This window comes from Oncorhynchus kisutch, linkage group LG27, assembly GCF_002021735.2.
Source record: "Oncorhynchus kisutch isolate 150728-3 linkage group LG27, Okis_V2, whole genome shotgun sequence".
Taxonomy (NCBI): Eukaryota; Metazoa; Chordata; class Actinopteri; order Salmoniformes; family Salmonidae; genus Oncorhynchus; species Oncorhynchus kisutch.
The window spans coordinates 14,391,068-14,679,425 of NC_034200.2; the positions used below are offsets into that span (position 1 = coordinate 14,391,068).

At 41.2% G+C, this 288,358-nt stretch overlaps 6 protein-coding genes, 2 long non-coding RNA genes and 1 pseudogene across 15 annotated transcripts in view; 5 read left to right on the forward strand and 4 right to left on the reverse strand.

The window, feature by feature from the left end:
• The window catches only part of LOC109871679 (autophagy-related protein 9A), a 21,314-nt gene extending 5,076 nt beyond the window's left edge, over positions 1-16,238 (reverse strand). The window contains exons 1-12 of one of the 2 annotated variants that reach the window (XM_020462642.2): positions 15,907-16,238; positions 15,504-15,635; positions 14,803-14,846; positions 12,253-12,317; positions 11,960-12,130; positions 6,053-6,194; positions 5,104-5,852; positions 3,618-3,771; positions 2,790-2,969; positions 2,245-2,490; positions 1,761-2,002; positions 1,444-1,537 (exon numbers count right to left, since the gene is read on the reverse strand). In XM_020462642.2, coding sequence (XP_020318231.1) covers positions 1,444-1,537; positions 1,761-2,002; positions 2,245-2,490; positions 2,790-2,969; positions 3,618-3,771; positions 5,104-5,852; positions 6,053-6,194; positions 11,960-12,130; positions 12,253-12,317; positions 14,803-14,846; positions 15,504-15,612 — 2,196 coding nt within the window. In that variant the 5' untranslated portion in view covers positions 15,613-15,635; positions 15,907-16,238. Of the gene's footprint in view, positions 1-1,443; positions 1,538-1,760; positions 2,003-2,244; positions 2,491-2,789; positions 2,970-3,617; positions 3,772-5,103; positions 5,853-6,052; positions 6,195-11,959; positions 12,131-12,252; positions 12,318-14,802; positions 14,847-15,503; positions 15,639-15,906 lie in introns of both variants that reach the window. The other variant, XM_020462641.2, reaches the window with a different exon arrangement.
• Positions 16,239-16,659: 421 nt separating this feature from the next.
• On the forward strand, positions 16,660-22,056 carry LOC109871521 (mitochondrial potassium channel ATP-binding subunit-like; annotated as a pseudogene).
• A 1,121-nt stretch (positions 22,057-23,177) lies between these two features.
• LOC109871937 (cyclin-dependent-like kinase 5) lies at positions 23,178-35,664 on the forward strand. Its single transcript, XM_020462974.2, has 12 exons — positions 23,178-23,811; positions 24,321-24,409; positions 24,772-24,839; positions 25,036-25,096; positions 25,310-25,366; positions 30,483-30,578; positions 30,704-30,778; positions 30,891-30,987; positions 32,742-32,811; positions 33,004-33,064; positions 33,267-33,347; positions 34,044-35,664. Exons 1-12 carry the CDS (start codon positions 23,775-23,777, stop codon positions 34,128-34,130), a joined length of 879 nt encoding a protein of 292 aa, XP_020318563.1. The 5' UTR covers positions 23,178-23,774; the 3' UTR covers positions 34,131-35,664.
• Positions 35,665-40,305: 4,641 nt separating this feature from the next.
• On the reverse strand, positions 40,306-217,978 carry LOC109871876 (acid-sensing ion channel 1C). 4 transcript variants are annotated; one of them, XM_020462890.2, is made up of 11 exons: positions 216,417-217,964; positions 57,273-57,423; positions 53,159-53,286; positions 50,820-50,970; positions 50,572-50,628; positions 45,686-45,839; positions 45,365-45,456; positions 44,914-44,993; positions 44,641-44,712; positions 43,397-43,449; positions 40,306-42,166 (listed from the first exon to the last, which is right to left on the reverse strand). In XM_020462890.2, exons 1-11 carry the CDS (start codon positions 216,969-216,971, stop codon positions 42,088-42,090), a joined length of 1,572 nt encoding a protein of 523 aa, XP_020318479.1. In that variant the 5' UTR covers positions 216,972-217,964; the 3' UTR covers positions 40,306-42,087. The 4 variants fall into 4 exon arrangements, with proteins under 4 accessions (XP_020318479.1, XP_020318478.1, XP_031662598.1 ...); XM_020462889.2 differs by lacking the exon at positions 53,159-53,286 and adding an exon at positions 56,733-56,860; XM_031806738.1 differs by lacking the exon at positions 43,397-43,449 and having other exon boundaries at positions 216,417-217,978.
• Positions 55,516-70,777, forward strand: LOC109871880 (uncharacterized). Its single transcript, XR_002252358.2, has 3 exons — positions 55,516-55,779; positions 57,291-57,439; positions 70,052-70,777. It is a non-coding gene; the product is annotated as an uncharacterized LOC109871880 (long non-coding RNA).
• On the reverse strand, positions 100,566-104,006 carry LOC109871879 (uncharacterized). Of its 2 annotated transcripts, XR_002252356.2 has the most exons (5): positions 103,715-104,006; positions 103,058-103,119; positions 102,636-102,892; positions 101,802-101,930; positions 100,566-101,682 (listed from the first exon to the last, which is right to left on the reverse strand). It is a non-coding gene; the product is annotated as an uncharacterized LOC109871879 (long non-coding RNA). The 2 variants fall into 2 exon arrangements; XR_002252357.2 differs by lacking the exon at positions 101,802-101,930 and having other exon boundaries at positions 103,715-104,005.
• Positions 217,979-253,652: 35,674 nt separating the features above from the next.
• Positions 253,653-260,710, forward strand: asb10 (ankyrin repeat and SOCS box containing 10). Of its 2 annotated transcripts, none has more exons than XM_020462892.2 (7): positions 253,653-254,225; positions 256,010-256,277; positions 257,314-257,539; positions 257,667-257,849; positions 257,977-258,072; positions 259,405-259,518; positions 259,612-260,710. In XM_020462892.2, exons 1-7 carry the CDS (start codon positions 253,886-253,888, stop codon positions 259,795-259,797), a joined length of 1,413 nt encoding a protein of 470 aa, XP_020318481.1. In that variant the 5' UTR covers positions 253,653-253,885; the 3' UTR covers positions 259,798-260,710. The 2 variants fall into 2 exon arrangements, with proteins under 2 accessions (XP_020318481.1, XP_020318482.1); XM_020462893.2 differs by lacking the exon at positions 253,653-254,225 and adding an exon at positions 255,437-255,820.
• Positions 260,711-263,112: 2,402 nt separating this feature from the next.
• On the forward strand, positions 263,113-265,609 carry gbx1 (gastrulation brain homeobox 1). Its single transcript, XM_020462470.2, has 2 exons — positions 263,113-263,763; positions 264,297-265,609. Exons 1-2 carry the CDS (start codon positions 263,316-263,318, stop codon positions 264,809-264,811), a joined length of 963 nt encoding a protein of 320 aa, XP_020318059.1. The 5' UTR covers positions 263,113-263,315; the 3' UTR covers positions 264,812-265,609.
• A 20,393-nt stretch (positions 265,610-286,002) lies between these two features.
• Positions 286,003-288,358, reverse strand: part of LOC109871998 (arf-GAP with GTPase, ANK repeat and PH domain-containing protein 3) — a 234,263-nt gene continuing 231,907 nt past the window's right edge. For both annotated transcript variants that reach the window (XM_020463066.2, XM_031806991.1), the window contains exon 18: positions 286,003-288,358. This exon is cut by the window's right edge and continues 1,951 nt beyond it. The gene's annotated coding sequence lies outside the window, so the exon portion shown is untranslated.

Sequence of the window (288,358 nt, forward strand, 5' to 3'; positions counted from 1 at the left end):
CTTAGAGTTCCACGTGTTTCATAAATATGATACTCACCAAAAACAATACAGAAGAAAACGAAATGTGATCTGGGCTGCTCACAGGCAGCTAACACAAAAACAAGATCCCACAAACCACATGTGGGAAAAGGCTGCCTAAATATGATCCCCAATCAGAGACAACAATAGATAGCTGCCTCTGATTGGGAACCGTACCAGGCCAACAAATAAATAGAAAACAGAGATTGCCCACCCTAGACACACCCTGACCTAACCAAATAGAGAATTAAAAGTATCTCTAAGGTCAGGGAGTGACATCTTCACCTCAAAACAGCAAGTAAAGGAGGTCTGTTTTTATATCCATTGAGAATGACAATAGTTCCTTAATGTAGCATACTTGAAAAATATTTCCAGCTCTCTCCTTTTTGATAATCATCCAGTGAGAAAGGAAGGGGGAAAAAAAGTCATGCTCTGATCCGGTGGAAACGTCATAAAATAGGCCTACCTGATTACTTATTATCCTTTGCGCAAATAGCCTACAGATGTACCTGTCCAGAGCTCACTGGCTCATGAAACTCTAGAACACTTTAATATTTTATACAATGTTGCAAATTTGTTAGTACAATGTTTCAAGTTCCTCGCAGAAAGGTCATGCGTAGTCAGCTGCAACGTTTTTATTTGTTGGCTTTATGTATGGTAATTTTACATAGTCCCATAGGGTGGCGCACAATTGGCCCAGCGTCGTCCGGGTTAGGGTGTGGCCCGGGGTAAATAAGAATTTGTTCTTAATATTTAACTGACTTGCCTAGTTAAATAAAGGTTCAATCAAAAAAAAATAATACTAAAAAGTTGGCAATGGCAATATTTGATTAAGATTTGTATAATTTTTCATTTAGATATAATTTTTATTAAATCACATGACAATAATTTTGAAACAACTTTATTATAAAATAAATGAAACTGTTCCACGAAAATCTACATATGAAAATCATAACTGGCACGCGGATCGGTAGAAATGACAAGATAAATTGGCACTCCAAATGGGAAAAAGGTTGCAGACCCCTGGTATAGCCTATTACTGGCAACTTCGGGAGTGTAACGGCAGAATCTGCGAAGGCCAGAAGCATCAACGGGAGGTGGTGGTTTGGGAACAAGTTTTGTTTCTTCTGGTTAGGCTACCTTGATCTCTTGCTCCCTCTTGTGTAATATCTGTGTCTTAATTATTTAATCGGTGTGCTTAAAGCATCAGACAAGCTTAGTAGCCTACATATAGTTGATTTTATTAAAAACACATAGGCTGTGTCTATATATGGAATAACACGCTTTTTAAAATTTCGACCAGCCGATTGGTCGAAAGAACAGACGACTCTTGGTCGACCAAGATTTTTTTTAGTAGAGGACAGCCCTAGTGTCCCAGTTAAATAAACATAAGGACCCTGAGGTCATCCCTTTGAGGTTACCTACCTCATGCATGTAAATAGCATGGAGACTCATCTCGGCCAAGGCAAACTCTGAAAGCATCGTCGTGCTCCTGATCCGAGAGTCACTGGCTGACATGCTGAGGAAATAACAACAAGCTATTATTAGCAAGCCTAAAAAAACATCTAAATACACTGTTATTCATCACTTAATCCACCCACTTTCAACTAACCTCAATATCAAATCAATAACACACTTTTGGCATGCAAGTATCCAATCAAGCAACACTTTTGTGTTATAGAACTACCTAAACATTGTGTGTCGTGGAGTGCATTTGCAGAGCGTGGAGTCTGTTTATCTACCTGTCAATGACAGTGCGGTCACTGCAGTACATGGTGCTGTCGGGGTGGGTGGAGGGCAGGAGAACATGCGAGTGGGATCGGCTGGCGTGGGGGAGCTGGGAGTGGGAGATGGACAGCGAGGCCAGGACGCTGGCGGCGGCTGAGGCAGCCGTGCTGGGAGGGACGAAGCGGCGGTCTCGGCCGGGTAGGCCTGACGCGGTCAGAATAGGGTGGGCCAGGACACTGGCCAATAGGTTGTCAGGCTGGACAGGAAAACATAACCCAGAGATAGAGGTCAGTATACAAGAAAGCTGACAAATAACACAACATAATGTAATCCAATACTAAACAAAAATCTTTGAGAAATGACAATACATTGACATCATTGTTGGATGAAACCGTTTGAATGAGAGTAGGGGTGCTGATACAGAGTGTTGAGGCAAATATCTTCCTGTGTACTAACTGTGACTGACTAGGAATTGGTGGTGGTGAGTTAGTCACTCACTGCGTTGCCGGACTCATTGGAGAGTAGTGAGGAGCAGAGCGGGGCCTCAGAGAGCAGCAGCTGGGTGGGGGGTCCTCCCTGAGCGTCCTGGTGCACCTTCTCCTTTAGATGGCTGATGAACACTGAGCTCTCCTGTGGGGGTTGCCAGTGGGGGTTCTTTATGGTGAAGTGCATCAGGGACAGCTCAGTCTTGCCGTTCTCAGCCTGCTGGTACACAGATGCCTCTGTCTGGCCCTCTGACATCCACTGAAAAGACAACTGGGTGGTTATACATCACTCACAGGAACTTTGCCCAACAAAAATATGAATTAACACCATTATACAGAAGTGGTCACTAATATCAGGACAACAACAACACACACAAAGTGAAACTGACTTGTAATAGCATGTACAGTATGACTGATAACTTGGCGATATCTGACAATTAACCGCGTTAGTCTCTCATTTCAACACGCCAAATTACAAACGACGCGACAAATCTTTCCCAATACGGTAAACATCCCAAATGAGCGAACGGTAAAGCCGCAGAGGCGACCTGAACTCACCAGTGGGTTTCCGTGGCGACGGATGTCCATCTGTGCGAAGGAGCAGATATCGCCAACTCCGACCACCTCCACGGTGAAGTTCCTGAAGAAGTCGATGATCTCCAGGGACTTGTTCCTCAGGAGGAAGATGAGGATGAAGGGCGTGACGATGGGGCTCAGCAGCTCCTCCAGGATGAACACCTAAACAGACAGACAGAACACTGGTGAGTTACACTAGAAAGGGATTCGCATTGGGAAGATATGTTCAGACTTCAGATCCGCACGCTTTAAAAGGGATACTTCGGGATTTTGGTAATGCCCTTAATCTCCTTCCCCAGAGTCAGATGAACTTGCGCATACCATTTATGTGTCTCGGTGATCGGTACGCAGGAAGTTGGAGGTAGTTGTGCGAGCCAATGCTAACTAGCAATGACTAGACGTTCTTGGGTGTCTGATAGCGTATAGCCTGCGCCATCCTTCATTGACGTCAATGAGAGAGTTGCGAGAACGGCGAAGCACTCGGATCTCAAGTCTGACTACTTTACATAGTATCACTCAAACAAATGTTTAAAGTGCTGTAACATCAATTCATTCCTGTGTGGGAAGTGTCATATTATGGTGAATTCATTTGAATTGGAGTGTACATAAATAACTACATACAATTAAAGCACTTGTTTAGGTATTGAGTCATTCAAATAAGTCAGCCTATGTTAAGCCCTTACATGTCTGTTACAAGAACAATTTAATCTCAGACCGTATGCCATAAAGCCATATAAAGTTCAGTAATTCCTTTCCATCTAAGGTGAAGCCAATGAGCCGTCTATTTACTGTCTGGCCCTTCTCACCCACCGCTTTGTACTGAAACAGCTGTGCCACCTCGTCCCGGGTCTCACTCTTGTTGGCGTTATCCCTCCAGTGGTCTGGCATGTAGTGGATGTGAGCCAGCACACACTGCAGCAGCTGCTCCGGGCACCACACCATGTGCTCGTCTGGGATGAACGACCTGAGAGGGCATATTCACACAGACGTCATCTCTCTTTTTCACACAACACATAGATCATGGACGGACTGGTATGTTTTGATCACAAACATTGGCACATCCTAAAATCCGATGATGGTCTCGGTAATGTGTTTTCGGACCTTCCCTTGGTCGTATTTTCGCGGGGCAGAAATCTCAGAGACCAATTGGTAAACTCTGATTTACCACCCCAAGATATTCCTGAACAACGTCTATTTGCGCCCCTACTGGATGGAAATTACAAATGTAATGGCTGTGCTCAATGCAATGGCACTTATAAATGTAGATCCTTCAAACACCCACACACAGGGAAATCGATCCCAATAAAAGGTGTTATTACGTGCTCCACTAAGGCAGTTATTTATCTTATAACTTGTCCTTGTGGTAAAAATTATGTAGGTAAAACAAAGTGCGAATTAAAAGTACGCATCTCAGAGCATCGTAGCACCACTAGGTGTAAAATTTTTACTTATCCAGTTGCGGCCCACTTCTTGGAGGCAGGCCACTCGATTTCGTCTCTGCGTTATATTGGCATCGAACATGTCACCCTCCCTAGGAGAGGGGGTGACCTTGATAATTTATTGTTAAAACGAGAGGCTGTCTGGATCTTTAATTTAAAGACCCTTGCGCCCTTCGGTCTCAACGTAGACTTTGATCTGAAGCCATTCTTGTGATTATTGTGACTTTGCCATTGTAATTGTTTGTAAGCTTGTGTAGTCAAATTAATCTATGATCGTATGCTATCCATTTGTTGTTTGTATGTTGCTCTTTGTATGACATTTTAATATTAGACTATTAACCAATGATATTATGCCACTCTTGGCCATGATTACAGACACCTGTGTCTTTTGACACTATATAAACGAGTCATCCCGCAGTGTTTGTGATTATACCCTGATGAAGACAGCTTGGCTGTCGAAACGTTGGTAATTAAACTTTTGCATCTGAGCTCCTAGAGTGTGCGGCACTCTTTTATTTTCAAGTCTTCTACTCCGCTAGCCAGCACCTCGTCTTAATAGGTGTGTGTTTCTTTTTATTCTAGATGTTTGTGGGTTTAACATAGGCTGAATTTCTTTATGGATAGACGTTCCCTAGAGCTCCCTCCCTTCTACCCCCCCTTGCTCATTCCTCATCAGATTTGTTAGAATTGGTGGAGTGGCAACCATATTCTGGAAACTAGGTTGAGCTGTTCCATACCAATTCATCCGCAATGGGAAGCGGGAAGGAACGACTTCTTTGAACAAAACACAACCAGTACAAGATCATCCCGAGAGGTCACCATTCCCCCTGTGGATGCCATTTTGTCTCCTCACTCACCTGGTGATGGTGATGACCACTCCCAGCACAGTGATGGCGGTCAGGATATGCTGCACGGTCAAAACATCCTCGTCGTACACGGTCAGCGCGATGAGGACGGCCAGCACCGAGCCCGAGAAAAACGCCACGTTCTTGGCCAGCACGGTCAGCAGCGGTGAGGTGAACGAGTTCATGTACTTGGAGGTGGGCTTGTAGCCGCGACCCAGTCTGCCGTGCAGTTCGTGGTCCAGCTCGTTGAAGTGGCGCAGGTAGAGGCGGCCGTACAGGGACCAGCGGCGTGCTCCCAGACTCCCCGGCTCCCTCCTGATGACCTCGGTGTAGCTGAAGAAGGCGTAGAGCACCTGCCACACCAGGATGAAGGGGCAGAGGAGCAGGTTGGCCACGCCCATCAGAAGAATGACCCGGCTCAGCTGCTGGGCCAGCTCCAGACGGTTGCCTGCACGTTTGTACTTGGGGTGCAGGTTCCATTTGTTCTGGAAAAGCGACCCCGGACCCCAGAAGAGAATCAGCTCAAAGTTGTACTTGAGGCCCTGGGTGAGGAACACCAGATTGCCCAACAGGGGGAGCTGTAACTGTACAGGTAACAGGGACTTGTTGACCATGGCTACCATGTAGTTCTTGAAGCGCAGGATGCGGTGGTAGATGTCCAGCTCAGTTAGCTCCTTCTTGTGGATGCACATCTGCTGCTCCCGCTGCAGGCTGATCAGACGGTCCTGCACCTCCTGCCACGTGAAGTTACACAGCTCGCCCTGAAATGGCGAAAAGGCAGAGGTCAAAGGTGTTCAGAGGGACTCGTGAGTAAGGCGGGTGGGCACGACCACAAACATTTATCTTGGCGTCTTTCGAAACCATTGTAATCCAAGCAATCTTATTTTGTTAAAATAGTTGCTAAAACTACCTTGAACCAGTTGGCAGATCACAGTTTCATGAGACTGGGATCACGCCTTACCATTCTGATCTTCAGTGCTTTGATGTAGAACTGTCGGATCTCCCAGTAGTGGAGGACGTTGCAGAAGACCTTGATCATCCGGTAGACCCAGAAGATGGCTGCCATGATGAGCAGGAAGATGATCCAACTGTTCTCCTGGATCCTACAGAGGAGAAGAAAGGATGACAAAAGGGGGGAAAATGTATATTTAAGAGATTCGTGTTTTTGGCCCCTGTTTGACATCAGTGGTTCATTCCACGTAGTGGAAAATGCATGGGTGTGGGAAGATGGCACGAGCCATTCATCAGCTGCATAAAGAGCAGGTCAAAATCATTCATTTTCACCATTGATGTATGATCAAAATAACCATCTACAAATGAGAGTAAAGGAGCCTTATGAATCTGTTGCTTTTAAGACTCCTCACAGGTGACCTGAACCAACCACATGTTGTAATTAAGCTGTGGGGCCTGAGAGGTAGAGCTCTGCTACCCGACCAGCATGTTTTTTCATCAATAACTAGAGTAAGGGCAGGGCTCGGGTATCACTAAATTTATCACTAACATTTTGAAGCGGAGTCATTTACACGTGCTCTGCTGCGCAGTAGACATGTCTGACTAAGATCATAACATTGTGTCAGAAATGCTTTAACCTCGTCAAATATAAGACAAGAGAGATTATTTCACAAAAAAATAAGTTTAGAGATGACGAAAAGTAGCTAACAGCTAACTGCTGTCTCATGGCTCTTCATTAAGCGGAGCAGCCCAAGCGGCGCCGTTGCTATGGATACTCACAGGCCTGCATGCAGAGTGACAGAGGAGCAGCTAATGGACTTACAAAATGGCGGAAGTTATTTCTGATTTGGCAGAAGCAATCGAGCCTGGGTAGGGCCTGAACGTCGCTTGCATGGGTAAGGCTCGGGCTTAAAATTCATGCCCGTGCAAGGCTCTACTGAGAGGCATCTTCAGATACTGCACTCCTGTTCACAGTTTGTAACTTGGATATGTCTCAGTAACAGTCTCTCCTGCGTATCAGAGAATTACTAAGAATCAGCTGGTAAAGTATCCCATTTCAAGTCACACACAGGTTATTATCTAGCTAGCCATCCTGGTAAACATATTCAGGAGAATAAACAAATGCAGGAGTTTAATTTTGAAATGAAAAACCAAATACAAACAGCGTTGTGACAAAGTTAGGCTACTTCCTGATTTGTGTGACATCTCTTTAATTTTGAGACCAACTCAATGATGTAACAGAGAGGAATTGGGGGAAGCAGACTAAGTCAGTAGTTCTAAAATGGTGGGACATACTGTTCCTGGGTTAGAATTCCTAGCAGTGGTGTGTAATCATCTTCTATATAAACACCCATTCAGTCACTGAAGTTTTTAAGGGGGGGGGGGGGGGGGGGGGTCTACTATAACCCCGCAGTCTAGGATTGTGTGCAGAATCAGATTAACGATATTGCAAAAGACAAGCAAGATGGTTTATCCATTTTGGAAAAAGATTTTGCTGTGGTGGGGTCTGGGTCTTGCTGCAGTACTAGGGGATGTCATGTGGTCCACAGGCTGCCTGCCCAGATTTCACAGTGATTCCTTCCAGCTACTGAGTCTCACCATTCAGGGACTATCCATTACATGGTTTTCCCTGGTACTACTCTGAACACAGATACACAAATAACCTGCTCCAGGAACCAGTCATCCACTACAGGCTGGCGGTGTTGCAACTTGCCTAGTGTTTACAAATGTTTTAGGAGAAGGCTGTGTGAATATGCAGGGCTATAAATCAGTCATAGCAGGATAAATACTTAACTGAATCTATTTTTTATACTTAAATGTAGTATTTTGAAATAAACAGCTAAAATGTACAGTAGTTGCTAGGCTGTATAAATCCCATAGAGAATGCTCACTAAGCGCTAATGAGCACATTGCAAACATTTTATACAGTCTCAAACACCAGGTGACTGGGGACGACAGGTAAGCTTCATAATGAAAAATTATGTCACAGGTGAAATGAAGCACGCAATCTTCTTTATCTCCTAACGTATTGCACAAGTTGACTGCAGGTACTTACTTAAAAGTAGTTTCAAATATTCAAATGTATAAAAGATATTGAAAGAAATTGTTTCAATGCTGTTGACGGTATTGAAAAACCATCCCATGGCTGTTTCTAAATAAGCCAGTATGTTGCACAGAACTTAATTTCTCGTTCAGATATGTCTTTGACAGAGAAGTCATGACTACCAAAGCTTTTGCTTGATAGGCATAACTAACTAAGCTCTTCAACACAAGGTTTCTCAGCACGCATTACTCAAACAACTCAAATTTCACTAAAACAGCAGCCATTCCCTCGGTCCATTGAACAGAATTAGACTTAAGTGCTCGACAGCAATCCAAATGAGTTCAATTAATGACCACTTTCAATTAGGTAATAGGAAATGACAATAATAAGACTGCCACTCAAAAGAGCTCATTTTACAATTAACATCTGATACACAACTAAATGTACTCATCATAATGTTCTGAGTGGAAGAATAACCCAAAGGCAATGTGAAAGTAGGCCAATGCTCTGTGCTCCACGAATGTGAGCCTATCTTACAGTAAAACCATATCTCTCACAAATCTAATAAGCAAATATTAGCCTCGGAATGACTGGTCAAAATTACATTATGCTGGACAAATTAAATCCCTTTTCTCAACCCTGATGAAGTTCTGCAGGCTCTTAGATTTATACCCTGGTATTACTGTGGCCTTGTCAATACACAATTTAAATTAAAAAGGATTTAGATTCTGACATTGGTTGTGGTAAGACAAGTGTACATCAGGAAAGTGTACATCATGCACTCAAGCACCTTCATTTCTGCCAGATCATGTACAAAAACAATAAACCTGAACTGGTAACAGAGCTAACTGGGTAGACATTGTTAATGTTGTCCTCTAGCTGGAAAGGGCAGATTTTTATGGAATATCTACATAGGCGTAGAGACCCGTTATCAGCAACCATCACTCCTGTGTTCCAATGGCACGTTGTGTTGGCTCATCCAAGTTAATCATTTGAAAAGGCTAATTGATCATTAGAAAACCCTTTTGCAATTACATTAGCACGGCTGAAAACTGTTGTTCTAATTAAAGAAGCAATAAAACTGGCCTTCTTTACACTAGTTGAGTATCTGGAGCATCAGCATTTGTGGGTTCGACTGCAGGCTCAAAATGGCCAGAAACAAAGACCTTTCTTCTGAAACTCGTCAGTCTATTGTTGTTCTGAGAAACAGTTTTATTGCTTCTTTAATCAGAACAACAGTTTTCAGCTGTGCTTACATGATTGCAATTAATTAGCCTTTTAAAATGATAAACTTGAAATAGCTAACACAACGTGCCATTGGAACACAGGAGTGATGGTTGCTGATAATGGGCCTCTATGCCTACGTAGATATTCCATAAAGAATCTGACGTTTCCAGCTACAATAGTCATTTACAACATTAACAATGTCTACACTGTATTTCTGATCAATTTGAGGTTGTTTTAAATGGACAAAATAAATGTGCTTTTCTTTCAAAAACAAGGACATGTCTAAGTGACCCCAAACTTTTGAAAGGTAGTTTATATATACAGTTGAAGTCCGAAGTTTACATTCACTCAGGTTGGAGTCATTAAAACTCGTTTTTCAACCACGCCACAAATCGGCGGTAAGACATCAACTTTGTGCATGACAAGTCATTTTTCAAACAATTGTTTACAGATTATTTCACTTCTGATTCACTGTATCACAATTCCAGTGGGTCAGAAGTTTACATACACTAAGTTGACTGTGCATTTAAACAACTTGGAACATTCCAGAAAATTATTGAAAATTATTTAAAAAATTATTAAATTATTAAATTATGTCATGGATTTAGAAGCTTCTGATAGGCTAATTGACATCATTTGAATCAATTGGAGGTGTACCTGTGGATATATTTCAAGGCCGACCTTCAAAGTGTCTCTTTGCTTGACATCATGGGAAAATCAAAAGAAATCAGCCAAGACCCCAGAAAAAAATAATTGTAGACCTCCACAAGTCTGGTTCATCCTTGGGAGCAATTTCCAAACGCCTGAAGGTACCACGTTCATCTGTATAAACAATAGTACGCAAGTATAAACACCATGGGACCACGCAGCCACCATACCGCTCAGGAAGGAGACGTGTTCTGTCTCCTAGAGATGTACTTTAGTGTGAAAAGCGCAAATCAATCTCAGAACAGCTGCAAAGGACCATATGAAGATGCTGGAGGAAACAGGTACAAAAGTATCTATATCCACAGTAAAACGAGTCCTATATTGATAAAACCTGAAAGGCCGCTCAGCAAGGAAGAAGCCACTGCTCCAAAACCGCCTTAATAAAGCAAGACTGCGGTTTGCAACTGCACATGGGGACAAAGATCGTGCATGATCGTGATGAAACAAAAATATAACTGTTTGGCCATAATGACCATTGTTATGTTTGGAGGAAAAATGGGGAGGCTTGCAAGCGAAGAACACCATCTCAACCGTGAAGCACGGGGGTGGCAGCATCATGTTGTGGGGGTGCTTTGCTGCAGGAGGGACTGGTGCACTTCACAAAATAGATGGCATCATGAGGCAGGAAATGTATGTGGATATATTGAAGCAACATCTCAAGACATCAGTCAGGAAGTTAAAGCTTGGTCGCAAATGGGTCTTCCAAATGGACAATGACACCAAGCATACTTCCAAAGTTGTGGCGAAATGGCTGAAGGACAACAAAGTCAAGGTATTGGAGTGGCCATCACAAAGCCTTGACCTCAATCCCATAGAAAATTTGTGGTCAGAACTGAAAAAGCGTGTGCGGGAAAGGAGACCGACAAACCTGACTCAGTTACACCAGCTCTGTCAAGAGGAATGGGACAAAATTCACCCAACTTATTGTGAGAAGCTTGTGGAAGGCTACCCAAAACGTTTGACCCAAGTTAAACAATTTAAAGGCAATGCTACCAAATACTAATTGAGTGTATGTTAACTTCAGACCCACTGGGAATGTGATGAAATGATTCCCTCTACTATTATTTTGGCATTTCACATTCTTAAAATAAAGTGGTGATCCTAACTGACCTAAGACAGGGAATTTTTACTAGAAATAAATGTCAGGAATTGTGAAAACTGATTTAAATGTATTTGGCTAAGGTATATGTAAACTTCCAACTTCAACTTCATACACGCACACACACACCATCTATTAACAGGCTGACTAAATTGCAAAATAAATGTAGAAATCTATATTATTCAATTATTGCACCCACACTGCTCACGCGTGCCAACGAGCATCTGCGTTGGCAAGGGCTAAAATAGAATAAATAAATCAGTTCTATTTGTGACGCAGATCGCACTGCAAGTCATGCCTCTCCCATCTCCTCATTGGTTTATAGAAGCAGGTACCCACGTGCCATCTCCTCATTGGTCATACCCACATGGGTGACTGAAAGACGAACGAGGTCAGTGGCGGTAATGCACCTAATTTATTAAAGTTGCAATATATTGCAATATAAAGTAAAGATAAGAAAAAGCCTAGAAGGAGATGACTAGAAACGATTAAATTCACCGTTTCATGTTTGTATTCATTTTTGGAGTAGAGGACCGTGTGCATTTCAGGTGAAATAGCAACTCAATGTTTATATCCCAGGACAAATTAGCTAGCAACAGCAAGCTAGCTAAACGGGACAAATTAGTTAGCAAGTGCAAGCTAGCTAGCTAAATTACCATAAATGTTTAATGCTTTTTGACCTGTCCCCAAATTAATGTAATTGGTTCAGAGTTTGTTTTATTATTTTAACCTGCGTGTCGTGATCACGTTTGGTGTGGGGGGACAAAATACATTTATGCACTATGGCGCACGCGCGCAGCCGGTTTGGGTTCCATGTAAGACAATACTGATTGACGTACCTCTCAGTGCACTGCTGGCTGGGTAGGATGGCATCAGGCAGAGTGACCTTGTTTCTGTCCAGGGGGTTCTGGCCAGGTCCTGTATGGTTCACTGCTCGATTGGCAAACAGGATATCATACTCCACACAGTTGAACAGGAATGTTGTGAATGTGACCACAAACAGGAACTGACTGCAATAAGGAGTTTGATATTTTGGGGTTAAACATCAGCCGATATAAACTTTGAATATCGTCTTAAACGTAAAAAATATCTTACAATAGCATGAGGATTGTAAATAAATCGATATACTTACAAAAGTTCAAAGAACTCTGATAACATCATACAGGCAAAGCCATTCTTCTGATGGAACTGATAGATGTGGAAATTCAAGTAAAGAAAAACAAAGAATTTAAAGGGAAATTCCATCTCATAACATCAACATCATATTCATTATCTCCAACACCATACCAGTGTCTACATAAGTGAGGTGTCTACATATGCGTTTCTATAAAGACAATAAGGTCCAAAAATATGCTTCTCTGTAACACCACAGGGTAGGATTTAAAAGTTAAAAAGACAGTTATTTTTAAAACCTGCAATGAGCTTAGCCAGAGGGAGGGTATTTTCTTGCTCTCCACATCACCGCAAATCAAACATTTTCAAAATCACTTGTTTTTTATGTTTTAACTTTCAAGACTTTGATATCATCATGTAGAAAAAAAAATGATTATTTTCTACAAAATGTTGAATTTCAGCATTTTGACATATGTAGACAATGATATTGTGCTGGAGATAATGAAACAGGTTGAACAGTGGTGGAATTGCCCTTTAAGTGTTGTCACACCCTATAAAACAATTACTCTGACGTAACCTTTGATGCTTAATCGAATAATAACAATGCATGTTTATTTTTTAAGTAGACCTAATACAACCCTAATACAACCCACAACCAAGCAACTTGAAGTGAACCAGTCTGGCATCAATATCATTAAAGTACAGAGCATTTGATCTGGAAGAACACACATAATTGAAAGTAGTTCTCCTGAGGCAAGTGCCTAATTTAAAGTCACTGCATCATAAATTGCATTTGTATCTAGCGACATCATACTGCCTGGATTAGATTAAGCTGTCAAAACTGTGTCTGAAATTGCTTCTTTATAAATTAGATCATTAGGTGACAGTACAGAAACACATTATAAAGCTGCAATTTTAAACATCACCTTGAAAGAATTATTCTTTGCAACCCAATAAGCCACAGCATATACAGTGTCTTTCGGAAAGTTTTCAGACGGACTTTTTCCACATTTTGTTACATTACAGCCTTATTCTAAAATGAAGAAAATAAAACAATTTCCTCAGCAATCTACACACAATACCACATAATGACAAAGCAAAAACAGGTTTGTAGAAATGTTTACAAAACATAAGTATTACATAAGTATTCAGACCCTTTGCTATGAGACTCAAAATTGAGCTCAGGTGAATCCTGTTTCCATTGATCATCCTTGAGATGTTCCTACAACTGGATTGGAGTCCACCTGTGGTAAATTCAATTGATTGTACATTATTTGGAAAGGTACACACCTGTCTATATAAAAGGTCCCACAGTTGACAGTGCATGTCAGAGCAAAAACCAAGCCACGAGGTTGAAGGAATTGTCCGTAGAGCTCCGAGACAGGATTGTGTCGAGGCACAGATGTAGGGAAGGGTACCAAAACCTTTCTGCAGCATTGAAGGTCCCCAAGAACACTATGAACTCCATTATTCTTAAATGGAAAAAGTTTGGAACACAAAGACTCTTCCTAGAGCTGGCCGCCGGGCTAAACTGAGCTATCGGGGGAGGAGGGCCTTGGTCAGGGCGGTGACCAAGAACCAAATGGTCACTCTGACAGAACTACAGAGTTCTTCAGTGGGGATGGGAGAACCTTCCAGAAGGACAACCATCTCTGCAGCACTCCACCAATCAGGCCTTTATGGTAGCGTGGCCAGACAGAAGCCACTTCTCAGTAAAATGCACATGACAGCCTGCTTGGAGTTTTCTAAAGGCACTCAGACCATGAGAAACAAGATTCTCTGGTCTGATGAAACCAAGATAGGAACTCTGATTGCCAAGTGTCACGTCTGGAGGAAACCTGGCACCATCCCTACGGTGAAGCGTGCTGTTGGGACGTTTTTCAGCGGCAGGGACTGGGAGACCAATCAGGATCAAGGCAAAGATGAACAGAGCAAAGTACTGAGAGATCCTTGATGAAAACCTGCTCCAGAGTGCTCAGGACCTCAGACTGGGGCGAAGGTTCACCTTCCAACAGGACAACGACCCTAAGAACGCAGCCAAGACAATGCAGGGGTGGCTTCGGAATAAGTTTTTGAATGTCCTTGAGTTGACCAGCGAGAACCAGGACTTGAACCCGATCGAACATCTCTGGAGAGACCTGAAATTAGCTGTGCAGCAACGCTCCTCATCCAACCTGACAGAGCTTGAGAGGATCTGCAGAGAATAATGGGAGAAACTCCCCAAAAACAAGTGTGCCAAGCTTGTAGTGTCATACCCAAGAAGACTCAAGGCAGTAATCACTGCCAAAGGTGCTTCAACAAAGTAAAGGGTCTGAATACTTATGTAAATGTGATATTTAAGTTTGTACTTTTTAGGAAATTAGCAAAAATAAATCATTTAAACTGTTTTTGCTTTGTCATTGTGGGGTATTGTGTGTAGATTGATGAGGGAAAAAACGATTTAGTCAATTTTAGAATAAGGCTGTAACCTGACAAAATGTGGAAAACGTCAAGGGGTCTGAATACTTTCCGAAGGCATTGTATATTGCCAGAGAAACATGTTTTATCACAACATTTGTTAAAAGGATATTCTTGTGAAAAAGTTGTCCAGATTCTTGATATGGTGCCATGAGTCTGCAAATTAGGGGTGAGAAAAAGAGATTCAAAGAAACCATTACTTTTTCCCCCCCTCAACAAAACAGCAACAACAGTTTTGATCAGGTATGAATCGAAGAAAACAACAACTTTAAGTGAATCTAGTGCCTGTGCTTATGAGTGATTGGGGGGGGAGATCGTTAGTTACATATAGGGATACTTATTTTTGATGATACATTGTATCATTTTGACAATATTGCAATATTATGTTTGTGCTAGTTGGCTGTACATGCACCAAAACTCCAGTATTTTGCCTTCATACTTTGTCCTCCATTTTCTTTTTAAATTGGAAGACAATTTGTTTTCAGCACTTTTATTCTCATTTTGTCATGGCTCTCGTCCCTTTGCAGCAGATACTGTATATGGTGAGCAATATGTTTGGAACATCGAATCACAATACATATAGAATTGTGAGAATCGTAATGCATATCATATCGGCACCTAAATATCTAGATAACATCTTATCGCGAGGTCCCTGGGAATTCCCATTCCTAGTGCTTATAGGAAACAAGAATCGTGCCATTACTGTGTCATTACAAGAAATCACATTTCTCACCAAATCATATTGTACCATAAGATAGCGTTATGTCTGATAGCTAGGACAAGATATGTTATGTAATATAACTGGTACAGTACCTCTCAGGCCCTCTGGCACATGTACTAATAGGTCCTCTTCCCCGTGAGGTGAGTCCTCCTCAAAGTCCTCAATCCGTTGGTACTCCTGGTAGGTTTCTAAGTTGGCCATAGTGCTTCACATTCTCCCTGCACCTTCTCCAACAGGCAAGTTGGGAACACACACACACACACACACACAGTGTTATTGTGACGTTGGTTTTCTATGCAGTTGCTACCTAGTTAACAACATTAGTTTAAACGAAATCAGACAGGTGAGGGGGATTGCTAGGTAGTTACTATACGTTAACTATTATGCTAACGTTATCTAAATAACATTACATACAATGTGGCGTTGAATGGTTACCTAGCTATAAACCAGCAAGTAGCTAGCTATCTAGCAAGGTATGTAGTTAACTGTTCTTACCTCTCTCAGCTTATTTTCTTGCTAGTCAGTCAGCCAACGTTTCTCGTGTATCCTTGACTGTCTTGACGTAACGCTGATACGGTACCGTTACGTTAGCTATGTGGCTAGCTAGCTGTTGTTCCCTTCTCGGTCCATTCGCTGGATTCTGATTTCAAGTGACCTGGATTAAATTCTACGTTAATGGTCGCGCTATTTGCTAGAATATCCACTGTTATATATATATATATAACTAATAACCATTTAGGGTCGATAACTATTTATGGTAGATAACCTAGTTAGCTAGCTGGATCATTTGAGGTGGGCTTCCACTGTTCTGTCTTTCACAAACAAACCTCAACAAAACATCATTTGACGTCACTTGGTTTTAACGATCGTCACTTCCTCAAGACGATTTCCCCCCACTCCCCTTTTCACAAATGGAAGACAGCATCGTTGCCAATGATGATCAAGAATGAGCTATACATTTTTTTATAAAAAAAATTCAGATATGGCCATATTGTTTTTCGTGACCAAAGTGCATGTTTTGTTATTATTCCCATATACCGTAAACTAGATGCATTCTGGGATAGTGTCAACATGGCAGCCTGGGTGTTGTTCAAGCTTGTAGCCAAAGAACTAACCCTGTTGTACACTTCTGAGCAAAGTGCTCAGTTTATTTGCATTTTGTTACATTTCCGTGAACAAATGTTTCAACACCACAGCAACACAAGATTTATGGAGACAGCCACGTTAGGACAACTTGCTAGTCGACTAATGCCGGTAGTCAGCTGATCAGGTGTGTAATCGTTAGCCAAACACGTGCAAAAAAAGTTTATATTGCACAAATTCAGGTAGGTTTTTTTCCCCCGTTTCATTCAGTTTGCTTCCGTTTAAGAAACGTTTGCAACATAATCGGCGTAATGAATACGCCCCTGATGAATTAGTCCACCTCTGTCCCAAAGTAGTAGTGTCGTTTACTGTAAAAAGTGGTGGTAATCGACCATCCAGAAGTGTCCCAATGCACTTGTAAGAGTCACATTTATTTGACCTTTTTTTAACTAGGCAAGTCAGTTAAGAACAAATTCTTATTTTCAAAGACTACCGACTAGTTGTTCTCTAGTTTAATCAGTTAATTTTTAATTGTACCTTTATTTAACTAGGCAGGTCACCGAGAACAACCCCGTCCTGGGCATCGACTGTCTGCACCTCAACACCAAATTCTTATTTTCAATGACGGCCTAGGAACAGTGGGTTAACTGCCTGTTCAGGGGTAGAACGACAGATTTGTACCTTGTCAGCTCGGGATTTGAACTTGCTAGTCCAACGCTCTGACCACTAGGCTACCCTGCCGCCACAAAACAATAAGTGTAATGAGAAGCCCACCACATAGCTGTTAAACTCATGTTGTCCATGTTTGTCAAACTTGCACAATAAAGATAGCACTACAAATAGTACAGGTTGTTGTAAATTATACATGTAATCACCCAGAAATTCATTTTAGTGGGGTTTTCTTTTTGAGAATGAACCCTTACAGGCCATGCTAGTCATTCTCCTTTGAATAAAGGTTGAATATTTGAAACCTAACATTATGGTTTTCGTTTCAGATCACGGCTATACACAACACAATTAGCCAATGCAGGCAACTTCTCTGGGCAGCCTAGTAAAGCTGCTGGACATATCTGGGGTCTGGCTCAACGAGCAGTCCGCAAATCGGCCTGCCGGACGTCAAGACTAAGGGGCAGTGCTGAAATTCATCCTGTCGACTGGCATATCCTCTGGGAGTTTGTCAAACCCCAGCTCTTTGCCCTTCTTGGTGCTGTCATGGTGAGCAACTTGACACGACCCTTACAAAAAAAGATTGCAGTCATTTTGCAGTGTAACTGCAGTTACAGTGCAGTATAACTGCAGTTCAGTTATTCTGCAATTACCGCGTCCAAAATACCACAGTCAATTGCAGTTTCTGCACAGTTTCAAAACTGCAATCTTTTTTGTAAGGGTATTTGGACTGTAACATGTAGGCCAAACTCCAGTGGTCGTTGATCTTATTTTCCTAGTGTGTTGAAATGTTGAGTGATTTCAGACACCTCAATTGGAATGGAATGAACCATTCCTGTATTTTTTTCCCCCAGCTTGCTTTTGGTGCTGCCATCTTGAACACTCAAATTCCCCTGTTGGGCAATCTGGTGAACAGAGTGGCACGCTACATGAGAGAACATACTGGGAATTACATGAGCGATGAGGGAACCTGCTCTGATGTCGCTGATCGCTAAATAAGTTGTCCATGATCTAATTTCAGTGTGTCAAATCGGAGGGCATGTTGTCCGGTCCTCTGGCAGTCTCTATGAGGGTGCCACAGGGTTCAATTCTCGGGCCGACTCTTTTCTCTGTATATATCAATGATGTTGCTCTTGTTGCGGGCGATTCCCTGATCCACCTCTACGCAGACGACACCATTCTGTATACTTCTGGTCCTTCCTTGGACACTGTGCTATCTAACCTCCAAACGAGCTTCAATGCCATACAACACTCCTTCCGTGGCCTCCAACTGCTCTTAAACGCTATTAAAACCAAATGCATGCTTTTCAACCGTTCGCTGCCTGCACCCGCACGCCCGACTAGCATCACCACCCTGGATGGTTCCGACCTAGAATATGTGGACATCTATAAGTACCTAGGTGTCTGGCTAGACTGCAAACTCTCCTTCCACACTCATATCAAACATCTCCAATCCAAAATCAAATCTAGAGTCGGCTTTCTATTTCGCAAGTAAGCCTCCTTCACTCACGCCGCCAAACTTACCCTAGTAAAACTGACTATCCTACCGATCCTCGACTTCGGCGATGTCATCTACAAAATGGCTTCCAATACTCTACTCAGCAAACTGGATGCAGTTTATCACAGTGCCATCCGCTTTGTTACTAAAGCACCTTATACCACCCACCACTGCGACCTGTATGCTCTAGTCGGCTGGCCCTTTCTACATATTCGTCGCCAGACACACTGGCTCCAGGTCATCTACAAGTCCATGTTAGGTAAAGCTCCGCCTTATCTCAGTTCACTGGTCACGATGGCAACACCCACCCGTAGCACGTGCTCCAGCAGGTGTATCTCACTGATCATCCCTAAAGCCAACACCTTATTTGGCCGCCTTTCCTTCCAGTTCTCTGCTGCCTGTGACTGGAACGAATTGCAAAAATCGTTGAAGTTGGAGACTTTTATCTCCCTCACCAACTTTAAACATATGCTATCTGAGCAGCTAACCGATCGCTGCAGCTATACATAGTCCATCGGTAAATAGCCCACCCAATTTACCTACCTCATCCCCATACTGTTTTTATTTATTTACTTTTCTGCTCTTTTGCACACCAGTATCTCTACCTGCAAATGACCATCTGATCATTTATCACTCCAGTGTTAATCTGCTAAATGTTAATTATTTGCCTACCTCCTTATGCCTTTTGCACACAATGTATATAGACTCTTTTTAAAATTATTTTGTATATATTTTTTCTACTGTGTTATTGACTTGTTTATTGTTTAATCCATGTGTAACTGTGTTGCTGTCTGGTCACACTGCTATGCTTTATCTTGGCCAGGTCACAGTTGTAAATGAGAACTTGTTCTCAACTAGACTACCTGGTTAAATAAAGGTGAAATAAAAAAAATAAAGAAATAAAATAAGAAATGTGAATTTAACTGTAGATTGAAGACTTTATATCATGTCAAATACATAGTAAAACATATGGTCATGAAATATATTTGCTGGTTACAGCGTCCTGCTTTCTAGGGTAGGGGAGCGAGTAGCAGCAGACATGGGTAAGACCCTTTTTCAATCTTAACTCAGGGATACATACAGTTGCAGTTATTTCTCTGTTGCAAGCAGAAGGTAGAATAGACCAGTTCCAAGACATGGAGTTGGGTGACTGACTAGATGTCACTAGACCGACTACCTACTGTCCAACTATCAGTCTTGCTAATGCAATAGTTTGGTTGTTGTTTCTTGCAAAATGTAGCCTTCTTTGATGCCAACAAGACTGGCATGCTTGTGAACCGTTTGAATGTTCAAGTCTTCCTTCAAACTGGTCGCCATTTAGGTATGGCTGTGTACGTATGAATTTATTGGATAATTAAAAGTAGTAGGCGATTCCAGCTGGAGACAAGATTTGCATACATTAGAAATCATTGAGGATAAGAACACAAAGGCCAGAGTCTTATTTCCATTGTGGTCCTTCAGTGCCTTCGGAAAGTATTCAGAAGCCTTGATTTTCCAACTTCTTTTTACGTTACATCCTTATTCTAAAATTGATTTAAATATTTTAAAAAATTACACACAATACACCGTAATGACAAAGCAAAACAGGTTATTAGAAATGTTTCCAATGTATAAAAAAAACAACATTTGCATAGGTATTCAGACCCTTTACTCAATACGTTGTCTTGGCTGTATGCTTAGGGTCGTTGTCCTGTTGGAAGGTGAACCTTCGCCCCAGTCTGAGGTCCTGAGTGCTCTGGAGCAGGTTTTCATCAAGGATCTCTCTGTACTTTGCTCCATTCATCCTTGCCTCAATCCAGACTAGTCTCCCAGTCCCTTCCGGTGAAAAACACCCCCACAGCATGATGCTGCCAGCACCATGCTTCACCGTAGGGATGGTGCCAGGTTTCACCTAATACATTAGAAACTATATCCTAACGCTTTTTCCAGTTGGTGAGAGCCCTCGGCTCGGGGGCCCGTGTTTTCGAGTACCTGTCTTTGGAGCGTCCATTTCCACGGACAGGGTGCAGCCGCATCCCTGACAAATCTCTGACAGGATGGGTGTACTTCATGAAAGTCACCTTCAGGCAAGACCATGTCAGAAAGATAGTATTAACACAAAGACAGACACACACATTATTTGTATCAGTGAGTGCCATTTTTTTTCTTTGTTTTTCTTACAGTTACCCAATGAGACCTGGCCAACAGATCCTGAAGAACTTCAACCTCATCATCCCCCTCTCTAAGACTGTCGCTATCGTTGGAAAATCAGGAGGAGGTAATGTCCCATGCGTTTCCATGGAAACAAACACTCAATTAATCTGATTACATAAACAAAGGGCCTATAATGAGATTGTAGAAACATTAGTCTGAAAATAGTATAATTATGTGGAACCTAATGATATATTTATGAAAATTATGTGATAAGTTATGGCTCTCCTACACTGCAGGGAAGTCTACAGTGGCCTCCTTGCTGGAGCTTTCCTTTGACCCCAGCAGTGGTGTGATCATGTTGGAAGGCCTGGATATCCGGACACTGGACCCATCTCAGAGGACAAGTCATTTGATTCATCATTCAGGTAAATATCCTACTGTAATCATTCTACACACACAGCTGTATATGTTGTCTAGTGCATATGAGGATAGTTATTTTGGGGGGATTTGTTCTAGGATCTGTCTTCAGGAGCTGTTTTAGTACGCTTAGTTGCTATCCTCAGTATGACATGGCCTTTTAATGTGATTTTGTCATAACACTAAAAACAAAGTTACTTTGTGTACATTTTCCTCCCATGCTTGCAGGACACTATGCTGTGATGGAGAACATTTGCTTTGGTAAGCGGGGGCTACTGATGCTAAGGTCATTAATGCTGCCAAGCAGGCCAACGACCACCGCTTCCTCACAGGCTTTCCAGAGGGATACAACCCTGTGGTGGGTAAGTGACAACACATTAGTGAGGAAAAAAACATAGATTTTTGAGTGAGTCTCCCAGAACAGCCCAGAACGTTATAAAGTCCTGATTTATTACAAGTCTATAAGGGCAACGTTAAATATAAAATAATTTGGGTAGAGTGTAGGGGCAGATTCATGTCATATTGTCTTCAGGAGATTTTATTAGCTAGTTTAGTCTGATCAATAGAACAATTCTCATTCTAAACAATGAGCTAAAATATTGGGTAATTACTGTGCTTGTCAGCAAGAACACTACTGTTATTCCCCACACTTATTTTAATGTTCCACTAATCACATATTTGAAATCTGATATGACTACAGTACATTCGGATAGTATGACTTTTTCCACATTTTGTTACCTTACAGCCTTCTTCTAAAATTGATACATTTGTTTTTCCTCTTATCAACCTACATACAATACCGCATAATGACAAAGCAGAAACAGGTTTGAATTTTTTGGGGAAAATTTATTCAAAACTGAAATATCACATTTACATAAGTATTCAGACCCTTTACTAAGTACTTTGTTGAAGCACCTTTGGCGGCGCTTAAAACCTTGAGTCTTCTTGGGTATGATGCTACAAGCTTGGCACACCTGCATTTGGGGAGATTCTCCCATTTGTGTCTGCAGATCCTCTGAAGCTCTGTCAGGTTGGATGGGGCGCATCGCTGCACAGCTATTTTCAGGTCTCTCCAGAGATGTTCGATTGGGCTCTGGCTGGGCCACTCAAGGACATTCAGAGATTTGTCCCGAAGTCACTCCTGCGTTGTCTTGGCTGTGTGTTTAGGGTCGTTGTCCTATTGGAAGGTGAACCTTCGCCCCAGTCTTAGGTTCTGTGTGCTCTAGAGCAGGTTTTCATCAATGATCTCTCCATACTTTGCTCTGTTCATCTTTCCCTCGATCCTGACTAGTCTCCCAGTTCCTGCCACTGAAAAACATGGTGCTGCCACCACCATGCTTTACCGTAGGGATGGTGCCAAGTTTCCAAGTTTCCACCTGAGAACAGGAATCAATTCCTACTTCCAAGCATCTCACTGTTTCTAGCATGTTGCCTCTCCCTATCTCATTTCATTACTGTCTGAATAAAGTGCGAAACCACCTAAAAAAAAAAGATGTAAAAAAAAACATTAGCATACTTTACATTTCATCACCTAAAAACTTAAAAGTAACAAAGTCGTTGAATATTGGGTGTTCATTTAATGTTCAAAGCATCCTGAATACACATATTTTCACCCTGGTCATAGGACTTAGCCATGTAAAAATACATAGAATTGCAGGAAATGAGCTTTAAAACAGTAAAATCTTCCTGGGGGAGGACCCCCAGTCCCCCATCTAGGGATTGTGTCAGGGGGCAATGAAATTCACATGGCAAAACTCACTCCAAGCTTTCTTGAAAAGTTGCCAGCCCTGACTTTGATATAGCACAAAACTGTAGACCTACAATGTGAACTGAAAATACTTGTCGTAATGTACTTTTGTGACATAGCCGTTGCCTAAGAAATGAAAAGGACGTATCTGTTTTATAACTAGTTTGATGTTGGTGTAAAGTTGCTTTAGTTTAATGGTCCAATGTCAAATTCCATTTTATACAAGCCAAATGTATGGGTGGACCTACGCGATCATATTTTATTGTGCCTCGAGGCTGCAAGTGTTTATCATGTGCTCTTAATTGGAAGAGAATACTAACTGTACAATACAGTATGTGATTGTGGTTTTAAAGGGGTTACTTGGACCTGACCTGTATATTTCAGTAAATTTAGCAAGAATTTGAGGGGGGCATTTATAATGATCATTGTCTGAACAGATAATACGATGTGAAAATGGTGGATCTAGGCTAGCTAAATCCATTAACAGGCTTCTTAGAACTGGATTTAAACAGGCTGTTTAACTGGACCTCTGATTGGGGATTTATTCAGGAGGGAACATTGCAACAAAATGGAGTATTGCTTTTTAGTAAACATTTCTGATTGACCACATGAGAATGACAGTGAAACAGGTTCATAAGAATTATTTTTGACTGGGAATGGGCGATTTTTGCATGCAGTTCATAATCTGGCCTTTAGATGCCCATGTAGCAGCATCATTGTAGCTGAGAACAGCTAGCTAACGCGTATCACAAATATCCCCAAACCCTGGGGCTGCTTTTCACTAGTTAGCTAGTTAATGACTAGCTTTATTGACAAAATATGCAGAAGTATGAAAAGCTTGAAAAGATTGGAGAGGGTAAGTGTCTGTTTCTTTCCCAGGATTTCTCTTGCTGATAATGTTTTCCGTTAGCATTGCTATGACTGCTACTAGCTAATAATAATAGCTAGCTAATAGTAATGTTAGCAGCAATCATATCCGTAATTTTAAATGACACGTTTGATAGTGTTTAGATATTTGGTAGTATATACTAACGTTAGCAGCAAGCATAAACTACGACAACATTTAGCTAACGTTAGTTACCTACATTACTATTAGCTAGTTGTCTGACTCGTTAGCTTGCGTGTTAACAAAATATAGCTAGTTAACTAGACATGTTGACGTATCAATAAAAATGTAACATAAGTTATATTCTCGTCGGCATCTGGTTAAATTAGTTGAAGTTGGCTGCTAGTTAGCTTTTCATTATTCTATGTAAATAATGAAACTAGTTAGCCCAGTCCAGGGCAAGTTAGCTAGCTACCTTGCTAATTAGCACAACCCATTCAGTCAAGATAGCTAGCGAACGTTGTGATTTCTTTCTCCAGGTACATATGGAACTGTTTTCAAAGCAAAAAACAGAGAAACGCATGAAATCGTGGCTTTGAAAAGAGTGAGATTGGATGACGACGATGAGGTAGGCATTTTTGAGACTACAAATACAGCTACTTTAGCTTGCTGTCCAACTGGTTAGCATATTTTTTGATGGCTCAATTTGGTTGCTGCTGTACGCTAGAGCGTATTCATAAAGCAGATTATGTTGCAAAACGTTTCACACACACGACATCAAGCCCGAAGAGAGCTCCCACTGCAGGTGTGAAATGTTTACTGGTCTGTTTGATAGGACTCGAGTTTTCAAATGACACCACTTTGTCACCTGCTTACGACTGCAAGTTTTTTTTACAGTGTCATGGAGGCACCTACCTGAAATTAGGACCTAACTAAAATTATTGTTTTAGCAGCTGTTTGGCTAATGATTACATCCCTTGTTTCTTGTAGGGGGTGCCAAGTTCTGCCCTGCGAGAAATTTGCCTCCTGAAAGAACTGAAGCATAAAAACATTGTGAGGTAGGTCTGAAGTGAAATTTGTCAAATTCTGAAAATGCATAGGTGGCTAAATGTATTTATGCCATAGCATAGTTAGACCAGCCTGACTCAGTAAGTAGTAGTAAGTTACTTTTCAAGAGTGTTTATAATTAGCATTAGATTAAATATCTAGCTATGCAAAGAGTTTAATTGACAATTCATTTTGTTTTTTCCCAAGGTTGCATGATGTTCTGCACAGTGACAAGAAGTTAACATTGGTGTTTGAATTTTGTGACCAGGTGAGTGTTGCGTTGTTGCCAGATGTATGCAGATGACATTATTGTATAAAGAGGAGTTTGTAGTTATGACAATTTTCCAATAGACCTGACTGACCATTGTAAAGTAGATGTGACCGCAGGTTCAACTGTAAGGGTTTTGTACTTTTCACCAGTTTGATATGATGAGAAGAAATGTAATGTTGCTGATAGAACTTCTGACGTTTACAACCACAGGATCTAAAGAAGTATTTTGACAGCTGCAATGGAGACCTAGATCCAGAAACGGTCAAGGTGAGTCATTGCTATTAGGTCCTGGCACAATTATTGTGTAACCGACAATTATAACAATAACACACAAAAAAACAAACATTATCATTCGTTTTTTTAAACCGAGATGTTAACAAAGCTCTGTTGTAGATTATTTTCTAAGATGCATTATGATCCATGACAAGCTCAAAATACTTTTCTACAAAAATGACAGTTATGACAATAACCATGTCCATTTGCTTGACACAGGGATGCAAACTAGTGACCTTTAGGTGAAATTTGAGTCCAAAATAGGTGACGTAATGAGCAGATCAAATCTTTCAGTTAGTGTGAAAATTAAGTGGCTAATAAAGTCAGACAGCTAACGTTACAACATCAGATGAGCTAACATTAGTAACCTAACCAATTTGCTATAGTATTAACTGGTATACTACTCCTTGCCGGTGTTGTGCCGAAAATCTCCCCCCTGCCAGAATCCCCCCCCCCCCCCCCCCCTCGCGTGAACGCGCATGCTGCAGCTTGCTAGTTGAGTTTTCTGATCACGTTTGTCAGTTTGATTGCGAGTGAGGCATTAGTAATGTCTGCAGTTTTTGGTTTGGCTATCTGTTTCAAGTGTATTAGTCTATAAATAAATATTTTTGCCAAAATTCATCATCTCGTCATTGTCTTATTCGACTAGTAGTTCTGAAATGTTTATTGCTTGCCTACATTTTACTCCCTCTATGTTTAATATAACACGCATACATTAATTATTCATTTCCGTTTCCTATCCTGACGTGAAGTTTGTTCTATAGAAAGTATTTGATTCTAGCCACAAAATTAAGGAAATTAGGTGGGGGGAAGAATGTAGGCAAGCTGAAATCCCCCCCCCCCCCCCCCCCCCCCCCTTCTTTCTTGGGACTGCAAGGCCTGGCATACTTATGAATCATTTTGGTAGCTCATGTTGACCAGTAGTGTGTGTGTGCCACAAAGTATTTGACTCAAGCCACTAAATTAAGGAAATTAGGAGGGGGGGGGGGGGGTTTGAGCAGTGCCATTTTCTTGCCTGCATACGCGAAATGGGGGGGGTCGGCACAACACTGTTCATCACGTTATAATGTGGTAGTTGCTTACTGGACCCTGGCAATCTGTGTGAAATGTTTCCTAGCGAACTAATGTTTTCCCTCTGGTTCATTTTCAGAATGAGAGAATTAGGTGAAAATGAGGCGTTGCTTGTTAAACAAGTGGATTCAGGGATCAAGTGTAGCTGTAGCTGGGGCCTGGCTTAAGCTGGATGCCAATAGAAGTGAATGAAATGTCACACTCTATCCCTCTTTCAATAAAGTGGATAAAAAGGGATATGCCACGGGTGTATTCGGTGCCTGAAAGAGGTTATGCCAACAAAGGGTATCATGCTCTGCTGGCACATTGTAGAACTGATGTCCATAGGCAGAAGGTGTACAGTGTAATAATGTGCAGTGTAGCCCAAAGCTATTGCTTTTGTTGTGTTGTGTTGAACTTGACAGTAACACTTGTGTGAGTTATGGGGGGTATTTTTGCACACATGTAGCCTTGTGTACTTGTTCGATGTCTACTATAGTGGCCACTATAATAGAGCAAACATAATGCCTGTTTGTTTCTTTCTATTTCTACTTTAACCCTAGGATGCAGAGTAAACATGGCGCCCAAAGAATGCATATGCCGGGTCAAACTGTCCCCATAATATAATATCTGTTTTATTTATGTGTCTAAAATATGATCCATTTTGTGGAACATAATTATTTTTGAGTGATTTGTACATTTCAATAATTGTTTTGAAATGTTTTTAGTCGCTCTTCAACAGTTTGATACACATTTCAATGATGATATATTATGAAAATTCATTACAGCTATTGAAAATATGAGCACATGTTTCTTACAATCAATCTTACAAAGTTTCACATTCAACCTTTTTAGTGTGAAGAACAAAATACAGTTTCTTGCGAAAGTATTCCTCCCCCTTTGGCATTTTTCCTATTTTGTTGCCTTACAACCTGGAATTATAATTGATTTATTTTGGGTGTTTTGTATCATTTCATTTACACAACATGCTTACCACTTTTAAGATGCCAAATCTTTTTTATTGTGAAACAAACAAGAAATGACACAAACTGAGCTTGAGCATACATAACTGTTCACCCCTCAAGTCAGTACTTTGTAGAGCCACCTTTTGCAGCTGCAAGTCTCAGCTGCAAGTCTCTTGGGGTATGTCTCTATAAGCTTGTCACATCTAGCTACTGGGATTTTTGCCCATTCTTCAAGGCAAAACTGCTCCAGCTCCTTCAAGTTGGATGGGTTCTGCTGGTGTACAGCAATCTTTAAGTCATACTACAGATTCTCAATTAGATTGAGGTCTGGGATTTGACTAGGCCATTCAAAGACATTTAAATGTTTCCCCTTAAACAACTCAAGTGTTGCTTTAGCAGTATGCTTCGGGTCATTGTCCTGCTGGAAGGTGAACCTCTGTCCGAGTCTCAAATCTCTGGAAGACTGAAACAGGTTTCCCTCAAGAATTACCCTGTATTTAGAGCCATCCGCCATTCCTTCAATTCTGACCCGTTTTCCAGTCCCTACCGATATGGAAAAATATCCCCACAGCATGATGCTGCAACCATCATGCTTCACTGTGGGGATTGTGTTCTCGGGGTGAAGAGAGGTGTTGGGTTTGTGCCAAACATAGCGTTTCCATGATGGCCAAAAAGTTACATTTTAGTCTCATCTAACCAGAGTACCTTCTTCCATATGTTTGTGGAGTCTCCCACATGCCTTTTTGAGAACACCAAATTTTTATTTTTAAGCCATGGCTTTTTTCTGGCTGCTCATCCGTGAAGCCCAACTCTGTGGAGTGTACGACTTAAAGTGGTCCTATGAACAGATTCTCCAATCTCCGCTGTGGAGCTTTGCTGCTCCTTCAGGGTTGTCTTTGGTCTCTTCGTTGTCTCTCTGGTTAATGCCCTCCTTGCCTGAGTTTTTGTGGTCGGCCCTCTCTTGGCAGGTTTGTTATGGTGCCATATTCTTTCCATTTTTTTAATAATTGATTTAATGGTGCTCTGTGGGATGTTCAAAGTTTCTGATATTTTTTTAATAACCCAACTCTGATCTGTACTTCTCCACAACTTTGTCCCTGACCTGTTTAGAGAGCTCCTTGGTCTTCATGGTGCCGCTTTCTTGATGTTGCCCCTTGCTTACTGGTGTTGCAGACTCTGGGGCTTTTCAGAACGTGTGTGTGTGTGTGTGTGTGTGTGTGTGTGTGTGTGTGTGTGTGTGCGTGCGTACGTACGTACTGAGATCATGTGACACTTAAGATTGCACACAAGTGGACTTTATTTCTACTTCTACATTGGCACAACCATACAAAGATTTTTATTTTGTGTTATTGACTACGTTTGTTTTTGTGTAACTCTGTTGTTTTTGTCACGCTGCTTTGCTTTATCTTGGCCAGGTCGCACCGGATCTTATTTAGGGGCTTCATAGCAAAGGGGGTGAATACATATACACACACACCACTTTTCTATATGTATATATATATATATATTTTTTTTATTTTTTTATTTCTTGAAACAAGTTATTTTTTAAATTTCACTTCACCAATTTGGACTATTGTGTATGTCCATTACATTAAATCTGAATAAAAATCCATTTAAATTACAGGTTGTAATGCAACATTATAGGAAAAACGCCACGGGGCGATGAATACTTTTGCAAGGCACTGTAAAACCACCTTAAATATGTTTTTACAATATTTCAAAACATTTATTTGAAAATCCAAAGTTCATCATCAATATTAACGACCACACGAACAATTGTGAATTCAGAAAACATGAACATGAGCTGTCTTAGTCCATTCATTTGTTACAAACCACAAGCATGTGACTGCTCTTTGCAGACGGGTGTGTTGCACTGAGAACACCAGCAGCTGACTTTTCTATCCTTTGCACTTGGGCAGAGTTGGCACCTCTTCTGGTCCTGGCTGCTCTGAGTGGTGGTGGTGGCATGGCTCTCTTTCGTCACACCATAAATATGTTATCAATTACTTCGATTTTTATTGTTGTAGCAAAAAGCAAGGTCGGTTTGACGAGCGCAATGCAGTGATTTCCGTAGGAAATACATGCAGGTCATATTTGACCCACATGAAAACTTTGGGTAGTGATGCAAAAAAAAAATTAACGAAATTTTAAATAACAAAACTAGGATGTTAGAACATTAAAGACATATTATTTAAGGAATTCCTGGAATATTAGATGACATTTTGGGGGATCAATACAGCAACAAAACAAACATGACCAGGCATATGCATCCTAGGGTTAAGATGTTCTTTTTCCCAAATGCAATATTTAGATTGTGTGTGGTCACAGGCATTCTATTATAAAGGCTAACTGCAATATTAGTGTATTGTTTTTTTTTTCAGGACTTAAATGTCATTTGCAGTAAAATCAAGGCAACAAATGGCATTGGATTGCTTTCCTTACAGTTTTTAGTTGGGTTAGGTTCACATTAACTACTTTTTAAAATTTTACACATAGAGACTGATTATGTAGATCATATTCTTTGTTTTAATTAGTTAACCTGCATTCCCCCCTAGCAGGGATTTTTGTGATTGTTTCAATGCAACAACAAAAAAAGTGTCACCTTTTTGGGCCCTCATCAGTTTGCATCCCTGATGACAATGAATTGTTACCCCAAATTCCGTAATCGTCACGGCCCTAATTGAGATTCAAATAAGGAGCAGAATATGGCTCTAATGATGTCCCTTCAGGATTTTGTGGCAAATTATATATTTTTTTAATATATATTTGTTTTTGCTTGGCCATATGTAAATATTTTGTTACAAATGCGCTGACAAGGGGAAAAGTTTTTAAATGTGTGGCTTGGTTGAACCATATTATCCTCTAACATGTGCAGTGATTGGTTGAAATTGCTAACCATCTTTTTCAGTCAGTTTTATGCGATATTGTGATGAATTGACTGTCTTAATGCTGTGATTGGTAAAAAATGTTTTTATCACTTTGAAGAATACCTCCAATGACTATCTCATTGATAGTGAGAATACTGTAGTATTACTGCCTTGTGTTTCTGTATCTCTGTGCTTAACTCGGTCTTCCCCTACTTTCTGTATGTGCAGTCATTCATGTACCAGCTGTTGAAGGGGCTTGCCTTCTGCCACAGTCGGAATGTTCTCCACAGAGACCTGAAGCCACAGAACCTTCTCATCAACAGGGTAAGTCCGTGGAATATTGACCGTTTTTTAATTTTTAGTTCTAGAAAGTCCTAACAGAAATGTTGTTGCTTAGTTAGTGAGAAAGTATTTCCCTTTTTAAATGTGGAATGATTTGCTTAATTTAGAATGGGGAATTGAAGCTGGCTGACTTTGGCCTGGCTCGAGCCTTTGGAATCCCAGTGAGATGTTACTCGGCAGAGGTGGGATATTGACTACATGTTTATATGCAATTACATGATTCGTTGGGATACTGACAAACAATTACTGGCCTAACTTACTGGTGACACTCAAGCTTCTCTCTCTCTCCTGAAGGTTGTGACGTTGTGGTATAGGCCCCCAGATGTGCTCTTCGGTGCCAAGCTTTATTCTACCTCCATTGACATGTGGTCTGCTGGATGCATATTTGCAGGTATGTGTAACGTCAAGGTTAAAATTGAGATGCGAATTCAAGGGGGGATGATCTTACCTGTGTTTTTATAATGCTCAAATAAGTTGGGGCCTCTGCAGACCTGCCAACCTGCCACACATATTGCTGCGTACCAAGCACATCATTTGAAGACAAAGTATGCTGGTATGAAAAACGACCCTAAAGTACACAAAAAGAGGCATTTCGTCGGCACGTTGTGGTTTTTGACTTCGGCAGTCTGAAGCTGGAGCAGAACCAATCAGAGGACTCGGTCAAGGAGAAAAAACAGGGAGGAAGAGGCTAATGGACAATCTTTGGAAATAGCCCTCCGCTCCTGCGGCACCTGTAATCGTAGTACTATTTTCCTCTTTCGAGCTGGATGGCATCTCTCCCCTTCGCGTACCACTGCTGTATGAGAAAAAGGGTAGAAACAAATTGTGAAGTTGAACAAACTGTTTGCCAAATACACGGACTAACAAATTGCATAAGTTAGGCAAGTACATAACCAATATTATTTTGTAGTTAGTTAAAGCGCTACGGCGTCATTATAACAAAGGTATTTGGCTACAAAGTTTAGTCAACTAAGCGAGAACACTTCCTAGTCCGCACATGCTTTGATCTCCCCAACAGTAGCAGGCACGAGTGCGTCGACAAGCAAGGAAACGTGCAGTGTTGCGGTAGTTCTGTGCACGTCGCTGCGTGGCTGGAAACGTACATGGCGGAGAGCTGTTCCGCTAATACCATCCTTCAAAGGTTATGTCGGTCTGTGAAAGTTTAGTAGGCCTATGTTAATGAATTAGTTCTTAATTTACCTTTTCATATACAGTACCAGTCAACTTTGGACACACCAACTCATTTATTTGACTAGTTTTGATTTGTAGAATAATAGTGAAGACATCTAAACTATGAAATAACACATATGGAATCATGTAGTAATCAAAAAAGTGTTTAACAATTGAAAATATATTTTAATAATATTTTATTTTCTTCAAAGTAGCCACCCTTTGCCTTGATGACAGCTTTGCACACTCTTGGCATTCTCTCAACCAGCTTAATGAGGTAGTCACCTGGAATGCATTTCAATGAACAGGTTTGCCTTGTTAATTTGTGGAATTCCTTTCCTTAATGCGTTTGAGCTAATCAGTTGTGTTTGACAAGGTAGGGTTGGTATACAGAAGATACCCCTATTGGGTAAAAGACCAAGTCCATATTATGGCAAGAACAGCTGAAATAAGCAAAGAGGAACTACAGTCTATTGTTTAAGACAGGAAGGTCAGTCAATCCAGAAACTTTCAAGAACTTTGAATATTTCTTCAAGTGCAGTTGCAAAAACCGTCAAGCGCTATGATGAAACTGGCTCTCATGAGGACCGCCACAGGAAAGGTAGACCCTAGCCTCCTGTAGATTTTCGTTTCGACCCCAGTTGTAACCAACCTGATTCAGTTTATCAACCAGCTAATTATTAGAATCAGGAGCACTAGATAAGGGTTGGAACAAAAACCTACAGAATGGTAGCTCTCCAGGGACCGGGTTGGAGAGCCCTGGTCTATAGCCTACCATTCATACTGGGAGTCTTCTGTCAACATCTTTATTAGGCTAAAAACAGGTGCATTTGCCTATGATTCCATCTGTGGGGTTGTAACACGCTCGCTGCCATGGGGTCCAACGCCACGCTGAAGTTGTACTCATAAAAATTATTTAAGGTTGGCAGGTCTGCCTCCTGTCTACAATAACTTATCTTTTTATTTATTTTTTAGAGTTGGCAAACGCTGGAAGGCCTCTTTTCCCGGGTAATGACGTCGACGACCAGCTGAAGAGGATCTTCAGATATCCTTTCAGAGATGTTTTCGATAGTTAACCACCAAGTTCAGCACACTGTCCATTTGTTGTGTGGTATGTAGAAACAGAACACGTGAACTAAAGTTGGTCCACTTTGTTGAGATGAAATCTATTGTAATGACTCAACTTGACGAGTCCTATTTAGTGGTGACAAGTCATTCCTTAATGCTGTTGTGGCACATTGTTGGGTACACCAACTGAAGAACAGTGGCAGACAATGACAAAGCTCCCAGACTACAAGGTAGTCAAACCACTAATTTTGTGAATTACAGTTGATCATATAGAAATCCATGTTTTCTACTGCCTGTCAGGAAAAAAATGTGATTATATGATTTACAAGGTATGAGATGAATGGCAGTTTCCAGATCACAGATTCCTCTCTAAGAGAAGGAACATATTTTCTGCTCTGCCGTTTGTTTACATTGTTTTTTTGTTGTCTACAGCCGTACCCCATGTATCCAGCCACGACCTCACTGGTGAATGTTGTCCCCAAACTCAGTAGCACAGGACGGGATCTGCTACAGGTTAGTATTCCCCCCCCCAAATGACCATTTTATATTATTCAGTATACAATGTATTATCATGCTATACCATCCCTTGATGTTAACATCAATTTACAATCCAATGTCCTTCACTCTTCTATTGTATAGCTCTGAATTCATATGTTTGCACAGATACATATGTTGCAAACCCACACAAGTGGCATTAAAACAACATGCATGTGTCTGGAGTTGTGTAATTTGTAACTAGTTGACCGCTTAGCTGGGGAAATCAATTTACCACCAGGTGGAGCCAGTGCACGGTTTTTTCCCAAACCTAACTTGAATCAAAGACAGTACAATATGAATTGTATTTATTTAACTAGGCAAGTCAGTTAAGAACAAATTCTTATTTTACAATGACGGCCTACCCTGACCAAACCCTTCTCTAACAACGCTGGGCCAACTGTGCACCGCCGTATGGGACTCCCATGAAGATACTAGACTAAAACTGCTTCTCCAATAGAAATCCTCGATCACACTTGTTGGCGACGTCATAGCGATTTTGTCTAACAAAGGAAGAATTTTGGACTTCCCAAACCCTGTTCTGTTTCGCAAGCGTTTCCAGAAGTTTCGCGATGTTGCTCCTGTGAGTTTAGAAAGTGCTTGAACGCTGAAGAAATGTTTCCGTACAAACGCATATTTTTAGTCACATTCTCTCTTTTTTTCTTCTTCTTTTAGAATCTTTTGAAGTGTAATCCTGTCCAGAGGATCTCTGCAGAGGAGGCATTGCAGCACCCCTACTTTGCTGATTTCTGCCCACCGTAGATGAGATGCCAAAACACGCGTCACTTAACTGAACCTCAGACATCGGACTCGATCCTCTTTCTCTCCATCTCTACAGGACCTGTCTATCCTGACTCCCTGCAAGACTCATCTCCCAGCAGCACCTGTTTTAACTAAGACTTCCCTTCAGTATATCCTGTTGTGCCTCCTAATGGAATTGAGTCCTTGTCTGCTCTGCAAGATTTTAGGTTCTATTAGCAAGCCGGTTTGTCTTCTCTTTGTCTGTTAAGCACATTAAGCGCACTGACATAGGAACATAACATGTAGCGATGAACAATTCTGCACCCGGAGAAACAGTGAATCCTTCTGAGCCAATAGCTGCACTGCAGAGTAAGCGGTTTGAACAATTTCATTAGTGTGCTGCATAATGTACTGGCAAAAATGTAGTTATTTGGATACATTCTTCAAATCGTGTTTGTGCCACTGCTGTTATTAACGTGTCAATATTGCATTAATAGTTTATGATAAGATTGGAGACAGTCTTCCTTGTCCTTCATCATAATCGAAACCATTTCCTGCTTACTTTAATAGGAGATTGTAAAACAGAGGGGGAGGATTATTTACATTCATCAGCTACTTCTCAGGCTCTATTTAGCTTTTTGTATATTTTGTGCACTTTGGGTAAATGGCATTTTCTTTTTTTAAATAGTTTCGATCTTGTCCGCGGTCAAGTAAAGTTGAACACAAAGATGGGGTCAACATATGTGTTATGAACAGTGGACGTACTTGAGTAATTACTTTTATTTGTTTTGTTTCATTTTGTAACTTTCTACCATCTTTACTCATTGACCTGATGTCTTCTAGCTTAATGAAAGTGAAGTGAGAGCGGAGGACATCCGTTGATACTTATATTACTACATTACGATTGTTTTGCACCACTGACTTTAGCTGTGTTCACGCAGATGGGTAACTTAATTTTTGGCAAAGAACTAGTAAGTTTTGCAGTGTTATTTTACTCCAGGTAGTCGCTACTTATCCCACGAAAGCCAACATTTTTAACTCTTCTTTTGAGGTTGCTGTCAACTACCAAAACTTTGGTTTTGATCAATAGGGAAGAAATATGTCATTTTGATGTAAGAGAAAATAATAGAATGCATGTATTTATTGATAATTGAATGTCTGCTTATGATGCATTTAGTCTCTTTTTTTTATATATATATATACACAACACATTACCTTTCATGAGTTGCAATGTTCTCCTTATTAAAATAATGAAACGCGTGACACTTAGTACTTTAATGCTTTGGCTGTGTGTGTGTGTTTGCATCTGAGTTGAGTTGGGACATCACAAGATTCCATTATCACATGTAAAGACAAGCAATTCCCTGTGCTTATTTTTAGAAAAGAGTACTGTAGAATATTAGTTTAAGTATGACATTTTAATCTTTATTTAGAATTACGAGTGAACTTTGCACTTTCCTGTTATCATAGTTTTATTGTAGGACTTGGGTTAAGTATTTAGACACTTGCTGTCAGTCAGTGGTCTCAACAGTTCAATAAAGTGGACTCAAAAGTTGTTTCTTGTTCTGCTTTTTGTTGTTGTGTGGAAAAGGATTTACAATTTGCCCATTTATTTTCTGTTCAAATCAAAACTGAGCCCTGTCAATATCAGAGCTGGGGCATGGTGGAGAAGATGTCCAAAGTGGAGAGCCTTTGTTGCAACTTTCTGCCCTACGCACCAGCAGGCGCAACAGGGATGAGTGAGTTTCAGTTAAGCTGTTACCATGATTCACGACCAATGATTTTAAAGTTATCTTTAGCCCCAAATGTTATTGCCAAGATCCCAGTTACACAACCGGTCCAAGTAGTTGAAGGAAGCCATATGGAGGGAGGCATTGTAATATCACGTGTTGTGTAGGGGTGGATGATCTGATCTACACTGATTAACCGATGCACCAAACAATGCTGATTACATTTCCAGATAATCCATCACGCTTCACATAAAATTGAGAATGTTACACTTGATAAAGAGAGGGTATGAAGTATTTAATGACTACTTAAGGTCAATCACAAATAATTTATCACATATACAGTACATAGAGCCAGATTAACCTAGTTCAGTTCCACAGCTGTCTGTGGGCCTCCAACAGGGTGAGGAATACTATAATCCATACTCTACTTTAATCGTCTACACTTGTCTAAAAATGTGGGCACAATCAGAATGTGGGCGAGATCAGGACAAAGGACGCATATGAGAACCAGGTATAAGCAGAGCTGTGAACTCTAGTCTTACAGAAATATAACATACAATAACTTGACCTGCAAATATTGGTCAGAAAACATATCCCAGCGTCTCATCCCCATGTTCAATACATCATGGTCACTGAATATTGCACAATCCCAAACCTAATTTTGTCATGATGATTTTTCATGACCACGAAGATTGTAGAGTAGGCTACCACAGAACACGGAAATGAACCATCTGGTTCCCAGCAAAGTAATGCGTAACAAGGCTGATAATGCACTAGCGGTGGTCAAGAGACAATGGTCACGCAAGAAGGAAAAGAGGTAAGATGCAATAACAATTCACATACTTAAGCTGCCAGAATAAAGGTCTTTAGACTATTGTGTTGACATAAATATATAACACTCATCTACTAGGCTGTAATTAATTATGCTATAAAATATCCATGAAAAGACTTGAATCAATAGGCACAACCAGTATTGCCTGTATTAGTCAAATATGACAGGACAATGTCCATATTCAGCTTTAGACTACTGAGTAATGTGTGGCTGCTGCTCTGCTGTTCTTTGACTGGCAGTAAGGAGAAGGAGAGGAGGGCAGGAATGAGTAAAGATTGTAGAAGGAGACAGTACATTGTACAGAGTATTCATAAAACTGTAGCGTAGCAAGTTTACCACTTCTTTTACTGTAAATCTGACTTTAAAATGAATTCATTGTAGATTTGATTTACGCTTGCATCATAATAGTTACAATGCATTATGGCTGTATTTACCTGTTGGCTTGGAAAGGAAAGGTGGTAAACCCTGGTGGTAAATTTATGATTGACCCCCACTATGTTCATCATGACAGACCAGACCACAATGTCACTGTCAAATACAGTCAAAACCAAGACAATGTCACATCATCAGTTGTGGCATCACAGAGTACAGCAGAGATTTAACCATGAATTTCTTTACGCCAGTCCCATCAGAGAAATTCAGATCATCCAAGCCTTCCAACTTCAACTTAGTAGTAGGGCAGCAGTACAGTTTGACCAGACTTGATAATGAATACCTTGATCATCCCATTTCTGATTCAATGCATTTTGAAGTGTCATTTTCAAATCAAGAGTCGCCTCTTCACTGTTGACATTGAGACTGGTGTTTTGCGGGTACTATTTAATGAAGCTGCCAGTTGAGGACTTGTGAAGCGTCTGTTTCTCAAACTAGACACTCTAATGTACTTGTCCTCTTGCTCAGTTGTGCACTGGGGCCTCCCACTCCTCTTTCTATTCTGGTTAGTGCCAGTTTGCGCTGTTCTTTGAAGGGAGTAGTACACAGTGCTGTACGAGATGTTTCTTGGCAATTTCTCGCATGGAATATCCTTAATTTCCCAGAACAAGAATAGACTGACGAGTTTCAGAAGAATGTTCTTTGTTTCTGGCAATTTTGAGCCTGTAATCGAACCCAGAAATGCTGATGCTCCAGATACTCAACTAGTCTAAAGAAGGCCTGTTTTATTTAAGTTACCTCTGCTGCAGAGGATAAGTTCATTTGAGTTGACTGCACCTCAGATTGAAGGCCAAGTAAATGCTTCACAGAGTTCAAGTAAGAGACACATCAACTGTTCAAATGAGACTACGTCAATCAGACCTTCATGTTAGAATTGCAGAACATTGCTGCAAAGAAACCACTCCGAAAGGACACCAATATGAAGATACTTTTTTTTAGTGGGTGGATCAGCTTTAATATTGCGGATAGATTGTTGCTTCCATCAATGTAATTGTCTGCATCATTTCCAATCCCCTATGTATACACTACCGTGCAGAAGTTTGGAGTCACTTAGAAATGTACTTTGTTTTTGAAAGAAAAGCACATTTAATTTATCAGAAATACAGTGTAGACATTTGAGCCTGTCAACGAACCCACAAATGCTGATGCTCCTGATATTCAACTCGTCTAAAGAAGGCCAGTTTTATTACTTCTTTAATCAGGACAATAGTTTTCAGCTGTGCTAACATAATTGCAAAAGGGTTTTATAATGATCAATTAGCCTTTCAAAATGATAAACTTTGATTAGCTAACACAACGTGCCATTGGAACACAGGAGTGATGGTTGCTGATAATGGGCCTCTGTATGTCCATGTATTTCATAAAGAAATCTGCCGTTTCCAGCTACAACAGTCATTTACCACATTAACAGTGTCTACACTGTATTTGTGATCAATTTGATGTTATTATAATGGACAAAAAAAGTGCTTTTCTTTCAAAAATTCAAAAATTTCTAAGTGACCCCAAACTTTTGAACAATAGTGTATATATACAGTGGGGCAAAAAAGTATTTAGTCAGCCACCAATTGTGCATGTTCTCCCACTTAAAATGATGAGAGAGGCCTGTAATTTTCATCATAGGTACACTTCAACAATGACAGACAAAATTAGAAGAAAAAAAATCCAGAAAATCACATTGTAGGATTTTTTATGAATTTATTTGCTAATTATGGTGGAAAATAAGTATTTGGTCACCTACAAACAAGCAAGATTTCTGGCTCTCACAGACCTGTAACTTCTTCTTTAAGAGGCTCCTCTGTCCTCCACTCGTTACCTGTATTAATGGCACCTGTTTGAACTTGTTTATCAGTATAAAAGACACCTGTCCACAACCTCAAACAGTCACACTCCAAACTCCACTATGGCCAAGACCAAAGAGCTGTCAAAGGACACCAGAAACAAAATTGTAGACCTGCACCAGGCTGGGAAGACTGAATCTGCAATAGGTAAGCAGCTTGGTTTGAAGAAATCAACTGTGGGAGCAATTATTAGGAAATGGAAGACATACAAGACCACTGATAATCTCTCTCGATCTGGGGCTCCACGCAAGATCTCACCCCGTGGGGTCAAAATGATCACAAGAACGGTGAGCAACAATCCCAGAACCACACGGGGGGGGACCTAGTGAATGACCTGCAGAGAGCTGGGACCAAAGTAACAAAGCCTGCCATCAGTAACACACTACGCCGCCAGGGACTCAAATCCTGCAGTGCCAGACGTGTCCCCCTGCTTAAGCCAGTACATGTCCAGGCCCGTCTGAAGTTTGCTAGAGAGCATTTGGATGATCCAGAAGAAGATTGGGAGAATGTCATATGGTCAGATGAAACCAAAATATAACTTTTTGGTAAAAACTCAACTCGTCGTGTTTGGAGGACAAAGAATGCTGAGTTGCATCCAAAGAACACCATACCTACTGTGAAGCATGGGGGTGGAAACATCATGCTTTGGGGCTGTTTTTCTGCAAAGGGACCAGGACGACTGATCCGTGTAAAGGAAAGAATGAATGGGGCCATGTATCGTGAGATTTTGAGTGAAAACCTCCTTCCATCAGCAAGGGCATTGAAGTTGACAATGATCCCAAACACACCCGGGCAACGAAGGAGTGGCTTCGTAAGAAGCATTTCAAGGTCCTGGAGTGGCCTAGCCAGTCTCCAGATCTCATCCCCATAGAAAATCTTTGGAGGGAGTTGAAAGTCCGTGTTGCCCAGCAACAGCCCCAAAACATCACTGCTCTAGAGGAGATCTGCATGGAGGAATGGGCCAAAATACCAGCAACAGTGTGTGAAAACCTTGTGAAGACTTACAGAAAACGTTTGACCTCTGTCATTGCCAACAAAGGGTATATAACAAAGTATTGAGATAAACTTTTGTTATTGACCAAATACTTATTTTCCACCATAATTTGCAAATAAATTCATAAAAAATCCTACAATGTGATTTTCTGGATTTTTTTCTCATTTTGTCTGTCATAGTTGACGTGTACCTATGATGAAAATTACAGGCCTCTCTCATCTTTTTAAGTGGGAGAACTTGCACAATTGGTGGCTGACTAAATACTTTTTTGCCCCACTGTATATATAGCATGGATAACTGTGATGAACAGGAACAGTAGCATGAGAGCAATTAGACTGACAACAAAGATTAAAATGTGTGTACATAGGAAGGTGGTTAAATATACAGTTTATTATATTTGATCATTTACACATCACAAACTGACTGTTATTTGAGTCTTATTACATGTACTGAAATTTCAATAACAATAGTATATAATAATGCAGTTATACAATGCGTTTCAGTGTTACAAACCAACTGAACTGAATAGAATGTTTTTGAAGCACTGTAATAAACTGTCTCGGTGTCCGGTCCTGAAATTAAATGGAAGTTGGAAGACACTTGAGGTCAACTTGGGTATCAACACAGATTAATAGGCAATCCTTGGGGTAGGCCATTGTGTGTTCGTATGGCAAGTGAGCTGCTCCCATCCAAATGCAATGTCCTCTAATTCCCTTCTGGTGCAACAGCAATAATGGATATTTCTATATTTTGTTTTTTTTGCATTTAAATATATCAACATACGAGCAAGATTTAATTTCTTATTTTTGATCTAGTATTTACACATTTCAATCAATATTTAGAACACCACCTTGAAAATGTTTGTATTTCACTAGTTTCCAATAGAGAATCTATTACTATCACAGGGGACTTGTGCTAATGAGTGTTTTTTGTAGCAGTTAAAAGCCATGACCATGGAACAAAACCATTTCAACACCCACATATGTTAACTTTAAGGATGGGTGTATCGTCTTGCTTGTTTATCTATTCTAATGAAAGTGGTGAAAAAGCGGGAGGTTAAGTTATAGCAGACTCCTGTGATTGGTGCTCTTTTCCAGTGACAGTCCAGCCAGTCTGATAATACTACCCCCCCCCCCCCCCCAAAAAAAAGAGAAACCACGACAGAATAACATTTAGTCATTGATGTTAATTGTTTTTCAGCAGTAAACAGATAGAAAACATTGAGCGGAGCACTATACATAACCATGGACAATGTTCCTATTTTCCAAAAATCTATGGAAAAGTTTGTGATTGTTCATTTGTGCAAACATATACACTTGTTTTCCCCTCTTCAATATGTAACTTGTAAACAAGAATGGCATTCAGTGATCTTGCAAAAGCGTATCTTCTTGGAACCTTACACAAGAGGCTTTCATCACTTGGTATTAATACTTCAAATCAATGAGATGATCAAGAATCTCAGAACAGAATAACTTGAGTACAACAAGGCAACAATTACAACAGCAGTCTACTACTGGGATTCAAGTCAGCTCCTTGGAGCATTGTGATCATAGTTGAGTAGGCATCACTGAAATCTGATTTTTCTTACTCACAATGAGGTATACTAAATGAAAGAGTGGTACCAGAAAGATATCTTTTAACCTCCTCTCTTGTTCTATTTACGAATGGACCTGGATATGCTGATGCTACACGTGCTAACCATCGCTAGCCTCTCGGTTCGATATTCAGCACACCAGAACGGACTGTGATTACAAAGGTGTATAAATTTAGATAAAATGAGACCGCTCTGAAGGCCTTTCCATTTACATTACTAAGCTGAAACTTTAATAGGCTGATTAAACCCGATTCAAACACACTCTAATGTCACCCTGTTTAAAGAGAATGCAACATGAATGAAACATCCAATACATAGTGTAGAGTCGATGCCTTGATATGGCCCTATCACCTGAGTTCTGTTTTAAAAGTGGTTTATTCTTATGATAGTATTCTATTTCTATTCAGGCAATTCACAGATCCTACTACTCTTTGAGTATTTATCACTGACCATGTTTGTAATAATATATAAGTTATTTCACAGTTTGCTGTCAAACCCCCGAAGATCCCAGGTCCCACCCTGTTTTATGTTGTCAACAAGCAAACTCCTCAAAGTTGCCTAGAGTCGGGTGACGAGGTAACATGTTCGGTGTGAATCCGAGACTGTCCGAGTGACTCCGGAGGGTGTCACAGGTGCTCTGGAAGACAAAGTAAGGGGGAAGAGGAGTTCAACCGTATTAAGGGGTGGGTGATGAGAGAGTGAGGAGAAGAGGAGAGAGGCATGCAGGTTGCAGTAAAAATGGGAGAGGATGTGACATTAACAGGAGAAAAATAACAAAAAATAAATGAGCATTCAACATAACCAGGACCAAATGGAAAACAGAATACAAAAGGAAGTGACATAACAGGATGTTAACCATCGTGGATGCATCAGACAGGAAGATGGTTGAAAGCATAATGTACACATTGACAAAATAATTCAATACAAATGGGATAACATATAAAGAAAAATGATTAAAGTGGTAGTGCAGGGGACAGTTACAACAGGTCAGTAATGTTTCACGGTATGGGTAGAGAGATGAAAGAGTATGAGAGAAAGATAAGAGGGGTATGGCACGGGCGAAGGAGGGAAAGGGAAAAGAAAAACAGTTTTTTCAGTCCTTGTCTCGATATTAGTACCTTCATTTGTACATGGTCATTGACACACACATTATGTTTGCATACGTTTAGTGCAACTGCGGTTGTTTCAGTTAATATATTGCCGTTGTGTGGGTTCAAAAGAAGCAATAGCCAAAGATGTAGATCGCTATTCAAGCAGATGAACAACCATTTCATTTGGTGCAAACTGCATTGCATGCAGACCTGTGATAGCATCACTAAGGAATGCATCTAGTGATGTTATTGGGCACAGGATCCAGTACAAATGGTCCCCTAAAACGGACCTCGGTCCTGCAGGAAAGCTAGTAGTGCATTTCTATATTTATATTTTTCTCAGGAAACTGCATTTTATCCTAAGGGAAGGAAAGCATCTTCAGAAACAAAAAGAAGCAAGACTGTATTGCTGACTAGCAAAGTTCCAAACGTTCTTAACAGATGTAGAATCCAACCAACTCATTGTTTATAATAAAACCGATAATAATCTTGGAAGGCAAAGTGATTTATGGCATTGAGAGTCATTGATTTCAAAATGGTATCTACAGAGGAAAATGCATTACATTGACTATAATATCATTGACCTATTGCTGTGTTGGAAAAGCACATTTATAAAGTGATCACTACTTGTATCTCTACAAAATCAACCACCAAACCAGCTTTAGGTGAACCAACAGCTTGTTAACCAGGAAGGAAATGTATGAAATGGTTCCCAGAATGTCTGAAAAAGAAGGACAGTATGGGAGGGAGGATCTATTATCAATGGGGTTTGCTACCTGGGGGCATGATTAGGCGTGACACCAGGGCTGGTTGGGTTCTCTGGAAACTCCTGGAATAGACATGATGAAAAATAGAAAGATGAGGGTGACCCCAAAAATATCAAATGCAGAGCTGATAAGTAAAACAATTGGCTCCAAGCAAGTTTGTCTGTGCAAAACGGCTAGGCCTACAGCCCTGTGTAATCGATTGAGTATAGACAAGAACGCTGCACACTAATACTTAAAGGTCACAGAGAGCTACCTCCGTTCAGCCATTTGATTTCAATGAAAGTTTCAAAAATCAGATCAATTTGAGAAAGCAAGATACCATTGCTAGTCTCTGCCATGTATGTTTTGTAATGCTTAAAAAAAGGTAGATATTCATCATTCAATAATATAAACCACAAACATACTGTATCTTGTTATGAAAATGGTTGCTATTTGCTCCCTTCATTTTAGTACATCTAATGTACTATGTAAAGTAAGTAGTCCTAGAACTATTATATCACTACATTTAACACTCATGTGCATTACTTATTTTAGCATACAGTAGGTTGTCTCACACTGTTTTCATTTAGCACTTTATCTAATGTAGATTGACTCACTGGGTGGTTAGAGAGGAGAGAAGGTGAATGGAGTTGGCAGAAAAGAAGGAGAGGATTGGAGAACATGAGAGTCAAAGGTATCACAAATGGCTTATCATTATGTTTTAATGTAAAGAAAACCTTCAATAATGGATGAGTCCATGACATGGGTGGAGAAACTATATGTGGTAGTGAAACACAGCATTACATCCACCTAAAGCTCCCTGTTCTTGTTTCATGTTGCAGTACGTGCCTCCAGTCCAGTCCTGATGAAAATTACAGGCCTCTTTCATCTTTTTAAGTGGGAGAATTTGCACAATTGGTAGCTGACTAAATACTTTTTTGCCCCACTGTATCTCAGGAGTAGGACCAGGACATATTTTCCCTCACCTTTTCTTCCACATCAGTTTATGGGCCAAACTCCAAGATTGAAGCAACCGTGCATGCAGACAACTCATGCAGAAACAGAAACCCAGGGATTTTTCACTACCTTGGAACCAGGCTTTGGGAATATACTGTCTATAATTAAGGAAAAAGTGCTCACATTGATTAGTGTTCCACCTCTGTCATTGACTGGTCATGAAAAAGGCTTGAGTTTCTGAAACATTACATTGTGTTATTTCGTTTGTAGTGCAGTGCAGAACTACAAACCAGTGCAGTGTGGGAGACTCAAATTACCAGATTGTCGCTCGGACAACGCTGTGGTCGCTTCTTGCGCATGAAGTAACCCAAAACCTTATCCTTAAATACCTAAATAAAAGAACATCTTGTTAACATCACAACAATCCAGGCACATGCAAACACTTCAACCCATATAGACAGACAATATCATTAGGTTAAGGGCTTCTCTTATTTTTTGATTAAATTCAGATAATTCATCATCATTAACTCTACAGTACTACTTGAGAATACTTTAAGGTGATTAAACAAATGTGAGTGCTTCCACTTTACCTCATATAAGTAGTCGAAAATTTCCAGTATCGTTAAAACACTGGCTCCAATGAACAGACCCATCTGACCTCCGATGTCACCTGAAAAGAGGATGACAGATGAACAGACATGGACAGGGCAAAAACACAGTCGGTCAGGTAATAACATAGTGCCTTAAACCCTTATTGAAACATTTACTTGAACTCTTAGTATCTCAGCCAGCTGAGCGGAAACTGTGAGACTGTGGACTGTCCATCCAGACATGGCTTTTTATCTGCCTCTCCTGGCTGAGTGCTCTTTCAAAGTACAATATAAAAAAACACATTCAGCCGAGACTCTAAAAGAAAAGGTTACAAAGAAAACAGCCTCACAAGGAGATTAGCTTGCTGAGGATTTGAGTTGTAGGTCTAGTACGTTTCCTCTCTGCCTGTAAAAACAGATAATGAGCCTGGTAGGGAAGAAAATCTCTCACCAAGCAACCCTGCAATTTCATACGCTTTCTTCTGCTCAATCTTCTCATAATTCAACGCCTCAAAGAAGATGTCCAGGACTAGTACGTTTTCTCTAGGGACAAAAAAAGAAGAATAAAAAAACACATACAAAAGGTGTCTTAAGAGATACAATTGATTGATTTTGTTTATCAATTCTGAGACATTTTGCATTACTTCTCAATCTTAATGTGAACTGTGGATAACAAAATCATGCTTCATTCATGATAGGTTTCTTATCAAAATGCAAACATATGATCCCTACACCACTTATGTTAACTCACTTTAACTATCCAGGTACTTACCCGATGTATTGCTCAGTTTTGTTGAATTTCTTGGCCAGATATTTGGCAGAGGCTTTACTGGGTATTTTCACCATGGACAGCTCCTTGCCATAGCGTATCATGTTGCATGGTGTCTCACACACACAGTAGTCATTGTCCTTTTCTACCAAGAAGTCTGTGGAGGAGGACAATTGAACGGGAGTCTATGTTTTCAAAAAGGTGATAAGAATATAGCCTACTGGAAACAATTCACCCTGTCAGCTGTCCCTACATGCTTCAAGATGGCCACCATTGTTCCTGTACCCAAGAAGGCAAAGATAACTGAACTAAATGACTACCGCCCCCGTAGCACTCACTTCTGTCATCATGAAGTGCTTTGAGAGACTAGTCAAGGGTCATATCACCTCCACCTTACCGGCCACCCTAGGCCCACTTCAGTTTGCTTACCGCCCCAATAGGTCCACAGACGATGAAATCGCCATCACACTGCACACTGCCCGATCCCATCTGGACAAGAGGCAAGAATGCTGTTCATTGACTACAGCTCAGCATTCAACACCATAGTACCCTCCAAGCTCATCATCAAGCTAGAGGCCTTGGGTCTCAACCCCGCCCTGTGCTATTGGGTCCTGGACTTTCTGACGGGTCGCCCCCAGATGGTGAAAGTAGGAAACAACATCTCCACTCCGCTGATCCTCATCAATGGGGCCCCACAAGGGTGCGTGCTCAGCCCCCTCCTGTACTCCCAGTTCACCCACGACAGTGTGGCCATGCATGCCTCCAACTCACAGCCTGGTACGGCAACTCTACCGCCCTCAACCGCATTGCTCTCCAGAGGGTTGTGTGGTCTGCACAACGCATCACCGGGGGCAATCTACGTGCCCTCCATGACACCTACAACACCCAATGTCACAGGAAGGCCAAAAAGATCATCAAGGACGTCAACCACCCAAGCCACTGCCTGTTCACACCGCTACCATCCAGAAGGCGAAGTCAGTACAGGTGCACCAAAGCTGGGGCCGAGAGACTGAAAAACAGCTTCTATCTCAAGGCCATCAGACTGCTTAGCAGCAATCACCAACTCAGAGAGGCTGCTGCCTACATTGAGACCCAATCACTGGCCACTTGAATAAATGGATCACTAGTCACTTTAAACAATGCCACTTTAAATAATGGCACTTTAATAATTTGTACATATCTTACATTACTCATATCATATATATATACTGTATTTTATACCATCTATTGCATCTTGCTTATGCCACTCGGTCATCGCTCATCCATATATTTATATGTACATTTTCTCATTCACCCCTTTAGATTTGTGTGTATTTGGTAGTTGTTTGGAAATTGTTTGATTAGATGTACAAGCATTTCGCTACACTCACATTAACATCTGCTAACCATGTGTATGTGACCAATACAATTTGATTTGATTTGAAAAGTAGTGCAATTTAAAAGATGCTGCAAAAACAACCTTTGCTTTTCAGCAGTTCCTTATTTCAAAATTGTATAAAAGCTTACTTACTAATATTTAAACTAAAATGTTACAGAAGCCCTGATGCCAATGCAGCATTTTTTTAAAAATACTTAGACTTTGGAATTATCTTGTTTGAACGACTTAGTATACTCATTTGAACGACTTAGTGTCTCGTTCAAATGACTTAGTATCTTATTGAAACAACTTAGTAAAAAAAGTTGTTCAAACATCTTTTAAATGAGATACTGAGTCATTCAAGCGAGATACTATATCGTTTGAGCGACTTATTATCTAGATTGAATGACGTCATTGTTATTTTATCTAATTAGGCCTCATTTGTTATGTAGCTTGTGAGACTATGTAATGGTTGCTGCAGCCATTCATTCACTGACTCCATCCATTGTACAACTGAATGCCTTCAACTGAAATGTGTCTTCCGCTTTAAACCCAACCCCTCTGAATCAGAGACTGCCTTAATCAACATCCACGTCTTCGGCACCCAGGGAACAATGGGTTAACTGCCTTGCTCAGGGGCAGAACGACAGATTTTTACCTTGTCAGCTCGGAGACACCTGTACTGTACAATGTCAGATATAGATTTGAAATGTCTTACATTTGAAGTTTGCATCCCAACATTACATCACAGAAGACTGAAAAATAACAAAACCTTTTAACATAAAAACACTATATTTTCGGTGTAAAAAAAGGAAAGAATGCTTATTAATTATGAAAAGTATTAATACCATCCTGCCCATGAGGCCACTAGGTAATTTGACTGCAGGAAAGGGGTCTACTTACATTCAGGCTTTTCGAATACAGTGCCTTCATAAAGTATTTACACCCCTTGACTTATTTACATGTTGTTTGTGTTACATGTTGTTGTGTCTGAATTCAAAATATGTTAAATGTTAAATAGATATTTGTTCTCACCAATCTAAACACAATACCCCATAATGACAAAGTGAAAACGTTTTATTTTTTAACAATTAACTTTTGATTTTATTTACATAAGTATTTACACCCCGGAATCAATACATGTTAGAATCACCTTTGGTAGTGATTACAGCTGTGAGTCTTCCTGGGTATGTTTCTAAGAGCTTTGCACACCTGGATTGTACAATATTTGCACATGATTCTTAAAAAATATATTCAAGCTCTGTCAAGTTAGTTGTTGATCAATGCTAGACAATCATTTTCAAGTCTTGCCATAGATTTTCAAGCTGATATAAGTCAAACTGTAACTAGGCCACTCAGCAACATTCAATGTCATCTTGGTAAGCATCTTGGTAAGCAACTTGGTTAAGCATCTTGGTAAGCCTTGTGTTTTAGGCTATTGTCCTGCTGAAAGGTGAGTTTGTCTCCCAGTGTCTGTTGGAAAGAAAAGTGAACCACGTTTTCCTCCAGGATTTTGCCTGTGCTTAGCTCTATTCTGTTTATTTTTATCATAAAAAACGTCCTAGTCCTTGCCGATGACAAGCATACCCATAACATGATGCAACCACTATGCTTGAAAATGTGAAGAGTGGTACTCAGTGATGTGTTGTGTTGGATTTGCCCTAAACATAACTCTTTGTATTCAGCACATAAAGTGAATTTCTTTGCCACATTTTTGCAGTTTTACTTGAGTGCCTTATTGTTTTGGAGAATTTTTTTGTTTGTTGCTACAAGTCATTTAAGTTAGTATTGTCGAGTAACTACAATGTTGTTGATCCATCCTCAGTTTTCTCCTATCACAGCCATTAAACTCTGTAACTATAAGTCACCATTGGCCTCATATATCTGAGCGGTTTCCTTCCTCTCTGGCAACTGAGTTAGGAAGGATGGCTGTATCTTTGTAGTGACTTGGTGTATTGATAAACTATCCAAAGTGTAATTAATAACTTTACCATGCTTAAGGGTATATTCAATGTCTGCTTTTTATTTTAACCCATCTATCAATAGACTACCAAAGGTGATTCTAACCATTGTTTGTGAGGCATTGGAAAACCTTCTTGGTCTTTGTGGTTTAATCTGTTTTTAAAATTCACTGCTTGACTGAGGGACATGTGTTGGGTACATAAATTACGTAGTCATTCAAAAATCATGTTAAACACTATTATTGCACACAGTGAGTCCATGCAACTTGTTATGTGACATGTTATGCAGATTTATACTCTAAAACTTATTTAGGCTTGCCATAACAAGGGGGTTGAATACTTATTGACTGAAGACATTTCAGCTTACATTTTTTCTTAATTTGTAAAAATGTCTGAAAATATAATTACACTTTGATATTATGGGGTATTGTACGTAGGCCAGTGACACAAAATCTCAATTAAATCAATTTTCAACTCAGGTTCAACAAAATGTGGGAAAAGTCATAGGGTGTGAAACCTTTCTGAAGGCACTGTATATTCCATTCTCCTTTCTCTTGTTTATATTATAGTTATATTCCCACTAATATTCCGTTATGTTATTAAGCTTTTAGATGTGTTTTTCCTGCCTTAATAATAATAATAATTGTTATTATTATTATATTTATATTATATAATAATTAATTTGTAGAGCACATTTCCCATGCTCAATGCACAGCTTGTTGGTACTTGAGTCTGGACCGATCATTTATTCCCTTTAATTTATGAGAAGAAGCTGATACTGGTCCTTCATTATTTATTTTTGATATTTTAGCTTCATTAAATTGATTTATATTTTGGTGTTTCTACCCCCCCCCCCCCCCCCCCCCCCCCCCAAAAAAGCAAAAAACACATTTTACAGTAGCCTTTGTATTGCCTACCTAAAACATCCATTAATACATTTGAAGTCCTTCAAAATATAAACTACGTATCCTAATGTTCGAAAGTTGAATGTAAACTAGATAAAGGCTACTGTGGGTGGGGCAGGCTAAATAATTACAACCGAAAAGGCCTAATTAAAAGAACGGGGATAAAGGAAATGAAAAATGCTAGGCAGAGCATGCCCCGAGTTTGTGGCTGAGCAGTACCAGAGCGAAATTGGAGTGGGAGAGAAGGCCGACAACATTTCTTAAAATTTTCCCCAACTTATGCTCTGCTCCTCGCTCCACATTCGCCCACTTACATGCTCTGGCACTCAAAGCAGACGGGCTTTAGGCTGTCAAAGAACTGTCAATGAATAATAATATCAATGGATGGAATCAGTGAATGAATGGCTGCAGCAACCCTTACACAAACCAAATGAGGTCTAAATTAGAACAAATAACAACTAAATTGTTTTTTGAAAAATCGTTTGAATGAAATACTAAGTCGTTCACACGAGATACTAAGTCGTTCAAACGAGATAATTCCAAGAGTAAGTATTTGTATTTTTTTTGCCTTGTGCTTCAGGGCTTTCATAAACATGTTGTGTGGTGTATCTACTAATAACAAGTTCATATTCCTAATATAGATATCATGACCATTGTCTGCCTTACCTAAAGCTGGGTCTGCACAGTCTTTGTACTGCTCGGGTGTGCATACCATTGAGGTCCCTATTCAACAAGAGAGAGAGGGCGGTAAAATATAAATGGGGGGGGGGGGGGGGGGGGGGGGTGTAAAATATAAATGTGAACTTCATATCATTAACATAATTACATATTCCCATGCAGAACAACAACAACAACATTATTCATCCTATTCCATTGGTGAACTATGTGATGGTCAAGCCAATGTGTGTGAGTACCCGGCATGTGGACCATCCTGCAGTTACAGTTCTCCACCAGGTAGCGTGTCTCACAGTCGATACGGCAGGCTGTGATGCTGTATGTGGAGAAGAACTCAGAGTCGATGGGAGTGGACTTGCAGTCTCCCCAAGGGGGAGGGAGGTACTGAAGCTGGGAAAGAACAGAGCACAGATTTCCCCTCAGTAAAGGACAGTATAGGAACCACTGTCAATAACAGCTAGTCAATCCCAGCCCATCGGGAAACCCAACATAAAAAGTGCACACAAGCAGACAAAAAAACGAAACAGAAAAGTATCAAATATTTAATAAGGGAACGTAATGAAATACATGTTTTCTGGATGCTGTTCACATCTACAAGAATATTCCACTCAGACGACGGTGTAGCTGGTAAACACAGCTCACAGAAAGCAGCAGGCAGACACCATGCAGTAAATCACTGATGCAAGTCAGGTCTCGTGCTGAAAGGAAAGCAGAGTACCATGGAGGGTATGGAGACAGGGCAAATATAATCTGTAAATATGTCACTTCAGACTGGACACCACAATTAATGGGGAATTATTGTTTTAAATACTTCCCAGGGAATGTTCAACTGTATACAGTATGTAGATATGTTTGTGAGGTTTTTAGATTAATACAATGGAATTGTTGTCTTGACAGACTTTATGCAAACCTTGACTTCCTACATTTTAGGAATGAATACAGCTGATAATGATGTACTGTATGGTAACAAAAACCACAATGTTATTCAAATTATGTTGGATTGGGTACTTTCCCTGATAAACTATTTGCAGTGTGATATGATACAAACAGTACAGCAAACTTCACTCAAAGTCTAACGGTACTACGAATCTACTTAACAAAACGTCATTGTTAAGACTTCCAGAAATACTAGCTACTTATCGTCATCAGTCAATTTGTGCATTCAACAAACAGTATTGCAAAATCAGGCATAATTGACCTGGATACCAACCCAACAACAAGTAATGCCAGGTGTACTACACGACTTTCAAAATTAGAACATTGTTGAGCCTCACATTAAACGACTGTCTTCCCTGTATATTTGTTGTCTTGCCAACTTAGTGGTTCGCACACTAAACGATGTGGCAATGACAAGTTTTGAGAACGGTGATCAGCAATAGCCAATGATAGCTCGCCAGAGAAGAAGCCAGTGAGATGATGACGTTATATTGCATCACCCAGAATGTGTAGACTCTCAAGCAGGAGCGATGACTACTAATAGTATGCGTTTATACTTGCCTTTAACCAAAGCCAAAGTGTCTCATCATTACAGCTCTGAAGTTCCCAAGTAATGTTATTCCGTTCAAAATGTATTGGCTAGATATTTCAACTGTATGGCAAGCATGAATGTCTGACTGAAAACATTTATGAGACTGCACCATTATGTGTGCAAGACAAAAAATGTCAGGAAGGACGGTTGTTTAATGTGAGAGGCTCTGTCATGCCTGCTCCCGCTCTCCCTCTCTGGCACTCGAGGGCACCAGGCTGCCCTTCATTACGCACACCTGTCACCATAATTACGTGCATTAGCGCTCACTGGACTCCTTCACTTTGTTGATTGCCTTCCCCATTTCTGTCTGCTCCACCGTTTGTTCCCTGCGTCTGCATTAATGTCGTTATGTGTTCATGTCACGACGCTGTCCTGTCCTATTACTTGTCCGTTGCTATTAAATGTTCACTCCCTGCACCTGCTTCTCATCTGTACCAGCGTCGATCCTTATGTTTGGATTTTGAAAGTTGTGTACATCCGGCATAAGTCTTGAAGTGATTTAAAATGTAAAACTTGAAGTCTTCAATAAGCCTACAGGCTCTCATAACCATTGTCCCCTTAGGAAATAAAAACCCGGAGGAAATATCAGATCCTCCAGACGGATAGAACCGTGCTCTAAAAGGGCCACATTAAACACAACGATTGGCCATTAGGAGACATTAAGCAGATGAAGAGTATCCTACCAGTCTGAAACATTAAAATGCAAAGCCCTAAACAACAAAAAAAACTAAACAACTGCACAACAATACTGGTTGCACCATATACAACAGCTTGTATGAAGACAAAGAATGGATAATGACTGCTGGATGTGTTAGCTGAAGTGGAAACGATAGTATTATGTGTTCCTAATCCATAGTGATGGTAGTTATAATGAGACAGAAGACAGAGATTAACCAGGAAGGGACAGACATTGATATGTAGTCACTACAGCCACATGGAGGGAGATGATTGGTCCATTCCGTCATGAAGACTTGAAGGGGGAATGTAATTGGGTGGCTCTTAGCTTGTGGCATACATGCAGCATACCCAGACAGACATACGGTACGCTACCCGCTGCTCTTGAGAGGAAACAAACGTTTGGAAGCCGGGGGCGACCCCAAAGCCCAGCTGGTGGGGGAAAGGAGGCTCTGACTGTGTGTGAATCTGAACCTTTACTCCGGCCTCATAGGACGTCTCATCTGGGGGAGGGACCAGTAAACACATCACCAACTAACAGAGAGCAGTAACAGTGATGCATTAACGAATAGGACAACATCTGTCAAAGCCCTTGGTTTGGACCCCGAATATAAGCAGTCAGCCAGCCATCCAGCCTATTGGTGTTCATCTTACTGAGCCCCAAAACAGCTGTGCCCAGATTTGAGGACACCAGCCCAAATTAGTTCAGAAACTGTGATTTCTTGTCATTCAGCCATCTTGCAATAATTGATCATACCCGCTCAAAGCTTGATTGGTGGACGTGCTTGTAAACATATTGCTCCAAATTTCAACACCAAGTGATTCTATGTTTTGTTGGTATATAATGAATGTGTCCTTTAACGACTGTTTTTTTAGGTCAGACTTGTCTTCCACTGAGATTGTGAGAGGGTTACATGTTTGTATCATGTGGTTGTAGTGAGGTAGATATGGGCGGTTCTGGTGAAGGGACGTATGATAAGATGTATTCATCAGTTCCTCTGAAAAGGGTTTGAAAAGCTATAAAGAGTCGAAGGATATGGGGTTAAAAAATGTATCAATCAATTTGGATTTGATTTGAGATGGTGATACTAGTATGATAGTTGAATCCGTCCAGATTTATATGGTACAATAATCAATTCAGTACAATTAATGTCAATGAATTGCTCTAGTCATTAGAGGAGATTAATTTGCTGTATATACAACAGCTATTTTACAATGAAAGTCAGTTGAATTCAAAGTTGTTTGGATTGTGGTGTCCAATTGTCTGTTTTAGAGATGCACTTAAGCAATAATCTCATGTTATTCTTTTGAATGTGGAGGAGAGGGGTTTTGAAGAGCCCCTTGATAGAAAATATCCTTTGGGATAAAATAACTTGTTGAATAACTTGTAGGTCAAGGTGTAATTTTCATGTATTCAAATATTTTTCTGGTCATTATTTATAATCCGGATAGTTACATTTTGTAACTCAGTCAGCAGGAAAAGCTATACAAACCCCGAACCCTGAATTTTCACTAACCTCTGAAGAGAAACTAAGTTGTGACTTGAGTATCTTCAATGAGTGTATAAAACATGACATTGAGACTCCGATGACACTTTTTTGAGGTCCTTCACAATAAAGTGGTTGCCAAAGGAAATATCTGTCAATAGATCACAGCTGTATTTCATCTTCCTGTCACTGTTTCAAGTTATAATCGCAGGACTTCATAAGCTGCAGGCTGAGTGGCATGTTATTGCAATAGGTTTGATAGTGTGTTGTTGGGGCAAAATGGTCCGTTGCAGTCTAATGCTATGTAAATGCTTTCGTTGAATAATACTATATGTCCTATATCACTGGTAATTTTCCACAAATGTCCAGTACCCTCTTCATACACTGCACAAAATAGTGATTTGTTACTGTCTCCTTGTCTAAAGGCCCAGCAAAGGCTGAATTCTTGTTATATCTATTTAGGCTCTAAAGATCTTTATCACTCCCCAATCTTAGACACATAGGCTGTGAAAACTGGTTAGAACCTGTTCTTGTTTGTACGACGCTTTAAGAAATTGGAGCCAAGTACCCCTTATCTCTCATGTAAGCTTGCCTCCCCTAGGAAGGGTAAACAGCTCTTTGTGTAGATTAAGTATAATTCATCAGCAATAGTTCAGTTCCTCTCCAGTTTCATCCGGAGTGTGAGCTTCCCTGCAGTTGCTTGAATAAACTCTTATAAACAGAATAATGAGCTCTGCCTGTTCCTTGGAACGAGTTTTCCTCAACAGTGTGATGCTACAGTATTTTTTTTCTCATATTAAAATGATTACTCATTTTCATGACATGTTTTGATTTGGTTGGGGTTTTAATGTGAAAATCAATGTGGGTATTATGGGCATACCTCCCTGTTCTATTAATGAAGTCCAAGGAATTTTTGGGAGCATACCCCGAACATTATTACTTCTCTCTCTCTCCACTGATTACAGGGAAAAGACTCTGCTGAGAGGGTATGTTAATGACCCATAGCATTAGCCAATTAGCTATTTGAGATTCAGGATTATCATTTTTTTTTAAGTCTACAAGGCTCCATTATTTTAATGTTTGATCAAGGAAATTGATGTTTGACATTCACTGGCATAATCTGGAATCTGTGTACTGTACAGTGTGACAAGGGTGCTGTTATCCTGCCCTGTGGTTACAGTTAGTGACAGGCAGGACAGTGAAATAGATGACCTAAGGATTTGAAAAAAAGGATGGCCATTGCGACCACGAGGAAAGCGGAGTTCTCGGCACGTTTCAGTTCAGTTCGGTATGAAAATGACACTCGAGGTCCTAATATTGCCTTATTTTAATATTCGTATCTGACAACTGGCTGATGCCTACTAGGGAATATTGCTCCATTTTGACTGGTCACAGGGCCAATCAGATATAGGCTAATTTATAGGACGGTGTTTACAGGCACTGTAGCCTATAGCCTAAAGTATTTTTTCAGCTCTAATTTCAATATCATCTGAAATGTATCCACACAAGGTAAATGAAATCCTTAGAACATCTGTTTGATACGCTGTACCAGATATGCTCAATTATCCGTGATTTGTATTTCTACTGAGTGGAGTTGATTTAAGCGAGAGAGCTTCTGAAGACGTGTCATTTCTGCTGAATGCGTGCTACTCTTGGGAGCCAATTCTGACTACACTTTAATCACGGCCAGTAATTCAAGCTTAGTCATTTTTTTGCCCTCTCTTGCAAAGCCACGGTGATTGTGCTACATTGTTTTTTTTGTTACACCGGAAAATGTAAAGTTCACACTGAAATGGTTTTCCTTCTTACAAAAAAAGTTAACAACGGCTTGCTATGGTTCTACGCATTTTGTGAAAGGCAAACCAAAGTCTTCCGAATGTTATTGTTTCTCTCTACACAGTGTTATTACGCATCACTGAATCCAATTTATGCAGCATCCAGCGATATTATACTACTTTTCTCCCATCCTAAGTGGGATCAGTCATTGCCAGCAACATTATATGGAAAATGTACTTTTGAGCTGTCGGAGATGTGTGGGGTACTTTAGCTCTGGCCCACCGATAGCAGTGTAAATAAGTGTATAGACAGTGTCTGCTTGGTACATCCAATCCGTCTTTCCCTCTGTATCCATTGTTGGATACATAGTGGGTAGTGAATACCACATTGTTACTACATCAGTTCAGAGTCATTAGACTGTTTTTTTTTGTCCAGGATTAGCTAATGCCCTGGCTGCATGTTATTCCATGCATGAATGGTAAACACAACTGATTTTGCTCCAGGCTCTGAGACACAGTAGGTATAGCCAATGACAAGACGGGGAAGAAGGGTTGGAGGTTTGGATAAAAACACGGACAAAAAGCAGAGCGAGAGGAGGAAGGAAGGAAGGAAGGAAGGGAGGGAGGGAGGGAGGAAGGGAGGGAGGGAGGGAAAGGTGTTTGTGCGAGAGGCTGAGCATTAGGTACCAGTTGCTGCTGACATGACACAAAAGTTTGAAAACCAGGGGCCACACCAAATCCCAGCTGGTCAATGAAAGGAGGCTCGTCCTGGCTGTGGATCTGAACCTTGATGCCTGCTTCGTACGAGGTCTCGTCTGTGGATACATACAGCAGGCCAGAGAATGTAACAACAGAAACCTCTGCTCCTCTCCTTAACCGGAGTGAAGGCATTAAGTGGTGTGTTGGGAATGGGATGTTTTTTTACTGGATATCGGTTGTTGTGGTAAAGCCAATGTTGAAATGCACTGTTAAGAAGGAACCCTTTTTCCCAAGATGGAGACATTAAATGTTGTGTTGGATAAGTGTTTGAACAGCATCATCTGTTGTTGTAATACTGTCCAGGTGAAATGCTGTGCTAGGAAGGCACCTTGAATGCATGTCAGTTGGCTGGTTGATTTTCAAAGTTCATTCTACCATGGCCCAAAATCCAGTCATTACTGCATTAAAATGGACAGATTAGTTATTGTGGGATTCTAACTAAGTTATGTCATATGACTGCGTACTCACCTGTCTCTCCCCAAACAGGTAAATATTCGTCCTGTTGAATGTCTAGCATGATCTCCAGCCCGTTTCCTGTCCCGCCTTTTAACGTCGTCAACAACGGGTTGCCGTCCAAGCCAGAGTTGAAGGTGTAGCATTTCCCATACCGCGTGTAAATCTGCAAGTAGAAGAAGGTAAATGACATTCATTCAACGTAACAACATTGTTTTGACATAGCGAGTAAACAGCACAGTCACTTTGTGTAATGGTTGCTCTCTTGTCTTGCTCTCTGTCAAGACTAATTTACCGCAAGTTGCAGTTGGGGATAGGGTTGCTGGGCAGGTAAGCTTCGGAGGTCATTATCAGAGAAAACACTGAACCAAACAAGATGCTATATAGATTGATGAATTAATAAATAAATGAACACCGGTAACATAGCAACTGGCAATCTTTACCCAGACCCATTTTATATTCCCCCTGAGTAAATTAGATACTTATTTAGGACTTATTTTTTGACTTATTTTCCATTAAAACAGAAAGTTTTTGTTAAGCAATATAGGCAAAGCCCACCCACCTTCTCCCATCCCACCAAGCACTAAATTAAGTTGTTCAAATGCAATTTATATTAGGAAGTGACTTATATTATGGGCCCTAGGAAGCGTGAATTTATGCCATTGCAGCTCAATGGTAACCTAATATTAACTGTTGGCGCACACTATATTTAGCCCGTAGCTGTACCCAACTAGTTTTACTGATTCAGAGATGTACGGTGCTGATTTCCCAGTGTAACAGCACCGTGTTCTTTTGGCACCCCTCACAAGTTACATTGACGTTTCGTGTATTTTTTTTCTTCAATTTGACAAATTCCCCCCGAGATGGGCAACTTTCCTCTCATGTCTGCCAACAGAGCAGAAGTTAGCCTTAGGAGCTTCTTATAATGCTGCATATGGCTTTTCATAACTGACACTCATGGCTGGTGAGCTATAACTAAAAACTAAAAAGTTAAAATAGGTAAAGGCAATAAGGCCTTTGAATTCTAGGTCCATTTGGCTGCGTAAGTGATTTCATTTCACAGAGGTGAAATTGATTGGCCATGGAGTGCTCTGAGGGTTTTTATCTACACTAAGCATGTACTGTATGTCATACAGTTATCCTTCACGTGTATCTTAGTAACCACAGGAAATGAAAAGTGATTTAGCACAAAGGTATAGGCATATACAGTGTACACACAGATGCCGGGTCTTAATTAGACATGTATGTAACAGCAAAATGATCCTGCAACAACAGGATTTGAATGTTTAGTCCATAATGTTGCTTGATCGGTGGTTAGGCTAGTTGCTGGCCAAAAGTAAGCTACATGAAAAGTGCAATGCTGTTAATAAGTATGGGTTTTCAGTTCATTTATGTAAATCACAAAGCTGGTGCAGGAAACTTCTCAGCAACAAAAGAGTGATCAAATGAAGACCCTACATCTGTCCACATGGACATGTTGTACATCCAAGATCATGGGATGAGACTTGCTTGCCTCTCTTGTTTTGCTATTTCAACTACCGTGTACAAGGTACACCCGTTTGTCAGGAGAATTGTGTCTCATCTAACTAATAAGGCCTTACGATGGATAAGGTCACCACTCATTTTACACTGCCAAATCCCATTTGGTTTGAGCTGGGGCGTAATATGTCAGTATTTAATAGCCACTGGCAGACATGAGCATGGTCTAGACAAGCCCTGTTGCTGGAATAATCACCATTGCTGTTCCTGGCTCAATGCTCTGGTCCCACAGCTATACATTTGAAGAGAAACAGGAAACCCATAGGGAGGAATCCTATGGCGTGGGCAAAAGATTTTCCTTTCAATATCCATTGTGGTGAAAGTTTTTAGAGAGAGGGAATACTCTGATAGCATAACAAAGCCTCTCTCCAGAGATCAGAGTCAGTCTTCCATGTCCCATCTCAGACCCACATGGGCTCAGACAGACATGACAGGGCTTCAGATTCCTCTCCCCTCCTGTCCATAATGAGGCCCTCTGAGCAACTGGCCCCTGCCAGAACCAAAATGTCAGCTGGAATTCTAACGCTTTTAGGTTTAACCTTATAAAAACAGCAGCTCGAATGTAATAAAATCCCTATAACGAGCCTTGCATGCCTCACATTGAAGTACCTAATCGTTGTGGGAAATCTCTGTCAAAAGACGGCACCTGAAGACCAAAGTCTTCCGTTAGATGGAATTTGATATAATCGGAGAAAACTTGAAATGACACACACGATACAAATCTCTGTGTCTGTCAGCTACTTAAAGGGATAGTTCACCCAAATTACAAAATTAAGTATTGGTTTCTTTACTCTGTAAGCAGTCTATGGACAAGGTATGACGGTAATCCAAGCATGGATTGCTGTCATACCTTGTTCATGGACTGCTTACAGGGTAAGGAAACCAATTTCGTAATTGAGGTAAACTCTCTTTAAACACAGGCCCCAAGTTGTCTATTAATATTTTGTCCAATCTTATACTGTTGATAAATTGGTTATGTCTAGCGAGCTTTTGAATGTGACTAACAATGACATTTTCTTTCCATGTCAAATTGAACAGCAATCTGTTTGAAGACTGCTAATAGCTTTGAGGTAAAAAATGATTGAGAGCAACCGACTGCTATAGACTAGTGCAGTCTGGGGCTTATTTTGACTGATGAAGCCAGCCATCTCTCTGGGGAATAAGCTCATGTAATGGACGGACAATAGTGTCAATAGAATGTCCAGATGTTTCATTTGAAATGCTGGAACTGTCATTAGTACTCATTTATAATGTTTGAATTATTGATGCCTTTATTATTCTCCCCTGCTAAGAGAGAGGGACACAAAGGCGGAGTGATTGTGAATAGCACTTACTGAAGTTCATGTTTCGAGAGGTCATGTGATAGCTTTGAGGGTTGACTTTGTTATACTGTACCACTGTGCTTCGAAAATCAGCCAATATGCAAACAATGCGCAACTGTGATCTATGTTAGGAAAAAAAAGAACCGTATTTCTACCCGATCAATGCCATCCTATAAACTAGGCGTATCTGTATTCTTTTGTATTCTTACAACTCACTGAACAACTATTATGTTGTATAAGCAAAACAAAAAGAAAAGGACAAGGTCAAGACAAATCCATCTGACACCATACCGGTGGCTAAGCCTTAAAACGTCAGTGTCTTCAATCCTGCCCAGAGAATATCCGCTAGAGTGAATATCATTCAAACACACCATTGAATGAATTATTAATACCTTGTACACAAAACGGACATCAGCAACCCCACACAGACGTCTTTCGTGATATCTCTAGGCTATATTACTTTACATACAGTGGTGAAGTTCTGGTGAGTACAGTTTTCCCCCCGGAACCTGCATTCCAGCAACATGTCCTCCAGTTGGTGGCCCAGCCTGCCAATCATCTCGGTGGTGTTGACATGGTAACGAGGAGGCGGGGTGTAGCCGTTGAAGTCCAGCAGGCTGAGAAGGTTGTACTTGTGGTTGTCCCTCAGAAGTGCCAGGCTCTTCTCCAAAACCGAGTGGTTCTGGTGCATCAGGTCCATCCAGTAACCACAGTGGTACAGGTCAACCTTGGTCAGACTGGACACCCGGAACAGGTTGTGGTTGCAGAAGGTCACTGCCGGGAAGGACATGTTGTGAGTCCACTCCATCTTAATCCTGGTGACGGCCGGGTAGGACATCAGGTAGAGGATGCGGTTCCAAGACCAGGTGAACAAGAGACTCACACACACGAAGAAGGCCAGGAGCCAAAGGATCCGTTGGGTCAGGGTCTTGTCTGGGGAGAAGACGTACATCAGCCCGTGGACTTTTGTCCTCCTCATGAAAGCTACGGTGATCTCCATCCATGATTGTTTGAGCATGCTCGTCCTCCTCTTTCCTGTTTTGTTCTGGATAGTGGTCTCCTGGGCATCGTTAGGTAGAGACCCAGGGCTGATTGATTCTGATGTGGGGGCAGTTACCATAATGATCTCTGTTCCAAGGCTACACATACGGTTCAAGACCAAAGGCAGTCTTTTTAGTCAAGCTTCGGGCTATTCATTTTACATACAGAAATCATGATGGGTTTTCTGGTTGAATTGGTGTCAAAAATCCCAGGCAAAACATAAAAATAATATCCTTTCTGATGCTCCAGATACACACAGCTGTCCAGTACTCAGGCTTGAATAGTCTTTGCAAACCAAACAAACAAAAAGGCACGTACTGTATTTGACTTTTTAGGGATATACATCACCATTGATTTACATCACAATTTAATAAAAAAATGACGCATTAATTTCTCGATCGACAGAATTCCTCTCTTTATTATCCAACACTAGTCTCTCATCAACAGATGAACGGGTGTGATAATAACATGTTGCAGGTGCAGGGGTCTAGTTCAATTCCTGAAGCAATCAGTCACTTAGGAAATCTGTAAAGACATACCCTGTTGCTCAGATGTTGTTTCACTCTTTCTCCTCATCACCTTCTTCTTCATATCTGCAATGCTGCTCCCAGTTTCCAGTGAATTGTGCCTTTTGTGCAGAAGCTGCCTAGAAAGCTCTCAACTCCTCCCTCCTGCTCAGCTGGAGGAGATACTTTTGGTCTTTGGACCAAAGCAGGAATATAAAGCTATTTCCCCTCCTCACTCTCTTCTCTCTACAGTCGAATGGGAATGAGGGGGAGCCAGTGAGTGAAATTGCTTCCCTCCAGTGATGGAATAGGCACTCCAATAATGGCAAAAATGGGGGGTGGGTAAGGCGACGGGTATTTCCACCACTCACGCATAAATATTAAGAGTGCTCCAGAATGAAATCCGGCAAAAAGTCCTAATGCAACAAAGAAGGGCTGATTCCATCCACTGATATCTACACTCTGCTAGTGCCGCAAAAGTAGCCGTTTTTTTCTCTCCACGTGATCGATTAAAAACGGTATTATTGATAAAACCAGGGAACAGCAATCCAGATACTAGCCAATGGGCAAGACCTCACATGACACCCTCAGAATTCTATTTGAAAATCAAATGTATTCCAGTAATCCGGCAATATCAAATGTCACTTTGACCACTTGTTTGTGGTTCTTCGGGTCTTAGACAGTTCTACATGTTAGTTTCACAACAAACAAAAAAAGGTGCAATGAAGCACAGGGAGCTTTGACGCAATTAACAGATATGAAGCACCGTTCTGTTGATTTGTTCGGACAGCCTCTCAAGAGCCTCAAGAACCAGCTAGGCAGAGGAAATTGGACCCAAGAGTATTGAGATCCATGTCAGCACAGCACTCTTGCAAGTGCGGTACAGGTTTTTTCCCCACTGGAGTATAATAGACATAATATACTGCTAATTGGAAAAAGTCCTACAGTAATTGTAGCAGATACTTATTGAGGCTCAAAACAGATGTTCAAAGACTACCCAGGCAGTCACCTGTATCTAGTAAGCAGTGGAGGCTGCTGAGGGGAGAACGGATCATAATAATGGCTGGAACGGAGGAAATGGAATGGCATCAAACACATCAATCACATGGCATTGAAACCATGTGATAGATGCATTTGATACCATTCCGCTCCAGCCATTACCATGAGCCCGTCCTCCCTAATTAAGGTGCCACCAACCTCCTGTGCTAGCATGTCACACCTTTGTTACTGCAATGTTGCAAACTTATTTTAAATAATTTTCAAATCAATTTTAGGGTACAGCATATATTCCTCAGATTCAGCCTACTTCTGTGCCTTTTTTCCTACTAATTCCCCTTGGAACCAGGTGTCTGTCTGTGTTTGTAATGTTGAGCATCCCAGTGATGAGTGTAATGCTACAATAATGTGCCATAAGTGGTCCAGGAATGTCAAAAGCATCCATAAAACTCTCAAAGATACTCTGATATTCATAAACTGGCATGACACATTCTTTAAACCATGCGCTTCGTGGTGTCCCCAAATCTCATTCAAGCAAAATGGCTGCATCAATACATAGTCCTGAATATTAAACAGGATATGATAGAGTCTCTCCTGTTGAGGACAGCCTCTCATTGACTAGATGTAGAATAGTAAATGTAAATCCATCTCATCACAGATAACTTAACAATTGTAGCAGATTGGCAACTTTTCAACTACTTACTACTTTTCTGCTACCTCGCAACTACTTAGCATGTTAGCTAGCCCTAACCCTAACCCTTTTGGCTAACCCTTCCCCAACCCTAAACTCAACTCTAACCCCTAGCCTACCTAACATTAGCCAGCTAGCTAACGTTAGCCACCTAGCTAAAATTCGTAACATATATATATTTTTGCAAATTTGTAACATATTATACGAATTGTAAGTCATAACATATACAAAACAGGTGATGGACAACCACAGATTAATACACACCATAGAAACATAACATATCATACTAAATGGAGTGTCTCGGATTTACGTACAGAATAATATAAAATGCTCTGAGACCAGGTTGTTTTAGGAGGGAAAGAGTAGGTGAAGAGTTGACTCGCATTTGAGGGCTCACAATAAGCATTTTCGAGAGCTATAAAACCATATTTGATATGAAGCATTGCCTAAATCTTTGGCTTCAATTACCTTTTGCTTGCACAGTCCAATTGAGTTCTTAACGAACACCATGTCTTATCTGGTCATTAAACGCCTTCCTGTGGGGTCTTGTCAAACCAGCCTTTTAATTATGCTTTCCCTCTCCCCATTAGTTTTGCTACATAAAGAACACTTCAATCTACAACAAGGCCAGATTTAAAACAGTTTTGCTTTGATGATTTTGTCTACAAACAAGTTGAATGAAAAATGAATAGAATGAAAAGATCTTTGGAATGAAGGTTGACTACTGACTATCTCTCTGCGTCTAATGAAGCTGGAGCTGGAGCCTATATCTGAATTTGAATTTGAATGAATTTAAACCTCTGGTGCTGAAATGGAACACAAGTACATTTTGTGCTTGTTGCCATGCCCCTTTTGGTTGAAGTACCTTGCTAAATAATGGGGCACAATGGTTCAAAATCAGTTCACTAACTATGGTAGGTTCTGTACATGCAATCCTTAACAAATCATTTTGTTAACCACTTACAGTAGTTACAATGGCTGTCTATGAATTATTAATCATTCAGAGGAATAAAATAACACAAAAGTGATATACATTTAGCATTACTACTGTAGTTCATTTCGCATTAATAATGTGCTTTAGTCTTGATTTTAAAGTAAACAAATTAATTACCTTTGCAATACCGCCTCTATAAGAGTTATTGCTGACCATTTCTGCCTGCTTATCGATCAACCATCCGCATTGATTTACAGCCCACTCTATTTCTTTGGGAACCTGTGATGTCTCCGGAATATTTAACCAGGGAAGTTAATTGCTAAAGCCCATTTGTTCCAAAAGCCTATTGTGGCCATGCAGGTCCAGAGGTCCATAGAGCTTTACTTGGTTTTCTAAAATCTCCCTAGTCAGCATCTTGAGACCAAAGGACAATTTACAGCTTCCATTAGGAACCTCCTACCAGAGGTCACGTTGTGGCCATGCATGATAATCATAATTGCTACCACCCCCCAATATGGACCTTCCCTAGGGTCCTCTTACTTTACCACCACTTCTTTCCATCCACTTTCTCCTCGCTCTCTTTCTTTCTGTCTCTCTTTACAGGCTGTTAATGTAAACGCCTGATATAAGGCATTTAATAAACTGGGTTGTTCGAGCCCTGAATGCTGATTGGCTGACAGCCACGGGTATGACAAAACATTTATATTTACTGCTCTAATGACTTTGGTAACCAGTTTATCATAGCAATGAGGCACCCCGGGGGTTTGTGGTATTAAGGCCATTATACCACGGCTAAGGGCTGTATCCAGGCACTCTGCGTTGCGTCGCGCATAAGAACAGTCCTAAGCCATGCTATATTGGCCATATACCACACCTCCTCTGACCTTATTGCTTAAGTAACCACCTGGAAAATGGTACAGAACAGGGATTGATGGAGATGTGCTGTTGAGACACTTTACTCCTCTTTGAGCTAAAATTAATATATCCAAGCTTGTGCTTCACTATCCAAGTTGTATCAATTTTAAAGTACATTTTCACACATGGTCCCAGCACACTTTACAAAGAGAAGGATTCAATCAAGTTAAACTATTCCACACTCACCTGACATTCCAACATTCACACTTATCTTATCATTGCTGTCTATCACCAGATCTTTCAATTACTTTTCTCCACTGACGAGGCTTGGGCTGAGACAGACGGTTGTTCATTTCACACAGCTCAGCCCAACATACTAAGGCAAGCCAATTCTTAATTTTTTATTTCACCTTTATTTAACCAGGTAGGCAAGTTGAGAACAAGTTCTCATTTACAATTGCGACCTGGCCAAGATAAAGCAAAGCAGTTCGACACATACAACGACACAGTTACACATGGAGTAAAACAAACATACAGTCAATAGTACAGTATAAACAAGTCTATATACGATGTGAGAAAATGAGGTGAGATAAGGGAGGTAAAGGTGGTGGCAAAGTAAATACAATATAGCAAGTAAAACACTGGAATGGTAGATTTGCAGTGGAAGAATGTGCAAAGTAGAAATACAAATAATGGGGTGCAAAGGAGCTAAATAAATTAAATAAATACAGTAGGGAAAGAGGTAGTTGTTTGGGCTAAATTATAGGTGGGCTATGTACAGGTGCAGTAATCTGTGAGCTGCTCTGACAGTTGGTGCTTAAAGCTAGTGAGGGAGATAAGTGTTTCCAGTTTCAGAAATTTTTGTAGTTCGTTTCAGTCATTAATAAGCGAAGTGGCATCTCAAAAATGCGGAACTTAACAGACATTCAATTGGAGTGTCATTTTTCTTTCAAGCTACAAACTCCAAGGATAACTCCCAGTAGCTTGTTTCTGGACAGTTCCAAAAGGATGTTAAAATGATATCTTGGTGAGATTATATTATGACACAGCCTCACTGAGCATATAAATGTCCTCTCACTGTCAACTGTGTTTATTTTCAGCAAACTTAACATATGTAAATATTTGTATGAACATAACACGATTCAACAACTGAGACATAAACTGAACAAGTTACACAGAAATGGAATAATGTGTCCCTGAACAAAGGGGGGGTCAAAATCAAAAGTAACAGTCAGTATCTGGTGTGGCCACCAGCTGCAAGTACTGCAGTGCATCCTCCTCATGGACTGCACCAGATTTGCCAGTTCTTGCTGTGAGATGTTACCCCACTTTTCCACCTGCAAGTTCCCGGACATTTCTGGGGGAAATGGCCCTAGCCCTCACCCTCCAATCCAACAGGTCCCAGATGTGCTCTGGCAGAACACTGACATTCCTGTCTTGCAGGAAATCACGCACAGAACGAGTAGTATGGCTGGTGGCATTGTCATGCTGGAGGGTCATGTCAGGATGAGCCTGCAGGAAGGGTACCACATGAGGGAGGAGGATGTCTTCCCTGTAACGCAAAGCGTTGAGACTGCCTGCCATGACAACAAGCTCAGTCCGAGGATGCTGTGACCCACCGCCCCAGACCATGACGGACCCTCCACCTCCAAATCGATCCCGCTCCAGAGTACAGGCCTTGGTGTAACGATCATTCCTTCAACGATAAACCCGACTCTGACCATCACCCCCGGTGAGACAAAACCACGACTCGTCAATGAAGAGCAATTTTTGCCAGTCCTGCCTTGTCCAGCGACAGGTGGGTTTGTGCCCATAGGCAAAGTTGTTGCCTGTGATGTCTGGTGAGGACCTGCCTTACAGCAAGCCTACAAGCCCTCAGTCCAGCCTCTTTCAGCCTTTTGCGGACAGTCTGAGCACGGATGGACGGATGATGCGTTCCTGGTGTAACTCAGGCAGTTGTGGTTGCCATCCTGTACCTGTCCCGCAGGTGTGATGATCAGATGTACCGATCCTGTGCAGGTGTTGTTACACATGGTCTGCCACTGTGAGGACAATCAGCTGTCCGTTCTGTCTCCCTGTAGCGCTGTCTTAGGCATCTCACAGTACGGACATTGCAATTTATTGCCCTGTACATATTTGCAGTCCTCAAGCCTCCTTGCAGCATGCCTAAGGCACGTTCACGTAGATGAGCAGGGACCCTGGGCATCTTTCTTTTGGTGATATTAAGAGTCAGTAGAAACACTCTTTAGTGTCCTAAGTTTTTATAACTGTGACCTTAATTCCCTACCGTCTGTAAGCTGTTAGTGTCTTAACGACCATTCCACAGGTGCATGTTCATTAATTGTTTATGGTTCATTGAACAAGCATGGGAAACAGTGTTTAAACCCTTTACAATGAAGATCTGTGAAGTTATTTTTACGAATTATCTTTGAAAGACAGGGTCCTGAAAAAGGGACGTTTCTTTTTTGAACTTAGTTTAGATATCCAGACTGTACCATAAAAACAAGTGTGAAAGATTCACATTGTGCTCCCACTCTGCATAACGCATTTTCTTTATCACATTGCAGTTATGGTGAATCTGAAAAACATTTGAACAGCCAACAACTGCTTTCACAAACAATATGAGGAATGTTAATACTCAATTTTTCCCATAACATCAATTTCTGTGTTTTCTCCAGACACCAAATTACTATTGTCTTGACAATTTTATTTTTTTCTCTGTAAGTCATGTGTTAGGAGTATCTAGAAAGTGGATTTGTCAAAGATTGGCCCCAACACTTACTATATTTATGTTGGTACACTCACTTTACGGATGAGACATTAGTTATGTTATGAGATCTTCTCATAGGCAGCGGTGACTTTATTCAGGAATATTACCTGCTCAGGGGCAATAGTTAATGACTTTTCTGCTCTATAAAATTGGAACCGCTGCTGAAAATACATTTCTATGGCCTCAGCGCTTGCACTGTAATTCTTCATAGTGGGTCTAACTATAACGTTCCATTTAATTAAACATTTACACAGTATGCATAATTTGAAGATTTACCATCATCAATGCATGATCAACTGTGCTGGCTGCGGTTAAAAACATCAGCTAAAAAAGACGGAATCCTTAGAGATGAAACACCACTTTACTTTCTTCTACAGCAGCATTTCCAGTGAGATTCCATTACTGCGTTAACACTTTAAAAGTACTTCAACAATCCCTGTGCAATTTTCCTTCTGAGTATTTACCCCTGTGTTGAAGACCCAGAGGATTCATTAAAAGGCCAGAGGAGAAGAGGGGCAGAACATGGTTTGGACTGTATGGAGAGGAGAGAGCTAGCTCCTTCAAGGGCCATTGAGAAGGAACGCGTGTTGCTTCACACATCACCTCCCTGGCTGGCACCAATTAGACACCTCAGAAATACAGAGTGAGGAATAGAGCAAGGGGGAGGGAGGGAAAGAGTATGAGACGGAGGGTGGGGAGATAGGGAGAGGTGTGGAGAATGAAAGAAGAGTTCCACCTGTATGATCAAAAAACAGTTTCTGTGATTATGAAGACAAGCTTCAAGCAGGGTTACAAATCCCAAATCAATAGATTGCCAAAAAACAGTCATGTTGTAAGAAATGATTTAGGACTGATCATTCTTTGATGGTGCACTGTCTGAACCTCAAAAATATTGGAAATGAATCTGCAAACCTACAAAGAAAAACACTCAAATATTGTCCTAGTACCGAGATGTATCAAATTCTAATACAGGACATACAATTAAAAAGGGAGAAGAAAAAGAGTGAAAATGCATCTTGTATGTCAACCCTCTTGGTTTAAAGTAATTCTTGCAGATTGCGACTCTCGCCTCTTTTGTCAAGGGTGACATCTTGTGGCTTGTTTCTAGATGAACCTAACCTCTGGCCCAGAGAGGAAGCAGGACAACCACTCTACATTCTACAGATGGAACGCAAAGAAACCAACAATAGATTCACATCAAAGACTAGTTCATGTTGTGGTTTTATTCACATAAAATGTACAGTTAGGGTGAATATTGAACCATCTTCCCTCAGAAATATCAAGGACATTTCAAGGAAGAGATTTCACGTTGTTGGAGATTTTATACACGCTCTAACAACTCCGAAGGTGGAGTGTGTCACATCTGGTAGTGCAAAAGCAAAGAGAATGACAGGGCAGTTCAGCACAAAACAAAATGGTTTATTAACTCAAAAGGTAGCATGGGGAATATTCATGCCCCAAAAGCTTGTTCACAAAAAAAATCTGAAAATACTCTAAATCAACAACTGGCACTTTATGGCAGCAACTGAACGTTAACAAATCACTAGGGAAGATATTATTTTACCCCAGGGCAGAGAGAGCTTCAAACCTTAGGCATTGGGGTGTTGGCTGGTCCAAATGTTTGAAACAGAGCTTCAGTGTGTCCTCCTCCCAACTCTCCCCCCATGTGAATGCCATTGCATCCCTTTGTGCTACTGCTCTAATGGCAGCCAAGTGTTCAAAATGTGTAGCTGCAGTCAATTACGTCTCTGTGGAGAGCTGCCACACCTTGTAATGAGTCATGTAGCCACCAGGTGGGGCCAAAAGCAGGCCATTCCCACCCTTCCACCCCTTGGGTGCACACAAACAGTACAGAAAAATAATTTCAGACTGTTACTATTTTTAAGATTCAGCTGAAGCTACAGATACAGAGCAGAAAGTATTTGTTAAAATCTTTTCGAAGACTTCATAAAAACTGCCATCTTTTAAAAATCTCCTATTTAGTTATTCAGTGGGGAACTAAATGAAATGCATGAATCAGACTGTAGTCTGGGACCAATGACGTACATATCACACTCTCAGAAAACCGACATGATCTTTTAACTTTCAATTCAAAATGATTACTATGTTGCTCTCAAATCTAAAATGATCTCTCTTCCAGACAGAGAGCGGTAAGAAGAATCCAGAAGTCAGCGGCCAGCAGGATTACTTATTTGTAATCAAAATTGCTGACATCTCCGCCTGAGTGTGTGCTGTTGTATTCCCTGGGCAGACTGAGTCTGAGCCCCATGGCCTGAGCAGAGCCGAAAAGAGGCCGTCTGTATCAATGAATACCAGAAGCTGTTGCCTACACACAGCCTGTTGTTCCCAGGTCCCCGAGCACAGCAGAGCAGGCCGCATCCATCTGAAGGAAACATATCTGTTCTGTCACTCAAAAATGTATAGTCCACAGACCACAGTCACACTTTGAGAGACTCCTCATTCCTTGAATTCTCTCATCCTCTCCAACAGGTCATTCATTTCATGGATCATGCCCTTCTGGTGTGGTAGCGCTGCAGTGCTTTAAAATGTCCCAATGCATTGGGTTTGGGTTGTTCAGAATAAACTTTGTAGGGTTCTTCTTGAGATCGAACTGTTAAAACTATTTTGCACATTCTGCAGAAAATAAAGCGGACTAAGCACTTGCCTTGGGCGTAATATGCTGTAGCTATTTCAAATCCAGTAAGACACAGTTATGATTCTACTCTGCACTTGTAATCACAAAACATGTTCAGGGCCTATTGAAAGTCTACACCCCTTGAAGGTTTTTCATAAAAATGTTGCGTGCCTTAGAGTTTCATGCATTTAAATAAGGATTTGTTTCCACTGATCTACACACTAGCTGACGAGAATTAAAAACACGTCTTACCTTTTCGAAGTTAATAAATCCAATGTGAAATGTGAACTACAGTATCATTAACTAGCATTGAAAAAGTAAATCCATTCTTCTCTAATTAAACATCTCTCCTTATTTTCTGAATTACACTTGTGACATTGTCAGTAGGCTACAGTAACCTATGCAACATTGTCAGTAGGCTACAGTAACCTTGCAACATTGTCAGTAGGCTACAGTAACCTATGCAACATTGTCAGTAGGCTACAGTAACCTATGCAACATTGTCAGTAGGCTACAGTAACCTATGCAACATTGTCAGTAGGCTACCGTAACCTATGCAACATTGTCAGTAGGCTACAGTAACCTATGCAACATTGTCAGTAGGCTACAGTATCCTATGCAACATTGTCAGTAGGCTACAGTAACCTATGCAACATTGTCAGTAGGCTACCGTAACCTATGCAACATTGTCAGTAGGCTACCGTAACCTATGCTTCAGAGGGGAGGGGCAGGTAGCCTACACACACACACACACACACACACCAACGTGCTTCACAGTAGGGATGGTGTTCTTTGGGTGATATGCTTTGTTGGGTTTGCGCCAATTGGAACGCTTTGCATTTAGGCCAAAAGGTTTTACCACATTCTACAGAATCTCCCAAGTGTATTTTTTTTTGCATACTTCAAACGGGATTCAAGGTGAGCTTTCTTGAGTAATGACTTCCTTCTTGCCATCCTACCATTTAAGCCGGATTAGTGGAGTACTCGGCATATTATTGTCACATGCACACTTTGACCAGTCTTGGCCATAAAAGCCTGTAGCGCTTTCAAATTTGCCATTGGACTCTTGGTACAGTGCCTTGCAAAAGTATTCATCCCCCTTGGCTGAATTTCCTATTTTGTTTCATTACAACCTGTAATTTAAATAGATTTTTATTTGGATTTCATATAAACAAAATAGTCCAAATTGGTGAAGTGAAATGAAAAAAATGACTTGTTTTAAAGAAATGTAACTGGAAAGTGGTGTGTGTATATGTATTCACCCTCTTTGTTATGAAGCCCCTAAATAAGATCCGGTGCAACCAATTACCTTCAGAAGTCACATAATTAGTTAAATAAAGTCTACCTGCGTGCAATCTAAGTGTCACATGATCTCAGTATATATACACTTGTTCTGGTAGACCCCTGAGTCTGCAACACCACTAAGCAAGAGGCACCACCTAGCAAGCGACACTATGAAGACCAAGGAGCTCTCCAAACAGGTCAGGGACAAAGTTGGGGAGAAGTACAGATCAGGGTTGGGTTATAAAAAAATATCCATTATTAAAAAATGTAAAGAACATGGCACCACAACAAACCTGCCAAGAGAGGGTCGCCTACCAAAAGTCACAGACCAGGCAAGGAGGACATTAATCAGAGAGGCAACAAAGAGACCAAAGATAACCCTGAAGGTGCTGCAAAGTACCACAGCGGAGATTGGAGTATCTGTCCATGACCACATTAAGCCGTACACTCCATAGAGCTGGGCTTTACAGAGGAGTGGCCAGAGAAAAGTAATTGCTTAAGGAAGAAAATAAGCAAACACATTTGGTGTTCACCAAAAGGCATGTGGGAGACTCCCCAAACATATAGAAGAAGGTACTCTGGTCAGATGAGACTAAAATTGAGCTTTTAGGCCATCAAGGAAAACACTATGTCTGGCGCAAACCCAACACCCCGAGAACACCATCCCCACAGTGAAGCATGGTGGTGGGGATGTTTTCATCAGTAGGGACTGTGAAACTGGTCAGATTTATTTTTATTTTTATATATATGTAATTATTTATTACAAAAAAAACACAAGGAAAGGGATAAGATTAAAGTATTAGAACATGAAGGACAAACAATACATCATCAAGACACTATCAAACATGTATCAGTCTTTCCGCAACAGAGACATCATTATGTGTCAGAGTGCGTGTGCATGATAGTGATATAAAATATATGTCATAGTTTCCTTTTTCATGATCACAATCTTGTGAAGCCTGAACCCTCCAAGATCCCCCCCACAGTTCCCCAATAGCTGTCTCTCAACCATTCGAGACCCCTCCCACAGTCCCCCCCCACCCGTAAAAGAATTACAATTAATTCCATTCCCCACCCTCAAGAACCCCCGAATGCACCAACAACCAAGAGAATGAACTAAAGAGAAAAAAGGAAAAGACAGAAGAAAACAGAAAACAACAATGCAAAAAATAAATAATAATAATAATAATAATACATTTAAAACAAAGGACATGAAGGAAAGATGGATGGCGCTAAATACAAGGAAAATCTTGAGGGAACCTGTTTCAGTCTTCCAGAGATTTGAGACTGGGACAGAGGTTCACCTTCCAGCAGGACAATGACCCTAAGCATACTGCTAAAGGAACACTTGAGTTGTTTAAGGGGAAACACTTAAATGTATTGGAATGGCTTAGTCAAAGCCCAGACCTCAATCCCATTGAGAATCTGTGGTATGACTTAAAGATTGTTGTACACCAGCATAACCCATTCAACTTGAAGGAGCTGGAACAGTTTTGCCTTGAAGAATGGGTAAAAATCCCAGTGGCTACATGTGCCAAGCTTATAGAGACATACCCCAAGAGACTTACATCTGTAATTAGTGCAAAAGGTGGCTCTAACAAAGTATTGACTTTGGGGGGGTGAATAGTTATGCAAGCTCAAGTTTTATGTTTTTCTTGTCTTCTTCTGGTTTGTTTCACAATAACAAAATATTTTGCATCTTCAAAGTAGTAGGCATGTTGTGTAAATCAAATGATAAAACATCCAGCCCTTCCCTCACCATTTTTTATATTCAGGTTGTAAGGCAACAAAATAGGAAAAATGCCAAGGGGGTGAATACTTTTGCAAGCCACTGTAGCTTCCGTGATCAGGATCCTACTTGCTTGGTCATCAAATTTGGGGGAACGCCTGATTAAGGCAGGGTTTTGATGGTGCCATCAACTTTCCACTTCTTAATAATCGTCTTGACTGTGCTCCAAGGGATATTCAAGGCATTTTAAATATTTTATACCCATCCCCTGATCTGTGCCTTATCCAACCAAGCTATTTAAATTGAGCTATTTTATTGATTTTCCAAAATAAATCCAGAACATTTTTCCACTTGGAAGTTGTGTACACCAATGTACATCAATGGGAGAAAAACTATATTAATTCCAGGCTACAAGTCAACAAAATGAGACATTCTATAGGCACTGTATACAGTATATACAGTGGGGCAAAAAAGTATTTAGTCAGCCACCAATTGTGCAAGTTCTCCCACTTGTTGGCAATGACAGAGGTCAAACGTTTTATGTAAGTCTTCACAAGGTTTTCACGCACTGTTGCTGGTATTTTGGCCCATTCCTCCATGCAGATCTCCTCTAGAGCAGGGATGTTTTGGTGCTGTTGCTGGGCAACACGGACTTTCAACTCCCTCCAAAGATTTTCTATGGGGATGAGATCTGGAGACTGGCTAGGCCACTCCAGGACCTTGAAATGCCTCTTACGAAGCCACTCATTCGTTGCCCGGGGGATGTGTTTGGGATCATTGTCATGCTGAAAGACCCAGCCACGTTTCATCTTCAATGCCCTTGCTGATGGAAGGAGGTTTTCACTCAAAATCCCACGATACATGGCCCCATTTATTCTTTCCTTTACACGGATCAGTCGTCCTGGTCCCTTTGCAGAAAAACAGCCCCAAAGCATGATGTTTCCACCCCCATGCTTCACAGTAGGTATGGTGTTCTTTGGATGCAACTCAGCATTCTTTGTCCTCCAAACACGACGAGTTGAGTTTTTACAAAAAAGTTATATTTTGGTTTCATCTGACCATATGACATTCTCCCAATCTTCTTCGGGATCATCCAAATGCTCTCTAGCAAACTTCAGACAGGCCTGGACATGTACTGGCTTAAGCAGGGGGACACGTCTGGCACTGCAGGATTTGAGTCCCTGGCGGTGTAGTGTGTTACTGATGGTAGGCTTTGTTACTTTGGTCCCAGCTCTCTGCAGGTCATTCACTAGGATCCCCCGTGTGGTTCTGGGATTGTTGCTCACCGTTCTTGTGATCATTTTCACCCCACGGGGTGAGATCTTGCATGGAGCCCCAGATCGAGGGAGATTATCAGTGGTCTTGTATGTCTTCCATTTCCTAATAATTGCTCCCACAATTGATTTCTTCAAACCAAGCTGCTTACCTATTGCAGATTCAGTCTTCCCAGCCTGGTGCAGGTCTACAATTTTGTTTCTGGTGTCCTTTGACAGCTCTTTGGTCTTGGCCATAGTGGAGTTTGGAGTGTGACTGTTTGAGGTTGTGGACAATTTTTGAGTAAATTAGCTTTAAAACAGCAAAATGCTGTCTCTGTGTCCAAATTGAGGGTCTCTAAAATATTAGGTCGGAGACCCTGCCATTAACTACGCCCCGCTATGCCAACCACCTAAGCCACATTTTGATCCAGAAAAAAACAAGTCACAACATATATTTGTAGCATTGGATGTGTCTTTTGGGGTTTTTCAATGAGGTAAATGCAGATGGGTAAACCAATGCTTCAGCCTATTTATGTAAAGTCGCTATGCTGCATCAATTAGGCTACAGGTTATAATGCTTTTAACGGGCAAATTATATTTCATATTTTGGAGTAGAATGTCCTTTTAAAAAGTCACCATATGTTACCTTCTTACAGTCGTTCTAAAAAAAAAAAACACACAGACACACTAACCTTGTCACCGCTGCTGATTTTATTTATTTTTTACTTATGGGTGGTCCTGTGAATAGAATCCACAATCCTGGCATTAGGAGCCATGCTGAAACTTGCACATCTTGCCCTTTAACATAGAATATATTTAATTGCCTAATGCAGCGTTTCCCAAACTAGGGGTCGAGACGTTTAAACTCTGAAATAAAATGTAAAACATTGAGCTTGGTTCATAGAACCGGGGTTACGCGTTCATAGAACTGGGGTTACATGCGGTTGTAAATGAACAGATCGGTTCCTTTTTTTCTTCCGACAAATGTGGCTCTATCTTTTGAACGGTTTAAGCTACAAAATATTATGACCCCATCACTGAAAGATAAGACTCTCAGGAGCATGTATGTCTTCTGTTTCCCTCTATAATGCCCACATGCCAAGCAGGACTCAGAACAGATTGGATAAGATGAGTCACAAAATCAGACTGGGGGAAATAGAATATCACCAATGATGATGTTCGTTTCGACACAGAAGATCATGCAAAACTATTGCCCGATGATCTTCTGAACATCCCAATACCTTTCCGATGCATGTCACTTCAAACCATACTTCCTTCAGATTTAAATACTGTCAAAAGTACTGTCAGACTGATTTGTAAAAGACTGTCATAGCCCCAATTAAAAAAGTAAACATTTGGCCATTGATTCCATCCCTTTTTATACACGGGGTGCAAAATATTTTTTATATCAAAATGGCGACGCGCGCCCAAAAAGTTTGGGATCCCCTGGACTAATATTTAAATGTCATTGTCTAAATGTAAAGCCTTTGCTTCTGAATGATGTGAACTTTCAGACTGCTGTCTCATTTCCCACTTTCCCGCAGTACAAGGCCACGGGATACCAGGGAAATATAGATTTACAGGGAAGTAGGTGCACAATACCACGGAAGGTGCTAGAAAGGCTTTCTTTTTGGCTGAGAGGGCTTTGTATTGATCGGAGAGGCCATTAGAGGGAAACCAAAGTCCAATATTGACCTCAAGAGGTAACGGAGGTAACTCTAGATCAAAGGTAATTTGATATCAAATGATGAGGAAGGCTCCAGTCTAGTGATCCTGGCCAATGATAGTCCAGCTGAAGAAAACATTATGTATCTGTTTTTATCAACGTAGACAGTGGACATTGAGACCACTTCATAAAACACACATTTCATATGATAACATAACAGTGTGACTACAATTGGTTGTGGATGAATAAACTCATGCTTGGGTCTCAATCTAAGAACCTAATGAGGTTAAATGGTGTGATTTCACCCTCCCTCTCTCTCACCTCCAGCCAGAAAATGGCTTCCTTAGTGGAGAGTACATTCCCAGTCTTGACATTCCTTTATTGTATGTCTTCAGTGCTACTGACCAAACTGCCAATACTGTAACTGTAGCTTGCAGTTATTTGGCCTTCGTGAAGCACAATTATGAGACAACGGTCCACTTTTAGTGTTCCCTCTCTAGTTCCCGTCATTCTATCTCTGTTGCCTGAGTCCTGTCTGCTGGTATCCATCCCTCCTTCTCCCATCTCTCTGTCCGCATACACTGTAGACATCACAGCATTATAACCCCCAGACTCCTTCACTCTATTATGTCCTTCACCTCACTTAATAATGCCTGTTCCCAGTTGTTTGTAGTCTCCTAGATGGCTGAACTGCTGGGCCGCTGGCTGGATGAGTTCTCACCACTGCTGACACACCATGGTATCTGTCAGGCAGGAGCACCCATCCCAAAGGCAAAGGTGCATAAAGATGGTGGCCCCCATGTGGTTACCACAAACACCTCATTTGCTATGTTCGCCGTATTGCACAGTGCTCTCTTTTACAACAAAAAAATTGTATCGGCATAAGCACAATTTACATGATCCAAATATATTATAGCAAGACGACGGTGGCTATAATAAAATCAAATAAATGGATTGTGCTGATTTATAGGCACATTGAACCATGTCATGCGTTGTAGTTTAAAAAGTCTGGATAGTTCTCAAACGAAGACATCATATCTGAATTCCTCCAACTTTATGCACCTTTGTTATTCTCTCACTGTGAGGACTACTATCTCTCCCTGTCTCTCTGTCGCTCTGTCGCTCTTTCTCTCTCTGTATGGATAAACACTACAAGGCCAAAAGTATGTGGACTACGAACATCTCATTCCATATTCATGGGAATTAATATGGAGTTGGTTCCCTCTTTGCTGCTATAACAACGTCCACTCTTCCAGGAAGGCTTTCCACTAGATGTTGGAACATTGCTGCGGGGACTTGCTCCATTCAGCCACAAGAGCATTAGTGAGGTCGGGCACTGATGTTGGGCAATTAAGCCTGGCTCGCAGTTGGCGTTCCAATTCATTCCAAAGGTATTCGATGAGGTTGAGGTCAGGGTCCTATGCCGGCCAATCAAGTTCTTCTACACCTATCATGACAAACCATTTCTGTATGGACCTCGCTTTGGGCATTGTCATAATGAAACAGGAAAGCACAGAATCATCTAGAATGTCATTGTATGTTGTAGAGTTAAGATTTCCCTTCACTCGAACTAGAGGGCCTAGCCCGAATCATGAAAAACAGTCCCAGACCATTATTTCTCCTCCACAAAACTTTACAGTTGGCACCTTGCATTGGGGCAGGTAGCGTTTTCCTGGCATCTGCCAAACCCAGATTTGTCAGTCGGAAGAAGCGTGATTCATCACTCCAGAGAACTCATTTCCACTGCTCCAGTCCAATGGCGGTGAGATTTACACCACTCCAGCCAACGCTTGGCATTGCGCATGGTGATATTAGGCTTGTGTGCGTCTGCTTGGCCATGGAAACCCATTTCATGAAGCTCCCAACGAACAGTTCTTGTGCTGACGTTGCTTCCAGAGGCAGTTTGGAACTCGGTAGTGAGTGTTGCAACCGACAATATACGATTTTTATGCGGTACGCGCTTCAGCACTCAGCGGTCCCATTCTGTGAGCTTGTGTGGCCTACCACTTCGCGGCTGAGCCATTATTGCTCCTTGACCTTTCCACTTCACAATAACAGCACTTACATTTGACCAGGGCAGCTTTAGCAGGACATCAATTTGACAAACTGACTTGTTGGAAAGGTGGCATCCTATGACGGTGTCACGTTGAAAGTCACTGAGTTCTTCTACTGCCATTGTTGGCCTATAGAGATTGCATGGCTGTGTGCTCGATTTTATACACCTGTCAGCAACGGGTGTGACTGAAATAGCCAAATCCACTCATTTGAAGGAGTATTACCATACTTTTGGCCATGTAGTGTATCTCTCTGTCTGCCTGCCACCCTTGCAGTCTTTCTCTTTCTGTTTGCCAGCCCAGTGTCATCATGCAGCTCTCTCTGTATACCTCTCTGTCTAACGACCTGGTCTCTCGCTCTGCTTCTCTCACCCCCTTTCTATCTTTCTCACTCTCTGTCTCTCTCCGCCACCCTGGCGTCACATTTGATTTATTTGTTTATTTGGATCCCCATTAGCTTTTGCGGAAGGAGCAGCTACTCTTCCTGGGGTCCACAAGAAACACAAAACATGACAACAAAACACTGATAGATTAATAGACAACGACAGTCACAACATATTTGAATACAATGATATACAAACAATACAACTAAAAAAGAAGATGAACAATACAACAAAAACAATGTGTGTTGGAACGTGTCTGTGTGTGCGCGTGTGTTTGTGTGTATGTGTACATCTGTGTGTGCGCGTGTGTTTGTGTGTGTCCCCGCACAGTCCCTGCCGTTCCATGAGATGTTGTTTAATCAATTTTGTATAGGTCATTTAGCTTTCTGCTTGAGTAATTGGAGATGTGATCGTGGCTCTGTATAACACCATGCGTTGCCATGAATTCGATTTTGACTTGGGGACTGTGAAGAGACCCCTGGTGGCATGTCTTGTTAGGTATGGGTGTCTGAGCTGACTGTTATTTGATTATGCAGACAATCTGCCGTTTTCATCACAGTAATAGTTCTCGTGAAAACTACTAGAGAAGCAGCTCATCTCTCTCTCACCCAGGAAAGACTGACATGCATGTTGTTGATGTTAGTGCTGTACGTGCAGTTAAGGGCAAGGTGTGCTGCTCTGTTTTGCTGCACTTAACCATATAACCATATAACCGAACAGTAATCAAGATGGGACAAGAGCAGAGCCTTCACAGCTAGTACAATTCATTTTTGTGTAAAAAAAAAAATGCAGAACATAGTTTTATAATAGACATACCCCTCCCCATCTGCGCAACAACTTTGACAATATGACTTCACCGTGATAATTGACCATCCAGTGTTATACCCAGGAGTTTAGCTTCCTCAACTTTCTCAATGGTCACACCCTTTTATGCACAACTTTGCATAAAAGGCGTGACCAGTGTTGAGGTGTAAGTCTTAGAGAATGTTTATAACCAAATACAATACTTTTAGTGTTAGATGTATTTAAGACCAGTTTATTATTAATCACCCACTATGATAACTGACTGTAACTCCTGATTTAGAATTTCAGTGAGCTCTCTGGCTTTGGGTGCTGACATGTAGAGTGTGGAGTCATCTGCAGACATAGTCATTCTAGCTTTGTGTAAAACCATTGACAAATCAATTGTAAAAATAGAGAAAAGGCCCAAGGCCCTGACGGACAGACACCACACGGTACATATCTGATGTTAGAGAAGCTTACGTTGAAGAACACACTCCGGGTTCGACTGGATAAATAACTATGCAACCATGTGATGGCAGTTGATGTAAAGCCATAGCAAGTGAGTTTCTTCAATAACAATTTCTGATCAATAACATCAAAGGCTGCACTGAAATCTAACAATGCAGCTCCAACTATCTTATTATCCATTTATTTTAACCAATCCTTTGTCATCTGAGTCAGTGCAGTAAAAGTCGAGTGCCCTTCTTTATACGCATGCTGAAATTCAGTAGTTAACTTGTTCTCTGAAAAGTAGCATTGCATTTGGTCAAACACAATTCTCGCCATCAGTTTACTAAGAACAGGCAGCAAACTCATGGGGCGACTGTTAGAACCAGCAAAGCGTGCTTTACTATTTTCAGGCAGTGGAATTACTTTAGCTTCCTTCCACACCTGTAGACACATTCACTCATTTTAGGCTTTGGTTAAAGATATATCAAATAGGGGTTGTACTAGAGTCTGCTACCATTCCCAATTTTCCCATCAAGGTTGTCTATACCTAGTAACAGTAGTTTTTCCACCTCTCCCACACTAACTTGACCAAATTCAAAACTGCAATCCTTCTATTTCATTATTAGATCTTTTATACTAAATATGATGGTTCACTGTTCAATGTTTTCATTTCACTTCTGAGTTTTTCCACTTTACTCGTGAAATATTCATTGGAAGGATTGGCAATATTGAAAGGTTTTGTTATGAATGGCCCATCATCTTCGATGAATGATGGGGATGAATTGGGTTTTCTACCAATGATATAATTTAAGGTACTCCAAAGAATTTTTCCAATGTGTTTTATGTCATTTATCTTAGTTTGGTAAAATAATATATCCTTTTTGTTATGTTCAGTCACCAAGTTTCTCAATTTACAGTACAGTACTGTGTATTCTGAAAGTATTCAGACCCCTTGACTTTTTTCACATTTTGTTACGTTATTCAAAAATTGATTAAATCGTTTTTTTTACCTCATCAATCTACACACAATACCCCATAATGACAAAGCAAAAACAATAAAAATTTCACAGGTCCAGATGTATTCAGGCCCCTTACTCAGTACTTTGTTGAATCACCGTTTGCAGCAATTACAGCCCTGAGTTTTCTTGGATGTGACGCTACAAGCTTGGCACACCTGTATTTGGGGAGTTTCTCCCATTCTTCTCTGCAGATCCTCTCAAGCTCTGTCAGGTTGGATGTGAAGTGTCGCTGCACAGCTATTTCCAGGTCTCTCCAGAGATGTTTGATCAGGTTCAGGTCTGGGCTCAGGCTTGGCCACTCAAGGACATTCGGAGTCTTGTCCAGAAGCCACTCCTACGTTGTTTTGGCTGTGTGCTTAGGGTCATTTTCATCAAGGATCTCTCTGCACTTTGCTCTGTTCATCTTCCCCTTATAAATGACTTTAGGTCCAACCTTAGGCACCTTGGCTTTCCTTGTTATTGCCACAATGTTATGGTCACTACAGCCAATGAGAATTGATATTGCTTTGTCGCAAATCTCCGCAGAATTAGTGAAGATATGATCAATACAAGTGGATGTCACAGATCCAACAATATTAGTAAACACTTTAGTTGGTTGAGTGAAAACCTGGGTCATATTATAGGCATTAGTCACATTTAAAAGCTTCCTCTTTAGAGGACAGCTAGTTGCTAAACTTGTCAATGCTCAGGTCCTCAGAAAATAGACCTATGTTAACATTACACACACTTTCAAGCATTGCACACATATTATCCAAATACTCACTGTGAACACTTGGTGGCCTATAGCAGCACCCCAAAAGAAGATGCTTTGGAGGAGGCAGGTGAACATCTGCCCTGTGCCTGCAGTCTGAGAGTACCAATCATCAGACAGACAGAGTTGGCACTCTCATTCCCAACCCTTTACTCACCCCAACCAGAGGCCGTCCAACAGTAAATTAAGGTAGCTTGCTATAATTACTGCAAGGAGTGAAAGAATAGCATATCCAGAGGTCTGGGGGTTACAGACTGATAAACACTGAACACTGAAGAAAAATCCACCCACCCACCCACAGACAGACAGTACATTACATTTAAAAAAATATTATTAAAACAGACATTTCAAGAGAAAACTTGAGACCTCAACGGTCAGGAAACTTTGATCAGACCACAAAATATAATCTGTAACAGATTACTCTCCCATCTTGACAAATCGTTGGTATGATGAAGCGCAAACCCAACAATCGATAGCAACTATATTACTGAATGCAAACTTCGGCATGAGCACAGCAAATATTCATTGACAGCCAGGCTGATTTATGTGATCAGGATTATCTCTCCCTGCTTCAAACACAGGTTGCCATTTATTATCATGAGTCTTGCCCTGAAGGAAGCTCTGCAGAGTGGTCACTACCTGGCACAGCAAAAAAAAATCATAACATCAGATTTGAAACCTAACTCTAACCTTAAAAACACTCAATCAAGCCAATATAAAGTGACTTTGAATGGTATTTGAATCCAGGTCTGGAAAACTGCCACTATTTGATGCAATGAGGTGGCTGTGTGAGATACATTAGCTTCACTTTGATAATTAAATAAGGGGTTGTGATATTTACTTTGGTTTGATCTATTTGTCTCTGTTAAAATGTTTGGAGACTCATACAACCTTTTTGCTTAATTCTAGATGGCATACTGTAAAAGAATGTAGCAGAAAGGGCATACACACATCAACGGGGCATGGACCCTACAAGGTGTTGAAAGCGTTCCACAGGGATGCTGGCCCATGTAGACTCCAATGCTTCTAACATTTGTGTCAAGTTTGCTGGATGTCCTTTGGGTGGTGGACCATTCTTGATACACTTGGGAAACTGTTGAGCATAAAAACCCAGCACCGTTTGCAGTTCTTGACACAAACCAGTGCGCATAACACTAACAACCATACCCCGTTCAAAGGCACATAAATATTTTGACTTGCCCATTTACCCTCTGAATGGCACACATACAAACACAGTCCATGTCTCAATTGTCTTAAGGCTTAAAATCCTTCTTGAAACTGTCTCCTCCTCTTCATCTACACTGATTGAAGTTGATTGAACAAGTGACATCAATAAGGGATCACAGCTTTTCCCCTGGATTCACCTGGTCAGTCTGTCATGGAAAGAGCAGGTGTCCTTAATGTTTTGTACCGTGGCATGTATATTATATTAAAATGTACATGACACCAAAAAGAAGTTCACAGATTCACATTTGTAAAACTAGACAGTGGGATATATTTTTGTTTCTAATAATGACTACAGCAGTGTCAAAGGAGAGACAACATCATTGAAGCATCCGTACTTGTAATAAATGTATATTTTTAGCACTTGGCTTAAATAAGTATTTGCCATCTGCCTGCATCTTTCTACTTGAGACCGTTTCTTCTTCAGTGAATTCAAGCACCCAGAATCATTCCTCCACTTCTTGCCGAGGGAATAATTGCTCTTGGTGCCCCGATATTTGTCGCCCAAATTCCTCAATATTATCGCACCAATATCTAGATCATTACCGGAAACATCTGCAGTTTCCCCAAATGACGCAGTCATGCTGTGACTCGTGCTCCCTCTCACACACGCACCTCTCTACCCACTGCCAGCCATAGCAACCAGGGTTCGCTATAGCTAGGGAATACCAACATATTGTACAGAATAGGATGCGTCTACTATAGTCTATTGGTTACCAGTGAAATTGGATAGTTTGCTATAAATAAAATCAACATGTATTCTATACTGGACAGCAAACGTAAGCAGTACCACAACGTAAAGCAGCAGTCTTACATTTCATGCAATAGCACACAGCAAGGTCACTAGAACTAGGCCTAGAAAGTCTCCTTCCTTGTTCCTCCTGGTTCGATTTGATTTAACCTTAGGTCCATGATGCACGTTAGAGTCGAGTCATCTGAATTCCATCCCCTCTTATCTCCTCTCTGTGCCTGATTCTGAACCTCACACTGCTGTCAGATCAACAGGCAGAGGAGGAGAGGAGAGGAGAAGAAGGAGGAGAGGAAAGGAAAGGAGGAGGGGGATTCATGCAGCCAGGACCTGGCTGATAAAGGAGAGAGAGGAGAGCTCCATTAATCTTTAATCGGGCTCCTCTATACTTAGGCCTTCTCAGCTTCTCCAATTTCAGACATTTAGTTGAAATCTTCCCTTCGTTTTGTGCGGGTGTCATAAGCCAAGGTCAGACTTATTAGACTGCGAAACCACGGACAGACACATCACCTGGCTTTTCTAGTCCGTCTATATGCCTTAGTTAGCTTAGAACTGTGTTCGTCCCATTTCATTTAGCTTAACATCAAACAATATTGTAGTTGTTTCTAGAGGTGACTAAAAGACAGTACACCACCAACTTTTAATTGTCTGTCATAATGGACATTACACACACTGACTCCAATGCTTCTCTATTATCTCCATTATGGGAATTGTATTGATGCATGGAACGCTACGGGTGTCTGTTTTGGCATGTGTTTAACAGTGGGGCATCATTTTTCAATGTAGACCTTTGTCTATCTAGTTAAGATAAGTCATTTGACTCTCAGTTTCACTTCTGCTCCTGTACAAAGACACTATGCTGCATGACAACCCCTCCTGGTTCTAGGCTTTCATCACCAAATCAATGGTCCATTTCATCAAAATACATCCTTCCCCTGTCTCTACAGCAGGACGATTAAGTTCCATTCAAATTCTGCTGACATTATTTTATCTTCTCTGCAGGGGGTTGTGGGTAAAGAAAACCCCCAGAACCAGACGGACATGACAGGCAGAATGTTGGAGTAAAGGAATGCTCCTCAACTTACTGTAAATCAAAATGTCGTGTTGCTAAAAGACTTGTCAATATAAAGTGCAACTGAATCGTTTAATGTTCCCAAGAGAAGGTAATATAAATATCTGAGTTCTTGTCTTAGTTGCTGCTGACAAAGCCGTTGTGATGATGAAAAGATTTCCTTGGCCGTTTTCAAAAGAATAACAGTGACTGGAAAGCTGGAAAACAGCACATGTTTGCTTTATAACGCATGATGAATAGATTCAGACGAGATTTGGCTGGGCCATATAGCACGTTAATAGTTTACATTTCAGAGCAGTTACAATTTTTGAAATAGCAATTATTCCCACCTGCTCAGATAAACCAACTCTCGCTACTAAAAGAGAGGTAAAAACTTGTGACAGCTGTTTAAGAAAATGGTTTGGCATTGCACCATATAGGGATTGGCATCATACCCTTGGAACTGGCATTGCCCACTGGTGATGAATCCAAATCCCGCCTTATAATCCTGCTTGAGAGCGAAATCTTCACACTCTCTCATACCGGAATTTGTATCACCCCAGAGCTACTTGCAATATTCCTTTAATCAACATGCCAAGAATGCTTTCCAAAAATGCTAAATGCTTAATCCTAACGAGCGGCCTGTGGATTTTCATCTTCTACTCACAGGTCTAAAATGAAAACATGTAAACATATTTTGAATGTTAAGTCATATTTACCTCAAAGTGTATTACTTTACTGTAAATGACTTTGTCTGAGAATATGTAGTCTGCATGTTAAGGTGTGCTGGGCATCTCTTCTCATGACCGCTTTTGGAATGATTCAGCATGACATTGATCCTCTGTGATATTTCTCATCACTTTTTCCACAATAAATCTCCTGACACCAATAAACAACAATTCCATTACAATTCAACTTACCATCTGTGAAAATTGAATGGAGGTAAGTGCACGAATTAAGTGCTTAATGGTCCTCAGACATTCACTATCATGTTTGCTTTTTTGCCAAGTCCTTTGGCATGTCTTCAAAACCATCTCTTGATTGATCCGTTATGGATGCATGCAATGTATTTCTCGAAAGTGAGACCCAGCAAACTACTTTAATTACTACAATTACACATAAAGACCCTACAGACTCTAAAAGTGCCAACAAAATTATTTTACCGCATACTCACATTTGTTCATAACTTTTTAAATGAAGGAAAATGGCTCACGTCACTGACATCATTTGTCTGTAACTAACATCTCTCCTATCTGAGCGTACCCGCACATCCCTGATTTAGATATATTATAACATTGCTGGTAACGTTATCAAACTGTTTCTATCCGCAACTCTGGAGAAACGAAGATGAACAGTCCTCCGTGGACCATTGCTTACTGCTTTACTCTGACAGATCCCCCATAATGCCGGGTGCATAGTACAATACTTTTATAATCCTAACATCGCTGATCCTCTCACATTAAACGACTATCCTTCCTTGTCTTTTTTTTTGTCTTGCCAACATAATGGCGCGCGCACTAATAAAATGTGTCACAGACGGGGGGGGGGGGGGGGGGGGGGGGGGTCACACTACACGATTCTTCACTTGGTCGTGAGGATTTTCAATACCACGTCTCTTGAAAATAATGATGTGCTGATTTGATTAGATCATTAACGTAGCTATTTCGAGCTGTGGCTCAAAGCAGCCTCATCAACGTTTTCAGTCAGACATTCACATTTGCCATAAAGAGTTGAAATATCTAGCCAATACATTTTGAATTGAATAACATTACTTGTGAACTTCAGTGCTGTAACGATTTTACACTTTGGCTTTTGGTTAAAGGCAAGTATAAACGCATACTAGTAGAAGTCCTCGCTCCTGCTCGAGAGTCTACACATTCTGGGTGATGCGATACAACGTCATCTCACTGGCTTCTTCTCTGTCAATCTCTCGTTGGCTATTGCCGATCACCGTTCTCAAAACCTGTCGTTGCACATCTCCCACTACAAGAGCATTGCAGAGTTTGAAAATAACGGGACTTTTGGGACAGCTCAAAGACTGGATCAGTAGCCCTGAAATTGCGTCTCTGACCCGCTTACATTAAACAAGCATCGATGACAGCCGCAAGCCCCAAGTAGGCAACTGCACAGGGATTTTGTCTCTTATTGCGAAAGATAAATTGCCAGAATGCCTCAGACTGCCCCATCCATCCATACTTACCATTGTAAAGTTCTCCTGACCGAACTCCCTCCCTTAATATCTGCAGTCCAGCAGCATCTCATCTATGTTGTGATTTGTCAATTGCACAAATTCTAGCATGTTGAAGGTCTTGCTGGGGAAGAACCTGCTGTTGTCTGTGGGCTGCCCCAGTGCAGCCAGGAAGTCAAAGTCTCCCTGCTCCACGTCCAACATGCAGGCCATCTAGAGCAGGTTGTTCCTTCACACCTGGGACTTATGGAAGCTATTATAGTTACAGAGATTGATAGCTGGGAAAAGCATGACATGGCTATCCATCTCTTCCGGGATGGGGACATGGTGGTACTGGTAGTACAAAATCACCATGCCCACCACCTGGTAGAGGAAGCAGGACACCGTGATGTGAGGAGGAACCCCGGGGATGCTCGTCCTCCACTGTCGGGGGAACCCATCCTCCTATATCAAGCAGCTAAAGTTGAGGTTTCTTCACAACCACAATCACTACGATGCAAGCTCTGCTAGTCTTGTGGATCTCTGAAAGACAGTTCCTTTTAACCACAACTTCTGCTACCGTACACAAGCTCCTGGTGCTCCAGTGAAGCTCAGAAAGATTGTTGGTGGCAGGGAGGTTGTCCAAAAGTAAAGGGGGGAGAGCAATCGAATCAATAAGGGTCCACTTTCCCCAGCAAAAAGGGGTGGGCTATCATCAGAAGCAGGAAAGGAGAGATGGATTGTTGATTCAGCCAATCCTTGGTGAGATCTTAGAAGGCACATTGAAGAGCAGGAGATAGAGTTTCATTGGGATATGAGAAATAGTCCCACAGAGGGTTAGTTGGAACAGTGGGTTCAATCAGAGACCACAGCAATGATGCACATTGAATTCAATTATAGGAATAGAATTGCACCGGCTGCAGATGTAAGAAAGTACTATAAGTCTAGAAGCGTTATTTCCACATTATGAAGTAAAGAAACGCCTTTGGATCACAATGTTCTCCTCTACATGATGTACAAGGTCACAAATAACACGAAGTTATGGTTTTATTGAATAGCCAGACACTGGAATCCATATTTTCAGAGACAACATATTCTTCAAAATACAGGAGTTTAGGTATCAATAAATGTATGTTGTTTGTTCTTGTACATTTTTGGTTTCTTCAATGATTTTAACAAGTCATCTGTCTGGCCTTGCTCATCTAGCAAACCAGTTCCATCCATTAACTTTAAGGCTGTTGCACTATCTAATATAAAAACAAGTCTGCATCGCCTGTATGCTTCTCCAAAATGAATATGTCAACTAGAGGGAGCTGGACTCTTAACTTTGATCAGCAGTTTACAGTGTGTTTTCTGCAGTCTCCCTCTCATGTGTAATACAAAATAAATAATTAATGAGCCTACCTCCCTGTTTATCTCTGCTACAGGTATAGTGGAGACTGGGCTGATGTGATTCAAGACCTAAGTTTATGTTAATCCATTATCATAGGCATCTGTTCCCATTGCGATTAATTTGTTGAAGACATTTGTTGTTACAAATGTTTGAGTCAAGACATTTATTGATGAGCTCTATTAAATTGTTTAAGAGCATTATATTTTGCCCAAAGAGAGCTATATATAGCCATGTTCAATTTTTATTAAAAAACGAATTCAGTTTAATGTAGACTCATAGGTGGGAGAGAGCATTTGGTGAAAGAGCTTGGTGAACCGTAATGAATATAATCCTCTTGTATTTGAAGAGCTAATGCTTGAGTTGGTTTTACGCCACTGTGGTGAAGTGAATTTCGACAACGGGAAAGAGCTTAGAATAATCTCTATTCCCTCTTTCCCAACCCAGGGAAGAGACAGGACTGTGCAGGAGTTTGGCTGACGCTACCTTTAGTCAGAAAATCTATCCGATTATACCTTGGGCTGGCAGAGCAGACCATAGAGTAAAACAATTAATAAAACCCAATTCAACTTCCAATCAACAATGAGATTGTGTGAACCCATAAATTAGCCTATATGATTTTGGGTGACACTTTTACATTGAGTTGCTCTTATACCTGTATAATAACCCAAATATGACTCTAGTAACAATAACAATATTGAAGATGGCCTACAGTATAAAACAGTAAGTAGATCAGTTTAAACGGTAGAGTAGACACACAGTACATGCTCACTTCAAACAGGGCAACACTACTGTGTCTCCAGAATATTATCTTTGCAATTATGAGAGCAAACGCCTTGGTCACCCATGGGAGGTTTAATCCTGCGGCCACTAAACCAAATTAGTTTGTGGTGATGTGAAAGCACATTTCAGTAATTAATCCCTGAGACTCTGCGATCGATAGGGCCCTGTTAGCAGTTGATGTTACTCTTCAATAACACAGACCGCAAAGCAAATCAGGGGGAGGAAAATAGTTTTATTCAAAGAGAACAAATCATGCGTGGAGGTAGATGGTAGATGTTCATGCTCCCCTGTCCTCAGTGATTCTCTCCAGTGATTCTCTCCACAGAACAAAGGGACAGAATGTAGTTTTATAACCCAGCCCTAGCCTGTGGTTGACCAATTTGAATTCCTTGAAATAAAACTGGGCCAATGGCCATATAACAAGTATCCCATTTCAGGTTCAACATATAAACAATTTGGACCAATGAGAACTTGCCATGTAGCTATGAGTCCCATACTGAAATTCCTCCCATGTCTCTGACCATTGATATTACAGAAAAAAACACTATTTCCATTGATCGTTAGTACTCTATTGACCTCTCGTCCTCTGTGTTGTGTATTTATCTTCTAGATATTCTTACACACACCCCCTAGTCCATTTAAAAAAATACATATAATTAAAATCTATTTTTAGAACACATGAAAAAAATTGACAATATAAAAAACATTAGCAGTAAGCGTAAAATCATTCACACCTAGCATCTCTATAAAACACAAAGGGCATATTTTACTTGCTGTTGCAATAACAAACAGATTTCAAAGTGATAGAAAATAAGTATTAACAGGTGTAATGATGATGTCCCTTACGATTTCTACCACATCCTGTATTACGAGGAAACTCCCAACAAAAATATAGTGTCTACAAGACAATAATATTCAATCGTCCTATTGGCAAGGTAACCATTCACCAAGTCCCTTAAAAGAGACCAGCTCTTTCACACTGGTATCAGTCCCACATAGATAACTATTAGAAGTTATGTTCTGACAGTCTGCCGGTAGTGAGGAATTCTTCTTCTGTTCCACTGGTTGATAAGGACTTCTCTAATGAACACTTCACCGGTGATCTTGTATCATTTCAAGTACAGCCCTTGGGTCAAGGGATATTGCTTCAGCTTCAGATGGTAGATTCTCATAACCTGTAACAAAGGACACAAAGAAGTGAAGGTAACGTGTCCTGGTTTCAAGAGAAATTGATTCTTCACATAGATCTCCCTAAGTAAGCATGTCCTGATTTTCAGGAAAACTTTGGACACTTCACCTAGATCTCCCTAATATGATGACTGTGGTGAACAACGTAGAAGCTTATCAGGTTCTGATCATCTTACTATGCTTCTTCACCTGAGATTGATTAGCAATCGGGGGTCAATCAGTTCTTTATTCTCCAGGCTCCGCTTTGTCAGCGAAATGGACAACCTTGCAATGAGTGACATGTATCCATCGTGATTTTACCTGGACTTTTACTGCTGACCACGTTATGAACAAAACTTGATAAGGACCTTCCCATTTTGTCCCTAACTGCCCAGCCTGCCTTCCTCGCACCCCCCTCCACAATGCTTGAACCGTCTGTGTAGAAAATAAACTCAGGGTTTTCCAACAGATGACTCTTAATAAACCCATCAGAGAGCTGATCCAAAACCAACTCACAACAGTCGTGTTCAAGTAATGTGGTAGCTGGAGGAAGCATCAGAGTAGCTGGATAACATGGTGTGTCACGCGTTGTTTGATGATGTTAGGAGCCTCCAACACTGTCGACCATTTGTTCCAATGAGCAGCTGTGACTTGTGCAGCTCAATTCATTGTCAAAAGAGCATGAACAGCATGTGGACACTTGATGGTAAGATGTTGGTCGATAACAAGCGATGCCACCATCGACACAACGACATAAGTAGCCTGCATAGCTCTGACAGGGACCCCATCCCAAAGCCACATCATCCAATTTCTTTGAATAGTAGCATAGAGGTTTCTGACAATCACCATGGTCTTGTGTCAGCACTGAGGTCATGTGGCCATCTTTCTCAGCCACAAAGAGGGTGAACGGTTGGCCTGAGTCCGGAATGCCCAAAGCCAGTATTGATGACAAAGTTAGTCTGAGCTTGCCAAAAACCTCTTTCTGTTCTTCTATGAAGGCTACAGAGTCTTTTGAATCAGGGTCTCCCTTGAGGATGTCGTTAAAGGGTTTTGAAATGTTGGTGAAGGAGTCCACCCAGCATCTGTTGTAGTTGCACAAGCCCATGAAGAAGCGAAGTTCTTTAATAGTAGTGGGCTCCTTTGCAGCTTGTATGGCAGCCGTACGACTTTGTGTCATCGCTCCTTTTTACCCTGAGACCAGTTGACCAAGGTTGATAACCTGTGATTGCATGAGTAGGGCCTTCTTAGGACTAGCTTTATGGCCTGTGGCAATGCAAGCATTCTAACAGTGATTTTAGCATGCGTTTCCTCATCTTCTGAGGCCAACAATATATCATCAACATATTGTATGACATCAGAGGGAGAACTTGGAGAGTTCACTAATACTGTTAACCATCCACAAACAAAGCAAGCCATGGATGGACCTCTGGATGTAAGGGTACAGACCAGAACCCATTAGCCATATCAATGACTGAGAACACAGAGTGAGCAGGTGACAATGAGGAAAAAATGGTTGAAGTATCAGCCACCAGTGGAGTGAGTTGGAGATGGCGTCATTTCCATTCCTGTAGTCCACTGTCACTCGCTAGTCACCACTTGAATAATTTCACTGGCCATACTGGGCTATTAGAGGCAGAATGTGTCTTTTCAACTATACCCATGTCCCATAGATCTTTAATCACTACTTTAGTAGTGCCCATAGCTTCCTTGCTAATGGGATATTGTTTTGTGCAAGGTGGGGCAACAACTGTCAAGCACACTGGTTCCATATCCAAAAGTTCCACACTCATTATTCATCATAGTTCAAATAAGATTGTTCTGAACTGTAGAATCCTGCAGTTGTCTAATTTGCCACGTCACCTTTCCTTCAGAAATGTTCAATGTAGAGTCAAGTTGCATAATAACATCAAGGCCTAAAATAGGTTGTTCAAATGAGCCTATCCACACCCCTGCATCAATCTTCATTGGACCAATAGAAATTGATAATGGTTTGGGCTGTTTCATATCCTGTTGCTTCCATCTTCTTGCCCTTGTACTGAAAACATATGTTTGCATAAGATATGGGCAATACAGTGACTTCAGCACCCGTATCTACTAAAGAAATCTACCGCAAAGTTGTTAACCATCATGTTTACATATATTCCATCCGATTTCATATGTACACCAGCTGAGATGGGACGTAAGAAGGGGTCTATTAGTTTACCTCCACAGCATCCAGCAAACTCTGCTGCTGAGCCGGAGAGAGCTTCTTAAATTTCTGCACCAGCATTGTGTCGTTGGGGCTGTTGTCTTGATTCCATTTTCCCTTAGACGGACCCTGCATTCCTCATAAGAACACGTTTTCTTTCCTAACATTCTTGTTGCCAGTGACCAGAAATCACACAATAATGACATACACCAGGTTTCTCTTTTGCTGAACGAATAATGTTGTTGGTTTCACTCAGAATCTGCACAACTGCGATAACAACCGGTTTATTACGTTGATTGATGTCTCTGTCCAGTCGTGACAACCTGTTGATGATGTTGCCATAGTTTTGTCTCTCCTAGTCATTAGTTGTGGAAACAAAAGTTTTTTGACAATCATCATGTATGGATTGCATCAGCTGATGGGCGAATACCACATTTTGGAGGAATTGAGTTTATCTTTATCTTCCATGTCGGGTAACCCACTGTGTCTAATCACCTCTGCTCTAAACCTTTCTTCATATTCAAACATTTATTTTGGTTTTTGAGCACATTTGTTTCTCTCTCCACAATTGGAGAGACCCTTAAGTACCCATTGGTCAAACCCTTAAGTGAAAAATGTATGGCTCTCTGTCCATCTGCCACACCTTGCTCTTCACCAACCACAGCTCTATAAACCTTCTCTTCAAGTACACCATGTTCATGGTTGTTCCAAACAAAGGCTAATAACTCTAACCCATCATAAGGATGTAGATTGTAGAGTTTCTCATAACGCTTCAAATGTTCCCATGTTATCAAACCAACGTTTCGTGGATGTTTAAACGTTTTTGACCATTCATCCAACTGTTTTGGTTATGGTGATTTGTGTGTGATTACTGTCACTGGAGGTTTGTCTTTACTACCTTTTACAGCCTGTGTTCTGGTTGGCCTAAGACAGAGTTCGTCACCGGTGTCATAATCTGTTGACTCAAAGCCTGGCAAATCTGACAAGATGCTTGAAATCTGATCATCCTTGCGCAACTCAGTGTGAGGGTAGATTGAAGGAACAAAGGGTCCACAGGTGGGGGTCAAGTCTGCCACCCTTGCCTCCTGTAATTGATGAATTTCACTTTTCAAGGTTTTTATCTGTTCACCAAGAGCCCTCAAACTTTCTTTATCTCTATTAAATGTCCTGTCACAGTTATCAAGACACAATTTTTCATCACTCTTCCTTACTTTGGCTAATAGAGTTAAAGACCGTCTTGTTTTTGTCAACGAGTTCTCTGTATTTTCCCCCAAGCTTTTTGTATATCAGACAGATTCCATATTCCATCTTTGTCAATAATGATGGAATATTTCTTTATTCATCTCTTGCCTACACGTCTCTACTTTGAAATGGTTCTTCAAATCACTAGACAGTGAATTTAAAATCTCTTTCATGCTCACATCCGGAGGAGCTGTTCCGCCCTTTTCCAAAGTGGTTCTCACTTAACAATGGCATTACATTAACTTCAAAAGTTATATATCTATATGTTTATATATTTATTTAACCCAAATATAAAATGGCTTATTTTATCTGATTGGGATTTAAGAAAAGGACTCAAACCTTTAATAGAGGACTTGAACCCCTATACATCACAGATACGTATCACTCATTGCATGCACTAATTTTAACCTGATTTGGTTCTTTTACAATTATAATTGGTCTAGACTCACCCAGCACTTATGCCATCAATCAGGAGATTAAGCGTTGACTCCCAAAGTGGGTTGCGCTCAGCCTTCTCTCTTCCTTCTGGATCAACACACAGTTGATGAGATTTCTTGGGTTTTTTTCATGGCCAATTCATCCGGGTCACTGCACCAAGTGTTAGCAGTTGATGTTACTCTTCAGTAACACAGACCCCAAATCAAATCAGTGGGAGGAAAACAGGTTTATTCAAATATAACAAATCATGCGGGGAGGTAGATGGTAGATGTTCATGCTCCCCTGTCCTATGTGATTTTCTCCTGTGATTCTCTCCACAGAACAAAGAGACAGGGTGTAGTTTTATAACCCAGCCCTAGCCTGTGGATGACCAATTAGAATTACTTGCAATAAAACTGGGTCAATGGCCAAATAACAAGTATCCTATTTCAGGTTCAATGTATAAACAATTTGGACCAAGAGTACTTGAGATGTAGCTATGAGTCCCGGACTGAAATTCCTCCCATGTCTCTGACAATTGATATTACAGAAAAAAACACTATTTCCATTGATCGTTAGTACTCTATTGACCTCTCGTCCTCTGCGTTGTGTATTTATCTTTGAAATATTCTTATACTAGAAGTTAGCTATAGGTGCATGGTTAATACGGTCATGTCTACTCCCGCTCTGGAGGTCGATGTCGCCAGTCTACTACCAGTCCTGGCAACCTTTCATTACGCACACCTGTGCCCCATTATTAGACACACCTGGACTTCATCACTACCCTGATTACGATTAGCCCTCAGATGACATCAGTCCTTCGGTGTTATTGTTTTTTTCTCATGTTCAGTACACGTCCCATGTTTGTTATTTAGTATCTGTTCCGTATTAAACTCACCTTCTGAAGCTGCTTTTTGACTCCCGGCGTATACGTTACAGAATAACACCTCACAATATGGAAGCAGCAGCAGATTCAACCCTCTTCCAGATGGTTAATGAATAAGGTCATCTATTCCATCAACACCACGATGAGCTAGCGAAACTAAGTCCTACGCGTTTTCCACCGCCTCGACCCCACCTGCGCGGTCCCCATACACCTATCAGAGGGCCTCCTACCACAGGTCGTCACAGTGAGCCTGTCCCCTAGCCTACCCCGCCATCCACCCAGGTCAGCGATGACCGGCTGTCCCTTCCGGAAGAATATGACGGCAGTCCATCAAATTATCGTGGTTTCCTACTACAGTGCTCCCTCTATTTTGCATTTCAGACGGGAGCCCCCACCACTGAGAGGTCCAAGTTTGCCACGGGAGAGGAGGAGCTGGGTTCCTATGAGAGGTTCATGGCTCTGTTCAGGGTGGTCTTCAACCATCCTCCAGAGACGGAGGTGAGAGACTTTTCCAGTACCGGCAGGGTGCCCAGACCGCTGCGTACACCCTCACCTTTCGGACTATGGCAGCCTCCAGCGGATGTAATAAGCTGGAGCTCCATACTTTATTACGCAGTGGACTATGCGAGGAGGTACAGATGGAGTTGGCATGTCAGGAAGACAACATATCCTTGGACACTCATCTCGCTGGCCATCCGTGTGGATAACCTTATTCGGGAGCACCGGTGTCCACCTCGCCACTCGCCTCCCTCCTTTGGCTGAGGAAGAGCCTGAACCCATGGAAGTAGGGACCATATGCATCTCCGCGGCGTCGTTGAAGACAGCTGGGGCTCTGTCCCTATTGTGGCCAGGAGGGGCACCAGCTTTAGAGGTGTCCGGTGCGCCCTAACCCGGAGTCCACTAGAGCATTAGGGCAGTCCTGTGACCTTCCACGAGTATTCCAGGCCCTCAACTCCTCCCTGAACTTAACCTCATACCCGCACTCCTCTCCAAACCCTAGATACGTGACCATTGGGATCCAGCACAATTACGCAAATCACCGCACCACTCACCGTTGGACCCATGCACCAGGAAAGCCTTGCCTTCTTCATCACCCCCGCACACAAGGTCCCTTGGTCCTATGTGTCCATCGATTTTGTTACTGATCTTCTCCCATCTGATTGTTTCACCACTGTTATGGTTGTTGTGGACAGATTCTCCAAATCTTTCCATTTTATAACTCTCTATGGTCTCCTTACCGCTGTCCATGTCGCTGAGGCACTGTTCCAGCAGGTCTTCCAACACTATGGCCTTCCGGTGGACATCGTCTCCAACCGTGGTTCCCCATTCACGTCGCGGGTATGGAGAGCCTTCATGGAGAAGCATGGGTCATGGTCAGGTTCACATCCAGGTACTGGTGTCAGTCTAACAGGCAGGTAGAGAGAACCAACCAAGAGCTGGGGAGGTTCCTTAGGAGTCACTGGCAGGACTGGCAGGGGGAGTAGGCCCGGATCCTTCCCTAGGCGTTGTATGCCCAGGACTCACTTTGTCACTCCTCCACCAGGCTGTCTCCCTTCCAGTGCGTCCTGGGGTACCAGCCGGACCTGGATCCGTGAACCCCAAGCCAGACCGAAGCTCCTGCGGTGGACGAGTCGTGCCGGTAGAGGTTTGGAATGCTGCCCACATGAGGCTCCAACGCGCCGTCCTCCACCAGATTGAGCAGATGGACCAACACCGCCGTGAGGATCCCGCGTCTGGCTCTCCACCAGGAACCTCCCATCCACCTGCCAGAAGTTAAGACCATGGTTTGTGGGGCCATTCAAAGTCCTCCAGAGGCCCAATGAGATGAGTTACTGATTACAGCTACCCACTAACTACCGGATCGCACCCTATTTTCACATTTCCCTCCTCAGGCTGGTGGTTCCTGGTCCCCTGGATGATGCCATCCTTCATGACACCCCTCTACCTCCCTTGGAAATCGAGGGAAGCACCGCCGATGCCGTCAGATCCCCCCTGGACTCCCAACGTCGTGGGGGTTGGCTCCAGTACCTGGTGGACTGGGAGGGGTACCGTACAGAGGAGTGGTGTTGGGTTCCAGTGGACGACATTCTAGATCCCAAATTAATTCGAGATTTCCACCTGAGCCGTCCGATCTGGCCTGCTCCTCACCCTCGGGGCCGCCCCCCTGGCCAGCGTCCCCCTGCAACGTGCACTGGAGCCGTGCTGTGGGGGGGGTTGTCAAGTCTACTCCCGCTCTGGCGCTCAACGCTGCAAGTCTCCTAACTACCAGCACTGACAACCTTTCATTATGCACAGCTGGGCCCCATTATTAGGCACACCCGGACTTCATCACTACCCTGATTAGTCTCCCTTTATTTAGCCCTCAGTTGTCATCAGTCCTTCGCTGTCATTGGATTTATCTTACATTCAGTACACTTTCCACTTTTCTGAACACTGTACACTTTTCTGTATTAAACTCACCTGCTGCACCTGCTTTCTGACTCCCGGCGTATACGTTACAAATACCCTGGCTCTTTCAGCGGCGCAAGGGAGGAAAGCCGGAGCAGAACTGCTTTCACACGTGTGGAGGTAACTAATCTCTTTGGAGACTAAGTGCCCCTTCTCATCATCCTCTATGTATCCCGGCAATGCGATGGAAATGTCAGACAGACCCAGTATCTGTATCTGACTGAGCTCATGCTATAAGCAATATATAAGGCTGCCATTTTCATTATGCTGAAAGGTCATTTGAATAAGCAACGTTGAGGGAAAGGTCCTAAATCTGTCTCTCTATTCCTTACATGATAATTACCCTCTCACCAGTTGTGTAGAAGACCCCAATGTCACCATCATCAGGAGAAAGACTCCTTACAAACTGCCTTTCTACAATACTGGATTACAATTACAAAACGAAAAGGGGAAATCTTGAGTAGGCAGAGAAAACCTGTTTTGGTGATTTTTGGTTATACCATTAAAATAAATAATTCACAGCATTGTTTTGGACTCATTCAGTAGTTTTTACATGAGTAAGTTCAATATAATTTGAAATTAATGTTAATTTCAATTTATATTCTTAAAACTTAAGTTGAAAATTATGCTTTTAATAACCTTTTTGGGATAGGGGGCAGCATTTTCACTTTTGGATGAATAGTGTGCCCAGAGAACTGCCTCCTACTCTGTCCCAGATGCTAATATATGCATATTATTATTAGTATTGGATAGAACACACTCAAGTTTCTAAAACTGTTTGAATGATGTCTGTGAGTATAACAGAACTCATATGGCAGGCAAAAACCTGAGTCAAATCCAACCAGGAAGTGGGAAATCTGAGGTTTGTAGTTTTTCAAAGCTTGGCCTACCGAATACAGTGTCTATGGAGTCAAGTTGCACTTCCTACGGTTTCCACTAGATGTCAACAGTCTTTCGAAACTTGAATGAGGATTCTGCTATAAAGGAGGGGCTCATGAGACCTGTTTGAGTCAGTGGTCTGGCAGAGTGTCTCAGGCTCGTGACGCGCCTCCCGACAGAGTTAGCTCTCGTTCCAGTGCTTTTCTTCATACATAGGAATTCTCCGGTTGGAACATTATTGACATTTTATGTTAAAAACATCCTAAAGATTGATTCCATACATCGTTTGACTTGTTTCTACGACCTGTAACGGAACTTTGAGTTTTTGTCTGGACGAAGTGCTCGCGCGTCATGAGCAGGTGTACCAACAAGTGGGTATTTGGACATTACAGATGGACTTTATGGAACAAATCAGTCATTTATTGTCAAACTGGGATTCCTGTGAGTGCCTTCTGATGAAGATCATCAAAGGTAAGTGGATATTTAGTGTTATTTCTAGCTTCTGTTGACTCCAAAATGGCTGATATTTCTCTCGCTGGATTGGGCTCTGTTCACAGATTATGCTTTTTCCGTAAATAAAATTTAAAAAATCTGACACAACGGTTGCATTAAGGAGATGTCTATCTTTAATTCTGTGAATAACACTTGTATCTTTTATCAAGGTTTATTATGAGTATTTCTGCAAAATCACAGGATGTTTCGGAATCAAAACATTACTGCACCTAACGTGCCAATGTAAACTGAGATTTTTGGATATAAATAAGCACATTATTGAACAAAACATACATGTATTGTGTAACATGATATCCTATGAGTGTCATCTGATGAAGATCATCAAAGGTTAGTGATTGATTTTATCTATATTTCTGCTTTTTGTGACTCCTATCTTTGGCTGGAAAAATGTGTTTTTTTGACTTGGTGGTGATCTAACATAATCATATGTTGTGCTTTCGCTGTACAGCATTTTTGAAAGCAGACATGATGGGTAGATTAACAAGAAGTTTCTTTCATTTGCTGTATTGGACTTGTTAATGTGTGAAAGTTACATATTTCTAAAATATATTTTTGAATTTCGTGTGCTGCCTTTTCAGCGGAATGTTGCCCAATGTCAAAACACAGTTTTAAAGTGTCCAAATAAATAACTATTACATAGAAACAGTTTGTGATATATAGAAAATATAAACATCAACACATACAGTTGAAGTCGGAAGTTTACATATACTTAGGTTGGAGTCATTAAAACTAGTTTTTCAACCACTCCACAAAATTCCTGTTAACAAACTATAGTTTTGGGAAGTCGGTTAGGACATCAACTTTGTGCATGAGACAAGTCATTTTTCCAATAATTGTTTACAGACAGATTATTTCACTTATAATTCACTGTATCACAATTCCAGTGGGTCAGAAGTTTTTTTACATACACTAAGTTGACTGTGCCTTTAAACAGCTTGGAAAATTCCAGAAAATTATGTAATGCCTTTAGAAGCTTCTGATAGGCTAATTGACATCATTGAGTAAATTGGAGGTGTACCTGTGGATGTATTTCAAGTGCCTCTTTGCTTGACATCATGGGAAAATCAAAAGAAATCAGCAAAGACTTATGAATTTTTTGGGGGAAAGGCCGCTCAGCAAGGAAGAAGCCACTGCTTCAAAACCGCCATAAAAAAAGCCAGACTACGGTTTGCAACTGCACATGGGGACAAAGATGGTACATTTTGGAGAAATGTCCTCTGGTCTGATGAAACAAAATAGAACTGTTTGGCCATAATGACCATCGTTATGTTTGGAGGAAAAACAGGGAGGCTTGCAAGCTGAAGGTCACCATCCCAACTGTGAAGCACAGGGTTGACAGATCATGTTGTGGGGGTGCTCTGCTGCAGGAGGGACTGGTGCACTTCACAAAATAGATTGCATCATGAGGAATGGAAATTATGTGGATATATTGAAGCAACATCTCAAAACATCAGTCAGGAAGTTAAAGCTTGGTCGCAAATGGGTCTTCCAAATGGACAATGAACCCAAGCATACTTCTACAGTTGTGGCAAAATGGCTTAAGGACAACAAAGTCAAGGTATTGGAGTGGCCATCACAAAGCCCTGACCTCAATCCTAAAGAAAATTTGTGGGCAGAACTGAAAAAGCGTGTATGAGCAAGGTGGTGTACGAACCGGACTCAGTTACACCAGCTCTGTCAGGAGGAATGGGCCAAAATTCACCCAACTTATTGTGGTAAGCTTGTGGAAGGCTACCCAAAATGTTTGACCCATGTTTATCAATTTAAAGGCAATGCTACCAAATACTAATTGAGTGCATGTAAAAGAGGTTTCTTGCCAACGCAAATGTTTCATTTATTGAGATAACGTATGGGTTTAAGGATTTTAGTATTGTTATTCGCCACTTTCTCCTTCATGGGGTGACACCCCACCTTCACGACCCCAGGACCTTTACCTCTCTCCCCCATCCTCTCAACTGCAATCAACTCAGTTTCGCAGCCTACCAATATCAGCTGGTTCACCTTGGAGATTAAGTCCTCGTTTTCATCAGCTGGCAGTCCTGCAACTATGACAGACACGTCTTAGTGGAACTTAGTTGTTTTGGCAGCGCCTATTCTCCAAGATTCTAGGAATTCTACACGAGTCTGGAGACATCCAACTTCAAGAGCTATGTGGTCATGTAGCTGCTTGTTATTATTCTCCAGTTGAGTCAGCAAAACTGTATGATTATCCTGGATGGCTTTATCCACGTAAGCTGTTAACTTTGTTATTCATTTATTTTTCATTACTCAGCTTCATTTCATCCATCTTTGGATTGGCACTTTCTTTCTTTGATATATTTAGCTCTATGCTTTTCCTCACCACTGCGTAGATTTCTACAGGAGTCCATATGTTTTAGCGGTTAAGTGTTTCTGTTATTGCCGTTGAAGTTAGCTAGCCAGCTACGTTTATAGCTAGGCTAACCAGCTAATCTGCCAAGCATTCCCCAAGAAGTCTGTCAATGGACGATCTTTCACCCAAACGGGATTCAGACTTCAAATAGATGTGTCCTGTATAATTATATTGCTGAGTGCAAGGTCTTGATCCATTCAGAGACATCAGCATCAAGCCTGTCTCGTCAGTCTGGACTTCATCATATCATCTTGGAAGTCTCCCAAGTGCTGTCTCCATAAAGGTATCTGTGAACACATGCACACAGTCACAGTTCTATTACCAATGGCAGTTAGAATCTGTTTTTTTTTGTTGTCAGATATCACCTATTCTATGTTGAAGTTGGATCAGGTCAGACTAAATCTACCTAATTTTGTTCTCCCCATCGACAACCGTTGGTGAGCAGGCAAGAGGTGAGGTCTTTGCCGGAGCCACATTTATGGGCATAGCAGCGTATATCAGCTCCTGGCCCCTCATCAAAGATACTGGATCGTCTCTTTCACACATATACAATCAATGGTAGTTATGATTAGCCTGGTGGAACCAACCTGATCCTTGCGTTCACCTTTCTATTTCACTTCAAATATCATAAAATGTGAAGAGAAATAGAATGGTGAACACAGCGACCAGGCCCGTTCATCGAGCTAAGTTATGCCTTGGAAATAAGCAACAAATAATGGCAGTTTACATACACTGTTGTAGTCAGACATGAGTTAGCTAGTACCACCATAGCTGCATCCAATATTTATTTGTGCCTTAGACATGGGTTGCACCTCAAAAGGCTAATGTGACTGTTTAGTCTAAATTAAACTAAATTATAGTGGCATGGAAACAAGATGACATTGCTGAAGTAGGCAAATAATTAGTAGGAAACAACTTTGCCATATTATGATGTCGTCAAATTTCCATTAGAGAGATGGCAATGTTGCTATTAATGTAACTAGCAAAGTTAGTCAAAAATAGCTACAATACAGTATTCCCCTCAATTTTAGTTAGCTGGCAGAAGTTATACTGCCTCTAAAGTCAATCTGGCGACATCACAATCATGACAAGAGGTTCCTACTAATTATTTGCCTTCTTTTGAAATGTTATTCTGTTTCCAATCCAAATCTGAGTTGTATTGAAGTGTGAACATCAGCTATGTCATTGATGATAGTGATACATAACCAGCAGTCTATAGTTTAGCTACCGGTATACTCACCACCATTGGGGACCAACGAACTACAACCACCTATTCCGCACAGTAGGGTCCTTCAGTAGGGCATACAAACCATAGTTGTCTGTGCATCCTGCTGGAAGCATGCATTGCTGAACTGGAGCCTCATGATGACATGTTAAATGGCTACGAGAAAGAGATGTAGAGACTCTTACTGTACCACTGAAGGCCGCAATATTCAGTAAGGCAGCCAGAAGCAGTTGTGCCTCACCATCCAGGCCCATGTTACAGCATGTAGAGGTCTGATTGGGAGATGACAGTATACACATGATGTACCGTTCATCACCAAAGCCATGTTAGCATTCACTGCACATGTTGCTGCACAAGCCAACCATTTTGTTAGTGTCACTGATATAAATGGGCAATTCCACATACAATGTCCAGTTCATAAGCATTGACTATAATACCTCTTGGGTCCTGTGGTTGTCTGGCAGAATTCTGCTTTCTAGTAATCTTACTTCCCCTCCACCTGAAAGGCAATAACAACAATAACCTGAATAACAACCAGCCTGGTCAGTCAGTAATTTGGCTAACTATGCTAATTAAACACTCACGTAACTGTTCACAAGCTTATTCAGCCAAATTATATCAAGGATGAGGCATTTTTCTTGCCAGCTTCTCAGTCACCAATTAATCAAAAACGCAGTGGAACGAAGTAGTTTGACAAAAGTCTTCAAAAGTCAGTAACAAGTCTTTAATATATAGCTAGCAAATATATAGTATTGCTTTCTTAGAAACCTAACTACTATGATTATGGTGGGAGTTTTTCCCCCCTGCAGTTTCAATTTAGGTAGCTAGCTTCATGTTGACAGCTAGCTAATGGCATTTATGACCTTTATCAATAAGATGGTTAACTACCACAAACAATTGTTTCCACCTCGCATCTAAAGCTAGCCAATTGACAGTAAAGCTAGGATGAATGTCAGAAGCCAGCTAGCTAACATTAATTTAGCTGCTGTCAATTGAGTTAATCTGAAATGTACTATTTATATTTCACATAAACAAACTACTGTCATGCATTTTTACAACTACAAAATATGTACACAGATAAAAGAGATGATTACCTTCAGGTTGATCATTATATTCTAGTTACTTTGAAGAAATTACTTCCCTTCTCCTCTTCAAACTACTTCCTGAGATTTGATTGATGGAACAATCCGGCCAGTGGTTGCAGCAATAGGCGGCGGTGGTTTTGGCAGATTGGTCAGGAGTAAAAGGTCCTGCCCGCAATGTTGCTCAGTGAATTTAAAAAAAACTTGTGAATCTCTTTGTTTAAAAAACTTTCTACATACTTGGTAACTCTTGGTAACGTGACAACAGTTACATAACTCCAAGCATGCGCAGATACAATCTTGAAGTGTATTTTTTGCTTCGCTGCAGAATATTCATAGTCGTAAATAGACGTGTAATAATTCTGAAAATAAATGATGATTGCAAATCTTATTGAATGTTTTCAAATGCCAAGTTACATGTTTGCGACTGTTGTTATTTTTTTCACACATTAAGATACAAGCTTGCAAAATAAAATTGCACATTTACGAACCACACATCTCAATGTGTGACCACGAATGTCAAAATACAAATTTACAGGGTTCTATCATTATTATCCCATACACTTTGTAGTACATTTTACACTAAAATACATGTTTGACTCATATCGATGCTACATAGGTCGTTTTCAATGGGATTAGTTGTTTTTTAGGGGCAGTCGTTCTTTAAGGGGGTACACGCAATTTAGCCATAATGAGGAAGAAACTATGGAAATAGTTGAAATACTTAATCTATTTTTTAAAAATTCATAGACAAAGTATGATTTACAGTATGTATCAGATGAGATGGAGATCATCACCACTAAATAAATTATTAGGAAAAAGTAAGGAGTGCCAAAGCATTTTGTATCCTATAAAGGTGTTCAAAACAGGTTTGGGACTACTGTACTGGCATGCATCTGCTTTTATCTCTCTCCCACGTTCAGATGACATCTACGGAATATGTTAAGAGGTTGTTTTCCTCTCTTTTTAAAGGTAGCTGGCTTCAAACCACTACCTGTCATGACTCTAAATGGCAATTATTTGTGAGCACACCCTGCAGGACCTTTGGGATTTCAGTACTGGAGGAAGGCAGCTAGCTTTAAGTATCTCTTGATTTTGGATAGGAAGGGAAAAGTTGAACACAAACTGACTCATTATCCGAGTATGTGCATAAAAGAGACAGAGCCTTGGAAGTCCCTGTGGTGAGAAGAGGGCTGCTACAATAGGTACAGTGTGCATGTGCGTGTGTGTGTGTGTGTGTGTGTGTGTGTGTGTATACACTGAGTGTACCAAACATTAAGAACACCTTCCTAATATTGAGTTGCATGTTGCCTCCAACGCTTCCCACAGATGTGTCAAGTTTGCTGCTTTTCCTTTGGGTAGGGGGACCATTCTTGAAACACACAGGAAACAGTTGAGCGTGAAAAACCCAACAGCGTTGCAGTTCTTGACACAAACCGATGTCCCTGGCATCTACTACCATTCCACGTTCAAAGGCACTTTGTCTTACCCATTCACTTTGTCTTGCCATTCACCCTCTGAATGGCACACATACACAATCCATGTCTCAGTTGTCTCAAGGCTTAAAAATCCTTCTTTACACTGTCTCCTCCCCTTCATCTACACTGATTAAAGTGGATTTAACAAGTGACATCAATAAGGGATCATTGCTTTTACCTGGTCAGGGTGTGTCATAAAAAGAGCAGGTGTTCTTAAAGTTGTGTTTTATAAGTGTATCTACAGTGCATTCGGAAAGTATTCAGACCTCTTTACTTGTTCCACATTTTGTTGCGTTTACAGCCCTTGTTCTAAAAATGATTAAATCAATTGTTTTCCTCATCAATCTAAACACAATACCCCCCCATAACGACAAAGTGAAACAGGTTTTTAGACATTTTTGCAAATGTATTAAAAAAAACAAATAAAAAATACCTTTTTTACATAAGTATTCCCGACCCTTTGCTATGAGATTTGAAATTGAGCTCAAGTGCATCCTGTTTCCATTGATCATCATTGAGATGTTTCTACAACTTGATTGGAGTCTACATGTAGTACATTTAATTGATTGAAAGGTCCCACAGTTGACAGTGTATGTCAGGGCAAAAACCAATCTATGAGGTCGAAGGAATTGTCCGTAGAGCTCTGAGACAGGATTGTGTCAAGGCACAGATCTGGGAAGGGTACCAAAAAATGTCTGCAACATTGAAGGTCCCCAAGAACACAGTTACCTCTATCATTCCTAAATGGAAGAAGTTTGGAACCACTAAGACTCTTCCTAGTGCTGGCCGCCCGGCCAACCGGGGGAGAAGGGCCTTGGTCAGGGAGGTAACCAAGAAATTGATGGTCACTGACATAGCTCCAGAGTTCCTCTTTGGAGATGGGAGAACGTTCTAGAAGGACAACCACTTGGAGTTTGCCAAAAGGCAACTAAAGGACTCTCAGACCATGAGAAACAAGATTCTCTGGTCTGATGAAACCAAAATTGAAAATTTGGCCTGAATGCCAAGCGTCACATCTGGAGGAAATCTGACACCCTCCCTACGGTGAAGGGTGGTGGTGGTAGCATCATGCTGTAGGGATGTTTTTCAGCAGCAAGTACTGGGAGACTAGTCAGGATCGAGGGAAAGATGAACGGAGCAAAGCACAGAGAGATCCTTGATGAAAACCTGCTCTAGAGCGCTAAGAACCTGACTGGGGCAAAGGTTCACCTTCCAAGAGGACAAGGACCCTGCAGTAAGCACACAGCCAAGACAATGCAGGAGTGGCTTCGGGACAAATCTCTGAATGTCCTTGAGATGCACAGCCAGACATTAATCTAATCGAACATCTCCGGAGAGACCTCAAAATAGCTGTGCATTAACTCTCCCCATCCAACCTGACAGAGCTTAAGGGGATCTGCAGAGAAGAATGGGAGAAACTCCCCAAATACAGGTGTGCCAAGTTTGTAGCGTCATATCCAAGAAGACTCGAGGCTGTAATTGCTGCCAAAGGCGTTTTATCAAAGTACTGAGTAAGGTTCTGAATACTTATGTAAATGTCATATGTCCGGTTTTTATTTGTAATAAATAATACATTTCTAAAAACCTGTTTCACTTTGTCATTATGGGGTTTTGTGTGTAGATTGATGAGGGAAAAAATGGATATAATACATTTTAGAATAAGGCTGTAACGTAACAAAATGTGGAAAAAGTCAAGGGGTCTGAATACTTCCCGACACACTGTAAAAATACAGTTCTTGTCGGAAGTTTACATACACCTTAGCCAAATACATTTAAATTCAGTTTCACAATTCCTGACATTTAAACCTAGCAAAAATTCCCAGTCTTAGGTCAGTCAGGATCACCACTTTATTTTAAGAATGTGAAATGTCAGAATGATAGTAGAGAGAATGATTTACTTCAGCTTTTATTTCTTTCATCACATTCCCAGTGGGTCAGAAGTTTACATACACTCAATTAGTATTTGGTAGCATTGCCTTTAAATTAACTTGGGTCAAATGTTTTGGGTAGCTTTCCACAAACTTCCCACAATAAGTTGGGTGAATTTTGGCTCATTCCTCCTGACAGAGCTGGTGTAACTGAGTCAGGTTCGTAGGCCTCCTTGCTCGCACACGCTTTTTCAGTTCTGCCCACAAATTTTCTATAGGATTGAGGTCAAGGCCACTCCAATACGTTGACTTTGTTGTCCTTAAGCCATTTTGCCACAACTTTGGAAGCATGCTTGGGGTCATTGTCCATTTGGAAGACCCATTTGCGACCAAGTTTTAACTTCCTGACTGATGTCTTAAGATGTTGCTTCAATATATCCACATCATTTCCCGTCTCATGATGCAATCTATTTTGTGAAGTGCACCAGTCCCTCCTGCAGCAAAGCACGCCCACAATATGATGCTGCCACCCCCGTACTTCACGGTTGGGATGGTGTTCTTTAGCTTGCAAGCCTCTCCCTTTTTTCTCCATACATAATCTTGGTCATTGTGGCCAAACAGTTCTATTTTTGTTTCATCAGACCAGAGGACATTTCTCCAAAAAGTACAATCTTTGTCCCCATATGCAGTTGCAAACCGTAGTCTGGCTTCTTCCTTGCTGAGCGGCCTTACAGGTTATGTCGATATAGGACTTGTTTTACTGTGGATATAGATTATCTGTTTCCTCCAGCATCTTCACAAGGTCATTTGCTGTTGTTCTGAACAGAACTCGTCTCCTTCCTGAGCGGTATGACGGCTGCGTGGTTCCATGGTGTTTATACTTGCGTACTATTGTTTGTACAGATGAACGTGGTACCTTCAGGCGTTTGGAAATTGCTCCCAAGGATAAACCAGACTTGTGGAGATCAACAATTGTTTTTCTGAGGTCTTGGCTGATTTCTTTTGATTTTCCCATGATGTCAAACGTAAAGGCACTGAGTTTGAAGGTAGGCCTTGAAATACATCCACAGGTACACCTCCAATTTACTCAAATTATGTCAATTAGCCTATCAGAAGCTTCTAAAGCCATGACATACTTTTCTGGAATTTTCCAAACTGTTTAAAGGCAGTATCAACTTAGTGTATGTAAACCGCTGACCCACTGGAATTGTTATTCTGTGAATTATAAGTGAAATAATCGGTCTATAAACAATTGTTGGAAAAATTACTTGTCATGCACAAAGTAGATGTCCTAACCAACTTGCAAAAAATATAGTTTGTTAACAAGAAATTTGTAGTGATTATCGAATTTTAATGACTTCAACAGAAGTGTATGGAAACCTCCGACTTCAACTGTAGATATGCTTCACTAGGAGCTGCAGTAGCTTGATTCCTCTGTCCCTGTGTGTTAGTACATTGAAGTAATGAGAGAATTTCCTCCCCAAGCTGATGTAATGCTTTAAATCTGCACTGGAAGTCATTCATTAAGGGGCCACAGGGGAATTCATAAAGCTGCCATAGAAGAATACAAAAAGGCAAACAAAGGCTTCACTGGGGTTACTTCAAAGGTCCCTCTCCAAAATGAATTCCTGGCAGTGGGAGAAACCAATTAGCTACTACACAGACATCAAGCGCAATATTAAAATAAAAGGTGACTTTTCATCCCGCTTAACCTCTAAAAGTCTTAGCTGTGCTTCGAGGGGGGGGGGGGGGGCTGGTCATACCAAATCAAATCAAATTTTATTTTTACATGGATAGCAGATGGTAATGCGAGTGTAGCAAAATGCTTGTGCTTCTAGTTCCGATCATGCAGTAATATCTAACAAGTAATCTGTCAATTTCACAACAACTACCTTTTACACACAAGTGTAAAGGAATGAATAAGAATATGTACATATAAATACAAGGATGAGTGATGGCCGAACGGCATAGACAAGATGCAGTAGATGGTATAGAGTCAAGTGTATACATATGAGATGAGTAATGTAGAGTACGTAAACATTATATAAAGTGGCATTGTTTAAAGTGACTAGTGATACATTTATCACATCCAATTTGTAATTATTAAAGTGGCTAGAGATTTGAGTCAGTATGTTGGCAGCAACCACTCAATGTTAGTGATGGCTGTTTAACAGTCTGATGGCCTTGAGATAGAAGCTGTTTTTCAGTCTCTCGGTCCCAGCTTTGATGCACCTGTACTGACCTCGCCTTCTGGATGATAGCGGGGTGAAGAGGCAGTGGCTCGGTTGGTTGTTGTCCTTGATTATATTTTGGCCTTCCTGTGACATCGGGTGGTGTAGGTGTCCTGGAGGGCAGGTAGTTTGCCCCCGGTGTTGTGTTGTGCAGACCTCACTACCCTCTGGAGAGCCTTACGGTTGTGGGCGGAGCAGGTGCCATACCAGGTGGTGATACAGTCCGACAGGATGCTCTCGATTGTGCATCTGTAAAAGTTTGTGAGTGTTTTTGGTGACAAGCCAAATTTCTTTAGCCTCCTGAGGTTGAGGAGGCGCTGTTGCGCCTTCTTCACCACGCTGTCTGTGTGGGTGGACCATTCAGTTTGTCCGTGATGTGTACGCCGAGGAACTTAAAACTTTCCACCTTCTCCACTACTGTCCCGTCGATGTGGATAGGGGGTTGCTCCCTCTGCTGTTTCCTGAAGTCCACGATCATCTCCTTTGTTTTTGTTGACGGTCATTTTGTTGAAGGTCATTTTCCTAACACCACACTCCAAGGGCCCTCACCTCCGCTCTGTAGGCTGTCTCGTCGTTGTTGGTAATCAAGCCTACCACTGCAAAGTAGTGTCGTCTGCAAACTTGATCATTGAGTTGGAGGCGTGCATGGCCACGCAGTCATGGGTGAACAGGTAGTACATGAGAGGGCTGAGAACGCACCCTTGTGGGGCCCCAGTGTTGAGGATCAGTGGGGTGTGGATGTTGTTTTCTACCCTCACCACCTGGGGGTGTCCCGTCAAAGTCCAGGACCCAGTTGCACAGGGCGGGGTCGAGACACTCGAGCTTAATGACGAGTTTGGAGGGTACTATGGTGTTAAATGCTAAGCTGTAGTCGATGAACAGCATTCTTACATAGGTATTCCTCTGGTCCAGATGGGTTAGGGCAGTGTGCAGTGTGATGGCGATTGCGTCATCTGTGGACCTATTGGGGCGGTAAGCAAATTGGAGTGGGTCTAGGGTGTCAGGTACGGTGGAGGTGATATGATCCTTGACTAGTCTCTCAAAGCACTTCATGATGACGGATGTGAGTGCCCCTGGGCGATAGTCATTTAGCTCAGTTACCTTAGCTTTCTTGGGTACAGACCATGGCTATTTTAAGATGGTCATACCATGGATCCTTTAGCTAGTCCTCCTTCAATGTAGGTATGAAAATAAAAATACGAAATGTTTCTGATAAAATATTGAATTTAGCATTTACTACAATAGCCCATAGAAATACATCGAATAACACATTCATAAATGGGAAACAAATTGGCAAAAAAGACAGTTTCATAAGGAATAAGGTTTTGAAGTGTCTGTCCTATATCTAGGAGACATTTTGGAGACATATTTAACCCCTAATTTTTGTTGGCTCAAAACTACCTCCATACTTCCATCCGTGTGTATGAGTTACCTTCAGATGAGTCTCATGACACTTATGGGGATCGTAAAGCAAAACGGAGAATATCATATTTTTCATATCATATTTTTCCCCTTTCCATAGTGGGGTCCATAGGAGGTTGGTGGTACCTTAATTGGGGAGGACAGGCTCATGGTAATGTCTGGAGCGGAATAGGTGGAATGGCATCAAATGCATGAAATCTATGGCATATAGTCAACATAGCCACTAGAACTAACGCGTTAGTAAACCCACTCCAATCATACAGTAGAGTGTACTGTCAGCAAGCAGTTTAGCAGTTACACCAGCGGGTCCCAGTGGCAATAAATTAATAAAACCAAAAGCTTACCTTGACTTGGAAGGGGTCCCCTGTTGGATAGCCATAGCCAGCTAGCTAACATAGCATCCCTCTCTGTTTGAGCTGGGTGTTTCATTAGGCTAAACTAGCTAGCTGCTTTCGCTAACTAAGTGAAAGTTTAAAAAACATATAGCTCTCTCTCTCACTTCTTCATTTTTAAAGAAATGTATTTGTTAAAAACTGTTCAACTATTATATTTCTCTCTCTTTGAGTCAACTACTCACCACATTTCATGCACTGCACTGCTTGCTAGATGTAGCTTATGCTTTCAGAACTGGATTAATTCTCTGATCCTTTGATTGGGAGGACAACATGTCAGTTCATGCTGCAAGATCTCTGATAGGTTGCAGGACGTCCTCCTTAAGTTGTCATAATTACTGTGTAAGTCTATGGAAGGGGTGAGAACCATGAGCCTCCTAGGTTTTGTATTGTAGTCAATGTATCCAGAAGAGGATGGAAACTAGCTGTCCTCCGGCTACACGATGGTGCTACCCTACAGAGTGCTGTTGAGGCAAATGTAGACCTTCATTGACAAACAGTTTGTTTTAATCAATTATTTGGCAACGTGAATATATTTAGTATGTTTTTATCTGAAAGGATTTTGAAATTCACGGAGGATGATGGTTCTCCCCTTCCTCCGCTGAGAGGCCTCCACTGGAGTATAGAATGTGTCCAAAACATTATTTGTGTATGAGTAAAGACCTTAACTTTTAAAAGTGATATGTTCACTGGACAGTTATTTTAAGATCACCCTTTTCCAATCAATGGTGTTTAAAACAGTGTTTTTATACTGACCGTCCAGGGGAGTTTTTTTTCCAATTACACAGTCCCTTGGTGTGGCGTAACTGTCATCGGGCTGCAGCCACAGGCTTGAGTTAACTAATTAAGCCCACTTCACCCTGTAATGGGTGTGTTAAAATGCATGAGAAATTCCATCTCAAAGCCCCAGTAAACATTGTCTCAGCTACATCCTGTGACATCCACTCATGGGATCATTTCCCTTATTCCCCCTCCCAATTACAAAAGTCACCCTTTTAGCTAGCTACATTACTTACTGTAGTTCCAATGGCTCAGTGGTTTAGAGCTAGAGTATGGTGTTGTATACATCAGGGTTGTGGGCTTGTCTAACAACTACAGTAAAGGAAATCTACAGTAATATTAGTTAGGAAGAGGTACTATTAGACGTTTCACTCCGAATCTCAGTCTTGTTGCTACACTGCTTTTCTCTCTGTTTAACACTCCAGGTGCTGTAACCTCACTGAGGACAGTTTGGAACACAACTAATCATTTTGGACGCAGTTACTCTGTTCAGGATTGTATTTTTCCTTCGGTGTTGCTTGAGGCCATATGGTTTCATCTGGTTGACCTTAGTTTACACCTGCCTTCATTGTGTTGGGTGCATTTGGGCAGATCTCTGTGTTTTGCTGGACCCCTCCTTTGGAAAGACAGTGAAGTGAGGCTTCGATGCTGTCTTCATCTGAGAGATGCCTCTTTAACAAGCTCTCTAGTGAGCCTCAGAGCTATCCTGCTTCTTCACTGTACATCCGCCCAGAACACACTGACAGTATCTCAATACAATTCTGTCTTCCACACAAGACGTAAGACACACACACGCACTCCTCTGCTGTAAGTACCCTGTCATTCTCAGCCACCCACTCCAACCCCAACTCTCCTACAGGTACATATTATATTAACATTGAAGCATGTTACAGTGCAGTGTTTTATGCTATTTAGTATGATATGTACTGCTCATAAACCCCGTGGTGGTTTTGCTAAATGATTACCATTCTTTCTACAGATGTACAGTGGGGTCCGCAATTATTGGATTCCTTGATAAAGATGAGCAAAAAAAGACTAAAAGAAGTACAATGCAAATACTGAGCTATATGCAACTAATACAATTACTCAGGAAAAAAAACTAATCTCAATTCCAACCACAGGTTTTCAATGGGGTTCAGGTCCGTAGACTGAGATGGCCATTGCAAAATGTTGATTTTGTTGTCAATTATCACATTTATTTATAAAGTCCTTCTTACATGATGTCACAGAGTGCTGTACCGAAACTCAGCCTAAATGATCAATTTCTTTGTGGATTTTGATGTGTGCTTAGGGTAAATGGGGGAGAATCTCAATTGTCAGAGGGGAGAGACTTCTGTCTTTCTCATCCAATGGGTTTTGAGAAGGAGATGAGGAGAAAGGAAGCGAGTAGTATGTAATTGAGATCTTCCCTGGATAAGTAGAAAAACAACCTAAATCTCTAAATCTCACACTATCCCTTTAACAAGGGCCCCAGGACCAGTGGAATTAAAATAGCCCCATAACATCAACGATACACCAGTATATTTTACAGTAGGGATGAGGTATTTTCTGCATATGCATTGTTCTTTCGAAGGCCAAACCCACCATTGGTGTGCATGGTCAAAGAGCTCTATTTTCCTCTGACCATAGGACTGCCTGGAGTTTGCTAAACAGCAATCGCACTTGAATTGGAATCGGTGCTATGATCATATGACACAAAAATAGAGGTCCTCACACCTACTGTAAAATATGATGGTGGTTCTTTGATGTTATGAGGCTATTTGGCTTCCACTGGTCCTGTGGCCCTTGTTAAGGTCAATGGCATCATTAACTTTACCAAGTATCAGGACATTTTAGCCAAAAACCTGGTTGCCTCTGCCAGGAGGCTGAAACTTGGCACAGGTGAATTGTCCAGCAAGACAATAACCCCAGGCACAGATCAATTGACCACAAAATCTATATTTTACAATGGTTTCTGGACTTCAACCCCATTGAAAACATGTGGTTTGAATTGAAGAGGGATCTAGAAATATTTTCTATGGGGGACAGTCTAAAATCCCTCCCAATGTGTTTTCCAATCTCATAAAAACATTTGATAAAAAGGCTCGGTCTTGTTATTCTCGCAGGGGGAGGATTCTGGAGTATTGAAATCAGAGGATCCAATCATTTTGACCCTTATCTTTTTTTTTTATTAAAAAATATATATATATTCGTAAAAAATAATATTTCTCTGAGCAATTGTATTAGTATAAATAGTTTTTTTTAGCATACGATATAGCTCAGTATTTGTATTATTTATTTCATACAGTCTTTTTTGCTCATATTTATCAACAGAACCAATAATTCCGGACTCCACTAATAGGATTTACATTAGCGTTAGCAGAGTTACTGGCTTGACATTTTATCCAGTGAATAAGCCTGTGGAGTTAATTTGTGGATGATGGGGATAGAGAGTTAGTCTGCCGATTGCTACATCTCTCTGTAGATGAATCAAAAAGCTATTATTTTGTTGCCAAACCTGAATGAATAGCGTCTGGCAGCAGGTGGCAATGTTAATTTATTGAGGGGACATGGTCAGTGGAAACTGTCCTTGCTTTGATTCTGGCTCGATGAATAGAGAGAAAGATTAGAGACACTTCTATAGGAGTGATATGACTAATTTATATAAAAATGTATACAAAAACAGGACATTTAGAGTATTCGGTCATATTAATGTTATTAACATGGGGAACATTGAAGATGTAGTAGGCCATTCAAGTCAAGATTATGGTGATTTTTCCCACGCCCACAAGGTGCACTATAAGTGGTCAATTGGAATTTTACACTGATTGATTCATCATCGACTGGAGCTTCAATCGTCCATCTAGGCTGATCTGAATCTCAAGAGTTGCCTTAATAAGCTTTAAATACCTTATCCTTGATTTAGACTAAATAGAGGAGAATGACATTTTGGATAAGTATGGTGTTTTTTTATTCGTAATGGCAATGCACACACCTAAAACATTACTCAGGCAACAGAAGACATTGATTAAATGCACAGACTGGAAGGATTTGACGGCAGCCCCGGCTTTCCTCATACATACACTGTGTATTCTCATACAAATACCAAAGTATTCCATCATAGTGCAACTATTGAGCCACAAATAATTCTGTTACCATTCACAAACACGCTATCAGCTCATGATCTGCCCATGTCAGCACAGACAAGTGAGTTTGTTTTATTTATTTATAGGGGACAATGCACATGAATCAACATCAATATTACAATAATGCAACATCGATGTAAATGTGCCGGGGTTAGCCAAAAGCTCATTTGCACCCGTAGTCCCAAGGCAGCTAAGGACATGTACACAACCACAATACAACTACTCACTAAAACAATACAAAATACAAATATATTACATCCAATAATATGACATATAATTCTAACGACAACAACAACACTATCACCAACTGTCGTCTTACATATGAGGAACCACAGATAACTCATGTGTACAAGTTTGGATAGATTTTAGCCATGTTTTCAATTCAAGTTCAATCAGTGCAACAACTCTAGTCCATGGGCATTGTATTCCAGTATATTGTAGCTCTAACAGAGAAGGCCGATTGGCTGATGTTACTGTGTCGAAAAGGGACAACGCAATCCCCTCTGCCCTTGTTATCCCGGAGTTGTTTTCCTTGAGCGTGATATGCCGGCATAGGGGTGGAGCGGCAGACCATGCAGGATCTTAAAGACAAGGCTTGCATCTACAATACATAATGCTTTAAGCTATCCAGGCTAAGTAAATGATGTTTTGTAAGTGATATAACGGTGGTAACTGTTTGGTTTGTTATCAAAAATCTTACGTCTTTGTTTGTAAAGTGATTCAATTGGTTTCAGAATAGTAGCTCCTACTTGTGACCAGCATGTGAGGTAATATCTCAAATTTGAGAAGATCATATAGCATGCATATACAGTTTGGCGGCCTCCGGGGGAAGGAAAGGTCTTAGAAACCTAAAGTTGGATAATCCAAACTTAACTGTATTGACCACCTTCTTCACATGTTTTTTGAATGTCCAAAATGAGACCAAGATACCTAAAGTTAGACACAACTTTCAGATTCTCCCCATGAACAAGAACAGCTCGTTGGGAAGAATCAATGGATTTCTTAGAGAAGTACATGCAAACAGTCTTGTGTATATTTAAATGCAGGCAAGAATTAGTCATCCATTTAGAAACATTTACCATAGCTTCAGTTAACTTATGAATAACCAATTGTCTATTTGTTGAGTGTACATACAGAACTGTATCGTCTGCATCGTCAGCATGTGGGCAAGCAAGTGGGAGATAATTTATATACCATAGATGGTAAACAGAAGGGGGCCTAATAATGACCCTTGTGGGACCCCAATGTTATAGTAAAGAGAGTCCGACTGAGTGTCCGCCAAACAAACCCCTTGACTTCTGTTTGTCAGATGGGAATACATCCAACTAATGACTTCAGTGGACACATTAAGGGAGGACAGTTTGGGTAGGAGGAACCTCATGATTCACTGTATCAAAGGCCTTTCTAAGATCCAAAAAGACTGCGCCGACTTCACCACCTATGTCCAGTTTAGATTTAATGCACTCCAGAAAATAGCAATTGGCTGTTTCGAGTTTCCCTGAATGAGGTGTTCAGTCAGATGATCAGCCACCCATCTTGCAGCTGCTTTTGCTAGCACTGGAAGAATGCTTATAGGTTGGTCATTTCCCACCAGTGTTGGGTCACCAGATTTTAAAACAGATATCACTGCAGCAGACTTCCAAGCATTGAGGAAAAACCCATATTTGATGGACAGATGAACTAGATGTACAATATGGGAAATAAGAGAATATTTGTGTCTCTTCAGGAATACGGTGTTTAGACCAAATATATATTCTGTTCTAGAGCTCCCGGAGAAGCTAATAATACTGTCCACTGCTGACAATGAGATTTCAGGGATTGTGAATAATGGTTTATTATTATTATCTATGGGAGTGAGGACTGTGGTCTTGGTTGAAAATCTTTGAGCCAGTTCCCTGACAGAGTCAACAAAAAAATTGTTAAAGGTGGTGGATATGAATTTGGAGTCTTTAATTAGAATCCCATTAACCTTTAATTCAGGATGTTCTTTGGACTTTTCAGCTCCTTTCCCTGTTAGTTTGTTGAGATTTTCCCACTTTGCCATTTCCTTTTGTTTCATTGATCACTCTAAGAAATTACTCTGCTTTTGCTTTTTTAATATTCCTAACCACCTTAGTTCTCAGTGATGCAAATATACGTCTGTCACCATTCTTACCAGACGTCAAGGCTTTTTTCAAGGAAAAATCCTGTTCTCTCCTCTGCCTCCCGAGGTCCTCGTTGAGCCATGGTAGAGAGGTTTTCCGTCTTGGCTTACTTTGAAATGTCCTACTAAAAGAGGTATCCACTTTGTCAATAGCTGACAGAAATGTTCTGTATACAGACTCTGGATCGGCATTGCTTAATTAACAGATCAGACCAGTCAATTTGACTCATAGGTGCATCGTAGTTACTCTGCTCACTTTTCTGGATTTTTTTATCGTACTGTTGCACGTTAATATGGTTCTTAAATCTCTTTTTATTGAGCTTTCTAACCACCAATGTAATATTGTGGTCAGATATGCCAATTGGTAAGTTACTGGACATAATTATTCAATCAGGTTTTTCTGATCAATTTGAGTCTTGGATGACTGTGTTACTCTGGTTGGACCTTGTATTATTTGAGTCAGGTTGAAATAATCTGTGATCACTGAGTTTTTCCATGCAAGTTTTGTTTTCCCAGTATATATTGAAACCCGGAAAGGTCACAGTTCTAGCCATCACTCTGGTTGTAATTCCAATATTGTCCACAAGATGGCAGCAGTGTATGTGCAAAGTTTTGGATGTATAACTTGAAGTATGAGTGAACTACAAGACTTTTAGTGTGAAGTCCACAGGTACATTTGGGCAAATCGTGAAGGAGACATTTGCATTCATGTTACATTTTTCTGCAAGAATATTGTCAAATCTGTATACCTGGACTTTGAATGAGCTTTCCAAGTATTAGTAGCCATATTATAAGTTCAACATTTGCAAAACAACCAGTTTTCATAACTCTGAATATCCCTATAATTTTCGTCCAAAATGAAAAGGCATGCTGTCTTACAAGGTTAGTACCTACATTTTACGACATATAAATGGTTTCCAGATACTTCCGTATTGCCCAGCTCATTAGCTATCTAGCTAGCTTTGTTTGACCACGATTGGTGCTTATTTGACAAAGATACAGTCGTTCAATTATGACTGCCCGCATCAACGGCGTGCCATGAAGGCGTCGCTCTCTGACCAAACATGGTGTCCTATAGGATATACTACACCCCTAATGATATAGTGAAGTCTTGTTACCTTCTAGGATCGCTGAGGAATACATACAAACGTAATTTGACTCGTTGAAACAGCGTTTAGGGTGAGATTCTCCCATCGATCGTGCATGTAATATGGACCTTTTTAGGATATGAAAAAGGATGTTTTCTAGCAAAACAACACTTCATGTTATTTCTGGGACCCTTTGGATGATAAATCAGAGCAAGATTTCAGAATGTAAGTACACATTTGTATCAAACCTATCACAGTGAAGAAAGTGTTTTGTTGTTGGGAGCTCTCCTCAAACAATAGCATGGCATTTTTTTTGCAGTAATAGCTACTGTAAATTGGACTGTGCAGTTATATTAACAAGAATTTAAGCTTTCAGCCAATATAAGACACTTATATGTACCGCCATTTTGTTGTTTCTCTCAAATCTGTGATCTTGACGTAACGTGCTGCATGATTTACAACTGCCCCGTTGACGGAACGCCAATCCTTTTAAGCATGGAATTTAGATGGTCATAAAACGAGATATCCGATGTTGGTGGTCGATATAATCCAATAATAGTGAGAGACATATGAGGGGAGAGGAAGACATTCAGCCTCATACATTCAATGTCATTGGCATGTTTCCATATGGTAGGATTGCATTTAAAGTCATCTTTCATGTACATAAGCAATCCACCCCCTCTGCCCTCTTTCCTGTCCCTCCTGAATATGGAATATCCAGGGACACTAAAGCAGAAATAGGAGAAGATTTCTTCAGCCATGTCTCAGAGAAACAGAAAAAAAATGTAGATTAGAGTCATTCAATAAATGTTCCACCTGTTCACTCTTAGAAATAATGCTATGAATATTCAGATGACCTCCCAATATACCTTGGAACCAGGGTCCCAGAGCATTTGAACCTGATTAACGGTTTGAAAAAGTTTCATAGGTACAATGTTTTCTAATACCTGGGTATTAGGGAACTGAGTTTCTGTCTCGAAGGCAGGTTTTGTTCGGGACATGTATCAAGAGTTGGCATTAAAATGAAATTATCAGCAGATTGCTCATCCTCTTGAAAGGCCATGTTAGCGACAGAAGTTATGCTCACATACACAGCATGTCCTTCTCTGATCCAGATAATATAGGTTACGCAAATATAGAGTATTTCAATCCTTTATAAATGATTTCGGTCTGGATGGCTAATTAGTGGGATTATATTGAGGGAAAGCTGTATTTTCCTCCAGCCTTACTTGTAATGCCTTTTCCCAGTGTGCTAGCATTGAGATGAAGGGCCCAATTTTGTTCGATCAGGTGAGGTGTAGATGCATAAAATATTACTTCACAAGATATCCCTTACTTGGTGCTAGGCTTTTGACTGCACTAGAGGTGAAAACGAACACACACAGTGGATCTATGCAGTAAAGGATGAAAGACAGTTTTGTGAGGGAGTGTCGTGTAAGGGCTATGCATCCCCCTGCCTGCTCCCAAGCTTCCATGACCAATACCATAGAGGCTGGAAAACCAGCCTGTGTAGCATTGATAAATACTCTCAGGGAAAAGCTGCGCCTGCTCCTGTCTGCCTGACAGTAGCTGCCATTTACTGCCTCCACATCAACACTGCAAGCAATTTGAACGGCTATCATCATCTTTTCTTTTGTCCTTGTCACTGTCGAGGAGAGAGTGAAACCGAGAGAGGATGGAATTTAATATAATACAGCGCTAGGGATCTAAGCTAAGCTAAAGATTCCTGTGCATGATACGCTACGCAATAAGCCATTTCCTCAATATACCGCTGCCATCCTATGCAGTCAATATCTTGGTTGCTCCCTAGTGTATGTATATACATATATATATATATATATATATATATAGCCTCTTTCATATACACACAGTAAATGTCAAAGATGACATGCATTTCCAACCATGATGGTTCATGTTAATGATCAATTGGCTTTTTGATCTCTTTGTCTTCAAATGGATCGTGTGTGTGAGGCTCCAGCTGTTGATTGTCAGACAGCATGTTAGATAGAGAATACACAGGAATAGCAGCCCTGTTTTAACCAGTCTATGATATCATATCAAATCGAGCTCTATTTATACAGCACATTTCAGATATGAAATGCAATGCAATGTGCTTCATATTCACATACATTTTGGATGTTTGTACTATATGCATGGTGAAGTTGCTTTGGATAAAAGTGTCTGCTAAATGGCATATATACAGTATTATTATATTATATGTTACATTCAATTAATTATGTATACCCATCATTAGATACATAGATCCATCTATGAATTTAAGTGTCTCTCCAGTTCTTCAGCCCGGGCGTCATGCACCCCAAACATCTTAGGGGGCACAAATTATGTGAGGATAGTTAAACGATGGTCTGGAGGGGGACTAGTTGGAGAATTTTGCATTTTACAAACACCTGAAACACCTTTTTACTGAAATCAATATGCTTCATTCTAGGTCAAAAATATGTTTATTTCTCTGGATATCTCAGTATAACTTGACCAGTCTAAATCAAATCAAATTATATTTTATTTGTCACGTGCTGAATACAACAGGTGTAGATCTTATAGTGAAATGCTTGCTTTACAAGCCCTTATCAACAATGCTTTAGGAAGTTAAGAAAAAGAAAAAAAAAAAGTACGTAAAAAATAGATCCTCACATACTATGAACTTACTAATACTTTTTAATGTATAACAGGCTATGAATATTTCCTTTAACCTGTCACATATACAGGGAGTAGCGATCCAGCGTCAATGTGCGCGGGCACCGGTTAGTCAAGGTAATTGAGGTAATATGTACATGTAGGTAGAGTTTAAGTGAATATGCATAGATTATAAACAGAGAGCAGCAGCAGGGTAAAAGAGGTGTCTGGGTAGCCCTTTGATTAGCTGTTCGGGACCTTGACTTGGCGCTCCGGTACAGCTTGCCGTGCGGTAGCAGAGAGAACAGTCTATGACTAGGGTGGCTGGATTCTTTGACAATTTTTAGGGCCTTCCTCTGACACTGCCTGATGCAGGAAGCTTGAACCCAGTGATGTACTGGGCCCTACGCACTTTGTGAATGTTGACCTGTTTAAAGGTCTTACTCACATCGGCTGCGGAGAGCGTGATCACACAGTCGTCCAGAACAGCTGATTCTGTCAAGTATGTTTCAGTGTTACTTGCCTCGAAGTGAGCATAGAAGTAATTTAGCTTGTCTCGTAGGTTCGTGTCACTGGGCAGCTCGTGGCTGTGCTTCCCTTTGTAGTCTGTAATAGTTTGCAAGCCCTGCCACATCCGACGAGTGTCGGAGTCGGTGTAGTACGATTCTTAGTCCTGTATTGATGCTTTGCCTGTTTGATGGTTTGTCGGAGGGCATAGCGGAATTTCTTATAAGCTTCCAGGTTAGAGTCCCGCTCCTTGAAAGCGGCAGCTCTAGCCTTTAGCTCATTGCAAATGTTGCCTGTAATCCATGGCTTCTGGTTGGGGTATGCACGTACGATCACTGTGGGGACAACATCATTGAGGCACTTATTGATGAAGCCAGTGACTGATGTGGTGTACTCCTCAATGCCATTGGAAGAATCCCAGAACATATTCCAGTCTGTGCTAGCAAAACAGTCCTGTAGCTTAGCATCTGCTTCATCTGACCACTTTCTTATTGACCGAGCCACTGGTGCTTCCTGCTTCAGTTTTTGCTTGTAAGCAGGAATCAGGAGGATAGAATTATGGTCAGGTTTGCCAAATGGAGGGCGAGGGAGAGATTTGTACGCGTCTCTGTGTGTAAAGGTGTAAAGGTGGTCTAGAGTTTTTTTTTTTTTTACCTCTGGTTGCACATTTAACATGCTGATAGAAATGAGGTAAAACTGATTTGAGTTTCCCTGCATTAAAGTTCCCAGCGACTAGGAGCGCCGCCTCTATGTCCTCCTGAATGGTGTTTTATTTTTTGTAAGAAACAAAATATTCTCTGCATCTTTGCTGAACTCTGGGTAAAATATTGAAAGGAATGTTGTAAGGAATGTGAGTCTTATTCAGTACATTTAGTAATTGCTTGCTTTTGTAAAGTCCGTCAACCTTGCCAGCACACATGCCAGCTAAGATAGTTAGACAAGCTCGCTACTCTAGCTTGATTGATTCCCTGAAATGGCATCTTGGTAGCTTTGGGAGATCGGGAACCTGTCTGGGCGAGCGAAAGCCAACTTCATAAAATTGCTAGGTAGCTAATAGTATTACAGAAAAAAAGAGGGAAAAAAAGTATTTTCAACAGCTCAACGTTCATGATTCTCATTAGAAAACAGTCTAGGATTTTGTATATAAGTGCCATAGTTTTAAAATCATTACTTAATGGACAACTTCTTTAACAAACCAAGTGGCAGGGCTGCCGTGTTGTTGTTTTTCCAAATCAAGGAGTGGGCTTTTTTATACAGATAGACCACTGATGTGCCAAGCTCTGATGGATAGGAAATTGAACGGATTTGGTTTCAGGGCTGAAGCTTTTTAATTTGTGAAGGATCATTAGCAGAAAACCCTCTCTTGTGTCTCTGAAGAAGGGCGAGAGAACGAAGGGATGCAACACAAGGAAAGCCCCTCATCTATCTAGTAGCTGTCGAAACACAGCCGCGTAAAAATAAGCTGTGTTTAAAGGATGGCAACTATTCATGCATAGCTTTTAGACTGTCAGCTACGCTAAACAATTCCATGCACAAACAGAGTTTATTCTATGCGCATACACAGTTGAATCTTGCTTTACAAATGTGACTGTTTAAATGCAGATGAAGAATACCAACCAACCAACTGGATTTTTATAAAAGTTTTAAGTCCAAGCTGATTTATCCTGGACTTGTCATCGGATCCCACTCCTACGCTTGCAGCAAGGTGTGTGGGCTTCAAGTGTCGAACCAAGGTCTCATTTAATGCTGCAGTCACTATGTAAAGTAGATTAAATATATGTAAACAGAGGCACACATCTGAGTTGGATATGCCTAGCAGGGTAGAAACAGACTTGCGCTACTGTAACCTGCACTCTCTTTAATTCCTGTTCGGTGTTATTCGTCATTAAGGGTTGCTCACCACCTGAGAAAGTGTGTTGGCATGACTAAACAGAGTTTACTTTACTCTGCATTAATTATCATGGGCATTTCTGACTCACACTATCCTCTCCAGTAGTAGGGCAATAATTGGCATAATGGATTAGTTTCAGACAGTGGTCATTTTTCAGGTGTTCAAATTGCTTTAGTATAGGCTACGTGACCAAGAGTATGTGGACACCTGCTCGTCGAACATCTCATCTCATTCCAAAATGATGGCCATTAATACGGAGTTGGTCCCCCCTTTGCTGCTATAACATCCTCCAACCTTCTGTGAAGGCTTTCTACTAGATGTTGGAACATTGCTACAGGGATTTGCTTCCATTCAGCCACAAGAGTGTTAGTGAGGTTGTGCACTGATGTTAGGTGATTAGGTCTGGCTCGCAGTCGGTGTTCCAATTGATCCCATAGGTGTTCGATGGAGTTGAGGTCAGGGCTCTGTGCAGGCCAGTCGGTTCTTCCACACAGATCTTGACAAACCATTTATGTCTGGACCTCCCTTTGTGCACGGGGGCATTGTCATGCTGAAACAGGAAAGGGCCTCCTCCACCAAACTTTACAGTTGGCACTTGCATTGGGCCAGGTAGCGTTCTCCTGGTTTGGCATCTGCCAAACCAAGATTTGTCCGTCACATTGCCATATGGTGAAGCGTGACTCATCACTCCAAATAACATGTTTCCACTACTCCAGAGTCCAATGGCGGCGCTTGGCATTACACATGGTGATTTTAGGCTGTGTGTGGCTGCTCGGCCATGGAAACCCATGTCATGAAGCTCCCAACGAACAGTTCTTGTGCTGACGTTGCTTCCAGAGGAACTCGGTAGCGAGTGTTGCAACCGAGGACAGACCATTTTTAGCACTCGCCGGTCCCGTTCTGTGAGCGTGTGTGGCCTATCACTTCACGGCTGAGCCGTTGTTGCCCCTAGACGTTTCCACTTCACAATAACAGCAGTTACAGTACAGTTGACCAGGGCAGCTCTAGCATGGCAGAAATTTGACGAACTGACTTTATTTAACTAGGCAAGTCAGTTAAGAGCACATTCTTTTTTACAATGACGTCCTACACTGGCCAAACCCGGACGACACTGGGCCAATTGTGTGCCGCCCTATGGGACTACCAATCATGGCCAGGTGGTACAGCCTGGATTCTACTGCCAATGTTTGTCTATGGAGATTGCATGGCGGTGTGCTCGATTCTATACACCTGTCAGCGACGGGTGTGGCTGAAACAGACAAATACACTCATTTGAAGAGGTGTCCACATACACAATATACACAAAAGTATCTCACCTCATCCTATACAATGTGTAGCACCCACCCATATCATCATTATAATACATACGGGTATTGTATGCTGAAGCACTCCAACTAAAACACAACACCTACTCACATAGAAGTAATCCATAGCTTGTGGAATAGGGATTAGCATTCAATAAAACAGCTGCCAGTGTAGACAGTGTGGTGGTTGTTGATACATTGACAGTGTATGCAAATGAAAGCTAGCTTTCAGTCTGAAGTCATTTGTACAGTTCAATGATAGAAGTTAAATTCACACACTGTTTGATCGCGATGCTTGGAAACGTTTGATCATTTCAGTGATAAAATAGATTTTGGATTTCCTCTAAATAGGGGAAAAGATGTCCCGTGGGATGGTAATTCAAGAACAATCCTCTTTGCTGGTGAAGAAGGGGTTGTAAATGAATTTCCTTTTCCTTCTTCTGCTGTTAAAAGTGAATATCCTATGAGTCAGTGAATGTTTCTTTTTCATTCCCCCAGCCCACCCAATGGATGCCACTTGATTTTCCCCAAATCCATACAATACAACCAAGTGCCGGAGGCAATGCTCTCATTGTATTGAACACGTCTCAATTGTGATTGCTCTTGGAGATAAAATGTGATCCTAGCCATGTTTTTTTACTTAGGTAGGCTATATAAAAATATATATAAAAAAATATATAAGCTCATATGCTGTGTGTAAAAATGTATGACATAGTTGTTGCTTTAGGATTAGCTTCCCCAAATTAGCCTTTATTACCTAACATTAAAATTTGATAAGTAAAGATGAATATATTGTGTGTTTTATTGGCAAGGGGCTAGAAGAACAATATCCCCTACTGGGTTTCAATGTGCAATCTGCTGAAGTACTCCAATGCCTTCTCCTCACCAAACACCACTCTAGCGAAGGATGTGGCATTTCATACAAAATCCTAACCATGTTTTGTGTGAGCGTGCTTGCTCCCTCCCATGCAGCTTCCTAAGTCTGGTTAGAATGGGGAAAACAAGGCTGATGAAGACTTTGAATGAGTCCAGGTCACGGGGTTACGTTCTATTGTAGTCATGTGAAAGCAATGCATTTACTGACACATAACACAGGCAACTAAAGTACAGTGTTTCTCAACTTTTACTGTACCAATGACCAGTGAAACATAGCCTTCCTCCTTTATTAACCAGGACTTTTTAACCAGCTCATGTTTGAGAGAAATACAACATGTAAAAGCAGCGCTGGAGATTCATCTCACCACAATAACTGTGCCTCTGTTGCCTCCATGTTGGCAGTCTGTCTCTGCATCTTCTCTGCTGTCCCTCCGTCTCCCTGTCACTCCGTCCGTCTTTGCTTCTCCTTGTGCTCTCATTTTCACTCTGTCTGTCTGCCACTCCTAGTGTTAATTGCTATGACATATAGAGCCAACATATTAAGGAACTGCCAGTACATCTGAGTCTTTCTGTTTTCTTCCAACTTCAACTGCACTCACCTCTGAGCTGTCTCTGCTAAGCCTAGCATCCTTTCTCACAGTACTGGTACCAGATGACCAGGGGGCCACACTGCCTGTGCTGGGCCCAGCAACACGCTAGTTGTGAATGAATAAACACATTTATTAGCTAAAGAATAAATATTACTGAATAAATGCTTAATAGATGGTACTGCAGGAATGTCTAGCAATGGCATGTCAATCTTATTGTGAGAAATTACACTGGTCACGCAAAACATTTATAAAGTATAAGTACTTTAGCTCACTTTATAAGCTCACTTTAGAAAATGGACTGCAAAAATACTTTACTAATGACTACTAAATGGTTTATTAATGTGGGGGTAATGATTAATAAAGGGTGAACACAATTTATAAATGCCTTATAAATGGTTTATTACGGATCCTTAAAGTGATCCCCATCCTAGTAGTGAAATCACTGAATAAATGCCTTAGATGACCATTGGCTTATATAATACCTTATAACAGCCTAACTACATATTTCAAATTAGAGCATTTCAAGTGTTCACCCCTAACCACTTTAGATACAGATACTCACACCCCTTGACTTTTCCCACATGTTGTTGTGTTACAGCCTGAATTTAAAATGGATAACATTTGGATTGTGTCAGTGATCTACACATAATACCACATCATGTCAAAGTGGAATTATGTTTTTAGAAATGCTTACAGTCAATAACTATTCAACCCTTTTGTGATGGCTAGCCTAAATGTGTTCAAGAGTAAAAATGTTCTTAACAAGTCACATAATACATTGCATGGACTCACTCTTTATGCAATAATAGTGTTTTACATTATTTGTTAAATAATTACACCATCTCTGTACCCCACACATACAATTATCTGTAAGGTCCCTCAGTCAAGCAGTGAATTTCAAGCAAAGATTCAACCACAAAGACCAGGGAGATTTTCCCATGGTTCACAAATAAGGGCACCTATTGGTAGATGAAGAAAATCATTACAAAAAGCAGACCATGAATATCATTTTGAGCATGGTGCAGTTATTAATTCAAATCAAATCAAATGTTAGTCACATGCCCCGAATACGACAGGTATTCACGACCTGGCCGTGAAATGCTTACTTACAAGCCCTTCACCAACAATGCAGTTCAAGAAATCAAGTTACTTTGGATGGTGTATCAACACACCCAGTCACTACAAAGATACAGGCTGCCTTCCTAAAGCAGTTGCCAGAGAGGTAGAAAACCACTCAGGGAGTTCACCAGGAGGCCAATGGTGAATTTAAGACAGTTACAGAGTTCAAAGGCTGTAATTTCAGATAACTAAAGATGGATCAATAACATTGTAGTTACTCTACAATACTAACATCAAGAAGAAAGTGAAAAAAGGAAGCCTGTACTGAATTCAAATATTCCAAAACATGCAGCCTGTTTGCAATATGGGACTAAAGTAACTGTAAAGAATGTGTCAAAGAAATTTACTTTTTTGTCCTGAATACAAAGCGTTATGTTTGGGACAAATCCAACACAACACATCACTGAGTACCACTCTTCATGTTTTCAAGCATGGTGGTAGCTGCATCATGTTATGGGTATGCTTTTCATCAGCAAGGACTAGGGCGTTTTTCTTGGGATAAAAATAAATGGAATAGAGCTTACCACAGGTAAAGTCCTAGGGGAAAACTTGGTTCAGTCTGCTTTCCAACAGACACTGGGAGACAAATTCACCTTTCAGTAGCACAATTACACAAGGCCAAATTTACCCTGGAGTTGCTTACCAAGACAACATTGAATGTTCCTGAGTGGCCTTGTTACGGTTATGACTTAAATTGTCTTGAAAAGACTTGAAAATGGCTGTTTAACAATTATCGACAATCAACTTGAAAGTGCTTGAATAATTTCGTATCACAACAAATAACTTTCTGAAGGCACTATATAAAATTTGGTGTACTTTATTCTAAATTATGTCCAAACAATTGAATTGGCCACAGTCAATGAGATGATCAAATTAAATTGGATGCACCTGAGCTCAATTTGTAGTGTCATGGCAAAGGGGTGTGAATACTTATGTAAATTAGATTTCTGTATTCAATTTTCAGTAGATTTGCAAAACTCATTGTCATTATGGGGTATTGTGTGTAGATGAGTGAGAGAAAAAATATATTTAATCCATTCTAATTTCAGGCTGAAACACAACAAAATATGGAATAAATCAAGGGGTATGCATACTTTCTGAAGGCACTAAAACATATACACTCACTCACTCATACACTACACCGACACATGCACCCACCCACGCACGCACGCACGCACACACACACATGCTCACACACTCATCATATTCTGCTACTCTATTCATTATTTAACTTTATTATCTATCCTGATGCGTAGTCACTTTACCCTGCCTTCGTGTACATACAGTGCACTCGGAAAGTATTCAGACCCCTTGACTTTTTAGACATTTGTTACGTTACAGCCTTATTCTAAAATTGATTAAATTAAACATGGTTGTTTTTTCCTTCATCAATCTACACACAGTACCCCATAATGATAGAGTAAAAATTGTTTTTTAGAAATTGACACAAATGTATACAAAATAAAAACAGAGGTTTCCAGACCATTTGCTATGAGACTCAAAATTGAGCTCAGGTGCATCCTGTTTCCATTGATCATCCTTGAGATGTTTCTACAACTTGATTGGAGTCCAGCTGTGGTAAATTAAATTGATTGGACATGATTTGGAAAGGCACACACCTGTCTATATAAGGTACCACAGTTAACAGTGCATGTCAGAGCAAAAACCAAGCCATGAGATCGAAGGAATTGTCCGTAGAGCTCTGATACGGGATTTTGTCGAGGCAAAGGGTACCAAAACATTTCTGCATCATTGAAGGTCCCCAAGAACACAGAGGCCTCCATCATTCTTAAATGAAAGAACCACCAAGACTCTTCCTAGAGCTGTCCGCCCGATCAAACTGAGCAATCGGCAGAGAAGGGATTTGGTCAGGGAGGTGAACAAGAACCTGATGGTCACTCTGACAGAGCTCCAGAGTCCCTCTGTGGAGATGGGAGAACCTTCCAGAAGGACAACCATCTCTGTGGCACTCCACTAAATCAGACCTTTATGGTAGTGGCCAGACGGAAACCACTCCTCAGTAATAGGCACATCACATCCCTCTACACCTATAGGACTCTCAGACTATGAGAAAAAAAGATTCTCTGGTCTGATGAAACCAAGATTGAACTCTTTGGTCTGAATACCAAGCGTCACATCTGGAGGAAAATTGGCACCATCCCTACGGTGAAGCATGGTGACAGCATCATGCTGTGGGGATGTTTTTCAGCGGCAGGGACTGGGAGACTAGTCAGGATCGAAGCAATGATGAATGGAGCAAAGTACAGAGAGATCCTTGATGAAAACCTGCTCCAGAGTGCTAAGGACCTCAGACTGGGGCAAAGTTTAATCTTCCAACAGGACAATGACACTAAGCACACAGCCAAGACAGTGCAGGAGTGGCTTCGGGACAAGTCTCTGAATGTCCTTGAGTGGCCTGTCAGAGCCCGGATCTGAACCCGATCAAACGTTCCTGGAGAGACCTGAAAATAGCTGTGCAGCGACGCTCCCAATGCAACCTGACAGAGCTTGAGAGGATCTGCAGAGAAAAATGGGAGAAACTCCCCAAACGGGTGTAACAAGCTGCCAAAGGTGCTTCAAGAGACTAATTAGTAAAGACTTTGAATGCTCATGTAAATGTGATAATTAATTTTTTTCTAACTTTAATTAAACAATTTCTAAAAAACTATTTTGGTTTGTCATTATAGGGTATTGTGTGTAGATTGATGAGAGAAAAAAATAACAATTTAATCCATTTTAGAATAAGGCTGTAACATAACAAAATGTGAAAAAAGTCAAGAGGTCGGAATACTTTCCGAATGCTCTGTATCTACCTTACATCCCTTGTACCCCTGGACAGTGATATGATACTGTCACTGTTAGCTTCATCTTTGTGTATTTTATTCGTCTTGTGTTGCTATTTCTATTTTTCCCCACAATAAAGAATTATAATATATTATAATATATTTGTTTAATTCTGCATTGTTGGGAAGGGCTCGTATACGAGGCATTGTATTCTGTGTTTTTTTTAAATTTTATTTGACCGTTATTTAACTAGGCAAGTCAGTTAAGAACAAATTCTTATTTTCAATACGGGGCCTACCACGGGACCCCAAATCACTGCCAGTTGTGATACAGCCTGGATTCAAACCAGGGTCTGTAGTGACGTCTCTAGCACTGAGATGCAGTGCCTTAGACCGCTGCGCAGCTCGGGAGCCCATGTGACAAATAAAATGTAGCTGCAGCGTGTACAAATCAAGCCTTTGGTCACAGTTCTTGCTTCGCCTCTTTTTGCTATTATAAAGTGATTTATAAAATGGGTTGGTTGATGATAGAGCCCTAAGGGATGCACCTCATTAATTCTATTGATTGTTGCCCTTGATTGGAGAAAGAAAGCTTTAAATGTTTTTTCCTCCTAGATTAGTTTTTTTTGTGTGTACTCAATTCTATTAATAAATTATCAAAGGAATTAAAAGCAAAATAGCTCAGCTGTCATAAGTTGCATGCACTTCATTTCTTACAGGTGCAGTAGAGTAATCATGATGAACAATTGATTACTACTGGGAGTGTACACCCCTAATGGTGTTCCTAACAAATCCACTATTGCTACGATCTTGCCTCTGTCAACCCTTTGGAGGGAAGTAGCCACATGGTATTTACATTGACACATTCGAATGACACAGTAAATTACTGGTAGCTTATTCATGTTAGGTCTATTGATTGAAGATAAGCAAAGCTATGTTTTTGAATCAAGTTGCCTGGTTGATGTTTGTTTGTAGAACTGCACTGTGCATGTAGAACTGTGCTATTAGCTTACCATGGAGTATGATGATATCATAAGACAGTATGTGTATAATCACTGTGTAATTTTGTCGCTCAATGTCGGCCAGGATGTGTTTGAGAGGATAATCTCCTTGGAAAAACTTCCACAGCTTGTGATTTTTTTAGCTTGTGATTTTTGTAGTCTAACCTCTTACAAAAACACTCCAGTGTAGCAACATTCTTAGATAACCATAATGTTTATACAGTGTGACATGAAGACAATGTTATGTTTTGCTGTGACGTTGCCAGAACGTCTTTGGGACATCGTGCTTGACCACGCCCATTCTAATAGTGTTTGGAGTGCCCCCGTTTGTTGTATTACCTCAATGTAATGAGCTTCATTGTTTTTCAGACCGTTATCGGATACTACCGTGTCAGTGCTGCGTTACGTACACACGGACAACGTAATACACTAACATTGGAAGTTTGATTGGCTGCTCTGAGACTGCCATCAGATGCATATTAAACATGGGTTTACCCATTAACCTTGAGTTACAACAGATAGGAGAAGGGGGAAATTAAATTAGGTGGTTTATGAAAACAATGTTAACAATGAGGAATGCACATTGTTTAATTGAGATGAGTGTCAATTTAATGAGTCATAAATTCTGCATAATGACTAAGCTTTGGAAGGATTAACAGCAGGGAAGATTTGGGGAAATGGTGTTCTCTGTGTTAAACTAATGTATCTTCTATTGTGAGGATTAGTAGGTTATAGACTGAATAATTAAGGAATATGGTCGAACATTTTTACACAAAACTAAGAAAACATACTGATGTTAGGGATGAGCTATTGACGGTTTATTGTTTTGTTATTTTCTATTCCCATGTTGGAGATTCGTTTTATCACATGAAGCAAACAGTAGCTTAAGAAACTATTAAACATGTTTACATTATGGTAATCATAACGTGAGTGAGGACTAAGCAAAATATCGATTTTCTGTATTTTCTGTATTTTTCTCTATTTTTGAGCAGAATCATACACATGGCTTGACCATACAAACCAACCAAAACTACAATGAGTTTAAGAACTGCTCTCCCTGTCTCCCTCTCTGCAGCAAAGAAATTCCATTGAACCCATGATACCCTACTTAATCTTACTCTAGGGAACAGGCACTGTGTTGCCATAAATCACATTCCTATCCAAGCATTGTCATGCTACTATAAATAGACTTGGTTTCATAACCATGCCTTTACACCGTGTCATGTGCGGAAAGGGCTGGACCATCTTTTATTAGGGTGGGCTAGTAACAACAACAAAAACATTCTGAGACAAATGCGTATCATCGAAGAGAGTGAGACCCTCTCTGACTCTCCCAGTTGCTCATTCAAAACAGAAAAACAGAAGGGCTGTGCTGAAAAGTTAGAGAGACCAAAAAAGGCTCTTGAAGCCAACGCTGCTAAATGTGTGAAGTTAACAGACGTATTTGCTAAAAGTTCTGGTTCTGCTGGTCCGAGGTCTGTGAGAAATGACATCTGCTGTGGTGTAGTCAAGGTAGGAAGAAAACCGAGAAAGACACACACACATTGACACAAATCATGTATCCTAGTACTGCCAGTTAGGCCATCATTTTTGGGTGTATATTGTATGAAGTATATTTTTATACCTACTATAGTAGGGTAAATAGGGAAGCGGGATTTGGGGGAGCATTTAGACACTAGGCTGTTTGTAATATAGCCTAACAAGTTGTTAAATCGGCTTTTATAATACATAGGTAAGGCAATAGCCATCTACTAGACATGTATAAAGTGCATTATACTAAACACAAGTCATGTATTACATTAAAGGTACATTCGGAGACTGTCTGTGTATTTTAATCATTTTATCAATGTTTATTATCTTTTTAATCTCAGTCTCTTCAGCCCAGAAAGTGAGTTTCTGAGCTGTAGTTAGGGCTGTTGCGGTGAACTTATTACCGCCACACCCGCGGTCACGAGTCATGAAGGCTGTCAAATTCCACATGACCGCTTAGTTACGCTAATTAGGCTTCTCCAAGCCCTGATGCTGCTGCTGGTCAATAGTAGCCTACCAAACTTGCGAACTGACTATCTATTGTCCCTCTAATCACTCTGACATTAATGCAAATAGTTTAGAAAATCTAATCAAACACTTAATCAGAGCACATGAGCTCATGTTGCGCAACATTTCTACAGGCTATGCAATTGTGGGAGAAAACAGAGTGATGGCCGCTAATAAAAAGAGGAGGAACTCATCCGCTTTCTATAGGCTAGGCCTACTATATTTATGTCTCTACTTTCCTAATATTAAGCATTTTGCTTGTAACAACAGGAGTATAGCCTACGTGGCTGGCATGAAAATAAACCACGGGTAAGAGAGTCCTCCATTTGCTATTTAAGTGCATAGATGACATGTATTTTTTTTACCGTTGCCCCTGTTTCGAGACAGGTGCATGATAATGGTCCATTCTAAATCAAAACAAATGTCACACATATATCATTTAGTATATGTAAAGACAAGATTAAATCAAGAATAGTCTGATGGGTGACAATATTAGCCTATCACTTGTGACTGATTCCCAGCATAAGAAACAAAGCCTATTTTTTGTGACTTTTTCAAATCATAGTCGCACACCTCATGTAGCCTAGCCCATAGGACTATACGTTTTAATAAGGTTTGTATCACAACTAAAATGGCCAAATAACTTCTTAAAATTAAGCACATTCATCCACTTTACAAACTGGTGTAGAGCCGAACCAGCATACACTACCGTTCAAAAGGTTGGGGTCACTTAGAAATGTCCTTGTTTTCCATGAAAACATACATGAAATGAGTTGCAAAATAAATAGGAAATATCGTCAAGATGTTGACAAGGTTATAAATAATGATTTTTCATTTAAATAATAATTGCGTCCTTCAAACTTTGCTTTTGTCAAATAATCCTCCATTTGTATCAATTACAGCCTTCCAGACCTTTGAAATTCTAGTTGTTATTTCTCGAGGTAATCTGAAGAGATTTCACCCCATGCTTCCTGAAGCACCTCCCACAAGTTGGATTGGCTTGATGGGTACTTCTTACGTACCATACGGTCAAGCTGCTCCCACAACAGCTCAATAGGGTTGAGATCCGGTGACAGTGCTGGCCACTCCATTATAAACAGAATACCAGTTAACTGCTTCTTCTCTAAATAGTTCTTGCATAGTTTGAGGCAGTGCTTTGGGTCATTGTCCTGTTGTGGGAGGAAATTGGCTCCAATTAAACGCCGTCCACAGGGCATTGCAAAATGGAGTGATATCTTTCCTTCTTCAAGATCCCTTTTACCCTGTACAAATCTCCCACTTTACCACCACCAAAGCACCCCTAGACCATCACATTGCCTCCAATATGCTTGACAGATGGTGTCAAGCACTCCTCCAGCATCTTTACATTTTTTCTGCATCTCAAGAATGTTCTTCTTTGTGATCCGAACACCTCCAATGTAGATTTGTCTTTCCATAACACTTTTTTTCCAATCTTCCTCTGTCCAGTGTCTGTGTTCTTTTGCCCATTTTAATCTTGTATTTTTACTGGCCAGTCTGAGATATGGCTTTTTCTTTGCAACTCTGCCTAGAAGGTCAGCATTCCGGTGTCGCCTCTTCAATGTTGACGTTGAGACTGGTGTTTTGCGGGAACTATTTAATGATGCTGCCAGTTGAGGACTTGTGAGGCGTCAATTTCTCAAACTAGACACTCTAATGTACTTGTCCTCTTGCTCAGTTGTGCAACGGGGTCTCCCACTCCTCTTTCTATTCTGGTTAGAGCAAGGTTGCGCTATTCTGTGAAGGGAGTAGTATACAGCATTGTACGAGATCTTCAGTTTCTTGGAAATTTCTCGCATTGGAATACCTTCATTTCTCAGAACAAAAATAGACTGACGAGTTTCAGAAGAAAGTTATTTGTTTCCAGCTATTTTGAGCCTGTAATCGAACCCACAAATGCTGATGCTCCAGATACTCAAGTAGTCTAAAGAAGGCCAGTTTTATAGCTTCTTTAATCAGTACAACAGTTTTCAGCTGTGCTAACATAATTACAAAAGTGTTTTCTAATGATCAATTAGCTTTTTAAAATGATAAAATTGGATTAGCTAACACAACATGCCATTGGAACACAGGAGTGATGGTTGCTGATAATGGGCCTCTGTAGCCTACAGTATGTAGATATTCCATAAATAATCAGCCGTTTCCAGCTACAATAGTCATTTACAACATTAACAATGTCTACACTGTATTTCTGATCAATTTGATGATATTTTAAAGAACAAAAAATGTGCTTTTCTTTAAGAAACAAGGCAATTTCTAAGTGAGCCCAAACTTTTGAACGGTAGTATATATAAGCAGCGATTGAGTTTCAACTTTGGAGAAGATCATTTTCACCATAAAAATACACCTTTGTAATAAAAGCTTTACATGCATAATTGCATTGCGGTCACTTTTGATAATGGTGTTTTCTGCTAATGGAACATTCGATCTTATAGCCTACTAACACGTGCGCATTGCTGCGCTTATAATATGAAGAAATAGCTTAAGGGTTTATCAACATTTTAAGCTCAACGTTCTGATCTGTTGCGTCAGTCAATATTTCCAATATCTTCAATGTGCACTTGATAAAAACACGCGCAGTTGCGTCCCTGATGTCTCTGTCTTCAGTTGTAGCATGTGAGAAAGACCCGATCACATGACAGAGATCCATGTGAGTGAGAGTTGTTTCGGATTGTGCAGTACTCTCTGGGAGAGGGCACAACGCAGCACCCCAGGCTACAAAATGCATGGACTTTTTTTTAGGGTGCGTTACGGCCACAAAGGGGATGCCGTCGTGAAATTCGAGGCATTTTCAAGTGATTGTCAAATTGTGAATGAGAGACTATTGGAGTGTGTACAGCCTGTAACTTTAGTTGTAGAACAACTAAAGTTACATGAATAACTCTAGGTTAAGCATATAGGAGTACCTATCAAAACAGAATAGCCGCATGTGAGCACTCCCTCAAATCATTTGGAGAAAATATTTATATTTTATTCAGCTATTCTTCATACTATAAAATAATATAAAATAATGGGACGGAATTATAAGCTAATCTTGGCTGCTGAATGAACTACTGTAATGTAGCCCACATGAGCTAATATGACAACTCAGAGTATGCTGTTCTTTTCTACTGAAATAGACTACATTTTCTTCATATCATGCTCCTTTAGACCTGTCTAAAATAAATATTGGATTTATTGTGGAGGTGTCGGCTATATTACATTAATTTATTCGACTTTTTAAAAATGGCTGTGGAAGCCAGGAGACGCTAAATGTGTTTATGTTAATTAAGGGTCAATTACCGTGAGACCGACAGTTATTTGCTTGACAATCACCACCTGACGAAATTTCGTGACCGCCACAGCCCTAGTCTTTGGTCAACCTCAAACTGTAGTAACAAGTGCCTCTGGTGTTGGATTACATTACATAGCCATTGCACTGAAGGCTGGAAAGTGCTCCTTATCTCCCACTTAATTAATTCACTGAAAGGCCTATCACTTTGTAACTTCTTGGCTGAAAAATATGCATACGTGCTCAGCACTGTCAAAACGAAGCACAAAGCCGGAAATTTATCCGCATCCACATAAACACAGAAGGTTGTACTGTATATTGAATCCAATAGATGAAGGGTGTGTGAGTTACTGCCAGTTCCTTAATGTACCGTAGCCATTAAAACATTAAGAAACTGGCAGTCTCTCTCTCTCCTTCTCTCTCTCACTTACAGTGCCTTCAGAAAGTATTCACACCCCTTGATATTTTCCACGTTTTGTTGTGTTATAAAATGGGATGAAAATTGTTTTTGTTTTTTGTGTCAACTATCTAAACAAAATACTCTGTAATGTCAAAGTGGAAGAAAAATTAGATTTTTAAAAATGTATTTAGCGAAAATTAAACACTATATCTTGATTAGATAAGTATTCAACCCCCTGAGTCTATACATGTTAGAATCAGCTTTGGCAGCGATTACATCTGGGAGTCTTTCTGGGTAAGTCTCTAAGAGCTTTGCACACCTGGATTGTACAATATTTGGCCATCATTCTTTAAAAAATTATTCAAGCTCGTGTCAAGTTTATTGCTGATCACTGCTAGTCAGCTATTTTCAAGTCTTGCCATAGATTTGTAAGCTGATTTAAGTCATAACTGTAACAAGGCCACTCAGGAACATTCAATGTCGTCTTCGTAAGCAACTCCAGTGTATATTTGGCCTTGGGTTTTAAGTGATTGTCCTGCTGACAGGTTCATTTGTCTCCCAGAGTCTGTTGGAAAGCAAACAATTAGGTTTTCCTCTAGTATTTTTCCTGTGCTTAGGATAAAAAGAAACAGAATAGAGCTAACAAAAACTCCTCAGTCCTTGCACACCCATAAAATGATGCAGCCACCACCATGCTTGAAAAAATGAAGAGTGGTACTCAGTGATGTGTTGTGTTGGATTTGCCCCCAAAATACACTTTGTATTCAAAAAAATAGTTTTACCCCCTTTTTGTGGTATCCAATTGTTAGTAATTACTATCTTGTCTTATCGCTACAACTCCCGTACGGGCTCGGGAGAGACGAAGGTCGAATGCCATGCGTCCTCCGAAACACAACCCAACCAAGCCGCACTGCTTCTTAACACAGTGCGCCTCCATCCCGGAAGCCAGCCACACCAATGTGTCGGAGCAAACACTGTGCATCTGGCTACCTTGGTTAGCGCGCACTGCGCCCGGCCCGCTACAGGAGTCGCTGGTGCCCGATAAGACAACTATATCCCTACCGGCTAAACACTCCCTAACCTGGCCGATGCTAGGCCAGTTGTGCGTCGCCACACGGACCTCCCAGTCGCGGCCGGCTGCGACAGAGCCTGGGCGCGAACCCAGAGTCTCTGGTGGCACAGAAATATGCATCCGGGTTGCAATAAGCCACTAAAGTAAAACGTTAAAAAATGTGGCAAAGGGCCTCCCGGGTGGCGCAGTGGTCTAGGGCACTGCATCATGCTTCTTTTCACTCTGTCATTTAAGTTAGTTTTCTCGTGTCACAGCCATTAAACTCTGGAACTGTTTCAAAGTCACCATCGGCCTCATGGAGAAATCCCTGAGCGGTTTCCTTTCTCTTTGGCAACTGAGTTTGGAAAGCACCTGTATCTTTGTAGTAACTGGGTGTGTTGATGCTCAAAGGTATATTCAATATCTGCTTTTTTATTTTTACCCATCTACCAATAGGTGTCCGTGTTTGTAAGGCATTGTAAAACCTCCCTGGTCTTTGTGGTTGAATCTGTGTTTGAAATTCACTGCTCGACTGAGGGGTACAGAGATGGGGTAGTCATTTAAAAAATCACGTTAAACACTATTATTGCACAAAGAGTAGGTTCATGCAATTTTTTATGTAACTTAAGACATTTTTATTACTCCTGAACTTATTTAGGCTTGCCATAACAAAAGGGTTGAAAACGTATTGACTCAAGCCATTTCAGCTTTTCATTTTTAATTCATTTGTTTAAAAAAAGTCCAAAAACATAATTACTCTTTGACATTATGGGGTATTGTGTGTAGGCCAGTGACACAAAATCTCAATTTAATCCATTTTACATTCAGTCTGTAACAACAAAATGTGGAATAAGTAAAAGTATAAGTATTCTTTTTGAAGGCACTGTAAGTGCATTTCAGAGCAGAAACTCTACCAGGAAGTCCAAAAAACTGTTCGTAGAGCTCCAAAATAATTGTAATGTCAATTACAGTATATATGCATTGATTCTTCAAGAATAGAAATTATAAATGCCTCATGAGCTTAGTTCAACTGTCACACTCCATGAGAACCCAAAATATAAGCTTGTTTTTCACCAATGTCTGTAAACATTGTGAATATAAATAAACATGGTATAGCCTCATAACATGGTTAAAACAATAATTGTGATATCATGGATGGTCAGTCCTTGCATACATAGCTCTGTCTATTAATCTGAGAGTGGTTACATTTCTCCAGGCCCATCCCTCAGCTTTTTACCAAAACAGAGGCTGGGTGTCCGTTTTGTTATTGTTTCATCTGTGGATTTGCCCTTTATATTATCTAGATATCAAAGTGTCACCAACAAAAAGGTAAACAATAGGCCTATAATAAATGCAGAAAATGGCATTCATTTTTCACATGTAAATAGCACTTTTCAATAGTGCTTAAAGCATGCCATTCCATGAGCGCAGCATTTATTTTCAACTCAATTTTATTTGTATTTATTTATTTAACATTTATTTAACTAGGCAAGTCAGTTACTAACAAATTCTTATTTACAATGACGGCCTAGCCCGGCCAACCCCTCCCCTAATCCAGACGATGCTGGGCCCAATCAGACCTCCATGACAACAAAGTCATAAACAACAGAGTAGGGCTGGCTAATAAGTCCTTAGTTTGGGGGTTATCCTCACGTAAAACTATTTGGCTAATCTATACTTCCATATTTCCAAGTCCTATTCTTGAAGATAAAGGGGTATAACATGTATTGGAATGTCAGGAATTCTGATAGACTTTTGTTTTTAATGCAAAGATATAATTGAATCATATTATTATTATATAGAAGAAAGCGATGGGTTAGAAGAAGCCTACATGGCCAACCCATAAAGTGAAATTAAACATCCATATATGGCCAGCTATGTAAACTTTAACATTGATTTATCCTGCAATTGGTACCATACATTTTTGTCTTCTTCTAATGCCTCTTAAGGGGAAAGTAATCTAAAAGTAACTGAATGTAATCAGATTGTTACTGCCTTAGATTACAATTTTGGGCAGTTAACTAGTAACTGTAACGGATTACATTTAGAAAGTATACTACCCAACCCTGTATATAAACTATATTGTGTTATATGTATTATATGGTTTTGTAATGTGGTAGGTAGGGCTGTGGCGGTCATTACATTTTGTCAACCGGATATTGTCATGCAAAAGCCTGCCGGCCTCACTGTAATTGACCATTAATTAACATAAACACATTTAGATTCTCCAGGCCTTCATGCATGCAAGCTGCATGCTCCATGCCGCAGGCTATAGGCTTGTTCATTTAGCTGATATGCTTATAAGTCTCGGGCCATTTTTTTAAAAATATTATATGATTTCATAGTCAAAAGTATATAATTTAACTTATCTGATGTAAGTTGACAACTCAATGTACTAATATGTAAAACTAGTTTTGATATGGAATGGTCCATTATCAAATGGGCAGGAACAGGGGCAGGGGAAAAAGTCACATCATCTGTATGCACTCGAATAGTGAATGGAGGCTGTGTGCTTTCCTGCCAGTCCATTTTCTCAATGATACCTATTAGGATACTTCAGTTTTATAGCGGAACATGTGCTTAATATGAGCAGCTGAGAAATAAATATAACACTTAATTCACTCCACGCATCAACCACTGTTTGAGGAGCACGCTCTCGCTGGGCGACAGTTGATATCACTGTTTGCGGAGCACGCTCTCGCTGGGCGACAGGTGATATTACTGTTTGAGGAGCACGCTCTCGCTGGGCGACAGGTCATATCACTGTTTGAGGAGCACGCTCTCGCTGGGCGACAGGTTATATTACTGTTTGAGGAGCATGCTCTCGCTGGGCGACAGGTGATATTACTGTTTGAGGAGCACGCTCTCGCTGGGCGACAGGTGATATTACTGTTTGAGGAGCATGCTCTCGCTGGGCGACAGGTGATATTACTGTTTGAGGAGCACGCTCTCGCTGGGCGACAGGTGATATTACTGTTTGAGGAGCACGCTCTCGCTGGGCGACAGATGATATCACTGTTTGAGGAGCACGCTCTCGCTGGGCGACAGGTGGTATTACTGTTTGAGGAGCACGCTCTCGCTGGGCGACAGGTGATATTACTGTTTGAGGAGCACGCTCTCGCTGGGCGACAGGTGATATTACTGTTTGAGGAGCATGCTCTCGCTGGGCGACAGGTGATATTACTGTTTGAGGAGCACGCTCTGGCTGGGCGACAGGTGATATTACTGTTTGAGGAGCACGCTCTCGCTGGGCGACAGGTGATATTACTGTTTGAGGAGCCCGCTCTCGCTGGGCGACAGGTGATATTACTGTTTGAGGAGCATGCTCTCGCTGGGCGACAGGTGATATTACTGTTTGAGGAGCACGCTCTCGCGGGGCGACAGGTGATATTACTGTTTGAGGAGCACGCTCACGCTGGGCGACAGGTGATATTACTGTTTGAGGAGCACGCTCTCGCTGGGCGACAGGTGATATTACTGTTTGAGGAGCATGCTCTGGCTGGGCGACAGGTCATATCACTGTTGGAGGAGCACGCTCTCGCTGGGCGACAGATGATATCACTGTTTGAGGAGCACGCTCTCGCTGGGCGACAGGTGATATCACTGTTTGAGGAGCACGCTCTCGCTGGGCGACAGGTGATATTACTGTTTGAGGAGCACGCTCTGGCTGGGCGACAGGTCATATCACTGTTGGAGGAGCATGCTCTCGCTGGGCGACAGGTGATATTACTGTTTGAGGAGCACGCTCTCGCTGGGCGACAGGTGATATTACTGTTTGAGGAGCACGCTCTCGCTGGGCGACAGGTGATATTACTGTTTGAGGAGCACACTCTCGCTGGGCGACAGGTGATATTACTGTTTGAGGAGCATGCTCTGGCTGGGCGACAGGTCATATCACTGTTGGAGGAGCACGCTCTCGCTGGGCGACAGATGATATCACTGTTTGAGGAGCATGCTCTCGCTGGGCGACAGGTGATATCACTGTTTGAGGAGCATGCTCTCGCTGGGCGACAGGTGATATTACTGTTTGAGGAGCACGCTCTGGCTGGGCGACAGGTCATATCACTGTTGGAGGAGCATGCTCTCGCTGGGCGACAGGTGATATTACTGTTTGAGGAGCACGCTCTCGCTGGGCGACAGGTGATATTCCGCCCAAACTGTGTGCCACGAGCTCTCCAACCCTGTTCTAGCAACTACCCAGTGTTTAATTTGAGAAACCAAGTGAACTCTTTTGGGGAACATCGATAGTAACTTGTTTTTACAATGAAACATATTTCACTAAACTGTTGACAGCCCCTCTGCTCGCTCAAGAAAGGAATACATGAGAGAGAGGAGGAGATGGAAATGCGTGGTGGTGAGAGATTCTGTATAGCCAAAGTTAATGTTCCACCCAATTAATTATGAAAATATATATTTTTAAATCCCTATTATTAGGCTATTCAAAATCAAACACAAATTCACTAGAATTGTAGGCTACCTGTAAACCGCCCTGCACAATCAATGAACCAACATCATCGCCTAGGGCTATATGTTCTCTCCCAGACTCATGGATAGAAATGTTGGTGTGTAGCATAAGGTAGTCCATCCAGTATGCTAATAATACAGTCCACACTCAAAGATGATTACCCTAATTTGTTTAATTTTGGAGTACAGGCTAAACCAATTAAATACCAAAGACATCTGCTGTCGAACTTCTTTTCTTCAAATTGATCATCACAGAGAGGTGAGTTTTAAAAGCAGGATACAGTTTCGATAAGTGTTTGATGTGACTTTCGAATGCATTTGCATTAATGTCAGAGTGACTAGAGGGACAATAGAGCCCTGAGTAACAGGCCATTAGGAACTGATGATCGTTAGCAAGTTGGGTAGTACCAAATCATGTCCAGAGTGCATAAAAGGAGATTACTGTGATTCAACGGTCACGTGGACTTTTACTGCGCTCATGATTGCCGGTGTGGCAGTAATTATGGTCACTAACCATCCCTAATTGTAGGCCTATAAATTCAGCAAAAATAATAAGTGTGACGTCACTGTTACTTAGGCCTTTATTAGAATAATGATTTTCCCTATAATTTTGAAGAAATTGTTTCTTTAGCTCCTAATTATACACCCAGGTGTAGTCTTGTCTCGACAGTTCACTCAACATTCATTTTCTGACGCAACCTAAAATGGCACCCCCATTTACTCCATGACATTGAAGGAGAGCACAGGCTTAATCGCATTGTAGCAATTAAAAGTTGTTTGAATTAAACATTTACAGTCACAGTAAGGAACATACAGTATTTCATTTGTATCTGTGTCGGCTACATAGCGTACATATAGCTGTGTCGGCTACATAGCGTACATATAGCTGTGTCTATTCCGAGAAAAGGGGGGAAAAAGGTGTACTTAAAATGGAGCAGAAATGTTATGTTTGGAAATACCTTTGACTTCAAGATGGTTGCAGAGATAACATTTTGAATTTTTCATGTTAATAAAAAGCTATTTGCAAAGTAAGTTCATGTACAACCACAAGTCAATACTAATGGAGAGTGTGCACATTTGATTTCCGCTCATGTCACAGGCAAGCACACCCACACACACTTGTGTCTCACTGCACATGTACACTGAGTATACAAAACATTAAGAACACCTTTCCATGGTATAGCCTGACCAGGTGACTCTAGGGGAAAGCTATGATCCCCTTTTGATGTAAATAGTTAAATCCACTTCAATCAGTGTAGATGAAGGAGAGGAGACATGTTAAAGAAGGATTTTTAAGCCTTGAGACAATTGAGACATGGATTGTGGATGTGCGCCATTGATTTAAGTGCCTTTGAATGTGGTATGGGAGTAGGCTCCAGGCGCACCGGTTTGTGTCAAAAACGGCAACGCTGCTGGGTTTTTCACACTAAACAGTTTCCCGTGTGTAGCAAGAATGGTCCACCACCCAAAGGACATCCAGCCAACTTGACACAACTGTGGAATGCTTTCGACACCTTGCAGAGTCCATGCCCCAACAAATTGAGGCTATTTTGAGAGCAAAAGGTGCAACTCAGTATTAGGAAGATGTTCTTAGTGTTTTGTACACTCACTGTAGCTATCTACATCTCAAAGGTTTTTTTGAGTCTGGTTACGATCAGATGTTCAAGTCAGAATCTGCTTGGAAAAGAAAATATATTTGCTGAAGAGGAGGTTGACTCAAAGCCTTCTCAGGTATGATGATGCATCCCAATATGGGTATACACGTCTAGACAATGCAAATTAGGAGGGATACGATACACATACAAACAAGGAGAGAGAATATTGTGTATTGCACCATGAATCTTTAAGATACATAATAGAGTTGGGTTTTTCCTGAATGTTCTATCATTTCCCGGAATCGCACAGAAGCCCTTTATCCTGTTCTATTAGGTTAGACAGTTCCATCTCCCATTCCTCACATTGCAATGTTCAGCCAGCTAGAGACAGTAAATGAAGGATGAAATACAACACATGTTCCTTTCTATTCAGTTAACTGTACAACCACAGAACTCTGCGACCTCGGGACATCCCAGAGACTATCAGTCAACGTGTCAGAGAATGAGAGACGAGCAGTATATTCCCCCCTCTTGTGACATGCATTGAAATGTGTGGCTTTCTTTTGCATATAACTATGAATTAACACTTATTTTAAACTAATTCTCAACATATAACACCACATTAAGGCGTGGGACGTTCATTGTATTAAAAGGAACAACTAGCAGTTCTATTTCGCACCAGCAGGTGGCATTATCTGTCTGTTCACAATTCACCTGTGGGAACATGGCGGCTCTCAACACCGACAAGAGAAAGAGTTGGCCACTACTATCGAAGAGATTGTTCATGAGGAAATGACCTCTGCCCTGAACTTGCAATTAAAACTGGTAAATGTATCTCTTGCACTGCTCACTTCTAAAGTAAAAAGTTTGGAGACAGTGGCCAGTGTGACAACTCCATGACCTGGAAACATCGTGAACTAAACTAGAAGGTGGAATCAAGCTCTTAAAAAATAAAACAGAATCAGTCGAAAATCTTTTCCCTAAATTCAATGTGTGGGTCACAGGACTTGAAATTGGTGTGGAGGCGGGCAACCTAACTTCCTTCATGACCAATCTTTTCTATGAACTGTTTGGGCAGGAGAAGCTGGGTCCCATGTCGCTGATAAACATTGTGCCCCGCATGGGTACTCTCCACAACAGATCCTGGTGTATGTAACAGTGTATAGCTTCCGTCCCTCTTGTCGCCCCTACCTGGCCTTGAACCATGATGTCACTCACTCTGAGACCTTGAAGCATCGTTACCCATCGCTCCACAAAAGCCACGGCCCTTGCAGAGCAAGGGGAACAACTACTTCAAGGTCTCAGAGTGAGTGACATCACCAATTGAAAAGCTATTAGCGCGCACCCCACTAACTAACTAGCCATTTCACACCGGCTACATTCACCCCCTTTTGACCTCCTCCTTTTCTGCAGAAACCAGTGATCCAGGTCAACAGCATCAATTTAACAGTATAGCTTCCGTCCTTCTCCTCGCCCCTACCTGGGCTGAAACCAGGGACCCTCTGCACACATTGACAACAGCCACCCTCAAAGCATCATTACCCATCGCTCCACAAAAGCTGCGTCTCTTGCAGAGCAAGGGGAACAACTACTTCAAGGTCTCAGAGCGAGTGACGTCACCAATTGAAACGCTATTAGCGCGCACCCCGCTAACCATTTCTCTCCGGTTACACTCACCCCCCTTTTCCACAGCAACCAGTGATCCGGGTCACGGCACCAATGTAACCGTATAGCTTCCGTCCCTCTCCTCACCCCTACCTGGGCTCAAACCAGGGACCCTCTGCACACATTGACAACAGCCACCCATGAAGCATCATTACCCATCGCTCCACAAAACCCGCGGCCCTTTCAGGGCAATGGAAACTACTACTTCAAGGTCTCAGAGCGAGTGACGTCACCAATTGAAACGCTTTTAGCGCGCACCCCGCTAACTAGCTAGCCATTTCACACCGGTTACCTATGATTGTACGAATCCACAGTTTTGAAGTCAAACGGCAAATTGGTCGCCGCACATCGGAATTGGGGGATCTGACATTTAATAAATAACGGACATGGAACGAGACAGGAACAGCGTCAGCAAACAGGAAACAAAAACAAAATACAATTAATGCCTCCGCGGGTAACAGAACAGGGAACTGACAAATATAGGGGAGGAAATAAACAGATGAGTGAGTGAGTCCAGGTGAGTCCAATATCGCTGATGCGCGTGAAGAGGGAAGGCAGGTGTGCATAATTAATGAGAGGAGTGCATGATGCAGGGCAGACTGGTGCCCAAAATGCGCCAGGGGAGGGAAGCAGACATGACAGTACCCCTCTTGGGGCGCCACTCGGCGTCCCACCTGGGCGAACTGGCCGAGACATGGGCGCTGGGCAAGCCATTTGGGGCGTGGGAGCCCAACGAACCGGCAGGAACGTGAGAGCCTGGCGAGCCGGCTGAGGCATGGGAGCTTAACATCCGTCTGAGGCAAGATGCCTGTCCATCCCGCTGCAGAGAGGGAGCCCGATGATCCGGTGGAGAGTGACATTTCTTTCCATAATGGAAAGAAAATTGCCTTTATGAATGTGTACGCTCCAAATGTTTACGCTCCCCATATACTCTAACTACAACCTCATTGATTCCTGCTGAGCATATAATCCTAAAGCAAAAGAGTACACTTTCTACTCAAACAGGCATGAAACATTCTCACAAATCGATGTCATACCATTATCTACACTGCTATTTTCTTGAATCAAGAAAATAGAAATTCGACATATTATGAGTTTGTTTGACCACCACACTTACGACCACCAACGTCAAATCCCAGAATCTCCTATAAAAAGAGCCACAAAATAGCATTTCACGTTGCAAAATCCTATATTCTTTATTATGATCAATAAAAATGAACTCGATGACCCCCGGATTCTATGGGATGCAACTGCATTTGCATCTGGGTTGAATAAATCACAATTAAAGACGATATCAGAATTTGACATGTTGTAAACTGCATTAGAGCGTTCTCAACAAACTATTTTCAGACCAGGTAGCTAGTACTCTTTCCAAAGTCAAGACAGAACTTAATTTCTTTAAGTTAGAGAGCAGAATTAGACTCAACCATTACTTCCAAGGTCCAATCGTCCCAGTCATTTACTGGCCGACAAGCTACGCAGTAAGGATGAATTAGCTGATATAGCAACTATTAAATCTGAAACAGGGGAAATTACTATCAGAAAACAAATAATTCAATCAAAGATTCTCTAATTAGCAAGACTAAATTCATTCTAAAATAATTAATAAGTCATCTTCTCTCAACTGAGGAAGCCACCTCGATGGGAGCCTAAATATCTCTCAATGAACTCAAAAGGGCATTGGATAGCATGAATAAAGGCAAATCACCTGGATGGGACATTATTCCTCCTGAGGTCAATTTTACATTTTGGAATCGATAGGCCTTTTGCACAACGTAGCATTGCCCACTTCCGCTCAACTTCCTACCCGAAACATAGCTTCCTCTCCCAATCACGTTCGGTCAGCCTGATTGTAGCCATATTAGCTTCGAAGTCGCTAATTTTATCATTATCTCAGCATATTAATATAATCATATTTCGATAGTTTTTTTTATCATTCTTGTTGAAAATTTTGTTCATCCGTTCAGTTAGTGATTTTTGTAATTCGATTATTGTGTTCTGTGTCTTTTTTTGTCTCTTAGCTAGCTAGCTATTAACGTGCTAACTAGTAAGGTGGCTAGAAATTAGCAACCCCCCCCCCTTACCAACCATGGCACTATTTTACTCAAGGTGCTTGCAAGAACTGCCAAAGATAACAGTAATGGATGTACATCGTCTGGCCAAGACAAGTCGCAAAGCACCGACCTCCAAGTTGGAAAAAGGATTTAAACTTTGTCTCCAGTTACCTTTTCAACTATGAAGGTAAGTATAACCAAGTTGCCTATCTGACCAGACAAGGACGTTTACTCAAAGCTGTAACCTAGTATAAGACATGCCTTTTACAGTAGCTAACATTATGATTGCGCCTTCTTTTTATTCCAAACAGTTTTGAACAGGGACAAAGTGACAGGAGAGGTCAGCATAAGGGCTTGCTGCTACAGCTCCATGAGGAAAAATTAGAAACCACACAGTTTGAGTGTAGGGTGAAAAGTCAGCTGTTTGTTACACAGTCAGAGATGAAGCCTAGTCTTAGACTAAGAAGTTATTGTCAATGGAGATCTGCATTAAGAGGCATTGCTTAGTCTCGGACTAGGCTTAACCCATGTCTATGAAACCGTTCTTAGTGAAGTAATTGTTCAGTTGTCTTCCTTGCTGTTTCTGTAAGCTCTATGTTGGACGCATTAGATTCCATTTAAACAAGGGCACGTACTCTTAATAGCAAAGTTTAAACCCATATTGCTGTAATGAATTTAGCGGCTGTTGCATGTTGCGCCAGTCATTTCTGTTTGCTGGTCGTGACACATGTTAAGTGATTTTTATAGTCTAATCATTTTATTTTTATATCCCCACGAAGGTTGTACTGAAGCCCTCTGAGCCAGTAACAATGACACAACATCACTGTTCATGTGTTGCTGGCACTGCATTGTGCAACCACACAGTTGCATTACTATTCCAGTCTGCACACTATTCCCAGATGGAAACACCAGTTGTCCCACCTGTGCACAGCTGCACAGAGGCCGAGCAGCAGTGGCATAAGCCAATGACTATGGTATGTTTTAATAGCTATACCACATAATGAAAACTTAAATCGTCTCATAATTCAATTTAGAATAGTGCCCTTGTGTCTTTTTACAGGGTTTGCAACCTGGGCCCATAGGCAAAATGACCATCACCAAGCCCACCAAAAAGCGTATGGCAGAAGGATGGATTAGGTGAGTATTCCTTAATAGCCAGTATAGTAGGTTGTAGCTGGTCATATCCTATTACACGTTGACTATATAAAATGATTTAATTTCAGGTGGTTTCAAGTACATTGTTTAGATTGGCTAACCACAGCGGCTGCTTTGCAGAAGCAATGTATTGAGTAGAAAGTTGAGCTGAAGTGGGTGTTGCTACGTTGTGCAAAAGGTCTATTATGTCCACTATTGCTCAAAATGATTAGCACAGCCATTCACAAAGGTTTATTTGGGAGAGATGTGAATACAGCGCTGATTTTTCTTTTATTAATAAAAGGTAAGGATGCCACTCAGTGTCTTCAGTACAGATAAACACAGATATTAGACTGTTTTCCAAAATGTTGTCGTCCTGTCTCGAGACTTACTTACCCAAATTTGCCCACAGGGACCAAAGCAGGTTTGTTAAAAAAACCTTTATCCTCGGATAATCTTCGTCTACTATTACATATCTTAAATTCTTCATCAGAAAAAGCTAATTGGGCAGTATTATCTCGCAAAAAAAAAGCTTTTGATGGGCTAGAATGGTAAAAAACTCAGGACTGTCTTGGAACATTTGGAAATTGGCTCCAATTTCATTAATATGAGTAAAATGCTATATACCAATCCCTCAGCCATAGTTGTAACAGGCAATATCGGCTATGCTCCATTCAGAAACACTAGAAGCAGCTGATAGGGGGATCCAATGTCTCCTGCTATTTTTATTATCCATGGAACCCTTGGCCCAGGCAATTCATCAATTAAAGGAAATAACACCAAATTCCCTCAAATCTACTGATCACTTAATCTCATTATAGGCAGACAATATTTTAATAAATCTAGACAATGTATCTCAATATCTCCCAGACGCATTGAAGATAAATTGCACATTCTATGTAGATTGATGAAGAATTTTATTTATTTTATTTTAGACTTTCCAAAGGCACCTCATGAATCTGGGAGAATGCCAGGAGTATTATTTAGCAATATTTAGACTTATGGATGCCACCCGTTAGATAAAATACGGAACGGTTCCGTATTTCACTGAAAGAATAAACGTTTTGTTTTCGAAAAGATAGTTTCCGGATTGGACCATATTAACCTAAGGTTCGTATTTCTGTGTGTTATTATGTTATAATTAAGTCTATGATTTGATAGAACAGTCTGACTGAGCGATGGTAGGCACCAGCAGGCTCGTAAGCATTCATTCAAACAGCACTTTCGTGCGTTTTGCCAGCAGCTCTTCGCAATGCTTCAAGCCTTGCGCTGTTTATGACTTTAAGTCTATCAACTCCCGAGATTAGGCTGGTGTAACCGATGTGAAATGGCTAGCTAGTTAGCGGGGTGCGCACTAATAGCGTTTCAAACGTCACTCGCTCTGAGACTTGGAGTAGTTGTTCCCCTTACTCTGCATGGGTAACACTGCTTCGAGGGTGGCTGTTGTTGTTGTGTTCCTGGTTCGAGCCCAGGTAGGGGCGAGAAGAGGGACGGAAGCTATACTGTTACACTGGCAATACTAAAGTGCCTATAAGAACATCCAATAGTCAAAGGTTTATGAAATACAAATGGTATAGAGAGAAATAGTCCTATAATTCCTATAATAACTACAACCTAAAACGTCTTACCTGGGAATATTGAAGACTCATGTTAAAAGGAACCACCAGCTTTCATATGTTCTCATGTTCTGAGCAAGGAACTTAAACGTTAGCTTTCTTACATTGCACTTTTACTTTCTTCTCCAACACTTTGTTTTTGCATTATTTAAACCAAGTTGAACATGTTTCATTATTTATTTGAGGCTAAATTGATTTTATTGATGTATTATATTATGTTAAAATTAGTGTTCATTCAGTATTGTTGTAATTGTCATTATTGAAAAAAAATATTTAAAAAATTGGCCGATTAATCGGTCTCGCCTTTTTTTGGTCCTCCAATAATCGATATCGGTATTGGCGTTGAAAAATCATAATCGGTCGACCTCTACACTCCACCAATCAAACCTTTACGGTAGGGTGGCCAGACGGTGGCCTCCCGAGTGGCGCAGTGGTCTAAGGCACTGCATCGCAGTGTAAACTGTGCCACTAGATACTCTCGGTTCGAGTCCAGGCTCTGTCACAGCCGGCCGCAACCAGAAGACCCATGGGAAGGGCACACAATTGGCACAGCGTCATCCGGGTTAGGGGAGGGTTGGGCTGGCAGGGATGTCCTTGTCCCATTGTGCACTAGCAACTCTTGTGGTGGGCCAGACGCAGTGCACGCTGACACGTTCACCAGGTGTACGGTGTTTCCTCTGACATATTGGTGCGGCTGTCTTTTGGGTTAAGTGGGCATTGTGTCAAGAAGCAGTGCGGCTTGGTTGGGTTGTGTTTCGGAAGATGCACGGCTCTCGATCTTTGCCTCTCCTGAGTCCGTATGGGAGTTGCAGCGATGAGACAAGACTGTAACTACCAAATGGATACCACAAAATTGGGGAGAAAAAAGGGGTAAAAAAAACAAGAGTTGCCAGACGGAAGCCACTCCTCAGTAAAAGGCACATGAGGATAGAGAAAAGGTGTGAGGAGGAAAAACTGGAGGAAAAGTCACCGTGAGCGTGGAACAAGAGCCAAAACACTGGATCAGCTTGCAACAGGAACTCGCCAGGAGTCTTTTCTTACTCCATCACCACTGCATCACCAAACACATCACACATAGGCACACACACACACACACACACACACACACACACACACACACACACACACACACACACACACACACACACACACACACACACACACACACACACACACACACACACACACACACACACACACACACACACACACACACACACACACACACACACAGCAGAGAGAAGCTGCATCAATCAAAACAGACCCATGGGGAACCACAGCTTTCTAGCTCTATACTCCCTAGGGAAGAACTTGAGACATTCAGTGAAAGAAATGTGACAAAATATCAACACATGAGGCATGGATTCCAGGTGTTTGGGTTAGAAACAGATAATTGAAGGCACAATAAAACTCAGCTATGGATGAATGTAAACTTTTCAATGTTGCTTCACAACTGTGGCAGGCTAACAAATATTTTTTTAAATAAATAAATGTTCCAGTGGAATATCAACTGAAAACGTAGCATTCCATTTTTGAAAATGAAGGAAAGAAATGAGACGATGCAGCTCAACACAACTTTAAAAAAAACTGTGGCAGGTGAACTGAGAGAAAAATATTAACTGTGCTGTGGAATAGCAACAGTAGAAAAGGTAGCAATCAGTTTTTGAGAATGAAGGAGGCTTCCAGCAGGCTTCAGTGGAGCTGTTGAATTAAAATGATTAATGTGGACCTGTCCCGGCTACACAGCACTTTATTAGGAGACTTTCCTGCTTAAAACAGATAACAGATTGAGCCGCTGCTCTGTTCTGTGTTCGCCTCAGCTACGGAAAGACGGGTGAATGGTAAGGTGAGCTGGGACGACAATGGGAAGAGCATAATCTCCGTCTCTGAACCCGTGCTGTCAAATCAGAACACAAATTATAAACTGATTGGTAGACAAATGATAAATCATTGGCCAATCAGATTGAAAGGCCCATCAGTTTCATATTAGCCACAGTAGAGGAGTTAGAGAGTCAGTTAGTGTCATTTTACTGAAGACTTCACTGCCAAAACAAATGGATAGAAATGACCAGATTTGGTCATTCATGTTGCTGCCAAATATGTTAATATACAAGGTTCAGATCAAAGCTACTAATAAACCAAGAATAATACAAATCATTTAAATTAAGATGGTCATAAATTCAATAGTTTAAATGTTTCTTTTCATGTTATCCAATTGGTAGTTACAGTCTTGTCTCATCGCTGCAGCTCTCGTCCGGACTCGGGAGAGGTGAAGGTCGAGAGCCGTGCATCCTCTGAAACACAACCCAACCGCACTGCTTCTTGACACAATGCACACTTAACCTGGAAGCCAGCTGCACCAATGTGTCAGAGGAAACACTGTGCACCTGGTGACTGTGTCAGCATGCACTGCACCCAGCCCACCACAGGAGCCACAAGTGCACGATTGGACAAGAACGTCCCTGCCGGCCAAACCCTCCCCTAACCCGGACGACACTGGGACAATTGTGCACCACCCCATGGATCTCCCGGTTGCAGCCGGCTGTGACAGAGCCTGGACTTGAACCCAGAATCTCTAGTGGCACAGCTAGCACTGCGATGCAGTGCCCTAGACGACTGCGCCAAAAGCAAACCCAAAAGCAAACCTTTTAAGACCATTATTATCTGTACCTCAAAAGGAGCTACTTCATGGCAATATTTCAACGTAATTCAAAGCTCCTCATGAGAATAGGATATAGAGAACAGATAATAAGTTAGCCTAACCTAACAGGCATTCAGTGGAACATTCAGTAGGGGTTTGAAAAGCTATCTGTACTAGGGTTGAATATTTTCCTGGTATTTTACAAATGTTCCATCCTGAGAATAAATCACTTTTCTACCAGGTACCCCGGTATTTCCCGCCAAAACCAGAAGTAAAATTCAAAAGCATTATAAAGCACATAAATACAGTATGTCTGGATTTGATTAGAGCTTTGATCAACATGAAAATTCTAACCTGATGCTACCTGAGCCTGATGAGACACATGTTAAATACATATTTTGAGCCTTACATTAATGACATTTAATGAGCCTAAGCCCAAAAAATGATTGTGCCATTATCCATTACATAGCCTATAGGCTATTACGCACAACAGAAAAACATAAAAGCCCATAGATGTTGCTAGCTACAGTTTGGAGAACAAGTATTTGATACACTGCCGATTTCGCAGGTTTTCCTACTTACAAAGCATGTAGAGGTCTGTAATTTGTATCATAGGTACACTTCAACTGTGAGAGACGGAATCTAAAACCAAAATCCAGAAAATCACATTGTATGATTTTTAAGTAATTCATTTGCATTTTATTGCATGACATAAGTATTTGATCAACTACCAACCAGTAAGAATTCCGGCTCTCACAGACCTGTTAGTTTTTCTTTAAAAAGCCCTCCTGTTCTCCACCAGACTCCAACCTCTCCACAATGGCCAAGACCAGAGAGCTGTGTAAGGACATCAGGGATAAAATTGTAGACCTGCCCAAGGCTGGAATGGGCTACAGGACAATAGGCAAGCAGTTTGGTGAGAAGGCAACAACTGTTGGCGCAATTATTAGAAAATGGAAGAAGTTGAAGATGACGGTCAATCACCCTCGGTCTGGGGCTCCATACAAGATCTCACCTCGTGGGGCATCAATGATCATGAGGAAGGTGAGGGATCAGCCCAGAACTACACGGCAGGACCTGGTCAATGACCTGAAGAGAGCTAGGACCACAGTCTCAAAGAAAACCATTAGTAACACACTACGCCGTCATGGATTAAAATCCTGCAGCGCACGCAAGGTCCCCCTGCTCAAGCCAGCGCATGTCCAGGCCCGTCTGAAGTTTGCCAATGACCATCTCGTTGATCCAGAGGAGGAATGGGAGAAGGTCATGTCATATGATCATATGCTCTCTTTGGTAAATAAATGAAACTAGCTCCAGTAGGCTAAGCTTTTTGAATATGACCTGTATTACTGTACTATATTATACTGTATTATATGGACTGGAATTATGCACATCGTTCAAACCATGATATAGCAGAAGAAAACATGCAATTCTGGTGCAGCACATGCTGATATCAAAGTTAAGTATAGGCTAGCGAATTTGATTTAGATTTGGAAATATAATAGGGCCTATTTGTAAAATTAGTAGGCTGACGCATATATACCTTTCCTAAAATTTCCCCTAACGTTATTAGCCTACCTCCTCTTTCTCTCTCGATTGTTGCGTCATTCCTTCCTCGCTTTCAACAGCTAAATTAAATATGTTTCATTGTCCTTTATCATTCTAATGACATCCTTGAATAATATAGGACTAGAATTAGATGCAGAATGCTTTCACTTCTCTTCACGAAGATTGAATGGTTATTGGTCTGAATAAAGAACTGCTATAGCCTACCGCCATCGAGTGTTCGCTCTTCATTCGCTCTTCATTCATTCATTCAGCAACAACATCAAAAAATAATGTCCAGCAAGCTATTCTAGTCTAGCTTTTCCTGCATGGGACTCCAAGAGCTAAGGAGCGTTTTTTAAAGGAGAGGCAAGCGGAGCACAGGTGCTTGCGTATTACGCAAGAGACAGAGGCTATAAGATATAAGCTTATCATGTATAAACCTTCATTAATTAGGTAAATATAAGGCTAATAATGCTTTGAATGTGTTACCTGAAAGTGGTAGGATAGGACATCTACAGTGCCTTCGGAAAGTACTCAGACCCCTTGACTTTTCCCCTCATCAATTTACAGGCGAAAACAGTTTCTGAAATTTTTGCAAGTGTATTAAAAAAACAAAAAACAGAAACACCTTATTTCCATAAGTATTCCGACGCTTTGCTATGAGATTCGAAATTGAGCTCAGGTGCATCCTGTTTCTATTGATCATCCTTGAGATATTTCTACAACTTGATTGGAGTCCACCTGTGGTAAATTCAATGGAGTGGACATTATTTGGAAAGGCACACACCTGTCTATATAAGGTCTTACAGTTGACAGTGCATGTCAGAGCAAAAACCAAGCCACGGGGGTCAAAAAATTGTCCGTAGAGCTCCGAGACAGGATTGTGTCGAGGCACAGATCTGGGGAAGGGTACCAAAAAATGTCTGCAGCATTGAAGGTCCCCAAGAACATAGTGGCCTCCATCATTCTTAAATGGAAAGTTTGGAACCATCAAGACTGTTCCTAGAGCTGGCCGCCCAGCCAAACTGAACAATTGGGGGAGGTGAGGTCAGGGAGGTGACCAAGAACCGTATGGTCACTCTGACACACGTCTAGAGTTCCTCTGTGGAGATGGGAGAAACTTCCAGAAGGACAATCAACTCTGCAGCACTCCACCAATCAGGCCTTTATGGTAGAGTGGCCAGGCGGAAGCCACTTCTCAGTAAAAGGCACATGACAGCCCGCTTGACAGCACGTAAAGACTCTCAGACAATGAGAAACAAGATTCTCTGGTCTAATGAAACCAAGAATGAACTCTTTGTCCGAATACGAAGCGTCACGTCTGGAGGAAACCCGGCACCTTCCCTACGTGAAGCGTGGTGGCAGTATCTTGCTGGGGGGGGGGTGTTTTTCAGCGGCAGGGACTGGGAGACTAGTCAGGATCGAGGGAAAGATGAACGGAGCAAAGTACAGAGAGATCCTTCATGACAACCTGCTCCAGACAGCTCAGGACCTCAGACTGGGGCAAAGGTTCACCATCCAACAGGACAACGACCCTAAGCACACAGACAAGACATCTCAGGAGTGGCTTCGGGACAAGTCTCTAAATGTCCTTGAGTGGCTCAGCCAGAGCCCGGACTTGAACCCGATCAAACATCTCTGGAGAGACCTGAAAATAGCTGTGCAGCAACGCTCCCCATCCAACCTGACAGAGCATGAGAGGATATTCAGAGAAAGATGGGAGAAACTCCCCAAATACAGGTGTGCCAAGCTTGTAGCATCATACATAAGACGACTTGATGCTGAAATCGCTGCCAAAGGTGCTTCAATAAAGTACTGAGTAAAGGGTCTGAATACTTAGCTAAATGTGATATTTTCATTTTTCATTTGTAATAAATTATCAAAAAAATCTAACAACCTGTTTTTGCTTATGGGGTATTGTGTGTAGATTGATGAGCTAAAAAAACAATGTCATTTGTTTTAGAATAAGGCTTTAATGTGACCTAATGTGGAAAAGGTCAAGGGTTCTGAATACTTTCCAAGGCATTGTATACGTATTTTGGGCTATATATCAATCGAAAACAGAATTATCTAATTGATGCAATTTGAATGGAGTTGATGGAGAGAGAAAAATACTGCAAGAGTGCTCACGGCTGCACTGATTTAAAGCAATGATATTCGAGTGATAGGCTGTTTTAAAACTCTGGAGCTGCAATAAATAAATACAAATCTTTACAATTTAAAAACAGACTGACCCCCCCCCAAGCAAAATCGAGATTGGTAAATCAGACGCACATTCAGTCTTTATGTTACTGTAGCGTAGGCTATTCTGCTGCAAGTGTAGGCCTGCCAGTCTCAATAAAAAAAGTGACCAGGGTGAGATGATAGGTCTACTACATGCGTTGTGAACTGCTGCTCCATACTGATGTGCTGTCCCACCCTGAGCGTTGATTCATCATGCAGAGGCCGTAGGGAAGCCAGATTTAGACATCGCATATCATTTAACAGTTCCATTTCACGCCGTGCTGATCATATAAATAATTTATTATAATTGACCAGTTTCTCGCAGTTATTTATCCCAGGAAAAGGTAGTGGTTTTGGTGCATAAATCCCAGTAAATCATTATTGATGACAGAATTGAATTAGAGAATCACTTTTAAATTGTATTCCTTGCTTAGGCTATCCGATGACAGAAGTTGATGCCCATTTGTCCCTTTTTTCAACAAATGTGAGACATTTAAACCACATACAAACCACATCAATAACATTTGAACATCAATGGCAAAATGAAGTCATCATAGCAGGTGCAGTGTTGATAAGTCAAGTCACTGTAATTGCTAAGTCCAAATCAAGTTAAGGCACAAAACTTAGATGTTTCTCTTTAATTGTATCTGAGACAAGCTGCTTCCTTTAAACTCTATGGAGAGAACAGAGCAAATCTTCAAAGGGCTTCTGATGCAGTCTTAAAAGACAGGTTGGCTTTTTACATAAACGCTCAGGACTCTGGTTACGGTTGTGTGTGTGTGTCACAGGTGTGTGTCACAGTTTAGTCGCCAGTTTCAAACAGACGAAAGATCATGAAAATCCTGACTCTGATCAATTATCTTTGCTCGTTTCTCATGCTCCCTTGGCAGCTCTATTCATGCACTGTGAACATTTCCTGAGGGAAACTAACTTAATATCATCCTTGTCCAAAACCCTAGCCCTCCGCCTGAACCTGACCACTAATCTACAAAAGAGACTCAAAATAATCCCCCCTACTCTCTGTGAATGAACCTGTTTAGTTTGCAGTGGTAGAATGCTCAATTTCATACCTTTTGTAAAAGTGTGTTTGTATTTATGACAGTGCTAATAGATAGCATTTGCGATCATCCATATTCAACAGTAGCTAATGCAATTAGGGAAGTTAGGGTAGACTGACCTATTCAAATCCAAACATCGTTGCTAAACACAACCCATTAAGCCTGATCTATTAAAAAAGCACTTTTGCATTTAGCCCATGTATTCAATGTGCACACACACCTCTCAGCAATGGTGTAAATTGCCTGTGGATGTAACCCACATTAGAAATAATGAACCCCAGGATCCTGCATTAATAATGACAGACCCACACACTGCTCCATCCTCTGTCTGTCTATACTGGGAGGTTGTGTTGTTGTGGTTGTTTATACTAGTTGCCAGGGTAAACAAATTACAGTCAGACTACAGCATGACCTTTTCAACTTCCTCTTGACAGGTCAGCAGAGCCAACCGACTCCGTCGAATCAACTGGGTCCATTTATGGTTCAAATGCAACACCATCGTTGGAGAGGAAACCTCTGATTGCCATGGTAGAAGAGACATTAAGAGACGAAGAGTGGACAAGTGTGTTTTAATACCTGTTGTGCTTGCGGATGTCTCAGTCAAAATTCCACTCTGCTTTTTTTAAACTTTACTGAATGGAATGGCTGATTTATGGGTCCGTTTTATCTACTGAATGCAATTCACAACCCCTCAGGTTGCACCACAATTACAGACATGGCTTGCAATAGTCCCTGAGAGATGACATTATTGCAAATCTTCCTTCCCCGTATGGGTTGGCGTTTGGCCCTCTACATTCTGCCTAGGTAACAGCTGTCAGCAGAGTGAAATAGGCCTTCTCGCCACAACTGCTATCACCCTCCACACACACACCACCTACCCACCCTCCAACACCTCACTCTCCTTTCTCCCTTACTCCTTCCCTTACTCCTTACTCCCTTACTTCTTACTCCTTTCTCACTTACTCCTTTCTCCCTTACTTCTTACTCCTTTCTCCCTTACTTCTTTCTCCCTTACTTCTTACTAATTTTTCCCTTACTCCTTTCTCCCATACTTCTTTCTCCCTTACTCCTTTCTCCCTTACTTCTTACTCCTTTCTCCTTTACTTCTTACTCCTTTCTCCCTTACGCCTTCCCTTACTCTTTACTCCCTTACTTCTTACTCCTTTCTCCCTTACTCCTTTCTCCCTTACTTCTTACTCCTTTCTCCCTTACTCCATACTCCTTTCTCCCTTACTCCTTTCTCCCTTACTTCTTACTCCTTTCTCCCTTACTCCTTTCTCCCTTACTTCTTACTCCTTTCTCCCTTATTCCTTTCTCCCTTGCTCCTTTCTCCCTTACTTCTTACTCCTTTCTCCCTTACTCCTTTCTCCTTTACTTCTTACTCCTTTCTCCCTTACTCATTTCTCCCTAACTCCTTTCTCCCTTACTTCTTACTCCTTTCTCCCTTACTCCTTTCTCCCTTACTCCTTTCTCCCTTACTCCTTTCTCCCTTACTCCTTTCTCCCTTACTTCTTACTCCTTTCTCCCTTGCTTCTTACTCCTTTCTCCCTTACTTCTTACTCCTTTCTCCCCTCGGGTGGCAGGTAGCCTAGTGGTTAGAGTGTTGGACTAGTAACCGAAAGGTTGCAAGATAAATTCCCCAAGTTCACAAGGTAAAAAAATATAAGAATTTGCTCTTAACTGACTTGCCTAGTTAAATAAAGGTCAAAAAAAAATACAGTTAATAAACAATGCCTGAGAATTGAGCAGCACATCCATTTGAATGGTCTCTGCTAAATGATGACCATGTCAAATGTCTCTTTAACAAGCACTGGAGATTCCCTTTCATCACTGGTCAGTGATGAAAAAAAACCTCCCTAAACTAAAGCCATGGGGAGTCAGTTCACAGTTCACTTCTTTCCACAACCTCCAGGTTTCACCTTGATACTCGCCTCACACACCAAGAAGGTGTGGTATAATAAGTGTTTCCTCTACCATTGTATAAACGGGGCGTGCCTTAAACTGCATGTAGCTTGGTTGCTAGCAAACGTACTTTCTGATTGAACTGGAATTGAAATGGAACTGACCTCAACCCTGCCGGCAGACGAACGTGTTTCCAATTTAATACACCTGCCATCTAGGGAGTTTGCTTCAAATTGGAACGAAAAATGAGACAATGAAGGACAGGGGGGAAAAAACTCTAAAATCTCCACTGCATATCTGTTAAGTATGTGGGCTAAAATCCCGAACCAAATGTAAAGCTGCCTGCTCAGCAGTTTCTTCTGTGAGAAGGAGTTAGTCTTGGAATAATAGCAAGATACGCGAGGCGGCAGATCTGTTGCCACCAGAGAAAAGTGCATTTCCTGATGTCTTTCAAACCACTGCTTGCAACCATATGAAAAAATATATGTCTATCAAAAATAAATTTCAAGCTACAATATGTAACTTGTTGGGCAACCTGCCAAAATTCACGTAGGAATGTGAGTTATAAGATCTGTTATTCTCATCGAACGCAAATCTAAGAAGCAGTAGATCTGTTGTATCTTCTGTGGGGGGGGTTTTCTTCCTTTTTTAAGTTTTGTTTTTGAGTCTTTTACATTCGGTTCAGTACACCAGCTTCAAACAGCTGAAAATACTATATTTGGGTTATGGAAAACATATTTCACTGCAGTTTAGATGGTACAATGATTCTCTACACTATATTTGCTTGTTTTATTACAACCTTAAATAAGGCAAACCAGAGCATAGAGTACCTTGAAAGGAATAGTGTACATCTGCTTTTAGCCAGCCTATAATACTGTAAAGCTACCATACAGACATTGGTCTTAGGTCTACATTTATTTCTCCCCTTCCTCATGCCTTGAACTGTTTGCAACATGCAGGTAATTGCCAACTTCCTCATCATGTTTTCTGATCTTTGATTGCTTCACACACACAGCCCCAAATCCCTGAGTCACAGTCACATGGGAGATGGGGAAGTGGGGATGTAAGAATCCTTGAGTAAAAATAACCCATAATCCCTTGCCACTTGGTAGTAATGTGCCATCAGAATGAAAACAACAGGCAGAGCACTAGTCATTGATGCTTAGTAGATAATATAAATGCATGAATAAAAAGCAGAATAATCCTTTGAGACTGGAAGAGAGCAATAGAAAATCTTAATTTGCAGTGAAATGAAAAGGAATAGAAGTTAAAGACAACATAGCTTGGGAGATGGGTTCTTAATAACACCCAGCGTCTGGGGGACCTCCCCCTGAACATGTTTGCATTTTTTATTGTCTGACATTTCTAGTTTCTTAACAGTCCCACACAGTCATCCTAAACATCATCCATAATATTTGTACACTATTAAAGTGCTCTAGATTTAGGAAAGGTTACTTTCTCTCATCTCTAACTATCAGGAAGCCTGAAAGAACAGGCTGAGAGGGAGGGGAGCTTACATTATATTCATGAGCTTGCTTACTTTTGGTCGTTGCCAGGTAACAAGGTAAACAATGGGCCATATATCATTGATGACCAGGTAAACAGTGGGCCACATGTCATACCAAGCCTAAATAGATTGCCTCAACCCATTTTCTTGGCAAAATGCTCTGATGGTCAACAGAGTCTGAATATCAGACAAACAGCAGCAAAACACAATTGTCACGTAGAGTAGGCCAGAAGGCTATACTGGCAAACCTAACCTCTATCAAAAATCAAAAGATGGAGGAGCCGCTAAAGTTCTTCTGTGCAAGGGTGTTTATTGACATAGTGATTCCGGAACAAAAACAACAGTACTGCCATCAACCGTATACCTTATGGGACAGCTTAAAAACAATGCTGCCCCATTCGCAGCTCAATCCAAAATGGCCTCTCCATGAACTGAAAGAGAGGCTCCTTTTGTAGGGCTAGCCCCTCCCCTCAGAACAATTAACACCAATTAATTAAGCAATTACCTCGTCAAACCTACATTTTCCATTAACTAAACATACTAAAGGACATACATTGCAACACGTTATTTAAACAATATCACCACATAACAGTTACAAAATTACATCACTACTGACAGTGTCTTTTAATATGCCCATTTACATTAATGAGCCATTTGGGACAGGCACTACAAAGTCAGCCCAATTCCCTTTGCTCGGGTCCTTATCCAGCATACCCGGAAGCTACAGAGATAGAGAGGAACAGAACAAACAAACAACGCGCTCATCCACATAGATAAGTATAATACATATTACTTATATTACAAATGAACATTGACATAATGGCGCCGACAGAGATGGCCGCCTCGCTTCGCGTTCCTAGGAAACTATGCAGTTTTTTGTTTTTTTACGTGTTATTTCTTACATTGGTACCCCAGGTCATCTTCGGTTTCATTACATACAGTCGAGAAGAACTACTGAACATAGGAGCAGCGTCAACTCACCATCAGTACGACCAAGAATATGACTTTCGCGAAGCGGATCCTGTGTTCTGCCTTTCACCCAGGACAACGGAATGGATCCCAGCCGCGACCCAAAAAAACGACTTCTTAAAAGGGGGAAACGAAGCGGTCTTCTGGTCAGACTCCGGAGACGGGCACATTGTGCACCACTCAATAGCATTCTCCTCGCAAATGTCCAGTCTCTTGACAACAAGGTTGATGAAATCCGAGCAAGGGTAGCATTCCAGAGGGACATCAGAGACTGTAACGTTCTTTGCTTCACGGAAACATGGCTCACTGGAGAGACGCGATCGGAGTCGGTGCAGCCAGCTGGTTTCTCCACGCATCGCGCCGACAGAAACAACACAAACAGTGTAACTATTCCCTCCGCAAGGCAATCAAACAAGCTAAGCGTCAGTATAGAGACAAAGTAGAATCTCAATTCAACAGCTCAGACACAAGAGGTATGTGGCAGGGTCTACAGTCAATCACGGATTACAAAAAGCAAACCAGCCCCGTCACGGACCAGGATGTCTTGCTCCCAGGCAGACTAAATAACTTTTTTGCCCCCTTTGAGGACAATACAGTGTCACTGACACGGCCCACAACTAAAACATGCGGACTCTCCTTCACTGCAGCCGACGTGAGGAAAACATTTAAACGTGTCAACCCTCGCAAGGCTGCAGGCCCAGACGGCATCCCCAGCCGCGCCCTCAGAGCATGCGCAGACCAGCTGGCTGGTGTGTTTACGGACATATTCAATCAATCCCTATCCCAGTCTTTTGTTCCCACATGCTTCAAGAGGACCACCATTGTTCCTGTTCCCAAGAAAGCTAAGGTAACTGAGCTAAACGACTACCGCCCCGTAGCACTCACTTCCGTCATCATGAAGTGCTTTGAGAGACTAGTCAAGGACCATATCACCTCCACCCTACCTGACACCCTAGACCCACTCCAATTTGCTTACCGCCCAAATAGGTCCACAGACGATGTAATCTCAACCACACTGCACACTGCCCTAACCCATCTGGACAAGAGGAATACCTATGTGAGAATGCTGTTCATCGACTACAGCTCGGCATTTAACACCATAGTGCCCTCCAAGCTCGTCATCAAGCTCGAGACCCTGAGTCTCGACCCCGCCCTGTGCAACTGGGTACTGGACTTCCTGACGGTCCGCCCCCAGATGGTGAGGGTAGGCAACAACATCTCCACCCCGCTGACCCTCAACACTGGGGCCCCACAAGGGTGCGTTCTGAGCCCTCTCCTGTACTCCCTGTTCACCCACGACTGCGTGGCCACGCACGCCTCCAACTCAATCATCAAGTTTGCGGACGACACAACAGTGGTATGCTTGATTACCAACAACGACGAGACGGCCTACAGGGAGGAGGTGAGGGCCCTCTGAGTGTGGTGTCAGAAAAATAACCTCACACTCAACGTCAACAAAACTAAGGAGATGATTGTGGACTTCAGGAAACAGCAGAGGGAACACCCCCCTATCCACATCGATGGAACAGTAGTGGACAGGGTAGTAAGTTTTAAGTTCCTTCGGCGTACACATCACAGACAAATTGAATTGGTCCACCCACACAGACAGCATCGTGAAGAAGGCGCAGCAGCGCCTCTTCAACCTCAGGAGGATGAAGAAATTCGGCTTGTCACCAAAAGCACTCACAAACTTCTACAGATGCACAATCGAGAGCATCCTGTCGGGCTGTATCACCGCCTGGTACGGCAACTGCTCCGCCCACAACCGGAAGGCTCTCCAGAGGGTAGTGAGGTCTGCACAACGCATCACCGGGGGCAAACTACCTGCCCTCCAGGACACCTACACCACCCGATGTCACAGGAAGGCCATAAAGATCATCAAGGACAACAACCACCCGAGCCACTGCCTGTTCACCCCGCTATCATCCAGAAGGCGAGGTCAGTACAGGTGCATCAAAGCTGGGACCGAGAGACTGAAAAACAGCTTCTATCTCAAGGCCATCAGACTGTTAAACAGCCACCACTAACATTGAGTGGCTGCTGCCAACACACTGACTCAACTCCAGCCACTTTAATAATGGGAATTGATGGGAAATGATGTAAAATATATCACTAGCCACTTTAAACAATGCTACCTAATATAATGTTTACATACCCTACATTATTCATCTCATATGTATACGTATATACTGTACTCTATATCATCTACTGCATCTTTATGTAATACATGTATCACTAGCCACTTTAACTATGCCACTTTGTTTACATACTCATCTCATATGTATATACTGCACTCAATACCATCTACTGTATCTTGCCTATGCCGCTCTGTACCATCACTCATTCATATATCTTTATGTACATATTCTTTATCCCCTTACACTTGTGTCTATAAGGTAGTAGTTTTGGAATTGTTAGCTAGACTACTTGTTGGTTATTACTGCATTGTCGGAACTAGAAGCACAAGCATTTCGCTACACTCGCATTAACATCTGCTAACCATGTGTATGTGACAAATAAAATTTGATTTGATTTATGTATTAAGACAGAAGTTAATTTGTGTGTCGACCCACATTGTTAACTTATCTTATAACAGAGCAGGGAGGAGTGATGAATGTGTGCGTGCATTATAGAACCAAATGCCGCCCGCGGCCAGTGACGGACTTCTACGTCACACTAATGTTTTGTAATTAATTACAGAATACAGTTCACTAATACACTTCTTCACAATAATTAAGCCTGATCTTTACAATTAATAACACTCATGTCCTGTCCAAATGCTTGAAAAAAAAACACTAGTCTAAAGTTTGGACACATACTCATTCAAGGGTTTTTCTTTATTTTGACTATTTTCTACATTGTAGAATAACAGTGAAGACCTCACAACTATGAAATGATACATATGGAATCATTTAGTAACCAAAAATTTTTTTAAAATCAAAATGTGTTCAAATCAAAATATAGTTTAGATCATTTAATGTAGCCACGCTTTGCCTTGATGACAGCTTTGCACACTCTTGGCATTCTCTCAACCAGCTTCACCTGGAATGCTTTTCCAACAGTCTTGAAGGAGTTCCCATACGCTGAGTACTGTTGGCGGCCTTCACTTTGTGGTCCAATTCACCCCAAACCATCTCAACTGGGTTGAGGTCGGGTGGTTGTGGTGCGTTGAGGGTTGGGTGGTTCTAAAATCTTAAATACATTTCGATTTGCTTAAAGCTTGTTTGGTTACTACATGATTCCCTATGTGTTATTTCATAGTTTGATGTGTTCACTATTATTCTACAATGTAGAAAATATTTTACAAAGTTAAGAAAAACCCTTGAATGAGTAGGTTTGTCTAAACTTTTTTTCGGGCTAGAGCAGGGGTCTCCAACTTTTCAAAGGCTACTTCATACAAAAAAAATCACGAGCTACTTGTATACAGCCTGCATATTTTGTTGTTGTGTAGATCAAATTTGATTAACAGAAAGAAAGAACAGCACTCCATACATCATGTCATTGTGTTTTGGTTCTTAATTAAAACCACACATTTTGAACAAAAAACATTCTACTGTAGCCTACCTTGAGAATCTTGCCTTAAAATGACAAAATAAAGCTATAGCGTGCAGGACTATGCTACTAACAATTATTTTGCAATAACTGTTTAAATTGTCATTATTTTGAATAGTGGCCTTTTGAACAACAATCACAGTGAGTAGGCTACATATTTTACAACAAATAGTGAAGAAACCAAATAATCATGAAAAGTATGAGGAATAACAAAAGTGTAGTCACACCAAGCACATTGACATTCCGATTTTCCTCCAACTGACTTTAAAGGGGTGTGAATACTTTCTGAAGTCACTGTATATAAGTCAGCCTACTAATTATAAAAATGGAAAATAGGCTCTATTATATTTCAAAATCAAATTTGCTAGCCTATGATTGTAACTTTGTAGGCTGCATTTTCTCCTAGCTTCATGGTTTGAACGAGGCGTGTCTTTTTCTTCTGTGTAACCAGACCTTTATCAAAGTTAGGAGTCCTCTTTGATTGTGAAGTAGCTGTGATTTGCATTAAAATGTCAAGGCTCTCCACTGTAAGACTCATGTCATTTTCAATTTGGCAAAATCACAGCAATCATGAAATGGTGCATAACACATTCCATTTCATTGTCATGTCTTTTTCCCCAAGCGTGAAAAAAGAAAATTCCATGGTGAATAGAATAACTTAGGAATGCTGCTATGGCAACCACTTCCTAGCCCCAACAAGCTGTGTGTTTATAATGATCGTCCAATAATCAATTTTTAACCCCACTTCACCTTGATATAAGCTCTGCTGTCCATGACATCAGATTATTAGTGAATCTCAATACTCTAAAGTGGCTCCCCCTACTCATCTCCTCTCCATTCTATACCAATGTGATAACACAGGCCATAATTAAAGCAATATGAAGGATACCTACCAGGAATTTCCCTGAATTTCACCTGAATTTCAACTTTAAAGTCACTGAAAATGGAGGAAAGGAGGTGAGGAGAGGAAACTACTTTTGACTACTGAGATGCATCCAAGCTTCAGATGGATCAGACATTTCCATCTCCTAAAATCAAAACATCAAAACAACAGTAGTGTCACGTTCTGACCATGGTTCCTCCTGCCCAGCGCCGCCAGAGTCTCCCGTCTGTACTGAGCCGCCAGAGTCTCCCTTCTGTCCTGAGCCGCCAGAGTCTCCCTTCTGTCCTGAGCCGCCAGAGTCTCCCGTCTGTCCTGAGCCGCCAGAGTCTCCCGTCTGTCCTGAGCCGCCAGAGTCTCCCGTCTGTCCTGAGCCGCCAGAGTCTCCCGTCTGTCCTGAGCCGCCAGTCAGCCAGGAGCCGCCAGAGCCGTCAGCCAGCCAGGAGCCGCCAGAACCGTCAGCCAGCCAGGTGATGCCAGAATCGCCCTTCATTCCGGAGCTGCTGGAGTCTTCCGCCTGTCCGGTGCTGCCGGAATCTCCCGTCCATTCGGGACCCGTGGCGAGGGTCCCCAGTCCGAGGTCGGCGGCGAGGATCGCCACTCATAAGAGGCCAAGGGGGCGGTTGAGGAGGCAGACAAAAACTATGGTGAAGTGGGGTCCACGTCCCGCGCCATAGCTGCCACCGCGGACAGACACCCACCCAGACCCTCCAATATAGGTTCAGGTTTTGTGGACGGAGTCCGCACCTTTGGGGGGGAGAGGGTACTGTCACTTTCTGACCATAGTTCTGTTATTTTATTATTTATTTTAGTATGGTCAGGGCGTGAGTTGGGCTGGGCAGTCTGCTTGTTTTTCTATGTTGGTTTTTGTGTTCGGCCTAGTATAGTTCTCAATCAGAGGCAGGTGTCGTTAGTTAGTTAGTCTCCGATTGAGAATCATACTTAGGTAGCCTGGGTTTCACTTTTGGTTTGTTGGTGTTTGTGTCCGTGTGAGTGTTTGGGCCACACGGTACTGTTTCGGTTTTTGTAAATTCACATCATCGTTTATTGTTTTGATTCACTGTTCAGTGCTTTCTTTAATTAAAATCATCATGAATACTTATATGCTGCATTTTGGTCCGATCCTTACTCCTCCTCAGACGAAGAGGAAGAATGCCGTGAAAAGCAGTCTGACGACAACATCGGGATGGGGTGTTGAAGACAAGAGAGGCAGTGGCCCAGCAAACCGGGAACATTTGCAGGACATTAGCTAACATTCACTTTAAGTTCTAGTTAGGGTTGTATCTAACATTAGGATGATAACATTCAAATAATGCTTTTCATAACAAAATGTTTTAAATGAAAAATGCTTGGAATGTTTTCCTAACATTCACTAAAATGTTGTGCACAGCATCTGTATCAAGGTTATTCTTAGGTTTCCAGGTAATGTAATAACAAAATGGGTACTGGGAACGTTATAGCAACATCAGGTGAATGTTTTATACAGTGAACAAAAATATAAACGCAACATGCAACAACTTTAAAGATTTGACTTATTTACAGTTCATATAAGGAAATCTGTCAATTGAAATAAATTCATTCGGCACTAATCTATGGATTTCACAGAACTGGAAATACATGTGGATCCGAAAACCAGTCAGTATCTGGTGTGACCACCATTTGCCTCATGCACAGCGACACAGCTCCCTCGCATAGAGTTAATTAGGCTGTCGATTCTGGCCTGTGGAATGTTGTCCCACTCCTTTTCAACGGCTGCACGAAGTTGCTGTCGTACACGTCCATCCAGAGCATCCCAACCTTGCTCAATGGGTGACATGTCTGGTGAGTATGTTGGTCATGGAAGAACTGGGAAATGTTTAGCTTCCAGGAATTGTGTACGGGTCCTTGTGACATGGGGCCGTGCATTATCATGCTGTAACACGGCATGATGGCGGCAGATGAATGGCACAACAATGGGCCTCAGGATCTCGTCATGGTATCTTTGTGCATTCAAATTGTCTGTCGCTTATGCATGCCCATACCATAACCCCACAGCCACCATGGGACACTCTGGTCACAACATTGACATCAGTAAACAACTGATGGTTTGCGGTTGTGAGGCGGGTTGGACGTACTGCCAAATTCTCTAAAACAACGTTTGAATGCTGGAAAAGGCATTGTTCATCACCAAACTGTTCCTGAATGGTTGGGAGAAGTTGCTCTCGGAGGATGTGTTGGTACCATTCTTTATTCATGGTTGTGTTCTTAGGCAAAATTGTGAGTGAACCCACTCCCCTGGCTGAGAAGAAACCCCACACATGAATGGTCTCAGGATGCTTTCTGTTGGCATGACACAGGACTGTTGGTAGCGCTCACCTTGTCTTCTCCGGACAATATTTTTTCCAGATGCCCCAAAAAATCAGAAAGTGGATTCATCAGAGAAAATTACTTTACCCCAGTCCTCAGCAGTCAAATCCCTGTACCTTTTGCAGAATATCAGTCAGACCCTGATGTTTTTCCTGGAGAGAAGTGGCTTCTTTGCTGCCCTTCTTGACACCAGGCCATCCCCCAAAAGTCTTCGCCTCACTGTGCGTGCAGATGCACTCACACCTGTCTGCTGCCATTCCTGAGCAAGCTCTGTACTGGTCGTGCCCCGATCCCGCAGCTGAATCAACTTTAGGAGACGGTCCTGGAGCTTGTTGGACTTTCTTGGGCGCCCTGAACCCTTCTTCACAACAATTGAACCGCTCTCCTTGAAGTTTTCAATGAGCCAATAAATGGTTGATTTAGGTGCAATCTTACTGGCAGCAATATCCTTGCCTGTAAAGCCCTTTTTGTGCAAAGCAATGATGACGGCACGTGTTTCCTTGCAGGTAACCATGGTTGACAGAGGAAGAACAATGATTCCAAGCACCACCCTCCTCTTGAAGCTTCCAGTCTGTTATTCAAACTCAATCAGCATGACCGAGTGATCTCCAGCCTTGTCCTCATCAACACTCACACCAGTATTAACGAGAGAATCACTGACATGTCAGCTGGTCCTTTTGTGGCAGGACTGAAAGGCAGTGGAATTGTTTTGGGGGGATTCAGTTAATTTGCATGGCAAAGAGGGACTTTGCAATTAATTGCAATTCATCTGATCACTCTTCTTAACATTCTGGAGTATATGCAAATTGCCTTCACACAAACTGAGGCAGCAGACTTTGTGAAAAAGTACATTTGTGTCATTCTCAAAACTTTTGGCCACGACTGTATATACGCAGCTTTCAATCCCCTGAGAAACAAGGGGCTGAGAGTCTTCACCTACATAGACGATTACCTGCTTTGCTCCCCATCCCAAGAGCAAGCGGTACGAGACACAACTTCCCTCTTGAGCTAGGCTTCAGCGTCTGTGTACACAGTGTCACCTCAATCGTTGATAAAGGTGACCTCATGTCTCTCGGGGCTCCGTCACTGGAAGAGCTCCTCGATCCTCGTTCTTGCTACTTCTCCTGGGGTAGTGGCAATGAGGATAGTGGTGACGACGTGCCACTCACAGACTGGGGCGCAGTTCACGAGAAGAATGCAACAAAAGCAGTGTGGACCCCACAACTCTGCATTGCTCACATAAATTACCTTGCTGACAGTGTTTCTTGCTCTGGGACACTTTCGACCCTACATTCGGAATTGTCAAGTCTTTATCAGAACCGACGACATGACGGTGGTGGCTTACATGAACCACCAGGGTGGCACTCACTCCCTGCTCTTACACAGACTATCTGTCAGGATTATGCTGTGGAGCAGAGCAGCGATCTGCTGACCCAAGCGAACAGAAATATTTGCCTTTGTGCATAAGATCTGTGGCAATTACAGTTGTCTCGCCTTGGAGCTTGTGGCTTTCTCCCTGCCACTTTTCCCGGAAAAAGAGTGGCTCCACCATTTGTGTCCAGTATGCGTGTGGTGCGTATACAGAACCAGTCAAAAGTTTGGACACACCTACTCATTCAAGGGTTTCTTTATTTGTACTATTTTCTACATTTTAGAATAACAGTGAAGACATCAACACTATGAAATAACACATATGGAATCATGTAGTAACCAAAGAAGTGTTAAACAAATCAAAATATATTTTCTTCGAAGTAGCCACCCTAGCCATGCCTTGAGGACATCTTTTTATACTCTTGGCATTTTCTCAACCAGCTTCAACTGGAATGTTTTTCCAACAGTCTTGAAGGAGTTCCCACATATGCTGAGCACTTGTTGGCTGCTTTTCCTTCACTTCATGAGTTGCGGTCCAACTCATCCCAAACCATCTCAATTGCTTGAGGTTGGGTGATTGTGGAGGCCAGGTCATCTCATGCAGCACTCAATCACTCTCCTTCTTTTTCAAATAGCCCTTACACAGCTTGTAGGTGTGTTGGGTCATTGTCCTGTTGAAAAACAAATGATCCTCCTACTAAGCGCAAACCAGATGAGATGGCGCATCGCTGAAGAATGCTGTGGTAGCAATACTGGTTAAGTGTGCCTTAAATTCTAAATAAATCACTGACAGTGTCACCAGCAAAGCATCCCCACACCATCACACCTCCTCCATGCTTCACGGTGGGACCCACATGTCATCCGTTCACCTACTCTGCATCTCTTCTTCTTATTGGTGTCCTTTAGTAGTGGTTTCTTTGCAGCAATTCAACCATGAAGGCCTGATTCACGCAGTCTCCTCTGAACATTTGATGTTGAGATGTGTCGGTTACTTGAATTCTCTAAAGCATTTATTTGGGCTGCAATTTCTGTGGCTGTTAACTCTAATGAAATTAACCTCTGCGGCAGAGGTAACTCTGGGTCTTCCTTTCCTGTGGCAGTTTTCACATGAGCCAGTGTCATCATAGCGCTTGATGGTTTTTGCTACTGCACTTGAAGAAACGTTCAAAGTTCTTACATTTTTACATATTGACTGACCTTCATGTCTTAAAGTAATGATAGACTGTCGTTTCTCTTTTCTGATTTGAGCTGTTCTTGCCATAAAATGGACTTGGTATTTTACCAAATAGGGTTATCTTCTGTATACCCCCCCTACATTGTCACAACACAACTGATTGGCTCAAGGAGAATGCTACCTGCCAGAATGCATGTTGCCAATTGTAAAATTTGGTGGAGGAGGAATAATGGTATGGGGTGATTTTTCATGGTTTGGCTAGGCTCCTTAGTTCCAGTGGAGGGAAATCTTAATTCTACAGCATACAATGGCTTTCTAGACGATTCTGTACTTTCAACTTTGTGGCAACAGTTTGGGGAAGGCCCTTTCCTGTTTCATCATGACAATGCCCCCGTGCACAAAGCGAGGTCCAGATAGAATTGGTTTGTTGATATCGGCCTGGTCTGCACAGAGCTCTGACCTCAACCCCACCAAATACCTTTGGGATGAATTGGAACAACATCAGTGCTCTTTTGGCTGAATGGAAGCCAGCCTTCCCAGAAGAGTGGGGGCTGTTATAGCAGCAAAGGGGGGACCAACTCCATATTAATGCCCATGATTTTGGAATGAGATGTTCGACGAGCAGGTGTCCACATGCGATGTAGTGTACATGGGAACGCAGACCAGCAGCCTTCCATTGTCAATACATTTTATTTTGTGAAGTGGTTCCTTGAATCACACAACACAATTGTCATTCACCTTTTGGCCCATGGTGTTAGACAATTGACTTGAGGTTTCAGGCAAGTATTTTTTTAAATCAGTCCTACTAACTAAGTTAATGTCAAGCTCAATTATACTGGAAGTTTAATATGAATTCATCTCAATCTGTGATTCTGTTATAGATCCTGATGCAAAAGCAATGTTTCCTGAATTATAGCTGGTATTTTTACAAATTTCAACTGAAGCATCTGCAATATTTCCAACATGACTTTATTTCATTGAGTGAGTAGTTTATAACCAACTGTTGCTGATTTATAGAGGCTTGGTTGTGCAGAGGGCCCCTGGCAGCAGACTTGGTACATCTTAGCATACGGCTAATGTGTTGTAGTCGTCCTACAGACAGCAGGGCAAATTACTAATATTCTATTTGCATGTTTTTTTAAATGCTGTGGGGAGACGAACCGACTGACCGACCTGCTCCGGGACAACAACTGTTTGATTTAAGCAAATGTTACAGCCGTTTAAATACCACACATCATTTGTATTCTGCATCCATGGGAGGCAGAAGAGAGGCTGGGAAATGGCATGGTGGGGGACTGCAGCTTGCGAGGGGAATTTGCTTGCGAGGCTCTGGTGCTTGATGTTTGCCAAATCAATGAGACAGACAGAAGGGCTCTGAATGTCAGAGTTTACATCTACAAGATTGAAGACCTTAAATTTGGTCACTGGTGATTGGCTCATAGGGAAAATTCCATCTAAAAAGGTCAGCATCCACACCAACACTCCTCACACTGAATTATTAAATACGTTTTCCATGTTCCTGTGGTTCACTGGCCTCTAGTTTTAAATGCTTTAAAATCAACTGAAATCTCTTCAAAAAATCTCTGACTTTACCAATGCAGAGTGCAACATTGTTTGGCAACATAGAAGGTAGTGTAAAAGAAATCCAAATTCCTTTAATGGCCAGTCAGTGGCATGCACAGTGAACAATAATTTAACCACTCATTACTTCATGTAGTTTTTATAGCGTACTGGCAAAAAGCAGGGTCGTGTTCAATAGACGAGCACACCATAGCAAAACAATTTCAAAGGAAAATGAAAATCAGTATTCTAGTTGGACAAATTCATGTAGAACTTCCCAGTTTCACTGTTTAAAAACTTTTTTCTCACTACTGAACACAACCTAGGTTTGCGGAACACTGCATTGCTGTGAAGTCAAGTCACAGCATACAGTCTTGTCAGTATTGGGATGTTTGAGGCCTAGTGGTGGGAGTCCTGCATCATGGTGGGCATCTACGGCTCCCTTATGGATGGATGGTGGGTGGGAGGAGGCCTTCTACAGAGAGACAGGTGGCTGTACAGCAGGGGGCTCTTAGCAGGGAGCTCTTAGCGGGGAGGGGGTGTAACACAGCGAGACAGGAGGGGAGGAGGACATGAAATATCTGGCAGAGGGAGCCAGATACAAGCTGAAGCCCTCCATCCTGACAAACACAGGCCTTAGGCAATGTGGGCCTTTCTCCAAGTCTGAGGGATGATGGCGATCTCTATGTTATGAAAGCTGGTATTCAGGCGTTTTAAAGGCTTCTTCTATTTATGTCCTGAGAGCCTCATGATGATAAGCTGGTCAGAAACTATTTATAGCCTCTCATCCAATTTCTCACTAACTTCTTAGATGGAGCCTATAATATGCAAAACATAAACATGTCAAGAAACTTTCACATACAGTGGGGCAAAAAAGTATTTAGTCAGCCACCAATTGTGCAAGTTCTCCCACTTAAAAAGATGAGAGAGGCCTGTAATTTCCATCATAGGTACAGACAAAATAAGAAAAAAAATCCAGAAAATCACATTGTAGGATTTTTAATGAATTTATTTGCAAATGATGGTGGAAAATAAGTATTTGGTCAATAACAAAAGTTTATCTCAATACTTTGTTATATACCTTTTGTTGGCAATGACAGAGGTCAAACGTTTTATGTAAGTCTTCACAAGGTTTTCACACACTGTTTGCTGGTATTTTGGCCCATTTCTCCATGCAGATCTCCTCTAGAGCAGAGATGTTTTGGGGCTGTTGCTGGGCAACACGGACTTTCAACTCCCTCCAAAGATTTTCTATGGGGTTGAGATCTGGAGACTGGCTAGGCCACTCCAGGACCTTGAAATGCTTCTTACGAAGCCACTCCTTCGTTGCCCGGGCGGTGTGTTTGGGATCATTGTCATGCTGAAAGACTCAGCCATGTTTAATCTTCAATGCCCTTGCTGATGGAAGGAGGTTTTCACTCAAAATCTCACGATACATGGCCCCATTCATTCTTTCCTTTACACAGATCAGTTGTCCTGGTCCCTTTGCAGAAAAACAGCCCTAAAGTATGATGTTTCCACCCCCATGCTTCACAGTAGGTATGGTGTTCTTTGGATGCAACTCAGCATTCTTTGTCCTCCAAACACGACGAGTTGAGTTTTTACCAAAAAGTTATATTTTGGTTTCATCTGACCATATGACATTCTCCCAATCTTCTTCTGGATCATCCAAATGCTTTCTAGCAAACTTCAGATGGGCCTGGACATGTACTGGCTTAAGCAGGGGCAGTCTGGCACTGCAGGATTTGAGTCCCTGGCAGCGTAGTGTGTTACTGATGGTAGGCTTTGTTACTTTGGTCCCAGCTCTCTGCAGGTCATTCACTAGGTCCCCCACGTGTGGTTCTGGGATTTTTGCTCACCGTTCTTGTGATCATTTTGACCCCACGGGGTGAGATCTTGCATGGAGCCCCAGATCGAGGGAGATTATCAGTGGTCTTGTATGTCTTCCATTTCCTAATAATTGCTCCCACAGTTGATTTCTTCAAACCAAGCTGCTTACCTATTGCAGATTCAGTCTTCCCAGCCTGGTGCAGGTCTACAATTTTGTTTCTGGTGTCCTTTGACAGCTCTTTGGTCTTGGCCATAGTGGAGTTTGGAGTGTGACTGTTTGAGGTTGTGGACAGGTGTCTTTTATACGGATAACAAGTTCAAACAGGTGCCATTAATACAGGTAATGAGTGGAGGACAGAGGAGCCTCTTAAAGAAGAAGTTACAGGTCTGTGAGAGCCAGAAATCTTGCTTGTTTGTAGGTGACCAAATACTTATTTTCCACCATAATTTGCAAATAAATTCATAAAAAATCCTACAATGTAATTTTCTGGATTTTTTTTCTTCTAATTTTGTCTGTTGAAGTGTACCTATGATGAACATTACAGGCCTCTCTCATCTTTTTAAGTGGGAGAACTTGCACAATTGGTGGCTGACTAAATACTTTTTTGCCCCACTGTACATGGTTGAGACAAGACAAGACATTAAACATTTTTGCTCTTTCCAGACAAGTAGAGGAGGTTGGTGTGGTAAATGACATGAGGGGTGGTGAGGGTCAGGGAGATTTGAGTGGAAATCCTCTTTAAAGGGTCTGGAGCGGAGATCGTCAGTGACGAGCCTGAACGAGGTCAGCCTTAACCCAGCCAATTAAGAGAGAGACGGGTCTATAACAGCCAGTGAGACGCACACATGAACCCATACACACACACACACTCTATCAGAATGCAGAGCAGGCGCTGCCGCTTCCGCCTAACCACACACCAGCACGTTGGGAGTCTGACAGACAGATGAGAATAGTATCCCCATATTATATTAGAAATGGCACTCCGCACTGCATCCATGGCTCAGTTGCCCAAATTGGTGTACGTGTCTTTGGTAGACTATGTACAGTACATCTAAATCGGACTCCACATTACAGCACTGAATACAGTGGTACAATTCTGGTAGTAGTATGCAAACAAGTTATAGCAACTCACAATCACGTCTATGTATTGGTTCATGCCCTTAGTTTGTGCCACTGTCAACATTACTGAGACAACAACTAACAATACTACTGATAACAACATTATTATTATCAATACAACTCAGTTCCTGACATTCTTAGTTATTGAAATAGAGAAAACAATTCATGTTGGAATCCTTAGTAGTGAAAGTGCCAAGTCCGTTCGGGTTTTTACAACAACAAAGACGTTTCTGCAAACAACAAACACAGTTTTTTCCTACCCCCCCTCGTACATCATTGCACGGGCGACAGAACTGCAGAATATGTACTGCCATTTTTTTAAACCACACTGCTCTACTCACCTCACCTCAGTTTTGTCCACGAAACAAAAACAATAATAAATGTGCTGGGGCGGACAGTGACGCCGCTTCCCCTCATTCGGATTCCACCTTTTAAGGAACCCTCAATGCCATAATCTTAATAATTCTCACACACAATTTTCCAATCCTCTTGACCAAAAGGAAGTAAATTGTCAGCCCTATAATGACTCAATTAAAATGGGGAAATAGCCAAGACTGATGTATTCTCTATCTTAAAGTCCTGTATTAGTTTCGACCCGAGCAATTTAGATTGGCAAAACCCCAACAGTCTGAGAGATGGTTTGATCCGATAATACTCAACACATTGGCCCAGAGAAGACATGGGGTTGGAAAATACCAACCACTTACTGGGGAGCTAAAATCCATGGCCACTACTTGTAAACAACATGTGTTGCCCTAATACTGTAGCTAGTTGCCATTGGAAAGCATGTTCTAGAGCTCTGAAAACATTAACATCTAGCCTGAATAATGACAGATCTTTTCCAAAAGTCAATTGCTTAATATTATTGTCCATGAAGGAATTGAAGTCCCCTGATCTTTAAAAGAAAATCTTTAGAAAATGGGTAATGACTGATATGGGCTACAAAGAACGAGTCATTGTTTACTACTACAAAGATGACATATTGTACTGTACACGTGTGCAGAATGTTCCAAGTGTCAACAACACAAGATTGTTTATGAAAATGAAACACGAGTGGGTCCAACGTGAATCAACAGTAGTCATTTCACCTACTGCAACACCGCCCATCAAAACAGACGCTCTCCTCACATTGTCATTACTCATCCCCTGCTCTGCATGAAACGTGAATGAGTTCAAATCTGCCATTAGCCCCTGAAGCGAGCATTGGCAAGGTTTTGTGAGAAGTTTTGAAAAAGCACTCAGTGAAGCAGCAGATAACAAAGCGTGGACGAGACAATCTCCTTTAATTTATAATGCAGTCATAGCCTGACGACTCACACCAAATTCTTCCGCTGCTCTGTCAATCGCTACATACTTTAGTCTGAGACTTCCAACATTGGAGTTATTTGTGGCGACAAGGGGCACCACTACCATCAAAACAAAACAAAGTCCTCCGTGATTGGATCGTCTCTAACCAATCAGAGTATCAAAGTCAATAATACATTTTCAAACTGCCACTCTACCCACTTGTGTTCTGGCTCTGGCCCAACCCGTCGGTTTCTGGACCAATCAATCAGACGGCCTCAAATGTGTTTGCATTCGGTGACGGGTCAGAGAGGTACTCAGATCCAGACTCGTCGCTGAGAAGAAACTAACATCCATGGGCGTGGCGTGTCTTTTGGCCAGAGCAAGGAGTCTGGGTAGGCAAATGCATTCAGAGAAGTGATCTCCCTCCATTGTGTTGGACCTGACTCAGCATGGAGAGAGAATGGGGGAGAGGGGGAGAGAGAGAAGGGGGTAGAGAAGGGGGGGGGGGGAGTGAGAGCAAGAGTGATAAAGAGAGGTGGGATAGAGAGAGAGGGAATGGGAGAGAGACATTGACTTGTCTGCAGCAACCCTTCTCACACTCATATCGACAGGGGCTGGAGGGGAGACGAGATCAGCACCTCATCCATTCTGGAAAGGCTCTGGTCAGCTCATACCGTAGGTAAATAAGAGGACACATATCTTCTAAATCGACTTACAGTTCAATCTGACACATTTATTCACTGTAGGTGGCACATACAAGAATCAAACACACAACGCTGGTGGTGCTAGCATTGGACCCACTACGTTAGCCCACAAATTGGCTCAGAATTGCCTGGACCGACATGTAGCATCACTTTATCCAGATAAGACTTCCCCTTAGCATCATGGCCTACACACAAACTGCTTGTAAGATAGAACTGGGTATGAAGCAGGTGAATACAAAGAGTAACATTATGTGATTATTTCTGGAGGAACACGACGCATACCCATTCATCAGAGACGGTCCCTGCTGAACACTCCAAACGGTTTGTTCCTCAATAACTGTTCAGCAGCACTAAAGTCTCTTCAGAATGCACTCCACCCCCATGTGGTTGTGAGATGTAGAGTCCCTAACAGGCTCTATCTATTGGCAGATAAGACAGAGAGAGAGGAGAGTGTAGAGCAGCCTTTACTGAGGGGAGATTCCCCTGGGTCGCCCTGAAATGTCCTGAGGTACATTAATTATATGAACCACTGCATTGGTTCAACTTCCAAGGCAAAGAGGATAGTTAACTACAGTAAGTGCCGCACTACATTATCGTATTAATCTCTTTTTTCCCAGGCAGCCCAAATGTCATTGTAATAGCGATTTAATTATTAAATACCCCAATTTTACTTCAATACACATATTTATTGAAAAATGTAAAGTGGTGCAATTGTCTAATTGTGCCTAATGCAGTAATACATGTAGTTATGAAGACTGATTTGGTGAACATGTCTTCTTTCTTCTCTGTGATAGACTCATCATACATTCAGTAAACTAGCCTAGCAATTAAGAGCGTTGGGCCAATAACCAAAAGGTCGCTGGTTTGAGTCCCTAAGCCGGCAAGGTAGAAAAATCTACCGTTCTGCCCTTCACCAAGGCAGTTAACCCCAACAATAACTGCTCCCGGGCGCCAATGACATGGACATCGATTAAGGCAGTCCCCCGTACCTCTCTAATTTAGACGGGTTGGGTTAAATGCACATTTTGGTTGAGTGTATTCAGTTGTGCAACTGACTAGGTATCAGGGAGAAAGCAGTGATTCAGGGAGAAAGCAGTGTGCACACAAAAGAAGGAAGTGCAAATCATTTCCCCCACATCCATAATCGACTAATTGTCAGTCAAGCAATAATATTAGGTGAAAATGTAAAGAGAGTGCAAGTCAAGTGCTGTCTCAATGTTTTGTTCTGCACACCAATTCACAGTCTGAGAAGGGAGAGTTGGGAGACAGGCAGGTAGTGATACTGTAGGTCCACTTGTACTTTCACTCCATGTCATTAACGCAAATGTGGTTCTGTACACTTACACCATATTTTGGGTGCTCAACGTTCCATTTACTAGCCCAACGCTGGTAATAACCTCAGGTCTAATCGTGATTCTACACACAGCGACTGACTGACCACTGACATCCTGAAGGGAGATTCTCATCAGTATTCACTCTGACGTCCAAACCTAACCCACCAACCATATGCACCGTAATCGCATGTACCGTAATGAGGTGGCTGCTTGTAAAGTGCTATGGCTGCTACCATGCATACAGACATGCCTTTCAAGTGTCCACACTGTGACAGCAGATCTAGACAGAGCACCTTGATCGGGATGTGCTTTTACCGTCCTCTCTTAATTCAAAGACGTGGCGTGGGTTTGAGAGGCTCAAGTCTCTTGTGAAGCCATTATTTTATATCCTCCAGTTTCAGAGTCATAAATGAGTCTCGAGGAAGGGCTGGCTTAAAGAGAGGCATCGTCGTCCTCCAAACACAAAGGGAGACAGGAAGACATTTCAGTAATGTAACTTGTTACAGTTGACCTGCTGTGAATCAAACACCGGGTAGGGGTGCCGAATTCCGGTCCTGGAGGGCGTAGTCACTTCTGCCAGTTAAATTGCACTCACCCGGTGTCCCAGGTCTGAATTAGTCCCTGATTGGAAGGAGCGGATGAAAACAAGAATTGTTTAGGACATCCAGGACTGGAATTGAGCCCTGACAGAGGATGATGGAGAATAGCAGGGCCTGTGTATAACGTTATCATAACGCAAAGCAATGTAACGAAATGACATTTCCATACATGGCAAATGCAAATAAGTCAATGATGGCGTCTTAACTCTATTCATGTAAAAGCTTAAAACGAAATGAAGGAAAATGAACAATTTCTACACAAGGCACATATCAGAGGTAGCTTTAGCCTACATGTCAGTCATGAAATGCACATTTTGTTTGAGTAGTGACAAGGCAGTCTGTCTTGCCTTGACCAGTCTAGATCGGTTAATTGAATTTACACTATACAATTACATTAATTACCATGAATTTTGTCCGCAAATTGAGAAGCGTGAATGGTTTGAATTCATGGACAAACCAGGCATTCTGATAGAAATCTAATAGAAATCCAAATGACTTCTGTTTTCCACTGAAATTCAACAAATACATTTACTGTAGATATGGTTTGATTGTGCGGTGAGATGCCATGACCAATCGCGTTACATTAATGCAGGGTTTCCCAGAGTCATGTTTTTTTGCCCTAGCTAATTCAAATGATCAACCAATCATCAAGCGATTCCAAACTCGATTCCGAGGACAGAGTTTGCATCAATGACATGACATCAGCTGTTACTAACGTTTTAGTTTTTTTACCAATGCTTTTTTTGGGGGGGGTTTCAAGAGCTCTTATCAATGTGCCTTATGCACCATTAACATATACAGTATAGTATGCATTTAATTAAAAAGGCAATTGAAATTATTTCTGTTTATTAACAGAGTAAAATGTTGAGGAACCATGAACCAAAACAATAAATGTCCCTTTGTCCTTTCACTGATCTCTCTGAAGGATATAATGAACAATGAAACAAGTGGAAATGATTATTTAGTCCAATTTCTTACTGAAGCCTTGGGACCAGAGTATTGATTCACATTTTCAAAGTACAAAAAGTGTTCTCTTGTATTTGTTCTCATTGTGCTGTGTACCATTTATGACTAGACTACCACTGTCTCCCTTGAGGACAATGTGAATTGAAAGGAGCTATTACAGTCCAGTATGCCTTAGAATTTATAATATACAGTGCCTTTCGGAAAGTATTCAGACCCCTTGGCTTTTTCCAACTCTTTGTTACATTACCACCTTATTCTAAAATTGATTAAATTTGTTTTTTCCCCCTCCCCATCAATCTACACACAATACCCCATAATGACAAAGCAAAACAGATTTTTAGATTTGTATGCTAATTTATATCACATTTACATAAGTATTCAGACCCTTTTACTCAGCTTGGCACACCTGTATTTGGGGAGTTTCTCCCATTCTTCTCTGCAGATCCTATTAAGCTCTGTCAGATTGGATGGGTGAGCGTTGCTACACAGGTATTTTCAGGTCTTTCCTGAAATGTTTCATCGGATTCAAGTCCAAGCTCTGCCTGGGCCACTCAAGGACATCCAGAGACTTGTCCCGAAGTCACTCCTGCGTTGTCTTGGCTGTGTGCTTAGGGTCCTTCGCCCCAGTCTGAGGTCCTGAGCAGTCCTGAGGTTTTCATCAAGGATCTCTCTGTACTTTAGGCTGGCTGTCATGTGCCTTTTACCGAGTTGTAGCTTCTGTCTGGCCACTCTACCATAAAGGCCTGATTGGTGGAGTGCTGCAGTGATGGTTGTCCTTCTGGAAGGTTCTCCCGTCTCCACAGAGGAACTCTAGAGCTCTGTCAGAGTAACCATTGGGTTCTTGGTCACCTCCCTGACCAACTTCCATATCCCCGTTTGCTCAGTTTGGCCTGGCGGCCAGCTCTAAGAAGAGTCATGGTGGTCCAAACTTCTTCCATTTAAGAATGATGGAGACCACTGTGTTCTTGGATCTTCAATGCTGCAGAAATGTTTTGGTACCCTTCCCCAGATCTGTACCTCGACACAATCCTGTCTCAGAGCTCTACGGATAATTCCTCCGACCCCATGGCTTGGTTTTCTGCTCTGACATGCACTGTCAACTGTGGGACCTTATATAGTCAGGTGTGTGCCTTACCAAATCATGTCCAGTCAATTGAATTTACCACAGGTGGACTCCAATCAAGTTGTAGAAACATCTCAAGTCTCGAGTCTCATAGCAAAGGGTCTGAATACTTATGTAAATAAGGTATCTGTTTTTAATTTTGTATACATTTGCAAAAATGTCCCAAAACCTGTTTCCACTTTGTCATTATGTGCTACTGTATGTAGATTGCTGAGAATTATTATTTTTTTAATCCATTTTAGAATAAGGCTGTAACGTAACAAGATGTTGAAAAAGTCAAGTGATCTGAATACTTCCTGAAGGCACAGTCATTTCCATTTAGCTGACCCATTTATCCAAAGTGACTTAGTAGTCCTGGGAATCAAACCCAAAACCCTGACATGGCAAGCGCCATGCTCTACCAACTGAACCATACAGGACTGTGTCTACACATTAAAATAAAGTTATCAGACAATGTAACAGGAATTCTATTGAATATGCCTAGAAATCTTACAGGCTTCAACTAAAGAAAAGTGTCAATTGAAGTATTCCCTGTTTTGCCCAATATGCATGTTATCCAAATGGAGTGGGCCTCTGCTCTGAGTCTTAAAGAGCTGGTGGAGAGGAGAGGGAATAACGATCTACTTAATCACAGAATTTCTAAACCCAGAGGCCCGACATTGCGGTACTTCCCAGGAACGCTTTGTGAAGCAGACTCGAGAGACCAGACGGGGGTATGGGAAGTCAATGATAGAAGTGAAAAATTCTTCCTTAGTTGTAAATGTTCTCTATTTCAAAAGGCACAACCTATATTCGAGTCAATGTCTTAATTAGCTGAACATGTTAATACTCCAACCTCGTGAAAGTTACATTATTGTTGAAAAAAAATCTTTATATATCGAAGGAGTGCTGGCATGCACATGCGCAGTTCTGAGAGACACGACCATTAGACCCGATGATATTTCTGTGCATGAGCTTAGCTAACTTCCTCATGACATAGCTTACAAGCCTGATTGGGGATTTCTATTGGAGAAGCAGTTTCTAGGCATCTTCATATTAACCATCTTTGGTTTAATTATGCTTAACCCAAAGTTATTCTGATTTTGATAATGCCAGAGGAGCCATGCATCCCAGAAGACACTGCTACTGCCATGGCAACAGAACAGGCTGGACCGTGAAAAACACCTTGAACAAATCTATTTATGAAAATCCAACATGCCAATACCACGCTTTAGATAGAGCAAATAGAATCCATGGCTACTGACCCAACATTCCACTTTACCTTATATAGATACATGAATATATACATACATTAATATATACATACAGAATGACTATGAAGGGGAAGGGTTCAAGGTAGACCAGCAGCACAGGAAATTACATATGTAAAGAGTATGTATGCATCTAAAGCTTTGCAGTGCATTGTGGGTTGTACTTTCTTTAATTTGGAAATTGTTTGGTTAGAATATTTCAGAATTATACTCTCAACTGATGATGCCTGCATGTTTTCCCAGGAGATTTGTTTATTTTCAGCTAAAACAAGAAATGTGGTGTAACGATCGTCTTTGGGAGAATTAGACCAGGATGCAGCATGGGGTAGGTTAATGATTATCTTTAATGATAACCAGAAAAACAAGAAGCAACAATACAAGGACAGGATCCCACAACATAGGTGGGAAAAAAGGCTACCTAAGTATGATTCCCATTCAGAGACAACGATAGACAGCTGCCTCTGATTGGGAACCACACTCAGCCAAACACAAAGAAATACAACACATAGAATGCCCATCCAAATCACACCCTGACCAAACCAAATAGAGACATAAAAAGGCTCTCCAAGGTTAGGACGTGACATGTGGTCAATAGATTATGGATTAAATTATGGTTTACATCTGATTGGAGGTTCTAAATAATAAATTATTCTCTGAGAACAAATGTGTGTGTGTGTGTGTGTGTGTGTGTGTGTGTGTGTGTGTGTGTGTGTGTGTGTGTGTGTGTGTGTGTGTGTGTGTGTGTGTGTGTGTGTGTGTGTGTGTGTGTGAGTGTGTGTGTGTGTGTGTGTGTGTGGAAATAGGATTTTGGTTCCAATTAGACTCCGCTGATGATGTCAGTCTATTTGCACAAGTTCTTCGTTTCGCTGGTACTTAATTCATTTGTTTTTGTTGACGGCAAGAAATGAAAATAAATCGATAAGAATGAACCCGCTCTTAATCCCCCGAGATGAATAAAAACGTTTTAAAGCTGCAGTAAGAGACCCAACAAACTAAACAATTAAATGCAGTTGATAATAAAAGGAGTGTCCTTTGTAAAACGTGGTTGCCTATCCCTTAAGTTATTGTTGTTGCAATGTGGTTTCAATAGAAACGCCTGTCGTCTACAGGCCATAAGGCAATCTACGGGGACAAAAACACTGTAATGGTCTGTTAACCTGCCCACAAACATTGACTTGAAACTACAGCGTATGACCTCATTCTCTCGTCACAGGATAGTGTGTTTCGCTTTATAAAACAGCTCTGCATATCACTCCAGCAGCGTGCTCTTTGACTGCATGGTGACTGCTGCTGCGACTGCGTTTGGAAAGCCTTCTCACAGTTGCAGTTGCTTTACAAACACCCACTCCACTGAGTTCCATTAGTGTAACAGAATCATGGGTGGGGGGGGGGATAATGCAGAGAGTTCAATGTAAGCTTGCTGACATTACAACACGGCACTGCAAATTATGCAGCGTGCCATGCATATTACCCTAGGGCATGATATTGCGCTCAATATGAAAACGCTATACAAAGAGCATGCAGGGAAGGTCTGAAACAAATACTAAAAACCACTATAGTACTGAGCACAGATTCTTGTGATAGAGGCAATAATGCATAACAGAGCAAAGCCAGTCAGTACCCAGAACAAACAAGATACATTTTGGTGGTGGCCTAATGTCAATGGAGCCACTGAAAAGCTAGAGGCATACACACACACACCAGTTTCTCTCGCAGAGATTCATTTCATAAAAGGGGTAATCCGTAGTTGCTACATAAAAATGAATGATATGTACCCATTGATTCTTGAAGAATATAACTTAGATAAGGCCTTATGAGCTTCGTTCAACTGTGGTACCCCATCAGAACCCAAAAGATATGCTCCAATGATCATAAACAATGTAAATGTAAACAAACACTATACAGCCTAAAACATGGTTAAAACTATAATTTTAATATCCTGGATGGTCAGTCCTTGCATCCATAGCTCTGTCTTTGAATTTGAGTGTGGTTACATTTCTCCAGCCCCCCCCCCCCCCCCCCCCCCCCCCGCGTTTTACCAAAACAGTGTTAGGGAGTCCACTTTGTTAGTTATTGTTTCAACTGCTGATTGACGCTTTATGATAAATGTTTTTCAAGACTTACATCCTATTGATTCCTCGTGAAAGCAGGACAAAAAAAATTCTGTGAGTTTGGTGATTTTCACAAAATTGTATCTATAGGATGATTCTTCACAAGACGCAGGCCTCCTAATTGTCCCTAGAATTTCTAAGCAAACAGCTGGAGGCAGGGCTTTCTCCTATAGAGCTCCATTTTTATGGAATGGTCTGCCTACCCATGTCAGAGACGCAAACTCGGTCTCAACCTTTAAGTCTTTACTGAAGACTCATCTCTTCAGTGGGTCATATGATTGAGTGTAGTCTGGCCCAGGAGTGGGTGAACGGAAAGGCTCTGGAGCAACGAACCGCCCTTGCTGTCTCTGCCTGGCCGGTTCCCCTCTTTCCACTGTGATTCCCTGCCTCTAACCCTATTACATGGGCTGAGTCACTGGCTTACTGGGGCTCTCTCATACCGTCCCTGGGAGGGGTGCGTCACCTGAGTGGGTTGAGTCACTGATGTGATCGTCCTGTCTGGGTTGGCGCCCCCCCTTGGGTTGTGCCGTGGCGGAAATCTTTGTGGGCTATACTCAGTCTTGTCTCAGGATGGTAAGTTGGTGGTTGAAGATATCCCTCTAGTGGTGTGGGGGCTGTGCTTTGGCAAAGTGGGTGGGGTTATATCCTTCCTGTTTGGCCCTGTCCGGGGGTGTCCTCGGATGGGGCCACAGTGTCTCCTGACCCCTCCTGTCTCAGCCTCCAGTATTTATGCTGCAGTAGTTTATGTGTCGGGGGGCTAGGGTCAGTTTGTTATATCTGGAGTACTTCTCCTGTCCTATTCGGTGTCCTGTGTGAATTTAAGTGTGCTCTCTCTAATTCTCTTTTTCTCTCTTTCTTTCTCTCTCCATCGGAGGACCTGAGCCCTAGAACCATGCCTCAGGACTACCTGAAATGATGACTCCTTGCTGTCCCCAGTCCACCTGGCCGTGCTGCTGCTCCAGTTTCAACTGTTCTGCCTTATTATTATTGGACCATGCTGGTCATTTATGAACATTTGAACATGTTGGCCATGTTCTGTTATAATCTCCAACCGGCACAGCCAGAAGAGGACTGGCCACCCCACATAGCCTGGTTCCTCTCTAGGTTTCTTCCTAGGTTTTGGCCTTTCTAGGAAGTTTTTCCTAGCCACCGTGCTTCTACACCTGCATTGCTTGCTGTTTGGGGTTTTAGGCTGGGTTTCTGTACAGCACTTTGAGATATCAGCTGATGTACGAAGGGCTATATAAATACATTTGATTTGATTCTTTGGAGGAAAGATTGTGTCAACATACTTGACATTTGTATCCAAAAGCATGGAGAACATTTTTTTGCATAGAGAAATAATTTATAAAAGTTTGCATATTTATGACACTTCAGCTTCTATTCATGAAGGTATCTTCTGGCCGGGGGAGTTTTGTTAAACCTCTTACAGCTACCCCCCTACTTTTTTCAATTTCCGCCTGAAGACATACCCAAATCTAGCTGCTTGTAGCTCAGGCCCAGGACCAAGAATATGCATATTATTGGTTTAATTTGAAAGAAAACACTCTGAAGTTTGTGTAAATGTGAATTGAATGTAGGAGAATATAACACAATAGATCTGGTTTAGATAATACAATGAAAAAACCATACGTTTTTTCATTTTTATTGTTGTATCATCATCTTTAAAATGAACCAGACAAAACAAACATTCAGATAGGATGATGGGGACAATTTCAGTGAAAACCATAAGAGGGCAACAGTACTTGTGCAAAGTTTCAGAATGATAACTTCCAAAATGAGTGTGCTAAATGACATTTCTCATGAAGTCACCCAGGTGTCCCACACAAGTAGCCCAAATTGGTGAAGTTATACATTTTGAATTGAATAACTATATACAAAATACCAAAATGGTATTCTAGCACCCCCCCCATAATGGAGAAAAATCATGAAAAAAATATACATTTACAAAATAACACTTTCAATATTTGGAAGACCCTCGGACCTCTACACAATATTGTGCTGCTGATGCTAGGTGCCATAGCAGTCTCTTTCTGCTGTAAAGCAGAGGGTCACCAAGCATGTGGTGCAGGTGATGGGGGACTTCATTTTGCAAAGAACACAGCGACGCCTCCATGCTGTGCCCTTTTGGCCCTGAGGCACATCCATGCCTGCAGAAATAAATTTGGGCAGATGAACACCACTTGTGGCAGGAGCTGGATGAACCAGCCTCAGTGGGGGATGGACTCCTTGGCACTGGGGGCTCCCATTCGGAGTCAGTGTCACTGTGAAAGAAAATGTTCAGTAAGAATAGTTTCACATATGAGCCCTGTATCAACAGGTATAATAAACCTACACTGCTCAAATAAATTAAGGGAACACTAAAATAACACATCCTAGATCTGAATGAATGAAATATTATTTTTAAATACTTTTTTCTTTACATAGTTGAATGTGCTGACAACAAAATCACACATATTATCAATGGAAATCAAATGTATCAACCCATGGAGGTCTGGATTTGGAGTCACACTCAATATTAAAGTGGAAAACCACACTACAGGCTGATCCAACTTTGATGTAATGTCCTTAAAACAAGTAAAAAATGAGGCTCAGTAGTGTGTGTGGCCTCCACGTGCCTGTATGACCTTCCTACAACGCCTGGGCATGCTCCTGATGAGGTGGCGGATGGTCTCCTGAGGGATCTCCTCCCAGACCTGGACTAAAGCATCCGCCAACTCCTGGACGGTCTGTGGTGCAACGTGGCGTTGGCGGATGGAGCGAGACATGATGTCCCAGATGTGCTCAATTGGATTCAGGTCTGGGGAACGGGCGGGCCAGTCCATAGCATCAATGCCTTCCTCTTGCAGGAACTGCTGACACACTCCAGCCACACGAGGTCTAGCATTTCACTTTGGCCATTGTTGTGGGCCTGCCCTCCCCTCAACAGCCTCAAATAGGCTATTTCATTTCACAAATGATATTATATTATTAATTTCAAACAACGGCATTGGCATGAGAAAAACTTACCAGTCCAAAACAATGTCCTCTCTGTTCAAAAAATATTCCTCCATTTGGGAATCGCTAAATGAATCGTCCTCCAACAATCTGTCTCACTTTCCCGATCAATTTCTTCTAAAATTGTGTGTACATCTGTATATCTAGACTTAGATTTAGCTTTCCCTGACTTAGTCGCCATACTGATTGATATATAAACAGCTGAAGATGCGCTTTACCAAAACAACGCTGTGTGTAACATGCGTGGCTCCTTCCAGTATGAATCTTCAATGGCAAATTAACCTCTTTTTGCCGGAGTTTACTACATGGGTTGGTCTTCCAACACATAAACATTACATATCGCCGTTTACCTCAGCTCATTGGCTATCTACCCAGCTAGATTTCAAGACGATCAGTGGTTATTGGGTTAAAATACAGTCAATCAACGAAACAGCGGTCATATCATTGGTGCACAATGATGTCATTACTTGTTGTCTTCAAAACGGTTTCTGTCAGTCAATACATCCCGCGAAATGACCCATCAGGTTTGGTTGTGTTACAAACAAACCAGTTGATTGCAATGAAACCAAACATGACTGGAAAAGTCACGTTTAGTGTTTGTATTTACATGGAATGTGTCGTCGAAAATGGAATGAGACGGAATTCACGACACAAGCAGTTCACAAAATGTTTCGTGTTAGGCTATAAAAATGGACTTTATCAAACAAAATACCATTTCGTTGTGTAACAATGAGCATTGGGATTACAAACAGAGGAAGATCGTCAAAGGTAAACCATTTATTTTATTGCAGTTTGTGATTTTGTTACGCCTGTGCTGGTTGAAATAGTTGTTTTTTATGGGGCTCTATCCTCAGATAATCGCATCGTATTCTTTCGCAGTAAATCCTTTTTTAAATCTGACAACGCAGTTTGATTAGCAAGATTCTAGGCTTTCGAAACATGTGACACTTGTATTTTCATGAATGTTTAATATGACTATTTATGTAGTGATCACCGTATGTTGTCAAATTTCATTCCGCTAACGGGTTCGGTGAGCAGAGAGGTTAAGAGCCCTGACACTCGTTCTGAATGTTAACATGCATCGCTTGCGGTATGGTTTTGAAAACATAAGGAATGTATCTTACATATGAGGGGGAAAAAAGGTTGAATTACTACACACCTTTATAGGGTTGCATTCTCACACAGCTATCTCTCCATGTTACAGCACTTGTTTACGGCAGACAGACAGAAGCGACCACCTGTGCTAATTAGCTATCTAGCCTGCTAGAACACCTGTGTGTAAGCGTAACCGGGGAGGAAGTGTAGCGGAAGTGTAGTTCATCAACTGGAGAAACACAGCCGTATGGATCTGTGCAAACCTACAGTAAGTATATTTTTTATTTGAAATATTATTTCTCGCTGATATGAAAGATAACTGTATCGCAAGCAATGATTTATGTTTTTAAACATTAAAACAGTGTGTCGGGTTGTAGTTCACATGGTCCTACCGGTAACTGGTGCTCATAGCTGTGAACACTTTGGAGAATGCCTTAGGTTCTCGAGGCAAGCCTTACCCAGGCCTCCTTTAAAGCTTACCCTATGCTTCCCAGTCGAAACAGTTTAGGCATATATTAACTCAACATTTTGTGATGTTTTTGTTAGTTTTGGTGTTGGGCAGCGTTCAGTATCCAAAGTCTACGCCCCTTCATTGATGAGGGTCAATGGTAGGTAATCTTCACTGAAGTGTTTGTTGTCATTCAACGACAGAAGTTTTCATGCACATTTTGTTCACTTGAGAAATACTGCACCAAACGTATTAGTTAGATGTCAAATTGCACGACCAAGACCTCTTCAAAAACGTACAAATTAATTACAGATTTCTTGAGTTATCTTAGATTAATTCTGAATATTTTGAGGAAGTGTACTTGTTGCTACAATGTCTTAAGAGGGACAAATAGTCATATTGACGCTTTATTCTAGTTTCTTCAAATGATGGTATTTCAAGGGAGCACATTTGTTTTTCTAATAACCAATGTATGTGTTCTATGTTTGTGCTTTTCTAATAACCAATTTCTGTATTCATGTGTGTTCATAACCAATTTCTGTGTTCATGTGTGTTCATAACCAATTTCTGTGTTCAAGTGACCGATTGAACGTGCCTGGGAGGAATCCTCACTATCAGTACCTGCAATTTGGCATTACACCCAGAACCTTGTTTTGAGAATGAAAGGGATAACTCAGTTTCAAGGTTTCAGATTGGAGAGAGGAAGCCTCGTGAGGTATTGGTCGGTCACATGCATGAACCAGTATTGGTCGGTCACATGCATGAACCAAACGTTAATGATGAATTAATTATGAATGATGAAAAATGTAAATCATGCAAATATAACATGTCTGTGTAAGCAGTATATAGGAGAACTAATGGAACTGCCCTGGGAGAGCTCACTTCAGACCGGTACTTTATGCATCTAAGTTTGACTGTGACCTCTCAAGCAGGCTGTTAATAAACAATGATTCATTTAAGATTGACTTTGAGTGTCCCTGTGTAGAATTTCCAAGACAATATGCGAGCACAGATGTTCACTTCACTTAGCTGAGTTCCTCTAGGAGTAAATCAAACCTATGTATGTGGAATTCTTTAGACTCCATAATGTTTAATCTGTAGGTGTAACCAGTAATTTTTTTATTTCATATGATACTTTACCACTTGCTCTAATATGAGTAGTATTTGGATTTCATTCAATATATTTTTACATTAATTTATGAATATAAAAAAATATAAACATGCAAAATATAAACTCTCATATAAACATGCGAGCAGCAATGAATGGGGTTCACACGATGACAGAAAGGACACAAGATCAGTTATTAATTATTGCTAGTTATATACTTGTTATTGCTCTAGTACCCTACGGCAGGGATAATCAACCTGGGCTCCGTACGGCAGGGGGTCTGCAAAAATATATATTTAAAAAATGGTTTGATTGTTTGTTTTTTACGAACATTGCAAGCAACAACAGTAGCAACCCCCTTCTCAGCATTGATGTTATTGGGGAGCGGGAATGTTAGATTGGTCTTTTAATTTTAAGTTAACTGTAATTGAAGTTGGTACTTACTACTGGTTTCAGATCCGAGGTGAGGAAAACTGTCCCGATTGATCACCCAACAGATATTAATTAGTTTGCCTCCAGGTATCCTACAAAAGGAAATGTTGGGACCAGATATGTGATAACCCATTATCTCCCAAAAACAGATGTCCGCCCCAGTAAAAAAACTATTTTTTTGCATATTTTTGCATGTTAGTGTATGTGCTATTTTGCATCTACATAATGTGGCCATCTTTAAATGAATCAACATATTTTCTTAAACTCTTTAAGGACTATTGTGATGAGTCCAGTGACCACATGTTGAGTGAATCTGACTTTCAGTCCATGAGAAGAAGATTTGCATTGCTATTTTAAAGCTTCTTCAGGATCGGTGGGTCCCCCATGGAATGGTTGAGCTAACATAGGCTAATGTGATTAGCATGAGGTTGTAGGTAACAAGAACATTTCCCAGGACATAGACATATCTGATATTGTTGTTAATCTAACTGCACTGTCCGATTTACAGTAGCTATTACAGTGAAATAATACCATGCTATTGTTAAAGGAGAGTGCCCAGTTTTGAACTAGAAAAGTTATTAAAAACAAATTAGGCACATTTTGGCAGTCTTGATATATCATTTTGAACAGAAATACAATGGCTCATTGGATCAGTCTAAAACTTTGCACATACACTGCTGCCATCTAGTGAACTACATCTAAATTGCACCTGGGCTGGAATAATACATGATAGCCTTTCTCTTGCATTTCAAAGATGATGGTACAAAATAAATACAATTTTTTTTTGTTTTTATCTTTGAATTATCTAATGTGTTATATTTTCCTACACTCCTTTCACATTTCCACAAACATCAAAGTGTTTCCTTTCAAATGGTAACAAGAATATGCATATCCTTGCTTCAGGGCCATACATTTTAGGCGAAAATTTTAAAAAGGGGGCAGATCCTTAAGAGGTAGCAGTAGCGTTATATAGTCAAAAAAGTGAATTGTTAATAGTTTCCTTTTTAAGATATCAATACAAAGGTTAACATGGTTCATCATGGTAATGTCTTTGATGACCCTGAAAAGTTTTATGACCCTAAAAAATTGTATAGAAAATGTAGAAAATGTTACTTTTTACTTGGTGTGATTACACATCCTGCAAATCACCAGCAGAGAGTGACCATTTTGAATCCATTTTCACTTTCACTTTTCACTTTCACTCAGTGGTACTAAAAGTTAAATAGATCCCACTCTGGAACTTAAATATGCCCCTAGATTATATTATGTTATACAATATATTGAACAATTAGCCAAATCAAAAATGGTGTTCTCAATATTTCTATTTCTATGTTTTATGTATATAAATTAATGTAAAAGAAAAACATTGAAATTAAAATGCTCATTATAGGGAATGCGGCAGTGGCGTATATTCATGGATGCCATAGGAAGCCAGGCTTCCCAAATATTTGACCAATACATTTTTTTAATGTATTCGTCTGTCTGTGTTTTCATAATTTTCCATTTTCCATAATTTTCCATTGATTCTCAAGTGTCTGAATCTCACGGGAGAAATCTTCAGAGCGGGGGAAACAGTGCCCCTCTGTCTCAGTATGTGTAGCCCATGTATCTATTGCTGTCTGGAACAAAAGAGTATGACACGTTGCCGCTGTAGCATTTGATTGGTTGATGGCAGTAAGTATTTGGCCTCCCTTGATAAAAAAAATTATAAAATAATTAGCCAATCTGTCACGATCATCGTTAGAATCATCAGACCAAGGTGCAGCATGATATGGTTTCCACATATTTATTTAGTGAAACCCACAAAAATAATAAAGAAAGAAAGAACGAAACGTGAAGTCAATGAAGTGCTATTAGGCAACTAAACATAAACAAGATCCCACAAACACAGGTGGGAAAAATAACAACTTAAATATGATCCCCAATTAGAGACAACGATTACCAGCTGCCTCTAATTTGGAATCATACAAAACACCAACATAGAAAAGAAACACAAGAACACAACATAGCCATAGAAATACTAGGTCACCACCTATTCACACCCTGACCTACTATACCATAGAGAAACAATGGCTCTCTATGGTCAGGACGTGACACAATCAGCATTGAGCTAAGCTCAACTGTGGGTTTTCCTGGCGTAGCAAAATGCCTAATCCAAACATGGAATGATACAAAACAAGGGAAGCGTCTTACATGGAAACATAAACCATTTTGCCTGGTGGGTGATAACAAAGGAATGCTAGATAAAGGGGAAGTAATCAGTGTAGTGATGGAGTCCATGTTGCCAGGACCGTTGGTTGGTAGACCAGCAAAGTCGAGAGCCGGAGGAGGGGGAGCGGGAGTAGACGCAGGCTGTACACACTCAGTCTCTCATTCATTTCACTCCGGTATCCTGTTTGAGTGGCATTAGTACACCCTCAAAAAAAAAACATGCCTTTTGCGGCAAGTGGCCATTGTGCCCTTGGCCCAGAGTGCCTTATTGTGCCCTTCTCCCTGAGAGCTGCTTGCTCTGAAGCAGCTCTCACTCACATGGCTCTCCATCACATGGCTCTCCATCGGTCTTTCTCACAGGCTACAAGTGAAGGCAGACACATTGGGGACGCAACTGCTCTCATCCTTATCCAATTCCGAGGTGCATATTGAAGATATTGGAAGAATTGTCGACATTTACTTTTCGTCAGATAACAAGACGAGTAGGCCTAACTAACAGCAAAAGCACTAGCCTATGTCAATCTACTATTCCCATTGTACAAAAGTCGACCTATTCTGTGCGAGAAATAAATATTACAAACATAGTCTGGGACAGTTGTGGGTTGCGATAGAGCCCAAATTAATACAACCACTACCATCAAAAACATGTTTACTTAATCTGGCTGATGCAACAGATCAGAACATGTATCTTAAAATGTTGATAAACTATTTCTTCACATTATAAGCTCAGCAATGCGCACATGGCAGTAGGCTATAAGTGAAAATGTTCCATTAGCAGGAAAACACTGCTATGAAAAGTGACTGTAAATGCAATTATGCATTTAATGCTTTTATATGGTGAAAATTATCTTCCCCAAACTTTGAAACTCGGATTAATGAAGATAAGAAGTTCTTTGGTTGCTTTAGTTGTGATACAAACCTTATCAAAACATATAGGCCTATGGCCTAGGCTACATGAGTTGTATGACTATGATTAGAAAAAGTCCCCCAAAAAAGGCATTGTTTCTTATGCTGGGCATCATTCACAAGTGATAATATATTATTCACAATGAATAGGCTAACATTGTCACTATTCTTGATTTAATCGTATCTTTACATACACTAAATAATATACACTACCGGTCAAATGTTTTAGAACACCTACTCATTCAAAAGGTCTTTCATAACTTTTTATTATTTTCTACATTGTAGACTGTGAAATAACACATGTGGAATCATGTAGAAACCAAAAAAGGTGTTAAACAAATCAAAATATATTTGAGATTCTTCAAATAGCCAACCTTTGCCTTCATAACAGATTTGCACACTCTTTTTACTCTTCAATCTACATACAATACCTCATAATGACAAAGCGAAAACAGGTTTTTAGAAATGTTGTAAAATGTATTAACTACAGCAACAAAACAAGGGGAGCTCAAATAAACGTCGCTCTGAAAATCAATTCTGCGTCCTTCCTACACATTCTAAATTATTTTGTCCCAGACAGAAAAAAAACAAATAACTCATTGGTGCAGGAAGCTCTTAAGAGGAGCAACTTAGGCCAGTCATCAAAAAAATATTTCCTCAATGCACCATCACATAGCATTAGCATTATATTATAGACAGGTGTGTGTCTTTACAAATAATATCCAATCAATTAAATTTACCACAGGTGGACTCCAATCAAGTTGGAGAAACAACTCAAGGATGATCAATGGAAATAGAATGCACCTGAGTTCAATTTCAAGTCTCATAGCAAAGGGTCTGAATAAGGTATTTCTGTTTTATTTCAAATACATCTGCCAAAATGTCTAAAAACCTGTTTTCACTTTGTCATTATGGGCTATTGTGTGCAGATCGATGAGTAAAAAAAATGATTTAATACATTTTAGAATATGGCTGTAATGTAACAAAATGTGGAGAAAGGGAAGGGTTCTGAATGCTTTCCAAATGCACTGTATATAGCACTGTTGATTTGATGATGTTTAAACGTTTAAGTTGAAATGGTGCTGGAATAGAGGAGGCAGTGCTCCTGTTGTCTTAGTGCTGACTTGCAGTCACTCAGTGGTTCTAAATCAGTAGGCGTTTCGTAAACTGTTGCAAACAACTTGCTTGACTATGCTGCAGGTCAAATAACTATTTTTTACATGCAATATTTGCTTTGTGGACTTCGGACAGATGTTGCTCTTCGGTTTTGTGTTGAAACAAATGTATGTGCAGTTGAATTTATTCCGCCACTGTTGTCTTTTTGTTTTCACGGCCTTATTGTATATCACGGTGCGGTGGCGTATGAACTAATGGGTTCTAGAGCAAACAACGCAATTATCGCAATAATATGCCTCTTTTTTTTGTTTCCTCAGTGATATTACTCACACACCATTACTGGCAAGCGGTAAACTAAAACCTTATATGACACCAATTTTTACTTTGTAGCACTTACATATCAAGCATGATGGAGTCTTAAAATGAGGCCTGGGTAAGGCCAAAATGTCATATGGCAACTTCGAATAGATTATTTCTCAACTATGCTTTTATATTCAATTGTCAAATATACTGTATGTCAACAATCTCCCCCTCAGAAAAGCTCCAAAGGACCATTCCAAGGAATAAAATCTGTGAGAATCTAAAAGATCATGGTCTTTATTTGTCCTGGTTTCGTGAAGAATCACTCGTCTAGAAGATGAAACAGCATGACAGACCAATTAAAAATAACTTTGGAACTTGCATCCAGTTCTGAGGGGAAAAGGTGGCATTATCGTCAAATGATAACATTTATTTTTGTTTACACCCCACCCAGAAGTTAAAGGTCTAATGCAGCCATTTTTATCTCAATATCAAATCATTTATGGGTAACAATTAAGTTCCTTACTGTCATTGTTTTCAATTAATATGGTCCAAAATAAACAAAAATAGCTTCTTGGCGAATATACATTTCTCAAGCAAGAACTTTGATAGGACTGTCTGGGAGTGGTGTGAGAGGGGAGAGAAATTGAAAATTACCTGTTATTTGAGATGTTTGGAACACTTTCTTATAGATCTATTAACTCATTTATCGCCTGGTGAAGTCACCAGGCAGATGTCACCAGGCAGGCCATATCAGGCTGACATTTTAGGTGGTCTTTTCAAACTGCTCTTACACTAAAATGGCATTCTCCTCATTTTCATAATTTCACAGTATTATTCCAACCTCATACTGTGGAAATATATAGTGTATAAAATACAGCAAAATCGTGTTTTTGACTGCGCTGGCCCTTTAAGACCTTGCATCGACGCTACATCAGAACACTTTGTTGAGATGTTGGTGGAAGCAAACATTTCCTCTGTTCCTCCAAGTCTTCAGATTACACAGCTAACATATGTTTAAAAACACTTTGGCATTGTTGTTCAAACGTTAAATGGGTCTATAATCGGAAACATCTGTAGCAGGTTCTTTTGATCCTTTGTCTTCTACTGTATCTCTCGGTAGACAAAGGGTCTTAAATATTCATGAAATGCAAATAAAGCTGCTTACAACATTTATATCAGTCCGCATAAACAGTCAGCAAATGAAGTAGGCGAACAGAACTGTCTGGATCACATCACAGAAGGACAACTGGCTTCTTAAAATAAGAACCCATTACCTTGGAAATACTGGGGTCTTTCTGAACCACATAGTGGGGACCTAAGTACATACTGCTGGAAGCCAAATATTGAATCCCATTAATTCCTAGTAGCAGACTAGAAGGCCCACTTACAGTGACTGTAAGAAACAGTCTTCTAACAACATCATTCAGTTTCTCATTGCATGAAAATGGGCCTCGGACTAGACTGACTTCTTTCATGAATAGGACAAGCAGTAGAACCTGTTTTATGGTTATTTGGCCTCAACCTCAGGAATCCGGTCGTTGTGGCCAGTGATAAAGATAAACCTAACTGCAGGCAATGAATTGAAATTACTCTGGGAACCGCAGCACTGCTTATGACTATGCAAAACAGACTGCATCAAGTCAGTGGCAGGTGAAATGACTTTTGCTAGTTTAGTTTCTCCGTGTGTGATGGTGCATTGAGGTAAGGTTTTATGAGGACTAGCCTTAGTTGCTCATCTTGAGAGCTTCCTGCACCAATTAGTTTTTCTCTCTGGGCCAAATTTAAAGGGGATTAATAATAATTTAGAACGCGTAGGAAGGACGCAGAATCGATTTTCAGAGCGACATTCATTTGAGCTACCCTTGTTTTGTTGCTGTAGTTTAATAGGAAAAAGGCACTGGTGCAAATGGAGGGGTATACTACCACAATCCTTGCTTTTCCATCGACCGACTACACCATAACAATAACTAGTTGCTTGTTTCACAAAAACAGCATTCATGCTTATTCCATGTATCAATTACTCACTGGAGTGTCTTGTTTGATACACATTTTTAAAAAGTCCTATATGATATCACGGGTGCCTCTGAAATGGCACCTTGTTAAGTAAAGTACCTATACTACTGTATAAGGAATGGGGTTCCATATCAGTGTTGTTAGGATCTCTGAGCTTCAGATGCTCAGTGGGTGCCAGCTAAATCCAGGAGACATAGCATCATGTCAATCAGCCTCATTGAATCCTAGTAATAACAGCTATCTACGTCTCACAGCTACTGTACGTCTCACCCCCTCAACACCTGCTGTCACAGAGAACACTCAAGATTAAAGGCTATTCCAGGTCTTCAAGAAGTTTCAGCAAGTTTCAGAAAAACACAGATGAATAGTGATTCTGTTTAATTCGCAGAGAGATCTGCAGAACCAGTCAAACGTTTGGACACACCTACTCATTCAAGGGTTTTCCTGTATTTTTACCATGTTCTACATTGTAGAATAATAATGAAGACATCAAAACTATGAAATAACACAAATTGAATCATGTAGTAACTAAACAAGTGTTAAACAAATCAAAATAGATTTTAGATTCTTCGAAGTAGCCACCCTTTGCCTCTGACAGCTTGTCCAAACTTTTGACTGGTACTGTATGTGTGACAAAATGCAAGGGCAGGCTGTACCCTAGAGGGACCTGTCAAGACTAAAGGCTCTAGTATTACCTCAGCGCTATAAGATTATGATAATCAACTTCTTGCTCACTATAACTGGCATGTCCATCAAAGAGTGAGAAACAATGAACAATTAACTGGGCATAGACTCTTTAACGTGGCTAGCCAATCACATCGATAACAGCAATATTTTTTTTCAGACTGCTGAACACTTGAACTGGACTGACCACCTGCACTGACTCTCCGCACCTTAACACACATGCACTCACACCCACACAGATACACACAATACCCAATAATTAGAATGAAATACAGAAATATCTCATTTACATAAGTATTCACACCCCTGAGTCAATACATGTTAGAATCTGCCTTGGGCAGCGATTACAGCTGTGAGTCTTTCTGGGTAAGTGTCTAAGAGCTTTGCACACCTGGATTGTACAATATTTGCACATTCTTTTTTAAATTCTTCAAGCTCAAGTTGGTTGATGATCATTGCTAGACAACCATTTTCAAGTCTTGCCATAGATTTTCAAACCATAGCTAAGCCACTCGGGAACATACAATGTCGTCATGGTAAGCAACTCCAGTGTATATTACCCACCTAAAGTCGATTGATGCATAGGCGTGTCAATCCAAGTAACATAATAAAAAAAATCCACAACAAAATACGGAAATTTAAGCTAGAGATATGTTTTGGATGAGTCTCAATCCACCTCATCTGGCGCTGTTGTACTTTTGCATCTGCGGTGAAAGGTGGCAGAGCTAGAGTGGTGTTTGTCAGACCATAAGACCATAAGAAAATTGGTCTTCTCAAGAAAACGTCAGAACGGTTTGACCTAGAAAACTATTATGACCCCTCTATGGAAAGACTCTCACAAACATGCTGTTGTTCTCCGTTTGGCTCTATGACTGCCACTAGTGTCACGGGACTGTCTTAAAGTAACCGGTACTGGTTTTAAAAATGTATGGAAGTATGTAGGTTGTTTTATGCAAAAAACAGGTATGTGTAAATGTTTTATGTGTGTGTGATATATATATATATATTTATATATATATGAGCTATATATATATATATATATATATATATATATATATCCTGAGCTTTCATATATCCTTATATCTCCTAGATATAGGACAAACACTTCAAAACCTTGTTTCTTGTATTTTTCACCATTTATAAATGTGTTATTCAATGCGTTCCTCTGGGTTATAGTAGTGAAGGCCAAATTCAAAATGTTATCAAATTGTTATATATATTTATTTGTTTAATACCTAAAAGGGTCCATAGTAGTGTGACCATTTTAAACAATTCCAAACTGTATGTCAGCCTCTTCCTTTTCACTCTGTCATATAGATTAGTATTGTGGTGTAAATACAATGCTGTTGATCCATCCTCAGTTATCTCTTATCCCAGCCATTAAACTCTGTAACTGTTTTAGAGTCACCGTTGGCCTCATGGTGAAATCCCTGAGCGGTTTCCTTCCTCACCAGCAACTGAGTTAGGAAGGACTCCTGTATCTTTGTAGTGACTTTTTACACCATCCAAAGTGTAAATAATAACTTCACCATGCTCAAAGGGATATTCAACGTCTGCTTTTTTATTTTTACCCATCTACCAATAGGTGCCCTTCTTTGCAAGGCATTGGAAAACCTCCCTGGTCTTTGCGATTTAATCTGTGTTTGAAATTCAATGCTCGACAAAGGGACATTACAGATAAAGTCAGATTTGTATGTGTGCGGTACAGAGGGAGTTAAACACTATTATTGCACACAGAGTCCATGTAACTTGTGACTTGTTAAGCAAACTTATTTAGGCTTTCCATAACAAAGGGGTTGAATTGACGTATTGACTCAAGACATTTCAGCTTTTTTAACATTTTTTATGAATTTGTAAATATGTGTAAAAACATAATTCCAGTTTTGACATTATGAGGTATTGTGTGTAGGCCAGTGACAAAATCTACATTCAATTATTTTAAATTCAAGCTGTAACACAACAACATTTGGGAAAAGTCAAGGGGTGGGACTACTTTCTGAAAGCACCTGTATACACTCATTCACACACACACACCTGCTGCTACCAGACTCTTATTGTGATAGCTAAATACTGCACAATTTAAAGCATGTACGTCCCGTACATACAACTAAGGAAACTTGATCATTTCACCATACTCTATAAGCCACAGAAGGACAATTGTCATTGAATGGGTTAGCATAGTGTAAGTATTATGGAATAGGCCACTTCTTCAACTGAGTAAACCTTTGGTAAACCTTGCAGTAAAATTCTATAAAAAATCCTAAACACTGTGTAGCTCTTCCATTGATCTAGAAGAGAAAATGTATTCAGGATTACCTCAGCCATGCTCAAGGTCCTAAACAATATCATAACCACCATCGATAAAAGACAATACTGTTCAGCAGTCTTCATCGACCTGGCCAAGGCTTTCTACTCTGTCAATCACTGCATTCTTACCGGCAGACTCAACAGCCCTGATTTCTCAAATGACTGCCTCACCTGGTTCACCAACTACTTCTCAGATAGAGTTCAGTGTGTTAAATCGGAGGGCCTGTTGTCCGGACCTCTGGCAGTCTCTATGGGCATGCCACAGGGTTCAATTCTCGGGCCGACTCTTTTCTCTGTATACCTCAATGATGTCGCTCTTGCTGCTGGTGGTTCTCTGATCCACCTCTATGCAGACGACACCCTTCTGTGTACTTCTGGCCCTTCTTTGGACTTCAACCGATCACTGCCCGCACCATCCCGCCCGTCTAGCATCACTACTCTGGACGGTTCTGACTTAGAATATGTGGACAACTACAAATACCTAGGTGTCTGTTTAGACTGTAAACTCTCCTTCCAGACTCACAGTAAGCATCTCCAATTGAAAATGAAATCTAGAATCAGCTTCCTATTTCGCAACAAAGGATCCTTCACTCATGCTGCCAAACATACCCTCGTAAAACTGACTACCCTACCGATCCTTGACTTCGGCGATGTCATTTACAAAATAGCTTCCAACACTCTACTCAGCAAATTGAATGTAGTCTATCACAGTGCCATCCGTTTTGTCACCAAAGCCCCATAAACTACCCACCACTGATCTGTATGCTCTCATTGGCTGGCCCTCGCTTCATATTCGTTGCCAAACCCACTGGCTCCAGGTCATCTATAAGTCTTTGCTAGGTAAAGCCCCGCCTTATCTCAGCTCACTGGTCACCATAGCAGTACCCACCCGTAGCACACGCTCCAGCAGGAATATTTCACTGGTCATCCCCAAAGCCAACTCTTTGTTTGACCGCCTTTCCTTCCAGTTCTCTGCTGCCAATGACTGGAACGAATTGCAAAAATCACTGAAGCTGGAGACGTATATCTCCCTCTCTAACTTTAAGCATCAGCTGTCAGAGCAGCTTACTGATCATTGCACCTGTAAATAGCCCATCCAAATACCTCATCTCCATATTGTTGTTTATTTTTTTGCTCCTTTGCACCACAGTAGCTCTACTTGTACATCATCTTCTGCACATCTATAACTCTAGTGTTTTAATTGCTAAATTGTAATTATTTCGCTACTATGGCCTATTTGTTGCCTTTCCTCCCTAATCTTACTACATTTGCACACACTGTATATAGATTTTTCTATTGTGTTATTGACTGTTTATCCCATGTGTAACTCTGTTGTTTGTGTAGCACGGCTTTGCTTTATCTTGGCCAGGTCGCAGTTGTAAATGAGAACTTGTTCTCAACTGGCCTACCTGGTAACAACGTACTTCCGCTGTGCGTATTAGGCTCTCACGTGTTACATTTCTCAATGGGCTCCATGCTATTATGTCCACAACGCCGCAGTGTGGACATGCTGAATATGATCCAAATTGAAACTCATTTTGATTTGTATTGAGGAGACATCTTCATAAAAATGTCACAGCCATAGCTAATGGGTTGTCATTTGAAAGTGTAGTGGATGGCTAAATTAGCATCGCTACGGCCTTCATGAGACTTAAGGCACTGTAACCCACAGACTGACTAATGCCCTGGCCTTTCTGAGTTAGTGGCACTTCTGGTTCTTGAGAATGTTGTAGCATAAGATGGACTATAAGCACTCATACATTGAATACATTGCTGCATAGAGATTACATTATGAGGGACTAACCGACAGCTCTTCAACAACAGCTCTAGGACATACTTGGATTAAACTCAGAAATAACATTATAGTGAAAAGAGGAAGGTCACAAAAGCCAAAGCAAATCGATTTGTGCACAGCAGCCTTCACCTGTGAACTGGCGAGGCACTCCTCTCCAGACTATCCCTGCAGAGCAGCACAGCTTCAATTTCCCTCCTTTTATTAGCCAAACCCTATGGGGAATATAGATGGAGGAAACAGGACCGAAAGAGTGTCACCTTACTTAGATGTCAGGGCCACTATTTTGTGTGTTGTATATAATATATAGCAAGTTTGTATGATGGGTGGAGAAAGATTGGCAATGAAAATTGTGTTTTGTTTTTACTTTAAGGTAAACTTGAATGCTTTCCAAGCGCCATCACATCACGCTCCAGTCTTTAATGGAATTCCGTCCTCATTTACTCAAGGTCAAAGCTCATCCCTCCCACAATCCTTTGCATTGTAAATCTCTCTCTCTCAAGACCTCGGAGGGCATTTGAATAATCAAAAGTTTCCTGTGGTATTTCTCTAAATATTCGTCTATAAGCCTTATGACACTGAATACAGATTTTTATAGGGGGGGGGGGGATTCACATCTATCACAATGAAAACAAACGCATCAACTGAAGTAAATGGGCAATGAATGTAAGAGGGCGCCAGAGAAGGCAGGCGTTTTACGTGCCCCCAACCGATTGTGTTTTTTGTTTGTTTATTTGTGTTGTTTGTAACTTGTTTTTTTAACTTATTTTGTAATGTTGCCGCTACCGTCTCTTATGACCAAAAATAACTTCTGGACATCAGGATGGCAATTACTCACCACAGACTGGCAGAATCCTTTTTTTCCTTTAACGAGTCTGACAAGGCCGAAGCGAAAACGATATACTGCTTTCTCGGGTACAGGCCCAGATCCCCGTGATTTGCGTGAAAAGGAGGCAGAGAAAAAGGCTGCCTTCTGAGAATTCGTAGGAGATTGAATAAACCCAAACTTCCTTCCATTCTGCTAGCAAACGTGCAATATTTGGACAATAAAATATATGACCTACGCGGAAGATTAAAATACCAACGGGACATTCAAAACTGTAATATCTTATGCTTCACAGAGACGTGGCTGAACGACGACACTATCAACATACAGCTGGCTGGTTATACGCTGCACCGGCAGGACAGAACAGCAGCGTCTGGTAAGACAAGGGGCGGCGGACTATGTATTTTTGTAAATATCAGCATGTTAAATGTACAACCAGAGGGAAAAAACTCTGGACCCCTTTACTCCACACACAGAGATGCATACAAAGCTCTCCCTCGCCCTCCATTTGGAAACTCTGATCATAATTCTATCCTCCTGCTTACAAGCAAAAATTCAAGCAGGAAGCACCAGTGACTAGATCAATAAAATAGTGGTCAAATGAAGCAGATGCTAAGCTACAGGACTGTTTTGCTAGCACAGACTGGAATATATTCCGGGATTCCTCCGATGGCATTGTGGAGTACACCACATCTGTCATTGGCTTCATCAATAAGTACATCGATGACCTCATCCCCACAGTGACCGTACGTACATACCCCAACCAGAAGCCATGGATTACAGGCGACACCCGCACCGAGCTAAAGGCTAGCGCTGCCGCTTTCATGGAGCGGGACTCTTACCCGGAAGCCTATAAGAAATCCCACTATGCTCTCTGACAAACCATCAAACAGGCAAAGCTTCAATACAGGACTAAGATCGAATCATACTACACCTGCTCTGACGCTCGTCGGATGTGGCAGGGCTTGCAAACCATTACAGACTACAAAAGGGAAGCACAGCCGAGAGCAGCCCAGTGACACGAGCCTACCATACGAGCTAAACTACTCCTATTCTCGCTTCGAGACAAATAACACTTAAACATGCATGAGAGCACCAGCTGTTCTGGAAGACTGTGTGATCACGCTCTCCGCAGCCGATGTGAACAAGACCTTTAAACAGGTCAAAATTCACAAGGCCGCAGGGCCAGGATTATTCAAATGCCCTCCGAGGTCTTGGTAATCCTGGATTAACAGGACGTGTACTGCAAGCATGCACCGACCAACTGGCAAGTGCCTTCACTGACAATTTCAACCTCTCCCTGTCCGAGTCTGTAATACCAACATGTTTTAAGCAGACCACCATAGTGCCTGTGCCCAAGAACACTAAGGTAACCTGCCTAAATGACTACCGACCCATAGCACTCACGTCTGTAGCCATGGAGTGCTTCAAAAGGCTGGTCATAGTTCACATCAACACCATTATCCCAGAAACCTTAGACCCACTCCAATTTGCATACCGCCCCAACAAATCCACAGATGATGCAATCTCTATTGCACTCCACTCTGCGCTTTCCCACCTGGACAAAAAGGAACATCTATGTGAGAATACTATTCATTGACTACAGTTCAGCATTCAACACCATAGTGACCTCAAAGCTCATCAATAAGCTAAGGACCTTGGGACTAAACACCTCCCTCTGCAACTGGATCCTGGACTTCCTGATGGGCCGCCCCCAGGTGGTAAGGGTAGGTAACAACATCTGCCACGCTGATCCTCAACACAGGGGCCCCTCAGGGTTGCGTGCTCAGTCCCCTCCTGTACTCCCTGTTCACTCATGACTTCACAGACAGGCATGACTCCAACACCATCATTAAGTTTGCCGATGACACAACAGTGGTAGGTCTGATCACCGACAATGACGAGACATCCTGTAGGGAGGAGGTCAGAGACCTGGCCGGGTGGTGACAGAACAACAACCTCTCCCTCAACATGATCAAGACAAAGGAGATGATCGTGGACTACAGGAAAAAGAGGACAGAGCACGCCCCATTCTCATCGACGGGGCTGTAGTGGAGTGGGTTGAGAGCTTCAAGTTCCTTGGTGTCCACATCACCAACAAACTAACATGGTCCAAGCACACCAATACAGTCATGAAGAGGGCATGACAAAACCTTTTCCCCTCAGAAGACTGAAATGACTTGGCATGGGTCCTCAGATCCTCAAAAGATTCTACAGCTGCACCATCGAGAGCATCCTGGTTGCATCACCGCCTGGTATGGCAACTGCTCGGCGTCGAACCGCAAGGGTAGTGCACATGGCCCAGTACATCACTAGGGCCAAGCTTCCTGCCATCCAGGACCTCTATACCAGGCGGTGTCAGAGGAAGGCCCCAAAAATTGTATGGCAAGCGGTACCAGAGCGCCAAGTCTAGGTCCAAGAGGGTTCTAAACAGCTTCTACCCACAAGTCATAAGACTCGTGAACATCTAATCAAATGGCTACCCAGACTATTTGCATTACCCCCCCCCCCCCCCCCCCCCGTCTTTTACACCGCAGCTACTCTCTGTTGTTATCTTCTATGCATAGTCACTTTAATAACTCTACCTACATATACATATTACCTCAACTAACCGGTGCCCTCTGCACATTGACCCGGTTACTCCCATGTTTATAGTCTCGCCATTGTTATTTTACTGCTGCTCTTAAATGACTTGTTACTTTTTATTTCTCATTCTTATCTGTATTTTTTTTAACTGCATTGTTGGTTAGGGGCTCGTAAGTAAGCATTTCACTGTTATATTCCGCGTAAGTAAATCATTTCATAATTGATCATGACTGACTCCCATGAGTTATGCACAGTTCTGAGCATAATCAGTGTTTTTGCAATACAGCAGGTTATCAACAGAGCTGTTACCCCCATGGAGGGTTAAAGGCTAAGGTTTGTTGGGTGGGAATGGATGTAATGTAGCACTCAGCTCACTGCTGCACTAGTACAGTACGTAGTTCTTCTGACATCCAGACCAACGGTGACAAATGCTTTTCTTCACAGGGTGTGCATGATGTTGGTACAGTGTGCTGCTTCTCTCACTCCATCAAAAACACAGCAATACCTGATTTCTGGTGTGTGTTTGATATTGTTTGTTTGCCTGGTGTTTTGTGCTTCAACACAATCATTCATGATCAGATATGGTGACTGAGAATGAATGTGTAATTGCACAGGTGCGTTCAACCACCAGCCCCAATGAAATGTGCATTCACAAAGATGTGCTTAAGTGGGAACTACCCTAACCCACTTTTTTTTTCATGGCAAGTGTTTTCAATCAAGCATTACAATAGCAATTACCCATTATTTGCTTTTTCCAAGGCATAGAGTGTTGCTTGGCAACAAACATGGAAATAAAGATGTTTCCATTTCATACAAAAAAAAGGAACAAGCAATTGAAACGACAGTTGACTACTTCACAACCAATGAAGGACTTCAGTTAAATGTCACCAGAATACCAAATCATAGTCCCGGATTAATCATATAAGCCCACAGCGATGTGCCAAGCCATGTGCCAAGTTACCCTTTTCAAGGTCTACAGAGAGCACAATGTTAACACGTTCAAGACACAAAATTCCTTCTGGATGACCACAAGCAGTTGGTTCACATGAACGGCACTTGAACTCACTTGTCAATGGTCAAACATTACATGGGTGAGTTTGCACATCTCTTGCCATAATCTGTGAAAGGGATGAGTGATACAATTGATATTAAATATTTCAGTGTGAGAAAAGGAACCCAACCGGGCCAACATTAGGATAAGCATACCACTTGCTGCCTTCTCTTCTGACATGCTAGATAGTTTGGTGGTTAATTACTGTCGATATGAAGTGTCTACTCATTCTTGCAAACCTCATGAAAACTACACACTGTATAATTGGTGTACTTACTGAGAGTCAAATCCCAAATTTACTTTTGACCATTAGCATAAAAATGGCTTAGAGGGATTCAACAAATAACGGACAAGGTTATAGACCAGGTTACTCTCAAACAAAGAGAGAATTCATATTCCCATCCATTGCTCACGATAGGAGAATAAATGCTATGAGCGAAAGAGTGTTCTAATAAACCTTCAAAACATGTGTTTGTTGCTCTGCAATCAAATAGCTTCAAGACTATTTGACTAAAATCTTTCTCTGCTACATTTTGCAGCACTACTTGAAATGTATTGGAATGGTACCAGTATTAATGTAAGCCAGTCCTAATCACTAAAGCTCTTGCAGGTGCATTTGATGGTATTTTTATCAAAAGAACACTACAAAGCAATCCAATAAGGAGGGCCTTGCCTGGGGAAAAGTGCCAGTTATAAATCAAATGTTATTTGTCACATACACATGGTTAGCAGACGTTAATGCGAGTGTTGCGAAATGCTTGTGCTTCTAGTTCCGACAATGCAGTAATAACCAAACGAGTAATCTAACCTAACAATTCCACAACTACTACCTTATACACAAGTGTAAAGGGCTAAATAATATGTACATAAAGATATATGAATGAGTGATGGTACAGAACGGCATCGGCAAGATGCAGTAGATGGCATAGAGTACAGTATATACATATAAGATGAGTAATGTAGGGTATATAAACATAAAGTGGCATAGTTTAAAGTGGCTAGTGATACATGTTGTAACGATTGTCTTCCTCTTCTGATGAGGAATAGGATGGATCGGACCAATGCGCAGCGTGGTAAGTGTTCATGTTATATTTATTAGAGCAGAAACACTAAACAAAATAACAAAGAGAGTGAAACAAAAACGAAACAGTTCTGTATGGTGAAACACAGACACAGAAAACAACTACTCACTCCATAGTGGGAAAACAGGCTGCCTAAGTATGGTTCTCAATCAGAGACAACGATTGACAGCTGCCTCTGATTGGGAACCATACCAGGCCAAAACCAGAAATACAAAACATAGAAAAAAAACAGAATGCAACTCACACCCTGACCAAACTAATATAGAGACATAACAAAGGAACTAAGGTCAGGACGTGACACATGTATTACAAAAAGATGGCAAGATGCAGTAGTTGATATAAAGTACAGTATATACATATGAGATGAGTAATGTAGGGTATGTAAACATTATATTAAGTGGCATTGTTTAAAGTGGCTAGTGATACAGTTGAGTCAGTATGTTGGCAGCAGCCACTCAATATTAGTGGTGGCTGTTTAACAGTCTGATGGCCTTGAGATAGAAGCTGTTTTTCAGTCTCTCGGTCCCTGCTTTAAAGCACCTGTACAGACCTCGTCTTCTGGATGATAGTGGGGTGAACAGGCAGTGGCTCGGGTAGTTGTTGTCCTTGATAATCTTTATGGCCTTCCTGTGACATCGGGTGGTGTAGGTGTCCTGGAGGGCAGGTAGTTTGCCCCCGGTGATGCGTTGTGCAGACCTCACTACCCTCTGGAGAGCCTTATGGTCGTGGGCGGAACAGTTGTCGTACCAGGCGGTGATACAGCCCGACAGGATGCTCTCGATTGTGCATCTGTAGAAGTTTGTGAGTGCTTTTGGTGACAAGCCGAATTTCTTCAGCCTCCTGAGGTTGAAGAGGCGCTGCTGCGCCTTCTTCACAATGCTGTCTGCGTGGGTGGACCAATTCAGTTTGTCAGTGATGTGTACGCTGAGGAACTTAAAACTTACTACCCTTTCCACTACTGTCCCGTCGATGTGGATAGGGGTGTGCTCCCTCTGCGGTTTCCTGAAGTCCACAATCATCTCCTTTGTTTTGTTGACGTTGAGTGTGAGGTTATTTTCCTGACACCACACTCCGAGGGCCCTCACCTCCTCCCTGTAGGCCGTCTCGTCGTTGGTTAGCTACTTAGTTTTTAATTGTAAATATTAAATATCAAATATTTAATTTGACCATCAATATGAGAGGTTTTTAACAGGACGAATAGGCACAGTACTAAATTGCAACCATTTAAGTTTAAAACTTGTGCAGCTTATTGTAGCCTAGCAATGTACTGTAGATCAAAACTATTGGGTGAGAAACTGAGAATTTCCCTGAACCAACACCTCACATCACCACCCTATTCACATTATCTTAAAGTACTAACAATGTAGATGTCAGTTTAAAACAGACCCTATGCTTGGGTCTACTGTATATACAGCTACTGTGTCTACTGAATATACAGCTACTGGGTCTACTGTATATACAGCTACTGTGTCTACTGAATATACAGCTACTGGGTCTACTGTATATACAACTCCACAGTCTACTGCATATAGAGATACTGGGTCCACTGTATATACAGCTACTGGGTCTACTGTATATACAACTCCACAGTCTACTGTATATACAGGTACTGGGTCTACTGTATATTCAGCTACTGGGTCTACTGTATATACAGCTCCACGGTCTACTGTATATACAGCTACTGGGTCTACTGTATATACAACTCCACAGTATATTCAGCTACTGGGTCTACTGTATATACAGCTACTGGGTCTACTGTATATACAGCTACTGGGTCTACTGCATATAGAGATACTGGGTCTACTGTATATACAGTGTCGTGTCTTTACTATCATTAAACTGAAGACGTAGTTTTTATCAAAGATTCTCTGTAATTAGTATTACGCGATCAACTGATTAATCACGTAACTAATTAACTAGGAAGTTGGGGCACCAAGGAAAAATATTCAGATTACAAAGTTATCATTTCCTAAAATAACTTTTCAGATATTTTATCTGATCAATTAGTCTTCGAATTAATGAATGATTTACTTTACCTCACGTTAATCTCATTCCAAACGTCGTAAATTGTTGGTTATCTGCGCGAACCCAGTCTTCACTATGAGTCATCCATACATCAATTGTCTTAAATAATTTATTTATTACTAACTAAGTAATTCACAGAAATGCATAAACAAACAGTAAATATGGTTACAAGAAATAGTAGGAGAATGTGCCCTAGTGGGCTAAACCGGCATGGCGGCTTGTTAGACAAAAGGGGAAGTGGGGGTCGACTAAGAAGTCACTACAGAGTGATAATTATAACAATTGAAATGTTAATCCTTTGCACATGAACGCTCACTCATTCGGGAACAATTGCAATCAATATATATATATATATTTACGCTCAGTGTGTCGTCTTGATCGCTGGTGAAAAGTTTGTTTCTTTTGAAGAATTCTCTCTCTCTCTCGGTTGTGGTTAGATGGATTGTTCAGAGTGACATTCATTAGTTTCATTATAGAATGGATGTTTCGGTGGTTGTCGTTCTTCATGTTCTATAATACCGAATTCATAGCTAAAGACTAGTAATTAATATCAAATACTTGTTCTTATTCTGTCGGTATCGATAGTCTAAGAGTTTAACCACGTGGTATGGTTAAAATATTCAGCAATGGTTCACAACCTTTGTCCTCCCCTAATGGAGAAAAACATGGTCTGCAACCTTTAGCCGTCTCGTAATTGAAGTAAGCTCGGTCTGCTGATCGAAAACCCGAGTGGGGGTTTTATTCAGAAGGGCCGAAAAAGGTCTGTCCCAGGAGGCCTGACCCTAACTGGGCTCAGGGGCAGTCCTCTGATTTACTTCAAATCAAAAGGGAATTGTATTTTTCTTCATTAAACAGTCCAAAAATAATATTACACAATTATACAAACAGTATCATACTCACTCATTCATCTTATACAACAATTAGATGTAAACCTCATATCTGAGGCTATTATATAAACAGTGTTATTGTAATGTGGCCACACCGTCTCCCATGAGCTTCCCCAAGTTGTGACAAACGGACCAGATCGTAGCTGGATTCTTCACCGATCTTTTATGCTTTCTCCGGAATATGAAATGTGTTCGTACCTCAAGTTCTGTGAGGTGGAAGGATTTCCTTTGTTCTCTATGAAAATGTACTCTCTCTATACTATGTGTCCATGAGGAGATCCTCAGGAATTTACAACGTCTCTCTGACCACAGCAACCTAGTTGAAGGAGGCAAGGGGGAGGCAGGGAGAGGGGGATGGGGCTTGCTATACCCAAAGAGGCCAACGTCATGACAACAGCTCCACGGTCTACTGTATATACAGCCACTGGGTCTACTGTATATAGAGATTCTGGGTCTACTGTATATACAGCTACTGGGTCTACTGTATATACAGCTACTGGGTCTACTGTATATACAGCTACTGGGTCTACCATATATACAGATCCACGGTCTGCTGTATATACAGCTACTGTGTTTACTGTAAATACAGCTACTGGGTCTACAGCTCAATTATATCATCTGGACTAATATAGAGGGTTTCTGTTTCAACTCCTCATTCAGTTCTCCCTCAGATGCATAGAGGAGCAGCACCAACACAACATAAATCAATAAGGAACCATACTATTACATTTCTGTAGCACTATGATTATCCTAAATCCAGGTAATAATATGCAGGCATCATCGAGAAATGATATAAAATCATTTTAGGCCCCAAATTGTAAGCTAAGCTTTTTCAATTTAATTTCCTTTTCCATCACCCATCTCATCACTGTCTCCATTTCCGGACCATCTGATGGTACTAAAAGTATCATCTGGTGAGATCTCAGCTTTATGTTGACTTAAATGGGTGCTTATATTTGGCCTAAAATAATAAATGAGATTTAGGACACCTCAAGTCATGAGCTTACTGACTTGGGGTGAGAGTTCTTTTCATTCACACCGGATCAAAATAAACTCCTTTGAGAACTGTGTTCAATAGAAGAACTTAGTCCCATCATTTAAAAAAAGGAACAAAGTAGTACCCATGTTATTGGTAGGCGGTATAGGAAAATGGAATGTGACGGAATATCAATACAAGCAAGATTGAAATACAATGCATCATAGTAATAGTGAAGAGGGATTTTTTGAACTCGCAGACATTCTGCTATATCTCGTTGTATATTTTTGGCTGTATTTTGTAAAGTTGGTCCTATGTGTGATGAGGCATTTTAAATGCAAAAAACATTTCCAATGTGATGAATCACAAATCGTTATTTTCATACATACAGTGGGACCCGAAATTATTGACACCCTGGATGAAGATGAGCAAAAATGACTGTATAAAATAAATAACTGAAATACTGAGTTACACTGAGGGTACAAAACAATAGGAACACCTTCCTAATACTGAGTTGCACCCCCTTTAGGTGTCAAAAGCATTCCACAGGGATCCTGGCCCATGCTGACTCCCATGCTTCCCACAGTTGTATCAAGTTGGCTGTACGCCCTTTGGATGGTGGACCATTCATGATACACATGAAAATAGAGCACTTTTGGCTGAGGTCCTTAATGATCTTCTTGGCCTTCCTTTGACACCGAGTGCTTATACATGTCCTGGAGAGCAGGCACCCAGAAACAATGCCTCCATGCCTCCCAACCCTAATTCTATTATAATAACTTCTAATAGTAATTGTATCCACTGGTTAAATGGGAAGGAGTGAGGTGGCTGCCATCTTGGGCCAGTAATCTTTTCGGATTGAGAAATTCAAAGGGCTATCACTGTTAAGAAACATAATAGATGCATAGCATTGAATTTTTAAATTCATACACTTTGAAATGAATTTTGTAACTTTGCCCTAGAAGCATTTAACTGCAGGGCACTCCCACATCATCTTAAATAATGTGCCTATCTGATTTAGGTTACACAGTGAACCGTTGGGGCCAATTTCATTATAAAACGTTTCCTTGGTGTTAAATACAGTCTGTGAGCAAACTTAAAATGGGGGGGGTTTGTTGAAGGAGAGGTTATTTTCCAACAAGGCTCCAACCTCTGAAACCCATTGAAACCCTGTGGTTTGAAGCACAGACTAAAGAATATCAAGGATCTGGAAGGATTCTGTATGGAGGAATGGTCTAATGTCCCTCCCAATGTGTTCTCCTTCTCATAAAACATTTTAGAAAAAGGCTCAGTGCCATTATCCACGCAAGGTGAGGTATTGAAAATGTTTTCAGAACAAGTATCAGTAATCTTTATCAAGGATGTCAATACTTTTGGACCCTGCTATATGTATCACATGTACCAGAGTAGCTGTCATCATTGACAAAACATTTTTAAGAAAAATAATGCTCATCTTGGTCACAGTGTAAATGTTTTTACATCAGAATTTCTCAAACAAATATTCCATAAATCATTTAGCCAGTTGTCAAAAGGTACATAATAATCACCACTTACTATTGGTTAGGTTACACAACTACAAAATACCCAATGGCAATGCTATTGGGAGTTGCTGCCAAGGGCACATGCACTATTTAATCCAATATCTACATTGTTATGAACTCCTCTGTAAGTTCAGTTGGTAGAGCATGGCACTTGCAACACCAGGATAGTGGGTTTGATTGCCGGGATCACCCATACGTACAATGTATGCACACATGACTCTAAGTTGCTTTGGATAAAAGTGTCTGCTACTTTGCATATATACGGTGCATTTGGAAAGTATTCAGACCCCTTGAATTTTTCCACATTTTGCAACCTTACAGCCTTATTACTTTTTGCAAATATATTATCACATTTACATAAGTATTTAGACACTTTACTCTGTACTTTGTTGAAGCACCTTTGGCAGCGAATACAGCCTAGAATCTTCTTGGATATGACGCTACAAGCTTGGCACACCTGTATTTGGGGAGTTTCTCCCATTCTTCTCTGCAGATCCTCTCAAGCTCTGTCAGGTTGGATGAGGAGCGTCGCTGCACAGCAATTTTCAGGTCTCTCCAGAAATGTTAGATTGGGTTCAAGTCCGGGCTCTTGCTGTGCCACTCAAGGACATTCAAAGACTTGTCCCGAAACCATTCCTGTGTTGTCTTGGCTGTGTGCTTAGGGTTGTTGTTCTGTTGGTAGATTAACCTTCACACCAGTCTGAGGTCCTGAGCACTCTGAAGCAGGTTTTCATCTAGAATCTCTCTGTACTTTGCTCCGTTCATCTTTTTCCTTCGATACTGACTAGTCTCCCAGTCCCTGAAAATCATCTCTACAGCATGATGCTGCCACCACCATGCTTCACTGTAGGGATGGTGCCATGTTTCCTCCAGATGTGACGCTTGGCATTCAGGCCAAAGACTTCAATCTTGGTTTCTTCAGACCAGATGATCTTGTTTCTCATGGCCTGAGAATCTTTAGGTGCCTTTTGGCAAACTCCAAGTGGGCTCTAATGTGCCTTTTACTGAGGAGTGGCTTCCGTCTGGCCACTCTACTATAAAGCTTGTCTGATTGGTGGAGTGCTGCAGAGATGGTTGTCCTTCTGGAAGGTTCTCCCATCTCCACAGAGGAACTCAAGAGCTCTGTCAGAGTGACCATCGGGTTCTTGGTCACTTCCCTGACCAAGGCCCTTCTCCCCCGATTGCTCATTTTGGCCTGGGGGCCAGCTCTAGGAAGAGTCTTGGAGGTTCCTAACTTCTTCCATTTAAGAGCGATGGAGGCCACTGAGTTCTTGGGGACCTTCAATGCTGTAGACATTTTCTGCTACCCTTCCCCAGATCTGTTCCTCGACACAATCCTTTCTCTGAGCTTTGTGGACAATTCCTCTGACCTCATGGCTTGGTTTTTGCTCTGACATGACACTGTCAACTGTGGGACCTTACATTGACAGGTGTGTGCCTTTCCAAATCATATTCAATCAATTGAATTAGGTGGACTCCAATCAAGTTGGAGAAACATCTCAAGGATTATCAATGGAAACAGGATGCACCTGAGCTCAATTTTAAGTCTCATAGCAAAGGGTCTGAATACTTACGTAAATATTTTCGCTTTGTCATTATGTGGTATTGTGTGTAAATAAAATAAAAATAATCCATTTTAGAATATGGCTGTAACAATATGTGGAGAAAGGGAAGGGTTCTGAATGCTTTACAAATGCACTGTATATGGCACTGTTGATTTGGTGATGTTTAAACGTTTAAGTTGAAATGATGCTGGAATAGAGGAGGCAGTGCTCCTGTTGTCTTAGTGGTGACTTGCAGTCACTCAGTGGTTCTAAATCAGTAGTTGTTTAGTAAACCGTTGAAAACAACTTGTTTGACCATGCTGCAGATCGTGTACTTGTTATTTACATGCAATATCTGCTTTGTGGACTTCACCAGAAAGATGGAAAATACTGTTTTCATTTTGTCATTATGGGGTAATGTGTGTAGATTGCCCATGAGGTGCAGAGTATCAGTATTTTAAGCAATTTCTGTATCACTGCCCGAGGTTTCAGTGTTTCCTGCTTTTAAAATATATGGGAAAAGTGATGTATCATTCCTTCCCTTCACAGAAACCACAGCTTAAAGGAATGAAAGATACTGTCTGCAAGGCATCCATCTTCCACTCACCTTGTTGTTTACCGAGGCCACTAGAGTTGCCTGAACTACAACCAATGATTCTCTCACAGTAGCCTACCATGTACAAAATAATATCATTACACCTAGCCATTGTTAAATTATCTATACGATGTTATCGATGTGACCATCATGTCCAATTCTGGATTCCCCTTTAGGCTTTGGATCACCTTTAAACATGTACAACTTTCAGCACAGCGACACCACGGCAGGTCCAGTGTGAGTCACTGTACCTTGTCTGTAACACGAGCGTCAAAGCGTTGGTTTCATTCTAAAGTTACTGTGACAATCCATTTCTACACTCAACAGTAGCCTTATGTGGATCTTGAGAGCACAATAGGTCAATGCAAAAACTCATTTGTCCACTTCCGCCTCTATGGGGAGGGCAAATGAGTTCAAAGTTCCCTGAATAAAGATTTGAGGTATTCCTCTCAGCCTCAATTAACATAGAAACTGCATAGCTAAAACCATTGAAATCCAAACTCTGTTAAGCCTGGAAAAGAACACAGCATAAACCCAGAGAGATGACGCACAACAAACCCCAAACCAGATAACCAGACATGATTTGAAGAGACTCACGGTACTGAAGTTCCATGGGTAACACTCCGATCCCCGGAATGTGCACTGCAGCAGCATGTCACTGATATCGTGGCCCGTGCGGTTGTAGAAGTCTGTCATGTTGAACTGCTTGGGCTTGAAGTTGAGGAAGTTGGCCTTATCCTTGAGGGCAGCCAGCACCTCAGGCTCAGCCAGGTGAGTGTTGGCTATCTGGTAGTTGGAGTTCAGGAGGGCCAGGAGCTCCCCCACGTGATACAGGTCGTTCCTGGTGATCTTGGAGAAGCGGAACTCGTTGAGGTTGCAGAAGGTCACAGCAGGGAAGGTGAGGTTGGGTGCTGCCACCTCATCCAGTTTGGTGACGTGGGGATACTCAAAGTAGTAGGAGACGCGGTCCATGCACACCAGCATAAGCAAGGCCAGCGAGCCCAGGAAGGAGAGCGTCCACAGGAAGCGGCGAAACGTCATGTGCCCGTAGGCAAAGATATGGCTCATGCCATGTAGAGTGGACATGTTGGCGAAGGCTTGCAGGTTGGAAGGCCGGATGCTCTCGATGCTTTCCTCCGAGTCCCCCTTCATGGTTGCAGTTTGGGTGAGTGATCCTCAACAAGAACTTCAGGTTAGAGAGACTTGCTTAGCAACAGAATGTAGCACAAACCAACCAGTCGCCAATGCTTTGGCTCCGCAGCCTGTGGCTTTTATTCCAACAATAAGCGGCAAGCGGAAGATTCTAACCGCTATCTTAAAATGGTTGGCAGATGCTTTTAAAATGTCTCTTCCAGTGGGTGTCAGTTCTTCCATGTAGTCCCAGGTCCCCCCTTTTCTTTCAGGCTCCTCTTCTATTCTCTCTCTCTCTCTGTGGCGCTCTCTCTCTCTCTCGCTCCCGCTCAGCTGTCTTTGTAGCAGAACCAAACAATGAGCTCCAGAAACACCCACTTTTACCCAAAAGGGAATGCCTTCTGAGCAGTGTGAAATGGACAATGAAAAGAACAACCGGGAGAAAACAGCAGACGGGCGTGAGGGAGAGGGAGAGGAGAGGGAGAGATGGGGATTGGTAATGAAAAGGGCTGCGTAGGGCTGAAGAGGGGTTCAGCCTCAACAGTCAATGGGACCCTTCCTCCTCCAATTGGCATGAACGCCACTACATCGCAGTGATCATGGGATGCAATGAATTTGTGAATGGGGGGAAAGAATAGAGAGAGAGAGAGAGAGAGAGATAGAGAGAGAGCGATGGCCCCCTGTCCTTCACTGCCACCTTCCTTTTCTCTCTCTGTCACTCTCTTCTCTCTTTTCCCCAGATGAAAATGATGAGGGGGGTCATTGACTTCCCACTAACCCACCTCTCCTGTGTGGTTTACAGACAAGCCCCGTGTTTGTAGGTAGCCTCCACGGTATCTACCTTGTTCCGCTCTCATCCACAATTAGCAGGGAAGCCCATGCACCTCTTGATGCCAGTCTAGCATCTAAAACCTGCTCAACACCACTAGCTTTTCTCCCGATCTCAACATACAGGTTTATATTCTGCGGTCTGCCAGCCTTTCCCTCTCTTTCCCGAGCTCGCTTGCTTGCTGCTGTTGCTCCCTCCCACCACTCTCTCTCTCTCTCTCGTTTTCTTTCTCCCCCCGCCCCCGCTCCCTACCTCTTTAGTAGTCAGGATTCATCCTTCTGCCGAATGGCTGCTTTGGCTGAGTTTCTGTGTGCACAGGGGGAGTCTCTCACTCTGTGCTGCTGCTAACTTCACTGTGTTATGGTTTTCTAATGCGTTCTAACAGTCTGCGTTTGTCATCTGTGATCAAGTGATAGCTCCTACTGTGTTATGGGAATGCCACAGGTTGCATGTTGATATGGATGTAAAATGCATAACCACAAAGAGAATGAATTATCTGTAGTGGGGATGTGGTTGCAAGAGCCTAAATCTTTACAGGGCGAATGTGAATGTGTCTCGATTTGATAATTTTCACTTACAAGTCAAACAAACGATCCACACATTGAAGTACTGAATCCATTGATCTTCTTCTGGTTAAAATAGTATTTTGGTTTCTTCTTATAATAGGATAGCGAACCAAACACATTGGTTGCCATTTACTTTCTGTTACACTCTTAGAAAAAAAGGGTTCCAAAAGAGTTATTCGGTTGTCCCCATAGGAGAACCCTTTTTGGTTCCAGGTAGAACTATTTTGGGTTCCATGTAGAACACTCTATGGAAAGGGTTCTGCATGGAACCAAAAAGGGTTATTCAAAGGGTTCTCTTATGGGGACAGCCGATGAACCCTTTTAGGTTCTAGATAGAAAATAAAGTGCTAAGTGTAGACATAGGTTAGTATTGAAGGGTCCTATATCCCCAGAGCTCATTGTCACCTTCGGGCCAAGGAACCAACCAACCCCTGGAGGTGTCATTCTCTGTTGATTGTTTCACTAAATGTGATCTAGGGTTTCCAGGCTTTACCAATAATAATGGGCTCAGCCTTTTCATTAAGGTTGAAACTCCACCTTATCCTAAAGAGAAACCTTTTATTTATTTTAAGAGCAAACAAGATTAACACTCATTGACTCGCCCTGAGAAGCCTCATTATCATAACAATAGAAACATTACCAAGGATATGACTGCAACCCGGGAGGATAAAATCAATATCGCGTCCTGCTAACCAAGAGTTCACACTCACAGCATAGCAACCAACCCTTACCCAGCGGCGATACTAACGTTGTCTGTTGTATGATTGAGATCATTCTAAAAATACTCGTCCATCAACTTGTGGAAGAAAGCAATGTCAAACTATATTGGCGTCATAGAAATGGCTAACTGGAAACATTCAGTGAAGGAGACAACATGATCCCTGCACAGCAAATATGCGGGTGTTAAAATCTCAGTGTTGATGAAAAAAGTTTTGTGAGTGCTAAATCCCAGTGGGATTTACATTTACACCAGTGCTGTTGTTACTCAAATGTGTTGAGTTAATTTCCATTAATTACCTGAATAAAAGACACGGGAGGGGCCACATCATCGTATTTCCCATTTTTAGAATAGTTTGCTTTAATATCTATGTTTTTCCTTGCACATTGATTGATCTAAAATAAATAACTGACATTTTCTAAACTAATCCAATCTGTAATTGGTTGGACTTATTGCACCTGTCACTGAGATGGCCGTTCCAGTTAAGATTGATTAGGTAGACATGTTTGACAAGTTCTTCACCATGGCAATCATTCTGAATGCGGATTGTGGGTGATAAAACGTTTAAATGGTTGAAAAGCCTCCCTATGGCTGGATTTTAATAGGAATTTCAAATGACTTCACAAGCCAGTAAATTGTGACTTGCAGGTCTGATATGGCCCATGAGCCACGATTTTCAGACCACAATGTTGGGGGAAAACTAGGCCATAACTAAAGACTGAAGTATAATATATGGTCACAAAGGGTTTACTTTTAAAGTTAAACTCATTCACAGGCCTCAGGACAATAAATTAATCAATGGAAAAAACATGTCTCTCTCACTAAGAAATACAGTCATGGTGGGTAACTCGAAAGGCACCCTGGGAAATATGCAAATAAGGCTTTACACCCTACATGTGTTATTCCTTAACATGCTGACCACACCACTCATGTCGCGTGCGCAAGCGTTGCAAAATAAATGTAAACATACATGTTATTCAATTATTGCACCAACACTGCTCGCGCTCGTCAACGAGCATCTGCGTTGCCAAGCGCTAAAATAGAAGTCAGTTCAATTTGTGACGCTAAACGCGGTGCAAGTCATGCCTCTCCCATCTCCTCTTTGGTTTATAGAAGCAGGTACCCACGTGCCATCTCCTCATTGGTTATACCCATGTGGGTGATTGAGATATGAACTGAGTTCGGTGGGTCGTCGTGGTAACTATGAAAGTTACATGGGAAATCGCCATATAAAGTCCAAAGAAGAAAAGTCCAAAGAAGTAGGTCTACTACCGATGCAGGAGCTTAAACTGCTGGCTACTGTTTCTACTGTGGTGTAGCCCAATGAGACAAGGTCACAAGTGTTTCCCTCAAAGCTGTCTGGGTTTAAACATCTTCTATTGTACAGGAAGTGAATAGCTTAATCAATTGATAGTGACAGAATTAGATTACTTTCCGAGCAAAGTACATGTTTTGTTTCCTCTGCTATAGAAGGTTGTAGATCAGCCTCAATGACAAAGAAACGAACCAATGCTATCCCCATATGCATTGTTTCTAGCATAAAGCATTGCGGACCAAAGTGCTGTTAAATTTCACTTTATATTACCAGATCTGTTTTATTTTCTTCAAGCTCGTAAGCTAATAATGGGTAGGCCTGTGCTTTTTGCCATTTTCTTTAATAAAAGGTAGGCCTATGGCACACCTCAATTCGAGTCCTGGTTTTAACTTAGCCTACCTCCAGTGAAGGGCTGTTATTTAAAGAGTGCATGGTGGGTGGAGGAATTGGCCAACAATTCTATGTACATAGCAGAATATAGCCTAATTTTGACTGTCAAACAGGTAAACCTACCTCTTATTTCTTATCGAGGAAGAAATTGTTGTATTTAAAATTAAGACATTGAGCCTCCCGAGTGGCACAGCGGTCTAAGGCACTGCATTGCAGTTCTAGAGGCATCACTACAGACCCGGGCTCGATCCCAGGCTGTGTCGCAGCCGGCCGTGACTGGTAGACCCATGAGGCTGCATACAACTCCCCCTGGGTTGGGGGAGGGTTTGGTCAGCCGGGATGTCCTTGTCCTATCACGCTCTAGCGACGCCTTGTGGCAGGCAGGTTGCATGCACCATGACATCAGTCGCCAGCTGTAAGTTGTTTCCTCTGACACATTGGTGCGGCTGTTGTGCAGGTTAAGCAAGCAGTGTGTCAAGAACCAGTGCGGCTTGGCGGGGTCGTGTTTCGGAGAACGAATGGCTCTTGACCTTTGCCTCTCCCGAGTCCGTACTGGAGTTGCAGCGATGGGACAAGACTGTAACTACCGTTTGTATATCACGGAAAAACGACATATTAAAAACAAAATTAAGACGTTGAAATGAATTATGCCTACTCGAATTTGCCTACTTTCAGCACCATGAGCTGTCCATTTCTGTTTGATTGTGCCACGACTGCTGCGTCAAGTTTCAGCACCACAATGTGAGTTACTCTCATCTGTTTTATTGTGAGGCCAATAACTCATCATGATGATGTGACAAGTGACACTTTGCTTCTTCAAAGTCCAATATCTCGAAAACTTGACTGCTGACATGCAAAACATTTTGGGACTGTATCAACATTGGATCAATGATCAACACCTGAATTGATTTTTCCTTTACACTGTGGGTGTTGTGAATTCCCGACTTAAATGAACACTTTTGTCTAAGATTCAATTATTTGCAAACAGGGACAGCTTCATTACATGACACACTGATTTGATAAGATGAACAGGTATGATGTATATTCTAAGCTGTATATTCTTAGCCTGTAATTTCGATAATGAGTGTGGTATTAAAAAATATTCTCCTAATATGTCAAATTACGTAGAATTGCATAAAATTTTTATAAAAGAAAAAACCTTCCTGGCCTTGCAAATATGATGACAGATTCATGCAATAAAAAATAACTAGGCAAGAATAAATTCTTATTTACAATGACGGTCTACCGGGGGACAATGGGGTTAACTGCCTTGTTCAGGGGCAGAACGACATATTTTTACCTTGTCAGCTCGGGGATTCGATCCAGCAAACTTTCGGTTACTGGCTTAACCACTAGGCTACCTGCCGCCCCAATGCTTTTACTATAATGGAGATCTTTCCACCCCTGCTCTTGTCCATGGTGGTCTGTAAAGCCCTTGCCCTGTGCGTTTCAAAAACTCCTGCATAAATAACGTTCCCTCCCTAAGTAAGGCCTGTCCTTCACTTTTAATGTAAGGTGCTTTGAAAAGCTCAAAATGTGCAATACATGATCATTATTACAATCCATCATTACATTACTTCTGTACCACATGGACATGTCCAGACAGTAGGTGTCTAAGTTTGACATAGGGGCCTAATCAATAAAGTAACTCAAGTTGTTCATATCATTTTTGCATATCTTTTCATATAAATAATTTAAACTCCACATATTTAATCAAAAGAAATTATAACTAACACACTTATAGCCTATGCAATTATTTGCATTTTCTTCTGCAATTCTTCCATGCCTGCTTGTTACAGATTGCAGAGGAACATTTGTAGGACTTTTCCTTAGTAATTGGCTTTCACGTAGCTGGTGGTTTACACGGCATAATGCAGTAAATATTAAGCACTTATTCCTTAAGCGCTATATAAATGTTTTGCTTTATGCTGGGCTTTTTTGAATGCGTCTGCCTGTCAATAACTACAGTAAGTACAGCCACAGTTCTGTGGCTCTGACTGCTATAGCTCAACCTAAACATAACAAAAGTCTCGCTCCGACACACAATGCACCAAATAACATGTCTTCATACTGCACAATGCACCAAAGAAAGGGCTTCATATCGCACAATGCGCCACGCAAATGTCTTCATATTTTCTACTAGCTCAGAGAAATGCTTGTAAATGCAAGGAGTCGTCCTCGTATTGACTTGGTCAATTCAGTATTCAAGGAACAGGATTGGAAGCAGCTGAAATGATACAGCCTATATGTCCAGTACTCTGCATAGCTGAAGGGCCTAGTGGAATACAACAAATAATGATTTATTGGACTTTATACAGATGGAATTGGTGAAGGTTTGTTGGCTAGTTAACCAAGATAGCCTCACAACACCAACAAATTGTAACGTGTGGCATATTCACCAAAATGATTGGCACCCTTGATAAAGATGGCAAAAAAAGACTATAAAACAAATCATTCAAATTGTTACGAAACCAATAACCAGCATACCGATCTCACTGAACTTGTTATTTCTAGGGGTCTTAGGCCTATATACATGGTCTGTAACCTGATGTGATGTGTGCATAAATGTGGGAAGTGAACGTGTACTACTAGGTCCAGGGCCAGCTCCTTCTTGACCTCTTGGCCGGCCTGTCCAAGCAGATGATTATTTGTTCAGGTAGTGACTAAACATAAATATGTATGAAATGAAAAAATACAAAAGCATGCCCAAACTAAAGACAAACAAAAAAAACAGGCCTCATTGCCACCAAACAAAACAAACAGCCTCACGACTGTCAGCTAGGACACTCACTGACGATCACCTATAATAGGCAGCACCTGTGGTGCTTATCAAGGTTCAAGTCCGGAGACTGAGATGGCCATTGCAAAATGTAGATTTTCTGGTCACTAATCCATTTCTTTGGGGATTATCAAGTGTGCTTGGTTTATTGTCTTGCTATAAGATCCACTTGCTGACTCATCATTATTCATGATTCATTTAGTACTATCCGTAATCATGGTAGCATCCACATTAATGTAGAAGTGTTTAGAATTCTTATTTATATTTTTATTTACAATAAAAAATGACTCCAAAATGACACAATACATTATTTACCATTAATTTCAATTTGGCTCAATAATCTGAAACACAACCAAAACAAACAGCAAATGCATCCAACAAAGTTGTTGAGTCACAAGCTTGATGCAGTCATTGCTTGCTATAAATATGGGACCAAATACGTAACTTTTTACTACTTTACTACACGTATACAGTAAGTGAATTTGTCCCAATACCTTTGGTCCCCCTAAAATGGGGGGACTATGTACAAAAAGTGCTGTGATTTCTAAACAGTTCACCCGATATGGATGAAAAAACCCTTGAATTAAAGCTGACAGTCTGCACTTTAACATCATAGCCATTGAGTGCATAGGACTCATTGGGTAGAAGGCTACAACTGCAAAGTTGTTTTAAGGACATTGAATTTAGTGTTAGATTAATACATGGCTACCAGCATTGGGTATTATGTTTACAGTTAGCAATCTAGCTAATGTGGTTGAGTTTCCACTTACTCAGGTGATGAATTAGCCCCAAATAAATTAGCCTATGATATTAATGCACATAAATATGTAGGCAAATTCATCTCTATTGAACAAAATAATATGTTCCTCTGGAGCCCTGATTGGTGTCTTACATATTGTACTACTACAGCGAGATCTTGTTTCAGCCACCAAATCACCAGCCAAGGAATCTTCTATGGATCACTATTCCTCTTTTCAAATTCCAGGTCTGTCGTTTTCTGCATTTGCAAACTCATCCTCTCAGTCAAAAACCAATCCAAAGACAGGCTCCCATCTGTGCTTTCATAACAGCCAAGCATGGTCAGGAAATGATCGGGTTCCTAATTTATATTGAATACTTACAGGAAGAAATCAAATAGTAGGCCTCAGAACATTTGATGGACAATGACCATTCAATTCCTCCTCGTGAAATGAAATAAAATGCCACTGTCTCTTTACATTTACAATAACAAGTCCATATGAGAGATATTTCTATTTAATACTGAGTATCAAAACCTCTTGCATACTTTTATTGGACTCATAAATCTGATGTAGATTGCTAGTGTCCGTACTCTAACCATGAGTAACAGGTGCTCTTTTTTGCATTGTAATGCTGTCAATCAATCAGTAATCACCATCTTACACAAACATCTCAACACTTTTCGTTACAGTAAGCACTAAACCAAAAAAAACACACACTCCTTATAAAGAAGGGTAATCCCCAGGTTATCCCAAGTTACAATGTGTTTCGCTCTAACAGATCTCCCAGATGTGGTTGAGCTGCATCCATGTCAAAGGGGACCTACCCTGATCTATATCTCCGGCTAAATCTGTCTCTAAGAACTTTGACATTCTGACCCGTAGCCTTATGTTTTCTAAAAAATAAAAATAAATGCATGAACTTAGCCTGCTCCTTTCGCCTCTCCATTCCTCTCCTCTGAGTTCCTGTTACTGGGTGACCTCAATTGGAACATGCTCTCCCTCCCCGATGCTGTCTCCCTGTAACTGGAATCCCTAACCCTAAGTCAGATCATCAAAGAGCCCACCCATATCTCTCTCAAAGAGCCCAACAAGTCCTCTCTCATTGATATCACTCTCACCAGCTGCCCCTCCCACCGTCAGTCTGATGTATTCTCCCAAGAGCTCAGTGACCACTGTCTCGTAGGCTGCATCAGAAGTGTTAGTTCACAAACGCGGCTACAAACGTTTTGACGAGCAAGCCTTTATGCATGACTGCGATCACACTAGCTGGCAGAGTCTGATACCCTCTGTTGGAGATGCCTGGTCCTACTTCAAGAACACATTCACTCAAATAATCAATAAACTCGCTCCAACACCTAGTTCTCCCATAACCTCTCTGAGCTAATCACCCAAAAGAACAACGCCTGGGTAAAGGCCAGAAACTCCAACCTTCCTCAAGACTGGTTAATTTTCAGACAAATCAGGAACAAATACTCTCAAACCATCAGACATACCAAAGTAGCTTATCTTATTTCATAAACAGTTTGCCGTAACCATCAGTAAGCCATCCGAATTCTGGAAAACTGTGAAATCCATGCAGAATAGCATACCCTCTCCCTAGCTGCCAGTCTCTCCCACCTTCAGAGGTGTGGTTACAACCCACAAAGCCTGTATGGCTGAGATCTTTAATGAACACTTTCACGGTTGCCAGCTATATCGTAGAGATTTCCTCAAATGCTGCACGAAGGTTGTCTGCCCCTTGCCCTCCTCCTGTGCCCACACCCACCAGCCCTTCCCCCCTACCCACCCTCCTGTGCCCTCCCACACCAGATCCTTCACTCTTGTCTCTGAAGAGGATATCCGGAACAGCTTGCAAGGCCTTGATTTGAAGAAGTCACCCTCTGTTTGACTATGGTGACACTACCTCCACAGCCCCAAAACGCTGCTTTAAAAACTGGACACTGTACAGATGTCGGATCTGAACTTGATCACCCTTTTGTAGCAGAGAATTTTCCTGATGCATCAGGAAATTCAAATGAGCCTTGTGAGTGGCTGAAAAGGAGCAGTTCTCTTTCTCTCTGCTCGCTCAAACACTAGGCCTAGGTAATATTACTGCAACAAGGAAATGTACAAAAATGCATCTGAAATGCAATTATACACATCAACAACCATTGTTTTACATAACAAAATAACACAAGTTAGATATCAAAACAAATTGTATTAGTCACATGCGCTGAATACAACAGGTGTACACCTTACAGTGAAAGGCTTACCAACAAGCCCCTAACCAACAATGCAGTTTAAAAAATATGAATAAGAATAATAAATAAGAGGAACAAGTCATTAAAGAGCAGCAGTAAAATAACAATAAGGAGACTATATACAGTGGGTACCGGTACAGAGTCAATGTGCGGGGGCACCGGTTAGTCGAGGTAATTGAGGTAATACCTTACATGTAGGTAGAGTTGTTAAAGTGACTATGCATTGATAATATCAGAGTAGCAGCAGTGTAAAAGGGGGAGCAAATAGTCTGGGTAGCCATTTGATTAGATGTTCAGGAGTCTTGTGTTTTGGGGGATATCGGTCTCCACTAGGCTACAACATACAGCCCAACAGAATGCTCTTAATTGTGCATCTGTAAAAGTTTGTGAGGGTTTTAGATGACAAACCAAATTTCTTCATCCTCAGGTCGAAGAGGCGCTGTTACGCCTTCTTCACCACACTGTCTGTGTGGGTGGACCATTTCAGTTTGTCTGTGATGTGTACGCCGAGGAACTTAAAACGTTCCACCCTCTCCACTACTGTCCCATCGATGTGGATAGGGGGGTGCTCCCTCTGCTGTTTCCTGAAGTCCACGATCATCTCCTTTGTTTGTTGACGTTGAGTGAGTGGTTGTTTTCCTGACACCACACTCCGAGTGCCCTCACCCCCTCCCTGTAGGTTGTCTCGTCGTTGCTGGTAATCAAGTCCACTACTGTTGTGTTGTCTGCAAACATGATGATTGAGTTGGAGGTGTGCATGGCCACACAGTCATGTGTGAACAGGGAGTACAGAAGGGGGCTGAGCACTTGTGGGGCCCCAGTGTTGAGAATCAGCGAAGTGGAGATATTGTTTCCTACCTTCACCACCTGGGGGCAGCCCATCAGAAAGTCCAGGACCCAATTGCACAGGGCGGGATTGAGACCCAGGGCCTCAAACTTATTGATGAGCTTGGAGGGTACTATGGTGTTGAATGCTGAGCTGTAGTCGATGAACAGCATTCTTACATAGGTATTCCTCTTGTCCAGATGGGATAGGGCAGTGTGCAGTGTGATGGCGATTGCATCGTCTATGGACCTATTGGGGCAGTATGCAAATTGAAGTGGGTCTAGCGTGGCAGGTAAGGTGGAGGTGATATGATTTTTGACTAGTCTCTCAAAGCACTTCATGATGACAGAAGTGAGTGCTACGGGGCGATAGTGGTTTAGTTCAGTTATCTTTGCCTTCTTGGGTACAGGGATAATGGTGGCCACCTTGAAGCATGTGGGAACAGCAGACTGGGATAGGGAGAGACTGAATATGCCTACCTGGTCAGCGTGGGTTCAATTCCGGCCCATGCCATTCTGGCACAAATAACTAAATCCCCCGATTGACTTGATGTAGTTACACATTTCAAATATGGACAGTCCAGGGTTATTTTACCCCTGATCTTCGTAAGAAATAACAATACTGAATAACATAAATAGGAAACAAATAATATATTTACAGTCAGTAAGCTACACCAACATTAGTTTCCATTAATACAGTGTCAGGTAATTTTCCACAGTAGATTTGCAGTGTTAAACAAGGAAGTACTTCATTTAAATTGTGTTTTGCTTGTCGAATAGATAAATCACCCTTAGTCTGTTCAAAAAGGACTAAGTTCTTGCAATGACAATACCAAGCAGAGGGCGAACATATCTTAAGACTTTGGTTGCAAGCATCTTTTAGGGAGCGGTAATGAGTTAAGCAATAATGGTTGCAATTGAGATCAGCTGTGTGGGTGAATTTAGCAAGTATTGATGGTTTAACGAGACATCAGTTGGCGATAATAAGGATGCTCTAGAATAAAAAGAAACGCACACCTATTAAGACGAGGTGCTGGCTAGCGGAGTAGAAGACTTGAAAATAAAAGAGAGCCGCACACTCTAGGAGCTCGGATGCAAAAATGTAATTACCAACGTTTCGACAGCCAAGCTGTCTTCATCAGGGTATAATCACAAACACTGCGGGATGACTCGTTTATATAGTGTCAAAAGACACAGGTGTCTGTAATCATGGCCAAGAGTGGCCTAATATCATTGGTTAATAATCAAATATGAAAATGTCATACAAAGAACAGCATACAAACAAATGGATAGCATACGATCATAGATTAATTTGACTACACAAATTAGTCGTTTTAACAATAAATTATCAAGGTCACCCCCTCTCCTAGGGAGGGTGACATGTTCGATGCCAATATAACGCAGAGACGAAATCGAGTGGCCTGCCTCCAAGAAGTGGGCCGCAACTGGAGAAGTAAAGTTTTTACACCTAATGGTGCTACGATGCTCTGAGATACGTACTTTTCATTCGCGCTTTGTTTTACCCACATCATTTTTACCACAAGCTATAAGATAAATAACTGCCTTATTGGAGCACGTACTAACACCTTTTATTGGGATCGATTTCCCTGTTTGTAGGTGTTTGAAGGATCTACATTTATAAGTGCCATTGCATTGAGCACAGCCATTACGTTTGTCATTTCCATCCAGTAGGGGCGCAAATAGACGTTGTTCAGGAATATCTAATAATAAGGATGCTTCCTTTTTAGAGGCAGAATTTCTAGCCAGGCCGTCAACATTGGCATGTCCCAATCGTTAATTTTATACCTCAGTTGTCCCAGTCCCAAGTATCCTTGGCTGGGGACAATATCCCATAACGCCCTGTGGCACAGTGAAAAAGTACTCACTTGAGATAACATTTTCCATAAGAATTAGAAGTAATGTTTATTTATTCACCAAATTATGTTAAATTGATCAACAAATTACTTTCATATGAATTGTGATTTCACATGTTGAGTAATTGGTGTTCAACCTCAAGCTAGTGCTAGCTAGCTAACATGTTGGACACGCTAGCTAGCTAGCTAGCTGGTGATCTCATCCTGCTTATCAGCTGTTTAGATATGAACAACTTAACAAACTAATTGTAGATTCAATAATCTGTCAATTGTGGTAGACTCGGATGGTTTTTAAATCATGAATTGGTGAACTTACTAGCCAGCTAAAGACATGAAGCAAATCATTTTTCCCCCATTTGTTTTCAGGGGCTAAAGTGGGCACCTGATCGTTTCACGCCATTGCATTGGCATGGCAGAAGAAAACAGTCCTGCCCGACTCATTTGGAGGTAATTCATTTGAACAACATCTGATGAAAAACTTCTGTTCAATCTAGGCTTGCTAACCAGCCAAATGATTTGTGCATTTTTTTTAATGAGTCTGTTTTGCTAGCTATCTGCATGCACAGTCTGTTTACCTAGCTAACGTTAGCTAACTTTTTCATGCCACTTTCCCTTTTTCCTATTGTGTTGCACCATTGGGGTTGGTGTTACTACACTGAAAAAATATATAAATGCAACCATTTTTTATATTTTACCGAGTTACAGTTCATATAAGGAAATCAGTCAATTTAAATAAATTCATTAGGTCCTAATTTATGGATTCCGCATGACTGGGAATACCTTGAAAAAAAAGGGAGGGGCATAGATCAGAAAAACAGTCCGTATCTGGTGTGACCACCATTTGCCTCATGCAGCTTGACACATCTCCTTGGCATAGAGTTGATCAGGCTGTTGATTGTGGCCTGTGGAATGTTTTCCCACTCCTCTTCAATGGCCGTGCGAAGTTGGATATTGGCGGGAACTAGAACACACTGTCGTACATGTTGATCCAGAGCATCCCAAACATACTCAATGGGTGACCTATCTGTTCAGTATGCAGGCCATGGAAGAACTGGGACATTTTAAGCTTCCAAAAATTGTGTACAGATCCTTGCGACATGGTGCAGTGCATTATCATGCTGAAACTTGAGGTTTATGGCGGCGGATGAATGGCACAACAATGGGCTTCAGGATCTCGTCACGGTATATCTGTGCATTCAAATTGCCATCGATAAAATGCCATTGTGTTCGTTGTCCATAGCTTATGCCTGCTCATACCTTAACCCCACCGCCACCATGGAGCACTCTGTTCAAAACTTTGACATTGCTATCTGCCTGGTACAGTTGAAACCCGGGATTCATCCGTGAAGAGCACACTTCTCTAGCGTGCTTGTGTCCATCGAAGGTGAGCATGTGCCCACTGAAGTCGTTTACGACACCAAACTGCAGTCAGGTCTAGACTCTGGTGAGGACGACGAGCACGCAGATGAGCTTCACTGAGACGGTTTCTGACAGTTTGTGCAGAAATTATTCAGTTGTGAAAACACACTTTCATCAGCTGTCCGGGTGGCTGGTCTCAGACGATGCTGCAGAAGAAGAAGCCGGATGTGGAGGTCCTGGGCTGGCGTGGTTACATGTTGGTGGTGGCTTATGGTAACAGCTCTGGTGGACATTCTAGCAGTCAGCATGCCAATTGCACGCTCCCTAAAAACTTGAGACATCTGTGGCATTGTGTTGTGTGACGAAACTGCACATTTTAGAGTGGCTTTTTATTGTCCCCAGCACAAGGTACACCTGTGTGCTGATTATGCTGTTTAATTAGCTTCTTGATATGCCACACCTGCAGGTGGATGGATTATCTTGGCAAAGGAGAAATGCTGTCTAAAAGGGATGTAAACTAATATATAAACCAATATATAGTGCATTATCTACAATCTAATGTGTTTATCCAATGTTCTTGTTGTTTTTCTGTTTGATGAAAACAGTTTGAGATTTAATGGTTTCATGTTATGTTTTCATGTTTTATTGTAGTAACCCTCAAGCACTTTTACACAAGGTAAGGACTATTTCATTATGTAGAATGTTGTTACAGTTACTGTTACTTATTCTTAAAGCAAATGTTTTACTGTACTTTATCTACAATCTAAATGTGTTTATCCAACTTTCTTTTTGTTTTTCTGTTTTGCTTTCTATGGTAATTTATTTGACTTTTGATCATAAGTCAAATCAGTGGTCATGGATGATATGCATAACAAATTACTTCATAATAAGATGATACATCAGTGCTTTATCAATTATCTACCTACAACATACTTGGCTGGACAGCAAATAAACTTTAAGGCCATTTACTGCTCTTTTCCTTTGTATAGCAGAGAAGGTAACTGCAGTCAAAACACAGTGGAACAAAGCAATGCTTGCCTTGATTTTTGCTTGAATTTTGTAGTTACTACAAATTTCACAATCTATTTCTCTGAAACGGAGCACAATTTAACCAGGCCACTTTGTCGCAAGATTTTTTTTAAATTATACAAAGCACAGGAGGTTGATGGCACCTTAATTGGGGAGGACAGGCTTTTGGTAATGGCTGGAGCAGAATGAGTGGAATGATTATAAAATACATCAAACTCATGTTTTCCATGTGTTTTGATATCATTCCATTCACTCCATTCCAGCCATTATTATGATCTGTCCTTCCCTCAGCAGCCTCTACTGCTACAATGCCTAATTTCAGTATTCATTCAATTTGGACCAAAAGTGTACAGTAGTTACTTAATTTTGCCTTTGTAGGACAGAACACTTCAGGAGTGTATTCATTAGTCGCAGACCGTTGCAAAACATTTGGTCTACTCTAGGAACCAAAAGGAAACAAACAGAACAAAACGGGGAGAGACTTACCTGAATTTGTCCAACAGAAACTCTCGTCTTTGTTGCTAAACATTTTCCGTTTGGAGTAAACTGTTACTGTTGCAAAACATTTTGCAACAGACAAAACGTTTTGCAACGGAATCGGACTCATGAGTATACCCCAGCTTCGACTAGTCAAGTCCTGGTAAAGTGGTGATACCAAAATTATTTGCTCCTTTTACACCATTCATTATAAAAGGGATTGTTAATCTCCATATCATAGTCCAGTCAAGTGCATGAAATCATTAAAACCATGGGATGATTCTTTCATTTGGGGAAATAATCTAGAATGCATTGCATGTAATGCCATTTTATGTTTGATCAAGTCTGGTTTAGACAGGCCTACTGTATGTGTCACAAAACAGGACAGTCTAATGATGAAACATTTATGGCAAAAACAAACCTAAAAGAGTCTTACCTTCAAATGATATGCCAAATGCATATTGAAACTGTCCTACTCCTGCAATGACAGACACATGGACTTTCATCAACATACAAGGTCTATAGTCCTGTGATAGGCGCTGGGAGATATGACATGGCAACATATGGACGTCACACCACAGGAGGTTGGTGGCACCTTAATTTGGGAGGATTGGCGGGGGCGGAGCGGAATCAGTGGAATGGTATCAAATACATCAAACATATACTTTCCAAGTGTTTGGTGCCATTCCATTAGCTCCATTCCGTCCATTATTATGAACCGTCCTCCCCTTAGCAGCCTCCTGTGCGTCACACATATGTTATTTGTCACAAAGACCTTGTCACAGACTCACAAAATACAGGGCAGATGGTTTCCCATCTGAAATGTCAAATGGATTTAATTCTGACTAACCGCAAAGACCCTCTTTAGATAGTAGTGAATTGAACGTGGACGTGACGCTCCTTCTGTGGGTATAAGATCATTTCCTTGACCATTCTGACACAGTCACAAACAGAACCGATACATGTTACTGTGATGCTAGGTTATGTAACACTTTTTAAAAAATGAACACATTGTTATATGTCTCAGCCTTCAACACCATATTAAACGACAAGCTCATCATTAAGCTCGGGGCCCTGGGTCTGAACGCCGCCCTGTGCAACTGGGTCCTGGACTTCCTGATGGGGCGTCCCCAGGTGGGGAAGGTAGGCAACAACACATCCACTACGCTGATCCTCAACACAAGGGCCGCACAAGGGTGCGTACTCAGCCCCCTCCTGTACTCCCTGTTCACCCATGACTGTGTGGCCACGCACGCCTCCAACTCAATCATCAAGTTTGCAGACAACACAACAGTGACGAAACAGCCTACAACAACGACGAGACAGCCTACAGGGAAGAAGTGAGGGCCCTTGCTGAGTGGTGCCAAGAAAATAACCCTCAATGTCAACAAAACAAAGGAGCTGATCGTGGACTTCAGGAGACCGCAGAGGGAGCACGCCCCCATCAACATCGACGGGGCCGCAGTGGAGAAGGTGAAAAGCTTCAAGTTCCTCGGTGTACACATCAGAGGCAATCTGAAATGGTCCACCCACACAGAGAGTGTGGTGAAGAAGGCGCAACAGCTTAAGGAGGCTGAAGAAATTCAGCCTGGCTCCTAAGTCCCTCACAAACTTTTACAGATGCACCATTTAGAGCATCCTGTCGGGCTGTATTACCGGCTGGTATGGCAACCGCAGGGCTCTCCAGACAGTGGCGCGGTCTGCTCAACCTATCACCGGGGGTACACTGCCTGCCCTCCAGGACATCTACAGCACCTGTTGTCGCAGTAAGTCCAAGAAAACCATCAAGGACCTCAGCCACCCGAGCCACGGCCTGTTCACCACACTATCATCCATAACGCGAGGTCAGTGCAGGTGCATCAAAGATGGGGCAGAGAAACTGAAAAACAGCTTCTATTTTAAGTCCATCAGACTGTTGAATAGCCATCACCACCCGGCCTCCACCCAATACCCTGCCCTGAACTTATTCACTGTCGCTAGCCGGCTACCACTCTGTTATTCAACCCTGCACCCTAGAGGCTGCTGCCCTATGTACATAGACATTGAACACTGGCCACTTTAATAATGGAACACTGCTCACTTTAATATGTTTACATACTGTTTTACCCATTTCATATGTATAATACTGTATTCTAGTCAAGGCCATCCTATTCAACTATTGCTGTAAATATGCTATTCTATCCTACGTATTATTCAGGTACACAACATATGTGACCAATAACATTTGATTTGAGCAGACCACAGACATTCCCACAACAGTTGTTTACAGTAACCTTGCTGTTTTTGTGTGCAAATCCTGGCAAAATGCTATTTTCCCCCACACTCTAAATTATGACCATAAGCTCAGTGGTACTGTACAACCACACTGCAAACCCAAGACTGGAAATAACCATGATAGACTACCTACATTATTTGCATGCAATAATAAGAAATGTGTACCTTGTATGATTGAATGCTGTTTTGGTGTCTCTTGAACTAAAGGAATCGTCCAATGATGGATAACAAAAATATTCATCCAATTTGCAATGCTGAAAATGTAACTTTCATACAAATTATACACACTGTCAAGGACCATTGTGCACTGTGACCACTATCGCCATTGTACAAGAAAAATGTATTATCACTTACTACACAATCTTAAAACCACTTGAGGTGATAATGACTGTTATTGATGCAATGCTTATTAATGCGTACAAAGCTGGTGCACGCGCGACACCCAGCGGATTGCGCATGAATGACAGACTGATTTGTGTATCTGCCAATATAGAAATATGTGCAGGACACCACGTGAGCTGTTGACTAATTAAAATCAAGTGATGGCGACGGCTTCATGAGGTGGGAATTAGGCTGCTATGCAATAGACCATAAGAGTGCCTTCAGTATCTCAATACAATTGATCTTATTTTGTCTGTATCAAAAGGTAGGTCTTATTTTTTGTATCCCTTATTTAACTAGGCAAGTCAATTAAGAACAAATTCTTATTTTCAATGACGGCCTAGGAACAGTGGGTTAACTGCCTGTTCAGGTGTAAGAACTACAGATTTGTACCTTGTCAGCTCGGGGATTTGAACTTGCAACCTTCCGGTTACTAGTCCAACGCTCTAACCACTAGGCTACCCTGTACTGTTTGTTCTCTTGTATCTTACATCCTTATTCATTTTAGAAACTTGTATGTAACCAAAAAGAAGGGCAGTGGTGGAAAAAGTACTCAATTGTCATACTGGAGTAAAAGTAAAGATATCTTAATAGAAAATGACTCAGGTAAAAGTGAAAGTCACCCAGTAAAATGCTACGTGAGTAAAAGTTTAATTTGGGGGTGTTTTAAATATACTTAAGTATCAAAGGTAAATGGAATTGCTAAATAGTACTGTATGAAAAGTAAAATTATAAACCGTTTCAAATTCCTTATATTAAGCTAACCAGACAGCAAAATTTAATTTGTATTTTTTTATTGACGGATAGTCAGAGGCACGATCCAACACTCAAGACATACTTTTAAACAAAGCATTTGTGTTTAGAGAGTCCGCCAGATCAGAGGCAGTATGGATGACCAGGGATGTTCTCTTGCCAAGAGAAGCGAAACTTACGTGTTTTATATCAATAAAGTTTTGCTTAAGAGACGAGGTTATAGCAAATATATTTTTAACCTATCATCTGTGATTGTAGTTTGCCTATCTATCATAATGTGCCTCATAGGCAAGATGTATCAAACCACTTGCTGTGTGTTATTTTCTTCAACTTGATAACGTGCTCTTTCTTTGGCTCTAGGTCCATCCCGACACCGGCATCTCCAGTAGGGCAATGAGCGTGACGAATTCCTTTGGCTGCAACCTGGTCTTAGAGCATTACGTTTGATTCTGTATGTAAATCCGGGAATCATTTATAGTAGTATGTAATGTTACATTTCGTATGGTATGTATTCATTTGTCGATGTTCATCATCCATTTCGTATCATATGTTACAAATTACGATTTGTGCATGTTACGAATTTGCGAAACGTACAATATGTTATCAATTATCAAAAAGATTTTTACGAATTCCAATTTATTGTGGTTAATATTAGCTAGGTGGCTAATGTTAGCTAGCTGCCTAACGTTAGCTAGGCTAGGAGTTAAGGTTAGGAATTAGGTTCAAAGGTTAGGGGAAGTGTTAGCTAATATGCTAAGTAGTTGTGAAATAACTGAAAAAGTAGTAAGTAGCTGAAAAGCTGCTAAAGTTGGCCATGATGGGATTCGCACACACAACCTTTGATGTTGGTGTTATAACCATACCAAACGTATACCAAATCATACTAATTTGAGTTTGCAAGTTTACATTTACTATGTTACGTCTAGTGTGTGACACCAGGCTGTTGTCAAAGACCTGTTTTAGCACATTGCAACTGAAGCATCTTGTCTGACCCAGTACAACAAGCGCTCAACCATCACCTGCTGAGAGGTACAGACCACAGTCCGACTTCCTAGAGCTGGCCAAGCACGCCGTGTCGATGGGACCAACGTTGTCACTAAATGCAACAGTTTTAAAGTGTAAAAGAAACTAAAGTACATCAAGCGCCACAAAAACACCATTTAGGCTATACAACATGCAGGTTTGCAACCAGGGATGCACCACTGACTAATATTGAGGTTGACTCATCTCTTTGCCACCATGGCCTATTTATTGCCTGTATATAGACTTTTTCTACTGTATTATTGACCGTATGTTTGTTTATTCCATGTGTAGCTATGTTGTATGTGTCAAACTGCTTTGCTTTATCTTGGCCAGGTCGCAGTCGTAAATTAGGATTTTTTCTTAACTAGCCCACCTGGTTAAAGGTGAAATAAAAAAAATTATGTCCTCGTGATTTAATTGAAAACTTCTGCAATGTTCATTTTTCACCACTAGATGGGACCATTGCTTTAGTCATGTTTTGTTGTGAACATTATTTAGCCTATTAGTCAAAGCATGTACATCAAATACCCTCATCATAACATTGGCAACCTATACCCAGACCCCTTGCAGGTAAACTATATATAAAAAGTATGTGGACACACCTTCAAATGAGTGGATTTGGCTATTTCAGCCACATTCGTTGCTCTCAGGTGTATAACAATGAGCGCACAGCCATGCAATCTCCGGAGACAAACATTGAAAGTAGAATGGCCTTACTGAAGAGCTCAGTGACTTTCAACGTGGATGCCACCTTTCCAACAAGTCTGTTTGTCAAATTTAGGCCCCTGTCAACTGTAAGTGCTGTTAGTGTGAAGTGGAAACATCTAGGAGCTGTGAAGTGGTAGGCCACACAAGCTTACACAACGGGATCAACGAGTGCTGAAGTGCGTAGCACGTACAAATTGTTTGTCCTCAGTGGCAACACTCAGTACCGAGTTCCAAACTGCCTCTGGAAGCAACTTCAGCACAATAACTGTTTGCCGGGATCTTCATGAAATGGGTTTCCATGGCCGAGCAGCCTAAGATCACCATGCGCAATGCCAAGTGTTGGCTGGAGTGGCGTAAAGCTTGCCGCCATTGGACTCCGGAGCAGTGGAAACGCATTCTCTGGAGTGATGAATCACGCTTCTCCGTCTGCCAGTCTGATGGACGAATCTGGATTTGGCGGATACCAGGAGAACGCTACCTGCCCGAATGCATAGTGCCAACTGTATAGTTTGGTGGAGGAAGAATAATGGTCTGGGGCTGTTTTTCATGGTTCGGGCTAGGCACCTTAGTTCCAGTGAAGGGAAATGTTAATGCTACAGCATACAATGACATTCTAGATGATTCTGTGCTTCCAACTCTGGCAACAGTTTGTTCTACATACTTTTGGTCATGTAGCTCAATTTACATCGCTGCACCTATCTGATTCATGGGCTATGTCAATCTTTTAATGTAAAAAAAAAGTATAAGTCGTAAATGGTTGCTTGAAAAGGTTTCCCTCAATCGATTTTTTTATGTTATATAAATTGTGGTTTATGTCACAATTATGTCACAACCATATGAATGATTTAGTATAGGGAGCGATAGTAATGGTGTCTTTTTTTAGGCAGTTACTCCATCGTGGTTCGTTAGCTAAAGCCCATGGGAAAATGTATGGAGTTTTTTTGTGTTTTTGGATAAATGCCGAAAATAAGGTATGTGGTAAACACAGGTTTAGGAGATTCTATACATTTTCTATGAGAATTTTCATCAGCTAACGTCACTTTTTGTGAGTTTTGAAGCATTTTATGTAATAAATAAATCACACAGCATATAAAAAGCGTCATCATTCATAAAGGTCATGTTAACTGATTGATTTGATAGAATAGAATGAAGATCTCCTAAGCCTTTGTTAACCTCAGAACTTATTTTCTGCATTCATCCCAAAAGCCATTTTTCCCCCATTTAATTTTCCCCATAGAGATGGCTGATCGAACCAGAAGCAACTCATTTCTGTTTTTTAGGACTGGCAAGCTCTATAGTGTGAGCTGAAGAATTTGTAGAAGATAAATTAGATCTAGAGAACCAGTACTGTGAGGATAAAAATGTGTGCTATCCCTGCCCTTCCCCAATATAGAGGGCAATATATGGCTGCATTTAAACAGGTAGCCCAATTCTGATATTTTTCCCACTAATTGGTCTCTGGACCAATCACATCAGATCTTTTTCAGAGCCCAATCAGAATTGGGCTACCTGTGTAAACACAGCCTAAGAAAAGGCCCCATAGAATATAAACCATTAGCCTGATATATTTTAGAATGCAGTAATTAATTTGGATCAAATTTCATTTACTTGCTTTCTACACAATTAGTCATATGTCAAAGCAATATCTTAAACAAATATAATAAATCCATGCCTCTCTCCTCCACATATCAACCTGAGAACCTTGGAGGAAAAGAATGCATCGATAGGTTAAGTATGTCATGTTATAAACCACCTAAATATATTTTGTTGGGCTGCTGACATTCAACGTGGAAGACAAGCCAAAGAGAATGCAAGTGATACAGCCTCTTGCTTACATTTTCTAATTGAATAATACACGTCTAGCCTATAATCATAAGAATTCACTGAATAGTCTTTGATTACTACATAATAACACTAATGAAGTCTAATGAGGAGAAAATGAAATGATGGAGGTCTTTACAATTAGGATAATGTTTACATCACCCCATACATATACCTATTACCCCCAGACTTGTAGCTATTACCCTTATCAACAGCCCAGAAAGTCAATCAGCATTCAGAGTTAATATGCTTGTATACCAGACAGTCTCTCTTCCCCCTATCACACTCATGGCATCCATTTCCGATGTGTCTTCTTGATATGTTGCTAATGACATCACATCTATGGACATATTACCACGGGTGTGATCTGATGCCATCATTAATAGCTTGGCAGTAGTGTTTTTGTAAATTATTATCATCATGACCATCATTTGTTCGACTGCCTGTGTATATCATGCTCCCCACCACCAACCCCATAAGATCCCCACTCCAGCCCGGCTCTCGCTCTTTTGTAGTCATTGCTGTCTCCTTTAGGGAGAGTGTTATAAACACATTATGGATGGATACATTAGTGACTGATGCAGAAGCACCGGGCTCGCCTGCCTTGTTTTGGGTACGAGAGAGAGCTGCATCATTAGAAAATGTTCCACTTGGCGGGGAAGAGCGTATTAACAGCACTCGCAATGAAATGAGGTTGAGATAGATGGTTAAAGTTATAGAAGAACTATTAGGTTGAAATATGAACCTCTCAATTGTCATAATGAAGCAAGGGGACATTTGCATGGCGATCAGTGCATTATAGGGAAGACAATTGGAATCCGTAACGACAGACACAATACATTATAGGGCCTAGGCTAGGCCATGAGTTTAGGGCTTAGGGGTTTATAGGGGGGAGAAAGTAATCATGCCTTCACAGAATTGTACAGAGCTTCCATCAACCAACAGTTCAAAGGGTCTATAAATGCATTTTTGTTTTCCCTAATATTTCTAGCAACAAAGTGATGCGATGGAGACTGAGGTTGGTTGGACTGGCATCCGACATGTCTTGGTGTAGGCTAAGCACTTCTTTGAGGACCTTGATTGGCATCAAATGTGGGTATGAGTCATAGGCCTGCCTTTGCTGCCTTCGCCAGGCATTTGTGGCCCATAATGGCCTCTCAAAGAAGAGCTTACACAGAGGCATACTGAGTGTGTCATATAGCGCTCCAAATGCCTTATAGGCCAAGGCTCAAATGACACATTAGGAATTCTATGAGGAAGTAAAAGTGCACAGGGGAAGTGTCAGCTTGTTAAGGGGGCCCCATTAGCCCCTCGTCTCCCGCCCTGTTTCCATGGTGACCCCTTATGACTAAAATAGGTCTTTAGATGAGTGATTTGACTGCACCATCACAGGCTACAGTTTCACAATGAAGGTAGTCCCTGCCCGCAAACTTCTGCAATCCACTGGCCCCTAAACATAATGACGGATTCTGATTCTGAAGTACTTGCGTACTTGCCATTATGAATGTAGCTTACTGCCTGAAGGGAGGGCTATAGCTAATTTCATTCCATCCACTTTATAAATGCATGATTCCATAGTTAGTAGTACTCAAAACTGCATTAAGATCCTGGTAATCAGAGGGAACTAATTCCTTAATTGCATTAATGAAGAATAAATGAAGAGCTACAGACTCATTAGCTCATTAGCTGTTTTCAATGTCCAGTGGCTAACTGTCGTTTGAGGAGGTTGACCACAATGCAGAAACCCCATACAGACAGACAGCTGCTGGTAAATGGAGAATGAGGAAGTAAAAAGATTTAGAATGACCACAGATATGTGTTTCTGTCGTCCCCGCTTCAGTAAAAAAAAAAAGGGAGAAAAAAATAAAAGAAAGCATACCATTTGAGAAATGAATTTATCGAAGTCACTGTCTTTTTCCCCATTAGTAAGTGTTTAGTTCAGCGTTTTAAATAATTGCGTTACCAGGAATGATATTTAAAATACATTTGGGAGTCAATGAGGCGGGAAAGTGCCTACATGTTTTGCTGATGACACCCGGGCCATTTGGAAGACATCAAAGTAGAGAGGAGGTAGCCCAGATGCATATTATAAACTCATTATGGGTATCATTTAAAAGGATGTACTCCACTCCAGCAGCAGAAAACAATATTCCCAGTCTCTCTCTAGTAATGTGTGTTTGCAAAGTCCAGAATATCAGAATAGTTTTTAAGATGTAGATAAGAGGCGAATGTGAGTCGATGTTTTCTGATGGAAAAGAGAAGAAGGCACTCCAATATATGATCGGAAGATCTTGCACAGGTACTAGCGCAATTCAGATGAGCAGAAACGTCTTTCTCTCTCTAAGAACACGCAAGCAGGAAGCTATTGTAGACAGCACAATAATCCACTCTAGGCTTTGTACAGACATATGATAAACAGATTAACAAACAAACTAAAGAGAGTGTATCATAAACACCCCAGGCTGTGGGTTAATGCTGCCAGAACAATTCAATGATCATTTCAAATTTACTGTGGTAGTTGTATAGGATCTTGAGATTTTCACTCATATAAAAGGCACCACTCATATAAACACATCTTTAGTATCAAAAACCTCAAGGCACAGTAAGTAGCCCTACATGTGGATATGATGGGCACTGTGTGTTCAAGCCTAGGAAAATGTAGGTCTTATCCTTCAAAAGAAATGTGTTTCAGATCAAATTAAAAATCAAATCCAACTTTATTTGTCACATGCGCCGAATACAACAGGTGTAGACCTTACAGTGAAATGCTTACTTACAAGCCCTTAACCAACAATGCAGTTTTAAGAAAATAAGTGGTAAGAAAGTATTTACTAAAATAAACTAAAGTAAAAATAAATTTAAAATTTAAAAAATAACAGTAGCGAGGCTATTTAAAGGGGGTACCGGTACAGAGTCAATGTGTGGGGGCACAGGTTAGTCGAAGTAATTGAGGTAATATGTACATGTAGGTAGAGGTAAAGTGACTATGCATGGATAATAAACAGAGAGTAACAGTAGCGTAAAAATGAGTGGTGTCAATGTAAATAGTCTGGGTAGCCATTTGATTAGCTGTTCCATTGAGTAGTACTGAGACTTTGAGGGACTTAAATGTGTGCCGCCCCTCCACCATCAAAACACTACTACCCGTGGGGTTGAGTGAACCAGCGGTGTCCAGGCCACTCGTTCAGCCTAATGTTCTTTAATGTAGAAGCCATGTGGCTACAGGATGTTCATGGCCATTAAGGCCTAAGCAAAAATATACTGGGCTTAAAGACTCATTTTAACAAACCTTACACTAACTATGCCAGTTTGTGCTTTTACCTTGTAATTTTACTTTGGGGAGGATGGATATGTTTCAATTTGTATATTTTATTTTACCTTTATTTTGACAAGGAGTCCCAAGGTCTCTTTTGCAAGGCAGTCCTGCATACACACAATTTACAAAATACAATATATAAAAAAATATATAAAAAATTACACACTCAAGATAAACAATCACATTCCTCAGCAAAGAGGTTCCCAATCAAAATGTTTAACTGCCCGAGAGGCATCACCACATTGTAGGGAACTCTGTTGCAAGATTGCTCCATACATTGGGTGCAAAGAAACTATAAGCTGATTTACCTAACTCTGAGGAGACTGAAGGGATTTCCAGAGTTAGCCATGACCGGGTATGGTAACTCGTACATCTAAAAGTTATTATTTATGTCAGGCACAGCGGGAGTTTTTGTAAGAGAGTGTTATAAATGAAAAAAGAGCAATGAATCAACCTACGTGACATCAAAGAGGGCCAGCCTGGTAAAGAATGCAGTGATGTGTACTGAACCTGTAGCCCATAATAAAACTAAGTGCACTATCGTAAACTGCATCTAATGGCTTTAAAGAAGTGGCGCCGTAGTGTAGGACCGGTAGGTACCATCGATTGAATGATCGACTTTCTAGCATTAAGCGAGAGGCAGGAAGCAGGAATTTCCATGCAAGAAGCCCCTTTTTGTGCTTCTTCAGTATAGCTAACAGTATAGTTTTAAAAGACATGGTCTTCTATCCCGATGCACAGATATTTGTAAGAAGGGACACGATCAATGTGGGCAACATCCAAAGTACATATGCTGAAGTCATTTTTATACACTCTAGAAAACAACATACACTGAGTGTACAAAACATTATGCTCTTTCCATGACATAGACTGACCAGGTGAAAGCTATGATCCGCAACTGCAGGGCTCTCCAAAGGGTGGTACGGTCAGCCCAACGCATCACCAGGAATACACTGCCTGCCCTCCAGGACATCTACAGCACCCAGTGTCACGGGAAGGCCAAGAAGATCATCAAGGACCTCAGCCACCCGAGCCATGGCCTGTTCACCCCTCTATCATCCAGAGGGTGAGATCAGTACAAGCACATCAAAGCTTGGACCGAAAGACTGAAAAACAGCTTCTATTTCAAATCCATCAGACTGTTAAATAGCCATCACTACCCGACCTCCCAGTACCCTCCCTGAACTTAGTCACTGTCACTAGCTGGCTACCACCAGGTTACTCAACCCTATACCTTAGAGGCTGCTGCCCTATGTACATAGACATGGAATAACTGGTCACTTTAATAATGTTTACATATTGCTTTACCCATTTCATATATCTGTATTCTAGTCACGGCCATCCTATCCAACTATTGCTGTACATATACTATTCTTATCAGGACTCAGGGTAAGACCCAGATGCAGACTGTCGAAGTAACAATGTTTATTGTTGAGATCAGAAATCCAGGAGGACGAGGAAATGATAGGAGCTGACAGGAACATTGCTGGTTAGCTTGAACAAACAAGACGAACTGGCAACAAACAGACAGAGAACACAGGTATAAATACACAGGGGATAATTGGGAAAGAAGGGAGACACCGGGGGGGGGGGGTGTAGACAAGCACAAGGACAGGTAAAACAGATCAGGGCGTGACAATTATATCCTATGTATTCTTCAGATATACCATATATTCTATCCACATACAGTCCATAACATTTTTTTGGTTACAACCTGATTCCATGTGTTATTTTATCATTTTGATGTCTTCACTATTATTCTACAATGTAGAAAATATTTAAAAAAGAAAAACCCTTGAATGTGGCAAGGCTCAGGAGACGACCCAGATGCAGACGGTTTCGAAGTAACAAATGTTTATAACAAAATCAGGGGGGCATGCAAACCACAGGTCAAGAGCAGGCAGAGGTGAGTAATCCAGATCAGAGCCCGAAAGGTACAGAACGGCAGGCAGGGTCAGGATCAGGGCAGGCAGAATGGTCAAAACTGGGAAAACAGGAACTAGAGAAAGACTGGAGCAAGAGAAAACCGTTGGTAGGCTTGACGAAACAAAATGAACTGGCAACAGACAAACAGAGAATACAGGTATAAATACACTGGGGATAATGGGGAAGATGGGCGACACCTGGAGGGGGGTGGAGACAATCACAAAGACAGGTGAAACAGATCAGGGTGTGACAGAATGAGTAGGCCTGTCCAATCTTTTGACTGGTAATGTACAGTGCCTTGCGAAAGTATTCGGCCCCCTTGAACTTTGCGACCTTTTGCCACATTTCAGGCTTCAAACATAAAGATGTAAAACTGTATTTTTTTGTGAAGAATCAACAACAAGTGGGACACAATCATGAAGTGGAACGACATTTATTGGATATTTCAAACTTTTTTAACAAATCAAAAACTGAAAAATTGGGCGTGCAAAATTATTCAGCCTCTTTTCTTTGAGTGCAGCAAACTCTCTCCAGAAGTTCAGTGAGGATCTCTGAATGATCCAATGTTGACCTAAATGACTAATGATGATAAATACAATGTAATCAAGTCTCGGTATAAATGCACCTGCACCTAAACACACCAGGCAGGTCCGAGATACTGTTGTGAAGAAGTTTAAAGCCGGATTTGGATACAAAAAGATTTCCCAAGCTTTAAACATCCCAAAGAGCACTGTGCAAGCGATAATATTTAAATGGAAGGAGTATCAGACCACTGCAAATCTACCAAGACCTGGCCGTCCCTCTACACTTTCAGCTCATACAAGGAGAAGACTGATCAGAGATGCAGCCAAGAGGCCCATGATCACTCTGGATGAACTGCAGAGATCTACAGTTGAGGTGGGAGACTCTGTCCATAGGACAACAATCAGTCGTATATTGCACAAATCTGGCCTTTATGGAAGAGTGGCAAGAAGAAAGCCATTTCTTAAAGATATCCATAAAAAGTGTCGTTTAAAGTTTGCCACAAGCCACCTGGGAGACACACCAAACATGTGGAAGAAGGTGCTCTGGTCAGATGAAACCAAAATTGAACTTTTTGGCAACAATGCAAAACGTTATGTTTGGCGTAAAAGCAACACAGCTCATCACCTTGAACACACCATCCCCACTGTCAAACATGGTGGTGGCAGCATCATGGTTTGGGCCTGCTTTTCTTCAGCAGGGACAGGGAAGATGGTTAAAATTGATGGGAAGATGGATTGAGCCAAATACAGGACCATTCTGGAAGAAAACCTGATGGAATCTGCAAAAGACCTGAGACTGGGACGGAGATTTGTCTTCCAACAAGACAATGATCCAAAACATAAAGCAAAATCTACAATGGAATGGTTCAAAAATAAACATATCCAGGTGTTAGAATGGCCAAGTCAAAGTCCAGACCTCAATCCAATCGAGAATCTGTGGAAAGAACTGAAAACTGCTGTTCACAAATGCTCTCCATCCAACCTCACAAACAACCTCGAGCTGTTTTGCAAGGAGGAATGGGAAAAAATGTCAGTCTCTCGATGTGCAAAACTGATAGAGACATACCCCAAGCGACTTACAGCTGTAATCGCAGCAAAAGGTGGCGCTACAAAGTATTCACTTAAGGGGGCTGAATAATTTTGCACGCCCAATTTTTCAGTTTTTGATTTGTTAAAAAAGTTTGAAATATCCAATAAATGTCGTTCCACTTCATGATTGTGTCCCACTTGTTGTTGATTCTTCACAAAAAAATACAGTTTTATATCTTTATGTTTGAAGCCTGAAATGTGTCAAAAGGTCACAAAGTTCAAGGGGGCCGAATACTTTCGCAAGGCACTGTATATACAGTTGCAGTCGGAAATGTACATACACCTTAGCCAAGTACATTTAAACTCAGTTTTTCACAATTCCTGACATTTAACTTCTCTGGGATATGTGGGATGCTAGCGTCATACCTGTCCAACAGCTGGTGAAATTGCAGGGCGCCAAATTCAAAACAACAGAAATCTCTTAATTACAATTCCTCAAACATACAAGTATGAAACACCATTTTAAGATAAACTTCTCATTAATCCAGCCACAGTGTCTGATTTCAAAAAGGCTTTACAGCGAAAGCACACCTTGCGATTATGTTAGGTCAGCACCTAGCCACAGAAAAACATACAGCCATTTTGCAAAGGAGAGGTGTCTCAAAAGACAGAAATAGTGTTAGAATGAATCACTAACCTTTGATGATCTTCACCGGATGGCACTCCCAGGACTCCATGTTAGACAATAAATGTGTGTTTTGTTCGATAAAGTTCATCTTTACGTCCAATAACCTCATTTGAAATTGGTGCGTTATGTTCAGAAACGCATTGTCTCAAAAAACCATCAGGTGAAAGTGCAGAGAGCCACATTACAGAAATACTCATCATTAACATTGATGAAAGATACAAGTGTTAAACACACAATTAACGATAAACTTCTCCTTAATGCAACCGCTGTGTCAGATTTCAAAAAAGTTTTACGTTAAAAGCACACCATGCAATTATGTTAGGTCAGCGCCTAGCCACAGAAAAACATACAGCCATTTTTCAACCTATGAGAGGTGTAACAAAACTCAGAAATAGTGTTATAAATATTCACTTACCTTTGATGATCTTCATCGGAATGCACTTCCAGGAATCCCAGTTCCACAATAAATGTTTGTTTTGTTCGATAAAGTCCATCATTTATGTCCAAATACCTCCTTTTTGTATGCGCGTTTAGTTCACAAATCCAAATTCACAAGGCGCAGGCACTTAGTTCAGACGAGAAGTCAAAACAGTGCCAATACAGTTCGTAGAAACATGTCAAACAATGTATATAATCAATCTTTAGGATGTTTTTATCATAAATCTTCAATAATATTCCAACCAGACAATTCCTTTATCTTTAGAAATTAAAAGGAACGGAGCTTGCTATCACAGCCGCTCGCTCACGTGACTTAGCTCATGGCATTCTGCCAGGACCCTTAGTCGATCAGCTCTTATTCGCTCCCCCTTCATAGTAGAAGCCTGAAACAAGGTTATATAGACTGTTGACATCTAGTGGAAGACTTAGGAAGTGCAATATGACCCCTTAGCCACTGTATATTGGATAGGCAAAGACTTGAAAACCTACAAACCTCAGATTTCCCACTTCTTGGTTGGATTCTTTCTCAGGTTTTTGCCTGCCATGTGAGTTATGTTATACTCATATCATTCAAACAGTTTTAGAAACTTCATAGTGTTTTCTATCCATATCTACTAATTATATGCATATTCTAGCTGTTGGGCCTGAGTAGCAGAGAGTTTACTCTGGGCACCTTATTCATCCAAGCTACTCAATACTGCTCCCCAGTCGCAAAGAAGTAAAAATTCCCTGTCTTAGCTCATTTATTGATTGGAAAGCAGCTGCGGTCATCCCCCCCCCTCTTCAAAGGGGGGGACACTCTTGACCCAAACTGCTACAGACCTATATCTATCCTACCGTGCCTTTCTAAGGTCTTCGAAAGCCAAGTCAACAAACAGATTACCGACCATTTCGAATCTCACCATACCTTCTCTGCTATGCAATCTGGTTTCAGAGCTGGTCATGGGTGCACCTCAGCCACGCTCAAGGTCCTAAACGATATCTTAACCGCCATCGATAAGAAACATTACTGTGCAGCCGTATTCATTGATCTGGCCAAGGCTTTCGACTCTGTCAATCACCATATACTCATCAGCAGACTCGACAGCCTTGGTTTCTCAAATGATTGCCTCGCCTGGTTCACCAACTACTTCTCTGATAGAGTTCAGTGTGTCAAATCGGAGGGTCTGCTGTCCGGACCTCTGGCAGTCTCTATGGGGGTGCCACAGGGTTCAATTCTTGGACCGACTCTCTTCTCTGTATACATCAATGAGGTCGCTCTTGCTGCTGGTGAGTCCCTGATCCACCTCTACGCAGACGACACCATTCTGTATACTTCCGGCCCTTCTTTGGACACTGTGTTAACAACCCTCCAGGCAAGCTTCAATGCCATACAACTCTCCTTCCGTGGCCTCCAATTGCTCTTAAATACAAGTAAAACTAAATGCATGCTCTTCAACCGATCGCTACCTGCACCTACCCGCCTGTCCAACATCACTACTCTGGACGGCTCTGACTTAGAATACGTGGACAACTACAAATACTTAGGTGTCTGGTTAGACTGTAAACTCTCCTTCCAGACCCATATCAAACATCTCCAATCCAAAGTTAAATCTAGAATTGGCTTCCTATTTCGCAACAAAGCATCCTTCACTCATGCTGCCAAACATACCCTTGTAAAACTGACCATCCTACCAATCCTCGACTTTGGCGATGTCATTTACAAAATAGCCTCCAATACCCTACTCAACAAATTGGATGCAGTCTATCACAGTGCAATCCGTTTTATCACCAAAGCCCCATATACTACCCACCATTGTGACCTGTACGCTCTCGTTGGCTGGCCCTCGCTTCATACTCGTCGCCAAACCCACTGGCTCCATGTCATCTACAAGACCCTGCTAGGTAAAGTCCCCCCTTATCTCAGCTCGCTGGTCACCATAGCATCTCCCACCTGTAGCACACGCTCCAGCAGGTATATCTCTCTAGTCACCCCCAAAACCAATTCTTTCTTTGGCCGCCTCTCCTTCCAGTTCTCTGCTGCCAATGACTGGAACGAACTACAAAAATCTCTGAAACTGGAAACACTTATCTCCCTCACTAGCTTTAAGCACCAACTGTCAGAGCAGCTCACAGATTACTGCACCTGTACATAGCCCACCTATAATTTAGCCCAAACAACTACCTCTTTCCCAACTGTATTTCATTTTAATTAATTTATTTATTTTGCTCCTTTGCACCCCATTATTTTTATTTCTACTTTGCACATTCTTCCATTGCAAAACTACCATTCCAGTATTTTACTTGCTATATTGTATTTACTTTGCCATCATGGCCTTTTTTGCCTTTACCTCCCTTCTCACCTCATTTGCTCACATTGTATATAGACTTGTTTATACTGCATTATTGACTGTATGTTTGTTTTTACTCCATGTGTAACTCTGTGTCGTTTTATCTGTCGAACTGCTTTGCTTTATCTTGGCCAGGTCGCAATTGTAAATGAGAACTTGTTCTCAACTGGCCTACCTGGTTAAATAAAGGTTAAATAAAATAAATAAAACATTTCTTCCATCACATTCCCAGTGGGTCAGAAGTTTACATACACTCAATTAGTATTTGGTAGCATTGCCTTTAAATTGTTTAACTTGGGTCAAACGTTTCGGGTAGCCTTCCATAAGCTTCCCACAATAAGCTGGGTGAGTTTTGGCCCATTCCTCCTGACAGAGCTGGTGTAACTGAGTCAGGTTTGTAGGCCTCCTTGTTCGCACAAGCTTTTTCAGTTCTGCCCACAATTTTTTTATGGGATTGAGGTCAGAGCTTTGTGATGGCCACTCCAATACCTTGACTTTGTTGTCCTTTGTTGCCATTTTGACACAACTTTGGAAGTATGCTTGGAGTCATTGTCCATTTGGAAGACCCATTTGCGACCAAGCTTTAACTTCATGACTGATGTCTTGAGATGTTGCTTCAATATATCCACATATTTTTCCCTGCCTCATGATGCCATCTGTTTTGTGAAGTGCACCAGTCCCTCCTGCAGCAAAGCATCCCCACAACATGACTCTGTCACCCCCGTACTTCACGGTTGGGATGGTGTTCTTCGGCTTACAAGCCTCCCCCTTTTTCTCCAAACATAACGATGGTCATTATGTTCAAACAGTTCTATTTTTGTTTCATTACACCAGAGGACATTTCTCCAAAAGTACAATCTTTGTCCCCATGTGCAGTTGCAAACCATAGTCTGTCTTTTTTATGGTGGTTTTGGAGCAGTGGCTTCTTCCCTCCTTAGCGGCCTTTCAGGTTATGTCGATATAGGACTCGATTACCTGTGGATATAGATACTTTTGTACCTGTTTCCTCCAGCATCTTCACAAGGTCCTTTGCTGTTGTTCCTGGGATTGATTTGCACTTTTTGCACCAAAGTACGTTAATCTCTAGGAGACAGAACGCGTCTACTTCCTGAGCGGTGTAATGGCTGCGTGGTCCCATGGTGTTTATATTTGCGTACTATTGTTTGTACAACGTTGTTTTTACAACGTGGTACCTTCAGGCATTTGTAAATTGCTCCCAAGGATGAACCAGACTTGTGGAGGTCTGCAATCTTTTTTCTGAGGTCTTTGCTGATTTCTTTGGATTTTCCCATGATGTCAAGAAAAGAGATAATAAGTTTGAAGGTAGGCCTTGAAATACATCCACAGGTGCATTTTCTGGAATGTTCCAAGCTGTTTAAAGGCACAGTCAACTTAGTGTATGTTAACTTCTGACCCACTGGAATTGTGATACAGTGAATTATAAGTGAAATAATCTGTCTGTAAACAATTGTTGGTAAAATGACTTGTGTCATGTACAAAGTAGATGTCCTAACCGACTTGCAGAAACCATCATTTGTTAACAAGAAATGTGTGGAGTGGTTGAAAAACGAGTTTTAATGACTCCAACGTAAGTAAACTTTCGACTTCAACTGTATATTTATTTAACGAGGCAAGTCAGTTAAGAACAAATTCTTATTTACAAGGAGATCCTACGGCGGCCAAATCCTAACCCGGATGATGAACCAGGGTCTGTAGTCACGCCTCCAGCACGGAGATGCAGTGCCTTAGACCGCTATGCCACTCAGGAGTCTGAGTATGACTTCAAAAAGAATTCAGACACCTTGACTTTTTCCACATTTTGTTAGGTTACAGCCTTATTCTAAAATATATATTTTTTAAATGTCTCATCAATCTACACACAATGCCCCATAATAACAAACCTAAAACAGTATTCAGACCGTTTACTCAGTACTTTGTTGAAGCACCTTTGGCAGCGATTACAGCCTCAAGTCGTCTTGAGTATAACGCTACAAGCTTGGCAGACCTGTATTTGGGGAATTTCTCCCATTCTTCTCTGCAGATCCTCTGAAGCTCTGTCAGATTGGATGGGGAGCATCACTGCACAGCTATTTTAAGGTCTCTCCAGAGATGTTCGATTGGGTTCAAGTCTGGGCTGGGCCACTCAAGGACATTCAGAGACTTGTCCCGAAGCCAACACTGCATTGTCTTGGCTATGGGCTTTAGGGTCATTGTCCTGTTGTAAGGTGAAGCTTCTCCCCAGTCTGAGGTTCTGTGCACTCTGGAGCAGGTTTTCATCTAGCATCTCTTTGTACTTTGCTCCGTTCATCTTTGCCTCGATCCTGAATCGTCTCCCAGTCCTTGTCGCTGAAAAACATCCCCACCACCATGCTTCACCGAAGGGATGGTGCCAGGTTTCTTCCAGACGTGACTCTTGGCATTCAGGCTAAAGAGGTTCATCTTGGTTTCATCAGACCAGAGAACCTTGTTTCTCATGGTCCGAGGGTCTTTAGGTTGCCTAGCGGGCTGTCATGTGCCTTTTACTGAGGAATGGATGACGCTAGGCCAATTGTGCGTCGCCCCACGGACCTCCCAGAGTCTCTGGTGGCACAGCTAGCGCTGCTATGCAGTGCCCTAGACCACTGCGCCACCCCGGAGGCCCATATTTCTGTTTTTTAATGTATTTTTTTCAAAAGAATTATAAAAAACTGTTTTATCTTTGTCGTTATGGGGTATTGTGTGTAGATTGCAAAGGGAATGTTTAAATTTAATCCATTTTAGATTAAGGCTATAACGTAACAAAATGTGGAAAAAGTCAAGGGGTCTGAATACTTTCTGAAGACACTGTATATTTATTTATTTATTTAAACTACAGATTCCGACATTCCTCATCCTAATATTTCTATATATTTTTTTATATTTGTACATATTGTTAGATTTTACTGCACTGTTGGAGCTAGGAATACAATAATTTTGCTACACCCATAATATCATCTGCTAAACTTGTGTATGCGACCAATAAAATGTGATTGGATTTGTATCCCTTATTGATGTCACTTGTTAAATCAGTGTAGATGAGAGAGAGGAGAGAGTAAAAGTAGGATTTTTAAGCCTTGAGACAATTGAGACATTGTTTGCCATTCAGAGGGGGAATGGGCAGGACAAAAGATTTAAGTGCCTTTGGACAGGGTATGGTAGTAGGTGACAGGTTCACCGGTTTGTGTCAAGTGTCAAGTTTTCAATGCTCAACAGTTTCCTCTGTGTATCAAGAATGGGGAGGGGGGACTCAGCATTAGTGTTTTTACTATTTTGTACACTCAGTGTATACTTAGTTTTACTGACATTCAATACTAGTTTAAGGTCAATAAAGGTTTTCTGTTGAACAATGAAGACAGAATGTAGATCAGATAGAGCCTGGACAACAGAAGGGGCAACAGAATACACAACAGTATCGCCCACATACAAGTGAAGGTTACAATTGTTTTCAGAGAAACCAATGTTGTTTAGATAGACAGTAAAAAGTACAGGACCCAAAATCGACCCTTGTGGAACTCCTGTCATAATTTTAAGGAAACCTGACTTAACACCATTAGAAAATACACATTGTCCTGTCTGTCATTTAGTATCATTGCCGAATGCTGTGGTAGCCATGCTGGTTAAGTGTGCCTTGAATTCTAAATAAATCACTGACAGTGTCACCAGCAAAGCACCATGAAACCATCACACCTCCTTCTCCATGCTTCGCGGTGGGAACCACACATGCAGAGATCATCCTACTACCTACTACCTACTCTGCACCTCACACCTCACTGTGTCCAAACTTTTGACTGGTACTGTATGTCTGTTGCATGTCAGTTGCAAATACATGTTACTTTTGTCATTAGAATATATAGCAAATGATTAAAATGATCTGTTTGTCAGTGCAATGGATAGTTTACTCTACAATGAACCAGATGACCCTCCTTGTTTCTACCGCGTTGATTTCACCAGACCCAGTGAGAAGGAAGGTACATGACCTTCATGCGAGTTACACTCACCCTATATGTTATTGTGGTGTGTGGAATTATCCCAGTCACTGTCAAATCACAGAGCAGTTTTCCCCTGAAAAAGGAGAACCAGACAATTTTACTTTCTCTAAAATCATATGTGATATTGTGGCTGAAATCATGGATGTTTCCAATAACACACTGAGGCAATTTCTGGTTTGTTTGGAGACAGTCTTATGACACATCGAAATACAGGGGCAACAGGCTTGACACTTTGGCTATAGATTACAAGGGGAGGCAAAGTTGCCATGTGAGTGATGGTAAAAATAGCCCTTCTGCTCATGCTGCAGGGAGGTTCTCATATTAGATATCCAAACAACGCCACTGAATGGCTGGGAGGCAGAGAGTAGACACGAGACAGACACACAGAGACAAAGAGAGAGACAGAAATACTGAAAGAGTCCGTCAGAAAAAGAGACAGAAACATAGAAAGGGGGACAGAGACAGGGCGAGAGAGACACATAGAAAGAACCATTTCAACCAGATCTTTGACTACCCTCACACACTCTGGTTCTCTTATCCTGTGCGAGAAGCCAGCCAGTCAGCCAATCATCCAACATGTCGGGAGGAGGCAGTTTCGTCTTCACCCCCATGGCCCTGCGCTCCCTCCAGCTGGACGAGGACATGCTGGAGAGAGACAAGTACAAGAAGCAGCTAGCCAGCCACCAGCTCAACGGCTACATGCTGAAGAAAGAGGCCAGGGACAGGGTAGGCCCTGCACCTACGAGGACCTGCACCTATGTTAGACCCCCAGCTGTGTGCCATGACCTGGTCATCCAGAACGCAATCTATACTGGGGATGCGGACGCTGTGCAGCGCTTCTTCCCCAGGGGTGTCACGTCGAACCTCATCATCGAACCCCAGGGAGGGGACATGCGCTGGGTGGCCAGGGGGGAAGGTAAGCAACATGGTCTTATTAGAACAAGGGTTTCCCAAAATGTTTTGCTTTTTGACCCACCAATTGAGGTTTCTTTTGAGTCGAGGCCCACCACAAGGAGAAGCGGTGACGAAAACAGTCGCAGAACAAAGAATAAGTCAAACGTAAATGAATAATACCGTCTTCCTCAAAACATTCGATTTGAGTATGGCTTCTTGTGACCAGTTTTCGGAAATGGACGGTATAATTCTGAAATGAATGACACATTTTTCTGGATCAAAAAGGGGGCTTATAAGGGGTGGGCGTGACAGGTGATGTGGTAACGGGCGCGGTCGGGAGTCTGCGTGGTAGTCTGCGCGGCTGAATTGACACCCTCAACCCACAGTTTGGAAACCACTGTATTAGAATATGTAAAAAAATATATATAATAATTACATTTAACGATTGTAGTTATATGTCACATACGGTGACAGATGACTTATATGTCACTATTATGACATATGTCTGAGGTAATTGCAGAGATTAATGTATATAATCAGTGGTAATGGAACTGGCATCATGATGATAATTACTTGCTTGTCTCCAAGCTCTAGACTTACGACAGTGATTGTTGATGAGGGGTTTTCCTTGTCTTTATTGAAATTAATACAAAACCCTTTTGTGTGTAAAAAAAAAAAAGGACCAATTTCAGAATGAAGTGAATCTGTTTAATAAGCTTAATTAGATCATTACATTGGAGTCTGAACATTGTACCAATGCCAAATGGTATTTATTTTCCTGATAGACACTTTCAACAGCTCATAAGCCAACCATCATACCTTAGGATAAATCCCTTGCCCTGTTTTAAATGCTTGTAATCCTGCGATCATTAACAACCATGGCAGTATCAAAATATGATTTATAAACATTATTTATAGATACAGTCCACCACTTACTTCAGAAACATTCCAGCAGGAAGCCAACGTATTAGTCATGTGCTTGATTTTCCATCCACACACCTGTCCAATGTTATTCTCTTGTGGCTAGGTGGTCAGTCACAAACATAGCAACTGTGTGTTCTTGTCTGTAAGCAGTTCCATTGTCCAGTCTAAGGGGTTTGGTAGTATGAAAATGATTGAGCATGAGTGAGCTTGTTACATGTGACACAGAAGTAATTTGGCTGCTGCGCCACCCGGGCAGTGGCTGCAGGGTTTTATGGGCCATCCAAAATATCACATAACACCATTGCCGTCGGGCCTCCCCGAAATAGCCCCCTGTGGACAAACAAGCTTCAGAACAGCATAGCATTTACCTCAGGAGAGAGAAACCGCCATTACTGCTACAAAGAAGAAGAAAACACAAAATCGGACCAGTCAGTTGTTACTCTTATTACCACTTGAGCGCAGACTCAACCTGCACTGCATAAATGCCTCCAAAGCGCTACCGCAATGATGTGATCGCTACGGCACAGGCCACAGGTTATGTTCTTCAATTCTGGAACTGTCTTTTGGTGGGGGATGACCTGACCCTTATTAGCATCATGGATGAACCTGAGTGTGAAGACCTCATCGATGCCATCTATGACACCAGCAACATTGAGGAGTGGAAGAACTTCAGGCACCACTATAGAACCCTGAGTACGTCAATGCTTTGTTTGAAATAACCTGTTCACAGGGGGTTCATTAGCCACCAAAAAGGAACAAAACAGCGAGGGACTATCTGGACTTGTCCAATAACAAATGCTTGTTTTCCTTTTCCATTGCAAGACGTTTTAAAACGTTTTTCGTTGCATGCCTTAAGGACACGACCCTGTTCTTCTTCTCCAGGACTGTGGTCTCTGACCTATGAGCAGCAGCTGACAACCCCACTCCACATTACAGCCGGCCGGGGGTTTGTTGACTGCCTGAGGCACCTGCTGCAGCGTGGGGCCAGCGTAGACCTGGCCCCTGGGGGCAGCACTGCCCTCCATGATGCCTGCCAGAATGGCCAGCCCCAGTGTGTAAAATTGCTGCTGTCCCATGGTGCCAACTCCAACGCTGTCAGTGAAGATGGGCTCATGCCCTTGCACGTGTGCACCAGTCCTGAGTCCCTAGTGTAAGTACTGTACCAACCAATTGTATTGCTCTAAGACATGGCTGGGTTAGGGTTAGGATTGTGGTTAAGGGTTATGGTTTAACCGGGATGTGAACATGAAGCTAGGGTTAGGGTTGTGGTTCAGGCTATGGTTAGGGTTGAATCCAGCATATGGACATGAAAATAGGTTTAGGGTTGTGGTTGAGGCTTGGGTTGAACCAGGATGTGGACATGAAGCTCGGTTTAGGGTGATGGCCAGGGTAAAGGTTGAACGGGATGTGGACATGAAGCTCGGGTTAGGGTGATGGCCAGGGTAAAGGTTGAACCGGGATGTGGACATGAAGCTCGGGTTAGGGCCAGGGTAAAGGTTGAACCGGGATGTGGGCATGAAGCTAGGGTTAGGGTAATGGCCAGGGTAAAGATTGAACCAGGATATGGACATGAAGCTAGGGTTAGGGTAATTTATTTTATTTGACCAGGTAAGTTGACTGAGAACACATTCTCATTTGCAGCAACGACCTGGGGAATAGTTACAGGGGAGAGGAGGGGGAAGAATGAGCCAATTGTAAACTGGAGATTATTAGGTGACCGTGATAGTTTGAGGGTCAGATTGGGAATTTAGCCAGGACACCAGGGTTAACACCACTACTCTTACAATAAGTGCCATGGGATCTTTAATGACCTCAGAGAGTCAGGACACCCATTTAACGTCCCATTCGAAATACAGCACCCCACACAGGGCACTCCTACTGGCCCTCCAACACCACTTCCAGCAGCATCTGGTCTCCCATCCAGGGACTGACCAGGACCAACCCTGCTTAGCTTCAGAAGGAAGCTAGCAGTGGTATGCAGGGTGGTATGCTGCTGGTTATGGCCAGGGTAAAGGTTGAACCGGGATGTGGACATGAAGCTCGGGTTAGGGTGATGGCCAGGGTAAAGGTTGAACCGGGATGTGGACATGAAGCTCGGGTTAGGGTGATAGGGATCAAAATGAATATTATTACATTTATTTTCAATTCTATTTCCCATCGGCCCTTCTCTGTAACTGGATGTACAGGTGCGCCAAACACCTGCTCCAGTTTGGCGCTGCAATCAATGGGCGGAGCCTCGGTGAGGATAACACGCCGCTACATGTGGCGGCACAGAATGGGCTCCCGGGTCACACGGAGCTGTACCTGCACTACGGCGCCGCCCTGGAGAAGAGGAATGACGATGGTCTCACGCCACTCAACGCTGCTTGCTCACAGCCACAGGAGAAGGGCGATCTGGAACGCTACACCAAGGTGTGCGAGTTACTTAATTAATTGTTGTGTTATTTGTTTAATGTGGTCGTTTGGGGTTAGTAACATTCAGTACAGCTTGGTTCGGCTCTGGGGTGTGTATAGCCCTTCTGTGTGTCCTGTCCTCCAGGTATGTGAGCTGCTGCTGACGGCGGGAGCTGACGTCAACACAGAGGACCAGGACAAACAGTCCCCGCTCCACATGGCCTGTAAGAACATCAACCCGGGCGTGGTGGATCATCTTCTGGCCCACGGAGCCTGTGTCAACACCATGTGTTACAGTGGAAACGCCCCCATGCAAAACGTCCTCAAGGTGTGTTTTTTCAAATTTGATTTATTTGACATATAAAAACACAATTCAGCGACACATGTAGATACAATGCATTGAACATGATTGAGGATCAATCAGGAAAACTGGTTTCCATTGTGGTCCTCTGAAGGTGGTGGCCTACAAGGCGGATCACAAGCCAGAGAGGGTAGTTCGCTCTCTGCTCAACCACGGCTCCATCAGGGTGTGGCCTGGAGCACTGCCCGAGGTAAGAGCCAGAAGCGGCCACAACTATAAGCAGAAAAAGCAACTGCTTAGGGCCTTGTAATCTTTTCTTATTAATTATATTAATTTTATTTAGCGAAGGGCACAGGCACTAGGGAAGGAATAGTGTTTAATGTTAGGAGTAGGAGTAAAAAAAAAAAAGATGTGAAGAACCTGGCAATACATCTTGAACATGTTTTGTATTGTGTCATCTTGCTGTGCATTCAATCAGTCATTCAAGTGTTCATGATTGTGTATACTGTACATTTATGCAGAAATCATCTGCAGTTAAACAGATTGGTTCATGTTTCATAAAAGTGTAATTAAATTTAATCATCAGCATTCAATTGTTGTTGATGTAAACAGCCAATGATATAACTGTAACAGGATGTACAGTTGAGAAGGAACAGATGAAGTATGAACACTAAAACATTTCACTGAATTCTTTCTTTCTCTCCTCAACGTGAAATAATGTTCTCACTGTGAGAAACTACCTCTATTCAATGAACCAGTCCTGGGTTCAAATACTATTCGATATCATTTGAAACGCTTGATTGTGCTTGCCTGTTGAAACGATGGAACCAATTAAAAAGTCCCGTGCAAACCTTTCCCACCTGGCACTCAAGGCAGGCTAAAGCAACCGCTTGAAAGTATTTGAAAGATTGCAAAGAGTATTTGAACCCAGGTCTGCTACTATTCACTGAACCCAACACGTGCTCTGGAACAAAATGCCTGACTCCTAATTAGGGAATGTTAATAGGAGATTAATTAGCACTAATTGCATAATTTCCAGTAAACCCCCAGAGGGTAGACCAATCTGTTCATCTCACCAAGTGTTTAATTACTTTAGTTTATTTCTTATATTCTATTGATGAGTCATAAGTCACAACCTCCTAAATCCAACATTTTGGTTTCTTAGGAGATCACAAAAATTAGAATTGGTTAAAAATATATAAAAATGTATGCAGGCAATTGTTCCCTTTGCAATTATACAATTGGGAATATTTAATTTGCACCTGGAAGGGTAAGGTTTTAGGCTAGAAAATAGGCTAGAAAAATGATAAGCTATTGTTTATTTCCTTAACATGACCAGGTATCCATAACAATGGCTGTGTTTACAAAGGAAGCCCAATTCTGATCTTTTGTCCACTAATTGGTCCTCTTACCAATCAGATCAGATGTTTTTACATCAGATCTTTTTCAAAGCTTATCTGATTGGTCTAATGGCCAATTAGTGAAAAATATATATCAGAATTGAACTGCTTGTGCAAACGGAGTCCATCTGGTTTCTAGTTTTAAGCAACGTGGTATTCATGACACATTGATGTATTTTCAGGTGCTAAAGTATTGCTGTGTCTCCCCACGCACCATTGAGGTTCTTCTGAATGCGTATGACCGCCTCAAGGTCACAGATGACTGGGTGGAGGCTGTTTCACCTGAGATGTTTAAGGTACGTTTCTAGAATCATAGTGATTCTACGGTATTCTATGCTGATATAATATGACTCTAACTGTCTGAGTGTTTTGTGTATCTCTCCCTCCAGGAACACAAGGGGTTCTATGAATCCGTCTTCTCCCTGCAGCATACCCCTCGCTCCCTACAGCACCTGGCTCGATGGAAGTTCAGGAACTACCTAGATGGGCGCGTGCACAAGGTGGTACCACAGCTAGACCTGCCCACCTTCATCAAAAATTTCCTGCTGCTGGAGTTCAGAGACTATGTCCACTGAGTCAGAGATAGAGCCAGGATGTATATAAGCCCTAAACACTAAATATATGGTGATACATGGTATGATATGGTTAGAATGCCCAGCAATAGAGAGCTCTGTATTGTATGTACACTCAGGACAAACACTAGGAATTCAGTCTGTCTGTGACAATATTAGTTTTTGCAGAGTGACACAGAAGGAGGATCATCATCATAGACCTACAGATGGTGGTACTACAGTAAGTACTACCGCTCCTGGATCCATTATCCTCGAGATTGCAGTGTGAGTAGTGTTCAGTAAATGGATACCATTATCTACAACAACATATGACAAAACACGTTTTAGACATCATTTGTGTCTCTACAATTGATTGTATTCATTTTATTACTATTTTCGTTGACAATTCAAATGTATTTTGCGTTACAGCAGAACCTTGTTAATCTGAGTCACCACAAGGGGGTGCTGTGGTCTTCAAACGACAAAATGAGACCTACTTTATTGGATGGCTGGCTTCCTTCTGTTTTTTTTCTATTTTATTTGTTAAAGAAGCGTCACGTGTAACCTTTTTTATTTATAGTGCTATCAATGGCACTGAAATGTACATACGTAAAGTAATCTTACGTTGAAGGAGTACAAGGACATCGTTTACATATTTTGATATTGAGATTTTTTTCCAAATTGATTTGACTTCAGAGAAAAATAGAAGACTATTGTTTGGCTAAGCACCTTGTCATGTAATGGAGGTTGTCCCACCTAGCTATCTTAAAATGAATGCACTAACTGTTAAATCGTTCGGGATAAGAGCGTCTGCTAAATGACAAACAAAAAAATATTCCAAAAAGTATGATCAATGTCAATATGATTTTACAGATATATAGTAAGTATTTGGTAGAGAATTACTACTACATTTTAAATTAAATAAATCCTAAATGAACAAATGTGTGTAATACATGTTTATTGCTGATAACTCCTTTCCTTTATGTCAGAATATTTGTCCGAATATTTTAATTAGGCTAAATTATTAGACGCCTATTTTATATCACTGGCATTAGACTAGTAATTTTGGAAATTATTCAATTAATTTATATATTAAGAGTTCATGAGAAAAAATCTGAGAGATGGTTATGCAAAGACTGTGGTTATCTTATATTACAAAAAGTTTCAGTCAAATACAAGACGTTAGTGATGGACATAAATCATGAACTCTTGAATAAGCAGTAAGCTTTTGTGTTCAAAATTACCAACAAGGTCGATCGATGTTTTTTAATCTAGCAAATAGTGGGATCGACAACAATTTACTGGATAACAAACAAAAAATAATAAAATAATATTTTACATTATTTGTGATTGAATTAAATCACAGAAATGTCGATGTAAATCCACTTAGGTGACTTAAGCGTTTCCAGTTGATAATTATGTGGTGAGGTCCAGTTGTGTGATTGTATGGGATCGAAAGAAGTAGCGTCCTTTTAAATACCAACCACCCGGCTTGGGGAGAATGACCTGCGTGACAGAGGGTGGTGACACGGAGACGAGATGCTGACTTGGGTAATGAACCTGCCACATTGCGGCTCTTGAACTAGCTACGCTTTTCAATGTGCTTAGCGCATGAGGAGCTATAAGCCACATCAAAGGAAAGTAAACTTGCAACGAAAAATAATACAATTTTGAAATAAATGATATATTAGGAATATGTTAGAACTTGAATAACCATGACATTAAAGCTCCAAGGAAAGTACATCACCCAGTTGTTATTGACATATACTAGCAACTAGGCGATAACAATAGTATTACTATTACAATAGCCTGATAATAAATGTAGCTGATCAAATCAACTTTAGATTCCTAACTCATAAATAAACCAATAATAAATCCAAAGGATATAAATGCAGAAAGTATCACATTTCTGAGAGAAATGTGTTTTATATCTGTCCAATAGGGTATGGGGAGATTCTGATTGTAGACTATACAATCAGAAGTGAGTCCACTCTAAAAAAGAAAGGGAGCGAGGGAGAGGAAAGCTATCTGGTTTCAATAGATCAAAGGTAGGTGCTGCTGAATGAGTCGTTTGCAATTATAAGAATAATTAGCATCCCTTGGCCCTCCATTGCTAATCAGAGTCGGTTGGTGATATGTTTATGTCTTCATGCAATCAGACGGCCAGTTGGAGTGCCAAGCGCGTCCCCAGGACTCAATAGGGGCTAATCATCATCACGGATTGACATTTAAACGGTAAAATTATCTCCGATTAAATCAACACTTAAAAGAAAAGAGAAAAGTGATTTTTCCTCATTACACATTTTGATTTTGATAGAGACTTACAAGCATATGGAAAATGAGTGGCCAAAACCCTGAAAGCGCGCATTAATGACACGTAATTGTAGCCTAACTATTCCATATTTTATTGGCAATTCGTTTAGGATGCATCCTCAAATTAGGCCTATTTTAAACATGCTAAATGGTTTACATAGACCACTATTTTAATGGTACAGCCATAGCCTCCAACACTTTAATAGCATATTGCATTTTGAATCGAATAAAGTTTAAATGTCTCCAAATGACACTTTTCAAAACTGCGCAGCCTCGTTCAAAAATTGCCGTTGACCTTACATGAATGTATTTAATCCGAATCTAATTTTGTACAGAATATCTCTCCCCAGGGAATAATTGTTACCGCACTTTTCTACGGCCAAACGCATTGTTTTACCCCGGGAGAATAGAAAAGCTTTTCTCTCTCGAGAGAGAGGAAAAACATCTGCCTCTCCTCCCTCCCCACTCCGATGCCATCCGTCCCAACATTTCAACAAAAGCACCGTTGTTTTATGTCGTACCTTGAATCCAAAGTAATTACTTATCATCAATCAAAATTAATAATAGCTGATTGGGTTGGTGTGGTCAACGATTATAGAAGGGGAAGGGCTGAAGCAGTCTCTCACACCGCTCCAGTCAATGTGGACTGGGCAAAGGTGGTGGAGGGCTGGGGAGGGGGGCGACCCGTCTATTCGGTATCCACTGGGAAACTATCGCCTCTCAAGGCAACCAAAAAGTCAGAAGCTGAATAAGGAAATGAAGCGTAATTTGAGGAAGATGGATGAGTCCCCAGGGTAACACCCCCTTTCATTCCTCTCAAGCTCTCTCTGTGTGTGTGTGTGTGTGTGTGTGTGTGTGTGTGTGTGTGTGTGTGTGTGTGTGTGTGTGTGTGTGTGTGTGTGTGTGTGTGTGTGTGTGTGTGTGTGTGTGTGTGTGTGTGTGTGTGAAGGAGAGAGAGAGAGAGAGAGATGTGAAGGGAGGGGTAGAGCGTGTGTGTTTATGTCTCAGTGTGTGACAAATAGAGGTATAGGGAGGGGGCACAAAACAAGAAAACGACAGGTCGCAATAAGCTTGAGGACGTTTCGGAGAAGCTGGTTAGTCCACCGGATAATATCAAAGCGAAGGGACATTTAACTTCACTCGACCATCGAATCTAAGGTTTGGCTATTTGTTGAGGGAAAGAAGGAGCGCCTGAGTTTTCGATAAAGATAGTCACAATTTTCTTCGCAATGCAAAGACCGGGCGGCCAAGGGACGGCGTTTTCGATTGACTCCTTGATAGGAACTCCGCAACCTCGCCCGGGACACCTGCTCTACACGGGCTACCCGATGTTTATGCCATACAGACCCTTAATGATTCCTCAATCTTTATCTCATTCACATTTACCATCTGGCATACCTCCTTTGGCGCCGTTGGCATCTTTCGCTGGACGTCTTACCAACACATTCTGTGCGAGTTTGGGACAGGGGATGCCGTCCATGGTGGCTCTCACCACAACACTGCCAAGTTTTTCTGATCCGCCGGATAGTTTCTATCCTCCCCAAGAGCTCCCCGGACCTCGGTTAAGTGCCGACCCTGGAACGAGGAGACAGGAGAGCCCACACTCAGATGATCTCCATGGAAGGGACAAGGGGTCGGATTTACTCAACTTCTCGGAAACTTTTCAAACTATACCAGGTAAGCTCACTGCCTGTGTCCCTGTTCTGTCCATACGCTTCCATATTAGGTTGGCAAGTTGAGACCTATTGGGTAAAACGCGCAAGCGGCATCCGAATTAGAAGTTGGATCTAATCTAATTCCCAGAGGTTTACGAAATCTCCACAAACGCATAGTTTCATAACAAACCACCACCTTGAAATGTGCAATAACTCGAATAGATTAGCCTAACTCAAGTTAGTGACACGCTGTTTTCTAATCTATTTCTTAATCACTAACGATCTTGACGTAGCCTTTAGGTAGGCTATGTAATATCACGTTAATGCATAGGGTTGTTATGAATGGTAATAGGCCTACTCATTTCCTTTGACGAAAATATAGCAGAAATAAAACTCCAAACAGGCCTATTCCATTTTTATTTTAGAGACATTTGTGGTCTCTGTATTTATAATGTTTACTTGCGTTAATTTAACCTACATTTGTGGGGTAAACTTGTATTGGATCAAACTAATTGATTCTAATGTATGTTTCCTTTCTTCTTTTGCACGTTTTAGGTGAGACTAAATTGTACAGCTCAGACGATGAGAAGTTGGACCTCAAATCAGCGGACACAGCTTGCAGTGACAGAGAGGACAGCTCTGCCGTTGACAGCGAAAACGAAAGCGTATCCGATGGGAACAACTGTGGTGCTTTATCCCAAAAGAGTAAACTAAAACCCGGGTCGCAGGAAGCTCTACCGCCGGGAAGCTCAGTGGGGAAGAGCAGGAGGAGACGAACAGCTTTTACAAGCGAGCAGCTACTTGAACTTGAGAAGGAATTTCATTGTAAAAAGTACCTTTCGCTTACCGAACGCTCTCAAATAGCACACGCACTTAAATTGAGCGAGGTGCAGGTCAAGATTTGGTTCCAGAATCGTAGGGCCAAATGGAAAAGAATCAAAGCTGGCAACGTGAATAACAGGTCTGGAGAGCCTGTGAGAAACCCCAAAATTGTGGTCCCAATCCCAGTGCACGTCAACAGGTTTGCGGTGAGGAGTCAGCACCAACAGATAGAGCAAACAAGGCCATGACGAACTATACTGGCCTAAACTAATTTTTGACAAAATAAAGTTATGGGTTGTTAAATGCATGAAGCACAAAAACTGGATGATATTTTGTGGTCAGCGAGATTACTTTACATCAAGAGACATGTCATATCAACTGGACAACTAAGGATAATATGTTTTCTCTCCGCAGATTAATTAATTTTTGTCGAATTAGGCCTATCTCATATTTTATTTATTGTTTTGTTAATTTGTAAATAGTATATGTGTCGGGTGACACAGACATGCACTATGAAATGAGATTGTAAAAATTCTTTTCTAAAATATTTATATCTAGCTAGGGCCTATAAATGTTATGTTTATTATCTGCATGTGCTTTACTCGTTCGGTGAAGCTATTTCAAACTTCTCGTAATTTGGTATCGTTTTGTTTATCACATGTTGCATGTACCTTACAACGTTTTCATTTTGGTAGGCCACTGTAGGAATTGTATTCGCCAGCTGTTTGTGGAAAAAAAAAGATGTGAAGGAAAATAAATAACCAAACAAAGAAATACTGTAAAGTATATTGACTTAATAAATCCATTTATATTAAATGTATCTATCTAAATGCATTATTATTGCTGGTTAAGCTGTAGTTTTAGAGATGGTGATTTGTGCTGTGTTTAGCCTCTGTCTGCTCTCAGAAAATGATCAGTCATCTCTCTGTCTATAGAATATATTTGCCTCTCATTCATGAAGTATAATATCACTAGGCTATTACATGACAGTGTATTTTAAGAGCGTACTAAAACATTAACTATAACAATAAACAAATACAACAACACCTAATAATACTATAATTGATCATTGATCATAATACCATAGGACTAACTGCAACAATACTTATGACAATTCAAATAATGAGATCAATCTCTAAATATTTGTTTTGCTTTATAAATTATAAGACTTAATCAAAATGACAACTCGATTGCAATGCCACTTTATAGGCTTTAATAATCAGATGTTATTGATTTTGAATAGTAAGTTTGTAAGTCAATTACAATTCTGTGTTGTACACCTGTAATATCTAGCCAGCATTAATCTGAATACATTTTTGCAAACTAGGCCTGGGTTAGTTTGCAATGTAATGATACTGTAGGTCTTGAAAAAATATTGGATAAATAAGTGGACGATTGATACTAAAAGGATGAATATGAAATTATATGCAGCTTCACCTATATGCAGAGTCCAGCAGTTCTCCATATAGGCGTTGATGATAGCTACATTCAAATGAAGGTTCTTATTAAGCAGTCAAGAGAGAATAAAGGGAGAGAACAGGGTTTTGTGACTGGAAGCAGCAGTCATTTATCTCTCTTTAGGGGGCCATGTTGTCTCAAGGTGGAGTGATGGATCCCCATTAGAACGGTCATATTCTACACGTCGTAATGAACTTCAACATCAATCACTGTAAGAGAGGACGAGACCAGACCAGAGAGAGTGAACACTGTCTGTGTGCGCGCGCGCGCAAAAAAAAAGATTTTGAATGAGACTGAATTGTGTGTCCCAACAAGGTTAGTTGTACAAGACCCTGTGTGGGTGTGTGGGTGTGTGTGTGATTTATGCCAGCAGGTCTCAACTCATAAATACAGAGAAAAGTTTAACTTATTTTGATGTATAAGTAATTCATTTGATATCCGAGTTGGTACATTTCCATCAATTTCAATCCTAAGAAAGGAACAAAGAGAATTTTAAAAAGCTATCAATTAATTTTTACAGGTGTACAGGTTTACAGGCAAACCTGTAAAACTATTTATTTTAGGCTACATTTAGGCTACTGAGGTTGTTACAGTATTTACAGGTGCGTAAAGACCATATCCAAGATATGGGTTGGTTTGAAAAACTGTAGGCTATAATAGATTTCCCCCAGGTGTTATCTCAGGTAGGTCTTGAGTAACTGATCCACATATCAACGGAGTTATCAAGCGCGATATTTGAAACCAGTCAAGAAATTAAGCTAATTAGCGACACCTGTTTTTGCATTTCTGCTGCTGCTGTCACATTGAAGTCATCTCAATCATGACGGCAATGATTAGGCAGCCTATAACGGAAATAGGTCAACGGATAAGATGACAATATTTAAATGAAATAGAACACAATTATTGCCTACTGATAAAACAATTAACTAAAAGTTGGCTAATTATTGTTCGACTTCAAATCTGCCAGAGCTGTCGAAGAGACTTCAACTCCGCTAGTTGTGGGTCGAGAGTGAATGTTTTGAGTCTCAACCTCCAATGACGCCAGAATGTTCGATGTGTGTTCTCGTGTTTAGGTGCTAATGGAGGGAACAGAGTTGTCGCGGGGAGGCAATGACACACCCCACTGGGCACGGACGTCTATTCCACGTTGGTTCAACGTAATTTCATAAAAATTACGTGAAAACAACGTTGATTCAACCAGTGTGTGCCCAGTGGGACATACTGTACACAACGTTACAGGGAGCTAGAGCTATTCAAACTACACAAAAACAGTGGATGTCATCATGCAACATGCATCATCATATGACAAAACATATAATTGACTCTGTGAAATTACTCTTTGAAATGTTATATTATTATTATTACCTTTATTTAAATAGGCAAGTCAGTTAAGAACAAATTCTTATTTTGTTCAGGGGCAGAACGAAAGATTTTTACCTTGTCAGCTCAGGGATTCGATCTTGGAGCCACTAGGCTACCTGGCACAAAAGGACACAAAAACAAAGCCCAATAGATGTATTGTTACCAGAGAGTAAGGCGGTTATGATGCACAATTCGTTTAGGCTCACCCAATTCCTCGGATATCCTTTGTCTGCTTTTCTAGTTTTCTCGCTCAATCCAGGGTAGTTTTTACATGGCAATTTAATGTTTGAGTTTATGGTTAAAGTGTGCCTGCAAAGTTTCTTAAAGGGAGGGGACCATGGTAGGCTGTGCAAAATTTCAACCTCCACTGGCCTCAGATGCCGGATGTGAGTTTGGACACAATATATCTCTTTGAACTGTTTCCAAATGGGGCTCCTATGATCCTGATATTATAATATATTACTGTAGCTATATTAATCAGCTCACAGTTTTAAACCAACATACTGCTCAAGATGGAAGGAAGAGATAGGGCTTCACATTTCTAGGACAACTATATTTTAAACTGAACATCAGACATATTGTATGAGCTAGATCATTTCTTCCGTATGTCCTTTGAGGAAACAATAATAATCTGTTTTAGGCTGCCATTGAACTTCCATGACTGAACTTCAATGATTGAATTGAAAAGATATCTGAGCACCACAGCCTCCAGCCTCTAACCAACAATAAGGCTAAGGGGAAGTTAATGTTAAGGCCTGTTGTAGGGATTCGACCATGATATTTGTCTCAACAGCCCAACTGCATAGAGTGACCATCAAATGGCATGAGTATCATTGCCATCTGACCAACCGTGGCAATGTGCAGTCATTTGTTTGTTGTCCACTTCATACATCAAGATTGTGACACTGGGATGGTGATATAAGGATGGATGTTGTAATGGGCCAGTGATGGAAGATTTAATCTTGTCCTAAAAGCGGACTAATCCTGGATTTCAAGAAGATGACATAGTATCAGAGTGTTATAGCTATTTCACACTAGCTGAGCTTATACACAATTAAAGAACAATGATGTATATACCCTGCTGTAATACTGCAGTTATTGCAAGAGTTTTCAAGGTCTTGTGATTGTCCCTATATCTGTAGATGTTTAGGAGATGATGGGTCTTTTGCGAACCTGGAATCATCTGAGAATATATAAGGAGAACATAGTAAATGACTCACACATCCCTGGTATTGTTATACTGAGTTTAATGCAATGTATTTTCTATTGATGCCATAGTACATACACTCTCTACATATTTATTTGGACAGTAAACTAAAAACTTTTAATCTGGCTCTATACTACAGCATTTTGGATTTGAGATCAAATGTTTTATATGAGGCGACAGTACAGAATGTGAACTTTCATTTGAGGGTATTTTCATACATATCTGTTTTACCGTTTAGAAAGTAATGGTACCTTTTGTATGTAGTCCCCCCATTCGAAGGTGTCATACATTTTTTGATAAATTCACTTACTGTTGTGTATTACATTTTGACAAAAATGTAATATTTCGACCAATATTCATTGCACGCAATGACTACATCAAACTTGTGACTACAAACTTGGATTCGTTTGCAGTTTATTTTTCTTGTGTTATGTTGTTCCCAATATACAGTGGCAATTAAAAGGTCACACATACCTACTCATTCAAGGGTTTTTCTTTGTTTTTACTATATTCTACATTGCAGTAAAAAAAAGCTCTGACGAAGGCCGTGAGGCCGATACGTAAAGCTTATTAAAGAGCAGTGATTCTATCAAGAGCAGTGTGCGGGTTTCTTCTTTTTTTCTCAGAATAATAGTAAAGACATCAAAACTATGAAATAACACATATGGAATCATGTAGTAACCAAAAAAGTGTTAAACAAATAAAAATGATTTTATATTTTAGATTCTTCAAAGTAGCCACCCTTTGCCTTGATGCTTTGCACACTCTTGGCATTCTCTCAACCAGCTTCATGAGGTAGTCACCTGGAATGAACTCCCTGCAAGCTTGTAGCGTTATACCCAAAAGACTTGAGGCTGTAATCGCTGCCAAAGGTGCTTCAAGAAAGTACTGAGTAAAGGGTCTTAAATTTCAGTTTTTAAATTTGTAATAAATTAGCAAATATTTCAAAAATCCTGTTTTTGCTTTGTCATTATGGGGCATTGTGTGTAGATTGATAAGGAAAAAAACTATGTAATACATTTTAGAATAAGGTTGTAACCTAACAAAATGTGGTAAAAATGAATGTGTCTGAATACTTTTCAAAGGCAGAGTATACAGTTTAAATCAGAAGTTTGGAGTCATTAAAACTCATTTTTCAACCACTCCACAAATGTCTTGTTAACAAACTATAGTTTTGGCAAGTCGGTTAGGACATCTACTTTAAGTAATATTTCCAGCAATTCTTTACAGACAGATTATTTCACTTCTAATTCACTGTATCCGAATTCCAGTGGGTCAGAAGTTGACTGTGCATTTAAACAACTTGGAAAATTCCAGAAAATTATGTAATGGCTTTAGAAGCTTCTGATAGGCTAATTGACATCATTTGAGTCAACTGGAGGTGTACCTGTGGATGTTTTTCAAGGCCTACCTTCAAACTCAGTGCCTATTTGCTTGACATCATGGGGAAATCAAAAGAAATCAGCCAAGTATCTATATCCACAGTAAAACGAGTCCTATATCGACATAATCCGAAAGGCCGCTCAGCAATGAAGAAGCCGCTGCTCCAAAACCGCCATAAAAAAGCCAGACTATGGTTTGCAACTGCACATGGGGACACACAAGGAAAAAGGGGGAGGCTTGCAAGCCAAAGAACGCCATCCCAACCGTGAAGCACGGGGGTGGCATTTTCATGTTGTGGGGGGGCTTTTCTGCAGGAGGGACTGGTGGCACTTCACAAAATAGATGGCATCATGAGCTAGGAAAATTATGTGGATATATTGAAGCAACATATATAACAACATATATATACAGTTGAAGTCGAAAGATTACATACACCTTAGCAAATTAATTTAAACTCAGTTTTTCACAATTGCTGACATTGAATCCTAGTAAAATGTCCCTGTCTTAGGTCAGCTAGGATCACCACTTTATTTTAAGAATGTGAAATGTCAAAATAACAGTAGAGATAATGATATATTTCAGCTTTAATTTCTTTCATCACATTTCCAGTGGGTCAGAAGTTTACATACACTCAATTAGTATTTGGTAGGATTGCCTTGTTTAACTTGGGTCAAATGTGTCGGGTAGCCTTCCACAAGCTTCCCACAATAAGTTGGGTGAATTTTGGCCCATTCCTCCTGACAGAGCTGGTGTAACTGAGTTAGGTTTGCAGGCCTCCTTGCTCGCACATGCTTTTTCAGTTCTGCCCAAACATTTTCTATAGAATTGAGGTCAGGATTTTGTGATGGCCCTCCAATACCTTGACTTTGTTGTCCTTAAGCCATTTTGCCACGACTTTGGACGCATGCTTGGGGTCATTGTCTATTTGGAAGACCCATTTTCGAGCATGTTTTATCTTCCTGACTGATGTCTTGAGATGTTGCTTCAATATATCCACATAATTTCCCTTCCTCATAATGCCATCTGTTTTGTGAAGTGCACCAGTCCCTCTTGCAGCAAAGTACCCCCACAACATGATGCTGCCACCCCCGTGCTTCACGGTTGGGATGGTGTTCTTCGGCTTGCAAGTCTCCCCTTTTTCCCTCCAAACATAACAATGGTCATTATGGCCAAACAGTTTTGTTTTTGCTTCATCAGACCAGAGGACATTTCTACAAAAAGTGTGATCTTTGTCCCCATGTGCAGTTGCAAACTGTAGTCTAGCTTTTTTATGGCGTTTTTGAGCAGCGGCTTCTTCGTTGCTGAGCAACCTTTCAGGTTATGTCGATATAGGACTCGTTTTACTGTGGAAATAGATACTTTTGCACCTGTTTCCTCCAGCATCTTCACAAGGTCCTTTGTTGTTGTTCTGGGATTGATTTGCACTTTTCGCACCAAAGTACGTTCATCTATAGGAGACAGAACGCATCTCCTTTCTGAGTGTAATAATGGCTGCGTGATCCCATGGTGTTTATACGTGCGAACTGTTGTTTGTACAGATGAACGTCGTACCTTCAGGAGTTTGGGAATTGCTCCCAAGGATGAACCAGACTTGTGGAGGTCTACCAATTTTTTCTGAGGTCTTGGCTGATTTCTTTTTATTTTCCCATGATGTCAAGAAAAAAGGCCCTGAGTTTGAAGGTAGGCCTTGAAATATACCCACAGGTACACCTCCAATTGACTCAAATTATGTTAATTAGCCTATCAGAAGCTTCTAAAGCCATTATATCATTTTCTGGAATTTTCCAAGCTGTTTAAAGGCACAGTCAACTTTAGTGTATTTAAACTTTTGACCCACTGAAATTGTGATACAGTGAATTATAAGTGAAATAATCTGTCTGCAAACAATTGTCAGAAAAATTATCTGTGTCATGCACAAAGTAGATGTCCTAACCGACTTGCCAAAACTATAGTTTGTTAACAAGAAATTGTGGAGTGGTTGAAAAAACTTGTTTTAATGACTCCAACCTAAGTGTATGTATATACAGTGCCTTGCGAAAGTATTCGGCCCCCTTGAACTTTGCGACCTTTTGCCACATTTCAGGCTTCAAACATAAAGATATAAAACTGTATTTTTTTGTGAAGAATCAACAACAAGTGTGACACAATCATGAAGTGGAACGACATTTATTGGATATTTCAAACTTTTTGAACAAATCAAAAACTGAAAAATTGGGCGTGCAAAATTATTCAGCCCCCTTAAGTTAATACTTTGTAGCGCCACCTTTTGCTGCGATTACAGCTGTAAGTCGCTTGGGGTATGTCTCTATCAGTTTTGCACATCGAGAGACTGACATTTTTTCCCATTCCTCCTTGCAAAACAGCTCGAGCTCAGTGAGGTTGGATGGAGAGCATTTGTGAACAGCAGTTTTCAGTTCTTTCCACAGATTCTCGATTGGATTGAGGTCTGGACTTTGACTTGGCCATTCTAACACCTGGATATGTTTATTTTTGAACCATTCCATTGTAGATTTTGCTTTATGTTTTGGATCATTGTCTTGTTGGAAGACAAATCTCCGTCCCAGTCTCAGGTCTTTTGCAGATTCCATCAGGTTTTCTTCCAGAATGGTCCTGTATTTGGCTCAATCCATCTTCCCATCAATTTTAACCATCTTCCCTGTCCCTGCTGAAGAAAAGCAGGCCCAAACCATGATGCTGCCACCACCATGTTTGACAGTGGGGATGGTGTGTTCAAGGTGATGAGCTGTGTTGCTTTTACGCCAAACATAACGTTTTGCATTGTTGCCAAAAAGTTCAATTTTGGTTTCATCTGACCAGAGCACCTTCTTCCACATGTTTGGTGTGTCTCCCAGGTGGCTTGTGGCAAACTTTAAACGACACTTTTTATGGATATCTTTAAGAAATGGCTTTCTTTTTGCCACTCTTCCATAAAGGCCAGATTTGTGCAATATACGACTGATTGTTGTCCTATGGACAGAGTCTTCCACCTCAGCTGTAGATCTCTGCAGTTCATCCAGATTGATCATGGGCCTCTTGGCTGCATCTCTGATCAGTCTTCTCCTTGTATGAGCTGAAAGTTTAGAGGGACGGCCAGGTCTTGGTAGATTTGCAGTGGTCTGATACTCCTTCCATTTCAATATTATCGCTTGCACAGTGCTCCTTGGGATGTTTAAAGCTTGGGAAATCTTTTTCACAACAGTATCTCGGACCTGCCTGGTGTGTTCCTTGTTCTTCATGATGCTCTCTGCGCTTTTAACGTACCTCTGAGACTATCACAGTGCAGGTGCATTTATACGGAGACTTGATTACACACAGGTGGATTGTATTTATCATCATTAGTCATTTAGGTCAACATTGGATCATTCAGAGATCCTCACTGAACTTCTGGAGAGAGTTTGCTGCACTGAAAGTAAAGGGGCTGAATAATTTTGCACGCCCAATTTTTCCGTTTTTGATTTGTTAAAAAAGTTAGAAATATCCAATAAATGTCGTTCCACTTCATGATTGTGTCCCACTTGTTGTTGATTCTTCACAAAAAAATACAGTTTTATATCTTTATGTTTGAAGCCTGAAATGTGGCAAAAGGTCGCAAAGTTCAAGGGGGCCGAATACTTTCGCAAGGCACTGTATATATATATATACAGTTGAAGTCGGAAGTTTACATACACTTAGGTTGGAGTCATTAAAACGAGTTTTATATATATATATATTCAACTGTATATATATTCTATACATGTAATACAACTCCAAAATATCAATAAACTGACAGTACATGTGTCTGTGTCTCTCTTTCTTTGTTTTCTCCCTCTGTCCACTACGCTTGACTGCTGGTGTAGCAGCTGAGATGTCTGTGCTGCCAAGTCTAGCACCACTGGGACCAGAAGACCAGGGGACCACACTGCCTGTGCTGGGCCCACAGCCTCCTTGGTCTAGAGTAACACTTTATTTTAAGACATTTTTAAGGCATTTACAACACTGTTTTCTCACCATTTATTAATCATTACTTTTGTAAATATTAGTACGCCAGTTATTCACGTGTGTATATATATTTCCTTAAACATCCTGTGTTCAGCAGGAATGTCCATATGTGTGCGAAATTATACTGGCCACTCAAAACATTTATAAACTATTTATAAAGTATGAATATCACTCACTTTAGATTAGGCTCTGCCAAAATAATGATTAGTAAATGGTTTATTCATGTGGGAGTAATGATTAGGAAATAGTAAACACACAATTTATAAATGCCTTATAAATAGTTTATTACTGAACCTTAAAATAAAGTGTTACCCCATTGGCTTATTTAATACCATATGACAGCCTAACTATACTTCAAATTAGTGCATTTGAAGTGTTCCCCCTGCTCACTGTTTATATATTAGGCTACATATAATTCAACAGAAGAAAACAGAGAGAGCAAAGGAGACAGAGAGACTGTCAATTCCTTAACCTCTTGAGACTAGGGGGCAGTATTTTGATGTTTGGATGAAAAACCAGGAAGTGCTGTTATCCTGAAACCTCTCTGTTCCATTGCATGCCTTCCCTCCATTTAAAGAATATCAACCAGATTCCTTTCCCTATGGCTTCCACATGGTATGAACAGTCTTTAGATATAGTTTCAGGCTTTTATTCTGAAAAAATTAGCGAGATTGATCACATCGCGTCAGTGGATAGCTGTGTGTCCCCAAAGTTTTGCATGCACGAGCAAGTTGGAGCAGACCTTTTCTCTCTCTCTCCTATTGAAAAAGCTACCGTCCGGTTGAAATATTATTTATTATTTATTGTAAAAACAACCTGAGGATTGATTATAAAAAATGTTTGACATGTTTCTAACTTTACGGATACTATTTGGAATTTTTGAATCTTTATGGAACAAAACAAACATTTATTGTGTAACTGGGAATCTCATGAGTGCAAACATCCGAAGATCATAAAAGGTAAGCGATTAATTTCATAGCTTTTCTGACTTTCGTGACCAATCTACTTTGCTGCTAGCTGTTTGTAATGTTTTTTTCTGCTGAGAGAGCTGTCCTAACATTGGTTTGGTTTGCTTTCGCTGTTAAGCTTCTTTTTTTTAATCTGACACGCCAGGTGGATAAACAATAAGCTAAGCTGTGTTTTGGTATATTGCACGAAATATTGCATGAAAATGAAATCTTTTTAGTATTTTTAATTTGAATTTGGCGATCTGCAATTCAACGGATGTTGACGAAAATGATCCCGCTAAAGGGATGGGTGCGCCAATAAGTTAATGGTTATGGCTGTGTAATACAGTCAATGGCAGTCTCTCTCTCTCCCTTTCTCTCTCTTTGTCTTCTTCTATTGAATTCAATACACAATCGTCTGTTCTGTGTTTGTCAAAGAACGATGCCAGGACAAGTTTAAGTGGATGCGGATTGATTTTCAGTACTGTGCTTGGTTTGACAGTGAACGTATCTTTCTGCCAAGAAGTGACGGGCCTTTCAGCGAATGAAGTAAGCTGAATATACTGTAGGCGGGACTTTCCAGCCTTCAGGGTGGTGGCTATGTAATGTAATCAGACACCAGAGCCACTTGTTACTACAGCTCATAAACTCACTCACTGGGCTGAAGAGACTGAGATTCAGAAATGAATAAACATTGATAAAACAATACAAACTCACAGACATTCCCCCGAATTGACCTTTATTGTAATACATGATGACTTGTGTTTAGTAAAAAGCACTGTATACATGTCTAGTAGATGGCTATTGCCTCTCTTCCTACCTCTACTGCACCACAGCAGCTGATCTGTCATTTCTCACAGACACAGACACAGTGCTCAGACCAGAGGAACCAGAACCTTCCGCAAATAAGTCAGTTAATTTCACACATTTATCAGTATCGGCATCAAGAGCGCATTTTTTGGTCTCTCTAACTTTTACGGCACCACCTTTCAGTTTTTCTGTTTTGACTGAGTGACTGACAGAGTCAGAGGGAGTCTCACTCTCCTTGATGATGTGCGTTTGACTCTGAATGTGAATTTGTGTCACCGCAGCTCAGTTAGTCATTTTTGCTGACCTGTTGCCCACTGGTCAGCCAAATGCTCAATATACACTGAAATGCAACATGCAACAATTTAAACAATTTTACTGAGTTATAGTTCATATAAGGAAATCAGTCAATTGAAATGAATGAATTAAGCCCTAATCTATGGATTTCACATGACTGGGCAGGGGTGCATCCATGGACGAGAATTAGTTTTTCTCCACAAAAGGGCTTTTCTGGTCTCAGACAATCCCGTAGGTGAAGAAGTGGGATGTGGAGGTCGAGGGCTAGCATGGTTACAGGTGGTCTGCGGTTGTGTAGCCGATTGGACGTACTGCCAAATGGTAGATTATGGTAGAGAAATGAACATAACATTCTCTGGCAACTGCTCTGTTGGACATTCCTGCAGTCAGTATGCCAATTGCACGCTCCCTCAAAACTTCAGACATCTGTGGCATTGTGTTGTGTGATAAAACTGCTCATTTTAAAGTGGCCTTTTATTGTCCCCAGCACAAAGTGCACCTGTGTAATGATCATGGTGTTTATTAAGCTTCTTGATATTCCACACCTGTCAGGGGGATGGGATTATGTTGGCAAAGGAGAAGTGCTCACTAGCAGGGGTATAAACAAATTTGTGCACAACATTTGAGAGAAACAAGATTTTATGCATATGGAACATTTCTTGGATCTTTTATTTAAGTTCATGAAACATGGGACCAACACTTTACGTGTTGCATTTATATTTTTGTTCAGTATAGATGATTATGACAACAAATAATTATTTTTTGATACTGTAATTTTCACACTCATCATTATTTACGATTAATTCATGATTATGCGTTATCATGGTAGCATCCACATTATTTTCTTATGTACAGTAAGCGTGAATCCAAAATGACACAATACATTATTTAAACATAACTCCCCAAAATTGGAAATGCATCCAACAAGTTTGTAGAGTCACCATTTACTAAACTTTTGAAAACATTTACCACATTATAATACAAATACATGTACATCAAGTGCTTTCATTTCTAAACGGGGATGCACACAAAAACACGCAAATAAAAGGTGACGTTCTGTACTGTCGCCTCATATAAAACATATGATCTCAAATCCAAATATTAGCTTCAATGGGGAAATAAATACATAGGGGCGTGTACACCTAAATACAGCACCTCACTGAGAAGAGTAACATCATTTACTACTTGAATCACAAATGAACACATTATACATGTCCATGAGATCTACATTCAGTTCAGATAGTATCCTTGTGGAGAGACGGAGAGACCTTCCCATCTCATTACCATCCCTCACAGTGAGTGTACAGACACACAGACCAGAGGCTTGTCTGACTTCTGGGAAGGGTCTGCATGCTGGACACCACCTGCACATCTCCAACAGTGATTTCTTAAAATGAAATCTGCTCCTGTACATGTATGTTCCTAGAGAGACGTACATAGGTAATCAGACCATCCCATCTGTGTGCCCACGCCAGAGCCCTGACCTCCTGGGAGGATCTTCATGCCGGACGTCCCCCTCTCCATCTCCAACCGTGATATATGGGCAGATGCATCAAATCGCACAAGATAAACAAGCACTGAGTTTCATCAGGGCCATCATAGCTTTAATTTGGCTGCCTAATGAGTCAGATCCAGTGGCGGAGATAAGAGTTGTCAGAGGCCCGGCTCTAATGAATTTCTTGCCACTTGTAATCAAGGTTGCCTGTCTGAGGGGGAATGATTAATGGAACCCTGGAGGATTCCCTCGGCCCTCAGCCTTCATTACAGCTAATGCATTCTCAGGCAAATTAACAGCGGCGAAAAGAAACGCGTGAACATGAGCCAAGGGGGGGCAAAGAGAGCGAGAGATGGAATGAGGGGGCAGAGATAAGTAGGGAGAGGGAAGGGGGAGAGAATGGGAGAGGGATGGAGGGAGGGATGGGGGAGAAAGAGATGTTAAGGGGGAGGGAGATGGAGAGGGAAGAGAGAGATGGAGAGAAGGGGATAAGGAGATTGAGAGATGTCGAGAAAGAGGGAGAGATGTGAAGAAAAGAACAGGGCTGGATGGAGAGTAAAATAAAGGCGGTATGAAGGGAAGAAAGAGGTAGAGAGGGAGGGAAAGACATTTGTGTTTGCTTAGATACTCTGATTAAGGAGAGGCAGCGATACGGAGAGGAGTGTGGAGAAATGGGTAGGAGGGGACAGGTTCGATGGGGAAGGATATAACATGGACATCAGGTTACTTCTGGTCACACATGATGGAGGGGGGGAATTATAAATGGATATTCAGGAGCTTGTCAGGAAGGGCTGAGGATGAATGCCCATGAGAAGTGGTCAGGAGGGAAGGTAACAAGATAGACATAATTACTGGTCAATGGGGAAAAGGTTAAAGCTTGGTCCCAGGTCCGTTAGTCAGATCTAAAGCCTAGGATGTATTCCACACTTTCAGTAGAAACACAGAAACAAGCATGTTAACAAATACCTTTATTGGTTTATAACTGAGGTATTATATTCGCGGCAATTAAACTGGAATTCAACAGAAATGTTTTTGATCAGCAGATTTTTGCCTTTCTTATATGAAAACAATAAAATATTGAAAGAGTCCTACTAATTGGCAACCATGCATATGATAGGCAACTATAGTTAAACAATTTGCACAGCAAGCACACAGTAAACAATTACCTTGTGATTAGGTAGCGCAACACAAGATTTTTAATTAATGCTGGTAAATATGTTCTTGTCAGGTGTTTGTGTAGCCATCCATCAGAGGAAAACCCTCCTCTGCAATCTGGGAGGTGATTTGTCTGAGCCAAGGTGGGCAGCACAGAACACTCCTCAGTGTTTAGCTACCTCCTACTGTATGCAATAAAAAAAACAGGGTTCTGTACACCAAGGGAGAAAACATTTTGAAATCAAATCAAAGTTTATTGGTGGCATACACAGATGTTATCGCAGGTGCAGTGAAATGCTTGTGTTTCTAGCTCCAACAGTGTAGTTAATACCAATAAAAAATGTAAAAAACTATCCACAAATAATCCAGAAAAATTAAGAAATATAAGAACGAGCAATACCAGACACTGGAATATATATATACATAAAGTGCCCTTGGAAAGAATCTAGACCCCTTTACTGTTACAGCATTATTCTAAAATGGATTAAAAAAAAATATTAAATCCTCATCAATATACACAATAACAAAAAACAGAATGACAAAGCAAAAACAGTTTTTTAGTTTTTGCAAAAACAGAAATACCTTATTTATATAAGTATTCAGACCCTTTGCTATGAGACTCGAAATTGAGCTCAGGTGCATCTTGTTTCCATTGATCATCATTGAGATGTTCCACAACTTGATTGGAGTCCACCTGTGGTCAATTCAATTGACTGGACATGATTTGGAAAGGCACACGTGTCTATATAAGCTCCCACAGTTGACAGTGCATGTCAGAGCAAAAACCAAGCCATGAGATCGAAGGAATTGTCCGTAGAGCCCCGTGACAGGATTGTGTTATTTCATAGTTTTGAGGTTTTCACTATTATTCTGCAATTTAGAAAATAGTAAAAATAAGAAAAACCCTTGAATGAGTAGGTGTGTCTAAACTTTTGACTGGTACTGTATATATATACTCTACATATTGAACAAAGAAATTAACAACATTCAGCAATTTCAACATTTTTACTGAGTTACAGTTCATATAAGAAAATCAGCCAATTTAAATAAATTCATTGGGCCCTAATCTATGTATTTCACATGACTTGGGAGCCAGGCCCACCCACTGGGGAGCCAGGCCCAGCAAATCAGAGTTTTTCACCCAAAAAAGAGCTTTATTACAGACAGAAAAACTCCTCCTTTCATCAGCTGTCTGGGTGGCTGGCATCAAACGATCCCGCAGGTGAACATGGTGGATGTGGAGGTCCTGGGTTGACATGGTTACACGTGGTTGTGAGGCCGGTTGGATGTACTGGCAAATTCTCTAAAATGACGTTGGAGGTGGCTTATGGTAGAGAAATGAACATTAAATGATCTAGCAACAGTTCTGTTGGACACTCCTGCATTCAGCATACCAATTGCACGTTCCCTCAAAACTTGAGACATCTGTGGCATTGTGTTGTTACTGTCCCCAGCACAAAGTGCACATGTTTAATGATCATGCTGTTTCATCAGCTTCTTGATATGCCAACCCTGTTGAATGAATTGTCTTGGGTAAGGACAAATGCTCACTAACAGGGAAGTAAACACATTTGTGCACCTGAGAGAAACAAGCTTTTTGTGTGTATGGGAAATATATGGGATCTTTTATTTCAGCTCATGAAACATGGAACCAACACTTTACATGTTGTGTTAATATTTTGTTCAGTATAGTTAAGCAATAATCCATGAGGAGGTGTGGTATATGGCCAATACTGTGTACAACGGCTAAGGGCTGTTCTTACGCATGACGCAACACGGAGTTCCTGGATACAGCTCTAAATCCATGGTACAGTTGACTTCGGAAGTTTACATACACCTTAGCCAAATACATTTAAATTCAGTTTTTCACCATTTCTGACTTTTAATCAGAGTAAAAATTATCTGTCTTAGGTCAGATAGGATCACCACTTTACTTTAAGAATGTGAAATGTCAGAATAAGAGTAAAGAGAATTATATATTTCAGCTTTTATTTCTTTCATCACATTCCCAGTGGGTCAGTATTTTATATACACTCAATTAGCATTGCCTTTAAACTATTTAACTTTGGTCAAACGTTTCGGTAGCCTTCCACAAGCTTCCCACAATAAGTTGGGTGAATTTTGGCCCATGCCTCCTGACAGAGCCGGTGTAACTGAGTCAGGTTTGTAGACCTCCTTGCTCGCACACGCTTTTTCAGTTCTGCCCACAAATGTTCTATGGGATTGAGGTCAGGGCTTAGTGACGGCCACTCCAATACCTTGACTTTGTTGTCCTTACGCCATTCTGCCACAACTTTGGAAGTATGCTTGGGGTCATTGTCCATTTGGAAGCCCCATTTGCAACCAAGCTTTAACACCCCATTTGCAACCAAGCTTTAACACTGATGTGTTGAGATGTTGCTTCAATATATCCACATAATTTTCCTTTCTCATAATGCCATCTATTTTGTGAAGTGCACCAGTCACACCTGCAGCAAAGCACCCCCAAAACATGATGCAGTCACCCCTGTGCTTCACGGTTGGGATGGCGTTCTTTGGCTTGCAAGCCTCCCCCTTTTTCCTCCAAACACAACAATGGTCATTATGGCCAAACAGTTCTATTTTTGTTTCATCAGACCAAAAAGTACAATCTTTGTCCCCATGTGCAGTAGCAAATCATAGTCTGGCTGTTTTATGGCGGTTTTGGAGCAGTGGCTTCTTCCTTGCTGAGCGAACTTTCAGGTTATGTCGATATAGGACACGTTCTACTGTGGAAATAGACACTTTTGTATCTGTTTCCTCCAGCATCTTCAAACGGTCCTTTGCTGTTGTTCTGGGATTGATTTGCACTTTTCACACCAAAGTACGTTCATCTCTAGGAGACAGAACACGTCATCTTCCTGAGCTGTATGACGGCTGCGTGGTCCCATGGTGTTTATACTTGCGTACTGTTGTTTGTACAGATGAACATCGTACCTTCAGGCGTTTGGAAATTGCTCCCAAGGATGATTGTCTACATTTTTTTTCTGAGGTCTTGGCTGATTTATTTGGATTTTCCCATGATGTCAAGCAAAGAGGCACTGAGTTTGAAGATAGGCCTTGAAATACATCCACAGGTACACCTCCAATTAACACAAATTATGTCAATTAGCGTATCAGAAGCATCTAAAGCCATGACATAATTATCTGGAATTTCCCAAGCTGTTTAAAGGCACAGTCAACTTCGTGTATGTAAACTTCTGACCCACTGAAATTGTGATACCATGTGATACAATGAAATAATCTGTCTGTAAACAATATTTGGAAAAATTTCTTGTGTAATTAGTAGATAACCGACTTGCCAAAACTATAGTTTGTAAACAATACATTTTTGGAGTGGTTGAAAAACGAGTTATAATGACTCCAACCTAAGTGTATGTAAACTTCCGACTTCAACTGTATATTGGCCATATACTACAAACCTAAGAGGGGCCTTATTGCTATTATAAACTGGTTACCAACGTAATTAGAGCTGTAAAAATAAATGTTTTGTCATACACGCTGTATAGAGTCTGATATAGCATGGCTGTCAGCAAATCAGCATTCAGGGCTCGAACCACCCAGTTTATATATATATATATATATATATATATATATATATATATATATATACAGTGGGGCAAAAAAGTATTTAGTCAGCCACCAATTGTGCAAGTTCTCCCACTTAAAAAGATGAGAGAGGCCTGTAATTTTCATCATAGCACTTCAACTATGACAGACAAAATGAGAGAAAAAATCCAGAAAATCACATTGTAGGATTTTTAATGAATTTATTTGCAAATTATGGTGGAAAATAAGTATTTGGTCAATAACAAAAGTTTATCTCAATACTTTGTTATATACCCTTTGTTGGCAATGACAGAGGTCAAACGTTTTCTGTAAGTCTTCACAAGGTTTTCACACACTGTTGCTGGTATTTTGGCCCATTCCTCCATGCAGATCTCCTCTAGAGCAGTGATGTTTTGGGGCTGTTGCTGAGCAACACGGACTTTCAACTCACTCCAAAGATTTTCTATGGGGTTGAGATCTGGAGACTGGCTAGGCCACTCCAGGACCTTGAAATGCTTCTTACGAAGCCACTCCTTTCGTTGCCCGGGCGGTGTGTTTGGGATCATTGTCATGCTGAAAGACCCAGCCACGTTTCATCTTCAGCAAATTATGGTGGAAAATAAGTATTTGGTCACATACAAACAAGCAAGATTTCTGGCTCTCACAGACCTGTAGCTCCTCTGTCCTCCACTCATTACCTGTATTAATGGCACCTGTTTGAACTTGTTATCAGTATAAAAGACACCTGTCCACAACCTCAAACAGTCACACTCCAAACTCCACTATGGCCAAGACCAAAGAGCTGTCAAAGGACACCAGAAACAAAATTGTAGACCTGTACCAGGCTGGGAAGACTGAATATGCAATAGGTAAGCAGCTTGGTTTGAAGAAATCAACTGTGGGAGCAATTATTAGGAAATGGAAGACATACAAGACCACTGATAATCTCCCTCGATCTGGGGCTCCACGCAAGATCTCACCCCGTGGGATCAAAATGATCACAAGAACGGTGAGCAAAAATCCCAGAACCACACGGGGGACCTAGTGAATGACCTGCAGAGAGCTGGGACCAAAGTAACAAAGCCTACCATCAGTAACACACTACGCCGCCAGGGACTCAAATCCTGCAGTGCCAGATGTGTCCCCCTGCTTAAGCCAGTACATGTCCAGGCCCGTCTGAAGTTTGCTAGAGAGCATTTGGATGATGCAGAAGAAGATTGGGAGAATGTCATATGGTCAGATGAAACCAAAATATAACTTTTTGGTAAAAACTCAACTCGTCGTGTTTGGAGGACAAAGAATGCTGAGTTGCATCCAAAGAACACCATACCAACTGTGAAGCATGGGGGTGGAAACATCATGCTTTGGGGCTGTTTTTCTGCAAATGGATCAGAACGACTGATCCGTGTAAAGTAAAGAATGAATGGGGCCATGTATCGTGAGATTTTGAGTGAAAACCTCCTTCCATCAGTAAGGGCATTGAAGATGAAACGTGGCTGGGTCTTTCAGCACGACAATGATCCCAAACACACTGCCCGGGCAACAAAGGAGTGGCTTCGTAAGAAGCATTTCAAGGTCCTGGAGTGGCCTAGCCAGTCTCCAGATCTCAACCCCATAGAAAATCTTTGGAGGGAGTTGAAAGTCTGTGTTGCCCCGCAACAGCCCCAAAACATCACTGCTCTAGAGGAGATCTGCATTGAGGAATGGGCCAAAATACCAGCAACAGTGTGTGAAAACCATGTGAAGACTTACAGAAAACGTTTGACCTCTGTCATTGCCAACAAAGGGTATATAACAAAGTATTGAGATAAACTTTTGGTATTGACCAAATACTTATTTTCCACCATAATTTGCTAATAAATTCATAAAAAATCCTACAGTGTGATTTTCTGGATTTTTTTTCTCACTTTGTCTGTCATAGTTGAAGTGTACCTATGATGAAATTTACAAGCCTCTCTCTTATTTTTAAGTGGGAGAACTTGCACAATTGGTGGCTGACTAAATACTTTTTTGTCCCACTGTACCATCGTACTCCAAATTGTACCTTTATCGACACTGATAATTAAAGTATGTTGAAATACTGCTTGGTTTCCGTAATACTGGGCTTTCCGCCCTCATGCTAGCTAGCAGTACCCACAGCAGCCATTATGGAATGACACATTGTGTTGAACAACAAAAGAGCTGATTGCCTGACACTGCCATTCCAAAATGGCAGCAGTGGCCATTGCTAGCCTTCCGACCCCAGTGCCGCTCAGTGTAAACAAGCATAACGGAAGGGTCGGTATCTTCTGGCAACACCACTAACCAAACAACTGTGCTAGGTGCATGGGCATTTGAATAAGCAAATCTAAATATCTTAGATTTTAGCCAGACCTCAAAAGTGGTCTCCTGATGTGGTTTACACATTGTTATGGATTTCTAACATCCAATTTGTTGTTTTTCTATTAAAACAGTGTGACTTTGAGAGCGAAACCCCCCAACATTGGTCAAATCTGAAACCTGTGAATTTCTGACTCAGTTGACAGCCTCATTTGTCTGTTTCAATAGTAGGTCTACTATTAGCCTACTTGCAAAGGACAGCTTGGGTTGGCCTGACTGTGAAAGACCAAACTGGGATTCATAATTTTAGGTCATTCAGAGTTTGTGGCACTGTTCCTCACTGAATTTTTCAAACACGGCACCTCTCCGTCACCGGGTGGACCGTTTGGGAACTTTTTGGCAAAATTAGCTTATACACACTTCTCCAGGCACCACTACACCACTGGTGCTGACATTGTATAGGCTACTCTCTCAATTAAGTGTGTGTGTGTAAGCACTTAAACACAAACATGTGGCTGTATCACCACCAACCGTCTGCAAAGCAGAAGGAAGAAGGAAAGAGAAGACAAACAGGGAATAAAAGACAACAGAAGAGAAAACCGAGAGGTGAAGCACAGAGTCCCCCCCCTATATTAGCGAGAGCAGATAAGCTGAAAATGAGGAGTGGATTAGTGGTGTGCTTTGACTCGTCTCGACACTGAGACCTTTCACTTTCCCCCTCCGCGCCATAATGCCTGTCATGCTGCCCGACACTAAGCTTGGCTCTTTATCTTAATCCTCCTTACTGAGAGACTATTTGGACTATTGGGGGGCCCCATGAGCAGGAAGTGGAAGGGTAGAGGGGGCAACACCACTTAGCTGAAGGGCTGGCAGAGGAAGGACGCATCAGAGCTCTGCCCTCTGTCAAGCTCTGGTACTCCTGAAACACAATAATAACTATGGTATTCACACAATACACATTAATACCAAATGGAATACACTAAACATTAATACTAACGGACTACACAACATACACCAACAGGCTATCCTCAGTGTCCCAAAACTGCTGCTCATTTGAAACACAGTACTAGGAGTGGATTGTCTTTATTGTCTAACTTCAATGGATCTGACTGAGTGAAGCTGGCTATTGATCCTACATCCATGACCTACTGTATATAGAAGAATACTTTTAAATGCATTAATCCTAGATATTGAAACAGGAAATCATATATTGGCACATCACATACTCATCCATGTACAGTATGTCACACATACGATTAGGTAGGAAGTGCCATTAAGAAAATGGAGGGCTTGTATAAGACAACTGAGTTTGAAACGTTGCCTTGGGAGTGGCCCCATGGTTTTAAGAGCGGTCGCAACGTAAACTTCTGCTTCAGATGATGCTAGCACATAGAGTACATACACACGCGTACATCACTTACAACAAGTCAGCCAAAGAAGATGCAAAGAGAGAGACACATTTCAAACATTTTGTTATTTCCCAAATCCAGGAAAGGCTACATTGTTTTATTGGAGTGTTTGATGAATAGGTCAAAGGTCAGCCAAGCATCCAAGCACACAACAGCTAACTCTTTAGCTTTATGCTTTGTTTCACGTTCAGAAACGTAAAGAGAGAAAAAAATACAATAGGAAAATTAAACAAAAAAAACAAAAAACAATATTTACATACTGCATTATAAATATGTCAAATGTACATCATTATACACAAAGTACCTCAAATGGTCAGATAATGTAGCTACATTGAGACCTAACCAAAGTACCTAAAAATATGCTTAAGAACAATGAAGAAAAAAAGTTGAAAAGATATCAAAATAGGGTTTACAAGTCAAGGAAGACTGACTGTAAAAAAAACAAAATATTTTCAATTGTTTGACTGGGAGCTTGTCTGGTCATAGAGAATCTTGGACCCATATCTACGTCCTGGGTATGTCCAAAATAGTAGCCTACTCCCTTTATAGTGGACTACTTTTGACCAGGTATTGCATTGAACTCTGGTTAAAAGTGGTGCACTATTTAGGGAATAGGGTGCCATATCAGAACAGCCCGTCTTTTGGGGGGGAAAACATTTTGCTTAGAATAATGGTTATAGTTATAGTCAGGCAACGTTAAGAGTAGTGGGGAAGGGAAATATTACAAGGGTGAATATGGTCCTATGGCATCAGGTAAGTATATACCTCAAACTCCTCTATAGGAAATAATCTACTACCGTATATCAGACATACGTTGAAATGTACTTGAGAATTCATTGAAATACGTTGGTGCCATGGTGGTTTGTACACGTACTGTACACCTACTGTACACCAAAGGAAAAGGCCAACTCGTCAAAGTAGTTATAACGTAAGGCTGTCTACAAGCTCTGTTGAGCATCAGTCTAAATGTCATTTGGTTGAATCTGAAGGCCAATTCAGGACAACAGGGATGAAAGTGTATACTGTATTTGACACTATTCCTGATTGACCACAACTTTATATCTTGTGGGTTTGAATAAACTACAAATACTGAGGGAACACAGCGGGAGGGCAAAGCTGGTTTAAATGTCCTCATTACAACCAGTTTATACTATGGTTGTAACCAGGTTGTACTGATGTAATTCCAACCAGTTTAGCCTGCTGGGAAATAACAAAACCATGTAGATAATGTAACAGGGTTAATATGAAGAGCCTCTGCCCTGTAAACATAAACACTGCCATAGTAAATTTAAAGACCAGAAAACTGGGTTTTAATTTCAAACCTTAAAACGGCAGAAGAGCGAGGAAAATGAAATGTCTCTATATACTTTATGCCAATACCACTTGAATGTTCCTGTTGTGAAAGTCCCTCCTCCATCTTGTTTTGTCTCGTCTAAGTACTTATATATACACATATGATATTATCATGAAGAATTACCATAAAAACTGTCAAGTTATCTTGGCTTTTCTTTCCATCCCATCTTGACCCTTTTAGTCTCTATCTCCATTGTTTGACACTTGAATGTACCTGTTTTGGTACCTTGAGTAGGATGGTTCGTTAAAGTCACATTAGTTGTAGAGGAATTGAGAGGGAAAGCTTCAAAACGACTCCAGTAGTCAACGTTAATCCACACCACTTCAGGATAAGTCTTATTGGAGGACGAGCTACTGTTAACCAGGGGTTGGAACCAACCAAAATTACTTTCCAATCGAACCACTATTTATTTTATTCCGTTCCACTGTTCCGAACAGCAAAATAAAGTACTGAACCAGTTAGAATCCCTAAAAAGTACTGTTTTCTATCATTCCTTTTTGGCCTGTGTAATGAACAGTTTATTTTACATTTAGTTCATTAAATTACTTCACCAATCAGTGCAGATAGTGCAGCTTGCTATGGAGCGGGCAAACTAGTTGTTTACATGCGTGATGAACAGACAAGTGTAGGGAGCGAGATGCGATTCCCCCGGGTGGGGAGAGCGAGAGGGTGGAGGAGGAGGCGTGGCTTGTTATGACATGCATTCTCCGAATTCAACCCACCGAATTATACCCTACCTACAGAGGAGCGGTTTCTATGCAAGCGCTGGGCCTTGGTGGTCGGTGAGTCCGGTCCACTCTGAGAGTTCCGAGGTGGCTTAAGGTGGCTCTGCTGGACCAGAGCTAGTTAACAAGCTTGTTTGTGCAGAGCGGCACCAGAATTAAAAACACGTCATCCATTTCGTAGTTAATAAATTCAATGTGAAACGTGATAACTATAGTATCCTTAACTAGCATTGAACAAAAGTGAATCCATTCTTCTCTAGCCAATAAAAAATCTCTCCCCATCTTCTGAATCACACTTGTAATGTCAGTACAGTAGCCTATGCTTCTGAGGG

Bases quoted from the DNA above. Each gene is read 5' to 3' on its own strand.
- LOC109871937 (XM_020462974.2), top strand. From the start codon at position 23,775: ATGCAGAAGTATGAAAAGCTTGAAAAGATTGGAGAGG. The intron at 30,579-30,703 runs GTAAGTCCGTGG...TGCTTAATTTAG, and splicing joins AGAACCTTCTCATCAACAGG to AATGGGGAATTGAAGCTGGC. The intron at 32,812-33,003 runs ATATCCTTTCAG...CTGTTGTGGCAC, and splicing joins CAGCTGAAGAGGATCTTCAG to ATTGTTGGGTACACCAACTG.
- LOC109871876 (XM_020462890.2), bottom strand. From the start codon at position 216,971: ATGAAGGGGGACTCGGAGGAAAGCATCGAGAGCATCCGGCCTTCCAAC. The intron at 53,287-57,272 runs GTGAGTACGCAG...TCCCTCCCCCAG, and splicing joins ACCTGTTTGGGGAGAGACAG to ATGAGACGTCCTATGAGGCC. The intron at 43,450-44,640 runs GTAATTTGAGTC...TGTCTATTCCAG, and splicing joins GTTGTCCGAGCGACAATCTG to GAGTTTCCAGAGAACCCAAC.
- asb10 (XM_020462892.2), top strand. From the start codon at position 253,886: ATGTCGGGAGGAGGCAGTTTCGTCTTCACCCCCATGGCCCTGCGCTCC. The intron at 254,226-256,009 runs GTAAGCAACATG...CTTCTTCTCCAG, and splicing joins CTGGGTGGCCAGGGGGGAAG to GACTGTGGTCTCTGACCTAT. The intron at 256,278-257,313 runs GTAAGTACTGTA...CTGGATGTACAG, and splicing joins ACCAGTCCTGAGTCCCTAGT to GTGCGCCAAACACCTGCTCC.
- gbx1 (XM_020462470.2), top strand. From the start codon at position 263,316: ATGCAAAGACCGGGCGGCCAAGGGACGGCGTTTTCGATTGACTCCTTG. The intron at 263,764-264,296 runs GTAAGCTCACTG...TGCACGTTTTAG, and splicing joins AACTTTTCAAACTATACCAG to GTGAGACTAAATTGTACAGC.